The sequence below is a fragment of the Bufo bufo genome, chromosome 9, assembly GCF_905171765.1.
Source record: "Bufo bufo chromosome 9, aBufBuf1.1, whole genome shotgun sequence".
Lineage (NCBI taxonomy): Eukaryota > Metazoa > Chordata > Amphibia > Anura > Bufonidae > Bufo > Bufo bufo.
The window spans coordinates 195,004,801-195,293,158 of record NC_053397.1 but is presented as its reverse complement, the minus strand read 5'-3'; the positions used below and the strand labels follow the sequence as shown (position 1 = coordinate 195,293,158).

The 288,358-nt window shown below is 43.2% G+C and overlaps 1 protein-coding gene across 1 annotated transcript; it reads right to left on the bottom strand.

Moving 5' to 3' along the window:
• Positions 1 to 50,878: 50,878 nt before the first annotated feature.
• Positions 50,879 to 253,895, bottom strand: TNR (tenascin R). The gene is made up of 21 exons (XM_040407231.1): positions 253,415 to 253,895; positions 233,578 to 234,048; positions 176,228 to 176,503; positions 170,997 to 171,112; positions 165,729 to 165,879; positions 165,049 to 165,318; positions 153,073 to 153,258; positions 128,986 to 129,075; positions 121,243 to 121,506; positions 116,140 to 116,406; positions 115,892 to 116,011; positions 115,142 to 115,285; positions 112,733 to 112,852; positions 112,363 to 112,506; positions 91,215 to 91,345; positions 89,865 to 89,997; positions 87,409 to 87,560; positions 86,132 to 86,228; positions 83,137 to 83,298; positions 81,815 to 81,978; positions 50,879 to 51,413 (listed from the first exon to the last, which is right to left on the bottom strand). The coding sequence occupies exons 1-21, from the start codon at positions 253,893 to 253,895 to the stop codon at positions 51,303 to 51,305; spliced, it is 4,050 nt and encodes a 1,349-aa protein (XP_040263165.1). The 3' UTR covers positions 50,879 to 51,302.
• Between the last annotated feature and the right edge of the window lie 34,463 nt (positions 253,896 to 288,358).

Sequence of the window (288,358 nt, the reverse complement as noted above, 5' to 3'; positions counted from 1 at the left end):
CCCTCAAAAATATTTGATTCTGATGCAACTGCTTAGTTTGACACTTTCAGATATCAATAGCTCAAAGAACAAAATATCTTGTTTTACCATGTCAATATATTTCAAAACCACTATGTGTTTTAAGGAGACTATTGAATTTTTTTTTTAAAGCATGAGTTTTATTGTTTTCAGTAAGGATTCAAATTTCTCATACAAAGATTTACAAAGTTTGTCATTATTTCAATAACAAAGGATAACATGAAGAACAGGGTAAGGGGTAAGGCAGGAAAGGGTAAAGTGACAAGAGGTAGCAAGCTCTATCATATATTTCATAAAACTTTGTTGTATCGGGATTGTAGCCAGTAATGCCATGTAACTCTAAATTTGGCTCGATTATTATTTACAGAAGAATTAATCAGTTCACAAAGACAGTTATTGTTAACCAAATCAATTATTTCCATTAATGGAGGAGGAGATGGGTTTTTCCAATACTGAGCAAATTTCATCCTAGTAGCTATGATAACATGAATAATAACTTTTCTATAGGTCTTGGGGAAAAGAACCAGATCAATGGAGAGTAAGCTTTGGGCCATTGAGAGTGAAATAGAAGTATTACAAATTTGGGATAACATGAGATTAATTGAGATCCAAATTGGTTTAATCTCACTACATTCCCACCAAATATGTTCCATATCGGCTTTTGATGATGAACATCTCCAACAGGCCTGGGATGATGTGGGGTACATTTTAGATAATCTATGGGGAGTAGAGTACCATCTGTATAGAATTTTCCTGGAATTTTCCAGATGGTTGACGCATCTGGAAGAGGTACATATGATAAAGAATGCCGACTCCCATTGTTCTGAGGATAGATTTAAATTTAGCTTTGATTCCCATTTTTTCAATAATGGGTTCAGTGGAGGGTCCGGACTCTCAGTCATTAAGTGGTAACTGAGAGACAGGGCTTTGAGATTATTCAGAGGGTTGTGTAGTACCTTCTTCAAATGAGAAGATACAGAGGTCATGGGGAAATCCAATCCAGACAGAAAGTGTCTAATTTGTAGGAACTTACATAGTTCTCTATGAGGGATCTTGAATTTAAGAGTTAAATTCGTAAAGGAATCCAAAGCATCATTCATTACTATATCTCCTAATTTTTTAATTCCCATATCAATCCAATTTTGAATGTTTAGATCTAAGATGCATCTCCCCATGACCTTCAACGGGATCTCAGAAAGGGAGACATTGATAAGTTTCAGTTTAGTCGTTAATAGGATCCAAATGTCCAGCGCTGCTTGGATTGTAAGTGCGATTTTAATGGTACAGGAATTTTTATTTAATAAAACTGAGTAGAAAAATATTTGAGGATTATCAATCCCCAAAATGTGGTTCTCAATAGTGATCCAATGTTTGTTGACCTGATTTAGCCATGTAAATCTCAGCTGTTCAAATATACAAGCTCTATAATACCTAATGATTGACGGGAATCCCAATCCCCCTTTGGAAATAGGTAGATAAAGTATATCCGCTTGAACCCTAGGTTTTTTATCTTGCCATATAAATTTAAGCAACAATTTCTGGATCTCTTTTAGGAGTTTCATGGGAATAGAAATTGGTAGGTTGCGGAATAAATAAAAAATCTGAGGTATAATAAACATTTTCACCATTGATATCCTTCCCATCCAGGACATTTTATGATGTTTCATATTATTTAGGTCAGATTAAATTTTTTCTTTAAAAATGTAGATATTTACTTGTAGGAGATCGGTGGTTGACAAAGTCAACTTGATTCCCAAATACGTAATGTATTCAGAGTCCCATTTAAAGGGGTAATTGGTTTTCAATAAGGTGAGATCGGAATCCTTCAATCCGATGTTAAGAACCTGGCGTTTAGCTACGTTCAGGCTACAATAAAATACTGAGCTAAAGGACTTTATGATTTGCATCACGATAGGTAGAGCTGTTATTAGGTTGGTTAATGCCAAGATAATATCATCGGCAAATAATCAAATTTTTTGGGGTTGTTTCCCCTACTTGTATGCCTGTAATCTGCGGATGATTTCTAATACATTCAGCTAAAGGTTCGATTATTAGTGCAAATATACCTGGCGATAGGGCGCATCCCTGCCTTGTTCCGTTGTTTATTTGAAATCGGTTGGATAACATTCCATTAATAAGTACTCTTGCCGAAGGTGCAAAGTGCACCCACAGCCCTGGCAAACTGACCCTGTATTCCAAATTTTGACAGTACTGCCTCCAAGTAACCCCAATGTACTTGGTCGAACGCCTTCTCCGTGTCCAGAGACAGGAGCAGGGAAGGCGTTCGTCTGGTTTTCGCTAAATGAATGAGATTAATTATACGTCTAGTGCCATCCAAGGTTTGTCTCGATTTTATAAAACCTACTTGGTCATGATGAACAAGGTGTGGAACTATGGATGATAGCCTATTTGCTAATAATTTAGGTCAGAATTTAGGAGAGAGATCGGGTGGAAGTTTTCTGGATAATCGGGGGGTTTAACCAGTTTGGGGAGAGCCACTATGGTGACTTGAAGCATTTCAGGTGGTATATTCCCTGTAGTCATTATATGAGAGAATGTGGAGGCGAGATGTGGAGATGAGATATCCCCAAAGGTTTTAAAATATTCATTAGTTAATCCATCAGGTCCCGGGGATTTATTGTTTTTTGTTAATTTGATAATATGCAAAATTTCTTTACTCTCAATCGGTTTATTTATTTGCTCCAGTTGTTCTAGGGACAATTTAGGTAGTGAAATGTCGGATAGGAAGTTGTTAATCAGATTCGGGGTTGGTTGGGGCATTAGTTTGTTGTTCTTAAGATTGTATAATTTTGTATAATAATCGGCAAAGGTATTAGAGATTTCCTGCGGATTGATCACTTTTTCTTTGCGGGTGTTATAAATAAATGTTAATCTTTCCTATTTTGTGTAGCTTTAATTTTATTAGCCGGGATATTACTTGCCTTATTGCCTTGTGAGTAGTATTTTGCTTTTGATTTCCTTAAGTTATGTTCATAGTTATTTTGATAGAGTTGATAGAACTCATATCGAAGTTCTCTAAGTTGGTTTTTAATGGTCTGGGAGGGGTTTGTTTTATCTTTAATTTCTAAATTAGTTATAGATGTGCATATGGCCATTACATCGACGACCTGATCCTAATATGGACGGACAATGTGGCGGCCATACCATTCTTTAGTGGTTACATTTACTCCTGTGTGGATACTATTTCATTTAGTGTCCACCATGACATACGGGAGGTGTCTTTCTTGGATTTGCGCCTGAGGGGGGGCCCCTTCACCAATCAAGTTTCCACATGTACTTACAGAAAACCTATGGCAGGGAACACTACATTGCATGCCACATCTTGCCATCCAAAACATGTAATAGCCAACATACCTAGGGGTGAAATAATACGTGCAAGAAGGAATTGCACGGAAGATAATAGCTTTATGGATGAAGCTGTAAATATCTCCCACAGATGAAGTTAAAAGAGCTTACGGCATGAGACAGGTTGAGGATGCAATACAACAGGTTTCAATTATTGAAAGGGGATCCCTTCTTTATCCTAGACAGGAAAAATTATTGCAAAAGGGGGGTCCACCTTGTAACACAGCTACCAATAGAAATAAAAATAAAAACAAAAATTATAATACTAATGGTAGCGGTAGGAAGAATAACCTGTTTGTGACTCAATATAGTACAGAGTACCAACAAATATGCCACATTATAAAGAAACATTTTCCTGTCCTGGCATATGACAAAGAATGGACTGACATAGTTGTAGATGGGGTTAAATGTGCAGCCAGACGAGCGCCTACCATCGCAAACTTTGTCAGCCCTAGTTTGTATCAGGAAGAGAAAAAATCGCAACCAGTGTGGCTTAAGACCAAAGGGAGCTATAGGTGTGGACACCACAGGTGCATTTAATGCACACATATGTTAATTTCTAAGACTTTTGCTTCAGCATCAAATAACAGAGTCTTCCAAGTGAAAGCGTAATTGTTAATTCTCCAGGGAGTATATGCTGGTTGGTTAAACCGTTCTAAGATTTGACATGAGATTGGCGCGTGGTCAGACCAGGTTATGGGTACATTTGTAAGCAATTATCAAATCAATTCTAGAGTACTGTTTATGGGGATGTGAATAAAAGGTATAATCGCGTTCTGATGCGTGCAATACTCTCCATGTGTCATATAAATCTTCTGCTAATAAGTATTGCGCAAATTGTATAGAGGGTTGGGATTTTGTATGGTTAGATTTATCAATAGTTGGCACTGGGGGTAAGTTAAAGTCTGCACAAATAATCAGAGAACCTTGTTTAACGGATTGAGCAGTGGATATCACTTCTTTAATGAATGCTAACTGGTTTATGTTTGGCGCGTACAGAGAAACCAAAACTAAAAGTGTATTGTTAATGGTGCATACAAGTATAACATATCTTCCATTGTCATCTATTTTGCACTGAATTGATTGGAAAGAAAGGGAATCTTTAATGGCGATGATTACCCCTCTTTTCTTATTCACTGCAGGTGATGCAAATACATTAAAAAAAAAAATATTTTTGAGTCTATGAGTGTCAGATTCGTTCAGATGCGTCTCTTGAATGCAAATCACGTCACATTTAAGAGAGTTAACTTCTTTCCAAAGTAATGAACGCTTAAAAGGGCTATTTAGACCATTTGCGTTAATTGAGGGAATTTTTATAACCATCACTGGCAGGGAAAATAGTAACAGTTCGGCAATACGTTGTGTTGTACAATGAGCTACAGAGCAAGTGCAGCACCTTCACCAAGAAGGGGCAGTTGCTCCGCCCCCTCAAGCACAGAATATATTGAGCTCGCTTGTCACTTAGAAGGTAATTAGGTAAGTGGGTAGGTAAAGGGGAGAAACAGAAAAGATAACAATGGTAAGAGGATTAGGTGAATTAAAACAAAGTAATACAACTGTGCCTGAAACAATTTTTAGACTAAAGTCCGGTTCTAAGAGAACCACACGGATACCAAAATTATCCAGGTAACTGTGGAGGTAGTGGTAGATAAAATAAATACAGCATCTCCGATGAGACCTGCAGCAAACAGTATAAACAGATGATATATCCTTTAAGGAAGGCGAGAGTGTTCCTTCTTGTCCGGTATTCTTTCAGGTCCACTCTTTAGTTAGGGTAGGAGGTTTCTTCTTCAAGGGTGAGGTGCTATCTTCATCCACTGTAGCTAGAGACAATTTCTGGAGCAGTTTCATGGTGTCGCTTGGCGAAGAGGTAGCGTGAGTTATTCTATTTTTGAAAATTAGGAGTTTCACCGGATAGCCCCATTTATACGGGATATTATGATCCCTAAGGATTTTTGTAGCGGTAGAAAATTCTCTGCGTCTATTCCATGTGGTCGCAGAAAGGTCGGAAAATATCAGTATATTCTTGAAACGTTCAGGAAGCTCCTGTGTGGAATTTGCTGCTTTAAGTATTGCTTCTTTGAAGTGATAAAAATGCAGCCTAGCGATAATATCTCTGGGAGCGGCACTAGGAGCAGTTTTAGGTTTGGGAATTCTGTGCGCTCTATCAATTAATAGGTCTCTTTGTTCTGCTTTAGGGACCAGTGCGACAAAGTAATCTTTAAGGAAGACCTTTATAGCGTCAGGTTCGACGATTTCCAGAATTCCTCTGAATCGTAAGTTGTTGCGCCTTGAACGATCCTCAAAGTCCGCTAGTTTGAGTTTTAGGGCTGATCATTCGTCTTCAGCATCATTATGTGCGTCCACTAACTGGTTATGGGCGTTGGTAAACTCTTCCATTTTATCCTCAATATGAGATGTCCTCTCTCCAATTTGAGTGATATCTTTTTGTAAAGCAGAAAATGCTGTGGTTATATCTTTTTGCATAGAGTGCCTTAGGTCATATAGTAGGGACCTTAGGGTGGCTTCAGTGACTGGTGCAGACTGGGCACTATCAATGGGAAATGGGGAGAAAAGGGTTAAGTGAGAGTCTCTCTCCTGGAGAAGGTTCCCAGCTTCACAGGTGGGTGCAGCAACATATATTTGTATACAGCAGTGGCTGGACCTTGTGGCTTTTTGGAGGGAGAGGGGTTTTCTGAGAGAGGAGAGCCCAGTGAGTGTACAGGAGGCGCTGTAGGGAGCTCACCTGCCTGCAGAGCTTCGGGCACAACATGGTGCGGGGAGCGGGCGCCATCTTGGATTTCTCCTGGTGCTCTGAATGTCGCGATTCTGCTCGGCAGACCTTCCTTCTTTCTCAAGCGGCCCATCTCTGCTGATTTCTGGTGGGTAGCCAGTATCCCCCTTTCTGTAGCGGTATTATTATTGGCCACTTTCTCTTCTTTGAGCCGCTTTTATTCACTGCAGGCTCCGGAGCTAGCGCGGTGTGCGACCGCTCAGCTCCACATCCGGCCACGCCCCCGACTATAGAAATTTTATATAATCCCTCTAAATATGACATAAAGCACCCTATCGAAAAACGACCACTGTAGCATTCACTGTCAAATCAATATTGTGCAGACATGGCAGGATTCATTCTGTTAGTGCATTTAGCATATACTTTTAAGCCATTTTATTGTCACTGGTAAAAAGGAGCTGCCTTTTTAGCCTAAAAGGGCATCTGTCAGCAGTTCTGTATCTATGACACTGGCTGAATTGTTACATGTGCGCTTGGAGGCTGAAGATATCTGTGTTGGTCCCATGTTCATATGTGCTCGCTCTGCTGAGAAAAATGATGTTATAATATATGCAAATGAGCCTCTAGGAGCAACGGGGGCGTTGTCATTACACCTAGAGGCTCTGATCACTCTGAGCTTATGAGTCCAGTGGGCGGTCCTACTCAGTGATTGATGTCATATACTCATATAGGAAAGGTTGTCAGTTAAAGAGTAGGACCACCCACTGGACCCAGAAGCCAAAAGTGATCCTGGATTTAGATAAATAAATTTCAAATTATACTTATTTATTTCACACAAAACTCAATCAATCTGCTTAGCTCCTCCTGTAACATGCTTGCAGGCAAGGCACTATGGGGGATATTTATCAAGACTGGAGTTTCCTTACGCCAGTCTTGATCCCCTGTTCGCTGGAGTAGAATGCGCCTAATTTATTAAAGGGGTTATCCAAGATCTATAATACCCCCCCCCCCCCATATGCCCGGGCCCCTCACAGAGGTTGTACTTACCTCGCTCCCTAGCACCCACGTTGCTTCTGATGCCGGCGCGACTGCCACTGCATCTCCCATTCCGGCGACAGGGGGGCAGCCAATTGCAGGCCGCAATGGGATCGAGCCTCCCTAGCGTCACCCGCGTTGCTAGGAAGGCTCGTTTCTGTTGTGGCCTACTATTGGCTGACAATCCCACACTTCACATTCACTTCAATGTGTCCGCTAAAAAAACTCTGTGTGCATTCTGTCTCCGTATGTCCACATGGCCGTTCCGCGAAAAGGTAGAATATGTCCTATTCTTGTCCGTTTTGCGGACAAGGATAGGCATTGTTACAATGGAAAAAAAACTGATGCAATACGGATATCACACAGACGTTATCCTTATTTTTTGCGGATCCGTGTTTTGTGGACGGCAAAATACAAAAGTTTGTGTGCATGAGCCTTTATGAATAGCGAATATTAATCGCGAATATCGTCACTTCGAGAATTCGCTAATATTTAGAATATAGGGATATACTGTATATTTGTAATTTCGAATATTCAAATTTTTTTTCATCAGTAACCTCCCTTCTTGCTTGTGGGCCAATGAGAAGGCTGCAATGTCTTTGTCTGAGCTTAGCAACATCCCTAGCAACCAATAGGAAAGTTGGCTACCCCTTACTATACGTATAAGAACCTCCCCAGCAGCCCCTGTATGCTGTATTTTGCAGATCTGAAAGAGAGCAGTGTCATTGTTGTGCTCTCTGCTTTCCTGTGTCATTATATTAGATAGATAGTTAGATAGCTTATACACTCACCTAAAGAATTATTAGGAACACCTGTTCTATTTCTCATTAATGCAATTATCTAGTCAACCAATCACATGGCAGTTGCTTCAATGCATTTAGGGGGGTGGTCCTGGTCAAGACAATCTCCTGAACTCCAAACTGAATGTCAGAATGGGAAAGAAAGGTGATTTAAGCAATTTTGAGCGTGCCATGGTTGTTGGTGCCAGACGGGCCGGTCTGAGTATTTCACAATCTGCTCAGTTACTGGGATTTTCACGCACAACCATTTCTAGGGTTTACAAAGAATGGTGTGAAAAGGGAAAAACATCCAGTATGCTGCAGTCCTGTGGGCAAAAATGCCTTGTGGATGCTAGAGGTCAGAGGAGAATGGGCCGACTGATTCAAGCTGATAGAAGAGCAACGTTGACTGAAATAACCACTCGTTACAACCGAGGTATGCAGCAAAGCATTTGTGAAGCCACAACACGCACAACCTTGAGGCGGATGGGCTACAACAGCAGAAGACCCCAACAGGTACCACTCATCTCCACTACAAATAGGAAAAAGAGGCTACAATTTGCACGAGCTCACCAAAATTGGACTGTTGAAGACTGGAAAAATGTTGAGTCTCGATTTCTGTTAAGACATTCAAATGGTCGAGAATTTGGCGTAAACAGAATGAGAACATGTATTTATCCTCTGATGGCTACTTCCAGCAGGATAATGCACCATGTCACAAAGCTCGAATAATTTTAAATTGGTTTCTTGAACATGACAATGAGTTCACTGTACTAAAATGGCCCCCACAGTCACCAGATCTCAACCCAATAGAGCATCTTTGGGATGTGGTGGAATGGGAGCTTCGTGCCCTGGATGGGCATCCCTCAAATCTCCATCAACTGCAAGATGCTATCCTATCAATATGGGCCAACATTTCTAAAGAATGCTATCAGCACCTTGTGGAATCAATGCCACGTAGAATTAAGGCAGTTCTGAAGGCAAAAGGGGGTCCAACACCGTATTAGTATGGTGTTCCTAATAATTCTTTAGGTGAGTGTATATATAATACAGATAGTTAGTGTAGGTTAGATAGTGATATATGTAGCTGATGGTTCTGCTGTCCATACATACATGCTACATACATAGTGCTGTGATGTCACAAGTTCACAACAATACTTAGTGCACCAATCACTAATAAGTAATCATACCTGTTAAAATGTGAAGTTGCACATATTGCGCCAAAATATTTGCATCATTAGTGCAGATTTCGCAATCGCGAATATATTGGAGCACTCTATCTGCATAGCGGCACTCACCAAACTTCTTAATGCTGGTTGCTGTTTATTGCAGGTAGAGCATCATGCTGCGCAGGCAGGGGGGCGGGATGGCCACAGTGTGCGTCGGCGGCGACGGCCGTTTCGCGCAAGAGTAGCGCTTCTTCTGGCCGGATATGACGTGCAGGTACACGAGTAACCTTATATAAAGGAAGGAAAGCCGGGCGTGTCTATGGTAATCCCGGACCTCCCCTGTGTGCAGCTGCATTTAAAGATATACAGACCGAGACACAAGTGAATAATACAAATATACAGAAAATGTCATATAGACAAAACAGTACAACAATGAAGTACTCATACTATAATGAGGCGACAAGTTTCAGGGGTCAGATCGAGGGCAATGGCATTGAAGGGATGTTATAAAAAGAAATATTTTGGATACATGGACGCAAAGCCTAAGAAGGGGATTATGTAATGAATTATCAAGAATAGTGTAGATGATACACACAATGCTATTGGAGTAAGGTGGTAGGACCAGAAACAAGGAGAGGACGACATGGCCATACCATCACAAGAAGACAGCCATGTCGTTCTTATCATTGAGACCGAGAGGACCCATGGCATTGGTCCTAATGATCCATCTGGCCTCTCGTTGCAGCAAGAGGCGGTGGCGGTCACCTCCACGGAGGATGGGTCCCACAGCCTCAATGCCAGCAAAGGAGAGGCCAGATGGATCACCGTTGTGGGCCGCATGCACATGTTCAATGAGGCGGGGAGAGCCTCACCCGGTGCGGATCGAGTTAATGTGCTCACGCACCCGTTCAAGCATCGGCCTGATTGTTTTCCCGATGTAAAACATGTTGCAGGCACAAAAAATAGCATACACCACGAAGGGGGTGCGGCAGTTGATAAACTGCAGAACTTTGTGTGTTACGCCCCCTAAGGACAAAGTTTTAGCCTGGGAGTTTAAATGACAAAAGGAACAAGTTCCACATTTATGGTTACCTATGGGAATTCTACTTTGTAACCAGTTAGACCTTTTAGGTTGCCGAAGAGCGCTTTGGACCAACTTGTCCCTTAAAGTGTGGCATTTCCTAAAAGAAATAATTGGTTTACTGGAGGCTACTGTGCCCAATGAAGGGTCATGCTTCAGAAGGTCCCAGTTACTGTGTATTGCCCGTCTAATAATGTCGGCTACGGGACTATACTTAAAGACGAAGGCAAATCTCTCGTCTTTATCGCCGCCAGTATTGTCCCTGAGGAGGCTGGATCGAGGGCGGATAGCTGCTCGATGCAATGCATCTAATACGGTCCTCCTTGGGTAACCCCTCTCCAAAAGTCTACCCATAAGTTGGTGAGCCTGTTTAAAAAAATCCGCATCGGTACTATTAATCCTACGCAACCGGACAAATTGTCCGTAAGGTACCGCGTCTTTAACGGCGGGGGGATGGAAACTGGCCTGGTGGAGCAGCGAATTAGTGGCAGTGGGTTTGCGAAAACCTGTTGTGTGCAGATGGCCCTCAACCACGGAGACATGTACGTCAAGGAAATCCAGACATCTGCCTCCGAAGTTGAAAGTGAACTTCATGTTCATATTGTTAATATCGTTAAGGTACTGCACAAAGAGTCCACACTGCTCTTCGCTGCCCGACCAGACCAGGAACACATCATCCACATATCTGAGGAACCTATGGATGTAGACAAGAAAGGGGTTACCCAAGGAGAAAACGTACGTCTCCTCGAATACCACCAGATACAGGTTGGCAAAGGTACATGAGACAGGTGTACCCATTGCCGTACCCTGTATCTGGCGGTACCATTGGCGGTTAAACTGAAAGACATTATTGCTGAGTACCAGATGGAGAGACTCTTGTATAAACTGGGAAAACACTGAGCCTTTATCTGTCCGGGAAAGGACTGACGCAACCGCTTGGAGGCCTGCGTCATGAGGAATACGGGTGTAGAGACTCTCCACGTCCAAGGACACAAGGTGGAATTCCTCCCGCCATTCAAGATCATTGATGGCGCGGAGGAAGTCCCCGGTGTCCTTGAGGTACGTGGGAGTCCCCACTAGGAGAGGCCTAAGCAACCAATCCACATACTTCGAAATTGGCTCCGTCGGGGACCCAATACCGGCAATAATGGGTCTCCCCGGAGGATGAAGTAGGGACTTGTGTACTTTTGGCACGAAGTACCAAGTCGGGTACTTAGGGAACTTGGGAACAAGCTTCTCTATGATACTTTTAGGTAGAAACTTCTGATCAACGTATCTAGAAAGGAGTGAATGGACCCTGTCAAGAATGAATGACACAGGGTTCTCACTAAGTTTTAAGTATACAGTGGCGTCATCTAACTGCCTACAGGCTTCCTCAAGATAATAAGCTCTCGACATCAGGACCACGTTGCCCCCCTTGTCGGCGGGCTTAATGACCACATCTTCAAGACCGCATAGCCAGTGTAAAGCGGTCTTCTCCTCATGGGTTATATTAGGGGGTGCCACTGGGTAAACCAGTGCACGTACATCCCTAAGAACCTGCTTATAGAAAAGGTCAATGGAGGAGCCCGTCGGCATGGGGGGCAGAAACGTGGACCCGATGCCTCCCGAAAAGGATTTGTGGGACTGTGGAAGAGTGATATCCTCGTTCTCGGTCTCAATATCTGCCAGGAAATAGATGCATGACAATTCGTCTGCATCAAATCTAGGGTACAAGTGGAACTCAGCAGGCGTCATGCACGCCGGGACCTCACCAGGTAAGGGCGAAGGGCGTAAGGAACACTTCTCAGCAAACAATTTTTTAAGGAAAAGTTTGCGTACGGCTTTATACAGGTCAACCTCAAACCCCACAGGATCGAACTGTTCAACCAGGCTGTATCCCAGTCCCCGATGGAGGAGTGAGACACAGCCGGGGGACAGCTCGTGGGGCGTGAGGTTAATTACTGTATTGCTGGAAACAGGTGTAGATGGAAAAGGATCGGAAACAGTCATTGTCTCCAGGTAACTTGACGTCGTCTCCTCGTGGATCTGCGTGCTTGAACATTTTTGCCTCTTGCGACGGCCTCGTCCCCTCCGGATTCTCCTCCTAAAGGGGGTGGGTCTGCGGTACGCCCGGCTGGTCCGGAGACTCCGGTCTCGGATTGGCTTGAATCAGAGTCCGAGGTCCAGAAATCGCTGCGAGTGCGGCGTATATTGCGTCTTGGGCGGCCGCGGTTTTTGTTCCAATCAAATACTCTATCTGTTTCGTAATCCATTTTATCGCGCAGAAATTTAGCCCTCTTCCGTTCTTTAATATCGACTTGGGTGATGGCTAATTTACTGTTTAGCTTCTTTTCAAAGCTACTGTATTGTGCGGCTGTCATCCTTGCCTTGATTTCAGCTTGCGCCTTTTCAAGGTCAGTGTTGACCCGCTGATACTCTTTCTCATCACGTGATAAGATCAGGTTCATGATTTCCATCGAAAAATCGGCATGCATGCGTTTCCATGCTTCCACGAACTCAGGGTCGTCCTCATATTGGTAAATCTCTTTGTAGATTCGCAACCCACGTGGGACCCGACAGCTTTCCTTGTAGGAAGTTAATGATTTAATGGTCCAAAACAGACGGACCTCTCGATCGGCCAACTGAAAGATCTTCGCCTCTAGAGAGCGAGTACTCATGGATAGAACTAGGTCTCTGACATTGCACAGACTGAAAAAGGCCTCCGCCCCCTCTCTGCCTGAACGCAGGCTCGCGGCTGCTTCATCACTCAGGGTTGTGGATGGGGATGGTGTAAGTGACGGGATGTCGTCAGGCGTGTGCTCAGCTGAGGCAATCATGTAAACAGTAGTACAGGGAAGCAGGGAAAGGAAAATACAGCGGCACTACGTGCATACACCTGTGTATCTGTGCGTCCGTATCAAACCCAGGGGAGGCAGCCGTTGTTGAAGACCAAGCAGGAGATGGTGCTCAGCGTAACAAAGTGGTATGTTGATGAAAGTGGAGAAAGAGACGCGGCACTCACCGAACTTCTTAATGCTGGTTGCTGTTTATTGCAGGTAGAGCATCATGCTGCGCAGGCAGGGGGGCGGGATGGCTACAGTGTGCGTCGGCGGCGACGGCCGTTTCGCGCAAGAGTAGCGCTTCTTCTGGCCGGATATGACGTGCAGGTACACGAGTAACCTTATATAAAGGAAGGAAAGCCGGGCGTGTGTATGGTAATCCCAGACCTCCCCTGTGTGCAGCTGCATTTAAAGATATACAGACAGAGACACAAGTGAATAATACAAATATACAGAAAATGTCATATAGACAAAACAGTACAACAATGAAGTACTCATACTATAATGGGGCGACAAGTTTCAGGGGTCAGATCGAGGGCAATGGCATTGAAGGGATGTTATAAAAAGAAATATTTTGGATACATGGACGCAAAGCCTAAGAAGGGGATTATGTAATGAATTATCAAGAATAGTGTAGATGATACACACAATGCTATTGGAGTAAGGTGGTAGGACCAGAAACAAGGAGAGGACGACATGGCCATACCATCACAAGAAGACAGGCATGTCGTTCTTATCATTGAGACCGAGAGGACCCATGGCATTGGTCCTAATGATCCATCTGGCCTCTCGTTGCAGCAAGAGGCGGTGGCGGTCACCTCCACGGAGGATGGGTCCCACAGCCTCAATGCCAGCAAAGGAGAGGCCAGATGGATCACCGTTGTGGGCCGCATGCACATGTTCAATGAGGCGGGGAGAGCCTCGCCCGGTGCGGATCGAGTTAATGTGCTCACGCACCCGTTCAATCATCGGCCTGATTGTTTTCCCGATGTAAAACATGTTGCAGGTACAAAAAATAGCATACACCACGAAGGGGGTGCGGCAGTTGATAAACTGCAGAACTTTGTGTGTTACGCCCCCTAAGGACAAAGTTTTAGCCTGGGAGTTTAAATGACAAAAGGAACAAGTTCCACATTTATGGTTACCTATGGGAATTCTACTTTGTAACCAGTTAGACCTTTTAGGTTGCCGAAGAGCGCTTTGGACCAGCTTGTCCCTAAATTTCTTTTAGGAAATGCCACACTTTAAGGGACAAGCTGGTCCAAAGCGCTCTTCGGCAACCTAAAAGGTCTAACTGGTTACAAAGTAGAATTCCCATAGGTAACCATAAATGTGGAACTTGTTCCTTTTGTCATTTAAACTCCCAGGCTAAAACTTTGTCCTTAGGGGGCGTAACACACAAAGTTCTGCAGTTTATTAACTGCCGCACCCCCTTCGTGGTGTATGCTATTTTTTGTACCTGCAACATGTTTTACATCTGGAAAACAATCAGGCCGATGCTTGAACGGGTGCGTGAGCACATTAACTCGATCCGCACCGGGCGAGGCTCTCCCCGCCTCATTGAACATGTGCATGCGGCCCACAACGGTGATCCATCTGGCCTCTCCTTTGCTGGCACTGAGGCTGTGGGACCCATCCTCCGTGGAGGTGACCGCCACCGCCTCTTGCTGCAACGAGAGGCCAGATGGATCATTAGGACCAATGCCACGGGTCCTCTCGGTCTCAATGATAAGAACGACATGCCTGTCTTCTTGTGATGGTATGGCCATGTCATCCTCTCCTTGTTTCTGGTCCTACCACCTTACTCCAATAGCATTGTGTGTATCATCTACACTATTCTTGATAATTCATTACATAATCCCCTTCTTAGGCTTTGCGTCCATGTATCCAAAATATTTCTTTTTATAACATCCCTTCAATGCCATTGCCCTCGATCTGACCCCTGAAACTTGTCGCCCCATTATAGTATGAGTACTTCATTGTTGTACTGTTTTGTCTATATGACATTTTCTGTATATTTGTATTATTCACTTGTGTCTCTGTCTGTATATCTTTAAATGCAGCTGCACACAGGGGAGGTCTGGGATTACCATAGACACGCCCGGCTTTCCTTCCTTTATATAAGGTTACTCGTGTACCTGCACGTCATATCCGGCCAGAAGAAGAGCTACTCTTGCGCGAAACGGCCGTCGCCGCCGACGCACACTGTGGCCATCCCGCCCCCCTGCCTGCGCAGCATGATGCTCTACCTGCAATAAACAGCAACCAGCATTAAGAAGTTCAGTGAGTGCCGCGTCTCTTTCTCCACTTTCATCAACATACCACTTTGTTACGCTGAGCACCATCTCCTGCTTGGTCTTCAACAACGGCTGCCTCCCCTGGGTTTGATACGGACGCACAGATACACAGGTGTATGCACGTAGTGCCGCTGTATTTTCCTTTCCCTGCTTCCCTGTACTACTCTATCTGCATATACAGGGAGTGCAGAATTATTAGGCAAGTTGTATTTTTGAGGATTAATTTTATTATTGAACAACAACCATGTTCTCAATGAACCCAAAAAACTCATTAATATCAAAGCTGAATATTTTTGGAAGTAGTTTTTAGTTTGTTTTTAGTTTTAGCTATTTTAGGGGGATATCTGTGTGTGCAGGTGACTATTACTGTGCATAATTATTAGGCAACTTAACAAAAAACAAATATATACCCATTTCAATTATTTATTTTTACCAGTGAAACCAATATAACATCTCAACATTCACAAATATACATTTCTGACATTCAAAAACAAAACAAAAACAAATCAGTGACCAATATAGCCACCTTTCTTTGCAAGGACACTCAAAAGCCTGCCATCCATGGATTCTGTCAGTGTTTTGATCTGTTCACCATCAACATTGCGTGCAGCAGCAACCACAGCCTCCCAGACACTGTTCAGAGAGGTGTACTGTTTTCCCTCCTTGTAAATCTCACATTTGATGATGGACCACAGGTTCTCAATGGGGTTCAGATCAGGTGAACAAGGAGGCCATGTCATTGGATTTTCTTCTTTTCTACCCTTTCTTGCCAGCCACGCTGTGGAGTACTTGTACGCGTGTGATGGAGCATTGTCCTGCATGAAAATCATGTTTTTCTTGAAGGATGCAGACTTCTTCCTGTACCACTGCTTGAAGAAGGTGTCTTCCAGAAACTGGCAGTAGGACTGGGAGTTGAGCTTGACTCCATCCTCAACCCGAAAAGGCCCCACAAGCTCATCTTTGATGATACCAGCCCAAACCAGTACTCCACCTCCACCTTGCTGGTGTCTGAGTCAGACTGGAGCTCTCTGCCCTTTACCAATCCAGCCACGGGCCCATCCATCTGGCCCATCAAGACTCACTCTCATTTAATCAGTCCATAAAACCTTAGAAAAATCAGTCTTGAGATATTTCTTGGCCCAGTCTTGACGTTTCAGCTTGTGTGTCTTGTTCAGTGGTGGTCGTCTTTCAGCCTTTCTTACCTTGGCCATGTCTCTGAGTATTGCACACCTTGTGCTTTTGGGCACTCCAGTGATGTTGCAGCTCTGAAATATGGCCAAACTGGTGGCAAGTGGCATCTTGGCAGCTGCACGCTTGACTTTTCTCAGTTCATGGGCAGTTATTTTGCGCCTTGGTTTTTCCACACGCTTCTTGCGACCCTGTTGACTATTTTGAATGAAACGCTTGATTGTTCGATGATCACGCTTCAGAAGCTTTGCAATTTTAAGAGTGCTGCATCCCTCTGCAAGATATCTCACTATTTTTGACTTTTCTGAGCCTGTCAAGTCCTTCTTTTGACCCATTTTGCCAAAGGAAAGGAAGTTGCCTAATAATTATGCACACCTAATATAGGGTGTTGATGTCATTAGACCACAGCCCTTCTCATTACAGAGATGCACATCACCTAATATGCTTAATTGGTAGTAGGCTTTCGAGCCTATACAGCTTGGAGTAAGACAACATGCATAAAGAGGATGATGTGGTCAAAATACTCATTTGCCTAATAATTCTGCACTCCCTGTAAAGCTATTGTAATGTTCTGCCGTGCCAACCATTTTATCCAGTCTCAGTAAACTTCTAGCAGCTTGAAAAATGTAGCTATAGTGACCCACGCCTGTATTTTGCTCGTATTAGGCAAATAATACATAATCTCGAATTCACGAAAATATATGATGAATATTCTACCAAATATTCACGAAATATCGCGAATTCGAATAACTATTTATGAACTTGTTTTATCTGCATGGAAAACACAATTTGTGTGCTTCTTGTGCTTGTGGCTCCCCGGCAGACATTTTAGGCTCCTAATAAAGTCATTTAGCTTCTGCTTTTCACTGGTTGTAACTTTATACCACTTGGCTTTATCTATGGATGGAGATGGGAATTATTGACATGCAAACAACACCCCATGCGAAACCTACAAAAACCAGGCAATCAGTGAGTGTGCCAGGACAACAGTATATAATATTGACTCTTGTTGTTGAGTCAGTAGACTAGTTTCTTTGGCACAAGCCACTGAGAGTTTCCTATGTGCAGATAGATGAACTTTGACAGACATTTTTTTTTTGTAGCACAGTAATTCATGTTAAGTTGCAATGTTCCTGTAAGAAACACAGTCGCATTGCTCGTCAGCATGCAGAATTTATTTGGTGCAGCATTCACCAATTTCTTCAGCTATATTGAGGTCCTAGTCACTAGTGGTCAGCATTCATTTTTACTGTGCATCTATTACCCAACTCAGGACATGTATCTGTTCCCAATACCTTACTTAAAAGGGTTTGCTGAGATTTTAATACTGATGACTTATCCTCTGGATAGGTCATCAGTAGTGTTGGTCGAGCACCAAAGTGCTCAGGTGCTCTAGTAGAACACCTCGGGATGCCCGGGTGCTCTACAGAGCACCCGAGCACAATGGAAGAGAACCCGAGCATTAAACCAGGCACCCCCTGCTCTGAAGAGGGGAGGGTGTCTGGTTCACATGAAAAGGTGAGAAATTGATGGAAACACTACTGAAATGGTTTGGGAACAGCATGGGGAGGATGTCTGGAAGCATCTTGGACTCCCAGGTCGCTTCTGGGAACGATGTTGTCCGAGTAGTACGTCACTTTTACAGACTGACAATAATACGCACCAAACCAAAGATAAAATCAATTTTAGAGGAAAAATTGTTAGGAAACATTCTTTCCTGTATATTTACTTGTATATAAAGTGCTGCCAAAAATGACAAGGAAGAGGCACTCCGATACAACCTTTATATCACATAAAGGGGGGCCTCATTCACATTGTGGTACAATTGTTCAGGTAGTGGGACTCCTACACTTATAAAGCCTATGCACTAAGTGAAAGGGTTGCCAAAAATTACAAGGAAACGGCACTCCAATACACCCTTTATTAGCCTGGCCATCATGTGGAACGTGGAGTTCCAGCGCGTGCTCACATTGCACAATAGTCGGTGAGCTGGCAATTGCAAGCACTGCTACAGCATTGCCAGACCGGCGGAAGCTGTCGATGACTTGCAGAAATGGGCACACTCACGGTGCACCTTCATCAGTAGCTCAGGAAAATTGGGGTAGGTTTTGAGAAACCGCTGAACTACTAGGTTGAACACGTGGGCTAGGCATGGTATGTGTGTGAGCTTGCCGAGCTCCAAAGCTGCCACCAAGTTATGGCCATTATCAGACACAACCATGCCTGGTTCTAGGTTGAGTGGCGAGAGCCACAGCTCAGTTTGGTCCCTTATACCCTGCCACAGCTCTGCAGTGGTGTGCTGTTTGTCACCTAAGCAGATCAGTTTAAGAACTGCCTGTTGCCTCTTCCCCACTGCAGTGCTACACTGCTTCCAGCTACTGACTGATGGCTGACTGGTGCTGCAAGATGAGAATTCAGAGGTGAAAGTGGAGGAAGAGAAGGGGAGTTGCGGCCACTAACGTAGGTGGTGGTGGAAACCCTGATGGAAGTAGGGTCCGCAATTCTTGGCATCGGTAGCGCCTGTGCCATCCCAGGGTACGACTCGTGTGTCACAGATATTTTTAGGCTGCGCACAGGTTATACAAGAGATGTAGCGCAGATAATGTTGCTGTCACCAGCAGCGAAAAAAATTGCACTGAATGTTACTGATATTTCGGATGCACTAACGTTATACTGGAGATGTAGCACAGGTAATGTCGCTGCCCACAGCAGCAAAATAATTTGACTGAATGTCACTGATATTTCGGATATGCAAAAGGTTATTGTAGCATACCAAACCACAGGGGAAAACACGTGAGGCTCACGGTGGGCCAATGGGCGCAATAGTTCATGTACTCACGGTTAGCAGATGCCTCCCTGGGCCGGCGTACACTGGATGGGAAGACAGCATAAAATCCTCCGGGGCACTCTCTGTTGCAGGGAACACCAGCCAGATGTTGGTTGAGGTGACCTTGATGGTAATTGGTGTTAGGTGCTTTTGCGGCTGGGCCCCTGGTTCGTGACGCCAGCACCGTTAGGTGCAAATGTTGAGAGTAGCAGTAGTAAGAATGAGGAGTTGTTTGTTACAAACCAGTTGAACATTTACTGAAGAATTAATAGTCTCTGGACAGTTGGTACAGTTCATCAATGGAAAGCGTTTTGTATAGCACAAATAATAATAAGTGCACTGGTAATCCTATTATCAGGTAGTGTCAGTTGTCAATGGAGGGATTCTTCTAATGCTGATACTTCACAGGCAAACTGAAGATTTACTTTAAGTTCCAACTCTAGCACTCTGGTACTGAATATGACATTTGCTTACTTTATATTTTAAGTTATCCAATAACGGTGTCCCCCTCGCAGCAGGCAAACACTTCTACCACATTATTTGCAGGATACTCTTTTAAAAAGGTTTTAATTTTTCCACTATGACCCGAAAGGCTTGTGTAATGGATAAGGACAATTCTGCGCACTAACTGTCCATTTGTGTCCTGGCACTCAGAAGGTTGCTCTCGGGCACTTTCTGTTACTCTCACTAGTCTCTCCCCATATCTAGGCATAGACTTACTGTCTTGTGCTTTGCTGCTGTAGATAAATGTTAGGTGTACTCCCTTAGCCTGGCCATGACCAAGAAGTAGAAAGGGCAGACTACATGTTGGACGATGCCTGTTCCTCTCCTCCATGAACTTGCTTTTCCTTCTCTCACACTCCAACTTCAACTTAACTCAGACTCCAACTAACGAACGTCCTGTCTAGACACACCCAAGCTATATGTATTATGTGGTGCCAGCACCACCTAGGGGCGAATGGGTGCAAATGATATTGCCAGTCTGATAAAAGGAAATACCATACAATGCAAATAAACACATGTATATATATATTAAGATGTTTGAAGTGTCCCATTTACACACATATGTGGGACGCTGCATTATACAGGAGATGTAGCGCAGGTAATGTAACTGTGCACAGCAGGAGATGTAGCGCAGATAATGTCGCTGTCACCAGTGGCGAAAAAAATTACACTGAATGTCACTGATATTTCGGATGCGCTAATGTTATACAGGAGATGTAGCGCAGGTAATTTCGCTGCCACCAGCAGCAAAAAAAATAGACTGAATGTCACCGATATTTCGGATATGCAAACGTTATACAGGAGATGAAGTGCAGGTAACTGTCCGCAGCGGACACCGTCTACAGAAAAAGTACACTGGATGTCACAGATATTTTTAGGCTGCGCACACATTATACAAGAGATGTAGCGCAGATAATGTCGCTGTCACCAGCGGCGAAATAAATTGCACTCAATGTTACTGATATTTCGGATGCGCTAACGTTATACTGGAGATGTATCGCAGGTAATGTAACTGTCAGCAGCACACACCGTCTACAGAAAAAGTACACCGGATGTCACAGATATTTTTAGGCTGCGCACACGTTAGACAGGAGATGTAGCGCAGATATTGTCGCTGTGTGCAGCCACCAAACAATTGCACGCTATTTAGTGCAGGTTGCGCTAAAAATATATATTGCTGCCACACACAATAGTCCTTAAAAGGACTTTTGGGTCTATAACAAGTATAAAAGCTAAAATATTTCTATTTCGCTCCCTACACTATCTCTCCCTTCTGCTCTCCAGCTTTCCCTGACTAAGACTGAGCCAAACACGTGTCATCGGGTGCTATATAGCACCTGATGACGCGTTCCGGCCATCCAATCACTGTAATGCCAGTAGCAGCCAACAAACGTGCGAGAAGGAAACTCGAGCATCGTGCTCGAGCACACGCGGTATTCGACCGAACACCGCGATCTGCCGAGCTTTGCGATGCTCGAGTAAAATTAGTGTTCAGCCGAGCATGCTCGCCCAACACTAGTCATTAGTATGTGATCGGTGGGGGTCCTACACCTGGGACTCCCAGCGATTAGCTGTTTGAGAAAGCCCTAGCACTCCTGTGAGTGCGGCGGCCTTCCTACAGCTCACCAAACAAAACGCTGTACATTGTATAGCAGCTGTGCTTGGTATCGCGCTCAGGCACTTTCACTATAATGGGGCTCAGCTGCTCTAAGGCCATATGACCAATAAACATGACATCACTGGCCTAGGGAAAGCTGAGACAAGTCCGTGGTTCTACTGCAAGTGCTGGCATCTTCTCAAACAGTTGATTGGCGGGGGTCCTGGGTGTCAAACCTCCACCGATCACATACTTATGGCCTATCCAGAGGATCGGTCACCAGCATTAAAATCTCGGAAAACCCCTTTAACTTTACTCCTGGCAGTACAAAGTCTAAAAACAAAGCAGGCTATTCATCTACATGACACTATATATGGATTTGCTCAGTAATGTCTTCAACTGTGACTCTAGGACCTGAGATCAATGCATATCCATTATAGACCAAAGTGGAGAACACAACTTGGGAACTATAGCATGGCTGTAGATCAATACTGGCCTTTGATTTTTCTTAACCCTTTATGGACCAAGAACTTTTGACCTTCAGACTGCACAAAATATTTGAATGGGACTTTTTTTTTTTTTTTTGCACCCACACAGTAGTAAGTGGCTGACAATCTCAATCCATTTCTCATATGATCACCTTGATATAAAAAATAGGTCAAGATGCCATTAGTTGAAGCTCTTGAAATACAGTACTAATATGGTAAGGAGTCGGAGGATACAGTAGGTCCATCATTGTAGACAAATAAAAAAAAAATATTTTTTTTTAAATATTGAGTTTATGCCCCTTTCTAAAGGAAGTGTGCCTTTAAAGCGAACCTGTCACCGGGATTTTGTGTATAGAGCTGAGGACATGGGTTGCTAGATGGCCGCTAGCACATCCGCAATACCCAGTCCCCATAGCTCTGTGTGCTTTTATGGTGTAAAAAAACAATTTGATACATGTGCAAATTAACATGAGATGAGTCCTGTCCCTGACTCATCTCACGTACAGGACTCATCTCACGTACAGGACTCATCTCACGTACAGGACACATCTCAGGGACTGGACTCGTCTCAGGTTAATTTGCATATGTATCAAATAGTTTTTTTTTACACAATAAAAGCACACAGAGCTATGGGGACTGGGTATTGCGGATGTGCTCAGCTCTATACACAAAATCCCGGTGACAGGTTCCCTTTAAGGACTTTTTACATGAGCCAATAGGAATCTTTATTCACCCGATTATTGTGTGTAAATTTTCCCCAATTAGACACCAAACGAACAGCTGATTGGATGTCTTATCTGGGCATTAGTGTTGGGCACGAATATTTGAATCGCAAATATTAATCGCGAATATCGGCACTTTGAGAATTCACGAATATTTAGAATATAGTGATATATATTCGTATTTTGAATATTCTAGATTTTTTTTCATCTGAACCCATGATCCCTCCCTGCTTCCTGCTCGTGGGCCAATGAGAAGGCTGCAATGTCTTTGTCTGAGCTTAGCAACATCCCTAGCAACCAATAGGAAAGCTGCCTACCCCTTACTATATAAGAACCTCCCCAGCAGCCATTTTCTGCAGTTTATTAAAGTTCTGAGAGAGACAGCAGTGTCATGGCTGTGCTCTGTGCTTTCCACACTACATTAGATAGATAGTTAGATAGCTTATATATATAATACAGATAGTTAGTGGGAGATAGTCGGTGTAGGTTATATCCTGATATAGTGGAGCTGTTCCAGTGCAGGGTGTTAGGTAGTGTGATAGGTTCTGCTGTCCATACATACATGCTACAGACATAGTGCTGTGATGTCACAACAATTCATAGTGCACCAATCAGTAATATGTAGTCAGACCTGCTAAAATGTGAAGTTTCACGTATTGCGCCAAAATATTCACATCATTAGTGCCGATTAGCGCAATCGCGAATATATTGGAGCACTCTAACTGCATATAAAGCTATTGTAATGTTCTGCCGTGCCAACCATTTTCTCCAGTCTCAGGAAACTTCTAGCAGCTTGGAAAATGTAGCAAAAGTGACCCACGCCTGTATTGCGCACGCATCACGTGAATATTACATTGCCGATTTTTGCAATCAAGAAAATAATATATGACGAACATTCTACAAAATATTCTACAAAATATTTGCGAAATATTGCGAATTCGAATATATTGCCCCTGCCGCTCATCACTAGTGCTAATTTATCACCGACAAATCTACCCCACGTATGAGCGGGAAGCTTTGATACACACTTTCCACTCAGTAGAGAGTGAATTAAGGACTCCATCTTAAAACTATTATAATTGATCATTTAATAAGCATCTACTTTATATTCAAGGACACATAAGATGAGAGTTTGCCTAGACGTACTCTCCGCACAACTTTCTAGTTAAACTACAGTGGATGCGGCACTAACAAAGTGTCATTTAGCTCTCTGAAATGATGAGATAAAAAACAATTAAATAACAAGCAGAACAGATGGCAGCCGGAGATTATGATGTAGCAGAACAATAATGCCCTTAAAGCTGCGCTGATGAATTGCATAAGATGTCATAGATAAAAACATACACAATAGTTTCTAATAATAATAATAATAAAATAAAAAAACTTTCCCTATGAAATATGAAATGTAGACTAAACTAAAACAAACCTGAAGTGCATCATAAACCTAGCAATAATACGTAGACGGAAACTTATAAAAGTTTTACTAATTCTCGGAAATGCAGTGCGAACGGTTTGTGTACCTATAAATGGCACCCCTCCAGCACCTCAAGCGTAATCGTCTGTTTTTTTTTTCTATTTAGAGCTTTATTAACTTTTCTGTAAAATATGCAGCCTGCAAATTAACTTGAATGCACCGATGGGATTCTGCAAGTAAGAACTCCTAAGCGTTATGTTGAAATATACGTCAATGAAATGGCGCTGCTTGTTTTTCTTTACATTGCCGTAACTCTCTCTTACAACACAGATAATTTTATGCTTACTCTTGTAAACTGTATTTCTGCTGAGCAAATAGCAAGCGATAACTGTTATCTCCGAGAAAGACCTATGCAGCGCTGACAATATAACAATAACAATATGCACTATGCAGGTTGCGTAGACCATAAATTCTTATTATACCATATTTTTACTTTCAATGCGTAATTATACTGACAAGAAAACGTTGTCAATATAACATATGTGTTCTGAAGGCAGATGGTTCAACTTTATTGCACTCAGCGGTCCTGATTTACCATGCCTTTACTCCAGAATTCTGTCTTCAGAAAGTCACAAAAATAGGCTTTTGCAACTTTTTGGGCTCACTTGTGCAAAAATTTTGCGATTTTTTTAAATATTTTTTTTTGCATTTTCACATTACTCACTCCAGTTTTGAAGTATGGGAGGCAGGGCTGGGACAAGGCCATTTGGTGCCCAGGGCGAAGATGGCAAACTGCGCCCCCCCCCCCCCCCCATTTTTAAGAAAAAAATTAGTTTGTTATTTGTATTACATTATTTTCTTACTTTTTACAGTCTGTGTGTGAGTAGCAGCTAGTGAAGGCAGGCTCCTCGTGGCTTGTTCTTCACGCGCCGACACAGCTCCCTGTAGGCTGCGCGAGTCCTCCCTCTCTCACCTCACACCTCGCCTCCGGCGTGAGCCGCGTGACGTCACACGGCGCACGCCGGTGGTATCAACCAAATGAATCCTCCATGGGGGGGGGGGGGGCGAGGAAACGCAGAGGAGGAAAGGGAGCCCGAGCCAGGAGCGCAGTCGGCACAAAATTCATAGGGGGAGAGAAGGAGCAGCGCTGACATGGCTGGTGTGGACGGTGTAGGCGGGTGCAGGAGCGCACTCAGCACAGCAAGCACAGCAAGTGGCGCTTGGCTAATGTGGTACAGTGAAGCTGTACACTGCTGGCACTTCACCTGCGCCCCCCTCCTGTCCGCAAATGGTAGCGCCCAGGGCACCCGCTCCTTCGGCCCCTGCCTTGTACCGGCCCTGATGGGAGGGGAAGTGGGGGCAGTTAGCTATATTAATGAGTTTCCACTCCATGATATTTTTCAAAAAAGTTGCATAAAAAGGCGCAATCTCTCTCCAGTAAGAGGGTGAAATAGGAAAACTGGATGAGCTTTTCAAGACAAAAGTGTCAGGTTGAAAGGATAAGACAAATTTATCAAACAACATGCAACATTTGATGAATGTGGTATAAAGTACAGCAACACAGACTCAAGCAAAAGTGACTTCAAATATCACCCTCATGATAAATTCCCCCCCTATATGTTTAACATCAGAAAATGGCAGCCTATTGCTTAGTGGCTTAGTGGAGATTGGTGTGAGACAAACTTGTACAAAGGCACCCATATACATAGCAATATTTGATTTAAAAAAAAAATAAGTTTAAAATGTTAATGAAAAACAGCTCTGTGATAAACAATAAAAAATATAATTTTGAAGGGTGGAATTACTCAAATAGTACTCCTTCAAAAAAGACAGTAGATGGTCACATTGAATTCAACTTTCTATTGAACCCAACTGCACATGTAGTGCAGCATCCTCTAGAGCAGCGGTCCCCAACTCCAGTCCTCAGGGCCTACCTACTGGTCATGATTTGAGAATATCCCACAGAATGAATACCTGTGGTAAGTCCTGATGCATAGACAATAATGATATCTCCTGCTCAATACTAAGGAAACCCTGAAAACATGACCGGCAGGTGGACCTTGAAGACTGGAGTGGAGAAACCCTGCTCTAGAGCCCTATCACTTATGTCTACAGGAGTGGATTTAAGATCTTTGATGTCCCAAGCAAAGTTATGTCTAGGGGCCCCTGTCACACCACCCTGTAGCATTGCTAAGCTCTGTCCTGTAACCAATCTCGGACTGGGGTGCCTAGGGCCCACCAGAAAAAAATTTTTGGGGGGCCCACCGTACGGATACATTCAAATATTATCTGCTCACACAGCAGCAAGATGCTACCAGATGATTAAATATGGGGGTCTCTGCAGCAGCTTTGAGAAGGTAGGTCCTGGGGAGAAGAGGACACTGGTAGCTTTCCTCTAGAACTAGAAGTCATCTCAGCTCTGATCTGGTTTGTAATAATCCATTTAATAATCGCTCAAGTTTTTTATATGAGCACAGGCTGGTTGAGGTGCTGTACTCTGAATATACAGTATGTATGTAGTTCAGTAAGTCTACTGTGTTATGTGCCACTTGTGCAGGGGGTGGGAGACTAGGGGCCCACCTGGGAGTTCACCTGTACCCCTGTGGGCCAGTCCGAGCCTTCCTGTAACACTGTTAATATGGTGAGTTCATATATTCCCCCAGACAGTATACTGCCCCTTTATTTGCCCCTCGCAATTGTGATGCATCTTTATGTGTCCTTCTCACAGGAAGATGCCCCCAACACAATATGGTGCCCCTTTAATGTCTTCTAAATGAAAGCCTACCTAACCCATGCTCCTTTGATTAATGGAGCGGATTTCTCACTGCAGATCTGATTTAGTTTGTCTGGTAGCTAGGCACGAGATGATATTAGTTAATCGCACTTGTCAGCACCACAGCGCCGGGCACAGGGTGAAAAGTGGAGCAGGGAGCTGAAGCCCCTTCTGATCTCTGGTGCCACATGCAATTGTGTTCTCCGGTGCTGGATAATCTGCCTCTACCTGACTCTAGGCATCCACTCATGTACTCTGATTTTATCATCTATTTCTCAGAGACAAACCCATGCAGTTTGGTAAACTTCACAAACCAACAGGCTACGCCTTAGCACCCCAGGTAACAAGGTCCCCACTAGAGCTGCACTCTAACCCCCATGGAACTGACACATACCTGGGTTTATCCTTGCCATCACTCTCTACACCTTGGCTGCCTCCCCGTGGTACGCATCCATAGCTCCACCTGTAGCTGACTGCCCAAAGATGATAATGCCTGCATTCGGCTACACAAGGCTGTTGTGAGGTCATCGGGTCCTACCATCTGGCACAAAATACAGTGATAGGGCTGAGCTGCCATACCAAGCACAGGAGCTATCCAAAGGACGGCGCTGTGCATGGCAAGCTGCAAGGAGGCTGCGTTGCTTACCCAAGCGCTATGGCCTCTTCAAACAGCTGATCGGCAGGTGTGCTGATCATATACTGATGATCTATCCTGAGAATAGGTCATCACTAATAAAAATTTGGAAAACCCATTTAAATAATCAGTCCATAAAGGAACAGGCAATACATTTTAAAGGATATAACTATAGTCCATGTGCTCCTTACAGTTTAAAGCAGTATGGATCTGGATAGGAGAGATATTACAATGAGTATGTCTCAGGACTATAAGTCAGGGTTTATAATGTCACTACTTATTACTATGGTGGGTCCGTGCCCAGCATCTCCATGGTGGCACGGGTGCTACTCCACTCACCCTCCTGGTCTGGTCCAGTGGCCCGGACCTGCCACCCTATCTCCACCAGGCTACTTTCACACTTGCGGCAGGACGGATCCGACAGGCTGTTCACCATGTCGGATCCGTCCTGCGGCTATTTCGCCGTGCCGCCGGACCGCCGCTCCGTCCCCATTGACTATAATGGGGACGGGGCGGAGCTCCGGCGCAGCACGGCGGTGCACGGCGAAAAGCCGCCGGACTAAAATTACTGCATGTCAGGCTTTTTAGTCCGGCGGCTTTCGCCGTGCACCGCCGTGCTGCGCCGGAGCTCCGCCCCCGTCCCCATTATAGTCAATGGGGACGGAGCGGCGAAATAGCCGCAGGACGGATCCGACATGGTGAACAGCCTGTCGGATCCGTCCTGCCGCAAGGGTGAAAGTACCCTAACCTGCAGCAGGCCTTGCTTCCAAAGTCTCATCCATCTGCTGTAGGTCGCTGTGCTTCTCTGCCTAGCCTGGTATCCCTGTCTGTAGGGTGCGCGTGCCTCCTGTTTCTTAAAGGGAGAGCACATATTCACCTAATTCTTCCACAGCCTATGGCTGATTGCCTCATTTCACTTCTCCTATGAGAGGGTACCTGAGCAATAGGTGTATATATTGTGCTAATTCCTGTTAAAGGGTTGTCTTTTGTTTGTCTGCCTTTGTACCAACCTGAACCTTCGCTGCCTTGACCTTTGACCTTTGGAACAAGGCAACTGTCACTCTGTCTGAACACGTTCAGTTATCATTGCTTTCCATCAAAAGGGCTTCACAGGCAAGGACATTACTGCTTCTAAAATTGCACCTACTATAACCATTTATTGGATCATTAAGAACTTCAAGGAGAGAGGTTCAACTGCTGTGAAGAAGGCTTCAGGGCACCCAGGACCGTCTCCTAAAGAGAATTCAGCTATGGGATTGGATCACCACTAGTGCAGAGCTTTCTCTGGAATGATGACATCGCTAGAATATGCCCCCATTGTCTGATAGGTGCGGGTCCTACCTCTGGGACCCGCACCTACAATGAGAACGGAGTGAGGAAATGAACAGAGGGCGCACTGCATTCATTTCTATCGGGCCGCCGAAAATAGCCGTGCTCTGGCTCGCCTATTTCCGTCTGCCCCAATAGAAATGAATGAGAGCGGGGCCGCGCGTGCACGGTGCACTCCCTCTCACTTCTATGGGAGCAGCGGGGAGCAGCACTTGGTGGTGGACGGACCCCGGGAAATTCCGGGTCCTCCAGCCACAGCTCTCCTTTCTCCATTATCGTTGTAGGTGCGGGACCGAGAGGTGGGACCCGCACCTATCAGATAATGGGGGCATATCCCAGAGATATGCCCCTATTGTATGTGATGGGAATACCCCTTTAAGGACAGACTGACATTCTGCAAGAAACACAGGTATTGGATTGCAGAGAACTAGGGTAAAGTTATTTTCTCTGATAAAGCCCCATTTAGACAATTTGGGACAGCTTGAAAAAGGATTGCCCGGAGAAGAAAAGGTGAGTACTACCATGAGTGCTGTGTCTTTCCAACAAGAAAGCATCCTGAGACCATTCATATGTCGGGTTGCTTTTCATCTGAGGGAGGGGGCTCACTCCCAATTTTGCAGAACACTGCCATAAATAAAGAATGGTATATAAATCAAGATTGAAAAATGTACAACAGGAATATGTTTCTAATCGACTTGATCTTCTCCTAGAACAAAAAGAACATAAACTTCCACTTTCTGATATATATATATAAAACTGAGAGAAAGAGAAAATAATAAGCTTATTCCGCAATTATTTCAGGGTTGGAAACCATTGTTAGGACCTGTAGACTGGAGAGACAAACTAATGACAGGTTGGGGCGAAAGTGAGAAGAGCAGTATCATGTGAAAGATGGAAGGAAACATACTTTATGCTAATACATAGGGCAATTTATACTTTCAATATTCCAGCTTCAGCTATAAACCCAAAGAAGATAATGGCTTGCCCTAAGTGTAATATGCCTAAGGCAGGTTTAGATCACTGCATTTGGAGCTGCCCGCTGATTCAGGCCTATTGGGAAAAGACCTTATCTTGGATTTAAACATCCTGGCAGATAGAATTACCATGTGACCCTCTAGTGGTCTTATTCCATGGCTACCAGGAGAAACTGAAGGTGCCTAATTTATTAGATGGTGTCTTATTAGTAGCACTTAGGTGTTTGCTGTGCACTTGGCTAACTCCACACACACCCTCGGACGCAGAAATTCAGGTACAAATTAGATATTTTTTATTAATGGATCAGCTAGAAGCGGAAAAACAAAAAAATTATAAATCAGCACAATTCCTTGATAAATGGAAAACTTATATCGGTAAACACCTGTCCAAAGAAGAGATTCAAAAACTAATGCGAAATTTTCACTATACCGAGTGGTATATGCTATCAGATCTAAAAAGGAAATTGGGGAATCTGAAAGTAATATAACTATACGTTCAAATCGATTTGACTGAAACAGATAATTGGAGGGGGGGGGGGGGTGGTCAGTGTACATCCAGACAAGCGAGGGGGTGGGAAGGTTAGGAGTGGGTGGGAGGAGGGTAAAGGGGAACTGTTTAAAGTTCTGTATTGTACTTCTAATATGCTGTATCACAACAGATGATGTACAATCATTGGATCTGTTTCAGATATATGCAAAATAACCCTGATTATAGTTCATTGCATATCTGTATGTTTAATACATTAAAATCAATAAATAATGTTTCATAAAAAATAAAAAAAAGAATGGCATCAAAACATCCTCCAACAGTAATTTTCCCCAACCATCCAGGAGCAATTTGGTGGTGGACAATGCTTTTTCAAACATGACGGAGCACCTTGCCGCAAGGCAAAACTGATAAACAAGTGGCATGATAAAAAAAAACATTGAAATTTTGGGCCCATGACCAGCAAACTCTCCAGATCTCAATCCCATTGACAACCGGTGATCAATCCTCAAAAAGCAGGTAGGCAAATAAAAACACAGAAATTGTGATCAACTCCAAGCACTGATTAGTCAAGAATGGGTGGCCACCAGCCAGGATTTGGCCCAGAAGCTGTTGTCCAGCATTTTGGAATGATTGCAGAAGTCTTGAAAAAGAAGGGTCAACAATGGAAATATTGAGTCTTTGCCAAAACTTGCTGGATTTGTCAATAAAAGTAAAAAAAAAAACTTCTGACAAAAATATTGGAAAACCCTGAAGCAGCAAACTTTGTAAAAAAAAACTAAATTTGTGTCTCAAAACATTTGTCCATGACTGTGAGTAAAATAAATAAATAAATAACTGAACAAACAAACAAATAAATAAATAAATAGTTATGTAGTTGGTAAGGTTGAAAAAAAGTCCATCAAGTTCAACCTACAATCCTACTGTGTTGATCCAGGGGAGGGCATAAACCTGCAATGAGACAGATGCCAGTTAGCCTACATTAATCCCTTCCAGCTCAAGACTGTACTGTGATGGCTCAGGAGCTGGGCCAACACAGTTGCACTGGACAGTTGTTTGAAGGGGCTGCAGCAATTGGATGGGTGCTGCACCCTCTTCGTAGTATACAAAGAGCAGTGCCGTACAGTGCTGTACAATTGCAGCTCAATCACTACAGTGGGACTGAGCTACACAAAGGCCATGTGACTGATGGGCATGACAATTCAGGCCAAAGAAGATTGATTGTTAGGGCTGATCATTAATACCTATAATCAGGTATTGATGATCTAACCTTTGGATAAGTCCTCATTAAATCCTGGACAACCCCTTATAAATTGGTATATTCTTCATCCTCCTCAACATTACATCCAGATTATTTCGTGAGGGGCCAATACTTTAATTTTTAAATGGCTTATTAGTACTTTCTCTGGGAATTAATTTAATTTCTTTATTTAGATTTTTTAAATTTCTTTGTTTGGGACCCGCACCTATATCGGGAACGGAGCCCCGCAAGGTGGTGGCTGGAGGACTCCGGTTCGGCCATCACCAAGCGCTCTCCCAATAGAAGGGAATGGGAGCGCACCGCGCATGACCGGCCACCATCCCATTCACTTCTATGGGCCCAATGGAAATAGCCGAGCCAGCGCTCAGCTATTTTTGGCGGCCCCATAGAAACTAAATAGAGGGAGGCTGCGCATGCGCAGTGCACCCTTCATCGCTTTCAGGACTCCGTTCTTGATATATGTGCGGTGGGACCCGCACCTATAAGACAATGGGGGCATATCCTAGCGATATTCCCCCATTGTCTGTGATGAGACAACCCCTTCAACGGTAACTTGTCCCTTGGTCATGTGCTGCTTCTGTTGAGGCCAGTGATTGGCTACATCTTCGCATGTGATCCCTTATGGAAGTTTAAATTCTGGCGAATGAAAGGAGGCGGATGCTAGAATCGAGTGGTGGCTAGCAGGTGAGCAGCATTTTTACTTTAGGAACTAAGCTATCCTGGTCCTAGTTAAACTTGGATTTGAAGCTGGAATACCACTTTAAACACCATGGAGTGGTCTCGGGAACATTTCTGAATTATTCGTGATTCTGAGGCTTTTATCACCTTCAATAACTTTAGCTCGATGATCAACAGACCTATCAGACCTGAACCATTTTTATCTTCTTACAATCTCGAATGAAGGAGCCAAGCAGGGACTTCACCTGCACCAAAATAATGATTCCTCTTATTGGAATAACACAGTGGCGGTTCTCGCAGTATGGCAGCTCCCGTGTGCTTTTGCAAATGAACAGTCCCTGGTAGATAAGAAAGAACATTTGGCTTGTAAAATGCGCGCTGAAGGATCTCCTTCTCTCTTCGCACAGTCCACGTATAGAAGAGGTTGTCATATCATACAGCCCTGTGGTTCCTCTAACAAGTCTGCCATCTCGTTATGCAAATTGCCCAATTTACTGCTGGCACACAGCTCAGCCTGACGGTGTCCCAAGCTAATATTATTCTCGCTATTCATTACACTCTAGTTCCCGTCTGAAGATTGCGCGCTAATTATGGTAATGAGCGTATCTGTGACACTTCAATTAAAATATCATTATAAATAACACTTATCTCTCACTGCCACCCATGTGCGTCCATTTCTGGCAGAAAACTGGTTAAAAAGTTGAGAGATTGATAGCGCTGCTTTCACACTCCAGCTTCACAGAAATCATCCTTGTTTTACGTCTTTACACATAGGGACTTAATAGCCCCCTCTTCGTGCTAAGTAGGGAGCACCGGAAGGAATCAATACTCTCCTCGTCTTGTGAGATCTCATTTGTTCAGCAGCTCCTATGGGTAGTGACGGTCTGACATCCTTATAATTAATAGTCCGCTCTGTAATGGACTGTCCAGCAGATTCATTCCATTACAATGACACAATTTGTTCCAAAACGCCGAGCCTTAGTCATTTCTGCCACACCAGTTTCTGACAGCTGTGAGACCTCCTGGGCAATAGACAGATGTTCCTCACATTCAGAAAGGGAAATTATTTTATGTATTCACCAATTTCAATTTGCACGTACAGTAGCATTCCCCTAAGTGGATTTGCATGAATGCTGCTCAGCGGAATGGTCACGCGTCAGTAATGCAAATGGCCACAGTCTCCTGGTGATTCTGGGACATTTGTCAGTAATACATGTTTAATCTTGTACACATTTGGTACAAGCAGATGAGAGCTCCAGAGGTGTAGGTGCGGTGTAATAATAAATTCCTGCCCTATAATTCTGCATCCTGTTTATACCACTATATATGGTAGGTTTTAGATACAGTACATGGAGATGTGGTAATGTCAGTAGTGCATGCAGTGGACTTCTATATATGATTCTATATAAAAGTGGCATATATCAGTACAAAAACGGGCCGCTATATGTCTACTTTGGAGCTGCTTACTCACAGGTAACCCTAGGCTTCTGGAGAGGTATAAGGGTAGGCTTAACCCTTAGGATACCGGAGTTTTTTTTTCATTTTTGCGTATCCATATGAGGGCTTGTTTTTTGCGGGACAATTTGTACTTCCTAATGCCACCATTTAATGTGGTATACAATGTAGTGGGAAGCAGGAAAAAAAAAATCCAAATAGGGTGGAATTGGAAAAAATAAAAAGCACAGTTCCTCCACAGTTTTACGACATTCCCTATGTGGAAGACTGACCTGTGCCCTTCAGTACGATTACAACGATACCACCTATGTATACGTTTTATATGTTTAAATACTGATAAAATAAATTGAAACTTTTCACTATATTCTGTCTACTAACATATAGGCATTATTGCTGGTCGCAGACATTAGCCGCGGGTCTCTGAAGTTTTAAACAGCAGAGACCCATTGGCTATGGAGCCTGCTGCACGTGCCAGTGGGTGCCATGTTTAAAGACCCCACCAACGCCATACATGTATGGCACTGGTAATGAAGAGGTGAAATGGGGTTGTTACTAAAAATCTGTTCCATAAAACTCAGCTGGATAGTTTTCTGCAGCATGTGAAGAATTTTTGCAATCCCTATAAAAGGCTCAAACATAGTTTTTTGTTTTCAGATGTCTTCATAGTCACTTAAACTTTATAAAAACAATTCACCTGTGACATCTTCTCTGATTGGAGATTTTTACTTTCTGCTTTCTTCTCTATCCAGCCCAGACCACCATGATTTCTTATAACCGTTACTCATCACTTTAGCTCCTTGCTTTTGCATCTTCTTCCTAAGCTATTCCCTGCCCTCTGCACCAACTATAATTCCTACTGCTCTCTGCAGTGCTGCGCCTGTTGCTGCACCATTTCTGTACCTGCTGTGTTGCCACAGAACACTGTATTTTAGAAAGAATAGTGCCACAATTAATAATGCAAGATAGACAGTGCCCTTGCAGTACCTGAGAGCAAGGGGGTATCTGCAAATTCATTCATTTCTTTATGTTATGTAATCTTATGTCATGCTATGTATTGCATCCATTATAACCATGTATGGAAGGAATAGTCAGGGTTAACAACCCTGGCTCAGCCCTTGTAGAGGGTTAGGTGTGGACTGGCTCCACCCCTAGCTTTAATCAGTGATAGGAAGAGTCTAGAAAGGAGGGGAAGCACTGACTTGTGCTCCTGCTTCTTAGACAAAAAAAATAATAAACTACAGAGACTCACTTATCTCTGCATGATCTACTGAAGGGGAGAAGGATTAAGACAAAATAGAGAACTAGAGAACCTAGAGTCTGTATGACTGAGCAGTGGAGTCAGTAAAGTGGAGACAGCCTGCTGTCAAAAGCTGTTAAGACTTTACTGCTGTGAGGGACACTATTAAGACACCTTTCACACTTGGACACAACCTGGTTAGTCATATCTCTAGATAGACTCTAGACACTTTTTTCTTATGTGAAATGGGCATGGCTTGATATTCACGCCAAAACATTGCTAACATTTTGGTGCAAAATTCTGGGACAAAATAAGCCACCTAAGAGGTGGTATAAAGTTAGAGTAGACAGTTTAAGATGCACCAAATATATCATCCAGCATCAGCCACAGTGATAAATCTGGCCCTACAGACTGTCTAGTCTAGACCACAGGGGTAACTTATTATTATTGTGTTTGCTGTAGAAGGTGTCTTTTTTTTGCAAGTTGGATCTTCATTTTGTAGCTCTGTTTTTTGTTTTTTTTGCCTGTGATATTTATTTTAATTAGAGATAAGCAAATTTTTTTAAATTAGTTTTGGGTCATATTCTAACAAATTAGGCTACTTTCATACTAGTGTTTTTTGCGGATCCGTCGTAGATCTGCAAAAACGCCTCCATTAAAATAATACAACCGCATGCATCCGTCAAGGACGGATCCGGTTGTATTATGTCTTCTATAGCCATGACAGATCCGTTTGGAACACCATTGAAAGTCAATAGGGGACGGATCCGTTTTCTATTGTGCCAGATTGTGTCAGAGAAAACGGATCCGTCCCCGTTGACTTACATTGTGTGCCAGGATGGATCCGTTTGTCTCCGCTTCGTCAGGCGGACAGCAAAACGCTGCAGGCAGCGTTCGGTGTCCGCCTCCAGAGTGGAATGGTGACTGAACGGAGGCAAACTGAGGCATTCTGAGCGGATCCTTTTCCATTCAGAATGCATTAGGGCAAAACTGATCCTTTTTGGACCGCTTGTGAGACCCCAAGACGGATCTCACAAACGGAAAGCCAAAACGCCAGTGTGAAAGTAGCCTTAGTCGGCAGATTAGATTGGATATCCAAATGAAAAGGCTTCGGATTGGCCTGAACACTCATGTATGACACCATATATAACAAAGCAATATGAATTTATGAACTATGTTTACCCATGGGAGCGTAGGAGTGACAAGCCTCTTCGGATCTACATGCGCTGAGCTACAAATCGGAAATTTGAAAAGCCGATGTAATTGCAAATTATTCTTTGTTTAAGATCCAGTGTGCGGCACTTTGCTGATTTCAGTCTTCTGTGCTTTAATTTTGTTGCCATCAGCTTTCAGTGCAGGAACAATAGCCATTCTGACAGCTCTGCGTACGCACATCACGATGTCTCCGACTAACGCGTTCACAGGTGTCATTTTTGTTTCCAGCTTTTTTCCTTATTTGAATGGAGTTATGATTTTGACTTCGCTTTTCACTGACTGTTAGATTTCTCTCTTACTTGACTTTGTCTCATGATTGATATTGCGATTTAGCTTTACAGCTTGGTGCCGGCATTGTTTGTGACCTTACATTCTTCCTGAATCAGTACTTGGATGCTGCTTTTGTCTTCTTTTCTTATATTACTATCCTACGTACTTGGAGTTGCTTTAAGTCCCCTTCTTAGGACTCTTTCACATTAGCGTTATTCGTTTCCATTATATTCTGCAGAAGAACGAAAATAACGGAAGTGGCGGATTCGGCACATAACTAACAGGAATGGAGCCTAATAGATCCCATTGACTATAATGGGATTCATTGGATTTCTGTTCGGTAGAATGTTTTGTTTTTTAGCAAAGATTCTCTCTGCTATTTTGACGACCTCTGTGATGGAGGTCCCAGGTGAAGCCTCCACTGCAGATGGGAATGTGGCCAGTATTGTAAAGGGGATGTCCATGAGATAGGTAATATACACTATTCCTTTTGCTATAAGATAAAGCAATAATCCACTTGTGCATAAGACTTTTTCAATTCTGCTGGTAGGAACAGAAAAAACCCATTGCTTATTGATGTACAAATTGCCTTCAGTGCCTGCATTCTCACTTTTTTGATGGGTAGCAAAATAATATGTTCAACATAGGATATATTGCCCTGCTTGGACCCCCAGTGATCATCTGTTAATATGCAGAGGAATCTGGCAGCAAGCGTTCAACATCCCTGCAGCGCCCACTGCTGGTGGCAGTCCAATCATGTCACTAGCAACCAGGGGTGCACCTAGCCTTTCTGCTGCCCGAGGCGAAAACTGAAACAGCGCCCCCCCAATGCCAATTTCTTAACCTAATCCCTTTGCCACAATGAAAGTGATGATTGCCCATGGCCCTTCCGCTGCCCCCCCCCCCACCTGGTGCTGCTTGAGGCGATTGCCTCACCTGGCCTCATTGGTGGTGCACTCCTGCTCGCAACTCAAGAGCCTGGTGACCCAAGGCACATCTTTCAAGTAACCATTTAATATGAGCAACTCAGAAGCACTGTACAGGATTAAAAACACATGCTTACTTTCTTCCAAAATCAGTGCCGCACCTTAAGCACTGGTGATATTTGGTACTGAGGCTCAGCTCATTAATTTTAATGGAGTCAAGCTACAAAATCAGGCACAACCCAAGGGCAGGGGTGGTGCTGTTTCTGGAAGATAGCAGCCATGTTTTTCTAATCCTTGACAACCCTCTTAATTGTAGAAGCAAATTAATCCCGTCAAATTTAGAAGAGTATTAGGTAATTAAAAAACGATATAGAATATTTTGCTTCCATAATGAAATACACCACAAAGCTCCATTGTACGGACACATTCGGTTATAAAGAGCGTAAAGCTCATTAGGACTACATGTAGTAAGCCTGATCCTGGATCATGTATATCTCCTAACCATTGAAACAAATTAATACCATCAAATTAACAAGTATATTATGTCTTTTAGAAGCTATATATGATATTTTTCTGCCATTGTGAACTACACCCCAGAGCTCAATTGTACCGATACATACAGTAATACAGAACACATAGCTCATTAAGATCACATCTGATCCTGGATCACGTATATCTATTATTCTTAGATATAAATTAAAGAGGACCTGTCACCACTCCTGACATGCCCCAACTAGTTACCTCCCCTCTGTACCCTTACTGCAGACTGCTAGCAATTCATTCATAACTTCTAGTAGAAATAATAAAGGAATGACACAACATAGAGCCATAAGAATAGAGGCTCTAGAATTGTTATTACATGGGGAATGCATGTAGCTATTAAAGAGGCATGTCAGGAGCGTGACAGGTCTGCTATAATCTGATCAAATATACAAGTGCTTTAAGTCTTTTAGAAGCTATTAGCTTCTATAATGATCTATATCACAGAGCTCCATTGTACTGACACATTCAGTAATAAAGAGTATATAGCTAGTTATGACTACAGGTAGTAAGCCTGGTTCTGGATCATGTATATGTTTTAACCTTAGAAGCAAATTAATCCTGTCATATTAACAAGTGTATTAGGTAATTAAAAGCTTTATGTAATTAACTTCCATTATGTACCCCCAGAACTCAATTGTACGGATATCGGAATAATGTAATATAACTTATTAAATCTACATGTAGTAAGCCTAATCTTAGAAACAAATTAATCCCATCAAATGAACTAGCGTATTAGGTGTTTTAGAAGCGATATATATAATGTTTTGCTGCCATTATGAACTACATCACAGAGCTCCATGGTACTGACGCATCTAGTAATAACGAGTATATAGCTCATTAATACTTCATGTAGTAAGTCTCATCCTGGATCATGTATATATCTTAACCTTAGAAACAAATTAATCTCATCCAATTAACAAGCATATTAGTTAGAAGCTATATATAATATTTAGCTTCCATTATTAACCCCAGAAATAAATTGTACTGATACAGGAATAAAGAGCATATAGCTCATTAAATCTACATGTAGTCAGCCTGATCCTGGATCTCGAAAATCTCTTAACCTTGAAAACCATTTAATCTCATCCAATTAACAGGTATATTTAGTGTTGAGAAGCTATATACGGTATAATATTTTGCTTCCATTATGAACCACACCACAGAGCTCAATTCTACTCATACATCAAGTAATAAAGAGCATATAGCTCATTAAAGTGAACCTGTCACCATGAAAGTGAAATGCAATCTATAGGCAGCATGTTATAGAGCAGGAGGAGCTGAGCAGATGGATATATAGTTTTATGGGAAAATATTCAGTATATCTAGAATTTCATTAATTTATCTTCCTGCTCATTCTGGACTTTGACATCAAGGAGGCAGTCCTATCAGTGATTGACAGCTATCTCTGTATACACAGTCATAAAGGGAAGGCTGTCAATCACCGATAGGACCACCTCCTGGACTTCACAGCCCAGAACGAGCAAGAAAATAAATGAATGAACTACAAGGTATACAGATGATTTTTTTCGCATAAAACTATATATCCATCTGCTAACCCCTCAGACACCATGTTCAACCTGACAGGTTCCCTTTAAGACTACATGTAGTAAGCCTGATCCTGGATCAAGTATATCTGTTAACCTTAGAAGCAAATTAGTCCCATCAAATTAACAAGTGTATTAGGTAATTAATAATAGACAATTGAGGCTTAATGCTTAATTTCACCATAATACACACTGGTAGATTGCTGCCACACCAGGTGTATTGCAGTAATCACATATATATGCAGCTTAATTAAATTGAACCCCACAAAAAAAGGATTTCTGTGCAAATGGGGGAAAAATGAAAGTATTTACTTGCAGGTAGCTGCATTTCAGGTGCCCCTGCACTTCTGATAGCAGCACAGCCACAGGTCCTGTCTTCTCTTTCCCTGTCTGTCAGCTGCCCTGCTTCTCTTTATTGTACACAACACACACAATTCTTCTTTGAAATCCTAGACCTTCCTTTCACCCTCCCCTCCCTGTTTTCCTGGCAGACACCATCACACACAATCACCCACATTCACAGTCCAGCACCGAATGACGTTCTGCTAGGGCACCTCTCTGCCTGCTGCAGCACTGATTGCTCCTCGAGGCTGTCTGTCAGCCTGGGATGGGAGCCAATCAGGGTGAGCCCTCCCCCAAACTTCCTCTCAGGGTCATTTGAGAACCCTTCTTCTTCCGCCCCAGTGCTTTTTTCCCTCCGACATAAGCATTAAAATTTCTCTACATACCGTTTTAGTGGATTCATCTGAAACGAACCCAGAAAGATTCAGGTTTGTCTATCGTCCGAAAAATAGCAGGTTCAGTCCGAACTGGTTCGCTCTTCCTTACTCAACCTTAGAAACTAATTAATCTCATCAAATGAACTGGTGTTTAGAAGCTATACATTTTGAGCCATACCACAGAGCTCCATTGTACTGATAATAGATGAGCGAATTTCCAGTTATGTAATTCGTTCACGCTTCGTTTACTGGTAAAAGGTGAATTGCGTTATGGATTCCGTTACCACGGACCATGATGCAATTCTATCATGGAATTCCTTTAGAGGCATTCCGTTATTCATTCTGTCATAATAGAAGTCTATGGGCTGCATAACGGATCTGTCCCATTTTTGTTATGCAGGAGAGGACTCAGGATCAGGAGAGACTCCCCTGCATATAGGAAAGGGAACTGATCCGTTTTGCAGCCCATAGATTTCTATTATGATGGAATAAATAACGGAATGCCTCTATAGGCATTCCGATATGCATTCCATCATATAATTGCGTTATGGTCCATGGTAACGGAATCCATAATGCAATTCATCTTTTACCAGTAAGCGAAGCGTGTACGAATATCAAAATGTGAAATTCACTCATCTCTAGTACTGATACATTCAGTAATGAAAAGCATATAGCTCATTAAATCTTCATGTAATTGTCACGGTGGGGAATGGGGGAAACCACCCACCGTGCGGTGTCAAAGGGTAAAGGGGATCAGCCTGGCCAAAAAGGAGTAATAAGGGAGCAGGTCACCTCCTACAACATCCCTAATCCTCTCCCTGACTCCTCACCGTATTAGCGGACCCCGATGGTGGGACGGCTCATACACTGGATACCTAATATCATGAGTCGCCCTGGAAATCCCTCACTTAGGAGTAGGGGAGAGACTACCTGTTCATCCACAACACGGAGGAAAAGGAGTCTCTAACTAAGGCCAGGCTGCAAGGAGGGGAAACACATACAGCTTAGGCTACTTTCACACTAGCGTTCGGAGCGGATCCTTCTGATGTTTCATCAGACGGATCCGCTCCGATAATGCAGACGTTTGCATCCGTTCAGAACGGATCCGTCTGCATTATTACTTAGAAAATTTTCTAAGTCAGAAAGTAGCCTGAGCGGATCCGTTCAGACTTTACATTGAAAGTCAATGGGGAACGGATCCGCTTGAAGATTGAGCCATATGGTGTCATCTTCAAGCGGATCCGTCCCCATTGACTTCCATTATAAGTCTGGACGGATCCGCTCGCCTCCGCACGGCCAGGCGGACACCCGAACGCTGCAAGCAGCGTTCAGGTGTCCGCTCACTGAGCGGAGCGGAGGCTGAGCGCTGGCAGGCGGATGCATTCTCAGTGGATCCGCCTCCACTGAGAATGCATTAGGGCCAGACGGATGCGTTCGGGGCCGCTCGTGAGCCCCTTCAAACGGAGCGCACGAGCGGACACCCGAACGCTAGTGTGAAAGTAGCCTAAAGGAGATGGCAGGTAAGTGAAACCATTAACGCACTTACCTGCCACAGACACACTGACTGGAACCCGTGCACAAGTGCTGCTGTCCACACCAACATTAAAGGACACAGCACAAACCACAACCACACAGGAACCCAGGACACCATAGCTGCAATAACTTGAGACAGGGGAATGTCTAGTAAACATGCACCCAACACCACCAGACATGTCACACCAACTAGACATACAAACACCCTGAACATAACCCACTCCATACACATAGGTACAGGAAGGGAAGGAGACACCGGGATGACATAGAACATCTATGACCACAAGGGTGGCCCTCACTGGACAGATGGAACAACCAGACAGAGCATAACTCCAGCACACACCAAGGCTGGAGTACCCCTCAGCTACAGGTTTCCAGCAGAGACTAAATAGCCCAAGCACCCACACCCAGAAACACATAAACCCAATGTTCACAAAACACTAGGAAGGGAGTTAACCCTTCCAACACCAGACAAGGGAAGGAAGACAAGGGAAGTGCACACACAAGCATACCAATCCACATGTTACTACCGGCAACAGCATGCGTGGCAACCATGTCTCGGCAATCACCCAGAAGGCCGAGACACTGCCACCACATGCTCTCACAGCAACACGTTGCCGCGGGCAACCGCAAGTGTGGCGACAGTGTCACAGTGCAAACCAAAGGCCGTGACAGTAATAAACCTAATCCTGGATCACATATATGTCCTAACCTTAGAAACCAATCAATCTCATCAAATTAACAAGGATAATATTGTATATATAATATTTAGCTTCCATCTACATCACAGAGCTCAATTGTACGGATACAGTAATGAAGAGCTTATAGCTCATTAAATCTACATGTAGTAAGCCTGATCCTGGATCACATACAGTTGCAATAAAAAGTATGTGAACCCTTTGGAATGATATAGATTTCTGCACAAATTGGTCATAAAATGTGATCAGATCTTCATCTAAGTCACAACAATAGACAATCACAGTCTGCTTAAACTAATAACACACAAAGAATTAAATGTCACCATGGTTTTATTGAACACACCATGTAAACATTCACAGTGCAGGTGGAAAAAGTATGTGAACCCTTGGATTTAATAACTGGTTGAACCTCCTTTGGCAGCAATAACTTCAACCAAACATTTCCTGTAGTTGCAGATCAGACGTGCACAACGGTCAGGAGTAATTCCTGACCATTCCTCGTTACAGAACTGTTTCAGTTCAGCAATATTCTTCGGATGTCTGGTGTGAATCGCTTTCTTGAGGTCATGCCACAGCATCTCAATCAGGTTGAGGACAGGACTCTAACTGGGCCACTCCAGAAGGAGTATTTTCTTCTGTTAAAGCCATTTTGATGTTGATTTACTTCTATGCTTTGGGTTGTTGTCCTGTTGCAACACCCATCTTCTGTTGAGCTTCAGCAGGTGGACAGATGGCCTTAAGTTCTCCTGCAAAATGTCTTGATAAACTTGGGAATTCATTTTTCCTTCGATGATGGCAATCTGTCCAGGCCCTGATGCAGCAAAAGCAGCCCCAAACCATGATGCCTCCACCACTATACTTCACAGTTGGGATGAGGTTTTGATGTTGGTGTGCTGTGCCTCTTTTTCTCCACACATAGTGTTGTGTGTTTCTTTCAAACAACTCAACTTTGGTTTCATCTGTCCACAGAATATTTTGCCAGTACTGCAGTGGCTTCCTCTGTGGTATCCTCCCATGAAATCCATTTTTGTTTAGTGTTTTACGTATTGTATATTCGCTAACAGGGATGTTAGCAAATGCCAGAGACTTTTGTAAGTCTTTAGCTGACACTCTAGGATTCTTCTTCACCTTATTGAGCAGTCTGCGCTGTGCTCTTGCAGTAATCTTTACAGGATGGCCACTCCTAGGGAGAGTAGTAGCAGTGCTGAACTTTCTCCATTTATAGACAATTTGTCTTACCGTGGACTGATGAACAGCAAGGCTTTTGGAGATACTTTTATAACCCTTTCCAGTTTTATGCAAGTCAACATCAATTCTTAATTGTAGGTCTTCTGAGAGCTCTTTTGTGCGAGGCATCATTTACATCAGGCAATGCTTCTTGTGAAAAGCAAACCCAGAACTGGTGTGTATTTTTTATAGGGCAGGGCAGCTGTAACCAACACCTCCAATCTCAGCTCATTGATTGGACTCCAGTTGGCTGACACCTAACTCCAATTAGCTCTTGGAGATGCCATTAGTCTAGGGGTTCACATACTTTTTCCACCTGCACTGTGAATGTTTACATGGTGTGTTCAATAAAAACATGGTAACATTTAATTCTTTGTGTGTTATTAGTTTAAGCAGACTGTAATTGTCTATTGTTGTGACTTAGATGAAGATCAGATCACATTTTATGACCAGTTTGTGCAGAAATCCATATAATTCCAAAGTGTTCACATACTTTTTCTTGCAACTGAATATGTCCTAATCTTATAAACCAATGAATCTCATCAAATTTGCAAGAGTATTAGGTCTTTTAGAAACTATATATAATACTTTTCTTCCATGACGTTCTACTTCACAGAGCTCAATTGTACGGATACAGTAATGTAGAGCATATAGCTCATTAAAGCTACGTGTAGTAAGCCTGATCCTGGATCGCATATATCTTTCATTTGTAACCAATATAATTAGAGATGAGCGAATTTCTTCCAAATTCGATTCAGCTGCTTCGCCGAATTTTACAAAAAAATTATGAATTACTTCGTCATGAAGTGCATTTTTATGTAAGTAGTGGGTACAATGACAGGGAACTGTGATTGCGCCGCCCCACATCATTGTACCCCTCACATGCCACATTCATACATGATAGCTGCATCTGAGATTAAAAACAGTGTAAAATTAACAGAAAAAAAAATGAAATCATACTTACCTGCTTCATTTTCGCACAACGGGCCGACCGCCACTATCTTGCTTGAAGATCTGGTGCAAAATCTTGTGCGGTTGAGATGACATCATGCACAGGATTTTGTCTGAGATCTTCAATCAAGATGGCGGTGGCCGGCCCATTGTGAAAAAAATCAATTCGCTACCATGAAGCACGAGGAAATTTGGTTTTGCGACGAATCAAATTTATCCTGAAATTCTGATCGAATTCCACTTCATTGGATTCGATTCGCTCAACTCTAAATATAATCTTTAATTATGTCTTCGCTAATATTATGTGTAAGTGAGAAAGCTGTCACTCATTGTCCATGGGAGTTTCTGCATGTTCGGAGTGATTATTAAAATGGGCTCCATGAGGTTGGACCTTCCGTCTTTCACATGCCTACAAAAATGTTTCCTAACCAGAGGTGCAAGGTATATGTAGATCTTGGGTTCATATGACTCTGCAACTGCTAGCATCTACAGACAACCTGCTGTTCAATATCATGGCATCATGGCACCAGGGAGAACTTAGTTCTACTAGAAATTGGTAACCACAAAAGGAATGCAAGCATAGCAGCCAAGGGACACATATCTACTCAGGCTACATTCACATGACAGTAAAAAAAAAAAAAAATGCCATTGAAAATGGACACACTGTCAGTTTTTCATGGCCATTTTACAATCATTTATGTATCCATTTTCTGGCTGTCTATCCTTTTTTAATGGCTGTATTGCAACAGTTTTTAATGGCCGTTTTGTGGCAATATTGACTGGTATTTGGAACTGTTCATAATTCCCTCTAGCTTAACTAAGGCCCTAGTTCCAGCTGAAGAAAAACAGCCCCTTGGCATGATGCTGCCACCACCATGCTTCACTGTGGTTATGGTGTTATTTTGGTGATGTGCAGTGTTGTTTTTGGGCCAAACATATCTTTTGGAATTATGGCCAAAAAGTTCAACCTTGGTTTCATCAGACCATAACACCTTTTCCCACATGCTTTTGGGAGACTTCAGATGTGTTTTGTCACTGTTGTGCCATACTTTCTCCACTTGATGATGACTGTCTTCACTGTGTTCCATGGTATATCTCATGCCTTGGAAATTCTTTTGTCCCCTTCTCCTGACTGAGACCTTTTAACAATGAGATCCCTCTGATGCTTTGGAAGCTCTCTGTGGACCATGGCTTTTGCTGTGGGATGCGACTAAGAAAATTTCAGGAAAGACCAACTAGAGCAGCTGAACTTTATTTGGGGTTAATCAGAGGCACTTTAAATTATGGCAGGTGTATGCTGACTTCTATTTAACATGATTTTGAATGTGATTGCTTAATACTGAACACAGCTACAGTACATCTCAAGTTATAGGAGTAGGCAAATCTTGCCAAGTCAAAATGTGCCATGCTGATAGACTCATACACAAAAAGACTGAGTGCTGTAATAAAATAAAAATGTGCTTCAACAAAGTATTAGTTTAAGGGTGTGCACACTTATGCAACCACATTATTTTAGTTTTTTTTTGTTCTGAAATGATTTATCTTTGTCTAATTTTTATATAGCACAGAGACCTGACATTTTAACAGGGGTGTGTAGACTTTTTCTATCCACTGTATATATATATCTTTACCTCATCAACTTGCACATGATGAAACACTTACTTGCTCCTCACTGGATGCAGCAGGACCTGTGCTTCAAGTCATATGACATCACCATGCTGGGTGCGTCAGGTCCTAAAATATGCAGTGAAGAGTGAGTGTCCCCAAGTTGATGAGGTATTTTTTTAACTTTTAACACCTGAATGGCTTTTTCTTAATACAGTGTACCAATCTAAATGGCTGTTAAATGATTTGAGACATCCATTTTTTTTTTTTGGGCTGCTATTCACTGACCGGTAAAAAAATGGCCATGTGAACAGCTCCATAGACTTCACTTGGTTCTACAAATGGCCGTGTGACAACTGTTACTTAAACGGCTATCACAAAACTCTCCACATACATGGCACCAGGGCCCAAAACTTCTGTAGGGTCATAAAACAGTCATACAAGGGATGTAAAACATAATGGGGGGGGGGGGGGAGCAATTGTTTCTTCACTCTTGTACGCAGGGATGGTCTTAGGGATGCAAGTTCATAAAGAGTGCATCATCTGCCATTACTGAGGGGTTAAAGAGGAAAATGTGATACAGTAAAGGAGAAAAAAACAATCTCTCACCTGATAAAAACCTTGTGGTGAATCAAATAGTCCATGGTGATCTTTCTTCCTGAAAGTTTGTCATGTCTACTATAGGACTTTTCTAATACTGGTGTCTTCTGGCGAAAGTCCCTTTTGGACCCTCAGGCACCATGACCATGGTGCGACTGCTACTTCTGTATCCTCTATAGCAAAACCCTAGACACTGGATGATTTTACTATTTGGGTGCTATATGACACATCATGATGGGTCAAGTAAAGATACTGGACAGGGGATCATCCAACCATAGGCTTAAATGGCTAGTTTGCTACATTTGTGGCTCACACCTCTGGAGCCCTTTCGATGATTTCCATAGATTTAAACGCCTTGGTTCAATGAGAAAACGAAATGATGTCATTATATGACAGTTACAACAGATCATTACATGATTGGAGCAATTTCCAATGTGACAGCTTCAAATGATGATGACTTTCTGTCTGGATCTGTCAATCTAGTGACATAACTTCCTGTCCCCTTGAGCATGGTGTGTCTAGTCTCATAGCAGATCTAAACCATGGTGGTCACAGATAATTCAGATAGAGGCCTTGGTGAGAACATGGAAGGGAAGCTCCACCTGTGATCCCAGGAGCAATGAAATGTATACATGCTTATATCTACATGTTCACATACTGAATACGTCTGCATATTGTAATTCGGTACTCATAGCGTTAAACTCCGTCAAATCATAAAATAAGCTTTTTATTTTGTGAGCAGCTAAGACAGAGGTGATTATATCACCCCAGGATTGTTGTAACACACAGAAATGACATTTAACAATTGGTTTCAGTGAAGTCGCTGTTTACTGAACACGAAGTAATCTTTTTCTTTACTGGAGATGAATTAATTTGCGTTTACCCCGGCTTGTCTTGGAATCTAGCGTTAAATATTAATTTTATTCTTCAATTTTTAAACATAAGAGTCGTGGGGAGATCTGCATTTAGATTATATGCTGCTAGTTTTTGAAATTTCAGGAATTGTAGTGTTTGTCCCGATGACTGTGCTTTCATTAAATGATCATTATACTGTATATGATGGTTTTATAATTTTTTTTATGAAAACACTTGTATTACCCAGCAGGAATTCAGCATTTCAAATTTCAACAATAGGTTTGTACTTTGTGGCATGGTCGCTATTAAGCAGCAGAGCTTGTCCTGGTCCTGCCACTAATGCAAGAAAAGGGGCAGCAAAAATCCAAGGGAGTGTGAACCTTTATGAAAATAAGGGCTCATGCACACGACCGTATGTATTTTGCGGTCCACAAAAGACAGATCTGCAAATAATTTGGATGACGTCTGTGTGACATCCGTATTGCATCCGTTTCTTTTGCAGATCCATTGTAACAATGCCTATCCTTGTCCGCAAAATGGACAAGAATAGGACATGTTCTATCCTTTTTGCAGAACGGCACAACATAATGCACATGGAGTCATTTCCTTTTTTTTGTGGACCCATGGAAGTGAATGGTTCCGCATATGGGCAGCAAAAAAAACGGAACTGACATGGAAAAAAATATGTTCGTGTGCATGAGCTCCAAGGCTGAGCTGCAGTACCAGATACAGCCCATAAACAATAGGGGTGCACATCTGGACACGTTCATGGAAGGGTTTCAAAAAGTAGATCAGGCTTCTATATTTCAGTGCTACAACACAGAGAAGGTGTGCTGCGCTTAGGATTTAGCAGCCTTCGAGTAAGTACCACATGTGCAGTGTGCTGGCAGCCCATGGCATAAGTAGATATTGTATGTCATACCTGTATTTCCTCCCAAAGGTTGTATATAGGGGATGGGGTGGGTGTTCCCGATCCCTGTGGTTGGAAAATACTCAGAACTGTGTAGGCTGCAAGGAAATTCCTGCCCTGTGACCCAAGAGCAACCATGTGCTAGCCCCAGAGGAAAATAACTTCTGGATTTACCAGATAGTTTAGCAGCCATACAAGGGAGAGTGCTAAATATTAACTAGAGACGGTAACACAAATTCTTGGGCTATAGACTTCCCTGCATCGTGGTTAGGGTGATAAGACTCAGGTTCCTCATCATTTTAAGAAGGACAGACCAGCCATCTGTTTGAAGTACTGCACCCCACTGAGGATACTATGGAGATATATAGAGAGGAACTGGCAGCTCTGTAAATTTTAGAAGTAATCAAATATTTTAAAGGGGTTGTCTAACATTTTTATACTGATGGCCTATCCTCAGGATAGGTTAGACTCACGGCACCCTGCCAATCAGCTGTTTGAAGAGGCTAAGGAGCTCCTGTAGTCTATTTCTAGGCAAGTGACATTACGTTCCTTGGTCACATGTGTTCAAGTGAGTAGGCCTGAGCTGCAGTACCAAGAACAGCTGCTATACAATGTACAGTGCTGTTCTTGGTAAGCTGTGAGTAGGCTGCAGTGCTCATCAGAGTGCATCGGCTTCTTCAAACAGCTGATCGGCTGGGGTCCCCAGAGTCAAACCCCAATCGATTAGATATTAATGACCTATCCTGTGGAAAGGCCATCAATATAAAAAAAAGTCTGACAATTCCTTTAATATTTGAGTACTTAAATTTCCAGAGCTACCAGCTCTAGCCAAGTTAAAATGCGATCATCTGCATCTAAGATGAGAAAAACAGTTTCATGAAATGCAAACTCTTTCACTTGACAAATAATTTTAGGATCTCCTGTTTGCATTTCAGAGGACAGCAAATAAAACTGGCTAAAAAGGCTAAAATTCACAAATGACAGACTTACAAAAACTGAGAATAAAAGAATAAAAGCTACAGTAAAGTAAAAAATTGGGCTCGTCAAATATTAATAGCCCTAGTGATGACACTGCCTGCAGACTTTGCTGTAGCCCACATAATATAGCCCTTCAATCTATATTTTAGTGCAGCGTTCTGTTGAGAGACCATTCTAATGGAATTCACAAAATAATGCTTTTTTGAATCAAAAGTAAATGGATCATGTAAAAGAGAGGCGGGTGGAGTGTTTCTCGCTGTGCGTGATGAAGACCTTAGGGAGACGATCCTCCGAATGAAAAGCTGTTCAGTGAAATGATGTTCTCCAGATCTCACAAGACCTTGATGGTGCTCTACACGTTCTCAGGAAAGACTCAGACACACGTAATATCATCCCATAGGAATCTTTTAATAACGTATAGAAAATGCATTAAAAAAAGGATCTATACATCAGCTAACAGCATCCAGGACTAGAGATACAAGAGTATATAGGGCAATTAACCCTTTGGCAGGCATCTCTCAGTAGTCTCTTGTTTGGCAGTTAGGATCTGCTTCCCAAACTTCTGTTATCTTTAATGCATCCTATATCCTTACTGGAAGTGCCACCTTGTGTAGCACTGTCTTCTCCAGTTTTTTGAACCAGGGATATCGGCTAATGAACCGACTCTAATGCAGGGAGCAGACATAATTTGCTAAGAAATTAAATAAAACGAAAAAAAAAAGAACACCCCCCATCAAAAACAAACCCAATTAATTTGGATAATTGAAAGAAAAACATTGACTTGGTGGTCATCAATTAAACCTTTATCCTGTAAGGCAATAAAGCATGGGTGTGCCTTTTTGGCCAATGCAAACTATGAATGACATATTGCCAATATACGAGAAGTATTGTATCTCCTACATAACCTAGATAACAAATGCTGTCTTGATGGAGTCTGAGAAAGGGTCATTAAAGATTCTTGGCTACTTCTGTGTCTTCAGTGCTATAAGGGAAGCCTCCTCCTCTTGAATATGTATGGCATTTTTTATTTTAAAAAAATCTCCAGTGATGAAAAACACTTGTAAGTGCAAGAGACAGTGGCTAAAAATTTGGCACATCAATTGTTAGCAAGACAATTACGCCTGACTGCAGAAAAAAGTTTTTTGGGTACTAAAGGGTCTGAGGTTTCACAGTAAGCAAAGTAAATAGACAATTATACAGCACCATGCCCCTATGGACACGAGAAAGACAGCTGACTGGGTGGAGGCCAGTCCTCTTGACAAGGGAGGACATTATTTTGTGGTGGATACATGAGAAGTCTCTCTTGGTGCTGAAAGGCTGGGGTGGCATATCGAAATATTTTCAGTATATGATCATGGAGAATGGGGTAGAAGTTTCTGTACAGTAAAGAATGTCTAAAGTAGGAAAGTGCAGGGCCAAAGTACATTGGATAACATCAATGGTTTGCAAAATGACATACTGTATCAACGTTAAATGCATGGACTGAAACAGTGGTGGGCAACCTGTTGACCATTGTCGGTTGTCTGTGTGGCTACAGATTTAGCTGAATGCATTCACAGGGACTAATGAGCAACATAATCCATGAATGCATGAAGGGGACCTTGCAGTGACCAGTTGGTGCATCCTTACATGCCATATATTTATGGACTATTTGTATTGGTTAATACACTGCCCTATCTGTAGTAGCAGTAGTTGCCAGGGTCCCCAAAAAATGTAATATTGCCCACCACTGGACTTAAACATGGTCTTCGAGGAGAGAAGAGTAATGTGTATATGTGTCTGTGCAGGTCCAGTGTGGTGGAGGAGGGCAGAACAAGGTAGATGTGGGTGAAATATGTCTATTGATGGGTCAGCTAAGATCAGAGATTAAGGGAACGTTTCTTCATTGTACGCTGGTTGTATGGTCTCATCTTCATCTCGACGAATGGAATGGAGAACTCATGACCTTTCCAGTGATACCAGTTTATTCCCTATGAGAAAAAAAAGGTACAGAAAAAAAGGAGTTAAAAAAACACACACACATATGCAAAATAGACCAACAGCATAAAAGTCTCCCGCTCAATGTTTCTATGAACACTTTCAAGTAGATTAAATTGATTTTGATAAAATTATATTGCACTTAACATATTTCTCAACACCACGGAGGTGATTACATCTAAGGCTTCACAGGGTAAGGCACCTATTATGTGATTATGTGCAGGCAGGTGTACTTTCGTTCATTAATTCAGCAGTAAATTCATTAAGGTTTAAAAGAAAAATAATTTAATGTATATTTTGCATATGCCGACAGAAGGATTATTTATTAAGGATTTATTTATTAAAAGCCATTGGGTGATATTGCTAGATAGAAAATAGTCTCATTTTACTCCATGAGTGTAAAGTCGAGAATGTTATAGATTTAATGGAACAGTAGACAGGGTAGATAATTAGGATACATATTAAATTGAACTTTAAAATATGATTTTAAAGCAGCAGGAAACCGGTCAACGCTAGGGAATAGCCTACAATAAAAAAAATTGCACCGAACCTGTACTGCAGGCCGGGCTTTGTTTACCTGGGTGGCAACCTAACAGAACCAGAGTGCCTTAAATGGGTTCCCCAGCTTTTTAATACTTTTTGTCTCCCTTCTGCCAGACCTGTGGAGGGAAGAATACTAAGCTGCTCCCTGTTGCTCAGTTTCAGCTCCTATGATCCATCGCTTTGGTCCGGTGGGGATGGGAGGAGAAAAAAAGTGTAAGACGCTAGATAACCTCTATTATATAAAATGTCCCTGGCACTGAGTATATTGTCCTCAGTCAACCAAAGTAACTTTGGTGTTGGCTACAGTCCTGCTAGTGTTAGTCAAAGTGTCTGCCAAGGGGTGCCTAGTGTCAGTCACAGTGCCCCAATACATGGCAATGACCTGCTCCTCAGTCCTGCTTTCGCCACTTCCCTATGCTTGTCAACTCTTGAATCAATCTGCACTGAAGAAGGTGTGCTAAGATGAAATTATATTTGATAGATAACTAGGGTTTCATGGATGGTGGGTATCAGTAAACCAGTTGAAATGTCCTATGGAACCTGAGGCATTTGGGAGATTCCACTGTGTCAAGAATATCATAGGAACACTAGGCTTTATAGCAAACAACCAGAACCTCACTTAAATACAGGGTACAGGAGGACAGCAGAAGGAAGTGTTACTATGGATCACAGGTGTAGATGCTCTACTTAGGCCTGCATCTTCATTTTCAAGTATCTCAGTAAAACATTTCACAACACTTTACGAGGTGTTTATACAGCTTTAATTTATTTTCACTTTATCCTCTAAATTCTGAAACGTTTTTAACGTAATATTCCAAATGTTTGCAGTTTGTCCACTGGAGGATTCTGTTAGTCAAAATTTTGAGATAACAAAGATGAACAGAAGACACTGCTATCCAACCATGATCTTCTAGGTCTTTCTCTAAATTCCCAGCTAAATGATAAATCCTCTCAACTGACCGGGAAGATGCAAATGCCTTGTCTAAAAATCTTTGCTTGTATTTGCATTATATGAAACCTTTTGTCTTTTTATCACTTTCAGACACTTCAGATACTGCTCTTCACTCTGCCTAATAGAGGTATGACATACATATCCTCTAATAGGGCACATGGAAAGGGTTTGTCTTAAAGAGCATCTGTCATCATGATCAACCCTATTAAAGCAGGCATACTGCCTGGTAGGATAGCTCATGGTGAAGTAAATCAGCCCTCTATTGTTGCATTCTGATGTTCCATTGCAGCAAAATTTGTACTTTTATTATTATGCATGTGAGGTGCTTGGAGCAGAGAGGGGCTGGCATAGCCGCTTGGAACACCACTTCACCTCCTCCTCTCCCACTTTGCCATAACTGGTGAAACTTCATCAGTCCAAGCGCAGTTGATCTTAGAAGGCTCTCATTACTGAGATCTGCGATGAAATCTCATTGGTGCTTGTGCAGTACAGATCTCAGAACAGGGAGAGTGTCTCATCAGCATAAGCACAAGATATCAGGGGTGGGCATCTGAACAGTGAAGATGCCTGGCCCTGTCAATCAGGCCATGAGAGGGAATGTCAAAAAGGGAGAGGAGGAGGTGAAGTGGTGCTCCGAGGGGATAGGCCAGCTCCTCAATGTTCTAAACACTTGATCTGACTAATAATAAAAGTAAACATTTTGCGGCAATTGGACATCAGATTGCAGAAACAGAGGGTTCACCATGTATGCTTGGTTTATTAAGGTCAATCATGGTGACAGATGCTCTTAAAGAGGACCTGTCACTAGAATAGAAAATCTAAACTAAGTATACAAACATGGAGAGCGGCGCCCAGGGATCTCCCTGCACTTACTGTTATACCTGGGCGCCGCTCCGTTCTCCCGGTATAGCCTTCTCCCATGCTGTAGCGCTGGTCAATTGCAGGGCTCAGCTCATAGCCTGAGAGTTTTTTTTTCTCTCAGGCTATGAGCTGAGCACTGCGATTGGCCAGCGCTACAGCCTGGGAGAAAGAGACGCCGGCAGGCTCAACTGGGTGGAGCCGAACATATGAAGATACCGGAGGCTATACCGGGAGAACGGAGCGGCGCCCAGGGATAATAGTAAGTGCAGAGGGATCCTTGGGTGCCGCTCTCCATGTCTGTATACTTAGTTTAGATTTTCTATTCTAGTGAAAGGTCCTCTTTAAAGCTGGCCACACACATTCAATAACTCATGACTCCACCATACACATACAAGTTTGGTTCAGCCGGGTGTGTATGTGTTTTCAATGGGAAGAGAGCCACTGCCAGACACTTTTGATGGCTAGTGATGAGCGGCAGGGGCAATATTCGAATTTGTGATATTTAAAAAAAATTTCGGCGAACATTCGCCATATATTCGCGAATTCGAGACTTCGTTATCTCCAGTCATTATTTTCTTGATTGCGGAAATCGGCAATTGAAAAATTTGCGATAAAAATTTGCGTTACGAAAATTCGCAATCAACACTATTCCTAAAGTCAACGATATTGCAGCCTTCTCATTGGCCCACAAGCTAGAAGCAGGGAGGGATCATGTGTACTGATTAAAAAAAAGATCTTGAATATTCAAAATTACGAATATATATCACTATATTCTAAATATTCGCGAATTCTCGAAGTGCCGATATTCGCAATAAAAATTTGCAATTCGAATATTCATGATCAACACTATTGATAATGACTTATTGCCTCGAAGAACAACAGGTTTGAATGAATTGTTTTGTGCAATCCTTCTGTGTCATCATCTGTCGGGGGTTAGTCGGAGCTCACCGTATACCTTAGATTGACGGCTGAACCTGTCATTCTTTCAGGGTTTGGTGTCGACCATTAGAAAAGGCCTTGCAGTTTGCCCGGCGGTCGTTTTGCAGCAAACTTTGCACATTGGCGATTCGCCGAACATGCGAACATATGGCGTTGGTCGCATGCACCAAGTTCTTTTGCAAAAGTCCTTTTAAGGACTGGTATAGGTGTGCTATCGATAGGTGTGATATACTGAGGGGTGTGATATACTTATAATATATTTTCTAACATAGAAAGTATATTATAGTGCATTTGTATTGTGTAGGAGTTGTGCGCGGTTCTGCTGCGATACCGCAGCTATATAGAGGGCCAAGCTCTATTGGAACAACTATTTGCAACGGTATATATACCTGCTTCCACAAAATATTGATTAAGGGGTTTGATATACCTGCTTCCACAAAATGCTGATTGAGGGGTGCGATGTACCTGCTTCCACAAAATGCTGAATAAGGGGTTTGATATACCTGCTTCCATAAAATACAGATTAAGGGGTGCGATATGCCTGCTTCCACCAAATATTGATTAAGGGGATTGATATACCTGCTTCCACAAAATACTGATTAATGGGATTGATATACCTGATTCCACCAAATATTGATTGAGGCCTGCGATACACCTGCTTCTGCAAAATACTGATTAAGAGGTTCGATATACCTGCTTCCACCAAATATTGAATTAGGCCTGCTATATACCTGCTTCCACAAAATACTGATTAAGGGGTTTGATATAACTGCTTCCACAAAATACAGATTGAGGGTTGCGATATACCTGCTTCCACCAAATATTAATTAAGGGGTTCTATATACCTGCTTCCACAAAATACTGATTGAGGGGTGCGATATACCTGCTTGCACAAAATATTGATTAAGGGGTTTGATATACCTGCTTCCACAAAAAACTCATTGAGGGGTGCGATATACCTGCTTCCACCAAATATTGATTAAGGGGTTCTATATACCTGCTTTCACAAAATACTGATTAAGGGGTTTGATATGCCTGCTTCCACAAATACTGATTGAAGCCTGCGATACACCTGCTTCCACAAAATACTGATTAAAGGGATTGATATTAATCAGTTTCTATGAGGAGGCAAGTTCTAGACTTGACAGCGGCAAATCAATGGATGTCGTATATCTGGACTTCTCCAAAGCATTTGACACTGTACCACATAAAAGGTTAGTATATAAAATGAGAATGCTCGGACTGGAAGAAAACGTCTGGCTCAATGATAGAAAACAGAGGGTGGTTATTAACGGTACACACTCAGATTGGGTCACTGTCACTATCGGAGTACCTCAGGTTTCAGTATTGGGCCCTATTCTCTTCAATATATTTATTAATGATCTTGTAGAAGGCTTGCACAGTAAAATATCAATTTTTGCAGGTGACACTAAACTGTGTAAAGTAATTGACACAGAAGAGGACACTATACAGCTGCAAATGGATCTGGATAGATTAGAGGCTTGGGCAGAGAAGTGGCAGATGAGGTTTAACACTGACAAATGTAAGGTTATGCACATGGGAAGGAATAATGCAAATCACCCGTACATACTAAAGGGTAAAACACTGGGTAAGGACCTAGGAATTTTAATAAACAGCAAACTAAGCAGTAAAAGTTTTGATATACCTGCTTCCACAAAATACTGATTGAGGGGTGCGATATACTTGCTTCCACCAAATATTGATTGAGGCCTGCGATATACCTGCTTCCACAAAATACTGATTAGAGGATTGATATCCCTGCTTCCACCAAATATTGATTGAGGCCTGCAATACCCCTGCTTCTACAAAATACTGATTAAGGGGTTTGATATACCGGCTTCCACCAAATACTAATTGAGGCCTCCGATATACCTGCTTCCACAAATACTGCTCTTCTCTAGGGACTTAAGCACAGGGTCATTTTGAAAATGACAGGCAGACAAAGAAGCAGGCTGTCACAAGCAGACAGCTGAGAGGCTCTGACAGGAGCCGTTCAGATCCTCCCCCTTGAGTTTCTTTGTTTTGGTTTCTGTTCCTCACCTCGTTAGGCTATCTCAGCTGTCATGCAGTCAGACTCATTACCTCCCTTTATATTCTCCCCCATAAGGTAGTTGGGTGTGGCTGATACTACTTCCTGGAATGAGTGTGCATGCTGACTTCAGCTCCCAGCTCCCAGTTCTCAGTTCACAGTCGTCTTCAGATAAGTGCTGTTTTGTATTTATGATTTTCTGTTGTCTGGATCCAGGGGACCCTGACTCCCTCCGTGTCTGTGTAGGGAGCCGGTGGTCGTGTCCCCTCACTATTGTAGGGCCTTCAGGTTAAGTTAGCCGAGGTACGTGGATATGCGCCCATTCACCTTTAGAGTGGTCGCATAGGCTGAGCATTAAGGGAGAGCGGCAGGTCGATTGCAGGGGTCTCCCTTTATGTTCCTTAGTTGTGGATCCAGTGAGTCATCATTTGTTATTTGTATCATCTTGTTTCCTGTACACCATCCGTGACATTATCAGCCACCAAAACCGTCTCAAGCATGGATCCGGTTTCACTTTTGGCTGAACGCTTCCAGGGTCTTTCATTGGAGGTAGCTGATCTCCGTAAGACTTTTTCTCAGTTTCAAGTGACCGGTTCAGCTTGCGTTCATGGAGTTTGTGCTGAGCCTAAGATTTCGCTCCCGGATACGTTTTCCGGGGGTAGTGAGAATTTTGTACGTTTTAGAGAGGCTTGCAAACTCCATTTTCGCCTTCTTCCCCATTCTTCCGGTGATGAAGAACGGAGGGTGGGGATCATTATATCGCTGCTCAGGGGTAATGCTCAGTCCTGGGCCTTTTCCCTGCCGGAGGGGGCACAACCCCTCCGTTCAGTGGATGAATTCTTTTTAGCCCTGGGTCAGATATATGATGATCCGGATCGTATTGCTCTGGCTGAGTCTAGACTACGTCTGTTATGCCAGGGTAAACAATCCGCAGAGATATACTGCTCAGAATTTCGGAGATGGGCAGCAGATACGGGTTGGAATGATGCTGCACTCCGAAGTCAATTTTGCTATGGTCTTTCTGAGGGATTGAAAGATGCATTTGCCTTTCATGAAAGACCTACCTCCTTGAATTCTGCTATGTCTCAGGCTGTTCGTATTGACAGGCGTCTTAGAGAAAGAGGAGAGATTTCTCCTTCTTGTCATGCTCAGTCCCGGGACAGTGCACCGGTGTCATTCTGTGCACAGGGGTCTCAGTCGCTGTCAGCCCCTTCTGAGCAGGAGCCCATGCAGCTGGGGTTGATTGCCTCTGACAATAGAGGATTCAGCCCGCAGGGGAGTGTTTGCTTTTGTTGTGGAGGTATAAATCATCTGGCAAATGTTTGTCCCTCTAGGAGATTCAGGCAGTTTTCTGGGAGTAATAAAGAGACAAAAAGGAGGAAATCTTTTAAGAATATTCCGTCTGTTACTATTGGCAGGGTTGAGGCGGAAATTGAAGAATTGTCTTTTGCTTGTAGTTCCCGTTTTGTCCTGCCTGCTAGGGTGGCGCTAGAGAGCAAGAGCATTTTTTGTGAGATTTTTGTGGATAGTGGAGCAGCTGTCAACCTCATTGATAACCAATTTGCAATAACTCATGGTTTCCAGGTTTGCACTTTGCGAAAAAATATTCCTGTTTTTTCTATTGATTCAGCTCCACTTTCTCAGAAATCATTAAAGGGCATAGTTCACAATATCCGTTTAATTGTGAATGATACTCATGTTGAGGATGTGTCATGTTTCGTCCTTAGCGGTTTGCCTACTCCTCTAGTGTTGGGGCTACCCTGGCTCTCTAAACATAACCCCACCATTGATTGGCCAGCGAGGCAAATAAATGGTTGGAGTGACTTTTGCAGAGAGAATTGCCTCATAACATCTATTTCTGAGGTTTCTACTAAAACTGTACCACCTTTCCTCTCTGAATTTTTGGATGTTTTCTCTGAGAGTGGAGTTCAGGATTTGCCTCCGCACAGGGAGTATGATTGCCCTATTGATCTCATCCCAGGTGCCAAGCTGCCTAAATCTCGTTTATACAATCTTTCCCAACCTGAGAGGGTCGCGATGCGTGCTTATATCTCTGAGAGTCTGAGAAAAGGACACATACGACCCTCAAAGTCACCTGTTGCCGCTGGTTTTTTCTTTGTTAAGAAAAAAGATGGTTCTTTAAGACCTTGTCTGGATTTCAGGGAGCTGAACAGTATCACTATTCGTGATCCGTATCCGCTTCCTTTAATCCCAGATTTGTTTAACCAGGTTGTTGGGGCGAAAGTCTTTTCCAAATTAGACCTAAGAGGGGCATACAACCTGGTTAGGGTCAGAGAAGGAGACGAATGGAAGACGGCTTTCAATACCCCTGAGGGCCATTTTGAGAATTTAGTTATGCCTTTTGGTTTGATGAATGCCCCAGCCGTTTTTCAGCATTTCGTCAACAGCATTTTTTATCATTTAATGGGAAAATTTGTATTAGTGTATTTGGATGACATTTTGATTTTTTCTCCTGATTTCAAAACTCATAAGGAACACTTATGTCAGGTCTTACTCATCCTGCGGGAGAATAAATTATACGCGAAACTGGAAAAATGTGTGTTTGCGGTTCCAGAGATCCAATTTCTGGGGTTTCTTGTCTCCGCTTCTGGTTTTCGCATGGACCCCGAGAAGGTCCGCGCTGTGCTTGAGTGGGAGCTTCCTGAGAATCAGAAGGCGCTGATGCGTTTTTTGGGCTTTGCTAATTATTACAGGAAATTTATTTTGAATTATTCCTCTGTTGTTAAACCACTCACGGATATGACCAGAAAGGGGGTAGATTTTTCTTCCTGGTCGGTAGAGGCGCGTAAGGCCTTTTCTGATATCAAGGAGAGTTTTGCTTCCGCTCCCATCCTAGTACAACCTGAGGTTTCCTTACCCTTCATAGTTGAGGTTGATGCTTCTGAGGTGGGGGTGGGGGCGGTCTTGTCTCAGGGTTCCTCTCCTGCCAAATGGCAACCGTGTGCCTTTTTCTCAAAGAAGCTCTCCTCCGCAGAGAGAAATTATGATGTGGGAGATAGGGAATTGTTGGCCATCAAGTTGGCTTTTGAGGAATGGCGCCATTGGCTAGAGGGAGCCAGACACCCTATTACCGTGTTTACTGACCATAAAAATCTGGCCTACTTGGAGTCAGCCAAGCGTCTGAACCCGAGACAGGCCAGATGGTCTTTGTTCTTTTCAAGGTTTAATTTTGTTGTTACGTTCCGCCCTGGGGTTAAGAATGTGAAGGCAGATGCCCTGTCACGTTGTTTCCCGGGAGGTGGGAATTTTGAAGACCCGGGTCCCATTTTAGCTGAAGGTGTGGTGGTCTCTGCTCTTTTTCCTGATTTGGAGGCAGAGGTGCAGGCAGCCCAGTCAGAAGCTCCTGATCTTTGTCCTCCTGGGAGGTTGTTTGTGCCTCTCGCTTTGAGACACAAGATTTTTAAAGAACACCATGATACGGTCCTTGCTGGGCACCCGGGGACAAGAGCCACACTGGATCTCATTGCTCGGAGATTCTGGTGGCCTGCGCTTCGTAAGTCAGTTGAGGGTTTTGTGGCAGCTTGCGAGACTTGCGCTCGTGCCAAGGTCCCTCACTCACGGCCATCAGGTCCTCTCCTTCCTTTGCCCATTCCTTCCCGTCCTTGGACACATCTGTCCATGGACTTCATAACGGACTTGCCTCGTTCCTCGGGGAAGTCTGTGATTCTGGTGGTGGTGGACCGTTTTAGCAAAATGGTGCACTTTATCCCTTTTCCCGGTTTGCCCAATGCTAAGACGCTGGCGCAGGCATTTGTTGACCACATTGTCAAATTGCATGGGATTCCTTCTGACATAGTCTCTGATAGGGGCACGCAGTTTGTTTCCAGATTCTGGAAGGCTTTCTGTTCTCGCTTGGGGGTTCGCTTGTCATTCTCTTCTGCTTTCCATCCGCAGTCGAATGGCCAGACAGAGCGTGTCAATCAGAATCTGGAGACATATCTGCGCTGTTTTGTGGCGGAGAATCAGGAGGATTGGTGTTCGTTTTTGTCCCTTGCTGAGTTTGCTTTAAATAACCGTCGTCAGGAGTCCTCTGATAAGTCACCATTTTTTGGTGCATATGGGTTTCATCCGCAGTTTGGGACTTTCTCTGGAGAGGGCTCTTCTGGTTTGCCTGATGAGGACAGATTCTCCTCGTCTTTGTCATCTATTTGGCAAAATATTCAGGATAATCTAAAGAATATGAGTGAGAGATATAAGCGTGTGGCGGATAAGAGACGTATGCCTGGTCCGGACCTGAATGTTGGTGATTTGGTGTGGCTGTCTACCAAGAATATTAAATTGAAGGTTCCCTCCTGGAAGTTGGGTCCTAGGTTTATTGGGCCTTACAAGATCCTGTCTGTCATCAATCCTGTTGCCTACCGTCTTGATCTTCCTCAGACTTGGAAGATCCATAATGTTTTCCATAAGTCCTTATTGAAACCTTATGTTCAACCTATTGTACCTTCTCCTTTGCCTCCTCCTCCGATTATGGTTGATGGGAATCTTGAATTTCAGGTCTCTAGGATTGTGGATTCACGTCTTGTCCGCGGTTCCCTCCAGTACCTCGTTCATTGGGAGGGTTATGGTCCTGAGGAGAGGATGTGGCTCCCAGTGACGGACATTAAGGCCTCTCGCCTCATCAGGGCTTTACATAGGTCCCATCCTGAGAAGGTGGGCCCTGAGTGTCCGGAGTCCACTCCTAGAGGGAGGGGTACTGTCACAAGCAGACAGCTGAGAGGCTCTGACAGGAGCCGTTCAGATCCTCCCCCTTGAGTTTCTTTGTTTTGGTTTCTGTTCCTCACCTCGTTAGGCTATCTCAGCTGTCATGCAGTCAGACTCATTACCTCCCTTTATATTCTCCCCCATAAGGTAGTTGGGTGTGGCTGATACTACTTCCTGGAATGAGTGTGCATGCTGACTTCAGCTCCCAGCTCCCAGTTCTCAGTTCACAGTCGTCTTCAGATAAGTGCTGTTTTGTATTTATGATTTTCTGTTGTCTGGATCCAGGGGACCCTGACTCCCTCCGTGTCTGTGTAGGGAGCCGGTGGTCGTGTCCCCTCACTATTGTAGGGCCTTCAGGTTAAGTTAGCCGAGGTACGTGGATATGCGCCCATTCACCTTTAGAGTGGTCGCATAGGCTGAGCATTAAGGGAGAGCGGCAGGTCGATTGCAGGGGTCTCCCTTTATGTTCCTTAGTTGTGGATCCAGTGAGTCATCATTTGTTATTTGTATCATCTTGTTTCCTGTACACCATCCGTGACACAGGCCATTCCGCAGGGGTGGTATGGGTTGGGCAGGTGCACCAGGCCGGAGCCTAAGTGGGAAGTTGGAGAATATGCGTGCAATTACGTCAAAGGTTACACCACAGTTGGTTGAGTGGCTCACTCAGCCTTCCTCTTATGCACCCTTCTTATCCTCTGTATCTGCACCCTCCTCACTCTCTGCTGTATGCACCCCCAAAGACACCACCACAACCACCATAGCCCCTGCACTCGAGTCAGAGGAATTATTTTCCCATCCATTCCCAGATCTTACCCATGCGCAGCAATTCTTGGCATCGGATAAGGAAGAGGAAGTAGCAACGGCAGCCACCTAGCCATCTGACGACAGTACCCAGATCAGCCCAAGGAGGGTGGTCCTCGCTGTTGCTGCCTACTCCGAGATCTCGAATGTCAGTGGTGGTGAAGGTGATCATGATGACATGTCGATGGATGTCACGTGGCTGCCCACAAGAGAGAAAGAGGAGGGGAGTTCAGAGAGAGAGACGGAGCCGCAGATAGGGAGGAGAAGGAGGAGAAGCAGGCAGAACTCGCAGTGCACAGGAGGCAAAAAGCAGACTGCAAATGTATCTGAAGCGAGCCATCCACCATGCACGGCCACATCTGGCGCTCCCAGGATGCCGGCACATGGCTCCGCAGTGTCAACTTTTTTTAACGTGTCGGCTGCTGACAATAGTGTTGCCATCTGCAGCCTGTGCTGTCAACGCATAAGTCGTGGTAAGGCTAACACTCACCTAGGGACGACTGCCTTAAGAAGGCACCTGGCCTCCCATCACGGAGCCCAATGGGAGCAACTCCATCAGAACCCACAAAGCCACACTCCTGGCGCTCCGCGTCCTGCCTTTTCTCCTTCTCCTCTCTCCTCCCATTTGTCCTCCACTCCACCTTACACCTTACCGTCGTCGCGTTCATCTGGAAGAAGGCAGGCTTCTGTGGCCCAAATGTTTGAGTGTAAAAAGTTGATGATGCCGGATAACCCTCTTGCCCAACGGCTGACCGCTGGCTTGTCGGAACTGCTAACCCGCCAACTACTGCCATATAAACTGGTGGACTTTAGAAAATTTGTGGCCTTTGGCACACCGCAATGGAAAATCCCCGGAAGGAAATATTTCTCCCAGAAAGGCATCCGAGAGCTATATGTCCACGTTCAGCGGCAAGTGAATATATCTCTGGCACACAGTGTCGGTGCCAAGATAAATCTGACCACAGAAACGTGGCCTAGCAAACACGGGCAGGGAAGGTACATAACTTTTACTGCCCAATGGGTGAACCTTCTGACGGCCATCAAGCACGTAACCATTGGCACCCGTGTGGATTTGGTGTTACCGCCAAGGATTGCATGGAGGGCTGCCTCTTCTTCTCCTCCTCCTAACTCCATCCTCCGTCTCCTCCTCGGCTTATTCCTCCTTTTCCACTGCTACCGCCTCTTCCGCTGCACCTCCCAAGCCCCCTAGAACCTATTTGATTTGCCAGGTGAGACGTTGCTGTGCTGCGGCTGTTGTGCTTGGGAGCCAAAAGCCACACCGGTCCTGCACTGCTTTCAGCTCTGCAGTCACAGGCCGATCAGTGGTTAACAGTTGTAAAGTGGTGTGCGACAACGGTGCCAATCTGCTGAGTGCACTGAAACACGGCAAAATGACACGCGTACCGTGCATGGCACACATCCTGAACTTAGTCGTGCAGAGATTCATTGCCAAATACCCCGGGGTCCAGGACGTCTTGCGGCAGGCCAGGAAAATCTCTGCCTTTTTTAGAAGATCATACACGGCCATGGCTCACCTTGCTGACGTTCAGCGCCGACACCACCTGCCCGTCAGATTTCTGATTTGTGACAGCCCGACGTGCTGCAACTCCACCTTGTATATGCTTGATAGGCTGTTCCAGCAGCAATGTGCCGTTAATGACTACTTGTACGAACTCTGCAGCAGGACAGGTACTGGGGATCTTGGTTTCTTTTCACCGCGTCAGTGGCTGCTCATGCGCGACGAATGCAGACTTCTGTGGCCATTTGATAAGATCCCCAAACTGATCAGTCACAGCAAGGGCGCCATCAGTGACATCGTACCTTACACCTTCTTTCTGGAGCGTGCATTGCATCGTGTCATTGATCAAGCCATCGAGGAGCAGGAGCTGGAAGATGAGGAAGTTGTAATGCTGAATGAATACCTGGGGCGGGGCTACTCCATCTGAAACAAGTCAGCAGGAGTCTGAAGAGGAGTCAGAGTCCCTGATGTTGTCCGTGGGAGGAGGAGACCGAGGACGACATTCTCCTGGGCAATGAGCAGGAGCAAGGGCGCTCCACCGTTTCAAATTTAGTGCAAATGGGGGCCTTCATGCTCCAGTGTTTGAAGAGGAACCCCGTATAAAAATCATAAAGGGCAAGGACCAGTACTGGATGGCAACATACTTAGACCCCCGTAACAAACACAAAATGGCGGACATGTTACCAGCATGACAAAGGGCTGTAAGAATGCAGCATTTTTAGGCCTTGCTGCGAGAAATTTCCACCCACAGCGAAACAGGTGCGTGTACCAATCCTACTGCGCCTGCAAGAAGAGGGCGGTTTGAAGATGTATTGGTCACTTTGGATATGAGATCATTCTTGCAAACAACCCATCGACAGCCGCCTTTCGGATCCAGCCTCAGGGAATGCCTAGACCGACATGTGTCTGACTACATCGGGTAAACAGCCGATGTGGACACTCTGAGAAGCGAGGAACCCCTGGACTACTGGGTATGAAGGCTTGACCTGTGGCCAGAGCTGGCACAATTTTTCATGGAACTCTTGGCTTGCCCCTCGTTGAGTGTCCTGTCCGAAAGGATGTTAAACGCAGCAGGAAGGATTGTGACCGATAAGCGCACTCGCCTAGCTCACGACAGTGTGGACTAACTCACATTTTTAAAAATGAATAAGACATGGATCTCTGAGGAATTCAACACCTGTGACGACCGCGTGTAATATAATTTCCTCATGCCAGCTCACAGATATCCGCCACCACACAGAACAAAGAATGGTCCTTGTCTTATGTATATACAGCAGCATAAAAGGCCTTTTCTGTCTGTTAAATGCCTAATTTTTGTGGCCTCTACTCCAGTGGCCTATTCAGTGACAGCCTAATGTACCTCCAGCCACATAATCACTTGTTCTTTTCTGTCAGGTGCCAAATTTTTGGGGCCTGTACTCCTGTGGCCTACAGTAAAATTGTTATCCAGTAACCATCTAATATACCTCCAGCCACATAATCATTTGTTCTTTTCTGTCCAGTGAACGCCTAATTTTTGGGGCTTGTACTCCTGTGGCTTACAGTAAAATTGTTATTCAGTGATCGTCTAACGTACCTCCAGCAACATAATCACTTGTTCTTTTCTGTCAGGTGAATGCCTAATTTTTGGGGCCTGTACTGGCCTACAGTAAAATAGTTATCCAGTGACTGTCTAATATACCTCCAGCCACATAATCACTTGTTCTTTTCTGTCAGATGAATACCTAATTTTTGGGGCCTGTACTGGCCTACAGTAAATGAGTTACCTTTGGCGCGGACCACCTGCGACCCCGCACCGCACCAGCAGGTGACGGGACTCAGTAGCCACACAGTGCCCCCACTGTGTGGCAAAGCCACTCTGGCCCTGGGCCCCATCAATCCACCAGCACAGCACAAAAGCAGCAATGGCCACCGCTCAGCACCGCATAATGTGAACAAGTGCAAAAAGCTAACCTGTTCACAGACTCTCAGGAACTCCAAATGAGAGGTGTCCCCCCCTCTCTGGATCAGCACTCCTCCCCATTTGGCCCAGGTGTTTTTAATCGGCAAGTCTGCAAAGGGTCTATTAATTCCTTCCACCTCTCAGTTGGAGTTCCTGAGAGTCTGTGGGGGCGCTGTGTGGCTACTGGGTCCCGTTGCCTGCTGGTGCGGTGTGGGGGCGCCGGTGGTCGCCACGCAGCGCCGCGCCAAAGTTAGAGTAGGTCCTCACTTGAAGAGGCAACCTTGTCGTGGTAAGTGGGCCTATGCTCTTTGATCAAACTGTATACCAATGCCTCCTTTTAGTGCATAGCATAGGGTTATATTTATTATAAATTGTGCTGAGAAGCCATGTTTTATTATACTGTAAAACTGTTGTCATATCAAAAGCATAGCATTGAGGATGTGCGATCTAGATTCACTCTCACATGTTATATACTTGTTCTTTTCTGTCAGGCGAATGCCTATTTTTTGGGGCCTGTACTCCCGTGGCCTAAAATAAATTTCTTCTAGGCTCCAGCAGGGCACATTTTTGAGAGTTTCCCTTTAAGACACATAAAAATGGCCCCTGATTAAAATACATATTTTTTATGGGAATTTTTGCCATTGATCCCCCTATTTGTGCACTTCTAGTAAGTATTTGGTGGCTGTAAATATGACCTGAAGGTTTTTTAGGTTCGCCTGCCATTAAAGTCAATTGTGTCTGCCGCGAATATACTCATTCATAAATCTTTTCCCGCCTCTGGATCCCGATCACGTCACTACTTGCGTCCAATCAGGGATTACTACTTTCTTACGCAGTCCCGATCACGTGATTCAAATTCTCCACTCAGCATCTACTCGGCCCGTCTCTTCATTCATTGCCTACTCGATCCCTCCCTACTATCCAGGTATTGTATTATCAGTGCTTTCTCACTTTTCCACTTCAACTTATGGCCCATAGGACTATCTCTTTTCTGTTACATGTTACTACTTATGAAGATTGCGATGCATAGTGTAACATGTAACAGAAGAGAAGTGGAAGTAGAAGTGGAAATGTGAGAAAGCACTGATAATACAATACCTGGATAGTAGGGAGGGATCGAGTAGGCAATGAATGAAGAGACAGGCCGAGTAGATGCTGATTATAGAATTTGAATCACGTGATCGGGACTGGGTAAGAAAGTAGTAATCCCTGATTGGAAGTAATCCCGTGATCGAGACAGCAAGTATGTATGTATGTATGTATGTATGTATGGACAGCTGAGAAATCGCTCTTAAATGCACATTGCACATTTATTTTCAAGCCACACACTATAACCTATACTATACTAACACTAACTATATGGATTATATATTTCATCTAACTATCTCTATAACCTACACTACACCCTGCACTGGACCCTATCAGCTATTCAGCTACACAATTCTCTATTACTATCTAACACTAACTATCTGGAATATTTATATGCGATTTGGAATGTAATTTGAAAAAGCACAGCACAGTATTCAAGCTCCTCTCTCTCTCATATGAAACTCCACAAAATGCCTGCTGGGGAGTGTCCTAATTTATATAGTGAAGGGGTAGGCAACTTTTCTATTGGTTGCTAGGCATGTTTCTAAGCTGTGACAAAGCCTTCTCATTGGCCCCAAAGCTAGAAGAAGGAAGGGATGATCACCTGATGTGTACTGTGTTAAAAAAAATAAAAAAAAATCGTCATTACAAATAGATTCAAAATATTCGCGATAAAAATTTGTAATACGAATAGCCACGCTCAACACTAATATTGATGACCTATCCTGAGCACAGGTCATCAATTCCTGGAGCCCCCTTTTATTCATGATGAGCCTTATTGCAAAAATTTAATGAAACTTGTAATTTAACAAAGAAAAAAAGAAAAATTTAAACAACGTTGGCAGAAGTCCCTGATCGGAGGCTGAATTATGATATTAACATTTTTCTATTGAAAACATTTCTGTATTAATGGGAATAATGGGGTCTAAATTTTCTTAGTATATTTGCAAAAAATCCTTGGTGGCCCGTCATATCCTTGTAATATGCTGTGCATTATCTCATACGTACGGTATATGGCATACAAAGACATTATATTGCCATTTTACACTGCGACTTTCTACTCCAGGGAAATGTAAAATCACATCTAATGCTATTTCAAAAGATTCATTAAAGTAAATCACAAATGACCTTGCCAGTGTAAGTGTGTAATTAAGTCCTCCTCATCAAGAGGCAGCGCATCCACCAGTCTACAACTCCTGTGCACAGTACATTATTTTCATCGATTTCACCAGTGTAATTGAGATGTAATTTGAAGCTTCCTCTAGATATGTATGTTTTCTTACAGCCATCATTTTTTGCCGGCAATCAATAGGCACGCTAAGAAAGCTCAGGCCTGCCTAAAGGGGATTTATATTTAAGCAATGGACATTCGTGATTCACAGTCTTCAGACTTTGCAACGTTCATAGGGGGGGTCATGTTTGACAAATAGACTCAAGACTCAGCTATAAAGATGTCTCATCAATTCATAGAGACTGTCATCAGTGTAATTCCAAATGTCACCATATGTAATTCTTTTTAACATCACTTGAGTCATTCTGATAAACCAACAGTGGGTATATTTACAGATGTAGCAGAACTCAGTTGGCTTCTTTGAGCTCCACGTTGAGGTCCATTTATAATGATGCTATGATTTTTTTTAAAGGAATGTGAATTCTGATGGCCCCTTTTGACTTTAATGAGAGGACCAGAGGATCTGGTATCTTCCACGACAAGAAGAGATATTGCTCAATGTGCAGGCTGGGCTATCCTTGGTGTCAAAAATACCAGAGAAACTGATGGAAACAAGACAGGATCTATCTATTATGCAGAGAAACTCCAATCCTTGAAGAATGCTACGTCCCACTTCTAAGCAACTAGACATTTCCTTCTCTTCTGCTTCGGCTACTGTCTTTTGTTCCACTCAACAAGAATACAACTCTCCATCGTTGGAACTATATTTCTAAGCCAACTGGTGCATAAATATGATGTCAGGCCTTGAAGAAGGAAAATGGGGAATCCTTCTGCCATGCCTTTTCTGCTTATTCAGGTTTATACCCTGCAACTGTACTTGGTTTTGACTCCTGATCCTGATTCCTGAACTCTGCATTGCATTGTCTTGGCCTCACCCTTGGGATTTTTAGTTTGGTACCTGTTGTTCTACTCCTGGTAATAGTTGAGCTTATATAAGAACAATATGACACATACAAAGGAAATTCCAGATGAGAAAAGATAAACATTTTTTTCTAGACCTCTGAGATCTCATCAAACCCCTGACAGTTATCATCTCCAAAGGTCAAATGTTGACTTATAGGACACCTACCTTACATCTGGTAGCATTAGAGGCAGAGCTTGCAAAGAGCTCTTTTACATACCCTCTTCCCAGATTTCCAGAGGACCATTGCCTGGCCTATAAGACTCCTCACGCCATTTAGGCACTCTCCATAAGGAGAATCATCTGAAAATGTTGTAATGAAAGAGTGGCTGGTCTACCATAATATCTTCTATGCGGGAAGGTGGGAAAGAGAAAGCTAGTACATTATGTATGGAAGAAATATAAAGTGGAAAGTAAATCAAAAGGTCTCAGCAAAGATAGCATTCTGCATTAGGAAGATCATATCAACAGCCAAACATGCTTTGTGATACTGTAGGAATGCATTACTGCCTCAGGAACGGAAAACCAATATTAAGCTGGACAACTGGATTGTGCACTGTACCAGAAAATTATTAAGAAGAATGTCTGGTCATCTGTCAGTAAGATGAAGCTGAAACATAATTAGTTTATGCTGCACAACACTGATCCAAAACATTAAAGCAAGTCTACATCTCAGCGGCTGAGGAGCTACAACATTAAAAGGGTAGTCCGAGTTATATAAAAACTGAAAATGGGTAAAAATAACAAAAGAATGGATGCTTATCCATTCTCTCCCCTGCTTCTTTCTTCAGTCCTTGCCGCTGCTCCCCTTTTATTTTCCTGGCTGCAGCAGTAGTGATGTTTTGTGTAGACAGTGTCCCATACACTGCTGACGCCAGTGATTGGCTGCAGAGTAACCTATATGCACAGAATTTCAATGCTGCAGCCAGAAGTTGGCAGTGGGAGGACCGGAGCTCCTCACATAAAGAAGCCTGAGGAGGGGGCTGTGGTAAATATCTATTCTTTAGTTTTTTTAGGCCATTTACAGAGATTACTTGAGCATTTATATAACTCGGACAACCCGTTTAACATTCTTGAACTGTCCTAACTTGATGCTTGTATAGAGCTGAAATTTGTAGTTCAATAGGAAAACCTACCAACGTAGCTTAATAAAGTAGACTTGTACCTATGACACTGGCTGACCTGTTACATGTGCACTTGGGAGCTGAAGGCATCTGTGTTGGTCCCATGTTCATATGTGCCCGCATTGCTGAGAAAAATGATGTTTTAATATATGCAAATGAGACTCTAAAAGCAACGGGGGTGTTGCCGTTACACCGAGAGGCTCTGCTCTCTCTGCAACTGCCGCACCATCTCCATTTTGATTGACAGGGTCAGGCATTGAAAATATCATCACACCTGGCACTGTCAATTGAAGTGCAGAGGTGGCGGCAGTTGCAGAGAGAGCAGAACCTCTAGGTGTAACGACAATGCCCCAGTTGCTTCTAGACGGAGAGGCTCATTTGCATATGTTTTCCTCAGCAATGCGGACACATATGAACATGGGACCAACACAGATGCCTTCAGCTGTCAAGTGCACATGTAACATGTCAGACAGTGTCATAGGAACAAATCTGCTGATGGCCTTTAAGGGACAAAGATGCCCTTTTAAGGGAGACGTTACTTTTTTGGATATGGATCATCCAAAAATGTGTGCTTGACTTTGAGTCAATTACAGCAGTAAATTCCTGTATTATTGCCACCAGTTTAAGTTTGGCTGAATGAATCTTATGTCAGGGAGTTAAGGCACATTTACATGCTCAGAGGAGAAGCTGATTGTCAGGAAGGAAGCAATCCTTCCTGACAGCTGGCTGCTCATCAAGTGGAGGTGAAGCTCTGCATTTACAAGCGATCGCTGCGGCTATCACTCGTCATCATACAAAATCATGACGAGTGATACTGTGTAGACACCACGATCTGCTGCCCGGGAATGATGATTGAGGTGCTCGCACCAACGATCATTTGACCACTTGAACAAGCGTTTTGCTCATTCATCGGGTGATCGGCGGCACCTTTAGATGGCCAGATTATCAGGAATGGGCATTCGTAGGAATGTTCGTTCCCGATAATCGGCCTGATATTCGGGCTGTTTACATTACCCTACAAATGTGTGATCGTGAAGAATATGACTTTTTCCAAATTACACCCATAATGATCCAGGCCAACAAATGGCGGTGGCTTGGCATCATAAGCAGTTGCTGTCTGCAGCTGGTGGAGATGATGGTGCCCACCAGGTGCCCACCCTACAGTTTGACGCTCAGCACTGTACTGTGAATAGGCAGAGAGCAATGTCTCCCATATAGTTTCATTGGTCTGTAGAAAACTAAGCACAGTGGCGTAATAGGGATAGGAACCCTAGTCATGGTAAGGATGTTGGGATATAGAACTGAATAATGAGCAGTAACACGTATGATATTGGTTAATTAATAATCTGCTGTTAGATGTGTCAGTTGCTCAGTAAACAACATTGTAATAAAAAGAAAATGTAATTTTCCGGATTGAGTGGATTGCTATGCTTGTTGGTGTTAATAGATTTACCGCTGGCTGATGATATATGATTCCTACCAACGACGCTCATCTTACACCTCGGTAATGCACTGCTATTTGATTTGCTCTTCAGTATAGCAGTGATGTTCATTTTCTGTAACTGATTTATCCAGCTTGTATAAATCAAGTTAAATCCTGGAAGACGTATGAAGACCTGGAAAGCAATAGAAAATACCCTACTCCTAGTGCATTATGACACTTGGGTCCAGCTACGGTTGAGTTTAGATCCAGAGATATGCAGTACCCCAGAGCAGGAGCATCTGTAAATGGTTTATTATTTAATGTTATGTAAGTTAATGTTATGCTATGTATTGTTATGTTATATATTGCAACCAGTGTAGATGTGTATTGATGGCACAACCAGTGTTAAAAATCCTGGCTAGTGATGGACGAAACCTGTTTCTCAATAAAAAAAATTGCCACAACAGTTATATCACACCACTCAGTTTATTTGGGGCAACAGGTATATCACAGCCCTCAATCAGTATTTTGTGGAAGAAGGTATATCACACCCCTCAATCAGATTTTTTTGCGGGCAACAGGTATATATCACCTCCGTTGCAATTAATTGTTCTAATAGCATTTGTCCCTCAATATAGCTGCGGTATCGCAGCAGAACCGCACACAACTGCTGCACAATACAATATGTTAGAAAGTATATTATAAGTATATCACACCCCTCAGTATATCACACCTATCGATAGCACACCTACACCAGTCCTTAAAAGGACTTTTGTGGCCCTATTAGCTAGCGTTTGGTGTCCCTAACAGTCTGTCCCTGCTTCACAAAGCAACCTCTGCCTACACTGGCAAAACACAGAATGTAAAATGGCTGCCAGATCGGGTTCTGTTATAGGGTGGGGGGTGTCCATGTGCTGAAATGTCTCAATTTGCTGTCCTGTCCCACCTGATGGATGTGTCATAGGTCAAAGTTTGGCGCAATGCAAAAGAATATGGCGCATGCGAACATCGCCATATGTTCGCATGTTCGGCGAATCGCGAATGCGCAAAGTTCACTGCGAAACGACCACCGGGCAAACCGCAAGGCCATCTTTAATCCTGGCTCTGCCTTTTGCAGGAGGGTGGGTGGGGATACCAAATTTAGTTAGTGACTTGAGAGTTCAAACTGGAATGAAGCTGTTGCCTCAAACTCCTTCCTCTTAGGCTTCAAATTCCAGAGACTAACAGAGCTCTGTATGATTTACTGCAAGATCTACAGAAAGAACGAGAGAGAAAAAGGAGAACTTGAAATCTGCATGGACAAGCATAGGAGTCAGTAAGGTAATTTGCAACTACAGCCATTCAGACCTTACTGCTGTGAGGGACACTGTTAAGACACCCTTCACACCTGGTCAAGCGTGCCTATAAAACCCTGTATCCTACAGTGGACACTACAGCCATTATTGGCAAGGAACTGTTGCCAGCCGAAGATTCCTCTGAGAAAAACTTTAGAAAGATAGAGAGGGAAGAAGGCCAAAAGTACCATCCTTGCCTAAATCCATACATCGCTATCTGGGAGAAAATTGTGCAGTGTACAGTTTAAACTGTGTTTTGCTATACAGTAGTTGGATGTACTAAAACATTTTGCACTGTGGTAGAGATGTTTATTTTTCTACATCTGGCCTTATTTTATGATTCCTACATTACATGCTGACCATTGGACCCTACACACCCTGCCTCGCGCCCACCTAAACATCTAACATCAAGGGCACCCCAGCTAAAATCAGGCAGAATCCACAGTGGGAAGAAAGGGTGCCCCCTCCTTTTACTGCACAGCAATAAGGAACAACAATGTGAGTAAAGCTGCTGTGATTGTCTTGGATGGCCAGAGCCACTACCACTGTCTGATCGATCTTCTTCCAGGTCACTACAGACATAAACCTAGGGGTTGTCCGATCTGCACATTTATGGTACATCCACAGGATGGGAGGGGACACTGTTCATGAGACAGAAGTGGGTCCCTAGTGTGAGACATGGACATTTATAGCATATCCTTTGGATATGCATAAATAACTAGATTGGATAATCCCTTAAATTTAGCGGCATAACTATAGGGAGAGGTCACACCTGGTCTCTAAGATTTTAGAGAGTGCAATGACTGCTATGTCACATAAAGAAATTCCAATGTTTATTCCTGTATTGTGACTAGTGTTGAGCGAGCATGCTCGGCCGAACTGCTGTTCGGCTCGAGCATCGCTATGCTCGGCACATTGCAGTGCTCGGCCGAATACTGCAGGTGCTCAAGTACAATTTAATACAACGAAAGTCAATGGGAGACCCGAGTTTGAAACCAGGCACCCCCTGCTCTGAAGAAGAGAGGGTGTCTGGTTCACAAAAAAAGGTTAGAAATTCATGGAAACCCCATCAAAATGGTTTGGAAACAGCATTAAGAGGATGGCTGGATGCGTCTCGGACTCCTATTATCTATCTATGTTATCAATAACTTTTCTATACAGTTTTGTCATGTAAAAACTCATTTTGCACAAACATCGGCATATGGGAAAGACATGCAAATGAGCAGAATGCCTTGTTTTTCAGCTGAAAAACCATTTGCATGGAAAATTTGCAATCTACAATACTCATGAACAGCGCCATCTATTGGATTCATAGTCTTGTCATAAGACTATGAAACCAATAGATGGCGCTGTTCATGAGTCATGAACAGCGCCATCTATTGGTTTCATAGTCTTATGACAAGACTATTAGACAATGAGTCTTATGACTAGACTATTAGTCTTGTCATAAGACTATGAAACCAATAGATGGCGCTGTTCATCTTGTTGGGGCGCTAGTAAGGGGGGCACCCTGCCCAAAAGAGTCTACACACCGTGCAGCACTCAGCCTTTTGCATGGAAAATTTGCGATAAAAATTCTACGCTACTCATCAACAGCGCCATCTATTGGATTCATAGTCTTGTCATAAGACTATGAAACCAATAGATGCCACTGTTCATGAGTCATTACAAGCAGGGCAATAGTCCTCAAATACACCCTATCAAGCTTATATTACTGCAGATAAAGTGCTAGAAGATGTGTTAATGATAGCAGCAATCCGATATACACCTCAGTGTTAGAACAGGCTATATTATGTTGAGCAGGGTACCCCATTTACTAGCGCCCCAACAAGATGAACAGCACCATCTATTGGTTTCATAGTCTTATGACAAGACTAATAATCTTGTCTTAAGACTATGAAACCAATAGATGGCGCTGTTCATGACTCATGTTGTGGTTGTCTATTGTATGTCATAGATAATAGGAGTCCAAGACACATCCAGTCATCCTCTTAATGCTGTTTCCAAACCATTTTGATGGGGTTTCCATAAATTTATAACCTTTTTTTGTGAACCAGACACCCTCTTCTCTTTCGAGCAGGGGGTGCCTGGGGTTCTCCCATTGACTTCCATTGTGCTTGGTAGAGCACACGAGCATACCGATGTGTTCGGCCAGAGCACCCGAGCACTTTGGTGCTCGATCAACACTAATTGTGACATCACTGTGCACATTATTCTTACACTGTGACATTACTGTGTGCAATCATTCTTTCATATAGCACAGTGGTATTATATCTACTTTATGCATGTACTGTGAAATCACATCCTCGGGATAGGTCATCAGCATCTGATCAGTGCCCCCCCCCCATCCCCCATCAGCTGTTTTGAAGTTGCTGTGGCACTCCGATGCCTCTTCCTAGGCAAGTGACATCACGTTCATAGGTCACTTAATCCTATTCAGGTGAATGGAGCTGAGCTGCAATACCCAGCACAGCCGCTATACAATGGATGGCACTGTGCTTGATACAACATGAGGATGCTGTGGCACTCACTGGAGAGACTCGTCCTCCTCAAACAGATGATCGGATATTTATGACCGATACGGAGGATAGGTCCTCAGTATGATCCCCCATTTAAAACACCTTTAACAAACTATGAACACTTCAATAAGTGACTGAATTCTACACGATTCTAAATATTTAGATAAAAATGGCTACTGTATCTTAAAATCAAGCCAAATCTTTGTTGTTGTTTTTTTTTACATGATAAAACAATAATGTCTTTTCTGTTTTTTTATCAGACTCCTCTTGTTTCCTTGCTGTAAGGGTTACATGATCAAAGTATAAAACGAAACAACTGAAAATGAATTTCATGAGAAAGAAAAATCAATATTAATATACTGCACATGGTAGAAACTCAACCGCTAGATCATAACACCTCTCATAATGCTGCTGGAGGCTCGAAAGCAAAGGATGATGCTTGTCTAAGGAAGGAATAATTATTACTAAGTTTTGTCTCTTCCTATCTATTCTTATAAGGTTACTGAATACTCTAAAATAAATGTCCATCTTGAAACACTATGTTGCCTTTAGTTCCTATATTCCATGCTAATTAATTTTGTGATCGCTCAATATTTCTGCAAATCCAGGCATAGTGGCTGCCCGCATCCACCACTAGAGGGAGCACTGGAATTTCCTTTTGCATTCTAGTTTAATGGGAGCCTGTCAGACAGCACTAGGTAGAAGCTGAAGAGAGAAGGAAAAAAAATACCCTTTGTTAAGCATTTGTTATCAGGAGAGTATCAGAAGTGGTGTGAATATGAATTTTTATTCTGCCAGGTTCTGATCCTGAAAGAGCCAAAGAGGCAGAGATTCACTTTACAGCCCCTCCTCCGCTCAGAGTCACAGCTGTGCCATCCAACTCCTTAGCATAGGCCAGTGGTCGGCAAGCCGCGGCTCGCGAGCCACATGCGGCTTTTTTGATCCTTCACTGCGGCTCTTTGGTTCGGGCTGGCTGGTGGGCGGTCGCGCAGCCACATCGCGCCGCTCAAGCTGCTTGTAAATCGTCTGTCATGCGCCTGCTGCCCCGTCTGCTCCTTCCACTTTATGAATGAAGCAGGCAGGCGGGGCAGGAGGCGCATGACGGAGGGAGAGATGTCACGCTGCGCACAGCAGCAGAAGGGCGGGCATCGCGGCTCTAGTTCGGCTGCCCACTGTGAGGAGGGGTGGAGTGGTGAAGACGCCGCAATCAGGAGGAACGAAATGTCCTGCAGCAGAAAGGTAGGAGCTGCCCCCGGTGTGTGCACTGCACTGGCCCCGCCGCAAGTGTCCCTGCCCCCTTCCTTCCCCCCACTAATACATTACTTACTGGAAGGCACTTATGGGGGATATCTGTGGATGGCTCACTTATGGGGGATATCTGTGGAGGGCACTTATGGGGGATATCTGTGGAGGGCACTTATGGGGGATATCTGTGGAGGGCACTTATGGGGGATATCTGTGGAGGGCACTTATGGGGGATATCTGTGGAGGGCACTTATGGGGGATATCTGTGGATGACACATATATAGCATCTTATGCTATATATGTGTCATCCACAGATATCCCCCATAAGTGCGTCATCCACAGATATCCCCCATAAGTGCGTCATCCACAGATATCCCCCATAAGTGCGTCATCCACAGATATCCCCCATAAGTGCGTCATCCACAGATATCCCCCATAAGTGCGTCATCCACAGATATCCCCCATAAGTGCGTCATCCACAGATATCCCCCATAAGTGCGTCATCCACAGATATCCCCCATAAGTGCGTCATCCACAGATATCCCCCATAAGTGCGTCATCCACAGATATCCCCCATAAGTGCGTCATCCACAGATATCCCCCATAAGTGCGTCATCCACAGATATCCCCCATAAGTGCGTCATCCACAGATATCCCCCATAAGTGCGTCATCCACAGATATCCCCCATAAGTGCGTCATCCACAGATTTCCCCCATAAGTGCGTCATCCACAGATATCCCCCATAAGTGCGTCATCCACAGATATCCCCCATAAGTGCGTCATCCACAGATTTCCCCCATAAGTGCGTCATCCACAGATATCCCCCATAAGTGCGTCATCCACAGATATCCCCCATAAGTGCGTCATCCACATTACATCCACATCTGCAGACAAGTTTAAGAAAAGTAAAAAATGATAAAAATAAAATGAAATAATAATCAAGATCCAAATAAAAGAAAGTACATATAAAAGTATTCAAAAACACACTCTGGGCTCATGCCCACGAATGTAAGGGCGCCGTGCCTGTGCTGCGGACCGCAAATAGCGGTCCGCAATGCACGGACACAGACCATGGGGCAGCTGCATGAGGATCGCGGACCCATTCACTTGAATGGGGTTCGCGATCCGCATCTGACTGCCCGCACCGCAAAAAAGTAGCGCATGCTGAAGTGAATGGGTCCATGATGCGGGCTGCACACGGCCGTGTGAAGCCCGCATCATGGACCCATTCACTTCAATGGGTCCAGGATCCGGGATATGAGTGCTACAGTGTGCTTCCGTGGTGCTTCTGGCTGTGCCTCCGCACCGCAAAAAAGTAGTGCATGCGCCCGGATCCTGGACCCATTGAAGTGAATGGGTCCTTGATGCGGGCTTCACACGGCCGTGTGCAGCACGCATCATGGACCCATTCACTTCAGCATGCGCTACTTTTTTGCGGGCACACGGTCGTGTGCATGAGCCTAATAGTCCTCACTGGTACTGTGGATGCGATATTTTAGGTTTTAAAAATGTGGCTCTCGAAAGAAATTCCAATCGTGGTTTTGGCGATATTTGGCTCAGTTGACAAAAAAGGTTGCCCACCACTGGCATAGGCCATCAAAGTGTGATCAGTGTGAGAATGACTCCTACTGATCATGCCTAACGTCATCACCCACTAGACATACATTTATGGCCTATTTTAAGGACAGTGTAAATTCCTGGAAAATCTCTTTAATTCATGGACTTAACCTTATTGGCTTTTATTAATAAATTAAAAAAATGCTCAGTTAATACTATTGCAAATATACACTATTTACCAATGCTGCCTTTTTAATGCTGCCATCATCAGCCATTCATTTACCTTGCTCACAATGTTTACAGAATAATATTAACCTCTTCAGGACCCTGCCATATTTCACCTTAAGGCCCAGGCCATTTTTTGCATATCTGACATGGGTCACTTTATGTGGTGATAACTTTAAAACGCTTTTTACTGAGACTGTTTTGTTGTCACATATTGTACCTCATGACAGTGGTAAATCAAAATATTTCATTTTTATTTATAAAAAAATACCAAATTTACCATAAATTTGAAAACATTTTCTAAATTTCAATTTCTCTGCTTTTAAAACAGATAGTGATACCTCCTAAAATAGTTATTACTTTACATTTCCCATATGTCTACTACATGGTTGGATCATTTTGTAAATTACATTTTCTTTTTTTGGGACGCTAAAAGGCTTAGAAGAAAAAAATATTTAGGAAAATTTCCAAAACCCAATTTTTAAGGACTAGTTCAGGTCTGAAGTCACTTTGTGAGGCTTACATAATAGAAACCACCCATGAATGGCCCCATTTTAGAAACTACACCCCTCAAGGTATTCAAAACTGATTTGACAAACTTTGTTAACCCTTTAGGTGTTCCACAAGAATTAAAGGAAAATGTAGATGAAATTTCAGAATTTCACTTTTTTTGGCAGATTTTCCATTTTGATTCATTTTTTTTCAGCTAACAAAGCAAGGGTTAACAGCCAAACAAAACGTAATATTTATTACCCTGATTCTGTAGTTTACATAAACACCCCATTTGTGATCGTAAACTGATGTACGGGCACACGGCAGGGCGCAGAAAGAAAGGAGCTTAATGTGGTTTTTGGAAGACAGATTTCACTGGGATAATTTTAAGTTGCCATGACATATTTGAAGATCCCCTGATGCACCCCTAGAGTAGAACCTCAAAAAAGTGACCCCATTTTGGAAACTACTGGATAATGTGGCAGTTTTGTTGGTACTATTGTAGGGTACATATGATTTTTGGTTGCTCTATATTACACTTTTTGTGAGGCAAGGTAACAAAAAATAGGTGTTTTGGCACTGTCTTTATTTTTTGATTTTTACAATGTTCATCTGACAGGTTAGATCATGTGCTATTTTTATAGCGCAGGTTGTTACAGACACGGCAATACCAAATCAGATTTTTTTTGTGTCTCTATATTTCGAAAGCCATATTTTTTTTATTTTTTTTTGGGCGACTGTCTTATGTAGGGGCTCATTTTTTTCAGTATGAGATGACGGTTTGATTGGTACTATTTTAGGACTTTTTGATCGCTTGGTATTACACTTTTTGTGATGTAAGAAGACAAAGGCTTTTTTTGACAGTTTTTATAGTATTTTTTTTAAGGTGTTCATCTGAGGGGTAAGGTCATGTGATATTTTTAGACAGCAGGTTGTTACGGATGCGGCAATACTTAATATGTATATATTTTTAATATAACATTTTTTATTATGAAAAACAATTTTTTTTACTTAAAATATTTTTTTAAATTAAAATAAACATTAAATTAAACCTAACCTAACCATAGCATATAATATGGGCACTTAAGCAGAAGGTAGAATCTTCCTGATTTTCTCCTTTTACATTTTATGTAGCATTATTTTTTTATGAAAACACATCTATATAAAATATTAATATTATTTTGGTTTTCTGTTTATATATGAAATGAAACTAAAGCAGGATATGAATCTTAAGCAAACAAATATCCCTGATCTGTGATGTAGAAGATTCCATGTAAACAGCCCAAGAAAAGGCTAAGGCCTGAAATTTTAATCATCTCTTTGAAGTCTTCACTTTGCAGTCTTCGCTCCCCACCAAATAACAAACTATTCATAAGGTTCGGCTTTTTCAATCTTCTTGTGTTGTTTTGACTGCAGATATTTTAACCTCTATATATTCCACATTTGGTGACCCAAAGAAGTATTTTTTGTCTGCTCTAACATTGACCATCTGGTTTTATGGAGAACTCCTTAACACCTTGTGGAACTTACTGATGCGGCATTGTATTGTAAGGGTATTTTTAAGTACTGATTGGTTATGTCCCTTTAGTTCTGTTTTATTATTACCCTTCTGTGCAATGATGTGCCTTGTTCCCCATTGTGCTGATAAGATCACATTCCTGAGTGATCTCAGAGACATGCATGCTGTACACTGGAGGAGGTGCTAAAAGGTTTAAACTCTGTGGCATACATACATTTAGGGGACTCCATTAAATACTTCATTCTAGGTAGGATGTAAGTATTGATTTGCACACCCTGGGGTGTTGTCCATGTGCTACGACATGATGACTGGAGTCCCACGCCATATTGCATGGCCAGTGATGATTATTTACTTTTTACTATTCTGTGTGTGATTTTACTATTTAATCAAGCTTAGTAAATATATTTATTCACTTAGCCTGCGTAAGCTTATTAATTCTTAACTCTTTTGAATTCATGTTACAGGCATAGAATCATGTAATACACCCATCCTTGTCCCTGTCCAGACCCCCAATTATTTTCTGTCATTTGCAATATTTTACAATCTCCCGACAACCTCATTAATTGGTTGCCATAATACACTTTAGCGGAACTGGGGTTAAACGGTTAGGAGTATCCAAAATGATTTACTGATTTAAAGGAGTCTTCTGCTTTGTACAACCACTTTTTGCTAGATGGTCTCCCAAAGATAAGCAGATTTAACACTACAGGGAGCCCTAGTGATCACCTGTAATCTGCAGTGGGACAGAGCAGAAAGTAGAGACGAGTGAATGAATTCTAAATGAATCAAATTTGACCTAGGTTTTCCAAAAATATGGGTCAAATACAAATCAGAATTTTTGGTGATTCAGTTCAGGAGAATTTTTGCTTGGAATTAGCAAAAATGGGGCCTGTTGTGACAGTACAGCAAAATATTCAGAATAAATCTGGTAAATATGCTCTGCATAGAGCAGGGATGCTCATCCTGCGGCCCTCCAGCTGTTGTAAAACTACAACTCCCACCATGCCCTGCTGTAGGCTGATAGCTGTAAGCTGTTTGGGCATGCTGGAAGTTGTAGTTTTGCAACAGCTGGAGGGCCGCAGGTTGAGAATGCCGTGCAGGCATCAGAAGCAATGTGGGTGCTGGGGAGCAAGGTAAGTATAACATGTGTGAAGAGCCTGGACATTTTGGGGGGCCTTATAGGGGATGGATAACCCCTTCAAGATCTCAGTGCATTTGCCCCTCCAGTCACAGGATCTGATCGACCTGAGACGACGCATCTCTAAAAAAAGTGGAGTCCATATCCGGGGTATCCTGGCATGTGTCTGGACAGAACTAGACTACTGCCTAGACATCTGCCATGTCACCAATGGAGCTCACATCGAACATTTGCAGTGTATAAATAAAACTTGGATAGATGGTCTACCTGGCTGTGTCTTGATTCTCCATATTTGCCGTTGAGGTTAGTGCGGTGACAGTTCTTAAACCACCACGCTCCTTTATACGACGAGGCACAATTTGTGACGGCAACATCATTATCTCTGTCCTTGGTAGAGAATGGGCGCCCCTGGTGGTAGGTAAGGGAATCCCCTTTGGGAAACAACATTCATTAAATGAATTACTTAAATGGGACACACAGCATCAAGGGTCAATAATGTATAATGTAGCATGGTTAACTTTAGCAAAGATCAATGGCCCTTTTACCTTTCTAGTGCATAGTAAGAGGTATATCTACATGCTGCCTCTGGGCATTTCTCCTGTAAAAAAGGAGGACCCTGACTTTTTAAAGGGGTTGGACATGATTACAATATTATATCTGCTTACAGTACTCCGAATGCAGTACTACACATATCCATGGGTGCGTTAATTCTTTCAATGGATGCTTGCTCTAACAGCAGGCACAACCCTTAGACATGTGTGGGGCTTCAGCAATGTTTATGTCAACTCCTTTCAACTTGCAGCTGCACTGTATATATTCATGATAATGTGGACATCTGGATATTATCATCTCATACTTGTAATAATAATAGAACATAGTAATTTATATATATTTTTTTCTAAATACAGTACCACTCTTGTCCATGGCTGTGTTTGGTATTGCATCCCATTCACTTAAAGGGATTCTCCGGGCTTTAAATATTGATTACCTATCCTCAGGGGGAGGTCATCAATATCAGATCGGCGGGGGTCCGACATCTGGCACCCCCGCCGATCAGCTGTTTGAAGAGGAGGCGTGCTCCGTGCCAGCGCTGCCTCCTTATCACTGTTTACCTTCTCGCCTTCGCCTCTGTAATTACACCTAACCGTCCCATTCATTTCACTTGCATAGGAGCGATCCGTCCCATTGAAATGAATGGGATGGCTTGGGTGTAATTACACCTGCTCACCGCTGTAGAGGCAACGGCGAGAAGGTAAACAGTGAAGAGGAGGTAGCGCTGGAACGGAGCACGCCTCCTCTTCAAACAGCTGATCGGCGGGGGTGCCAGGTGTCGGACTCCCGCCAATCTGATACTGATGACCTATCCAATAGTAAAAGCCCGGAGAACCCCTTTAAATGGTGCTATGATGCAATACCAGTCATGATCCACAGACAAGAGTGGCGCTGTTTCTGCAAAATAGGAAGACACTTATCTCTAAGCTCATAGAAGCCCATTAGTGGACTGATGAAACAACATATAAGCTCACATATTTTAAATTTAAGACCTCCCCCTTCCCCCGCACTGCTTATAGAGGGTTCTGTCCTCATACCTGAAGTCCCATTGTAGTCCCCAATGCGCAGTTTGTACATACTGCGTGGATCCCCCACGTAAAACTTGTTGTAGTACGCATACACAGACTCTTGCCCGTCTCGCATGTCGATTCTGAGCTCGTAGCGGCCCTGCGAAGTAATCTGGTGGAGGGTATCCAGCCCTGCAGAAGGAAAAAGAATTGTCTTTGAGATGTTCCTACAAGTCTCTGCACAACTTTTTCTTACAAATGTGTTTGTTCATATCTAATTAGCATCTATTATTAGAATATCAAAGAAGGCGCGATATGTGCATCATAAGAGAGATGTGATTTTGCCCAGAAATGTCTCCGAATAATAAAATTGTACGAGTACTATTAAGCCTCGTGTGAGGGAGCGTCTCCCTGCAGAATAGTAATATTAATAATAGCTGTCTTAGGCTTTACCGTTGCCAGCTTTCAAATAGGGAAAGTAATTATAGACGATGTGGCATCTGACGGTCTCGTTCTTGTCACTTGCACAGAACAATCTTCCATTTTCCCCGTCCTCTTGCAGAGCTGCATTTCATAAGTTAGGACAAATTTGTGGGGGGTGGAAAAATGCCTTCAAGGGGGAGCCGTGCCTCTGAAAATAATTCATCCTTATCTCGTCTGGATAAAGAAAAATCACAATTCATATAGTGTGCACCGTTTTACTCATCATATGTGTTGGTCACATATAGCTATCCTTTATACTCTTTCTATGAGAGGTTGCTCAGTCTGACTAAAGCTTAGTGTGGTCAGGAATTGGACCACCATTGCGGTCCTGCTCCCCCATTAGTCTACCTCCATTGTCCATGGAGCATATTGGTGTGCTAGAAGACAATGTTGGCATGCAGTGATGAAGATCCTGGGCTCAACCAGGGCCACTGATTAGACATATGGTGTTTGTTTTCATCATAAAGGGGTTACCAGTTTAGAAAGCTCGTCATCATTCATCCTGTTGGGAAATTCTGAGATAAAAAAGGGTATCTTCTGTTCAGGATCCTCATCTCTTGGCCAGAGTGGAAAGCGGTTATGAATATTGTCTTTTGCTCTGGAGGATTTGTCCTTTATTACATAGACAACCCACTGATTAGAATTAGCACTGGGTAATGCCTAATTTCACCTGTAGAGGTGCTGCAGATGAACTGAACACTTACTAAAGCAAGGAGACATTCAGTGATCAGCCTACTGTCAAGGAAACCTTCTAAGTCTTCTCTCTCAATAAGTTTCGGAAGCCTGCTAGAGCTCTTTGGATCAGTCATTGCCGGATGTTACAACAATGCCCACCAACCCCATTGACTATAATAGGGTGTGGCGGAGGTCCAGCAAATATGCCAGGATTCGGCCGAACAAAAAGTGCTCATAATGCTAGTGCAAAAGTTGCCTAACACATACTGTAGAAATGGTCCAAAGTGGACAACCCCTTAGTGTCCTTTGAACCCTATCACAAACATGGACCCTGGTGGAGTTGCCACCTACACACCTTCTTTATGAAATGGATTGGCGACTATCTAAAGCATAGGCAGATATAGACAGCAAATGGCCCATATTTAGTATAATTTCTACTATTGGCAATAATTAGCAGTTACGTGTAATCAAGTAGAACTGAGGTAGCCATGTTAGTTTCTTCTTAAAATGGTGGTGGGCCCACTACAGATATCGGCTGGTGACTGATGGTGATTCTAAGCTCTTGTGAGCAGGGCTCTCATTCCTCATTTCAAATTGTTGACTTGTTTGTTGCTAGGTAATGTATGATTTTGTTTCTCCATGAACCCCCTTATTGTAAAGCGCTGTGAAATATGGTGGTGCTATATTAATAAAAAATATGTATTATTATTATTTTGCCTCCAGGGCCCCAATGTCAATGCACAGACAGCACATATGGGATGTTTACCCTCATCTGAAGTAATCTCATTTCCAAAACTTAACGCAGAACTGATAACTGGTGATGCTGCTAGTATTTTTGAAACCTTAAGAAGTGTGTACACTTGATTATTGCTAGCAAGTACCATCTGTAAAATTGCAAATATTGCCAAAAGACAGGATATTATGAACAATATAGTTGCATTGCTTGCACACAGGTGAAAGCTTGTTAAAGGGCAAGAAGGTGTAGATGAGGACCACCAGTGGGTAAGTATTTTGGAGTTAATACAATGCTATACAGCTCTGTGTGGTGAGGTAATTGCCATGACTATGACAATTCAGCAGCAGGGAATAATCACACATCTCCTTACACCTACATCTTTAAACCAATTCCTTTAAGTGGGCATTCATCTTCAAGTTGCATCGATAAGAATGCAGCAATCTTAGTAGTTCAAGTATAATTCTCAATGGTTCAAAACCATTTTCTTTTGCTTGTTTTCGACAGTTAGAGTTTACTGTTCTCCGGCTTATAATTCATAGAAACATACACATCATAGAGCTATATAAAGTGCACATGCTAGGAACACCATAAACTGTATATAGGAGAAAATTCCATTGATGGATTTGCTAGATTCCCCCAAAAACCTCAATAGTTAGACTGTCTTATCAAAGCCTTGGCCAAAATATGGCTTCCTCGATTGTCCATGGATGATGAGTAGGGTTGGACTAACCGAGTAAAGTACCAGCAGATCCTTCAGTGGGTCCATTCTCTGGGCCCCAAAGATCCTGCAGAAGACTCGGTACCCCAGTGTAAGATTAATGATAAGGGCTCTTTAGCTGAAAGATGTGGGCAAGTCACAAGGATCAGAATATGGCAAATTTGCAAATCCTATCTAAGATTTAGATGGTGTAAACTTACAGCCCTTTTATACAAGCCAATGCACAGGCAATTATTGGGAACAAACACATATTAAAATGGTGCAAATCATAAATGTACTTCTTTTCAATTGTTTTATTCCCTAAATATTAATTTAAACCCTGTAATATTGTCTATGATATGGAACTAACATAGGCAATATTAAAGGCTGGGCTATGTAGGTACCTTATTATTCATCACTGTAATTTTACTTACCAAGCCAAAACTCATCCTCAAGGTTACCAAAGCCTACTCGATAGTCAGCCCACTTACGGAAGAAATCTGTGAGTCCATTCTGGCGCCTTTGAAACACCTAAAAAGAACGGAAGCCATGTTTGCAAATGTGGTAAATTTTTGTACATGCTATAGAGCAGGGCTGGCCAACCTGCGGCTCTCCAGCTGTTGTAAAACTACAATTCCCACCATGCCCTGCTGCAGGCTGATAGCTGTAGGCTGTCTGGGCATGCTGGGAGTTGTAGTTTAGCAACATCTGGACAGCCGCAAATTGGCCATCGCTACTGTAGAGTATGCTGTAGAGCTACATGAATGGATTACTGAATTTTAATAGAGGGAGGAGGTGTAATTTGAAGATCCTGGATCCCAGTGAAAAATCTGTAACTGGGACCCTCACCCATGATTAGCTTTTTTATTATACTGGTGTCTCGGCCCCCTCAGGCTCATGTGCCCAGTAATGACTATTACCTCTGCACCCCCTATAGCTACCCCCTACTAGAGGCACCAGAGGCTTATGTTTGTAGGCAGCCCTACTGAGAGGATACACTGTCCATGAGTTGTCTACTCCAACAGACCGCAGTTTTTTTGTTGTTGCTTTAATGATGGCGCAGGGGCTAGCTTGTAGGGTAGGGCATGTAACGTGGATGATTGGTGCCAGTATGGGTACCAACAAGTCTCTCAGTCTTGGACAGGGTATTTAGAGGAATAGAGCAGTGGAATAAATTGTTGCACTTGGTGAAGTAAAGGCTAGCTACAACAGAAAATGGTCTAAAAAGAAGATGTCACACCATAACCAACTACGTTGTAAATTCTGGTTACATTTCCGCAGGATCAGAGCAGTAGGAGAGAAATTACATGGGCTCTGTGGTTGACACATGAACATGGATACTGTTATCTGGAGACTTTTGCTGGAACGAATGTATGTATGTATGGTTCCACTGTGCAAAGTGATAAGGTTGGTTCGTATGCTGCATTTTTTGTATGTATATAATACACTATATTATGGTGGCACACTTTTTTGGTACTTTTCCTTACATAGATAGACATTGATATGTTTGTGGACAATTAATAGGAGGGATCTATAGCACCAGACATTTTATGCCTACCGGCACCTGAGAAAAAAATCTTAAGATTAGAAATAGGTGTCTCCTAAAGAGAAAGATCCATGGAGAGAATTACGTGATTTTAATTTGACTATAATGAAAACAATCTGGTGAAAAATGGCAAATAAAAAGTTCATTTTCCTTTTTAAGACTCACAATCCATCCTCCATCATCAGTGGTCATGTCACAGAATACTGGCACACTCTGACTCTGGTCACCATTGAGGTAGATGGTATATACGCCACTCTGGGTATCTCCATTTAGTAGATGTTGAGCACAGTCTTGTGGATAGGCAAATACTCTTCCTCCTGAGTAGATACAAAGGAAGGGTTACATCTACAATGATAGCCTCCAGGAGAGCAAGATGTATAATCATCTTGTTGAATGTACAGACTATCTACAGCGCATCACTTAAAGATGGTGATTTAGTGTCATCACTCATGTCAAGCTTGTTGCTTCTGTTTGATAAGATATATATATATATATATATATATTTATATTTATATCTTTCTGCCATGGCAATAAAACCACTGACAGGTCAAGTGAATAGCACTGATTATCTCATGACAATGGCATCTGTCAAGGCATGGGATATACAGTATCATGTAGTGAACAGCAGTCAGTTCTTGAAGTTTTTGTATTTGAAACAGGATAAGGATAAGGATCTGAATGAATTTGCCCTGAGTCAAACTGTGGTGACTACACAACTGGGTGAAAGCCTCTTCACCTTTCCTGGCCTTGTAGGTTGTTTCTGGTGGGCTCTTTTAGGTCCTACCAAATGCAGAACAAAGAAGGACAACCAACAGTGGCGTACATAGAGAAGTAAGGGCTCCATAGCAAGAATCAAACCAGGCCCCCCACACAGGACAGAAGGGTTTCTGCCTAAACCCTTTACAATGACCCTTGGGCCATTTTTCCACTGCCTCATTTGCTAAAAGTTGTTCCTTTAGAGGGTAGAGTCCCGATTAAGTTTTCACCTCCAGTAGAAGAGGATATAGTCCCAACTAAGACTGGGCCCCCTCTTGCCCTGGGCCCCATAGCAGTCGCATGGTCTGCGGCTATGGTAGTTACGACCCTGACAACCAATGATTCAGAGATAGGGTGATGGACACTCATTGATGCCAGTGGGGAGCGAAGGTTAGCTCATCTGGTCCAGTCCCACAGAAGAACTACTGTAATGCAAACTGCTTAGAAAGCCACTCCAAGATATGATAGAGGGCATAGCCATTTGCTCTACAGGTTCATATATGCAGCGTGCTCCTGCTGATGCTCATTCATTGGGTGATAGCATGGCTGATGTGGACACCAAAATCAGCGTTTCTGGGCAGCACATTGTGCTGTGTAAACCAGAAGCTGCTGCCCAGAAACAATGAATCTGTATGGGGACCAGTGCTCATTCATCAGGTGCTTGTTGGAACATTTACACAGGGCAATCTTCGGGAATGAGAGTTCCTAAGAACACTCCTTCCCAATAATTGCCCCCATCATTGGTCCATGTAAAAGGGGCCTTAAGGATAGACCAACCATGTAAACAATCTTGGAAAATCCATTTAAAAGAACACTGTTCTTAGAAATCATTAGCACTTGATGGTAAGATACCCAAAGCACAATAAAGGTGGTCATATAATATATAGAGCTATCAGCTGAATTCTGGTTCAGTGGGCAACTACTCCTTTTGACCCCCCCCCCCCCCCCCCCGACCCCACTTCAAAAGGACTAAGCATGTTAAAATCCAACATGCCCTATTTATTTCCCTTGAACTGTTCTTCAGGGAGAGTGTTGGCACCCCTATGCATATTAACTTCTGGTTGGTCCCACAGAACTCGGAATCGGAAGATGTATGGCCGGCTTAAAGAGTCACTGTACTTTCACCCAACTTTACATAAATCAATCGTACAAGCCACCACAAGAAATCTTTGCAATATGTTTTATCAGTGAGAAATGTCTAGTTGCACTGCTACATAGGAGATTTATTTCTCAGCACAAGTGCTAAATTCACAACCAGTACAGGTCAGTACTTCTGTATAATGTGCTTCATGATCCTGGAGATGCTTCTGAGTGATAGAGAAGGTTAGGAAGCAGCTTCTCCTCTACTTTGTGTGCTGCTAATGGCAGCTTGTCTCCACCTACCTTGTCTGAGAGAACTGCAAACCATATATTCAACATTTACAGAGGAAAACTGCTAAAAAAAAAACTGCTAAAAAAAAATACCAGATACTAGTGATGTAGTGTCCAGAAATCCTGTTATTTCTTATGTACACACTGTACTAGTGATTAAAGCAGAGTCTGTTTTAAGGTTAGGTATGCTTTAAGCCTGTCCTTCCAATAGGAACCAAAGTCAAACAGCGAATTGTTAGATCTGTAAAACATCACTTCTAATATAATAATTGATAATATGCTGTAAATTTCACTCTTTTACCAGAAAGCAATCACACGTTAGAAGGCAAGATTTACCTATCTGGTTGAAAGTGACTGAAGATCTCATACACGTCTTTGTGCTTAAGAACAGTGATCCTCAGGGAACGTCCTTAAGAACAAACTTGACAGCCCATTATGCAAGTATACAGTGTTAGACAGATGATTTATCTTTTGTGCCACTGAGAAAAACTGACCTGTGGTGAACATGGTGTGAACGATAGCACTTCGTTCTCCATCCTGAACTGACAGGATAGTGACATTGTATTCCGTGCTCTCCAGAAGACCCTCCAGGCGGATCCATGTGTCTTCTGCATCCACAATCAGCTCCTAACAAAATGACAGAAAAATACCACCATACATTGGGTATATTTTAGGAACAGGCAAATCTTTTTGGTGAATTTAAAACTCCACTGTCAAATTACTGGATCTGGATGTAGGATTAATGGATTCAGAGGTAATGAAGTATAATACAGACTGGAAAAGATCTGCAAATATAATATTGGGCATATTTACTAATCCTATATGGTAGATATAGCAATATTTAGCAATAGTCAAACTGACGTTGAGACAGATTTTTACGCCACAATTGTGGTGACATTTTGCAGCAAATCTGCGTCAGGCCATGACCATTTCCTATGATGTCATGCCCTCTTCCCTTTAAGCCACACCCCTTTTTCAGACTATCTGCAGATCTTGTCTTAAAGGGTGTCCGTCAGCAGATTTGTACCTATGACACTGGCTGACCTGTTACACGGGCGCGCGGCAGCTGAAGGCATCTGTGTTGGTCCCATGTTCACATGTGCCGGCAGTGCACATAAGTTTTAATATATGCAAATGAGCCTCTAGGAACAACGGGGGGCGTATCCTGGTTATGTCAATCAAAGTGCAGAGGGTTTGGCAGTTGCAGAGAGAGCAGAGCCTTTAGATGTAATGGTAACGCCCCCGTTGCTCCTAAAGGCTCATTTGCATATATTAAAACATAATTTTTCTCAGCAATGCAGACACATATGAACATGGGACCAACACAGATGTCATCACCCGCCAAGTCCACAAGCAACAGGTCAGCCAGTTTCATAGGTACAAAACTGCTGACAGATGCCCTTTTAGACACGATCTGTCTATATTACTTATTTTTAGTGTGACATTTATGGCATATCAATAGGATATGCCATAAATGTCCAATAGGGACCCATATCTATCTTGAGAATGGAGGTCCTCGGACCCCCCTATTGTGGTAACTCTGAATGGATAGGTGGCCACACATGCATAGCTCTCACCATTCATTTTACAAGAGCTCCTGAAAAAAACTGAGCATGCACAGCCACCTCTTCTTACATAGAAGCTGTGAGGAGAGGCTTCGGGCCCCTTTTTTTTTTTTCTGTGTATCGCTGCAGTAACCAGCTCCATTCACCCAAAAAATGGACGGAGTTGTGGAGTTCTGATGCCAGAGATACTCCAGAAATGCTGAGCAGTGGGGGTGTCTGACCCTCGCTGATCTGTTCATTGACAGACTGACATGGGAGATGCACTGACTGGCCACTTACCTTCCGGGACCCATTTGTAGATTTGTAAGTCAGAATGTAATTTTCAATGTGAGAAGCGGGGGGACGCCATGATATTAGGGTACTTGTTCTGGACACCTCGGAGGCTGTCAGGTTTGCAGGAGGATCCAAAACTGGAAGAGAAAAGCACATTAGGTCATCCTTAGGTCACAATAGTTTGCAGAGTGCAATCTAAGTTCACGGCAGCATTGGTGGATGATGCCAACCTGGACTGGTGCCCCTCTCCAAGGGCCCCATCAGATCCCATTGATGGCACCTGCAGACAGGAACATTTTATCCTTCGCTGATATATTAGGCGAATGCTCTAAAGTGTTTCCTTATATTTTGTGAATTTAATTCACCAATACAATGCAAATTCTAAAAAGTTCGTGGCCATTCACTCTAACTGATTGTACCCGCTGGGATTTGTCGCCATTAGTTTCAATGCCACTCTACACTGGAATAACGCAATCACAGGGACGCCCTGATGGATTTATGCAGAACATTTGTCATTTCGCTGTCAATCTTTGGAAAACAAGGTAGTTTAAGTGTCGCTTATCATCAGTCTATCTATATATATTGTCAATTTTTCATCTGTTATGTGCCAGAAAGCTGGCAGGAGTCATGGGAGAGCATATTTCCGTCTGCATTTAGAGCAATCATTTCACTGGCCTCAGCTCGGCAAACTTTTCTAGTTATTTCTGCAGGAATAATCCTGATTAATATCATTCTTATTTTCCTCCTGACGTAGCTTGAACGATTGCCCTCATTGCTTTGCATAAAACATTCGATAATTGCCCAATTTATCGTTTTCTTTTTGCCCCATTGAAAAGGAATGATGGGATAGGAGCCCATTTCTTAAGTGCCTTATTGCCAGCGCAATGAAAAGCAATGTGCCACGGTACATTGAATGGATTAGCATAGCATTAATAGTGTGTATCTCAGCAGTGACTCGCAGATTTCTCAGAGGTGTCTTTTCAACGTATATGAGATAGATTCTTGTGCGGATGCAGGAGAACTTTCTTGGCCCATTACAGGGTATTATGAATTCTGACAGGTCTACAATTCCCCTGGTTCTTGAAATCCCTGCATTATTCAGAAATGAAGCAGAACTCTGCTCTCTGCTCGCTGGATTTGAGCACTGAGGTTTTCTGTTGTTCTTTCACCGTCTTGACTTTCTTTAGCCCCAGAGGTGAACCCGTATTGTACATTGTGAGCAGGTCAAACTGATTCAAAGGGAGAACATTACTTAGGCTACTTTCACATTAGCGTTTTTCTTTTCCGGCATAGAGTTCCATCACAGGGGCTCTATACCGGAAAAGAACTGATCAGGCATATCCCCATGCCTGAATGGCGGATCCGACATTTTTTTCCATAGGAATGTATTAGTGCCGGATACGGCATTCAAAATACAGGAATGCCGGATCCGTCCTTGCGGTCTGCGCATGCGCAGACCTTTAAAAATGAGAGAAAAATAAATACCGGATCCGTTTTGCCTGATGACACCGGAAAAACGGATCCGGTATTGCAATGCATTTTTCTGTCTGATCAGGCATTTTTCAGACTGATCAGGATCCTGATCAGTCTGAAAAATGCCTGTTCAGTCAGAAATAATGACATGCGTTTGCATACAGTTTGCCTGATCAGGCAGGCAGTTCAGGCAACAGAACTGCCTGCCGGAATCAAACAACGCAAGTGTGAAAGTACCCTTAGCTGATGTCACCTATAGTCCTCAAAGTCACAGCAAGTCGTGTAAGTATTACATGTGATAAGGTGGACATCCTCTGCGTCTGGAGGAAAGAAGGTTTGTACACAAACATAGAAGAGGATTCTTTACGGTAAGAGCAGTGAGACTATGGAGCTCTCTGCCTGAGGAGGTGGTGATGGTGAGTACAATAAAGGAATTATAGAGGGGCCTGGATGTGTTTCTGGAGTGCAACAATATTATAGGTTATAGTTATTAGATTTCTGGAGAAGGATTGTTAATCCAGGGTGTTTTTCTCATTGCCTGATTGGAGTTTGGAAGGGGAAGGAGTTTTTCCCCCTAAAATGTGGAAAATTGGCTTCCTCTGGATCAACTTTGCAAATTTTTCACATACAGCCCCTATGCAGATCTACATGCCTCTATTGTTACAGACAACAAAATTGAATCGTGTAGACAAATGCTGGTCTCATTTTGATCTGGATTGGATTCATTTTTATCTTCCATCTGCCTTTTGTTAGACTGTCTGCAGATTACAAACAGAGAGAGACTGGTAATTTTCCACAGTTAGGCATGTTTACCACCAAAACAATGCAGACTGACCTTTTGAATGCCAAATGCTGCTACCTTATTATGTCTGAGAAGTTGCTTTTAGTCTGAAAAAACTGCTGTGTCATTGCCATTGAGTATTATTGAAGTTCTTATGCAAGTCTATGAAAAACGATATTTGTAACATTGTATTTGTTTGGGCTGAGTTTCTCCACTCCATCCATCCACTAGAAAGGTTCTAGTTTAGCTAGAATCTGTATATTTTCTTAGTATTCTGCAGTTAGGGGTCAATGCTTAGTAGGAAACACTGGCAGACAGTGATGAGCGGCAGGGGCAATATTCGAATTTGCGATATTTCATAAATATTTGGGCAAATATTTGCGAATTCGAGAATTCGTGATCTCCAGTCATTATTTTCTTGATTGCGAAAATCGGCAATTTGGAAAATTTGCGATAAAATTTGCGATATGAAAATTCGCGATCAACACTACTCCTGTAGGCATCTTTCCTATTGGTTGCTAGGGATGTTGCTAAGTGCCGATATTCGCAATAAATTTAAAATATTTGTGAATGCGAATATATATATATATTCTAAGAAGTGGCGATATTCGCAATTGAAATTCGCAATTCGAATATTCGCGCTCAACACTACTGCCAGACTGCATGGGTGACCAGAAGAAGAAGATGATGAGATGGGGATGTTGAACAACAGACCATGGGTCTGCAGTCCTGTGATCAAGAAGCCAGTCGGAATACTGAGCCACAGATCGTGGACCTCCAGCCTTTGCCCAGGTACCAGCCTTCTGAGAGAGAGGGACAGCTAGCTCAGGCTTTTCCTCTGGATGAACCCTTCTTTTGCCCAGGAAGAGACTGTCCAATGCCAGCAGAGCAAGTCATTGTGGATCCAGCCCCAGTTGCGACTACAAGAACACCCTAGCCTGAATCTGAGGTGAAGCAGCAACATATGAGCATCTGGAACTGTAATTGTTACCATTGTAGGGTCTGCCACAAGCAACTGAATGTGCTAATGAGACTGTATCCGGCATTACCAGCTAGAGATTTGTTAGTGAACTGATTTTGCGAAGAAAAGTCTTCTTAGGTGATGTGGAAGGTTCATCTGTGATTTTGTCCATTCCTGCTGATGATGCTGAAGATCTTTTATCCTTTAAAGAAATGTTCTCTTGCTACAAGCTGTGCAAAAGGCTATGTACTGGTCAAATTCAGTTAGGAAGCTTGTTATATTGCCAGCAAAGCGTTATGGTCAGTCCTATAAATGGTTAAGTGAAAAAGGGTCAAAATGATGCTTGACACAAAGACCACTTTAAGAATGAGCTTATTCTCATTTACACCATGTATATTGTACAGAAGACTGGAGAAGCCAGCTCAGTCAACTGCCTGTATTGTTTTGCATCTGAATTCCTCCAGTAAAGAAGCACACTGGTTTACTGCTGAACCTGACTCTTTGGACTTATTTCCTATTGGGGTGCACCATCCACTCCAGAGAGCAGCAACATGTGGTGACACCTTGATGGTGTCCGGGGGACCCAGTTGGGGCCACCTCAAACCCGGCCACTGCACCAGATATACATATGGACAAAATTGACTTCTCCACTTTCTAGCGGGAGATATCGCTACAGTATATACCTCTATGACTTTAGAAGTAGGGATGTATGAAAGGTGTCTGGACCACTTCACCTGCTTCCACTATGCCACTACTGAGGAGAGGGGAAGGGAACTGAAGCTACTGAGCATGTTGGTCCACCTCTGAATGCAGGAGGTGGACCAGAAGAATAAACACCAGGGGGCGCTACCAGAGAAGAAAATGTAATGTACACAAAAAAATAATATTTTTTTTTTAAATTATATTTATATTGCAATAATACTTCATTTGAGGTGCCCTATTCATTGCATAGTAATAGAAGCTAATACCTAGATTACCCCTTTAAGGGTAACAACAGCAGCAGCTACAAATTCTCTTTAATTATCATCAGTTTTATGGCACAAATGAAGACAGAACTCTACTGCAGCTCCTATATTTTTGTTTAGGCGCGCCTCATCATGTATTAGGTGTATCCTCCAGCAATGCAGGGGATATCAAGACGATACAGAAAGCTATAAATCTCCCCCATAGTGCCCATTTGTTGAGTGATGTCTTTACTAATCCAAGGCAAATCCAAATTCATTTGAAATGAAGACATAAAGAATTATTTAAGTTATAGGCAACTGCCAAGTGCTACTGTATTTCTAATCTCGCATGGCAATCTTGAGCCAAATGACAGCATAAATTGCTGCATGCCAGCCGTATGGACAGCAGATGGCGGTCTTGAGCTACTGCTGAGCTGCAGGATGACAGCTTTATAACAATGATGGACTCCCGCCGTCCCTCATTGCCTTGGAGGCACGCATATCTCAACAGCTTGTAAAAGCCCAGGGTTCATAGATTGTCACAGACCATCTGCAAATCACAAAAGATACTCCTGGGGCACCAGATAAAAGGGGAACTCTCCGGGACAAATTAGGCTTATTTTTAACCCAGTCTTACAATCTTGCAGGACCCTGATTTTTATATAAAAGGCATTTAATTAACACAGGGCATGGCAGAAATAAACTTAACAAAGGCATCAGCGCCACAAAGGAAATTGTGCACAGATGCCGACAATTGGCAGACCTTCACAGCACAATTCCATTACATTCCGAGGTTCAAGCCAACACAGTTAATGCGCCTTAACCCTGAATATCTTCACTGAACCTTTTAAGAGATCTTAACAGATAATATAACCATCATGATCCATAACAAGTTTTTTTCATCCATATCTACAGTAGTCATCTGTAAAAAAAAAAAATAATAATTATGGCTGACCAAAATATTTTTTAGTGGATCTTACAGGAGGTAATAGGAGAATGTGAATATTTAAAGAGCATCTGTCAGCAGGATCAAAACTTTTGCCTGGTAGGTTGATCGTGCTGAGTAAAATGATATATTCCTTTTCTCTACAGGGTTAATAGTTGCTTAAATATAAGGAAGAGCAAACCAGTTCAGACCGAACAGAGTTCGTTCCGAGCGTCGCTATTTTTCTGAGGTTCTGGGTTCGTTTTGGACGAATCCGCTAAAATGGAGTGTAGTACCATTTTTTCTCAAATGTTGGCGGGAAAAAAGCACTAGGGAGGAAGAAGAAGAGTTCTCACATGAAGTGGGGAGAGGGCTTGCCCTGATTGGCCCCCAGGATGATAGGCAGCCTGGATGAGCCAGTTAGTGCTGCAGCAGGCAGGGTGGTGCCCTAGCGGAACAAGCAGAACGTCATTCTGTGCTGGGCTGGGAAAGCGGGTTGTTGGGTCTTACAGCGTCTGCCAGGAAAACGATCTTAGGGAGAAAAATCAATCTAGTTTATTAACAGGGAAAGTGAAAGGAAAGGCTAGGATTGCAAAGAATTGTGTGTGTTGTGTACAATAGAGAGAACCATAGCAGCTGACAGACAGGGAAAATGGAGACAGGACCTCTGGCTGGGCCTGCTATGAGAAGTGCAGGTGCACCTCAAATGCAGCTACCTGCAAGCAAATACTTTCATTTAGTTTCCCCATTTTCACACATATATATATATATATATATATATATATAAAAAAAAATATATATATATATATTTATATACACACACGATTACTTCAGCAGTACCCACGGTGGCAGCAATCTACTCGTGTGTGTTAAGTTGAAATTGAACATCACGCCTCAAATCGTTCATTCTCCATATTTTCAGTTCCCACAGTTTCTCACAATTTAATTTTTTTTTGCCATTGTTAAAGGTCATTAAATCAGAATATATATGCGATTACTACAAGATACAAAGTATAGCAGCAATCTACCTGTGTGTATTAAGGAGAAATTGAGCGTCAGGCCTCAACTGTCAGTTTCCGTGAATTCTATTTCTACACAGTTGCAATTTAAATGTTTTTTGGGACTTGTTCATTTTAATTAAATCAGCATATAGGTGATCAACACCAATACACAGGCTAGCACACAAAAGTATCTCTGAGGGATAACGAATTTAGGCCTAAATCAGTTTCCCTTTATTTCTGTGTTCACAAAAACGTTTCTGTGACGGTCTGAATATGAGTTACCGTCTGTCATTCCCTTATTCCCATGAAATAATTTCGCCAAGAATCCACAGAGTAAAATATCGCTGGTGTCGCATAATATCCACACAGGAGCCAAAGCTTCATGCTGGAACAAGACACGTTTTATGGAAAAAGCAAGGGCATGCAATTTAAACAGCATCAAACTCCTCCTCTGAGCCAGCGAGACAATGGAGCCCTGGAAACTCAATCCACAAAACAGGGGCTTGGTCACATGGCTTACAAGCAATCACTGTGTCTTTTTCAAGACAATGGCCAAAGTGTTATCTCGTGTATTTTCACTCAGTAGATCAGTCTTGTGGCCAGAAGCAGATGGAGTGTCTGGAAGGGTGTGTGCACATGTCCTTGATACACAAAGATGTCTACGTCCATTGTTAGGAGTAGGTATCCATGGGGATTAAGTAGCAGGGAGGTAAAATAACTGAACGGATACTGGGGAGTTCTTCACAATGGCCCCCCCTTTTTCTCCCTGCTACGACAGACACAGTTGGACCTTTCCGGGTCCAGTGGGGCTGGCGGGATGTCCAGCGACTATTCGGATAACAAGTCTGTTTGTCGGGACAGTCCATCTGCTTTCCCATTTAACTTGCTTGGGACGATAGTGAATAGTGAAGTCGTAGGGCTGTAGGGCCAGACTCCACCGCAACAGACGTCCATTGTCTCTGGAGACTCTTTTGAGCCAAATCAGTGGGTTATGGTCGGTGGGAACCGTGAAATATCGTCCATACAAATACGGCTATAGTTTCTTCAGAGCCCATACTAGCGCTAGGCACTCCTTTTCAATAGCCGCATACCCCACCTCCTGGGGTAGTCTTGCGGCTGAGGTAGGCTACATGGTGCTCACCACCGTCGGCGCCCACCTGGCTCAGCACTGCTTCCAACCTAAAAGTAGAGGCATCTGGGTCCCACCATCGAATTTAGAACTTGTCTGGCTGAACTGCTGCGGGGTGGTCAGGACTCCACTACGAAAGATGAAGCCAAATTCCCCAGATCTTTTCCGAACAGGACGTCTGCAGGCAGATTCTTCATCATTTCAACCTCCAGTTCACGGTTATCGGCTCCCCAGTCCAGGTATACTCGGGCGGTCGGAATTCGAACGATATTTCCCCCTGCCACCCGTACTGCAATGGCCCGTCCTGTATGGTCATCAGATCTCACCATCCACGGCTGTACTAGTGATGGTGGCTCCACTGTACCGAAGCCCTTGAGTGGGGCGTCCATTCACTTTCACCGGCTGCCTATGGTGTTGGCAGTTATCTAGAGCGGCTGCCTGCACAGGGTCCACTTCGTGGAGAACCTCAAACTCTTCCTCGTCCCATCTTCCTACCATCATTACCGGGGACTCCTCTACAAAATGGGCTGCTGCTCTCTGGGGTCCCGCTGTTTCTCGGTTCCACTGCGGAGACCGTGGGCGATTTTGGGGGCAGTTGCTCCGGATGTGTCCCACCTGATTGCATGTATAGCACCTTCTCCCATCCGATCGGAGAAGGGGTGCAGGCGATGCCAGAGGAGGAGGGTACAAAGGTGTTGGACAGTTTGTTGTTACTGGGGGACGAGGTATCAATTCACCACCTGAAAGGGTCTCCTGACTGGTCGAGCTTCAGGTCGAGGAGGGGTTGTATCCGAGGCGTTGCTGGTATCGGCATACTCGTCTGCGAGTTTGGCTGCTTCAGGTAAGGAGAGGGGTCTGCGGTCCCTTACCCAATCCCTGACGTCGATCTGGACGTGGTTGTAAAATTGTTCTAGTAAAATGAGCTGCAGGACATCATACACTGTGGTGGCCTGGCAGCTTATGACCCAATTGGAAGCGGAGTGCTGCAAGCGACAGGCCCACTCTGTATAGGAGTCTATGTCCACTTTGCGAGAGTCTCTGAATTTTCTGCGGTACGCCTCTGGGGTTACTGCGTACCGAGCTAGGAGCACCTCCTTCACTCGTGCATAGCTGTGGATTTCCTGCTCTGGTACAGCCCTGAAGGCATCAGCTGCTTTGCCCGACAGTTTTCCTGATAATATCGAGACCCATTTGTCAGCAGCCACTCTGTGTAGGGCACACTGGCTCTCAAAATCTGCCAGATAGCCATCGATCTTGCTTTTATTTTCATTAAAGCTTTTAAATGCGCTGAAGGGGATCTTTCGCGAATTAACTGTGCTGTTCCCTCCGTTTGGTAGAATTGCTGCCATTCGCTGGTTTTCAGCCAGTCTCAGTTGTAGCTCTCGCTGTTCCCTTTGGTTCGCATGCTCTGTCACACTATTGATCACCTGTAGGATGATTTCGGTAGATGGGTTTAGCCCGAACAGTGCCAGTCGTTCCCTGATTTCCCTGTTGATCGGTAGTTCTGTCTCCCGACAAGTTCTCCAGGTCTAGATCCATTAGTCCCACCTGATTGCATGTATAGGCTTGGTCACATGGCTTACAAGCAATCACTGTGTCTTTTTCAAGACAATGGCCAAAGTGTTATCTCGTGTATTTTCACTAAGTAGATCAGTCTTGTGGCCAGAAGCAGATGGAGTGTCTGGAAGGGTGTGTACACATGTCCTTGATACACAAAGATGTCTACGTCCATTGTTAGGAGTAGGTATCCATGGGGATTAAGTAGCAGGGAGGTAAAATAACTGAACGGATACTGGGGAGTTCTTCACAGTTTCAAATTCATTTTTTTATTTTATTGGGGACTGATTATATTCAAACTAGCATCATATATACATGATCACTACACCAGTAGACAGGTTACCACAAAAGTATCTGGGAGTGATAAAGAATTTAGACCCCAATCCGTTTCCCTAATTCACACATATTTAATGATTTTTTTTTTATTCGGATGCAGCATATATATGTGTTTACTACACCAATACACAAGGTAGTGCACAACATTATCTGAGAGGCCCAAAAATGTCCGGTCTATGGAAGGGTTCCAAATGAAAGACCCAAAGCCAGAATGTGGATAGTAGCAGCACCATCTATCCGGCAAGAAGTAGTGGTAGCAATAGGCCACAGTTGTCCCTGCTGGCCTTGGAAAGGTGCAACAATATAGTTGAGAGAAAGAAGATGAGATAGTGAATTGGATGGATAACTCCTCCTCTTAGTCACAGCAGGATGATGTGGAGGTGACTTTAGAGTCTGACACCGTGCCATGGAGCCAGGGGTCACAGCATTACTCCTGCTCCTCCTCCATTCAGCCCCAAAGAAAGTTTTTAGTGGAGATCTCATCGTTTTCACTGTACCTTCCTAGACGGGCACCTTCCTTTTTCCTAAGAAGTGGCAGGAAGACCCCATCACACACTATGGCAGATAGTCAAGAGAGTCTCCCTGTTGACGAATTGTGTAAGAGCCCTCACCGCTTGGGCTGCCATGAGGAGGAAGTTGGGGAGGAGGCTGGTGACCCCATGCATACCTGTTTTGATGGTGACAGTAATAGTGTCACCTGTAGCCATGGCATTGGTGGTGGTTGAAGCGACAGCGGCAGTCAGGGAAAATGCAGAGCAGGGGAGGGGGGCCCAGGAGCCCATCATGATATCTCACAGTCTGATAAAAGTGACAGGGGCGGTGAGGATTCAAATGACGATTATGTGCTGGACAGGACCTGGCAGCTGGATCAGGGTGCTGAGGAGGAGGCAACATCAGTGGAGAAGGGCGGCGGCAGCAGCGATAAAGAGCAGAGACAACGAGCCTCCCAAAGAACAGCCAGGGCCACATCTGCTTCGGGATCTGGTGAGGCCGCTGAGACTGTGGGTGGGTTAGGCCCAAAAGTTGCCAGAGCTAAGCCCAGCTTGGCTGCCTGTAGCTCTGTGCGAACAACTCCAGTATGGTGCTTTTTCTCCACAAGACTAGCAACAATACCAGAGCCGTGTGCAAGATGTGCAGGATTAAAATAGAACGTGGCCGTTCAAACACAATTATAGATACAAATGACCAGCATTCCAATCAGAACAAGTCTGTCTTCCTTCTCCTGGTCCTCTTTGTGGCAGCCAACCTGCATCCCCAAGCAATATAGAATCTTTGTCATCATCATCACTAGAGATAGCACTGCGGTTCGCCCGGCGGTCGTTTCGCGGCAAACTTTGCTCGTTCGTGATTCGCCGAACTTGTGAACATATAGCAATATTCGCACGCTCCATATTTTTTTGCATAGCGCCGAACTTTGACCCATGACACATAACATAGAAAGTATATTATAGTGTATTTGTATTGTGCAGCAGTTGTGTGCGGTTCTGCTGCAATACCGCAGCTAGATAGAGGGACAAAAGCTATTGGAGTAACTAATTGCAACGGGTGTGATATACCTGTTGCCCCCCAAAAAACTGGTTGAGGCCTGCGATATACCTTCTTCCACAAAATCCTGATTGAGGAGTGCTATATACCAGTTTCCGCCTAATACTGATTGAGGGGTGCTATACACCATTTTCTGCCAAATACTGATTGTCATATACCTTCTTCCACAAAATACTGATTGAGGGGTGCTATTGCTATATACCTTCTTCCACCAAATACTGATTGAGGGGTGCAATACACCTACTTCCACAAATTACTAATTGAGGGATGCCATATTCCTGTTTCTGCCAAATACTGATTGAGGGGTGCCATATACCTGTTTCCACCAAATACTGATTGAGGGGTGCCATATACCTGTTTCCGACAAATACTGATTACATAGAAACATAGAATGTGTCGGCAGATAAGAACCATTTGGCCCATCTAGTCTGCCCAATATACTGAATACTATGAATAGCCCCTGGCCCTATCTTATATGAAGGATGGCCTTATGCCTATCCCATGCATGCTTAACCCCTTAAGGACTCAGCCCTATTTCACCTTAAGGACTTGGCCATTTTTTGCAAATCTGACCAGTGTCACTTTAAGTGCTGATAACTTTAAAACGCTTTGACTTATCCAGGCCATTCTAAGATTGTTTTTTCGTCACATATTGTACTTCATGACACTGGTAAAATGAAGTAAAAAAAAAAAAAATCATTTTTAATTATAAAAAAATAACAAATTTACCAAAAATTTCTAAAAAATTGCAGGTTTCCAAGTTTCAATTTCTCTACTTCTATAATACATAGTAATACCTACAAAAATAGTTATTACATTCCCCATATGTCTACTTCATGTTTGGATCAATTTGGGAATGATATTTTATTTTTGGGGGATGTTACAAGGCTTAGAAGTTTAGAAGCAAATCTTGAAATTTTTCAGAAAATTTCAAAAACCCACTTTTTAGGGACCAGTTCAGGTCTGAAGTCACTTTGTGAGGCTTACATAATAGAAACCACCCAAAAATGACCCCATTCTAGAAACTACACCCCTCAAGGTATTCAAAACTGATTTTAAAAACGTCGTTAACCCTTTAGGTGTTCCACAAGAGTTAATGGCATATGGTGATAAAATTTCAGAATTTAGATTTTTGGGCAAATTTTCCATTTTAATCCATTTTTTCCAGTAACAAAGCAAGGGTTAACAGCCAAACAAAATTCTATATTTATTGCCCCGATTCTGTAGTTTGCAGAAACACCCCATATGTGGCTGTAAACTACTGTACGGGCACACCGTAGGGCGTAGAGGGAAAGGTGCGCCGTATGGTTTTTGGAAGGCAGATTTTGCTGGACTGTTTTTTTTGACACCATGTCCCAATTGAAGCCCCCCTGATGCACGCCTAGAGTAGAAACTCCATAAAAGTGACCCCATCTAAGAAACTACACCCCTCAAGGTATTCAAAACTGATTTTACAAACTTTTTTAACCCTTTAGGTGTTGCACAAGATTTAATGGAAAATAGAGATACAATTTCAAAATTTCACTTTTTTGGCAGATTTTCCATTTTAATATTTTTTTTCCAGTTACAAAGCAAGGGTTAACAGCCAAACAAAACTCATTATTTATGGCCCTGATTCTGTAGTTTACAGAAACACCCCATATGTGGTCGTAAACTGCTGTACGGGCACACGGCAGGGCGCAGAAGGAAAGGAATGCCATACGGTTTTTGGAAGGCAGATTTTGCTGGACTGGTTTTTTTGACACCATGTCCCATTTGAAGCCCCCCTGATGCACCCCTAGAGTAGAAACTCCAAAAAAGTGACCCCATTTTAGAAACTACGGGATAGGGTGGCAGTTTTGTTGGTACTATTTTAGGGTACATATGATTTTTGGTTGCTCTATATTACACTTTTTGTGAGGCAAGATAACAAGAAATAGCTTTTTTGGCACCTTTTTTTTTTTGTTATTTACATAACGGACGGACGCGGCGATACCTAATATGTATACAATTTTTATTTATGTAAGTTTTACACAATGATTTCATTTTTGAAACAAAAAAAATCATGTTTTAGTGTCTCCATAGTCTGAGAGCCATAGTTTTTTCAGTTTTTGGGCGATTATCTCAGGTAGGGTCTCATTTTTTGTGGGATGAGATGACGGTTTGATTGGCACTATTTTGGGGTGCATATGACTTTTTGATCGCTTGCTTTTACACTTTTTGTGACGTAAGATGAAAAAAAATTGCTTTTTTTACACCGTTTTTTTTATTATTTTTTTACGGTGGTCACCTGAGGGGTTAGATCATGTGATATTTTTATAGAGCCCGTTGATACGGATGTGGCGATACCTAATATGTATACTTTTTTTTATTGATGTAAGTTTTACACAATGATTTTATTTTTGAAACAAAAAAAATCATGTTTTAGTGTTTCCATAGTCTAAGAGCCATAGTTTTTTTCAGTTTTTTGGGAGATTATCTTGGGTAGGGTATGATTTTTGCGGGATGAGATGACGGTTTGATTGGTACTATTTTGGCGTACATGCGACTTTTTTGATCACTTTTATTACCTTTTTTGGGAAGTAAGGTATGGAAAGGGTTAAAGGGCTGACATCACAGCACAGATGTCAGCCGTTTATACCAGAGCCCGCCTGCCGCAACGCCCGCCTCCCGCACCGCCTGCAACCCCCCCCCTGCACCACCTGCCGGCATAAAATCATTCAGGGGTGCAGGGGGGTGAAAAATCGACATTTTGGGCATTTTAAAGTTTCTGATCCCTGCGGTCAGTGACCGCAGGGATCAGAAACTGCAGAAAGTGCTGCAAACCGCAGGTCTGAATTGACCTGCGGTTTGCGGCGATCGCCAATATGGGGCAATATGGGGCATTGTGACAGGATGCCCGCTGAATGATTTCAGCGGGCATCCCAATCCGATTAACCCCCGCGGCGCCGCAATCGCATTTTAAAGCCATGACGTACCGGTACGTCATGGGTCCTTAGGGACTCGGGAAACATGCCGTACCGGTACGTCATGCGTCCCTAAGGGGTTAAACTCCTTCACTGTATTTGCAGCTACCACTTCTGCAGGAAGGCTATTCCATGCATCCACTACTCTCTCAGTAAAGTAATACTTCCTTATATTACTTTTAAACCTTTGCCCCTCTAATTTAAAACTATGTCCTCTTGTAGCAGTTTTTCTTCTTTTAAATATTCTCTCCTCCTTTACCTTGTTGTTTCCCTTTATGTATTTAGCAGTTTCTATCATATCCCTCTGTCTCGTCTTTCTTCCAAGCTATACATGTTAAGGTCCTTTAATCTTTCCTGGTAAGTTTTATCCTGCAATCCATGTACCAGTTTAGTAGCTCTTCTCTGAACTCTCTCCAAAGTATCAATATCCTTCTGGAGATATGGCCTCCAGTACTGCACACAATACTCCAAATGAGGTCTCACTAGTGCTCTGTAGAGCAACATGAGCACCTCCCTCTTTCTACTGGTAATGCCTCTCCCCATACACCCAAGCATTCTGCTAGCATTTCCTGCTGCTCTATGACATTGTCTGCCTACCTTAAAGTCTTCTGAAATAATGACCCCTAAATCCCTTTCCTCAGATACTGAGGTTAGGACTGTATCACTGATTTTATATTCTGCTCTTGGGTTTTTACGCCCCAGGTGCATTATCTCGCACTTATCAACATTAAATTTTAGTTGCCAGATTTTTGACTATTCTTCTAGTTTTCCTAAATCCTTTTCCATTTGGTGTATCCCTCCAGGAACATCAACCCTGTTACAAATCTTTGTGTCATCAGCCAAAAGACACACCTTACCATCGAGGCCTTCTGAGGGGTGCTAAATACCTGTTTCTGCCAAATACTGATTGAGGGGTGCCATACACCAGTTTCCGCCAAATACTGAATGAGGGGTGCTATATACCTGTTTCTGCCAAATACCGATTGAGGGGTGCCATATACCTTCTTCCACTAAATACTGATTGAGGGGTGCCATACACCAGTTTCCGCCAAATACTGAATGAGGGGTGCCATACACCTGTTTCTGCCAAATACTGATTGAGGGGTGCCATATACCTTCTTCCACTAAATACTGATTGAGGGCTGCGATACACCTTTTTCTGCCAAATACTGATTGAGGGGTGCCATATACCTTCTTCCTCTAAATACTGATTGAGGGGTGCTATTGCTATATACTTTCTTTCACCAAATACTGATTGAGGGGTGCAATACAATGGATGTTCAATGTGCATGTGAGAGATATTTCTCTGCTGTCCATACATACTGTACATGCTACAGACATAGTGCTGTGATGTTACAACAAAAATTAGTGCACAATCACTAATATCTACTGAGACCTTATAAAATGTGAAGTTGTGTGTACTGTGGAAAAAAAAAATCGCATCATTCTATCTGCATATAAAGCGATTGTTCTGAGATTCATGTGAAATGTAATCAAATACACTGCTTTAATGTCAAATTACTTACAGTGATCAGGAGTTCTTCCTCAATGTCACGAAAATTGCTGCCAATCATTTTTTCTGATCGCATCCAACTTCGGGTCGGTGAAAACCAGTTGCTGCAGTATGCCACGCCTATTTTGCGCATGCGCATACGCGGAAATTACATTGCCGATATTTCGCAATAAAAAAAAATTATGAATGGAGATCGCAAATTCGCATAATACATCTGGTATGTCACTGTCCATGTTGTGGGACGATTTGTGCACTTCTAGTAAGTATTTGGTGGCTGCAAATATGACCTGAAGGTTTTTTTAGGTTTGCCTGCCATTAAAGTGAATGGGGCCCGCCGGGAACTTGCGGTTCGCGAACATTTGATCGCGTTTGCGCGATCGCGAATCGTCCCGGCTGATGTTCATCCATCACTAATCATCACCTTCTTCTTCTCCTGCTAGGAATTCTAAGCTCCATCATAAGACATCTATAATGGAATGTTTGGACATGCAAAAACTTTACCAGCAATTAGCTTGTCTACAAGCTGATCCTCCACCTGGCCATGTTGCCGGCGGTGCAGTCGCTGCAGTACCATTGTAGTAGAGCCTTGTAATATGACATGGCAGAGAATGCAGGCTGCTCCTTGAGATTCTTGCTGTGCATCAAGCTGCACTCTACGGTGGACACCTGGAGCAGCTGTTTCAGGCAGGAACAGTACATGCCTTTCACGGCCCATAGGTCAATATTATTTGTGGCAGTGGAGCAGCTGCCGAAGTACATCAGGCAGCAAACATCCTGCTGGCAGTCACCTAGCGAACTCCAACTTGGCAAGATTTAAGAATATCCTGTGTCCACAATATCAAGATGTGTCTGATTGGTGGAGGTCTAACTGCTAACAACCCCACTGATCATGAGAAAAGGGTCTTGTGTCCCCCTGTATGAATGGAGTGGCTCAGCTCATCTCTATGGGAATGCCCAGAGATAGCCGAGATCTGTACTTGGCAGTTCCATAGTCGATGAATGGAGCGGCAGTGCACATCCTTGACCACAGATCCATTCACATGAGAGGACACAGGCCCTCTCAGTGGAGAGCTCAGCAAAGGGGTCGTTATAGAGTTTTTTTCTTACTTTCTTACTCTTTTTTCATGTTATAGAAGATCTAAATTTCCCACTGCTATGGCACACTATTTATCCCACCATTGTTCCCCCAAGCAGTCATGCCACGTCCACTGAAATGTTAGATGATTATAGGAGTCAATTATGGCACAACTCAGTGAAGCAGGAGTACCGATGGGAGATGAAATATGTTTACCCCAGGACATACAGCACATGTAAGGGGCTTTCCACATTCTGGATGAGCTGGATGCACCAGCCATATTGGTTTTCACTAAGCTCTCATAGAACCAGATACACCTAGATGAGACAAGATCTTAGTTTATAAGAATGGAGGGTGAACCCTGCATGACTCGATTTGGAGAGAGTGGACAGCAAAGGTTTGGTAAGGGTTAATGATTAGTGTGGGGACGTTTTGGGCTAGAGGCGGAGAAGGTGGGTTTAGAAGGCAAGCAGGATGTCACGGTCATATTGGTGTTTGACCATGACGCGGTTGCCATGCAGACTGGTAGCCGGTGGCAACGTGTTGTTGGCAGTTTGCATGTGCACTTCCCCTTTAAGGTTTTCCTCCCTGCTGTTTTGTGAGCAAGGGGTTAATCTTCATGCTAGTGGGGATTAAGGTGTTTCCTGGGTGTGGCCACAGGCTTGATATATACCTGTGGCTTACTGGCTGGGGGCAGTTGTACTTCAGCTGTTGTTGGTGCTGGAGCTCTGCTCCAGTCCAGGGTGTTCTATCTGCCCAGTCCTTGAGGGCCACCTTGTAGGACATCGATGTCATCTGCGATGTCATTCCTTTGTCTCCCTTGTATCCTCAGTGTACCCAACCTCACTTGTTGTATGTTTGGTGTGGGTTTATGTTCAGGGTTTGTTGTACGTCTTGTTTGTTGTTAAATGTCCGGGATGTTGTTGGTATTTGTCCCTACATGTGTGCAAGAGGTTACCCTGTGTGTGTTGTACCTTCGGAAGGGGGCTGGTTTCCCGGAGGGGTAATCCATAAGTCTGTATGCAGTGCTGCCTGGGGCTGCAGTGCACCTTGCTGTTTCGGGCCCAGGCAGTATAAGGACTGCTGGATACCTGTGTGTGGTGTTGTTTGTACAGTGTCCTATTTGGTGTGTGGGCACCTGTACTTATGCACGGGTTTCAGTCGTGGTCGCTGCGGCAGGTAAGTGTGTTTCTGGTGTTCTTACCTGCCGACTCTGTGGCTGCATATGGTCTTTTCCTTTCTCTGCTGCTAGGCCATTTGAGAGTCCTGTTCGTCCGTGTCTGGGAAGAACAGGTCATCTCTCCCCTGCTCCTATGTGAGGGATAATCAGGGCGACTCAGGGCCAAAGGTATCCTGGTATGAGCCGTCCTACCATCCAGGTCCGTTCATACGGTGAGGAGTTAGGGTGAGGATTAGGGACGCTTTAGGAGGTGACCTGCTCCCTGATTCCGGCGTCTTGGCCTAGCTGCTTCTCCTTTATACCTGACATTGTACGGTGGGGGGTTTTCCCCACTCGCCACCACAGGAGCACAGACTAATGGCCATTTTGGATAAGCGCCATGTGGATTTGATCCCTTGTCCACCCACCCCCCTTTTTTTTTTTCTTTTTTTTTAAAACCGTGGCCGGACAGTTGTTAGTGAGTCATGGAGGCCCTGGTGGTAATTGTGGCTCTGGTGTTGTGGGGAGGGAGTCAAAAGGCTCTGGACTCGTCCCCATGTATGGGAATCAGAGTTTATCTGATCAAAGCCCATGGTTGGATAGCTCTGCCTCTGAGCGGGCGTTTATCAGCTAGCTATAATTTTGCAGCAGGGTGGGACAGCCCTCCATCAGATTTCTAGGGCTCCAAGGGTACACTCAGGGAATGTTATTAGGTTGTTTTTGATTGTTTGAAAACTTTGGGAAGGCCTTTATGGGTAAAGGCCTTTGTAATTTATCTTATTTATGTTGTTTTATTTAATAAATAGCTGCTGTGACCAAGAAAATCCACTTAAAGGGCTTGTGTCATGATTGAACCATATTCTAAATTTTTTCAAACCAGCACTTGGCTCTGAATACTTTTGTAATTGTATGTAATTAAAAATGGTCTATAGCCAGTGAGCTATTCAATACAATGTATCTGTATAGCGCCACCTGCTGTTATTTTTTTCCCCTTATTTTTTTGTCCATCTCTCTGAGCTGGTCGAATGTGCTCAGTTTAAATCTTTCACTGCCACCAGCCATATGTTCTGAAGCTGTGTCAGTTACAGGGAGAGAGCTGCAGCAGAAAGGACACTCCCCCTGAAGATAATCTAGCAGAGCAGTTGGAGATCTCCGGATCCATGTGAGGCACAGGGCTGATTTTCATTTTTACATCAATCATGGCATGGTGTCATGTCATTATTTGAAAGAATGGGCAAATGATTAGGGGATAAATAGGGAAACGAGTCGATAATATCCTTAGTCATATATTCTTTATGTTTGAATCTGGGATTTATAGACTTTTAGCATTTATGAAATTTGTGCGAATATTGTTTGTATTCCTTCATCTGTTTGTATTCCTTCCGCTGTCTGTATCCAAATTCTGTACCAAAATGTAATGTCTGAATTGCCATCTCAGCCTCTTCATTTCCCCATAAAATAAGTTAGGCATCTGACAGCTATTTTACTATTTATGTGCTCTATTGTATTTTATGTAAATTCTCAAACATGGGGCCATAGATTGCAGGGGCGTCAATACAGTAATAAATAAAAAATAATTGTTTTTATCCTCTCACATAGCTGCAGAATGGATGAAATTTACATATTTTTGGTGCAGAATAAATTCAATTTGCTAGCCCAGGATTTGATCACGGGGCCCTTAAGAACTTCACTTGCTACCAGTGATAGAACAAATTGAGTTTAGAGTCCTATTCCGAGTTTAATAGGCCTTTCATGTGTGGGCATCAATACCTATCTGAGAACGCATCTCTCTAAATTGGATAATACGGATATACAAAATTGAGAGGCGCTTGAGCAATTTATCCTGGGAAACTTTAAATAATACTTTGTGCAGAATAAATCAACTTTTAATGGGAAAATAGACTTACAGAAACCATAGATTGGGGGTATAAAATTCATTTTGCCTATGCTGAGCTGCTGATAGCACTAGGTAGTGGCTGGGGCGAGCAGGACAGACATATCTATTGTAGAGCTTTTATTACCAGGGGTAGTGAGAATATGATGTTTTAATTTGCCAGATCCTGCTCTCCCAAGTACCCAGGAGGCGGAGCTTCACAGTGAAGGGCTGTCTGCATTGAGCTGCTTCATAGTCCCTCCTCTCAGCTCTGAGCAACAGCTGTATTATCCAATGAGAGAGCACTTCAGTGAAGCTCCTCCTCCTGGGCAGAATTCGGCAGAATAAAACATTATATTCTCTGTGCTCCTGATGAGCAAAGCTCCACAAAAACTACTGCTCTCCCCAGCCCCTACCTAATGCTGTCTGCAGTTTAGCATGGCACTGACATAACCATAATGAGGCAGTGTGCCTAAGCCCTATAATAACATGCATCACATCGAAATCCAGGATTGCCTGGAACGGAACCCACTGTACCAAACCATGGCTACTTTCACACTCACGTTTGGTGCAGATCCGTCATGGATCTGCACAAACGCATCTGTTCAGATAATACAACCACATGCATCCGTTCAGAACGGATCCGTTTGTATTATCTTTAACATAGCCAAAACGGATAAGTCTTGAACACCATTGAAAGTCAATGGGAGACGGATCCATTTTCTATTGTGCCAGATTGTGTCCCCATTGACTTACATTGTGTGTCAGGACGGATCTGTTTGGCTCAGTTTTGTCAGACGGACACCAAAGCGCTGCAAGCAGCGTTTTGGTGTCCGCCTCCAAAGTGGAATGGAGACTGAACGGAGCCAAACCGATGAATTCTGAGCGGATCCTTATCCATTCAGAATGCATAAGGGCAAAACTGATCCATTTTGGACCGCTTGTGAGGGCCCTGCACGGATCTCACAAACCAAAAAACGCCAGTGTGAAAGTAGCCTAAAAGATCTATTGTTGGTTTTTATCTTCTGGATGTCAACTAAACTGTTCCCATTCACCCACAGCAAGCAGTGCTTTTGAAAATGGTAACAAATTGATGCATGAAGTATATCAAAAAGTTGCATAACTTTTTTCATTATACAATCATTAAGCGTAACTTAAAGGGGTATTCCGGTTCGGTCACATCCCCTATCCACAGGATAAGGGATGACTATTAGATCGGTGTGGGTCCTACCGCTGGGCCCCTCTGAAATGAACAGAACGGCCGGTCAGGCATGCGTGTGGCTACTCCATTAATTTCTATGGGAGTTCTGGAGATAGGCGAGTACAGCGCTCACTTATCTTCGGATGTCCCATAGACATGAATGGAGCAGTCACGTGCATGTGGAACTGGCCGCTCCGTTCCTTTCTATGGAAGTTCCGGAGATAGACGAGTACAGCGCTCACTTATCTTCGGATGTCCCATAGACATGAATGGAGCAGTCACGTGCATGTGGAACTGGCCGCTCCGTTCCTTTCTATGGAAGTTCCGGAGATAGGCAAGTACAGCGCTCACCTATCTTCGGATGTCCCATAGACATGACTGGAGCAGTCACGTGCATGTGGAACTGGCCGCTCTGTTCCTTTATATGGAAGTTCCGGAGATAGGCGAGTACAGCGCTCACCTATCTTCGGATGTCCCATAGACATGACTGGAGCAGTCACGTGCATGTGGAACTGGCCGCTCTGTTCCTTTATATGGAAGTTCCGGAGATAGGCGAGTACAGCGCTCACCTATCTCCGTAACTTCTATAGACATGAATGGAGCTGTCACGTTATGAAGAAAAATCAGTCAACTCATGCAAAAAAAGGGAAATACAAAAAGAATGAGTCCATTATAATCCTAAAAAACATGAATATCATACTTAATACAAAAAATGGTGGCCATCAATGGTACTTACATGTGGTGAAGCTGACGCCAGAACTCCGGCTGGCTTGGGGACCGGCGCTTGCTGCCAGAGAGACTGAATAATGGGTACGAGGCAGGAGATTCTGCAGCTGAAATTCTTGGCTGTCGCCGTCAATGAGAATTGTCTCCCCTGAGCCTAAATTGTAGGAGAGGACATATATTCAGGCGTGATATAGGCACATTGCAGGTGACAATGGTCCCCCCCCCCCCCGTGCGGAGGTTAATGGCTAGTTACAGGGCCCAGCTGTCACCAGCGACGCATCCATATATCCAGGAGCTGCTTATTGTTCCCCAGGCATGCATGTGGTCTTACGTTCAATTGATGCCTGTAAACATGTGGTTTCTGCATGATCTTTACTGACCTGTGCGGCGTGTCAGGGTGATTACATAACTCTCCACGTCTGCCCTCGGTGGCTCCCACTGCAGAACAGCTCCCGAATCGGTGACGTTACTGGCCCTCAGGCCAAACGGAGGATCCAAGGCTACAGAAAGGAAAATATAACAAGTAAAAATGACCCAGAAATGAGCATGATGGTGGATGACGGGTCGGGAGACATGCCATTGTGTGTTAGGAGCATTAGGAAACAGAGGTAGAAGATGTACAGATGTAGCAGAGACGAAATTGTCATTTAACTGGTTGGCCCTGACTTATTTGTACACTGTGAAAACTAATGTTTTATACCTTATTAAGTATAGACACGCAGCATTTCTTTGTCTGGCAGAATGCCGGCAGACCCTGGTATAATGAATGGAATCCGGCAGACCCTGGGGGTCCGGCTATGGATAAAACGGAATACCAGAATGCCTGCCGCAGATGTGGATGTAGCAGTTCTCAACTTTTGGTACTTGTACCCCAGGGGGTACATACCATGTCTCTAGGGGGTAATCAGAATGTGCTTCTTTTTATTAGCAGCGTGTTCTATGATTATAGCTAGAGATGAGCGAAGTATTAGACATTTTTTTTACTTCACCACAACTTGTATTTCTTTGTAACTAGTGGGTGCAATGACAGGGAGAGACGATGGCGCCGACCCCGTCATTGTGCCCGATCACACATGGTCGCGACATCTGATATACATAAAAAGGTGTAAAATAAATTTAAAAAATCATTCTTTCCTGATCCATTTGCTCGTGACGGGGCGGCCGCTGCAATCGTGCTCGAAGAACTAGCGCAAAATCTTGGCCGGCCGGAGATGACGTCATAACGCCGGTTGACGTGGTGACGTCATACATCACGGCACATGGGATTTCGGCCAAGATCTTCAAGCAAGATGGCGATGGCTGGCCCGTCATGAGCAAATGGAGGAGGTAAGTGTTATTTTTGGTTTTTTTTGCAGTATTACAGGTTAAATCAATTCACTACCGCGAAGCACTAGGAAATTCGGCTTCACAGAGAATCAAATTTATCCTGAAATTCACTAATTATAACTTTTTGGGGGCTTTCGTGCAAAATACAAGGGGCTGTCCCACAAAAAATATTCAACATTTTTCAAACCAGCACCTGCATCTGAATACTTTTGTAATTGAATGTAATAAAAAATTTAATATAGCCGTTTAGTATAGAGTTATTCAATGAAATGTATCTGTATAGCGCCACCTGCTGTTTGCTCTTTTTCTAATTTCTCTGTCCCGCTCACTGAGATGGAAGCACATGCTCAGTTACATCCTTTAACTGCCACCTGCTGCAGTAGAAAGGACACACCCCTGAACAAAGTGCATGCCCACTAAGTTGACAGCTTGTTATAAATCTAGCAGAGCAATTGGAGCAATGAACGGGGAGATCTCTGGATCCATGTGAGGTACAGGTCTGGTTCTAGCTTTGTTAGAAAGAGACTGAGGGAGTACAATGTGACACAATGCCATCAGTGCCACTACCACTCCCATTCTTTGTCTGGCTCCTCAGGGGCTTGCTGCACTAGTCCCTCAGTGCACTGACGTTACTATATACAGATAGGCAGCGTACAGTATCTCAACCAGCCTATGCCCATGTAATTTTACAAATTACCCAGTTTATTATTATAGAGGCATCGGGTGACTTTAAGGTGCAGATGCAGGACAGCCAGTATCTTTTTTCCCAGGGACCAACCTTCTTGATGCCCCTGCAGGGCCCCCCACCCTCATCTTGAAGCATCTTGCTGGTTCCTGCTGCTGGCAGCATTAAATTGACAGGGTCTCCAGGAAACCTACAGTCTGAGGCACTGTCTAGGTAGCAGGATACTACTGAAAAAACATGTGTTGGTGCAATTTACGAAGGGAGGGGAGGTTATGAAATATTTGCATGTAGCTATACAGAATTCATTTTACTGGTGGCTCTCAGGCACCCAAGTCCAACACTGCCTAGAATACATTATCTGTTAAACAGAATTTCTTTATGTTGTATGGCATAGAGAGTTGAGTCACTGTGTGGACAAGTGGTGCTTCTTCACATTTCATAAAAGTTTGTACAAGTCAGGGGATAACTCGTTTTAGGTGGTCGAGCTGCCTTGGCTTGAAAATATATTTATTCCAAGGATGTCTCCTTTATTTGCAGTGTAACATATCTCATAGATACCTCTACACCAATATTATAGACTTTGGATTGGGGTCCAAGAGCTTCGAGCTAAGCCTCTGAAGCCAACCATAGGTCTTTAGTAGGATTAGATACAGTATAAAGTGGCTCTCCATCAGTTGCATACCAAGCGCCCAGAGGCTGACAAGACATTGTTATTGATTGGAGGTCTTTACTTCCAGAACATCTGTAGACCTAGAAATATTACAGCTTCTATACTGACCTGTCTCAGCAATAATGGTGACTCTTTCACTCTCTTCACGACCCCAGATGCTGCTCAGGCTGATCCTGTACTCGGTGGATGGCTGTAGATTGATGAGTTTGTATTGAGTCCGATCATTGGCAAGGACCACACTGTCCATCCTCCCTGAGAAAAGTGTTTCAGATATATCTATAAATCCATCTGTTTCATACAAAGGTTTAAAATGGAATGTAGGGGGAAAAAGTAGACAAACAACCTCATATCATATATGTTTTAGTTGAGGTTTTCTGCATTAGCTCCTCATTTCATTTACTGTACAGAATGGTAATGTTGGCCATACACCTTAGGGAACGATCGGCAGCTATCCTTCCCAAAACCCCACACACATGAAGGACATGGTTTATCTCCCTGAGAACAAAGGGAATGGATATCATGAAATCCGACATACACAACCCTTCTTTCCCCTATTGGGGCAGAGCTGGGACACCCAATAGGTTTGACTGATATTCAGCTTAATGTATAAGGCCAGCATAACTCTATAGGGAATGCTATGTCTTTCATCTGTTAAACTGAGGCAATTATGGAGAATTCCGTCAGATTGTACTTCGTGAAGTATATAGAGCTGTCATATTGTATAGATTTTAGTAAAATGTTCAAGCTTCTGAATTGGGACTAAAATTATCAAATAACAAACTGCAAAAGATCCATCATCTTACATCCATTGCATGGTTTCTAGGACACATTTAGGAATAATAGCGCTCTCTATTCTACCTTTAGTAGACTGGTAAGACAGGCGGTAGTGGTGGAAAAATGAAGGTGGTGGTCTCCAAACCACCGTCATTGAATCCTCAGTTACGTTTATAACAGATACGTCCATAGGAGGTGCCACCCCTGCAGTGAACACAATGAAGACACCCATTAACCTAAACTGATTACAGAATGACATGTCAGATTAATAGAGACTAGTTTGAATGGAGAGAAACAAGGTTTTTTGAGGATCAGAAAAGCTTCTTACTGACCTGTCGTTACTGTCCCCTCCACTAGCTCTGCTCTCAATGTCCCATGGACAGGCAGTAGAGTGACCAGGTACTCTGTGCTGGGCAGCAGGTCCATTAGCTGTGTTTGGCGCGTTGAAGCATCAAGAGAGAGCTCTATAGGTTCATCACCACCTATGGGGGTATAGCTGAGGATGAACCTGTCAGCTGGTGGAGAGGGATCAGTCCATGAGACATTGACACTAAATGCTGAGATACCAGAGAAATACAGTTGGGTGATTGGCCGAAAACCTGTGGATGAAAAAGAGAAATAAGTATACAGTAGCTACAACATGTAATATAAGAGCCGTTGGGTAATCTCATTTTTAAATACTTATAGTGACTATATATCCTAGATAGCTGTCAGATGAATGCCAGATCAACCAATAGCTATTCCTTCTGACGTCCCCACCATGATCATGTATGTGTTGATAATCATGCATATGTACTCAATAGGGAAAGCAGAATTTGCCTCTGTAAGACACCACTGGTGGCAACTTCTGTTTTGGGAACAAGAGGATCTGGTATGTTGAAATCCATCATTTTTCCTCCAATACCTGGAGTATGGGAGAGTCAGAATGCCTCCATGCACATTAGATGGTTGGATGGTCATGCCAAAATCATCAGATTCAGCCAACACTTATCTAATGTGTATGCCCACTATTACAAGATTGTATGTCCTATAGAGACAGCCCATATGACTTCTAAGGGGACATTGGAGAGAGGGTATCCAGCTCTGGATGATTGCATCTTCTATGCTATTGGGTGGTGAAACCAGTACAGAGCTTCCCGCTCCTGAGGAACTGCATGGTAGGTGCAGAAGGCGTTGCAGAAAGGTTAGGATGAGAAGAACAAATATCAAACCTGTCAGGAGCGGCAAATTCAGGCACCATAATGAGACATCCATTCAGATCTTTGACTGTGTGCGCCACTGAACACTTCCATGCCTTACAGTCTTCTATACTTACAGCAAACACGTCAATGTCATATGTGTTAACATAACAAGGATGCAGATTCCTCACAATTTTTCACGCATGTATATGGAAACATACCATATACAACTGCATGGAAAGGTCAGGGCAACATTTTACAAAAAATGAGTAGTGAGATGTGAACTGAAATAAAGTCTAACGACTTTGTCTTAATCTCTATAATGCCAAGACCTTTAGCATTTAAAGGTGAAAGTAATCAACTAATATTTTCATGAGATGGGCCTTCCATATGTTTTACCAATTTACCGGCTGCCTGATTAAATTAAGCAGTACCACCCATGGTTCACCCAATTTAAAATGTCATATCTTTGTTAACTGAACAAGCAGTGGATTAGCCTTCCTTCCTTAATAGCTGATGGGTTCAGATTGCAAATATGCCAAACATTTCTACTTTGCTGAACGTGTGTTGATTATGCTATATGAGCGCCATTTAATACTTAGTATGATGTTTGAGAGTAATTTTCAAGTCTATTGTCACCCTCTTTAATTTCTTAGAAATAAAGAGCATGCCACTCTGTAGGTTGATATTGTACATTGCAGTAAAGGCACCTGAGGGACAAGAGACACCCTAATCTAGAGTTGTTTTCAACAACACTGGTAATAGGTAAGGGGAGAGAGAGAGAGAGAGAGAGAGAGAGAGAGAGACTCTTTGTGGGGTACACTTTGTCATTAGGGAGACCATGAAATATACATGAGTATTGTATGCCAGTGGACACTACTACTGGTTTCTAGGAAGAGTATATGCAAATCTGTAGCAGTGAGCAGGTAAACAGAGAGGAGAACACAACACTTGTATCAGCAATGTGTTATCTTCATATAGGATTCTCTCTCATTTGCCCGAAATGAATCACGAAAAATTTGAATTTGTTTCAATCCAAAATTTTGGGGAAATTCTGAACAAATTCTGAACTGATAGAATCGATTCACTCATCCATAAACATGCGCCCTTGTGGTTTCTCCCTCTTGAAGACAGCTCCCTGGGTCTTCAACGAACTTGAAACAAACCACATCTTGAAAGCCTTGCTCATCTCTAATGTAAACCTAAATACTTTTATTAAGGGATTGTCTCATGAAGATTACCGCTTTTCATATGCTCTAATAGGTCATGATAGAGGGGGTTTTCTCACTCAGGTGTACTAATCTCATTCTTGCATTACATTGTCGACAATTCATTTGATTTAGGCAAGTTTCACAGTAGCGCTTGAGATTGGGCCAGCTAATCTGGCAACGAACAGCTGGCCAGATCTTAAGCATCCCCATGCTGCGGACCACAAATAGCTGTCTGCAATGCACGGGCACTGACCATGTGCCCACCGTCTGCAGATGCGGACCCATTAAAGTGAATAGGGCTGCGATCTACATCCGACTGTCTGCACCGCAAAAAAAGTTTTGTTGGCGACGAATGATACACCTGTCAACTACTGTGCTAAATAGGCTATAGAGATGTTTGGCTCACGTATAAATACCTCTCCTTCCCATTAACACATGAATGTCTGATTAGAGTATGAAGTATTCATGTTATTCCGACCATAGATCAAGTGTCACTTGAAATCATAGAAATGGAATGCAAGAATCTGTCTTGCTTTTTCTATAGATCATAATGAGTCCTCAGTATGGTTCTGGTTTTGCCGCTCATGATAGAAGGTGTTTGTCCCCCCCCTCCATACTATCTCCATGTCCTATGGCCCCTGCCATGCCAATTATTCAGTTCCACTTGAGAGAAGAGTCCTATGCTGATTTCCTTCAATGGTTACCACTATATATAGGGTGAGTCCCCTCTGTCCAAGAGCCCTTTAGCAGCCACATTGTTTGTCTCTATGATATACACTCACCTAAAGAATTATTAGGAACACCATACTAATACGGTGTTGGACCCCCTTTTGCCTTCAGAACTGCCTTAATTCTACGTGCCATTGATTCAACAAGGTGCTGATAGCATTCTTTAGAAATGTTGGCCCATATTGATAGGATAGCATCTTGGAGTTGATGGAGATTTGAGGGATGCACATCCAGGGCACGAAGCTCCCATCCCACCACATCCCAAAGATGCTCTATTGGGTTGAGATCTGGTGACTGTGGGGCCATTTTAGTACAGTGAACTCATTGTCATGTTCAAGAAACCAATTTGAAATGATTCGAGCTTTGTGACATGGTGCATTATCCTGCTGGAAGTAGCCATCAGAGGATGGATACATGTTCTCATTCTGTTTATGCCAAATTCGGACTCTACCATTTGAAAGTCTCAACAGAAATCGAGACTCATCAGACCTGGCAACATTTTTCCAGTCTTCAACAGTCCAATTTTGGTGAGCTTGTGCAAATTGTAGCCTCTTTTTCCTATTTGTAGTGGAGATGAGTGGTACCCGGGGGGGGGGGGGGGGGGGGTGTCTTCTGCTGTTGTAGCCCATCCGCCTCAAGGTTGTGCGTGTTGTGGCTTCACAAATGCTTTGCTGCATACCTCGGTTTTAACGAGTGGTTATTTCAGTCAACGTTGCTCTTCTATCAGCTTGAATCAGTCGGCCCATTCTCCTCTGACCTCTAGCATCCACAAGGCATTTTTGCCCACAGGACTGCCGCATACTGGATGTTTTTCCCTTTTCACACCATTCTTTGTAAACCCTAGAAATGGTTGTGCGTGAAAATCCCAGTAACTGAGCAGATTGTGAAATACTCAGACCGGCCCGTCTGGCACCAACAACCATGTCACGCTCAAAATTGCTTAAATCACCTTTCTTTCCCATTCTGACATTCAGTTTGGAGTTCAGGAGATTGTCTTGACCAGGACCACCCCCCTAAATGCATTGAAGCAACTGCCATGTGATTGGTTGACTAGATAATTGCATTAATGAGAAATAGAACAGGTGTTCCTAATAATTCTTTAGGTGAGTGTATATGCATACTTAAAATTCCAAAAGTGGGACATTTAATGGGGTTGCTTCATCTGGGACATTAAAGAAATATAGCTAGAATATGCTATTGATATCAGAAAGGTGCAGGTTCCACCTCTGGGACCTGCTCTTATCTCCAGAATGGTGCCTCTGAAGTGAATGAGAGCACACCATGCATGCATGGCATACTCTCCTTTCCTCACTGTGGGAGTTATGAAAACAGCAGTGTGAGCCCGCTCAGCTGTTTTCAGTAGTCCTATAGCAGTGAATGGAGATCACTGCTCAAGCATGGCCACCTCTCCATTGACTATTATGGGATGGCTTAAAATAGCCAAGCTGGCGCTCTGTTATTTTTGGAACTCCCACAGTGGGGAATGGAGGGTGGCCGCTCATGTGTGGCCAACCCCTTTAAACTCCTCCCTGGTAATGTCCCCAAAATAGCAACTTTTTGGTAAAATTTGCACAAAGCCTGCCCGTTTTCAGCCCGATTCATGGTATTTTCCCACCAAAATTGATATCACAGTACTCTTTTATATTGTAGTCACACTCATCCGTCACTGATTTACTTTTAATTGTAATCTTTATAGTATAGCATTATTGTATTATTCTAAAGCAAACATAACCAATAAATTCATTACCAATTATAAAGCTTTTTGGAACAATGCACAATACAATTTAGATTTTGCCTGTGTCGCGTTAAATCTCGTGTGTCCCACTCATGTGGTCCACCATGGAACAGCATCCATTTATAATATATTTAATAAGCGGAAGACCAATAAAAGGTTTCAAAGAGAAGAGAAAGGAGTCTACCTACATTAGCATACATGATTTGCATATTGTCTAGAAATGCCAGAAACAATTTAAGTCTAAAACATTGTTTTCTCTTGAACTAGGGGTAATTAATTCATAGATTTGCCGCAATGCAAGTCCGCTCATTGTCAGTATAATGAATAGGCTCCCATAAATAATTTGCTTTACTTATTTTATTGTTACAAATATGCGATGATCTTTAAGTAAAATTTATGACCTAATTTGTTTAGCAGTGAAGCGGCCATAAAACAAATCATCGAGGCTCTAACCAGGTGGAGTGTGGGAGTAGCTTTATGGTTGGAATTGTATGCAGGGGTAATGATTAAACCACATTATAGGGGAGTATAAAACACAGCAGTTGCATAATAAAAGCATAATGGCTTGAATGGATCGGATACCTGTATAAGCATCCACTGTAGTCTCTCTGCTCTGCTGCCGTCCCCTTTCAGCGATGATAGTAATGGTATATTCGGTTCCTGGTTCGAGGTCTGTGAGGTCATACTGGGAGATTTCAGAGGGAACGGTGATTTCAGAAGCCATACCAGATGAGGGTGTGAAAGAAACACGGTAATGGTCAATAGGGCCCACAGCTTTGGTCCATGCTAGGGAGATGGTCTTGTCAGTGGAGCCTGTGACCATGAGCTCAGTTGGATTATCCAAGTCTAGAACAGAAAAACATAGAAGTTAGGACTAGAGCAGGAAGAAACAACACTAGGAGCTGTATAGAAGCAGTTGTGAGCAAAATACTGAGAAACTTGATGTCCTTATCTGAAGACTTCTAATCACCTTCATACTATACATGAAAATATCCAATTTTTGACCCTAAGAAACTAAAATAATAATCAATATTTTTGGGACTCTTTAAGCAGCTCCGACTTTAAGAAGTACTTTAATGCTTCATTTTTGAGTACATTTCTAAAGTTCCAATGTCAGTGTTACAAACTAGTCTACTACCCATCACCAAACCCACATGTGATATTAATCTTGGCTTTAGGATAAGCCTACATGCAACTACAGGATCTTTTAAGAAGAACCCACAGGAAATAAAGTCCCATCAAACCACAAATAATAACCAGGATGAACTCCTAGACCATCTATTTTTGCCAGGTATGAGTTTTGGGCATTCCGTCCTTACATAAAAAACGTCTTAAACATCTTGTAATCATTTGAGTCACTTGTTTGCCTACCTGCAACACTCTACTTTTTCCCAAAGAGACATAAGTCAATGTTTAGAACAATATCTTGAAGAATCCAACATCATAATACCTTAAAGTGATCAACCTTCTTGTGAGGTCAGAAGATCACTGACCAGTTCAACATGAAACACAACTATCTCAACGTAATAGGGCACATTTAGTAAAGATTACTGTTTCATACGCCAGTCCACCAAGGGAGATGTGGCAAATTTATGAAGAATGAACTTCTCACATCCTGTGCTGTCAAATAGAAAGCTACACCAACTGAACTGAAATCGGGTGAACATGTAAGCTGCAATACCAAGCACAGACGATGGATATGAGTGGCATGACTCTGGGGAAAAAAGCTCAAAATTTTGTCTTTTATCCTACAATTTATTTTAAATTCTTAGCAGGGTCAACCCTGTTAAACTATGCATACAGCCTGGTAGGGTTGATTTTGCTGATTAAATGATACCTGGATTTGGTGTTCCTGAGAAAAACATACCTGTACTTTTATTTATGCAAATGAAGGTTTTAGTGCACCAAGGGGTGGGGCCTAGACCTCGGTGTAACTCGGATCCTTATCCTTCCCTCTGTGCACTGAAGTCTTCATTTGCATAATGAATAAAAGTCGTTTATTTTCAGGAACTACGCAGCCGATTTTCACAAGCCAGATATCATTTTAATCAGCAGGTTCAACCTGGGATCCACTAATCCCAAGAATGAAGAGGTCACACATTCCAGCAAATGGTGCTGGCTGCAGTTCTCTGCTCAGTGGTTGGGAGCGCTGCAGCGCAGGGAAAACTTACAATGCAAAGCAGTGTCTTCTTCATTCTCAGGATCCACTGGTCAAACCTTCATCTACCGATATGCCATCACTTTATAATTTGGGGATAACATATTTTATGCTATTATATAGTAACATAGGACCCTTTGGTAGCACCCATTTTGCATAAATGGTAGAAATTGTATAATCAGATAATTAATGAATAAAAGCAGCAATACCTCATGCCTCATCCTTACTTTCTAATGAATTCCAAAACCTCATGAATTATGGTTCATCACACAATAATATCCGCCTTATGAGTATTTAGCAGAGCACCATCCCTTGAGTTCAATTTTATCAAATGTCTACAATTTGTTGATGTTGAGTTGTCTCTTGGGGCAAGGTTATTGTGTTAAGTCAAGGCTTCAAACATCAGGAGTCACATCTGGCATGCTGGCAAATGATAAAAAACCATTCTATTATATTAAAGTAAATCTAACGGTTGAAGAGCAGGCAGTCAGTTGCTTTACAGAGATTTCACTGGTGCCTGATGCTTTAAACTTCCATTGACAGTTCTCACATTAGACACTCTGATTGTATCTACTGTGAGAATTAAGTGGACCTAAGAGAGACAGATGCACTTACAGCTTACTATATTTTAATGAGGCTTCAGCTAGATCACAAACACAAACAATGACATCTCTGTATCTGAGTCGCTTGCTGCTGAGCTTTAGCCCAGGGACTCTAACTGCAAAATGAAAACCGCTTATTTACACACAACTGGTGTTTCCTTCGAATGTAGAATGTGCACGCTTCAGGTTGCATACACTCCTCAACATTGAAATAGCAATACCAAGAAGGACAAGCAATAAGGTTAGGAAAATGTAGGAAGTAACGAGTGTCGCTAAAATCTGCAGATGATTACATTTTCAAGCACCTATCTCCAATCAGTGGCATATGGTAAACACATAAAAGCCAGACTGAAAGCAACGTTTTTTAGCCACAAGAAACCTCAAAAATTAGATCAAGTAGTGTGGGATGGTTGTTTGATGCCTCCGTTTTCGTCAATCTGCAAGTAATCCCCACTCAGAGGGACAGAATCTTTGAACTGAAGACCTTGGTTAATCACTCCGGCTAATCACTATGTGCCTAGGCTGAGACGTCAGTACTGTTCAATGGTTCATGTTCCAGTAGTTGGCAGTACAACAAGGAACTAAAAGACAGCAAGAGCTGCACCTCTGCACGAACAAATCATCTGATTAGAAGAATGACTGCAAGCAAAAATGGACAGCACATCCCAAGCCTAGGGCGGCAAACAGTGTCTACACAAACCATGAGAAGACTTTCACACAACATCGTGGTACTCGCCAGATGTCCAGCTACAGGTGTTCCATTGACCTCCTGCCATTGTTCTCAAATTCTATCATGGTGCACAGCAAGGTAGCAATGGAGGTCTATCCCTTCAGTGATGAGTTACACTTTTATCTTGGGCACAATGATAGTCGGAGATTGATCTCACATTAAAATCATTGGGAGTTGTATAAATGCAGTGAGCTCCTCCTAGTGGTGGCTACAGGCAGGGGAACAAGCGTAACACTGGCGGCCCGTGCCTGCCATCATCTCCCTTCTCTGTGCGCGCCCAGCTGTCAGAATGCTCACTTGCCCTCTTGCCCTGCCATCCTAGCAGTCCGTGCCTGACTGCTTCTCTCTCTGCTTCTTCCTCATGGCACGGCAACTGCAGCGCTTTTTGGGCTTGCGCACTCCCTCCAGATCTTCAAGGGCCAACACTCCAATGTCTTAATCTACCAGCCTATGCCTGAGCCTTCCCAGGGTATTTAAGGCACATTCACCTGTGGGGGCTGCCTGAGCTAAAGGTATGCAACTAGCTAATTTCCTGTAAAGGTGCTTGTTTTACATTCTGACCTTCTGTGTTCGACCTCTGCCTGTTAACTAGATTCGACCCTTTGCTCACTGACCTGGCCTTCGTCTCATCTCATATGGACCATGTGCTGCCTGCCCTGACCTTTGTCTTATTAACTGGATTGTACAAACCCTGCCTTCCCTGACTTCAGGTAGTCCCTGACTACGGTTTTGCCTGATCCCTTGGGTACCTATTTGTCAGCAGTCACTGAACAGAGACTAATCCAAGAGGTAGGAGCCTGGTAGTTCCCTTGTAGCAGAGTCCAGATCCCTGTATTAGGGTGAAGACCAGGGTCCATCAGGAAAATGCTCTCAAGAGCAGTCTGAAGCCAAATCTGTTCAGTGACACAGCGGATCCACATCTGCTTACGTTACAACAAAAATGTATTATTTCACTCAGTCAGTGTGAAGTGGAATAGCAGAAGTAACTCAATACCAGTCTTGCTCCCAACAAGGCCCCAATAACAGTTTTGTGGTCTACATCCAAGGTAGCTTTGTCTCTGGATCATTCTTCCATCTGTCTAATGGCTAACTACACGAGGGTTCACCACTTCTTGCCCCTCAGCAGTTGTATTTACTGTATATCTTTAAGTCAACCAGTGTGTGCGCCATGTTGAAAAATATGACACATGTATTGTCCCTCCACTGGGATGGCTCACCAGCCTTCGTCAATGACCTCAATGTTTAATGTATCTTACAACTATTACAGTCCCTAGTGGGGTTTCCAGTCTAATCTCAATCTGCCCCACATATGCTAGGAAGTGAATGAACTAATCAAAGTATATTTTTGGTGTGTAGGAGGATACTGACGTCCTTGGAAGTAAGCCGTGAAAATACAGGCAAAATAAATACTTCATCTAGAGGTTGGCATGATGTTCCGGTTGTGCTAAATTAAGTCTAATATACAACATCTAATGAAGCGTGCAACATTTTTAATGTAGATGCTGGATAAAAAAAATCTATGTCTTAAAAGGCATTAACAATGTATTTTTGGTTCATGAGATAAACATCCAAAATACTGCCTCAATCAAATCCAAACCCGGAATTATACAATAATGGACATGGTAAATGTGTTTTATTGACCAGTAAATCCATAAACAATACTAAACATTCATGTCAATAATTATTTTGGGGAAAAATACAATATACCGGTACATTTTTGGTCATTTCATTTACTTGCGAGCCCTGCATTTCCAAGTCCTATATTGGTTAATTTCCACAAGATTCCAGTTTCATTCTAGAAGGCTTATGTACATGACTAAGCAAAGCTTATGAAACAAAACCCCCCTCTGTATGCTTCTATATGAAATCGGAGGCATACAGAGGTATAAAGTAGAGGCCCCAGGCAGTTTTGGGATTTTTATGTAAGCCCTTTTATGTCTCTGCACAGAGCTATAATACGGAGGTTGTATGAAGTGTGAGGATTTGCTCTGGTAGGCAGGGTAAGCGGACGCAGTACAGAGGCAAAACAAGTTCGTAAATCAAAATGTCAGTGTTTATTCACACAAAAGGCAAAAGAAAACGACTCATTACAGTCTTGGTGTTAATTCCCACAATGAAAAGTCCATAGAACAGACACGTCACCTTGCTAACCGTTTTATCCCCGGCAGTCCGCAGCAGGCTTTAGGGGGCCTGTTTCCCAGCGTGCAGCCCTTATGCGGCTCTCAACCTTCCAGCACAGCCCAGCCGCCCATGTTGGGAGGAAAATCCCTGCCTTCCCAAACAAAACCCCTTGCTATGTCACAGAAGGTATAAAGGGGTTGCTCCACAAAGTAGATTCTATATTTTTCAAACCAGCACCTGGATCTTAATACTTTTGTAAATGTATGTAATAAAAAATGTATTTGAGCCACTGACTTATTCAATAAAATGTATCTGTTTGTTCTTTTCCTTATTTCTTTGTCCGCCTCATAGAGGTGGTCGCACATGCTCAGTTCCATCCTTCAACTGCCACCAGTCATATCTTCTGTTAGAAGCTTTGACAGTTACAGAGGGAGAACGGCAGCAGAGAAGACACACACCTCGAAAAAACACATGCTTCCTGATCTGCCATCTTGACATAACTCTAGCAGAGCAATTGGAGCAATGACTTGGGGGGAGCTCTGGATCCATGTCAGGTACAGGGCTGGTTCTAGCTTTATTAGAAATAGATTATGCACTATGAGGTGTCCGATTTAAAAATTTTGCGTTAATCATGGTGTTTTTTGTAGTGTCTTAAAGGATCTTTCTGGGGCTCAAATATTGATGGCATATCCTCGGGATAGGTCAACCATATCAGATCATGGGGGTCCGACAGATGGTACCCTCTCGATCAGCTGTTTCGGACAGCTGCTGGAAACTATACAATGGACAGAAGGCTCATTCCACTGTTTAGTTTCAAGTGCTGGCATTGTGCACCTCAACTCCCAGTAACTTGAATTGGAGTTGAGTAGTGTTGGGCGCAAATATTCAAATCGCGAATATCGGCAGTTCAAGAATTCGCGTATATTTAGCATATAGTGATATATATTAGTATTTTCGAATATTCCAGATTTTTTTTTTCATCTGAACCCATGATCCCTAGAAAATCTAATGACATGGCCTCCTTGTTCACCTGATCTGAACCCCATTGAGAACCTGTGGTCCATCATCAAATGTGAGATTTACAAGGAGGGAAAACAGTACACCTCTCTGAACAGTGTCTGGGAGGCTGTGGTTGCTGCTACACGCAATGTTGATGGTGAACAGATCAAAACACTGACAGAATCCATGGATGGCAGGCTTTTGAGTGTCCTTGCAAAGAAAGGTGGCTATATTGGTCACTGATTTGTTTTTGTTTTGTTTTTGAATGTCAGAAATGTATATTTGTGAATGTTGAGATGTTATATTGGTTTCACTGGTAAAAATAAATAATTGAAATGGGTATATATTTGTTTTTTGTTAAGTTGCCTAATAATTATGCACAGTAATAGTCACCTGCACACACAGATATCCCCCTAAAATAGCTAAAACTAAAAACAAACTAAAAACTACTTCCAAAAATATTCAGCTTTGATATTAATGAGTTTTTTGGGTTCATTGAGAACATGGTTGTTGTTCAATAATAAAATTAATCCTCAAAAATACAACTTGCCTAATAATTCTGCACTCCCTGTATATATATAATACAGATAGTTAGTGGGAGATAGTCGGTGTAGGTTATATCCTGATATAGTGGAGCTGTTCCAGTGCAGTGTGTTAGGTAGTGTGATAGGTTCTGCTGTCCATAAATACATGCTACAGACATAGTGCTGTGATGTCACAACAATACTTAGTGCACCAATCAGTAATATGTAGTCAGACCTGCTAAAATGTGAAGTTTCACATATTGCGCCAAAATATGTGCATCATTAGTGCCGATTAGCGCAATCACGAATATATTGGAGCACTCTATCTGCATATAAAGCTATTTTTAATGTTATGCCGTGCCAAACATTTTCTCCAATCTCAGGAAACTTCTAGCAGCTTGGAAAATGTAGCAAAAGTGACCCATGTCTGTATTGCGTGCGAATTACGCGAATATTACATTGCCGATTTTCGCAATTAAGAAAATAATCACGAATTCGCAAATATATGACGAATATTCTACAAAATATTTGCGAAATATCGCAAATTCAAATATTGCCCCTGCCGCTCATCACTAGAGCTCAGCTGCAGTACCCCTGAATGACCACCATACACTATACGGAACCTTCTACTTCTGGCTCCGTCCACTGTATAGTGTATAGTGACTGCCCAAAACAGATGATCAGAGAGGGTGCTGGCTGTCGGACCCTCACTGATCTGATACTGAGGAAGGCTGATGCTGAGGATGGCCCTTCAGGACTCATGCACACAAATGTGTCACCATCCGTGTGGCCTGCGCTGGCGGATGCAGACCCATTCAACTTGAATGGGTCCGCGATCTGTCTGCACCACAAAAATAGAGCATGTTCTATTCTTTTTGCAGTGTGGAGGCACGGACCGAAATGCCACGGAAGCGCTTCGTAGTGCTTCCGTGGCCTTCCGCTCCGTGCCATTGCTCCGTATCTTCCGGATTGCGGACCCATTCAAGTGAGTATGTCCCCATCCATGATGCGGTGAGCACACAGTCGGTGTCCGTATTTTGCGGACCCGCTGTTTGCAGGCCGCAATACAAGCACTGCCGGCACATGTTCGTGTGCATGAGCCCTGAAGCTCATGGATCAGCTAGACGAATAGTACTTTAGGCACAATGATGTAGACATGGACAAAGACACGGCCAATTTTCAGGCACTCACCAGTCCGGGCGTTCATTGTTGCGGGAGCGCTGTGAAGATTATCTCGGATGGCAGATATTCCAATTCCGTATTCTGTTCCTGGGATCAAATCTGGGAGAACAGAAGGACACAGAATGATTATAAGGACGAGGGCTTATCCACTGTCCATCACAGCAAGCGATTCCACGCGCCACCTCAGTTCATGTGATCGTCAAACGGAACCTTTTGCACATCTTAAACTCCTATAAATTCCTCTTATCATTCTCCCTGTGTCATGTTAAGAGCAGGAAGCGAATTAATCAAGTTTTAATCAAATTTTTGTCAGCTTGGTTCCAAACTGATACGCTTTCAGGCCCACGAGCGCAGTGACACCCCCAGATGAAGATATTAATATGTCTCCTTTTACGATCCCTGTCACTTAACTCCTCATGTGGAGATGGATGCATGCACTTTCTTGTACAAAAGCAACAGATTCTCGAAAAATTGCTTCTCTTTGATGTCGTGAAAGTGGCATGTTAGAGCTTCACTGCCATATCCTTTTTGATGTATATTGAATTTATTTTTTGTAAAAAAAAAAAAAAGTGACATCAACTGATCTTGTGTTTAAGACTTCTATCATCTCTTTTGTGAATATTTGCATGTACTTAGCTGCCATTGACATAATGAAGTGAGTCCCTGACTGTACCCCAACGTCTGCCATGAAGGGAAGCAAGAATTGAGCAAGTGGAATTTTAACCCATTGTTTCCCCCATGACATGAGGGCTTTAGTAGCCACATATCTACCTTACAAACAGATCTGTTAATTGGAAGCCAGAGATGAATTGTTCTGCCTGGTGGACATAGCATAATGCCCCCTCCCCATTTTATAGATGGTCCATAGAGGTTATCCCACAAAAAAGTATTCCTTGTATGCAAGGGTACACCTCCAATGAGGCCAGGTGAGGCGGCTGGTGAGCTCCCACTGCCTTTACCAGTAGGGCTTGGGGGGGGGGCACCATTTCAATTTTTGCCTCAGGCAGCAGAAAGACTAGGTGCACCCCTGCTTGTATGCATGAATAGGGCATTTCAAATGAAGAATTATTGCAACATACATGGGATAAAAATATTGTTTCATTATATTTTCCTCTTTGCGAGATTCCCCTCCTGTTTCTCCTGTAGCTAAAATTCTGGTCCACCTAGTCCTGCATTCAGTGGTGGATTATCACAAGTAGTGTTGAGCGAATCGAAGTGCACAAAGTGGACTTCGATCCCAATTTCAGGGAAAATTTGATTTGCCGCAAAGCCAAAGTTCCTCATGCTTCATGGTAACAAATCCATTTTCTTTGAAATGGGGTAAACAATAAAAAAAAAAAATCATACTTACCTCATCTATTTAATTGGGAAGAGCCCGCTGTCACCATCTTGATTAAAGATCCGGTGAAATCCCATGCATGGTGACCGGAGGTCGTGCGAGATTTCGGGCTGGATCTTCAATCAAGAGGGCAGCGGGGGGCTCTTCCCAATCAAATGGATGAGGTAAGTATGATTTTATTTATTTATTTTATATTATAGACCTAACTATTAAAGTCAGGTTCCGCGATCAAAGATGAATGTGGCATCTAAGGGGTACAATGACGGGGAGTGGCACAATCGCCGTTTCCTGTCATTGCACCCGCTATTTACAAAGAAATGCACTTCATGATGAAATAATATTTTTTTTTGTAAAATTCGCCTAAACAGCCGAATCAAATTTTAGAGAACTTGGCTCTATACTAATCACAAGCTTCCTTGCACCTCTCAACTCCTCTCAGTGTCGGTGTAGAGATGAATCGGGCCAGACACCTTTAACTCATTCATCCCTACTTCTAAATTCATAGAAATATATAGCTATATCTCTCTATCCCATTGTGTTACTTATTACTTTTACCTCTGGTGCTATGTGTGTGATTATTTTCTATAACAAGAGCTGAGTGCAAAGCACTCCTGGGGTTTCAGGCGCTTGATGAGCTGATACCCACCCACAGAATGGGAAGAGAAAGGTCCTCTAGATAATGTGAGTAAAAAAAAAAAAGAGATAAACGTTGAAAATTAGACCAGAGAGCAACAATTTTGCATTGTTATACTTAAAATAATGGCGTAAATTTTAATGAAGAGCTGCTGCCCACACACAAAATGGGAAGAGAGAAATCCCCCAGATAATGTGAGTAAAAAAAGAGAAAAAAAAAAAGAAAAATATACCCAAGAGCCAATGGCATAACTAAAACTCACTAGACCACAAATTTTTAAACACCACACCCCAGCCACCTCCTCCGCCCATGCAACCCTCACTCCTGCAGCTAGTCAAGATCCCTCTCTCAGACCAGACCAGGCAGCCGCTCCATCCATTTCCTACACGTATATACTGTATGTCATGTCACTGTATATACTGTCACGTTATATAATGTCATTCTATAATACTATTTAGGGGGCCCTGACAATAAAATCTTTCAGTCCTCTTTCCGGGTGGGCACCTGCTGAGTTCGGAACGTGTAGAAAGTGCTTTCGCTATAGCTATACCCCTGCAGAGAGCAGTGATTTTTTATTTTTTTTGCATTGATAGAGTGGAGTGCTTTACTCTAGATATTTTTTATATATACAGTCCTGATCAAAAGTTTAAGACCACTTGAAAAATGGCAAAAAATCATATTTAGCATGGCTGGATCTTAACAAGGTTCCAAGTAGAGCTTCAAGAAGAAATGGGAGTGAGACAAAACATTTTTTGAGCATTCAATTTGATGATAACAACGGATAAACTGAAACGGGCTGTTTTTCAGCTGATCAAAAGTTTAGGACCACACCTCCAAAAAAAAAAAAAAAAACCCCCCCAAAACAGAAATCTAACTTCCAAACATGAACTCAGTAATGAGTAGCTCTGCCGTTATTGTTTATCACTTCAAAAATTTGTTTCGGCATGCTTGATGCAAGCGTTTCCATGAGGTGAGTGGGAACATTTCTCCAAGTGGTGAAGACGGCCGCATGAAGGCCATCTACTGTCTGGAACTGTTGTCCATTTTTGTAAACTTCCCTTGCCATCCATCCCCAAAGGTTCTCAATTGGATTTAGATCAGGGGAACACGCAGGATGGGCCAAAAGAGTGATGTTATTCTCCTGGAAGAAGTCCCTTGTCCTGCGGGCATTGTGTACTGTAGCGTTGTCCTGTTGAAAAACCCAGTCGTTACCACACAGACGAGGGCCCTCAGTCATGAGGAATGCTCTCTGCAACATCTGGACATAGCCAGTGGCCGTTTGACGCCCCTGCACTTCCTGAAGCTCCATTGTTCCACTGAAGGAAAAAGCACCCCAGACCATTATGGCGCCCCTCCACTGTGGCGAGTAGAAAACATCTCAGATGGGATCTGCTTGTCATGCCAGTAACGTTGGAAACCATCAGGACCATCAAGGTTAAAAAAAAATTAATCAGAGAATAAAACTTTCTTCCACCTTTGAATGTCCCATGTTTGGTGCTCTCTTGCAAAGTCCAAACGAGCAGTTCTGTGGCGTTCAAGGAGACGAGGTCTTTGAAGACGTTTGTTTTTGAAGCCCTTTAGTCTCAGATGCCGTCTGATGGTTACGGGGCTGCAGTCAGCACCAGTAAGGGCCTTAATTTGGGTCGAGGATCGTCCAGTGTCTTGACGGACAGCCAATTGGATCCTCCGGCTCAGTGCTGATGAAATTTTTTGGGGTCTTCCACTTGACTTTTTTGTTCCATAACCCTCAGGATCATTTAAGAAATTCCAAATGACTGTCTTACTGCGTCCCACCTCAGCAGCGATGGCGCAGTTCAACAACCCGACCATGTTCAAAAAGGGAGAGTTTTTTTGCCTTTGCCATCACAACGTGTGACTACCTGACAGAAAATGACAATGAATACACATCTTTGCACAGATTTGGCCTTTTAAAGGCATGTGGTCCTAAAATTTTGATCAGCTGAAAAACAGCCTGCTTCAGTTTAATCGTTATTTTCAATTAATTGAATGCTCAAAAAATGTTTTGTCTCACTCCTATTTCTTCTTGTTGCATGTTGAAGCTCTACTTGGAACCTTGTTAAGATCCAACAATGTAAAATATGATTTTTCGCCATTTTTCAAGTGGTCTTAAACTTTTGATCAGGACTGTATTTAACAATATTTTTAGAGACATTTTATATTATAAGATCTATAAAGTTTTCCATGTGGCTGCCTTGTAATACTACATGTCCCCTGTAGTGGCCACTGCAGAGAAACTGCATAGCAGGGTAACAGATGACCATCAGGGGCTAGAGATCCATCGTGATCAGCTAATCGATGGGCCTTCTTCATAAGACAACATCTCTTATATATCCATAATATAGACACAAGGAAATGATGAAACAAGCCTTGAACAGAGGAGATGAAATACCATGATGTCATCTGACGTAGTTTATGAATTAAAGACGGTAATGTCAGGAAAGTTAATGAATTCTGTCTCATTGATTTATGACATGGTCGCTCCACACTCACTAATACTTCAAAGTACTGTTGAGAACCTTTTGTAATGTGAAAGCGGATATATTTTTAGAAAGTTGAAATATCAAGAATAGTTAAAAAAAACTGCTGAAAACAAATTAAAGTCCTGTTAGATTTTGAGATAAATCTTTCGCTGACAATCTGGGTGAGCAGCTTTATACCACAAGGTCATTAATCATACAAGATGATGTTCACAACGTGAGCCAATGTACTATGTACTGTAACGAGGAATATGATCCAGGATCTTGATAAATGGTTTTCTCTCCTGTTCTGCTCATGTCTCTCCGAGGCGCTTAATACACCATACATTGCAAAATAGACAATTTATACCAGTACCGGCATTCCTTATGCTACCGCACCATCAAGACCAGTCACAGTTGTCAGGAATACAATAACATTTCATATAATCAGGTCAACACTTTCAGCTGCTTCTTAATATAGCATTTAACTTAGATCAAGGCAGTCTACTCTATCTTTTCAATGGTTGTATGTGCAGGAAAAATGAATTATTTCTGTTCAAAACAGCCAACTCCTTTAGCAGCATAAAGCTGTGCATTGAGTATGAGTTGAGTAGATCTGTGTACCTATGAGAACCGCCATTGTCCCTGGACACTTATGAGGGACAGGCCAATCAGAAGTTCTTCCAGTTGGCCAGATGTGCCCTTGCTTACCTTTCCTCTTGGTTTAAGACATTCGACCCAAAATGCCCGACAGTGTATTGCTAAAGTGTTATTTTCAAAAATGGTCATCTCACACCGAGTATTTTGGGATATCTTGAGCCAAGAGGAAAGCTAAGAAACTAGACAATTCTCACCTACTAGAAAGTCCAGTAACTAAAAAAATTAAAATAATCTATCCTGAAAGCTGAGCAGGTGGGGTGCTACTCAAGATTATTATCTTTTTAGTAAGTCTAAAAAAAATTATACACATTTTAAAACTTTGCAAATCCCCCCCTTGTGGGCAGAGCTACAAATTAAAGCATACTTACCTTCTTCCAGAGTCAGACGATGACTTCCAGCCCCTGTGATCTCCAGCCTCTGCTGCTAAGCTTGGGTCTCTGGATTGTGATATAGTGACAGATCTCATAGAGGTGAGAGGCAAGGAAGGGGTGGATAATGCGGTCCACACCCCTATTCCACCACAGGTGAGACCAGCTGGAGGTGCTGGGGCTGGCATAAAGCATCTCCCAGGGTGTCAGTCTAGGGGAAGGAGATTCATTGTGCAACAGGGTCCTGCTGGAGGCTCTTTATTAGTGGTCTCAGCCGGGCTGGCTGAGGGACCACGGGACTAGGTGCTAGCTGGAGCATTGGGGGAGCCTGGGCGCAAGGGTCACGAGGCCGGAGTTGGAGGGACTACTGGGCCACACTCCCCCATAAAGGTACTGGATGTGAGACCATGTGTGAACATTGCTCTGTACAGCCAGGCGACTGTGAGACACTGGGCTGGGAAAGCCGCTTGTAATTACCGTGTGCGAATGGTGCTTTAAGTAAGGTAGGAAGATACCTTGTTTAGTTAGAGCCCAGCCGGGCAGGTGTTTATTTTGTATGATTTATGTTTGCTTTGCTGAGGTGCCAAATAAAAGCGATGTTTGAACCTTAAACTTAGTGTCTTGCGAAGATACTTGTGTAAATGACCCCTGGTGAAGAGCTAACCCCTCACAGGATGTAAACTTCCAGTTTGACACTGCTGCAGCCAATCACTGGCTGCAGTTGTGACCTGCTCCCCTTGCATCATGCGACCATATGTCATGGCGCAGGAGAGCAGCTAACCGTTGCAACCAGCGATTGGCTGCCGAGGCATCAAAATGGAAGTTTACATCAAGGCATATGAGTGGAGCAAAGCGGAGGCCGGACAGTGCAGGATCAAGGATCAGGAAGCAGGTAACTATGCTTCCCTTTGCAGGTCTACACAAAAGGGGAGGTATGCCAACCCCACCCCAACTTTGCACAATCGCTTTATTATTAAGAGTTGGATATTGATGGCCTGTCCTAAGGATAGGCCAGCAATATTGTGATTTCGGGCAACCCCTATAAATGCCGGCAAATAATTACACAAAAGTCTGCAACACTTTGGGCAGGACTATCGTCAGTGGAGTCAATAAGTGTATTGACCAGTGCTCATTTGCATCAGTCTATTACACTGCCCAATGCAAAGTACATGGGTGAAAATGATTGCTACCACAGTGGTTCTTCCCAAATTCAGTTCTATTGATTATCTGCAGCACATCTCTGATTACACAGGGAGATGTAGCCAGGCATCTTTCATATCACCTATGAATGCTTTTTTCCCAATAATTGGCCTGAAAATCGCTCAGTGTAACAGGGTTTTAACATACACTCAAGCAACTTGCCAAATACAGCATGGCTAAAGGAGAGCCTTTAGAGGCGATTGAATATAAACTAATCCATGCATATCAGGACAAGGAAAGTCAAAGGAAAAGAAGTGAAAAAAGCTGGAGTTACAGTGAAGTTCCAAATGTTATTTAAGACAAAGAGAAAATTGGACTGTGAACTGTCAAAGACTTGGTAGACCATGAACAATGCCACCATCATTACTCAAAACTAAGCTAAGAGTCAGGAGAAAATCTAGCTCCATTCACGTGTCCATCTTTCCAGTTTGAGAGGAGAACAATATTGGTCTGAGAGATTGTATGATTGTCAAAAAAACATTCCTGAGAGAAGTGAATAGATATAACAGAAGACAATTTGCATTAGAAAACCAACTAGACATCGGATGAAGCTTCACGGACTGACTGGTCTCATTTCAAGACCTTTGGAATGATCTTGAACTGCCATCAAGATCAATTAAGAATGGTTAATTTTTTAAAAAGACCCCGGTCTTCTCAAAACAATAGACTAGCCAATCTTAAAAGGGTATTCCAAGATTTTAATATTGATGGCCTATCCTCAGGACATCACATCGCTGCACTCCAACCAATCAGCTGTTTCAGAGTAGCTCCAGGGCTGGAACTACACAATGGATGGAGCTGGTAATTGCTGCATTAATCCTAGTACTGGAGATCTCTGGGGGTTCAAGATATTGCCCCCTTGCTAAGCAGATATTGATAGTCTATCTTGAGGCTAGGCCATCAACAGTAAAATTCTAGTATACCCCTTTAAAGTAGTCTAAAGTTGATCAAAATGGATGATTTCAATTAAAACTATTGTTTCAGCTGACCGATGACAGACTATTGTCTGAAAAGAGGTCAGCTTTGTCTGAAATTTTCATCTGATTGTTGGATAAAAAAATGTTTTGTTCAAATAACAAATCGATCATGGATGAATGATCTTTCTTTTTGATGCAACATCCCTAGAAAGATTGCTTGTCCTTCACTCGCTGCCACTGAACATTTATGGCCAGTTTGAACGACTTTAAGGGCCAATATGGACAAAAATGTGTAAGGCTGTGTCTGCAGAACGATTGATTACCAGATGATTATTCCTTCAACAAAGTTCAACTATGAATCAAAATGTGTGGCCATCTACCAGACCTTGACGTTATTGAAAATGTTTATATCTAACTTGAGGAGGTAGGAAGAATTTTCTGACTTAAGGACTGTGGCGCCCAACATGTATGTTGGTCAAATCTGCCAATTTCAGCTGGACTGGCCAACCATCTAATGTGTATGGACTATGAAGGCCTCCTTGCAGCATTCTTTGTAAGAGACAAAAAGAAACCCCACAAAAGAACAGAAATTGCAATAAAGACAAAAGCCTATTCAATTTTAGGTGTTGAGGTTTCTTTGTATTTGTTGTTAATTATTTTGTTCCCACATTTTTCCTGAAGCTAAAGGATTAATAACTAGTACTTAATGGTCGCGTTGACTGAAAATGAACAAAATCGTGGTCTCTGATGTCTGAACAGTACTGTACAATATTACATTTTTGTATAATCTTATTTAGCAGAGCTGTCATATCTTGGAAGGTAGATTAAGATTAGTATCTCAAATTATTCGTTAAACAAACTTTGAAAGACATAAGATATTCTTCAGAGGTTGCTTAGCGAATAATTTGATGCGTGAAGTGGCTAGATGGTAATTGGGAAATTTGATTAGCTGATGCCTGTTGAAATACGATAATGATTAGATAACATGCAATATATAGGCCATGCTTACTCAATTGAGAAGAGCCCCCAACTCTGTTCCATTTTTAAGGTTAATATGGAAAGAAATCTGGAGGCCTATCAAGAAAAGCTGATTTCCAGGCACAGGGTACTCTTGTTCACAGACTGTTCTTGTATTGCAGGTCTGCCTTCTTTATACTTTATTCAGAAATAGGGCCACTCATGTCCATGGGCTGTGTCTGGTATTGCAGTTTCACTTTACTCACTCCCCCCCCCCTCCCCGAAAAAGCGCCACTGTTGTCTATTGGATCTATTGGCTATTCATTTGAAAAGGATAAGGGTAGCACTGTGTCTGGTGGAAATGCAGCCACTTTTTTTCTAATTTCATACAACTAGTTTAAAACAACACTAGACATAGAAAATAAAAAAAGAACTGATTTTATTACTAACCACGTTTCCCTTAGTAGCCTATGTCTCAAACTGGCCATATATAAGGCATATCCTTGATATAAACCAATATATATATATTGTTCATGGCCTGTGCCCTATTTTATCTCAGGCCTATTCAACTGAATTGTGCTAAGCTACAATACCACACACAGCCCAGGGATAAGAATGGTGCTGTTCCTGGAGGAAATGCCTATTTTTTGTAATTTCATCCAATTAGCTTAAAGTGTACCTGAGTTTTCAAAAGTGGTTGCATAATGGCTGTGCTTCATTGTGGAATAAAAACTGTGAAGGAGCAGTTTTTTTGGGGCTTCCCTAATATCTTTTTAAGCCATATTATTCCCTGTTGTGCTGCAGCTAGATGCATTTCTCTCACAAGCAGGGAGTGGAATCTGCCAGAACTGTATGCAGTGACTTCACTTTTCCTTACTTCCCACTGTGTTTGTTCTCTTCTAGGGAGCTCAGGAAACTGCTGAGGGGGGAATCAGACTTACAGACACACTGGAGCTTCTCTGCTCTTCAGAAGCAGTGTAGAAGCAGTTCTTCTATCAGGCTCAGGAGCTTGGATAGCTCCGTATCTCTGTTATTAGAGACAGATCTTGACTGACAATAGGCAATGGACTGCAAATTTAGGTGGAACTGAGACCCTTAGTGGCCATGACTTTACAGCTTTTTTCAGGTGGATGCAGGCAGATTTTTTTAATGAAGTGATATAGAATTTTGTAAATACACTATTCTATATTAAATGAAATTGAATTGTCTGAAAAGTATAGTGACATTAAACATAGAGCATGTAAGAAAAAAACATTTTTCAGCAAAGCCTCCCTAAGTATCCTGTTTCTCAGAGTGGCCATATAGAAGATAAATCCTCATATTAAACCAACATATAATCCAATTCCTCTGGATGAAAACACGTTTAAAGCGCAAAATCCCAACCTAAATGCAGGTAAAGCCAAGAAGGTGTAGATATGTGTATTGAAGTAGATTATCTGATGCCATCGCTCAGTCTCAATGAAGAGCTGACAGCACCATTAATCTTTATAAGACACAACAGCCGGGTATAAGACTCCTCTATCTTCTAATATCACATGGAGACAGGCAATATCCCGACTTCCTTTCCTCCTGACCTGCCTGCCGTCTAAGCAGCGATGCTATCCACTTGGATGTATAGAGGATATAATAAGACTTTCTTATCTCCTCCCTTATGTGTGTATTTTTCATTCTTGCTGCTGGAGACACATTCTCCTGGTCACTCAGGCGTACAGACACATGAGAATCCCATAAGCAATGTCTTGGTGGAGGCTGTCTAGCAGAAATCACTGGAAATACAGCACTTTAAATCCCTCTTGTTGTTTCTTCAGCCTCACATTGACTTGTTGCTCTGTTTTTTCCCCAGACTGATTTAAATCATATGTTTTTTGAATTCTAAATCCATTCCCTTAGTATAGGTATATGGAGTAGTCCACATGATGTAAAAGAAAATGTGATTCATCAGACCAGGCCACATTCTTCCTTTGCATGGTCCAGTTCTGATGCTCTGTGGCCATGGTAGGCTCTTTTGGTGGTGTACAGAGGTCAGCATGGGCACTCTGATCAGTCTTCAGTGGAATGTACTGTGTGTCCTGATACTTTTCTATCATAGTCAGCAGTACATTTTTCATCAACTTTGCTCCCCATGTACTGTATATTTATGAACCCTGGGCACTCATTACCTTGTGATCAGTTCACCGGTGGTCGTTCTTTAGACCATTTTAGGTGCTAAATATCACTTCATACCGGAAACACACCACAAGATCTTCCATCTTGAACATACTCAGTAACCCTTACTGAGCCATCACAATTTGTCCTTTTGTTAAAAACACTCAGATCTTTACATTTGCCCATTTTTTTTTCTTTTGCTTTCAACAAGAGATAAGCAAACCTTTTGAGATTTTGTTCATTTTAGGTTTGAAAAATTTGTCAAAAAGTGCAGTTCTGAATTGATTTTACCTGAACCAAAGTTGTTCCAATTGCCCTGAAAATTGGTATATAACACTCTCTGGTTAGACAGAGAGGGGGAGACATCAACCTCAAAAACTCACTGTTCACTTTCTGCTTATTATCTTTCACCATCTCTCTGCATGTACTCTTCTATTTCCTTGTTTTTTCATTGGGTGGAAATCCCATTTGAAAAGTAAAGGTGCCTTTTAAGAGAACAAACCCTCTAGACATCTGATGGCCCACCCAGTGCCCCAATAATCTCTAATGGCCCCCATATAGCCCCCAGTATCTATAATGCCCTCCTTAGTTCTCCAGTATCTATAATGCCCCCCTTAGTGCATCGTTTCTATAATGGGCCCCTTAGTGCTTCCAATATCTATAATGAACCCCTTACTGCCCCGTTTCTAAAATGGCCCCTTTAGTGCTCCCCCAGTATAATTAATGGCCCTCATAGTTCCCCCAGTATCTATAATAGCCTCCTTAGTGCATCAGTAACTATAATGGCCACCTTAGTGCACCCAGTATCTATGATGGTCCCATTAGTGCCCACCAGTATAAGTAATAGCCCCCATAGTACCCCCAGTATAAATAATGCCCCCATTAGTGCTCCTCATTCTGCTGGTGCTGACAAAAAAAATATTCAACTCACCACTTGAATGAGCAGGAACACTCGCTCCACACTGGAGGGAGCAGGACCTTATGCTCCCCATGTGATCATGTGATGTCAACAGGTCCTGCTGCCTCTAATGCAGAGTGAGTGTTCCTTCATATGCAAGTAGTGAGGTGAGTACCCCTGAAAAGGTCCTTCTTCCCACAGCACACCCATTTGTAACACTAAACGCCCATTAAAAATGGATCTATTGGGCTTCCGGTTCCGGCGCCGCCATGTGAAGTCGCTTGGAAGTGAAGCTCCCCGGCTACCCACCACAAATCGTGACAAACTGCCTGTGCATCCTTCTTCCTGCAGTGAGGAGAGGGACCATAAGGTGCGACCACCTTGCATGGATCGTTACCTTGTGAACATGGGCAAAAAACTGAAGGGCAGAGTACTTTCGTCGCCGCCGCAGCAAGACGAGACATCTAACAGCATGGCGCCGACCCCAGACGCTGCGGAAGTGGCCGGGACCCAAACCCAGACTGGGCATCTAACAGAGGGGAACGAGGTACAGAATGTTATGCCGGACTCCCTGATAAAATATATTGATTTCAAAGCACTCGCAGTGGAAGTGGCTGCCCACCTAGCTCCAGACCTGCGGGAAACTCTGGCCACTTCGGTCACTCATGTGATGCAGCAGTTACAAGATACTGTGCAACAACACGACGCCAGACTGGATGTGGCCGAATCCAGAGTACAAGTGATGGAGGACACTGCAGAGTCGATCCTGCACAAGCTACATAAAGTTCTCACAGAGAATAAAAGATTGGGCGAGAAAGTGGAGGATTTGGAAAATCGCTCCAGACGCAATAACCTGAGGCTGGTGGGGCTACAAGAGTCGATTCCGGCGGGAGACCTAATGGCCATATGTGAGAGTGAACTGCCCGGCATCCTGGGAATTTCGCGCCATTGCAAGGTAGAACGCGCACACAGAGTGGGCCCGAATAACCGCAGCGACGACCGTCAGCCCGCCAGACCTAGGCAGGTCATCATGCGGTACTTGGACTATTCCGACAAGGAACTCATCCTCAGAGTGTACAAAGCACGCAAAGGCCCTATTATATTGAGAGGGGCAAAAATTTTGTTGTTTGGGGACTATTCTGCGGAGGTTTCTAGGAGGCGGAAAGCTTTTTCCCCGATTTGTACCCAGCTACATAACAAGAATATAAGATTTGCATTGATTTACCCGGCTTCATTGCGAATATACCGCCCAGATGGCTCCTCCACGCTTTATCATTCCCCTGATGAGGCGTCCAACTCCCTGGAAAGAAATGCGTCATCTCCTCGGGGACTACAGAGATCGCCGCGACACCGTGATCGAGACGGGAGACCAAGTGAACTAACAAATGATCCGCCGATGCAGGGATCACATGAACGTTCATATGCAGGCCGAGCCGGTTCAAGCCAGCAGCGCGAGACAAGATGAGCTGGCGTCTAAGTTCTGCACTACATTCTACCATACAGGTCCAGGATAAAAGCGTGGACTGAAAAGCGCTAATACCGGTATGATTGTTTGGGGGTCCAGCCTTCTATATAAGAGAAGCCGGGGGGCGATTTCGCTCCTGTGGGGATAACCAGAGTCCATTTAATCCCTGGGGCCCGGTTTCTATGATTGTAGAGGGTGGATACACCACACCAGCATATCTGGTCATTATATCATGAATAGGATTTACTGATTTGACGACTTACCTGAAGACATGTAAATGTATTTCACTGTATAGAGTCATGAGGAAACTTGGGCTGCAAAGTGATATAACTGACATGATGTGGGATTGGCCTCTTGAAACGGGGGAGACCGGGAGCGATTTCGCTCTTGTAGAGATGATCAAGTTCTACCTAATCTCTAGGGCCCGGTCCTCTTGAATTCGAGGGGCAGATCTATCATAGCAGTATGGCACATCAACATTATGGCAATATGGTTATGCAATAATTTAGTCTGGTGACAACATGTCATATAATCTAACTGTTATTAGGATCTGCCTGGTTTGGTGAGTTAGCTAATATCAATGTTTTGCTGGGTTGGATGATGGAGGTACGTCTATAGGTACAAGGTGGTTGGGGAGTGGAGCGATCACGCTATTTTAATGCTCTGGTCGCTCGCTTACACATGGGGGAAAAAAGTGAAGGCTCAGAAAAACAGAAAATGGCCTTTTGGGTCATATCTAGGGCCTAGAGCTCTTAAGTTTAATACCTGTTATGTCGTTTTTTGTTATTGTTCTCTGGGGGGATATGGGGTTATGTTGCTTGCTCTTGATAAATGGATGTCTATCTCTTCCCGCTTCCATATGCAACTTAGCGCTCGGTGGAGACCTCCATGAGAATAGTCTCCTGGAACGTTAAGGGTCTGTGCTCCCCTCAAAAGCGTAATAAGATACTTAGACACCTGAAAAACCTCCGAGCCGATATAGCCCTCTTGCAAGAGTCACATTTAGTAGAGGAGGATTATGACAGAATGAGGAAGACATGGGTGGGTGCTGTGCTGGGCTCTGCAGCGGTCAACCGCAAAGCGGGGGTCCTAATACTAATACACAAAAATTTGTCCTCTGTTGTATTAGATCGGTCGTGTGATGATGAGGGGAGATGGTGCATGGCAAGAATTTCGCTGGGAACGGATGAACTCACGATTTATAACGTCTATGCTCCTAATGGAGACAATAGGCCTTTCCTATCTGATTTGGCTGGGGTTATTATCAAAGATGCGTCTGCCAAAAAGGTAGTAGGTGGAGACCTCAACGCTGTATACTCCTTGAAAGAAGATAGGAAATCCTCAAAGATACCTAGGGAAAAGATGCCCATAATGGAAGGAGCTTTGGTAAACTTTATGGAGGACACGGCGTTGATAGACTCCTGGAGGCTTTTGAACCCTGACAGTAGGGAATTTACTTTCTACTCTAATCCCCATGACTCGTGGTCACGAATCGATTACCTTCTTACCTCAGGTAATCTATCTAGTAGAATTACAGGAACCAAAATCCATGATTTAATCATATCTGACCATGCCCCCATCTCTATAAATATAGCAGAACAACAGCCTAGAGGTTCAGACATTCTATGGAGATTCCCATAATTTTTATATCATGATGAGAATTTTGAAGATCTACTTAGGGGTTGGTTCTGGGAGTATAGGGGAGATAATGGTTCCTATCAGGATTCACCATCCATTTATTGGGATGCGGCTAAAGCGGTGCTAAGAGGTCGCATTATGGCATACACACAGGGAATCAAAAAGAAAGTAGCACATGAATTGATAAAATATAGTCAATTGCTTCGTTCAGCATATACTGAACATATGTCCAATCCCTCCGATCAAAATAAAGCAAAATGGAAAATAGCCAGGGAAAATTACGAGTTATGGTATGAAAGAAAAGCAAAAATTGACATGTCAATCTCCACGGCCAAGTTTTTTAGAGAAGGGAATAAGTCAGGTAGACTTTTGGCGTCATTAGTGAAAAATGCTAAGCGACAACACCACATAACGTCAATTGCTGACTCTAGGGGCGAGATACATCAAAAACCAGAGAAAATAATTTCTGTTTTACGTGACTTTTATGCAAAGCTATATAAAGATCCTGGACCGATTGACCCAATGTCCGAGTTCTTTCTGAAGTGCACTAATCTCCCTTCGCCATCGCAGGCCCAGTTAGAGGCTCTGAACTCACCCATTACTGACTCAGAAGTTATGAGGGCAATTAAAAACTCGAAATTGCATAAGGCACCAGGTCCTGATGGGTACTCAATAGAGTTTTACAAGATGATGGCAGGAGAAATAGTAGAACCTCTCACAAAAGTTTTCAATGGAATCCTTGCGGGATCACCTTTGTCTTCTTCTGATAATGTAGCATACATCAAATTGATTCCCAAGCCCGGAAGGGATGTTTTGCTTCCATCGTCGTTCCGTCCCATCTCACTTATCAATGTCGATTTAAAATTAGCCGCCAAAATAATGGCTGACAGACTTTCATTTATAATGCCTGACTTGGTATCCCCATCGCAATCGGGATTTATTAAAAACAGAGCAGCGGTCTCCAATATCCGCAAAGTCCTCACAGTGCTAGATATAGTGAGAGGGAAATCTGATAAATCAACTATGCCTTCGCTAGTTGCATTTGATGCGGAAAAGGCATTCGATAATGTGAGATGGGATTGGTTGGGCAAAGTGATGGACAAAATGCAGATTCTTGGTCCATTCAGAACCTTCATTTCTGCATTATATAGTGACCCTAGGGATAGAATCTCGACTCCTGGATTCCTGTCAGCAACTTTTAACTTAGCTAGAGGAACACGTCAGGGATGTCCCCTCTCGCCTTTATTGTTTAATATAGCCCTAGATCCCCTGATCAGATTATTAGAGGAAGGGAATATTTTTCAGGGTATAAAAGTAGGGAAGAGTGAAGTGCGTACATCGTTATTTGCGGATGACCTACTCATTTTCCTTGCTGACCCGTTGTTGGACCTTGAAAAAGTGTTACAACTGTTATCATCTTTTGGACCGGTGTCAGGCTTTAAAATGAACCGGGACAAATGTATATTGCTCACATTGAGACCTCCCTCGCCAAAATTTAAGCTACCAGAGTCATGTAGTCAAATAGTAATAGCTACTGCATATATTAAATACTTGGGTATTAAAATAGGGAGAACCCCTGAATCACTTTATGCTTTAAACTACATACCACTATTCAAAGCAATAAAAAATGATTTAGAAAGGTGGAAAAACCTGCCATTGTCTCTAACGGGCAGAAGTCACCTAATTAAGATAATATGCTTCCCTAGACTCTTGTACCCCATGCAAACATTGCCGCTACTTTTGAAACACTCTGATATTAAAGGTATACAATCCATGTTCACATCCTTTATATGGTCTGGGAGAAAACCTAGAGTGTCCCTATCTAAACTAATGTTGCCTAGACATCAGGGGGGTTTGAACATCCCAAATATAAGATTGTATAATCTAGCTTGTTTATTCAGACACTGCCTAGATTGGGCGCATGGATCTCACCACTATTCAAACACCTCACTGGAACAGCAACTGGCTGGTGGTTGGCCATTGTTGAATCTGTTACATACTAGGAGACGGACACTTCCACCCTATCTAAGACACTCATTGATATTAAAAGACACCATGGTAACATGGAAAGAGGTACGTAAGTTATCCAAGAAATCTTTCCTGGTGTCTAGATACCTGGGACTATGGAAACATCCAGAGTTCCCCTTAGGGGCTCAAAACAAAATGTTTAGGATTTGGAAGTCCAAAGGAATACACAGACTCTTGGATGTGCTTCATTTGTCTGAGAAACGATATCTAACATTTCCGGAGATATGTGACAGATTTGGCCTTGAAAAATCCCAGTTTTTGGCTTACCAACAGCTTATGCACTTCTGTAAACAGAGATTACTAGATGTCTCTAACGAATGTACAAATCAGTCCCTAGCATTTTCATTAACACATGGGGACGGTAGACACTCTATTTCCCACATAGAAACATAGAAACATAGAATGTGTCGGCAGATAAGAACCATTTGGCCCATCTAGTCTGCCCAATATACTGAATACTATGGATAGCCCCCGGCCCTATCTTATATGAAGGATGGCCTTATGCCTATCCCATGCATGCTTAAACCCCTTCACTGTATTTGCAGCTACCACTTCTGCAGGAAGGCTATTCCATGCATCCACTACTCTCTCAGTAAAGTAATACTTCCTTATATTACTTTTAAACCTTTGCCCCTCTAATTTAAAACTGTGTCCTCTTGTGGTAGTTTTTCTTCTTTTAAATATGCTCTCTTCCTTTAGCGAGTTGATTCCCTTTATGTATTTAAAAGTTTCTATCATATCCCCTCTGTCTCTTCTTTCTTCCAAGCTATACATATTAAGGTCCTTTAACCTTTCCTGGTAAGTTTTATCCTGCAATCCATGTACTAGTTTATATATAGCAATATGAGAGAGTCTGCAGACAAAAAAGTGGTTGCCGGCCTTTTTAAGAAATGGGAGAGGAAACTTAAAAAATCCTTGCCAGTGGAAAAGGTGTTGACGGGGTGGATGAGAGTTTGTAAGGCAGTGCCCTGTGAAAAGTGGAGAGAATCACACTTTCGCCTTATGCACTCAGCGATCTATGCATTTAATATCTTAAGAAAAACTCCTAAACTAGATTACTTAACTAAATGTCCGAAGTGTGATGCAGATCGAGCAGACTTGCTACACTGTGTTTGGGAGTGTGCACATGTCCAAACTTTCTGGATGGAGGTGTCTGATTGGATCAGGGGTACGTGGGGGGAAACTCTATCTTACAGTCCGGAGACATTCCTTTTCCATATATTTGATGAAGCCTCTAAACCTAAGTTGATAGTGGAAGTTGCTCTTCTGACATCTCTCCGTGGCCTTTTAAACAATTGGCTTAAACCAAGTATCCCTCAAGTCAGTGAATTAATTTCCCAGATGTCCCATTTTATGTATATAGACAAACTAGACACGGAGCACCAAAAGGAAAAAAAGACAAAGGGTTTCTTTCGTAAATGGCAAACCTTTATTGAAAAACACCTCTCACGGGGCGATGTCGGAGAGCTGATGGCATCCTTTAGGTATACGGAGTGGTATTCAAAGGCGGTAATGAATGGGAGCATAGGGAGATTGTCTATAAGCAACTAGAGATTACATAATGCATCATCATATACTTGAAATATATTGTATTGTTAATACAGTAAGAGAAGGGGGATGAAGGATCAGACATCCTGGAGCTTGGGGTGGGAGGGCTAGGGAGGGAGGGGTTTTATTAAACGTTATATATATGTTTTCTTGCTTTCTATTTATAATTTTCTTTTTCTCTGCAAAACATGTATCACACTGAATATTCTACCTTGATGTCTTTACATTATGATTGATATTTTAAAATGTAAAATGTATACTCTATACAAAGCTCTGTGACATGCAGTGAAAATGTTATGTAAGAGAATTTATTTTGAATAAAATAAATAAAATTTTGTTTAAAAAAAAAAAAAAAAATGGATCTATTGATTTTAATGTGGGTCGTCTGCCCGTGATGTCCTATTTTTTTATGACCGCTGTTTACCAGCCATTAAAAAAAATGGCCATGTGGATAGCCCTATAGACTTTAACTGGTTCTGAAAACGTGCATGTGAATGCAGCTTAAGTGATTGCAGGATTTCTACAGCACATGTTACCTGCTTTATTATTTCATGGATCTAAGCGACTCTCACCAATTTCCAAAGAGGGAGCATATTGCGGGCGAGGAGGGGGCATGACTTGCACATTTATCTTTATTTACACCAGGTTTGTGATCTAGATAAAGACAGAAAACAATGGCGTCTCAAAGCTGCCACATTTGTAATAGCCCAGAGTAGGGGCATTAATATTTTTTGCACCAGGTTACTGTATTCCATGTGCCTTTCATCTAAAATGGGACATGTATAACAATGAGAATATATAACATGTAATACACCTGGTTCACCAGTGGATGTGTGGAGTGTGCCTGGCCATGTTCTGCATAGGAATGGAACTTACCATTCCATCCCCCTCCCTACACTTTGGAAGAAGTGGGCTAGGCTGACTTACTGCCAAGGGTGGGGGGTGGAGAGGAGAGTCAGGTGGAGAGGGGATGCGTTTGACCCTCTCCAGCCAGAAGGAGTGAGGAAGCAGCTCATAGAGCACCAATTCCCTGCAAATTTATGCAGTCATCACCACCACATCCGCCTGCCACCATACCTCCTCAATTGGTGGCAGAAGGAACTTGAAAATAAAGTCTGCTGAAACGGTTTACATTTACAAGTTCAAGTTGCACTTAGTAAAAGAACTTTATTATGTTTCAAGTCTGGCCTCATTCATCTTCATCAATCTGTTCGCTGCATCGAACCCCAGTGAGCAAAGGCCAGAGGTTGGACACCGTGACAACAGCTGCAACACTACATCAGGGCCACTCCCATCCTCGACACCGGTTCCCACCGGGGGCTCGCTGCACATGGACTAGTGGAGGATGCACCTAATATATGACGGGGGGTATCAAGTCCGTTGTAGAAAACATGTCCCACTATATTCCCCTGCCTATAATTTTAAACCATTAATATGTAAAATGTCATGGCTGATGTCCCTCGTGCTACAGCCCCAAATATATATATAGATGCAGAGTGACTTGATTTTAGAAGAAAAAAATATTAGACCTGTCAGGAGAAAAGTCAGATTGGTGTAAGAACACTCCAAGATCACTTTAAGAGTAGCAAAACGGCATGACAGCGCAATTTCATAATTATACCTGCGGACCCAAATATCTGCTACTCAGACCCCTCAACAAAGCAAGCCAGGGATCAATCTGTGAGTGAGTGCTACCCTGTGAATGATTTCTCCGGAGATTACAAGGGTATATATGTCAGGCGATACTTATGTGCAATGCTTAGAGGTTTGTAGTTCGGTTTTCCTTCTGAAAAGTAATAATATAGTAATGTAAAGTTATTTCTAAACTTCCCCGAAGCCAAAGTGACAGCAAGCTACACAACAGTATCGTAAACAGGAATTGCCGTATAACAGATACTTATATATGTTGTGCTGCTTTCTCTTGCAGGATTGCACCGCAGAGTCGCTCGCCATATGTGAGCCGCATTTGAAGGCACAAGATAAAACTGGTAGGTCTGCAATGAGATTTCTGTGATAATTGCAAAAATAAAAATAAAAAATTAAAATCCACATAGCGGATGCCTGATATCACATGTACAAAAGTCTTGTCATCCATTCTCATAGGCTAACATTGTATGCAATATCACAGTGCAATACAGCTTGAAACCCTGGCACGTAGAATTCGGGGTGTTCACTGTTTCCTCTAAGGGTGAGTGCACATGACTGTATTTGTCATTAGTGTGCTATCCACATTTTTTGCACACTGACCCACTCCTTTCAATGGGGTGATGCACACACCCATATTTTTTGCAGATTCATGTGGCCACACATTGCAAATCATGCCCTATATTTGTCCGTATTGCACCTCAGCTCTTCAGCATTCCAGTGCTGGCTACACCCTTCAGTGCACTTCAGCTCTTCAGCTTTCCAGTGCTGGCTACATCCTTCAGTGCACCTCAGCTCTTCAGCTTTCCAGTGCTGGCCACACCCTTCAGTGCACCTCAGCTCTTCAGCTTTCCAGTGCTGGCCACACCCTTCAGTGCACCTCAGCTCTTCAGCTTTCCAGTGCTGGCTACACCCTTCAGTGCACCTCAGCTCTTCAGCTTTCCACTGCTGGCTACACCCTTCAGTGCACCTCAGCTCTTCAGCTTTCCAGTGCTGGCTACACCCTTCAGTGCATCTCAGATCTTCGGCTTTCCTGTGCTGGCCACACCCTTCAGTGCACCTCAGCTCTTCAGCTTTCCAGTGCAGGCCACACCCTTCAGTGCACCTCAGCTCTTCAGCTTTGCAGTGCTGGCCACACCCTTCAGTGCACCTCAGCTCTTCAGCTTTGCAGTGCTGGCTACACTCCTCAGGGCACATCAGCTCTTCAGCTTTTCGGTGCCGGCAACGCCCCTCAGTGCACCTCAGCTCTTCAGCTTTCCAGTGCTGGCTACACCCTTCAGTGCACCTCAGCTCTTCAGCTTTCCAGTGCTGGCTACACCCTTCAGTGCATCTCAGATCTTCAGCTTTCCAGTGCTGGCCACACCCTTCAGTGCACCTCAGCTCTTCAGCTTTCCAGTGCAGGCCACACCCCTCAGTGCACCTCAGCAATTCAGCTTTCCAGTGCAGGCCACACCCTTTAGTTCACCTCAGCTCTTCAGCTTTGCAGTGCTGGCCACACCTAGGGTGGCCACTGGCTTCACACCAGAAAGCCGGACCTCACCAACTACGCGCCCAAATCTATAAACCACTCCAACCTCCTTGAAGCCACACCCCCATTGCCAGCCGGGGTGGGGGGTGTGTTTGGGGGGACTTGTGGAGGAGCCAGAAGTGTCCTTCAGGGGCCAGGGGGTGTACTGGAGTCTGGAGCCAGCCAGTCCCCTCTTCGCAGTAGTTATTAACCCCTTTCTGCAGTCCCCCGAGGGGTTAATAAATGCTGTGAATGGGGGACTGCTGAAAGGGGTTAATAAATACTGTGAAGGGCCTTTCACAGTAGTTATTAACCCCTCATCAGTCCCCCATTCACAGTATTTATTAACCCCTTTCAGCAATCCCTGGCGGCCCATAGCACAGACCAGTGAGCATCTAATTTCCCCCCTAGTTATTACAGTCCCCCCGATTCACAAACTTCCTCCCTTTCAGTTTCACCAATCCCTGGCCCGGCCACAGCAAAGTCTTTCAGACCAGTACGAGCAGCCTCGACTACCTCAGCACAGCTGAGTCTGTTCCTCCTTTCACTTCCCGCAGCGCCTGCAAACCAGGATTGACTGGCGCGAATCTGCAGGCAGCGTGTGATGTCAGTGCGCTCTGCGCTGTGACTAGTGATCCAGATCATGTGAGTGACTGATACTTAAAGTGCCCCTTACAGTATTCTTGCTGAGAGTCGGCAATAACCACAAAAAAGGAGGACTTCTGGACGTCCGTCATGGCCTTGCGCAGGACGGAGGACAAGAAGTCTAAAAACTGGACTGTCCGGCCTAAAACCGGACGTCTGGCCACCCTAGCCCCACCCCTCAGTGCACTTCAGCTCTTCAGCTTTCTAGTGCAGGCCACACCCCTCAGTGTACCTGAGCTCTTCAGCTTTCCAGTGCAGATCACACCCCTCAGTGCACCTCAGCTCTTCAGCTTTCCAGTGCTGGCTTCACTCCTCAGTGCACCTCAGATCTTCAGCTTTCCAGTGCAGATCACGACCCTCAGTGCACCTCAGCTCTTCAGCTTTCCAGTGCTGGCTTCACCCCTCAGTGCACCTCAGATCTTCAGCTTTCCAGTGCAGGCCACACCCCTCAGTGTACCTCAGCTCTTAAGCTTTCCAGTGCAGATCACACCTCTCAGTGCACCTCAGCTCTTCAGCTTTCCAGTGCAGGCCACACCCTTCAGTGCACCTCAGCTCTTCAGCTTTGCAGTGCTGGCCACACCCTTCAGTGCACCTCAGCTCTTCAGCTTTGCAGTGCTGACTACACTCCTCAGGGCACATCAGCTCTTCAGCTTTTCGGTGCCGGCAACGCCCCTCAGTGCACCTCAGCTCTTCAGCTTTGCAGTGCTGGCCACGCCCCTCAGTGCACCTCAGCTTCTCAACTTTTCAGTGCGGGCCACACACCTAAGTGCACTTCAGCTCTTCAGTGCTGGCCACGCTGCTCAGGATACTGAAAATGACTGGGGGCATATCGCTAAAATATGGCCCCAAAGTCTGATAGGTGCGTGTCCCACCTCTGGGACCCACACCTATCCTTAGAACGGAGACCGCAAAGTGACTAAGAGCGCACAGTGCATATGCAGTCGCCCTCCATTTATTTCTATGGGAGTGCCGAAAATAGCTGAGCGGTGCGCTCGGCTATTTTTGGAAGTCCCATAGAAATTAATGGGAAGAGCACCAAACAAGCGCGGCCACCTCTCCATTAACTTCTATGGGGCTTACGGAAATAGCTGCTGTTTTTGGCAGTCCCATAGAAAAAAATGGAGGGCGGCCGCGCATTCACAGTGCGCCCTCCTGCACTTTGCAGGCTCCACTCTAAGGATAGCTGCAGGTCCCAGAGGTGGGATCCGCACCTATCAGACATTGGGGGCATATCCTTGAGATATGCCCCCAATGTCCAAGATGGGACAACCCCTTCAAACGGACAGGACATGACTCTGGAATTCTCCGTTCGGGTACTTGTGTCCTTCTCTGCCCCCTTCAGGCACTACATTAAGATTAACACAGTGTATAACTTTTAGCCAAAATGTTCCTTTAATGACTGCCACAGTGATTAAACCGATTAGAAATAAAAGTCCTAAAGTGCGCATCTGGTGCAATGTGTTAATGCTGGTTTTGACCTAACGTCGTACTGGAAGGTTTGCACTGGATGCCTTCCAAGATAACAGCAGGGCTGGAGACGGCCCAGTATTAATGAAGTATAGAGCACTTTATAGCTCTGCAGTTTGTCCACAGCATTTACATGTGTTGCATTCTGATAGATTACTTGGAAGCATCATGATAAGTCACTTCTACACTTGGTCTGCCTCTAGTACTATGAAATAATTATTATCACACATGGGACCTGTAATGACCCAGAGTGCCATTAAAACTTCCTAAGGGGCAAGGGATACCCTAGGCACTGGCTATAGCCCGCTGCAGACCTTGCTTGACTCTCAACAATTTAAAGGAACACTTGAAAACGAAAAATCAAAACTTATAAAATGTGTTATATCTGGTGCAGGGTCCTGGGGGCGGAGCATAGAAAAGGATTTGCTCTTGGGTGTTTCCTATGTCTTGCACCTCCCCCGCAGTCCTAGGTGTTACACAGTTCATTAGTTTTTTCCAGAAAGTTTCTTTAGCAACATTTTTTTTTCTACATTTTTCCAAAGCAACGCTACATTCTTACCTGTCAGCGTGGCTCTAGTGGTCTGTCCAGCATTGCGTGGCACCCTCAGTTCATGGTACTGATCTCCAGCTAAGGTGCTGAACACCACTCGATACCCATCACCCTCTGCATCACTGTTATCCCACTCCATTTCTAAGGTTGATGATGCCCGGGATGTAACACGTAGATTCTTGGGTGCGTCAAGCTCTGTGTGAGAAAACGATGAAATTCATAGTAAAAAAAAACAACTAAATTCTAAAGAAAGTCTCCTAAATGTTCACAAAAAGGGCTTTTTAAAAAGTAATGTACAAAATTTAAAGGCAATGTTCCCCAACCTGTGAGTCTCTAGTTGTTGCGTAACTATGGCTCTCTTCACACCCTCAAAGTCTGTGGCTGTCAGGGCATGATGGGAGTTGTAGTTTTGCAACAACTGGAGAGCCACAGGTTGGAGATCATTGCTTTAAAGGGGGGCGTGTCATAAAAAAATTACCTATTGTTTACATCAAGTTTTTATGTTAAACATTTTTTTTTATAATTTTGGGTGATTTCGCTTTCAATATTTATAAAACATTTTAAAATCATGTGTTTTCACACTGGTCACTAGGCCTAAAATACATCAAGCCATAGGCCTTAGACACAATAGACTGGAGAGGACCTCATTGACTTCTATGGGAGAGTTTTCTACGCATGCTCTGTGACCTTGCAGAGGTCAGGAGGGAGTAAGGCTGATTTCACACAAGCGCTAAACTGTTCCTCCACTGGAACAGCCTGCAGGAATAGTTTAGGAAACTACACCCCTCATGTTACTCCAAACTGATTTTACAAACTTTGTTAACCCTTTAGGTGTTCCACAAGAATTAAAGTAAAATGGAGATGAAATTTCACTTTTTTGGCAGATTTTTCATTTTAATCCATTTTTTTCTTTAACACATGGAGGGTTAACAGTCAAACAAAACATAATATTTATTACCCTGATTCTGCGATTTACATAAACACCCCACATGTGGTCATAAACTGATGTAAGGGCACACGGCAGGATGCAGAAGAAAAGGAGTGCCATATGGTTTTTGGAAGGCAAATTTTTTTTTTTTTAGATCCATGTCCCATTTGAAGCCCCCCTGATGCACCCTTACAGTAGAAACTCCCAAAAAGTGAACCTATTTTGGAAACTAGGGAATATAGTGCCAGTTTTATTGGTACTATTTTGGGATACATATGATTTTTAATTGCTCTATATTACGTTTTTTCTATGCAAGGCAACCAAAAAATTGCTGTTTTGGCACTGTTTTTATTTTTTACAACATATATATGACAGGGTAGATCATGTGCTATTTTTATAGAGCAGGTTGTTACGGACACAATGATATCAAATATGTCTACTTTCTTTGTTTGTTTCAGTTTTACTTAATAAAGCATTTTTGGAAACAAAATTATGTTTTTGTGTCTCCATTTTCTGAACGCCATATTTTTTTATTTTTCTGACGATCATCTTGTGCAGGAGCTCATTTTTTGCAGGAAGAGTTGACGTTTTTATTGGTACCATTTTTGGGTATATTTGATTTTTTGATCATTCATTATTACACTTTATAGGGCAAGGTGACCAAAAAATTGGTTGTTTTAGCACAGTTTTTATTTATTTATTTATTTTTACAGAGTTCACTTGAAGGGTTAGGTCATGTAACATTTTTATAGAGCAGATCGTTACGGACGTGGCAATACCTAATATGTATACTTTTATTTAAGTTTTACACAATAATAGCATTTTTGAAACAAAAAAATTATGTTTCAGAGTCTCCATAGTCTGAGAGCCATAGCTTTTTTATTTTTGACTGATTGTCTTAGTTAGGGTCTAATTTTTTGCGGGGTGAGGTGACAGTTTGATTGGTAATAATTTGGGGGGCATATGCCTTTTTGATCGCTTGGTGTTGCACTTTATGGCTTTTTTGGCACAATTTATATTTTTATTATTTTACGTTGTTCACCTGAGGGGTTAGGTCATGTGATATTTTTATAGAACTGGTTGTTACAAATGCGGAGATACCTAATATGTATACTTTTGTTTATTTATTTCACTTTAACACAATTATAGAACTTTTGAAACAAAAAATGATCTTTTAATGTCTTCATGTTCTGAGAGCTATAGTTTTGTTTTGTTTTTAGAGATTTTCTTATGTAGAGACAAATTTTTTGCGGGATGAGGTGATGGCTTTATTGGTAGCATTTTGTGGGACATACGCCTTTTTGATCACTTGGTGTTGCACTTTTTGTGATGTAAGGTGACAAAAATTGCTTTTATTGACACAGTTTTAAAAAAAATGTATGGTGTTTATTGGACAGGGTGGATCATGTGATATTTTTATAGAGCCGACTGCCACGGACGCGGCAATACCAAATATGTCTATTTTATTTTTTCTATTTTTAACATTTTTTTAATTACTTAATTGGGGATTTTTTTTTTTTTACATGCGAAACCTTTTTTTTTTTTTTTTTTTATAAAACACTTTATTTTTTTATTTATTATTTTACACTTTGCGTCCCCCATAAGGTCATACAAGACCTCTGGGGGACATTTAAATAAAAAAAAAATATAATTTCACTATTGATTTCTCCTGTAATTGGGGCTGACATAGTAGCCCCAGTTACAGGGGAAATACACCCCCCAGAGAGGCTGAACAGCACTATAAAACGCTGTACAGCCTCAGTGCAGGGCTGATCAAGGTCTGTGAAAGACCCGACAGCTCTTGCACTCCCCCGGCCCTGGCAGTCACATGACCACACGGCGGGACAGGAAGCGCATAGTGCCTCTTGATCTGTATACGCAGAGCTCGTCGCTGCCTTCTCTCTGGGGTGCCCTGCTGTTACTGACAGTGGGCCCCCCGCTCGGCAGCTGCACAATTAGCGTGAAGCTGCCAACTCTGAATGGACGTTCTAAAACGTGCATTCTGAGATAAATGACCGCCCATAGGACGTTTATAGTCAATGGGTGGTCGTGCAGTGGTTAAAGCGTAACTGTATTTTTTTTATTTGCTAGTTTATTAGAGCTACGCATGTATACCTGAGTTAGTCTGTCAATGATTGTCAAAAGATCTGTAATTACCTTATAATAACAGCTTTCATTAATGTCCTCTGTCCCTTTCCATTGGTCCCTTAAAAGACCGTTGCTAGGGTTTGTCTGTCTTCCCTTTAGTATAAACAGAAGACAGAGGCGCGGTCTTCCACACTGCATGCCTGCATTAGGCTTCAGAGTGAGGAGGCGTGTCTCTCAGTAATCCAATCTGATTGGCTGGCAGGGAGCTGCTGGCTACAGCAAGTGTGTATGGGAAGTGGGGGAAGGCAGTTTTGGCCTCAGAAACCTGGTAGACGAGCCACAGGCTGAACTTAGGATAACAGCTGAACTTGATGGACAGATGTCTTTTTTTCGGCCTTATAAACTATGTTACTATGTTACATAATGCTGCGGCAGCAGTAACGTATGCTAAAAAAATTTTTTTTATGAAAACATGACAGTTACACTTTAACATGGTGCGAAGATAACTTGAAGGGAATTTGTCAGCCTTCATTTTTTGCCAATTCAAATTAGATGGCGACACATATCCTTTTTTTTCAAATTTTTTTTTTTCATTTGGCAGATTTTTTTTCTGAAGATGATTATGGTGGCGGCCATCTTGCCTGAGCTGTTAACAGCATTTAGAGATATGTTTTAAAGCAGCCACCATGTGCCATAGACACAATGGACAGGAGGGGACCTCATTGGCTTCTATGGGGTGTGCTCTGTGACCTGTGCAGAGGTCAGGAGGGAGTAGATAAGCTGTGATATCACCTCTTGTGAATGGTGGATCCTGTATTATCTACATATAGAGTATGTCATATAGAATATGAATAGGATTCTTCTTACTTTTCTTCTGTCATCTAGCTGTATAATTCAGTGATTTTATGCATCCTACATAATAGATGCATTTAAATTAATAATGATGATAATAATATTCCAGGTAATTTGTCCTTCAGTCCACAAGACGAGTAATTAGCTTTTCTTAGGCTTCATCTAGCATACATGCTTCCTTACCCTGCATTTGCAATGAAACATTCACAATTGCACTTAACACAGGTGGAAAACATAAAAAATGTGGCCGATTCATTGACTCCAATGACATTCGCTACAGTATCTGGCAATGGTCTCCAACCTGTGGCTCTCCAGCTGCTGCAAAACACCAAGCATGGTGATGGCCCTGCAGATGCCAAGGGTGCAGGCAAAATGGGATATGGCATGATGTCCAGGATTGCCTGGACTATTGAATACCCGTTATTAAAACCTATTTAAAATGCCATAAAATTAATATTTCTAATAGGTTTTATTTTATTTTTTTCATGTTTTTCAAAAATAGCAATTCTAACATTTTTGTTATGTGATCATAGTTTCTGGTATTATGAATGCAACAACAATACCATTTATGTGCCTTTTTGTTTTAAAATTTTTAGCCATAGGAAATAATTTATGATTGGGAAAGTTTTTTTTTTATATTTTAAAACTTTTTATTACATTTTTTACCTTTCATGTAGGGGAATGGAACATCCAATCTTTTAGTTGCTTGTATAACACTGAAATAGTTCCATATTGCAGTGTATTATACTTGTCATTTTTACACCAAAAAACAACCTATTAGGTTCTGACTCTGCTAGATTGCAAACCTCAAGGTCATTAGGGTTTCATCTGTGATTGCAACCCATCGACACCTCGCGAATGCGCCCTGAGGGGACTGATGGATTGATGGGCAATAGTCAATAGCCAGTCACTCTGCTGAACTTCTTAGGTGCTGCACTGCTATTGACTGCTGCGTCTAAGGGATCAAATGACTCAGAGCAGAGTTACCTCTGATTCTGAATATTGCAGTACAGCCTTTTGCGTCAAGTACACCCCCCAGATGACATACATCTACATGTACGTTATTTTGCATTAAAGGGTAAAAAGCTTGACAGGAGAGGATGACTGAAGGACATTGATTTCTAGGTAATATTTTATTCCTTGTGAAATATTCCTTAATTCAGAGTAGTGATGGCAAGTATCCTTCGAAACCCTTGTACATTTAATTAATTGTGTTCGAAATATGATTTTAAGTTATAGAAATTGCAAACAAGACAACTGCGTGAGTGATTTCAAGCTCAGTGGGTTGCAAAAACCCCGCTATGATATAAAGCCTCTGCCAAATGCCAACAAAATGAGCTTAAAATAAGTACGAAAAAAAGTTTCGATTGTTTCACAACCTGATAACCCGAAAATACAGGGGGAAATTAACATTTTATAAGATTACAGCCTCTTAACATTGAGCAAAGACAGAACGGTGATCGCAACGGGTATCCTGTAGTTTCCGCACTGGCCACTATGTCTAATAATGGAAACCACTTCTTAGTCTGTACAGATCACTTTACCACAGTTACCTGCTCATCTGTCATTCTAATCCTGTCTGTAATGATATCACCTCTGTGCATAGATAACACAGGATTACAAATCACAATAGGCGATTGTCAAAGCTTATCTATTCTTTCCTTGTACAATGACCTCTGCACAGGTCACAGAGCATGCCCAGAAAACTCTCCCATAGAACTAAGTGAGGTCCCCTCCTAACCATTGTGTCTATGGCCTATGGGGCTGCCGTAAAGCAATTCTTAAAATGCTGTTAAGAACAGCTCAGGTAAGATGGCCGCCTCATAATCTTGTTCAGAAAAAATCTGCAATCAGAAACTATAAACAGATTAGAAAAAAAGATATGTGTCGCTATCTGGTCTTATACAGACAACAATAACCAAGTAACCATATATATATATAAGGGTGAAAGCTGTTGTAGTGCAGCAAAGAGTTGGTCGCCGTGGGCTTACAATATCCCCTCTTGACCAAGTCGTTGCCACTAACCACAACAGCTATATCCAAAAAATCCAGAGTGGTACCCCCATAATGCAAAGTAAACCTCATGTTCATATCATTGATCTCATTGAGATATGTTACAAACTCCAAACACTGGGTGTACGAGAGGTTCAGGGAACATGTGAACTCAATTAAGTCAGGGAAAGGTTGTCCCAGATTAATAGAACACATAAGAGATGAACATGGTGGGGACCCAAGATCCCTTAGTTTTGCAGGTATTCAGTTAGTTCTGAACCCACCACAAGGGGGCGATAGGCATCGCCTCTTGCTACTAAGAGAGGCTAAGTGGATTATGCGTTCTAGAGCTATGGGCTCTTTGGGGTTAGATGACCAAAATGACTTAAGTGTGATTTTGTAATGTGCAGTTGCTGTCAATCTACAGTATATATGTGGTTACTTGTTTATTGTTGTTTTTAAAATTGTCATTTCGGGGCAGCGCTAGAGATCTCTATGGCGACTCCGTGTGGTGACGTATAAATGAGGCATGCATATGCGTAATGAAGATAGTGGCCTGAGGAAGCACGTGAGGGCGAAACGGCCGTCGCTACTTTCATGTGTATGTGAGCTGTCTGCCCCAGCCTTATGTTTTCTATACCTTTGGAGGAATAAAGGACTTCAGTTTGTTTACAGTGGTGAGTGCCGCCTGCTATACTCTTTACGTACATATGAATCACTATCTGGTCTTAACTGGCAGAACAAAATTTCGGTGACACCCTATGCACAGTAAGATTTAATGGAATTGTCCAGCAATTCTCAGAACCTGTGCCCAATTAAAAAAAGAAAAGAAAAAAAAAACACCTGTCTGCAGTCTTGCCATTCCCATGCTGTGTCCCTATTCCTAGCCACTTCAAGCTCCCCCCAGACTGGAAGTGACTTGGTCCCAAAACCATAGTGGTCAATCACTGGCTTCAGCAGTTACTTGTGCAAGAACAACACGTCACCAGCCCAGCTCAGCAGTAGCAGTAACGCCCCATTCTAACGCATGTGACCGCTGAGGCCAGTGATTGGGCGGGGACCTGAAGTGACTAGGAACGGGGCCATGATGAGGGAAGGTTGGAAATATGGGCAGGTGTTTTCTTTTATTTTTTTTTATTGGGCACTGGTTACAAGGATTGAGTTGGCATGCTCAGGGGGCAGACTAGGAAGATAAAGTGGCCCTGTAAAAAAATTACTAAAAGTGGCCCCATGTTGTAGCAGGGTCCAAATTAAGAGAAGGCAGGGCAAAATACTGTCCCATCAGAACCATATACCACAGTGCAGCACAATATGTTGCTGCCCCTCTGTGATGGCCATCAATAGCTGCCATTTTCTATCCTCCTCCTCTTCCAGTTGTCTCTGATTAAGATATGGAGCAGGAGGCTTAGGAGGTGAGATGCGGGGCACAGCTATTGAATTCAGGAGGGCATGTGTGGTCTGCCAGCAGCAAAGAGTAGGGCTTGGACAGCCCCCGGGGCATCAGACAACAGGGACATTTCCCTGTATAGATCTATAACCAATCCACCCCTGGGTCTGCTCATAGACAACCCCTTTAACTAATTTGGGAATCCTGAAAATTAGAAAATCTGACAATTGTTCAGACGTGTAATATAATGTGGAATTTCACAGGACCAGGAGCAGAACACATATCGAGAACCAGTTATGTTATTCCTCTGAAGTTCTGGACCCAATTTTTTTTATTTATTTTTTTTCACTTGGATTTTCTTCCTAAGAACTCTAAAGAGGTGAGTTTTACATACTTTTCGATGACCATCCAATAATCCAGACTATATCATAATCTAAGACCTATAAGGTCTCATTGATGCTGGATTAAATAAATCATACTATATTACATATTTTATAGTCTGATATCAGTATGTTTATCATTTTTTTGCAGTATATGTGCTGTATATCTACGAGGAGCCCCATACAACCCCCCCTCCCCAGCCCCCACAGGCCTTGAGTCGGCCATGTAGGAATTTGTATTGTCTTTGAGCAGATCTCTTTCTGAGAGTTTTCATTGATTCTTTCTAACTGTAAGTGAAATTCAATCACCACACATCCTTCAATAGCCAAAGAAGCGAAACAACTCTCTAAATACAGCCTTCAAGATGAGCTCATAACCCTTCAGTAGACAACAAAATTCATTAAAGCCCGAGTATTGCTGAGCAGCTGCGGCTACACAAAACAAGACTTCTCTCCAAATGTCCCGCAGGCTGGAGCCATCAGGTTTAATGAACTGATGACTGTCAATCAATCCTGATTTAGAGGGCTGGTCCATGCTTAATATATCACTCATCTTAGCTCAGTGCCGTTTGAAGGATTTACAGAAAGAGCCAGCTCAGCAGTTTTCTATCCTTAGTATGTACACGTACCACCCAGCTATCTGGCTATTGCATAGTCCATAGGGATAAGTACGAAGGTAGCAGGCATAGCAGCTAATATGTGGCCCAACCACTAAGAGGGTCCAATTCTATCAGAAATAAGGTGCAGTTATATACGTTGTTATGAAAACTTTAATACAACCTCATTTTAAGTTTTATTATGGAGCCTCAAGGTTACGTCTTCTGGGTGCATTATCCATTCTGAGCAGCTTTCCTTTTTGCATTATTTTTGTGCTGTTAGATCACAACATTATTCTTGCATATGACATCACTGTTTGCATAATTCCAGTGTTGCAACATCACTGAGTGGATTATTTCTGACATTGTTGTCTTTATGACCTTTGTACTGTGACATCACTGTGTTTATTATCCCTGTACTGTGATATCACTGTGTTTATTATCTCTGTACTGTGACATCACTGTGTTTATTATCCCTGTACTGTGACATCACTGTGTTCATTATCCCTGTACTGTGATATCACTGTGTTTATTATCTCTGTACTGTGACATCACTGTGTTTATTATCACTGTACTGTGACATCACTGTTTATTATCCCTGTACTGTGACATCACTGTGTTTATTATCCCTGTACTGTGACATCACTGTGTTTATTATCCCTGTACTGTGACATCACTGTGTTTATTATCTCTGTACTGTGACATCACTGTGTTTATTATCCCTGTACTGTGACATCGCTGTTTATTATCCCTGTACTGTGACATCACTGTGTTTATTATCCCTGTACTGTGACATCACTGTGTTTATTATCCTTGTACTGTGACATCACAGTTTATTATCTCTTTACTGTGACATCACTGTGTTTATTATCCCTGTACTGTGACATCACTGTGTTTATTATCTCTGTACTGTGACATCACTGTGTTTATTATCACTGTACTGTGACATCACTGTTTATTATCCCTGTACTGTGACATCACTGTGTTTATTATCCCTGTACTGTGACATCACTGTGTTTATTATCTCTGTACTGTGACATCACTGTGTTTATTATCCCTGTATTGTGACATCACTGTGTTTATTATCACTGTACTGTGACATCGCTGTTTATTATCCCTGTAATGTGACATCACTGTGTTTATTATCTCTGTACTGTGACATCACTGTGTTTATTATCTCTGTACCGTGACATCACTGTGTTTATTATCCCTGTACTGTGACATCACTGTGTTTATTATCTCTGTACCGTGACATCACTGTGTTTATTATCCCTGTACTGTGACATCACTGTGTTTATTATCCCTGTACTGTGACATCGCTGTTTATTATCCCTGTAATGTGACATCACTGTGTTTATTATCTCTGTACTGTGACATCACTGTGTTTATTATCTCTGTACTATGACATCACTGGTTTATTATTTCTGTACTGTGACATCGCTGTTTATTATCCCTGTAATGTGACATCACTGTGTTTATTATCCCTGTACTGTGACATCACTGTGTTTATTATCTCTGTACCGTGACATCACTGTGTTTATTATCACTGTACTGTGATATCACTGTGTATGTTTTGCCAATATCATGACATTACTGTGTGCGCTATCCCTGTACCGTAACTTCACTGTGCACATTATTGCACTACTATGACAGCACTGTATACATTATCCCTGTACTGGGACATCACTATGTGCATTAACCCTATGACATCCATATGTGCCTTAGCCTTGTGCATTAGGAAATCCAATCATAAGCTTTTTCAAACATATTGTTGAAAGTGGTCAAGGTGGAATACGACCCCATTCCAAGTTTTGCAATAGGGCCTCATGGTTACTTGTTATGCCCCTGCTACAAGCTCTAGAAAACATGGTGGTTTTCTTCAGTGTCGAACTGGATCTAAGCCTGCCCATACTGAATGTTGCCCTGTGTCTTGTGTGGATTACAATTTCTCTGTAATGCACAGTATGTACAGTACCTCACTGAGTTCAAGAAGGCCTTTGGACTGTGAATTTTACAACAGTCCACAATTCTCGTCAACAGTCTTTCTCCCTGTGAACCTAACCACAGAAGAGTCCATATTTTAGCTATCTTGCATTAAAAAGGGTGGGACTAACAATTTAGGGCCCTCCCATGAGGAGCATGGGCAAGACTAAAACTATTCAGTAATTTGAGTTTCCAATGTTTCGAAATATTGTTTGTAGTGATGAGCAAATTCCTTGAAATTTTATTTGGCCAAATTGGTCAGGCCATTTGATTTGGTTCTGAAAAAGTTGACCGGAATAATAAGTGCTCTAATTGCTCTGGACAGTTGTGTGGTGACATTCTGAGATCTTCTAGGGATGTTTGCAACTCATTTCCAGCTCTTTAATGCCAAGCCAACATTAGTAATACTAGTGACAGTGTCATATATAGCTATGGGTAAATGCATGGCTGCTGATGGTAGCAAACAGCCTCTTTAACAACAAAGGGGGAGATTTATCAAGATTGGTGCTTTCTGTGCCAGTCTTCATATCCCCTGAATTGATGGAGGATGCGCCTAATTTATGCTGAGGTGCAGGGCTCATCATAAATCAGGCGCATTCTCCGGCAGTCCGTGTGCCAAAAATGAAATCTATGACAGGGTCCAGAGGAGGGCAACTAAAGTAATAACTGGAATGGGGCAACTACAGTACCCTGAAAGATTATTAAAATTAGGGTTATTCACTTTAGAAAAAAGACGACTGAGGGGAGATCTAATTACTATGTATAAATATATCAGGGGTCAGTACAGAGATCTCTCCCATCATCTATTTATCCCCAGGACTGTGACTGTGACGAAGGGACATCCTCTGCGTCTGGAGGAAAGAAGGTTTGTACACAAACATAGAAAAGGATTCTTTACAGTAAAAGCAGTGAGACTATGGAGCTCTCTGCCTGAGGAGGTGGTGATGGGGAGTTCACTAAAAGAGTTCAAGAGGGGCCTGGATGTATTTCTGGAGGATAATAATATTACAGGCTATAGCTACTAGAGAGGGGTCGTTGATCCAGGGAGTTATTCTGATTGCCTGATTTGAGTCGGGAAGGAATTTTTTATTCCCCTAAAGTGGGGAAAATTGGCTTCTACCTCACATGGTTTTTTTTGCCTTCCACAGCTTGCAGGATAAAAGGCCGAACTGGATGGACAAATGTCTTTTTTCGGCCTTATGTACTATGTACTATTTTAGTTCAGACCTACCATTTCTGGTTTAATTTGCCCCAGAAAACTGGTGTAAATGAAGATACATTTTGTCTCGGTTGGCGAGGGCAGCGTAAAAAGAGGCAACTTTGACTTTAAAAACAAAAAGTCGTATTTAAGAAGTCACAAACACACAGCTTGTAACTTTTTAAAGCCACTTTCCTGGTGCAAGGGAAATTATGAATCTCCCCCAAAATGTTTTTAAAAAATGTCCTAATAGATTTTTTTTTTTTTGGGCAGCAAATGCTATTGTCTTCTGATCTGAAGAAATCCACCCCAATTGAATTGCCCAAAATTCTGATTTGACACCATATTATTTTTTTAAACTAGAGTTGACTTCTATTTGTTTAAATCAATTTGCTCATCTCTAATGGTCTGTTAGTCTAGAATTAGTGTCCAGCAATGATACTTGTGTCTTCTAATGTCAATGGTCTTGTAGGTGAAGTTCACAGGTAAGTTTACAATTCGTGGGACCAGCACAAAGTCACCCCACTACTGCGTCACAAAAACCACAGCACGTCTCTATGTAAATCAATGGAAATGAGTACCTGTTGTGAAGGTGGCATTGACAGGGTCACTGTGGATATCTCCCCGGATGCCAGACACCGACACCTCATACTGGGACCCAGGTCGCAGAACTTGCATGGAGTACTGACTCAAAGGGGGTTGCAGGCGGAAGGTGGTCTTATCTCCTTCTCCATTAATGGGACCATACTGCAGCTGGATGAAGTCCAGTTTGGCCCTAGCAGGAGTCCATTCCACGAAAGCTACTGTGTCAGAAACATCTCGAACCAGGATGTCAGAAGGGCCATCGATGGCTATGGAAGAAGACAAACCACGGTTAAACTGTATTTTCAAGTGAATTTGCTTGTCTCAGTATGACCGTATTGCTGTCCTTGACCGGACCTTGAAACCTTACCGTATGTGTGAGCAAAGATTCATTATTTTAGACGTAGCCAATATACTTCTAAGGTATTGCTGACTTCCTGAGCTGACCAATGTACTTAATGCACTGTCACCATAAATCTTACCTACGTCATTTGCTATTTGTCGCTGTATTCATCTTCTCTCTACAATCTGTTATTTTTTGCAGTGAATTAAAGCTGCTGAAAGAGGACTGTCATCATATTTGTAACATATAGACCAAGTGCCCTCAGCAATTGCAATTTCCGCAGTATCCAGCTTCTGCCCAGCTGTCTACTTGTATTGCACCATCTTTCTTTCTTACCGGTTGAAACACTGCCCGATGTTGGGGGGCTCCTTGCCTGCTCCTTTAGGGAAATGATGCTGATGGTGTACTCCTCCCCAGGCTTCAAACCCGTCTGGTTATAAGAAGTGACACTGCTGGGGAGCTGAACGGTTAGCCCACCCTCGTTATTCTGTCAATGACAAAATTATGTGATAAACATAAGACTCATGAAGATATAGAAAAATGAACTGATATCTGTGAGGTGGCGGAGAATGACATTCTCCCATATATACAGTAACAATGGTGGTAGTGGTATAGAATGGAGTAATTTACCATTAGATTTCATTGGATCAAAGAGACCTCATATGTTGGGCATAGTTAGGAGATTGGTGGTGGAACTTATGACTGAACACTCTTAAGGTCAGACCTGTGCCACCCAAAGTCTCAGGAGCAGTAATAGGAATTCACTGGATCTCGCAATATGTGAGATCCAACGTGGACATGAAACGAGGACAACAAAAGCTTTAGGCTTTCTTGGCATCCTTATTGTAGGCTTCATTAGGTGAATCCATTGCACTTGCTCTTGTCAGATAAAATGCCAGTCTACCTGATGGGAAACTGATAATCAGTGAGTTCAATTGGGTGCCATTGGCAGTTATGTGCCCTTCCATCATTTTCGTTGCTGTGCTCCTAATATGGAGCAAAACAATGGAAATCAACAATGGTGATGTGAACACAACCTTAGTGGACACTAATGTTTTGCCTAAAATTGTAATTTTTTTTTTATAATTCACTGCCTAAGTGGGGTTGTACCCTGTGTTTAGAGTTGTGTCAGATTTAAATGGAGTCTGTCACCTACTCTGAGCGTTTTAGACCGCTCAGATTGCGTTATAGAACGTTTGCCCTCCATTAAAATAGAATCTCTCTTGTGTCTGTCCCACGTAGAGATCCTGAAAAAAGTACTTGATACAGTTATGCAAATTAGTTGTCGCAAGTGCCCAGGACTGAAGTTACAGCCGCAAGTGCCCAGGCCCCATAGCTATGTGCCCAGATAAACGCCCCCTTTGCAGTCTTCTGGCCCGTCTTCCTCTCCTACTTCGTCCTCCTCCTCTGGCTTGGAGATCTTGGAGATCTTGTGCATGCGCCGGCCTCTGCCGGGCCCGCGAAAGTGCACTGCTTTGCCCGTTATGGGCAGAGGCACTGATCGGCGCTCACACGAGATCTCCAAGCCAGAGGAGTATTCTCCCTGACAACCCAAACCAACACTGGAACCTATTCCCTAGCTTCTCTGTCCTTAATGAAGCCCCTAATCCTACGCCTTTCACCAAGAAGACAAACCTGGCTAATAAGGGATAAATCGGGCAGCATGTTCACTCATACAGTGGGTGGTTGAGGTCGTTCTCGTCAGGGCAAGTGCTCAGCTGAGCCGAAGTTAGGGGATAGCCTTCAGTGGACACCGCTGCAAACAGTTAGTAATAGGTCTGAATAGTGACCCCCGCCACCTCCATTAGTTAGGAACCAGATACTTAACCCAGCCTCAATGTAGCAACAATTTGATTGATCTGTGTTTTAGTGTTACTTAAAGGTTTTGTTTTAAATCTGGCACTTCACACAAAATGCATATATGCAGTATTTCTTAAAGGGGTTGTCCAGCATTTCTTACTTTGTTAAATGTCACCCAAGTTGGCCGTATCCTTGTAAAAAAGAAAAACATACTCACCTGCTCCATGCTGCTCCGTTCTGGCTCCCTGCCTCTCTTCATTGGTCCTTTGGTCCCCATTCTATAAGCTTCTGGGTGGACAGGGTCATGTGCACCTCTGCAGTCAATGACTGACCTCAGCAGAGATGTGCCACCAAGCAGCACATGACCCAGGAGCGTCATGCTGCTTGGAGACACATCACTGCTGCGGCCAGTCATTGGCTGCAGAGGTGCACGTGACCCCACCCATCCGGAAGTTTGAAGACCAGTGAGAGAAGCCAGGGAGCCATAAAAGAGTAGCAAGGAGCAGGTGAATATGAGTTCTCGTCCACAGATGCAGAACACAAGTAAAAACAACACCTGCAGGGGGGCAGTACTAGTCATGAAAGAACCTATTACATGTGCTTGAGACTTTGGAGAGATAAAGATAATGAAATATTTTGAAATATTTATATATTAATATAATAACTCGCTGTATTCATTTCATACAGTGTATATAATTTTTTTCTCCCTGGCTAGACCAGCTGGACCACATACGGCACACTAGCTTAGTAAAAAGCATCTCTTTGGCGGGTTTCCATAGAAACATCAATGCTTATGCTCTTTGCTGGATGCCGACAGGATAAAACTTACCTGCGATTGCTTCGTTTTTCTGCTTATCATGAAGAACGCTGAACTGTCACTTGTTTAGCAAACTACAATTACCCCGTCATAAACAGTTTAGATGGAAGAAATCAACTGAGATGCAAAAAATGATGCGAAGCCCGTATGTAAGCAAGAGGCTGCAACGGACTATAATTTGGGGGTTCACGCTACTACTGAATGTACCATGGACTCGAGCTGTAGGGCATTTTGGATAATAGTTTACTCACAGGAACAAAAGGTGAGAATTCTACAGGGAAAGTGGTCGTTTTTAGGGTGTACTAATTTAATGCACATATAAAGCAATAATGGTGCCAACTAGATAAACAGCCACGTAGAAATAGTAAATGCACCATAGAAACTTAGGCTTCGTTCCCATCTCCGTTAGGCAACTTTGGTGGCAGACAACCGTAAAGGCTAACCTTCTGCCAGAAAAATAACGCTGTATGTAGCTCTATTTTGTCCAGCAGAACTTATGCCAGAAAATTGGCCAAATCCCGCTGGATCCCATTATGGTAAGTGGGGATCCCTTCTATGTGTTGTTCTTCTTTAGTTAGCAAGAAGAGTAGCAAAAAAAAGTGGAGTAACACGTGACTACACACATAGACCTGCATTGTAGTTATATACAAAAACAGAAGCTGCAATACGAAGTAACCATTACACAAAACTTTCTCCTCACATAACTTAATAGGGGAATCAATTTAACAAGGCCAAAAAGTGGATGGGATCAGGACCAGGCTGGCCCACTAGAGTACTGTATGGTCATCTGGTAGACTCATGCTCTCAAACAATAATGTTAACTTAGAAGATAACCGGAGCTGACATTGGAACCAATTATGTTCCACCCAAGTATTAGGAATGGTCCACTGTACTTGGGGCCAGTTGCAAATTTTGCATTTGTGTCCTGAAGTTTTAGGTTAAAAAAAGGAAGCATACAGTCAAGTAGGGTAGATGCCCCAAACATAGCCATACCATTCTTGTGAAAATCCAGGTGCAGCAAATGTGAGCGGCCCCACCCACGGTGCACCCAAATCCTTATATATATTAAAATAAAAAAGACCACAAGAAAGGTATGGTTATGTTTTAGGGCACCTACCCTGTATAGCAGTATGCTTAGTTTTTGGAAGTGACAGACTCCCTGTAAACCTCTGCTCCTCTGTGCAACCTGCACACCAGACTGTGCCTATCTCTACAGTTACCAGAAATAATTGAGATCTTAATATGCAGCAAACGTATCACTTTTACTTAGAGCCCGGGAAGATGGCAGGTCAAGCTTCTTATCCTGCATCCTTCACCTATATTTTCCATTATTGTTGATGGCTCCTCTATTCAGCCGGTCACTGAAGCATGCAGCTTATGAGCGTCCTCTGACAGCAAATCATTCACCAGAACGTGACCATTCTTTCACCATAACAAACAAAGCCTCGATGTATTCAATCCATGTCCAGGGTTTTCCCCTGGATGAGAGTTGATCTCTTGCTCACACACTCCTCTCACCCCATCAAACGCCATCGAGAACCACTTCTAAAAAGACCTTTTTCTCTTCCCATATAAAAGATAAGCGACATACTCTCAATCACACGTCATGACTCCTAAAGATCTTTTTAAGCTTCGTCATGTGGAAGAATACAAGGGCACGCTCCTACGTTGTTGACTTGTTGTCAAAGACCGAACAAAACAGCTCTCAAGCAGGTGAAAAAAAAACCTCAAGCAGTAATATCTGGCCTAAGTCCAGTTTAACAGCTCTCATATTCCTGCAGCCAAGAGACATCTGGGTCGTATCAAGCATGAATTTGTCAGCATGAAAGTGCCTGGAACTGACCGACGATTAGCAGCAATTTTATATAGCGTGGTGAAATATAGAAAGGAAAAACAAGTCTAAATCTTTGCTGAAAACAAAATGAGTCATACGATGTACGCACGGCAGCTCGTGTGGGGTGTTAGAGCTGTGAAATGGTTAAACGGGATTTCAGCCAAAACTAATGCCTGAGACATCAGGGATCGAACGACGGTCAAGGTGGGCAAGATCTTTATTTGAAAGAATGTTCCCAGAAAGATCTTTCATCCATCACCCATTTTCATTGAACATGTATTATGGGAAGTTTGGGCATCTGTAACGGCCAATATGGACTAAAGTGTGTATGGCCCTGTCTGTTCAACCATCAACCAACTTCTGTCTAATTTGTATGGTCAGCTTTAGATAGAAGCAGTTTGAACAATCGTTGGACAAATGATCATCTTGTGAACGATCGTTTGCTAGAAGTAGCCACGCGCAATTTGTCCATATTGGTCTTTATACATGTCCATATTGGTCATGTAAGTTCAATGACACCGGATGAAGACTAAAGAACCTTTCTGGATATGTTCTTTCAAATGATCCTTCTTTAAACCAAAGATCTTTCACCCGACTACCAGATGAAAATGTCAAACACGGTTGACTTGTTTTCAGATGACGTTAGTCTGTCTGGGGTAAGACAATCTTCTCTGTGAAATTTCACCCAATGAATGAGGTGAAATCATACACTTTCTTTGATCAACACTTAGCCTAAGCCAAGTTCAACTTATTGTTGGAAGATGATCTGTGCAGTACCTTCTGTTAGCACCTCCTTAAAGGGGTTCTCCAGGCATTTTTGGGAAAAAATAAATAAAGACACCTCCACTTTTCCAGCAGATGTAGGCGTGCATTAGTTGCAGTGAAGCGCACAATGTTGAGTTTAACCTGTACAGCCTTTCCATTTTCATTGCCTAGTTTCTGTATCCCCCTCCTTCCAGTCTTGATTTTACTTTTTTACACTAGATGGATTTTTCTATGACTGAGGAGGATTTTGAACATTTGAAGGAACAGATGGACTGCATGCTTCCAGAAGGTTAGGAAGATGTCACAAAGATCCCTATATTCACATGCAATTCACTAATAACTAATAATATCATACAAAGGATAGATTATGTGAAAGTTGTTAACGCACCTTAGGGGTGAAACTGATTTCCCAGCCATCAATAGCAAATGGGGGAGGTTCCCACTGCACCTCCACGGAGGTCTGAGTCACATTTTTAAATTGCAGTCCTCTAGGTGGGGAGATATCTGAAAAAAATGTGATAATGTACAATAATAGAAAAAGCGATCGCAGTTCACAACCGCCATCAGGGTGTTCATACCTAATAATAGCGGACAGGAGGATAAATATTGTAGACAGATATAGCCCGATGGCATCAATGTGCTTATTTTATGACATAAATTTAGTTTTGGAGAGCGATATACTAATTACAACTTTAAAGTGTCACTGAACATTCAAAAAACTTTTGATATGTCATAGCAGGATATAAAAGGTTTTGATCGGTGGGGGTCAGCTTGCTGAAACCCTCACTGATCACTAGAATGAGGAAAGAGAAGTGCTCACTAGTGTTGGGCGAGCATGCTCGGCTGAATATCACGTGTGCTCGAGACAGTGTATTTAAATCTAATTTAGCCTCTATTTCTGAAAAGTTTCTGGCAGGATTTGAACTCACAACCTTCTACATTGCAGCAAAGAATGTTAACCACTACACTAAAAAGCTGCATAGCCAACTACTTTAAAAAAAAAAAAAAAAAGGGGGGGGGGGGGGCGACTTCTGCTGTATAGGAATACTTAGTATACTACTAGTAAGTATTCCTATACAGCAGAAGTCTTATATATTTTTTTTAGTAACTGGCTGCATAATGGCCATGCAGCTCTATAGTGTAGTGGTTAACATTCTGGCCTGTAATGTGAAAGGTTGTGAGTTCAAATCTCATCAGAAACTTTTCAGAAATAGAGGCTAAAATAAATTTATATATTTTATATATTTTTTTGTAATTGTAAAAAATGTGTAATTACTAATATATATATATATATATATATATATATATATATACAGTACAGACCAAAAGTTTGGACACACCTTCTCATTCAAAGAGTTTTCTTTATTTTCATGACTATGAAGGCATCAAAACTATGAATTAACACATGTGGAATTATATACAGAACAAACAAGTGTGAAACAACTGAAAATATGTCATATTCTAGGTTCTTCAAAGTAGCCACCTTTTGCTTTGATTACTGCTTTGCACACTCTTGGCATTCTCTTGATGAGCTTCAAGAGGTAGTCCCCTGAAATGGTTTTCACTTCACAGGTGTGCCCTGTAAGGTTTAATAAGTGGGATTTCTTGCCTTATAAATGGGGTTGGGACCATCAGTTGCGTTGAGAAGAAGTCAGGTGGATACACAGCTTATAGTCCTACTGAATAGACTGTTAGAATTTGTACTATGGCAAGAAAAAAGCAGCTAAGTAAAGAAAAACGAGTGGCCATCATTACTTTAATTTATGAAGGTCAGTCAGTCAGCCGAAAAATTGGGAAAACTTTGAAAGTAAGGGCTATTTCACCATGAAGGAGAGTGATGGGGTGCTGTGCCAGATGACCTGGCCTCCCCAGTCATCGGACCTGAACCCAATCGAGGTGGTTTGGGGTGAGCTGGACCGCAGAGTGAAGGCAAAAGGGCCAACAAGTGCTAAGCATCTCTGGGAACTCCTTCAAGACTGTTGGAAGACCATTTCAGGGGACTACCTCTTGAAGCTCATCAAGAGAATGCCAAGAGTGTGCAAAGCAGTAATCAAAGCAAAAGGTGGCTACTTTGAAGAACCTAGAATATGACATATTTTCAGTTGTTTCACACTTGTTTGTTATGTATATAATTCCACATGTGTTAATTCATAGTTTTGAGGCCTTCATAGTCATGAAAATAAAGAAAACTCTTTGAATGAGAAGGTGTGTCCAAACTTTTGGTCTGTACTGTATATGAATGCATAATATGTGGGAAACTACTACTGATGTTTTAGCCATACTATATTTACATATATTATAATATATTATATATTCTAAATATATAATAATATATGTAAATATATTATGGCTAAAAACTTATACAGGGAGTGCAGAATTATTAGGCAAGTTGTATTTTTGAGGATTAATTTTATTATTGAACAACAACCATGTTCTCAATGAACCCAAAAAACTCATTAATATCAAAGCTGAATATTTTTGGAAGTAGTTTTTAGTTTGTTTTTAGTTTTAGCTATTTTAGGGGGATATCTGTGTGTGCAGGTGACTATTACTGTGCATAATTATTAGGCAACTTAACAAAAAACAAATATATACCCATTTCAATTATTTATTTTTACCAGTGAAACCAATATAACATCTCAACATTCACAAATATACATTTTTGACATTCAAAAACAAAACAAAAACAAATCAGTGACCAATATAGCCACCTTTCTTTGCAAGGACACTCAAAAGCCTGCCATCCATGGATTCTGTCAGTGTTTTGATCTGTTCACCATCAACATTGCGTGCAGCAGCAACCACAGCCTCCCAGACACTGTTCAGAGAGGTGTACTGTTTTCCCTCCTTGTAAATCTCACATTTGATGATGGACCACAGGTTCTCAATGGGGTTCAGATCAGGTGAACAAGGAGGCCATGTCATTAGATTTTCTTCTTTTATACCCTTTCTTGCCAGCCACGCTGTGGAGTACTTGGACGCGTGTGATGGAGCATTGTCCTGCATGAAAATCATGTTTTTCTTGAAGGATGCAGACTTCTTCCTGTACCACTGCTTGAAGAAGGTGTCTTCCAGAAACTGGCAGTAGGACTGGGAGTTGAGCTTGACTCCATCCTCAACCCGAAAAGGCCCCACAAGCTCATCTTTGATGATACCAGCCCAAACCAGTACTCCACCTCCACCTTGCTGGCGTCTGAGTCGGACTGGAGCTCTCTGCCCTTTACCAATCCAGCCACGGGCCCATCCATCTGGCCCATCAAGACTCACTCTCATTTCATCAGTCCATAAAACCTTAGAAAAATCAGTCTTGAGATATTTCTTGGCCCAGTCTTGACGTTTCAGCTTGTGTGTCTTGTTCAGTGGTGGTCGTCTTTCAGCCTTTCTTACCTTGGCCATGTCTCTGAGTATTGCACACCTTGTGCTTTTGGGCACTCCAGTGAGGTTGCAGCTCTGAAATATGGCCAAACTGGTGGCAAGTGGCATCTTGGCAGCTGCACGCTTGACTTTTCTCAGTTCATGGGCAGTTATTTTGCGCCTTGGTTTTTCCACACGCTTCTTGCGACCCTGTTGACTATTTTGAATGAAACGCTTGATTGTTCGATGATCACGCTTTAGAAGCTTTGCAATTTTAAGAGTGCTGCATCCCTCTGCAAGATATCTCACTATTTTTGACTTTTCTGAGCCTGTCAAGTCCTTCTTTTGACCCATTTTGCCAAAGGAAAGGAAGTTGCCTAATAATTATGCACACCTAATATAGGGTGTCAATGTCATTAGACCACACCCCTTCTCATTACAGAGATGCACATCACCTAATATGCTTAATTGGTAGTAGGCTTTCGAGCCTATACAGCTTGGAGTAAGACAACATGCATAAAGAGGATGATGTGGTCAAAATACTCATTTGCCTAATAATTCTGCACGCAGTGTATATATATATATGTCTACATTTTATTTAGCCTCTATGTCTGATGGGATTTGAACTCACAACCTTCTACATTACAGCCCAGAAGGTTAACAACTACACTATAAAGCTGCATGGCCAGTTTTGCAACAAAAAAAAAAGGAAGTATTCCTATACAGCAGAAGTTTCATATATTTTATTTTTTTAAAGTAACTGGCCATGCAGCTCTATAGTGTAGTGGTTAAGATTCTTTGCTGTAATGTAGAAGGTTGTGAGTTTGAATCAAATCAGAAACTTTTCAGAAATAGAGGCTAAATTAGATTTAAATACACTGGGGTGTCCCCAAGCATTGACTCCATATATGGACATAGCTATATATGGAGTCAGAGCAGAGACTCCTAAGCTGAATTAGAGTTCCGACCCTCCACTCTTCAGAGCAGGGGGTGTCTGGTTTAATGCTTGGGTTCTCCCATTGACTTCCACTGTGCTCGAGTGCTCGAGCATCGGGAAGTGTTCTACTCGAGCACCAGAGCACACAAGCACTTTGGTGCTCGACCAACACTAGTGCTCACATATCAGGCTCTCTCTCCTCGCTGCAGGAGATGGACAATAGAAAGTCTATGGGCCTGTCTCGATTCTGTCCTCTGCGGCAAGGAGAAAGAGTGCTATGTGTGAGGGCTTCTCTCTCTTCGTTCTAGCGATCGGTCTGCGTGTCAGCACTCAGTCCCCCTCTGATCAAAACCTTTATAATGTGTCTATAACATAGCAAAAAATTTTTAAAGTTCAGTGACGCTCTAAAGTGAGGCTCTCACATTGATTAGAAACTTTATAGAATTTACTGTATCTACATTAAATTACTTGCTGTTTGATTTGACTGTTTTTACTGTGCAGTTTTAAAAAAAAAGAAACCTGCTAACTGGGATCCACCAACAAGCTGCTGTTTACAGATCTAATAATAATAAGGTCTTAAAAAGAAAAATTACCAGCAGCCAATCTGCTGTTGGATTTTAGTCAAAGGTGGAGTTTCACTTTATCTGTGACCGTGGCGGCAGAACGGTAAAGGATATTTAAAGGAAGTGGAATGATTAAAATCCATGATGGATCTAAATCACTGATAACGTTATTCCAAGACATCAATGCAAACTTCAAATACATCAGGTTATTCTAAACTGCATCTATGTAACTGGTTAAAAGAAATAACCTGATTGGTAAAATGGATTACAACATGAGCACAGGTTTAATGACCCAGACACTATATATGCTTATCAGGATCTGATCGGTGGCGGTCCAACCCCCGGGACCCCCGCCGATCAGCTGTTTGAGAAGGCAGTGGCGCTCCTGCGAGTGCTGCAGCCTTCTCCGTGCTCACCAAGCACAGCGCTGTACGTTGAAGTGAATGGGACTGAGCTGCAATACCAAACACAGCCACTATACAATGTGCTTGGTATATTGTGGAGAGGTCACAGAGCTCGTCTGAGTGCTGCGGCCCCGGTATACAGCTGATTAGTGGTGGCGTTGGGAATTAGACCCTCAATGATCATGAGGGTCGATCATCAATATTTAATTCCTGGAAAATCCAACAGCTCAACAGCTTTGGCAGAAATCTTGATGGATTGGATTCCATAATGGCTCAGTGAAGCTTGTGGTTATTTTGTGGCACGTATACACTTCAGACCGCGCTATTTTGGAGCATCTACTATGTACAGACTGATACTCACGTGTGGAGGTGGTGATACTGGCTGGCTCGCTGGTGATGTCGCTGATGACCGAGCATACGCTGATATTGTATGTCGTCCCCGGCTCTAGTTCTCGTAGGGTCACAGCACTCCAGTCTCCTGGGACCCTCTGCTGTAGCCTCTGTTGGGGTCCCCACTCTCCTGGCAATGCTGGCTGGTAAGAGATGACATACTCGGTCACAGCAGGCGTGCCTTCCCATACCAAGTCTATCCAGTGGTCCCCCACTGCCGTAACACTGAAATCCACCGGTGGGGCAACTGGGAAGAGATAAATAAGGACAATCAACAGAAATGTCTTATGAAGCAATGCAATATTGCTGTACTGTATATTACAATAGGAGCAACCAATTTAGCAATTTTTCATATAATTTACGAAATGAAGTAAATTGATAAATGGAGTGAGGAAAAACACTTAAAGTCTTTATCATGTAAAATAAACAGCAGGTAAATGTAAAACAGTACCATCAAAAACAACAGTTCTGCCCTACCTGGAAACTTTATAAAAGCAGGCAGGCTGCCAATGACAGATCTTATTATGTATTCTTTAGTGTGTAATTGTGGCTCTTGTGAATATCCAGGATGGGCTCAGATCATTAATATCTATCTATCTATCTATCTATCTATCTATCTATCTATCTGTCTATTATCTATCTATCTATCTATCTACAGTCAGGTCCATAAATATTGGGACATCTACACAATTCTAAAATTTTTGGCTCTACTGTATACACCACCATAATGGATTTGAAATAAAACAAACAAGATGTACTTTAACTGCAGACCGTCAGCTATAATTTGAAGGTATTTACATCCAAATCAGGTGAATGGTGTAGGAATTACAACAGTTTGCATATGTGCCTCCCACTTGTTAAGGAACCAAAAGTATTGGGACAATTGGCTTCTCAGCTGTTCCATGGCCAGATGTGTGTTATTCCCTCATTATTCCAATTACAATGAGCAGATAAAAGGTCCAGAGTTCATTTCAAGTGTGCTATTTGCATTTGGAATCTGTTGCTGTCAACTCTCAAGATGAGATCCAAAGAGCTGTCACTATCAGTGAAGCAAGCCATCATTAGGCTGAAAAAACACAACAAACCCATCAGAGAGATAGCAAAAACATTAGGTGCGGCCAAAACACCTGTTTGGAACATTCTTAAAAAGAAGGAACGCACCGGTTTTATTTCAAATCCATTGTGGTGGTGTATATTACTGTGGGGGAAATTACTGTGTGGGGGACACTACTTTGTGGGGGGCAATGTGGGGGACACTACTGTGTGGGGGGCAACGTGGGGGACACTACTGTGTGGGGGGCAACGTGGGGGACACTACTGTTTGGTGGACACTACTGTGTTGGGGGCAGTGTGGGGGACACTACTGTGTGGGGGGCAGCGTGGGGGACACTACTGTGTGGGGGGCAGCGTGGGGGACACTACTGTGTGGGGGGCAACGTGGGGGACACTACTGTGTGGTGGACACTACTGTGTTGGGGGCAGTGTGGGAGACACTACTGTGTGGGGGGCAGCGTGGGGGACACTACTGTGTGGGGGGCAGCGTGGGGGACACTACTGTGTGGGGGATACTACTGTATGGGGCAGTGTAAAGGACACTACTGTGTGGGGGCAGTGTGGGGGAAATTACTGTGTGGGGGGCAGCGTGGGGGACACTACTGTGTGGGGGGCAATGTGGGGGACACTACTGTGTGGGGGACACTACTGTGTGGGGAAATAGAAGGCCACAGCAGCATATCCAACGGATTCTTCTTTATTATCGAAAGTTTCACAGCATAGTGTACAGAAAAGTAGCAACGTTTCGGCTAAGTATAGCCTTTGTCAAGCATATGTTACAAATGTGACTACCAACATATAAATCTAAAAAATAGCTACTCCCACAATCATGACTGCCCAATCAATAGTAAGATCGGTTGACACACCTACATAAAGTCAAATCACATTGAGGCTATATCTAAGAGTTCCACTCACATTTGAATGCGGGTGTACCAGGATTGCAGTTCACAGTGACATCCTCAACTAGTGAATTGCAATTCCTGGATGTACGGGTGTATGTGATGGAGGGTCAAATTGCTACGGACCTCTATCAGAAACCCACCGATAGAAATACCCTTCTCATGCATGATAGCTATCACCCCCGTAAAATGCTTGACTTTATACCTTGGAGTCAACTATTAAGGGTCAGAAGAATTGTTTCTGATGACCATATATGTACTCAGAGGTTTGATGCCATGTGTAATCACTTCATTTACGTGGCTACCCTAAGACACTACTCAATAGGACTAAACATAGAGTGACATTGATTGACAGAGGCTCTGCGCTTCAGAAATCCACTAAAGCCAGATCCGTGGCTAGGGTTCCTTTTGTCTCCATCTTCGGCCGGGACAGTGGTGACATAGCGCACGTGCTCAGGAAGGAATGGCATATACTCCAAAGGGGGTTGCCAGAGATAGAAGAATTCAAGTCCCCGCCGATGATGGCATACAGGAGGAACTCTAGCCTACGTGATAGATTGGTAAAAACTGATGTTGGTGACCAATCTAGGACTGTACAGAAATTGCTTGCTCCACATTAGAATGGCACTTATCCATATTTGTCTTGCTGCAATCGTGGTAATGTCCTCAAAGGGGACCATTTCTTTCACCCCTATAGTGGTAAAAAGTATAAAATAAATGGCTATTACACCTGTAGATCATGTGACGTAATATATGCCATTCAGTGCCCCTGTAGCCTCACTTATGTAGGGGAGACTACCATGGAAATCCGTGAACGGATTAATAAACATAAGAGCACGATTCGCAAGAAAAACATGGATAAGCCTGTAGCCAAACATTTTGTTGAAGCCGGACACTCTGTGAACCAACTACGCTTCAGGGTGATAGACAGCGTGGGTTTCCTCCGTAGAGGGGGAGATAAGGATGCCATACTGAGAAAAAAAGAGCTCAAATGGATTTATACGCTGAGGTCCCTACAACCATTTGGACTCAATCTTGAGTTCAATGTGGCAGGAATCAGCTAAAATCTCATCTGTTATGTAATATATGTTTTAATATTTTATCACTATTATTTGAATATATCACTTTAATAGCAACTGTCCAATAGTGATTGCACACCTATATATTTGCCCATTTAAATGAGGTGATTCACAACATGATGACTTTTGATAGTGTACGCAATATATTTTGCTATATATCTATACCTGTTTTTTTTGGGATTTGATTAAGACCGCCTAATGGAGGATCGTGGCTACGCATCGGCATGGCGGTATTTCGGTATAAGCTGCATGACGCGATATAAAGCATTATGGCTATGTGATGGTCCATTGGATTATTTCTCGATCGGATGTCCTGCACGCCGATGCGTGACGTCGGTGGTGCGGGCGCATCCTATTGGTTGCCACGTTGCCTCCTTAGCCTCGCGTTACTTGGTTACGTCACATGTGGTCGCGGCCGAATGATGTGAGCCGGCCGCAGTTTGATGACGTACATGGACATGCGCACTTTCAACATTGGAACGCCAGACGCCATGCCGATGCCTACTCTTGATCCCTCCATACAGGTGAATGTGTTCTACTCGCATATGTTCATTTGAAACAGTTGGTTAGTTAGACATAGCCTCAATGTGATTTGACTTTATGTAGGTGTGTCAACCGATCTTACTATTGATTGGGCAGTCATGATTGTGGGAGTAGCTATCTTTTAGATTTATATGTTGGTAGTCACATTTGTAACATATGCTTGACAAAGGCTATACTTAGCCGAAACGTTGCTACTTTTCTGTACACTATGCTGTGAAACTTTCGATAATAAAGAAGAATCCGTTGGATATGCTGCTGTGGCCTTCTATTTCTACTATTCACTTGTGGACCGCGTTGGATCTGTGGTCTATTGCCCAGCTGTTGCATGGTTTCCACTATTGCTCTGCATAAGCCGTATGTAGTGCTGCTCCTGAACCTACCTTTTTCCACTACTGTGTGGGGGACACTACTGTGTGGGGGGCAGTGTGGGGGACACTACTGTGTGGGGGACACTACTGTGTGGGGGACACTACTACACTACTGTATTGGGGCAGTGTGGGGGATACTACTGTGTGGGAGGACTATTGTGTGGGGGCAGTGTGGGGGAAATTACTGTGTGGGGGGCAGCGTGGGGGAAATTACTGTGTGGGGGGCAGCGTGGGGGAAATTACTGTGTGGGGGCAGCGTGGGGGACACTACTGTGTGGGGGGCAGCGTGGGGGCACTACTGTGTGGGGGACACTACTGTGTGGGGGGACTACTGTGTGGGGGAAATTACTGTGTGGGGGACACTACTGTATGGGGGAAGTGTAGGGGACACTACTGTGTGGGGGGCAGCATGGGGGCCTTTCTATTCGAGAGGCACTGTAGAGGCCAGTCTATTATTTCTGGGGACATTATAGAGGGATCATTACCTGGAGCACAATATAGGGTGTTATTATTATTACTGGGGGCACTCTAGGGGACATTATAGCTGCTGTAGACACTATAGGAACATTTGGGGTCATTTATCAAACTGGTGTAAAGTAGAACTGGATTAGTTGCCCATAGCAGCCAATCAAATTCCACCTTTCATTTTTGACAGCTCTTTTAGAAATCCAGTTCTACTTTACACCAGTTTGATAAAGGACTCCAATTATGTTTATTAGGGTCACTATTTTTTCAGCAGTATAGTACCTGGGACATTTGGGAGCACAACGGGCACAGGTATTGGAGGTGGCAGCAGGATGACACTGTGGGGACAACAGGATGAGGTTTGTGTTACAAACTCTGTAGAGACGAGATGCAGCTGAAAGAATTTCTCATGGCGGTCTAACGGAGAAGAAGAGGATAGAGAAGGTCTACATGACAGGAGATGTCCCTGGATGTAAGAGGCATGTGGTCAATTATTGGGGGAGGGGGGGTGCCAGAGAAATGACCCGCCCCAGGTGCCAAACACCCTGGGCACGCCACTGTCCATCAATCTTATTCCCGGAGCTAAATTGCCCAAATCTCGATTATATAATCTTTCTGAACCCGAAAGAACGGCCATGCGAGAATATATCACCGAGAGTTTGGCTAAGGGACATATCAGACCGTCTAAATCCCCAGTGGCCGCGGGATTTTTCTTTGTTAAGAAAAAGGAAGATACTTTCAGGCCATGTTTGGATTTCCGTGAACTTAATCGTATCACTGTCCGTTATCCTTATCCCCTTCCTTTGATCCCAGATTAGTTTAATCAAATTGTCGGTGCCAAAGTGTTCTCCAAGTTGGATTTGAAGGGGCATATAATCTGGAAAGGATCGAAGAAAGGGACGAATGGAAGATGGCATTTAATACCCCTGAAGGTCATTTTGAGAATCTGGTCATGCCTTTTGGGTTAACCAATGCGCCTGCAGTTTTTCAACACTTCGTTAATGACATCTTTCATCATCTTATGGGGAGGTTTGTTGTGGTATATCTGGATGATATACTAATTTATTCTCCTGATATGAAGACACATCAGGATCACGTGAGACAGGTGTTACAGATCCTAAGAGAGAATAAATTGTATGCTAAGATGGAGAAGTGTCTATTTGCAGTTCAGGAAGTGCAATTCCTTGGTTATCTACTCTCATCCTCAGGTTTTTGGATGGATCCTGAGAAGGTCCGTGCTGTGCTGGACTAGGATCATCCCGAAAATTTGAAAGCCCTTATGCGGTTTTTGGGGTTCACCAACTACTACCGTAAATTCATTTTGAACTACTCGAATGTGGTTAAACCTTTAACGGACATGACTAGGAAAGGTTTGGATATCTCAGTCTGGTTGGATGCGGCATTACAAGCCTTTTCAGCGGTGAAGGAGTGTTTTGCTTCTGCCCCTATACTGGTGCAACCGGATGTGTCACAGCCGGTCATTGTGGAAGTTGACACATCCGAGGTTGGGGTAGGAGCGGTCCTGTCGCAGGGTCCTTCACCTAGTAAATGGCGCCCATGCACATTCTTCTCTAAGAAACTCTCAGCCGCTGAAAAAAATTATGACGTGAGTAATAGGGAAATGCTGGACATTAAGTTGGCTTTTGAAGAATGGCATCATTGGTTGGAAGGAGCAATTTATCCTATTATGGTGCTTACTGATCACAAAAATCTGGCTTACTTGAAGTCAGCTAAAAGTTTGAACCCAAGACAAGCCAGATGGTCGTTGTTTTTCACCAGATTTAATTTCATTGTCACCTATCGCCCTGGAGTTAAGAATATCAAGGCTGATGCCTTGTCACGTAGCTTTCCTGGGAGAGGTGATTCGGAAGATCCTGGCCCGATATTGTCCGAAGGGGTAGTAATATCCACCCTATACCCGACCTTAAGGCAGAGGTGTTGGAGGCCCAGGGAGAAGCACCGGATTCTTTCCCTCCAGGAAAGTTGTTTGTTCCTTTTGAGCTACGTCACAAGGTGTTCGAGGAACATCACTGTACTGTTCTCACAGGACACCCAGGGAGCAGATCCACTGTCGATCTCATATCTTGTAGATTCTGGTAGCAGGTTAACGCAAGTGTGTTGAGGACTATGTGTCAGCTTGTAGTGCTTGTGCACGTGCTAAGGTGACACATACCTTCCGTATCTTTACTTCCGCTGCCCATTCCTTCTAGACCATGGACTCATTTATCCATGGATGTTATCACAGATTTACCTACAGTAATTCTTCAGGGAAAACTGTCATTCTGGTGGTTGTTGATCGCTTTAGAAGATGGCGCCTTTTATAGCTTTACCAGGTCTTCCCAATGCTAAAACTCTTGCACAAGTGTTTGTCGATAACATTGTCAAACAATATGGTATTCCCTCTGATGTGGTGTCTAATAGAGTTCTGGAAGGCGTCCTGTACTCGTCTGGGGGTACAATTGTCCTTCTCTTCTGCCTTTCACCCTCTGTCGAATGGACAGACTGAACGCACGAACCAGAATTTGGAGACTTACTTGAGATGTTTTGTCTCAGAGAATCAAGAGGAGTGGTTTTCATTCTTGTCTTTGGCTGAATTTGCCATGAACAACCGTAGACAGGAATCTACTGATAAGTCGCCGTTTTTGGGGCATATGGGTTCCACCCGCAATTTGGCACATTTTCTGGCACTGAGACTTCTGGTATACCTGAAGAGGAAAGATTTTTTTCTTCTTTGTCAGCTATTTGGCGGAAAATTCAAAATAATCTAGAAACGATGGACAAGAAGTATAAACGTATTGCTGACAAGAGACGTATGAATGGTCCGGACCTGAGAGTGGGTGATTCTGTGTGGCTGTCCACAAGAAACATTAAGTTGAAAATACCTTCTTGGCATTTGGGTCCAAGGTTTATTGGTCCATATAAGATCACTGCCATTGTTAACCCGGTAGCCTTTTGTCTTGAGCTCCCCCAAGCTTTGAAAATTCCTAATGTGTTCCATAAGTCATTGTTGAAGAGTTATGTTGAACCTGTTGAATCGTCCACCATGCCTCCCGCTCCTGTGATGGTGGACGGTAATTTGGAATTTCAAATCAACAGGATAATTGACTCCCGAGTTCTCCGTAGAACCCTCCAGTATCTCGTGAACTGGAAGGGTTACGGACCGGAGGAGAGGATGTGGGTCCCAGTGGCCGACGTTAATGCTAAGCGTCTGGTGAAAGCTGGGTCCTGGGTGTCCGGAGGCCACCCGTAGAACGGGGGGTACTGTCACACCTGTGACAGCTGGTAGAAGATCTGAAAGACTGGCTGCACGTCAGTGATCTGACAGCTTCTTTTGGTTTCACTTTGTCTATGTGTTGCTGGGATGTCCACAACTACATTTCAGGTGTAGATCATGTGACCATTACTACTCCCTTCTTAGTCTGGCTTTACCCATCACTCCTTGCGTTTGATAGCTCATTCTGGTTGTGGATCGTTTGGTGTCTGAATCTCGGCTGAATTCCTGCTTTCCATTTACCCGGAGTTAAATGTCTTTCCTTTTTGTATTGTGTTTATTTCCCTGTCTCATGGTACCAGACGTGAGGCAGACTCTTGTTTCTTCAGCTGGGAAGGAACAGGTCGTCTGTGGCCCAATGACTATCTTTAGGGCCTTCTAGGGTGAGCCAGGCTTAGGTTCCTGCGGATGAACAGTCCTACCATTGGGGTCTGTTCATTCTATTAGCAGTCAGGGCTCGGGTTGGGATTTATTAGGTGGTGACCTTCCCCCTTTCCCTAGCTCGCAGGCCTGGTACCTTCTCCCTCCCTTTTGTGTTTAGTGTGGAGTTCCCCTCCCACATCACGCCGTGACAATAGGTTTTATGAATCTTTACCAATGTGTTATTGTTGAGTTCAGTCGATCTACATTTAATGATTATGGCTATCTTTAGAATAGTCTGGGACCCCGGCATTAACTGTAATTACATATTACAAACACATATTCACAACAATGTATGCATCACAGAGGCATAGTCTCCACTGGTATGGTACTCACCAGCAATGGAACCCAAGACCAGGTGGTCTTTTATTTCCTATTTTCCTGCATATCCAGGGGGAAGCCCCCTGAGGGTCCTACGCACCTCCCATCTTTCCTACAAGGATGGGGACATGGGGGACAAATAACTATGCCTTCTTGTACCAAGATGAGCATCCAGAAAAATATGCAGGGCCCATTTTATTTTTTGCAGTGAGGTCTTCTGTCCTCTCTACATATGACTCCGACCACTTAAATGTGGTCATACCGTCTATGATTGCACAGGAGGGAACTCTGATCCCTGTGTCCTTCAGACAGAACTGCTATGCTTGGCCAGATTCACCTGCTTGGGTTAATGCCACTGTTTGATGCCGTAGGCAGAACGTCCACATCTGAATAGTTGGTTTGGAGGCTGGAGGACAAAAGTTGAAAACCCCTGATCGCTATGACAAGCAAATGCTTCAACCTTTCCTTTTAAACCATCTCTGTCTGGAGAATGAAGCACTGCGTGAAAACTGAGGCAAAGTGTTTCCATTCTTTGATGATCAGAGGGAAGGATAGAAATGACTGCTTCTGTCAATTTTCTCAAAGATTGCTTTAAAATCCCAATACCAAAGACTTTTAGCTGTAAAACTCAGGCAAAATACCGAGGACAATTGCATCGCTTTTAAGTTTGATACCCACTCTCCTTCGGGAGCCCCCACCTTTTCCTGTCCTGCCTTGTGACTGAGAATCCCATAACTAATGTTAAGGCAAAGTGTAACTCAGATGTATAAGCCGACTTACTGTCAAATTCAGACATTTGTATGGGAAGAATACATATTGATGCAATTTTTCATAAAATTTTGTTTGATATTATATATATTTGATCTTCATAATAATTGCATTATACTGCAGTTGCAATACCCTAATGCTATTGTGATGTTTTACCCAGAAGATGGTGTAGGAGTGGCACTGGGAACGGAGCTAAACACTCCATTTCCCCACCTCTTTATAGGAGTGGGCTGGTCCGACTTCCTGTCAGGGGGGAGAGCTAGCTAGGCTAGTGAGGAGACAGGAAGCACGACCATTAGTTTCTGCTCCATAGGGCCTTAGGACTAGGAAACAGGAAGGTCCAATGGCTGGAAAATAAGTCTATGCTATGGCCTGCAAGACAGCAGAGTGATAAGCACAATTCAGCTTTACAGACTTTGCTGCAGGGTGAGGGGATAACAAGTTAAGACACCCCTCAACACCATTCAGTACAAGCAAACACTAATGCCTTATACCACAAGTGCCATCTTTATAGCTGTAGTCAGTGTCATGGTGTGGGGGAAGAGGGGTGCTTCAGTTGCCCCAGGCGCCAAATTGCAGGGGCCACTGTGCAGCAAGGTCACTTCTTAGGCGGCCAGTTTAATGAGGACCACGGGAGTCTATGGCTACTATCCCACTAGGCCTGAAGCCTATGAAACAATAAAACAACACAGGAAATCACAATCACATCACCGCGACCTCCTGCGCTGGGTCTCACGAGGTAACGTGATGACGTAACACAGGAGGGTATGGTGATGTGTTCATGACCGGCTGCGCTGGGATGCCCGTTCTCAGGCCACAAGCAGCGACGCACAGTGGAACAGAGGTGAGTATTTTTTTTTGTGCAGGCAGTACTGGGGACACTAAGGGGGTGAAGAAGCATTATAAATACTACAGAGGAGAATACAAAGGGGGCCATTATTATAGAGAGGGGGCCAATATATATGCTAATAATACAGAAGGGGCCATTATATATTCTAATAATAAAGAGGGGGCCAATATATATACATACTAATAATACAGAGGGCACCATTATATATCCTAACAATACAGAGGGGGCCATTATATATTCTAATAATACAGAGCGGGCTATTTAATACTAATAATACAGAGGGGGCATTATATGTCTTAATAATACAGAGGGGGCATTATATATACTAATAATACAGAGTGGGCCATTATATGTCTTAATAATACAAAGGGGGCTATTATATATTCTAATAATACAGAGGGTGGGCATTATATATACTAATAATACAAAGGGGGCATTATGTATACCATCCATACAGAGGTCATTGTACATATGGGCACTACAGGGGGGGCCGGGGGGGGCTTTTATCTAGAGGCACGACAGGGGCATTATAATACAGGGTACACTACAGAGGGTCATTATAACTACATGGGGCACTGCAGCAGGTCTTTACAAATACTGGGGCTACTACAGGGATCTTTATAAATACTATATAGGAGGCATTATTACTACTGCAGACACTATCGGGGACTTTATTACTACTGCAGACTCTTATAGGGGTACCTTATAGAGGGGCCTTGTTACTGCTGTGGTGGCACTATAGGAGTCGTAATTTCTACTAGGGACCCTATAGGGGCATTATTAATTTTGGGGATTCTGTGAGGGCATTATTATTGAGCACAATACGAAGGGCATTACTACTAATGGGGTTGCTTTTGGAGGTACTGTAAGAACACTATTAACATAGCGGATAGTTCGGGAGCATATTATTATGGGGGGGCTATATGTAGGGCACTACGACAGTATTGGGGATAGCATCAGGATGACAGCGTTGAAGCTCCAGAAGGTAGAGGATGATAGTAAAGTGAGTAATTTAAAATGTTTGTGTGATAAACTCTGCAGAGATGAGATGCGGTTGAAAGAAGGTATCATGGAGGTCTTATCTCCGAATGGAAACGTTGAGTCTACATCAGAGGAGATGTCACTGGATGTAAGAGGTAGGTGGTGCTGTATTCTCCTGTATATTTCATAGTGATGTATATGATGTCCATCCAAATATCTCTTTCATGGTAGGGTTGGGGGGAGGGGGTGGATTGAGAATTTGGCCTACACTGCTGCAGCCTGGCCCCAGACTTCAGGTCACACTGTGTGTATTCTGAATTCTCGGGCCTCCCAACCATCTACTAGTTATAACTGCGTTATCTGTGGTGTTACATAGGACTGCAGGTGATATGTGGTATATTATCTGTAAAAAGGGGCAGTCTACAGGTTGCGGGGAAGGGGAGGCGCAATACTCGGCTTGCCCCGGGCGTTGGCAACCAACGTTTTGCTCTCTGTAAAGAGAGATGGTTGATTTTCTCTTTGTTTGCCTTATACCATCACTCCACCTTTTCACTTCACCGAACCCCAGGGAGTACACCGTAACTCAACATCTCATCAAGGCCACTACAACTTCCATCTTCTGCACTGGCTCCTCAGGGACTCGCTGTGCAGAGACCCAGTAGATCACTATTAGCGTAAATTTACTGTTAAAAGGGCTAATGTACTCTCCATACTTTGAGGGTGATCCCAAGAGTTGTGTATTGATTACACAGCTTCCGTGCCCAACTCAGCATAGGGAAGGCCGCAACTTGTCCCTCTGAGGTAGGAGCTGTGTAGTCTGATTGCATCATCCAGTGAGTCTGGCCTAAGCAGCAGAAGTGTGAGGTGCTGCATGTGCCTGTACAGTGTGAGCCCTACTAAAGAAGTTCTCCATCCTACATGCTGATCATAAGGACCAAACCTCTGAGAAAAGGAAACACAGACTCTATAGACTGTCTAGCAAAAGTAATGCTCGTTTATGGCTATGGACTTTGCTGCTTGTGGAGTTGGTATGTTGCTTTGGCCATTTGAGGATCGACATTCACTGTGGGAACTTCATTACTGATTGTGAGAATTCTGCATGCCTGTGGTCAATCTGGGAAGATTGCAAAGTGTTCAGAAAGAGGCTTATGGACTACTACTACCATCCCTGTTGCTGCCTGTATACATCCATTGGGAAAAGTAAGCTCTGTGTTAGACATCAGAACTGTGCCTATTGCTGCTATCTGCAACGCTCATCATCCTCAGTAATGAGACTGTTCTTTCACTGAACTGGGCCTGTTCTTTGACTCCACCACCATCTGCTGAACCCCTACATCTACCCTTCTGCCTTCCACCCTGCTACCCTGTTTACTATTAATAGCACCCAAGCTAACACCAGGAAGGAGCCCCCATGTCCAGGGTGTGCCCCGAGGGAAGAAAGGGTCCTCCCTCCATCCACTGTGCATGGCCCAAGGAGAGCCAGGGTGAGGATTGCCATTATGTATGGTTAGTACTACTACCACCATCATAGCCAATACCACTTCTCCATCCTTGCCTCTCCTCAGAGTCGCTGCAAGCCCATCACCCTAAAAAATCTTATGTGGTAGAGCCTATGGGTACACCTTATGGAGGCAATAGAACATTATATTTAATGGAGGAGAGGAGAAATATACTTTGGTAGCAAGAACCAACTTTTACGATATGGTCACACCTGATATAACCATTGCCAATTTTCAACTGTAGAACTGCATGATGAAAATTCACTTATAGCATATTTCATCCACATGCCATGGAAAACCTGCTCATATGCAGTGACCCAATGGTTCACTGCTAAAATTTCTAAAACCGCCAAGATAGTTATTGCTGCTATGGGTTAATGTATGCTAACTTTGCACTTTCTTAGAGACAATTGTCGGGTGTTAGGCTGTCCCCACCTTCCTGGTTAAAAAAAGTTGCTGACAAGTAGGCCAAGAGAGAAGATGTGTATAGTTGTTGATGGTGTATAAGCCAGATACACTGTAAGTGAAGCAGAAAGGAGCACCCTTATGCAGGTAGATACCAACCCTGATAGATACCAAGCTGCCAGAAAAGCAACTGTACCAAGAGCCAGCCTCTAAGGGAGAAAGGAACAGACTTCTATAGAAGGTTGAGCATCATTATAAGAGACAGTGCGAGGACAAGAAAGCCAGTGAAGGTAATGCACATTTATGTCTGTAGACTTTACTGCATGTGGTTTGGGTTGTATTGCTTCAGGTGCCCATTACACTTTTGGGACACACAGGCCACCCTTTAGAGGACTACACACTTCAGTTGGGCATTGTAGTATATGTGATTGACAAAAAATTTATTATTTAGGAAGATTGTGTTGCTTGCTATAGAAAGAATCAGAGGGCACCGTTACATCTACCACCCCCTATACACAGCCTTTGGGAACATTTTACCTTGTGATCTCTCTGAGAATTGTGCCTATTACCTGGTTTTTACCACCCGTCATCCACTCAGTAAAAGAAAGACTGTTACATGCTATAATCAAGCTGGCCTGTTCATTTGCCATCATCCCCTATCAGACCCTATCCTCAGACCCGCTGTCTATCCACTATCAAGGGCACCCCAGCCACCACCAGGCAGGAGCAACTAAACTAGGTGTGCCCTGAGGAAAGAAACGGTGTGCCCCTCCCATTACTGGGGATTGCTGAAGCGGGATTGTGACCGCGGTGACTTCAATCCTAAACAGCACCACTCCCATCATCCTCTCCACCCCCATACCTCCCCCTGCAGACTGGTGTGTTGCACATTCATACATTTTTCATCTGTGTGCTATCTGCATTTTATTGTGTATACTACACCGACCCATTCATTTCTTTCGGGCTATGAACACATCAATATTTTTTGTGGTTCCATGTGGTCCTTCGGCAAATTATAGAACATGTCCTATTCTGGCCCATATTGCAGATGAGTGAGAACAATGCAAAGTGCACACAGAATGTATTTTGCACATCCAGGGCTTGCCGAGTGAAATATGGACACACCATGTGCATGAAGCCTTACTTGGCATGCGGTGCAGAGTTATCTGCAGCATGTCAATTTATTTGCAATGCAAGAGGCTAAAATCAGCTTCAAATCTGCCGCATTTCCAAAAGATATTTCTTGCTATTTGGTGAGGAATTTGATGCTATGTATACCTGGCAGATATGCTGAATGTACGTTTTGTAGGTAACCTTTCTTTCTTTTTGTTGCTTTTAAAACCATGCAAAATGGAATGGAAGCTGATTGAGTAACTGGCAGTACTTTAGATTTGCACACGTACATATAAAAGGACTGTGCACTAGATGAATGTTGTTTGAAACTGCTTGTATGTATAAATTATGAATGGTAAAGAAATTACAGACTAATGGTCCATCAACCTTTGCAAAAAGCACATTATTTAATAAGCACAGTTGACATAGCCAAATTATGGGCTGAGTCAAGGGGCTGAGGCTGAGGGGCTAAAGTGGCTCCATCAAAAGTCCTAAAATTCTGCATAAAAACAGCTTTTTAAAGAAAATATTTAGCAAGAGCTAAACGCTTGCTTTTCTACTGACCTGTGGCAAATAGTGATGAGCAGCAGGGGTCATATTCGAATTTGTGATGTTTTGCAAATATTTTGTAGAATATTCGTCATATATTTGCGAATTCGTATATTCGTTATATTCGACATTCTTTTTTTTTACGCGAAAATCGGCAAGGTAATGATCGAATAATATTCGCATATTACGCGCTCAATACAGGCGTGGGTCAAAAACGAAAATAGAATATAGTGCTATATATTCGTTTTTATGAATATTCGTAATTTTTTCCATCTGAACACATGATTCCTCCCTGCTTCTTGCTTGTGGGCCAATGCAGGAATAAGCAGGAAGGAATCATGACTTTAGATGGAAAAAATGACGAATATTCTAAAAAAAACTAATATATAGCACTATATTCAATATAGTGCTATATATTCGTTTTTCTGAATATTCGTTATTTTTTTCCATCTGAAGTGAACACATGATTCCTACCTGCTTCTTGCTTATGGGCCAATGACGTCATTGGCCCACAAGCAAGAAGCAGGGAGGAATCATGTGTTCAGATGGAAAAAATGACGAATATTCGATATAATGAATATATAGCACTATATTCTAAATATTTGTGAATTCTCGAAGTGCCGATATTTGCGATTAAAATTCGTTATTTGAATATTCGCGCTCAACACTAGTGGCAAATACTAGAATGCAAAATGATGGTTGCCAAGTTTGTAGATATGATTGGGGACCACAATGGGGGTAAACATTGCACCATTGATGCACTATAGGGAAAAAATAAAAATAAAAAGTGCCTTAAATCTATGCAAATATTCTGTTGCATATGTTCCATGAACTCTGTATCTTTGACCTTGAATTTTAACCCCTTAAGGACTCTATTTCACCTTCTGGACTTGGCCATTTTTTGCAAATCTGACCAGTGTCATTTTAAGTGCTGATAACTTTAAAACGCTTTGACCTATCCAGGGCATTCTGAGATAGTTTTTCATCACATATTGTACTTCATGACACTGGTAAAAGGAAGTAAAAAAATTAATCATTTTTATTTATAAAAAAATACGAAATTTACCCAAAATTTGTAAAAAATTGCAAATTTCCAAGTTTCAATTTCTCTACTTCTATAATACATAGTAATACCTCCAAAAGTAGTTATTACTTTACATTCCCCATATGTCTACTTCATGTTTGGATCATTTTGGAAATGATATTTTATTTTTTGGGAATGTTACAAGGCTTAGAAGTTTAGAAGCAAATCTTGAAATTTTTCAGACCACCCAAAAATGACCCCATTCTATAAACTACACCCCTCAAGGTATTCAAAACTGATTTTACAAATGTCGTTAACCCTTTAGGTGTTCCACAAGAATTAATGGAAAATAGAGATACAATTTCAAAATTTCACTTTTTTGGCAGATTTTCCATTTTAATATTTTTTTTACTTTTACAAAGCAAGGGTTAACAGCCAAACAAAACTCAATATTTATGGCCCTGATTCTATAGTTTACAGAAACACCCCATATGTGGTTGTAAACTACTGTACGGGCACACTACAGGGCGCAGAAGGAAAGGAATGCCATACGGTTTTTGGAAGGCAGATTTTGCTGAACTGTTTTTTTTGACACCATGTCCCATTTGAAGCCCCCCTGATGAAACCCTAGAGTAGAAACTCCATAAAAATGACCCCATCTAAGAAACTACACCCCTCAAGGTATTTAAAACAGATTTTACAAACGTTTTTAACCCTTTAGGTGTTCAAGAGTTATTGGCAAATGGAGATGAAATTTCAGAATTTTAATTTTTGGGCAAATTTTCAATTTTAATCCATTTTTCCCAGTAACAAAGCAAGGGTTAACAGCCAAACAAAACTAAATATTTTATGGCCCTGATTCTGTAGTTTACAGAAACACCCCATATGTTATTGTAAACATCTGTACGGGCACACGGCAGGGCGCAGAAGGAAAGGAATGCCATACGGTTTTTGGAAGGCAGATTTTGCTGGACTGTTTTTTTTTACACCATGTCCCATTTGAAGCCCCCCTGATGCACCCCTAGAGTAGAAACTCCAAAAAAGTGGCCCCATTTTAGAAACTACGGGATAGGGTGGCAGTATTATTGGTACTAGTTTAGGATTTTTGCTTGCTCTATATTAAACTTTTTGTGAGGCAAGATAAAAAGAAATAGCTGTTTTGGCACCGTTTTTATTTTTTGTTATTTACAACATTCATCTGACAGGTTAGATCATGTGATATTTTTATAGACCAGGTTGTCACGGATGCGGCGATACCTAATATGTATACTTTTTATTTATTTATGTAAGTTTTACACAATGATTTCATTTTTGAAGCAAAGAAAATCATGTTTTAGTGTCTCCATATTCTGAGAGCCATAGCTTTTTCAGTTTTTGGGAGATTATCTTAGGTAGGGTCTATTGTTTGCAGGATGAGATGACGGTTTGATTGGCACTATTTTGGGGTGCATATGACTTTTTGATCGCTTGCTATTACACTTTTTGTGATGTAAGGTGACAAAAAATGGTTTATTTAGCACAGTTTTTATTTTTTATTTTTTACAGTGTTTATGAGGGGTTAGGTCATGTGATATTTTTATAGAGCCGGTCGATACGAACGCGGCGATACCAAATATGTGTACTTTTTTTTTATTTATGTAAGTTTTACACAATAACAGCCTTTTAAAACAAAAAAAAAATATGTTTTAGTGTCTCCATATTCTGAGCCATAGTTTTTTTTATTTTTTGGGCGATTGTCTCATGTAGGGGCTCATTTTTTGTGGGATGAGGTGACGGTTAGATTGGTACTATTTTGGTGGGCAAACACCTTTTTGTTCGCTTGCTGTTGTACTTTTTGTGATGTAAGGTGACAAAAAAATGGTTTATTTAGCACAGTTTTTTTTTTTTTTTTTTTTACGGTGTTCATCTGAGGGATTAGGTCATGTGATATGTTTATATAGCCGGTCGATACGGACGCGGCGATACCTAATATATATATATTTTTTCCCCTATTTTTTACCAATTTTTTAAAACTTTATTTGGGGAAAATGACGTTTTTGTTTATTTTTACTTGAAACTTTTAATTTTTTGGGGGGAAAACTTTATTTTTTCAACTTTTTTTCACTTTATTTACTGTCCCACTTTGGGACTTGAACTTTTTGGGGTCTTATCCTTTACAATGCATTCCAATACTTCTGTATTGGAATGCATTGGCTGTATGAGTAATACAGTGTGTATTACTCATACAGCTTCCGGGGCCTGTGAGATCCAGGGGGCTGGATCTCACAGGCTCTTCACCGGAAGGCAGCGCAGATGCCTCAGGAAGGCATCGCGCTGCCTTCCATGCCATCGGGTCCCCCCCACAGCCCCTTGGGGACCCGATGGCACCACCGCCGCACCAGGTAAAAGACTCAAACCGCAGGTCTGAGTCGCCCCCGCGCATTTAGCCGAGGTACCTGCTCAATGTTTTGAGCAGGCACCTTGTTCCGATCACCGCCCACCGGTGGTGATCGGAACTACACATGACGTACCGGTACGTCATGGGTCCTTAAGGACTCGGGAACCATGCCGTACCGATACGTCATGGGTCCCTAAGGGGTTAAGTGAACCAAGATTAGAATGTCATTAACCACATTTTGCCTTCTGATCTACGACGTTTTCTGCTCCCTACATTGTTAAAGGGGTTATCCCACGAGTAAAAAAATGTGGAGTAACACATACCATTATTATCCATCAATGCAAACAACGCTGCTCTACGGTGTAATTTTTTCCTTTTGTCTCTTTATTACTCACCTCTCTGGAGCTCTCGTTTTCCCGGGAACACTGCTGTTCAGACATTGGAGGAATATCCTAGTGATATGATACCAATGTCAGTAATGAGACAACCCCTTTTAACTTTTATAAGATGGGGATGTTGAACGTGAATATCATTTCGGAGAACAACCTGACCAGTCAAGAGAACTATACATTTTTTCATCACCTATGACCATTTGTAGAGTGACTAGAAGAACATATCTTCCAGGGATCAGCAACCTCCAGCACTCCAGCTGATTCCCAGCACGCACAATTGTGCAGCTGTACTCGGAACTACCATAGAAATGAATAAAGCAAGCTGGGATTTGTAGTTTCCCAACCATTGGAATGGGAAAAAAAATACTCACCTCATCCATGTTAATGCGCTGACACTTGTTCTGCACTGGAGGGAAGTGGAAGGACATGACACCCCCAGCTTCAGGACATCACATCAGGTCCTCCACTTCCCTCCAGTGCAGTGTGAATGTCAGCACGTTCAAGTGGATGAGGTATTCTTTTTCCATACCCTGTATAATTGGTGCCGCTATGGGGGGCATTGTTTATACTGAGGGCACTACTGGAAGCCCTTTTATACTAGTGGAACACTATTGGGTGGCATTTTATATATAGGGGGCACTATTGGGAAAATTTTGTATAGGGTGCACCATTGGGGGGTGCTTTATATACAGGGGTTTTTGTGGGGACATTTTATATACAGGGGGCACTGTGGCGGTCCTATATATACCACGTTTACTATTGAGGACAATATAGACAGGGTGGCACTATTGGGGGGCATTTTATATACAGAGGTCACTACAGAGGGGCTTTATAGATATTGGAGGCACTGTGGGGGTGTACTGAGGGCCCTGCAGATGTTGGGATGCTAAAATAAAAATTAAAAATCATCCATTCATCTGTTTATAATGGCCATAAAAAACTGATGCAAAATGGCTGCAAAACGACCATTAAAAATATACACACTCACCTAAAGAATTATTAGTGCCCCCATACTAATACGGTGTTGGACCCCCTTTTGCCTTCAGAACTGCCTTAATTCTACGTGGCATTGATTCCACAAGGTGCTGATAGCATTCTTTAGAAATGTTAGCCCATATTGATAGGATAGCATCTTGCAGTTGATGGAGATTTGAGGGATGCACATCCAGGGCACGAAGCTCCCGTTCCACCACATCCCAAAGATGCTCTATTGGGTTGAGATCTGGTGACTGTGGGGGCCATTTTAGTACAGTGAACTCATTGTCATGTTCAAGAAACCAATTTGAAATGATTCGAGCTTTGTGACATGGTGCATTATCCTGCTGGAAGTAGCCATCAGAGGATGGATACATGTTCTCATTCTGTTTACGCCAAATTCGGACTCTACCATTTGAATGTCTCAACAGAAATCGAGACTCATGAGATCAGGCAACATTTTTCCAGTCTTCAACAGTCCAATTTTGGTGAGCTTGTGCAAATTGTAGCCTCTTTTTCCTATTTGTAGTGGAGATGAGTGGTACCCGGTGGGGTCTTCTGCTGTTGTAGCCCATCCGCCTCAAGGTTGTGCGTGTTGTGGCTTCACAAATGCTTTGCTGCATACCTCGGTTGTAACGAGTGGTTATTTCAGTCAACGTTGCTCTTCTATCAGCTTGAATCAGTCGGCCCATTCTCCTCTAACCTCTAGCATCCACAAGGCATTTTTGCCCACAGGACTGCCGCATACTGGATGTTTTTCCCTTTTCACACCATTCTTTGTAAACCCTAGAAATGGTTGTGCGTGAAAATCCCAGTAATTGAGAAGATTGTGAAATACTCAGACCGGCCCGTCTGGCACCAACAACCATGCCACGCTCAAAATTGCTTAAATCTCTTTTCTTTCCCATTCTGACATTCAGTTTGGAGTTCAGGAGATTGTCTTGACCAGGACCACCCCCCTAAATGCATTGAAGCAACTGCCATGTGATTGGTTGACTAGATAATTGCATTAATGAGAAATAGAACAGGTGTTCCTAATAATTCTTTAGGTAAGTGTACATTGGACAGAAAATGGATGCAGAACGGTCCGTTTTTTATTTTCACTGTTGTGTGAATGTAGCTGTAGGAGCCTTTGATCTTAAACAAATAAAAACAGCAAAGAAACGCATTTCTTTTAGTTTTCCTCTTTCCTGACTATTCCCTCCTATAAATGGCAGATGATGGACTGCGCACTGACAGCGCGGTCACTCTAAAGGGCAGCTGTCCGGTCTGACCACTGCAGCTGTGTATAATCATAAACTCATAAAAATAATGTTGCACAGCGTGGCCTCATAAAGATTACATAGATGGATGAATATTAACTATAAGTGAGGAGTTTGATTATGAACTTCAGACTGCTGAAGGTCTGCAGATCTGCCAATAAAAAAAAAAAATTACCTTCAATTTATACTTGGTGTAAGGAGCTGAGGGTCACAGGTGCAAAAACATAAGAAAAGCTAAAGAAGCGGAGAAGCTGGACGACTGCTAGTTGATAAGATTTAGCATGTTTGTAACTTCGGCCAGTACATAAAGCAATGGGTCTAGTATAGCGGACTGGAATGCTTATTTGCCTTGACAATACTTGACTATCAGATGCATTCAAGGTCACATGGACTAAATGAACAGAAAAACGCTACCAACTTGTTCAGACCATTGGCCAATATTTTTAATAAAAAAAGGGCTTAACTTATCTGTTATATGGCGACTGGTGTAGAGCGAATCAAAGTATACAAAGGTGGACTTCGATCCAAATTTCAGGAAAAGTTTGATTTGCCGTGAAGCCAAATTTCCTCGTGCTTCCTGGTAACGTATAAATTTTGCCTGAAATGGCAGTAAAAAAAAAAAAAAATCATACTCAACTCATCCAGTTCAGCACAAAGAGGCCGTGGCCATCTGGAGTGAAGATCCAACGCGAAATCTCGTGTACGGTGACGTATGACATCACCACGCCAGCAAGCGTAATGATGACATCATCCCACACCGCGCATGATTTTGCACGGGATCTTCAATCAAGGTGGCCGCAGCGGCCTCTTCGCTCTCAAATGGATAAGGTGAGTATTATTATTATTATTTTAAACTATTAACCCCTGAAAGCCCTCATTTTTATCTCAGATGCCGCGATTGTGACAAAGTAATTTGTCACGAAGCAAATTTCTTTGTGAGATTCGGTGAAGCAACCGAATCAAAGCTTTGTAAACTTCACTCATCTCTAATGGCGACCATTGCCTGCTATAGGCTACTGCCTCCCAATTTACACAAGTGTTCTGCTCTCGAAGCAGTAGAGGCACCATACGGTGCCACACAGAGAACCAATATGGATCTATAGATGCGCCACTGTTAAGGGTACATTAGTCCTTAAAGTTAGAAAAAAGGTAAATACCGCAACACTAACTCATATTCATTGCTACATTGGACTTGCTAATGATGCTACTCTGCTACATTAGACTTAATACAGCTGCTACTCTGTTACACTGTACTTGTTACTGCCACAGCTCAATTTTGCTGAGCACTACTACAGCTCTGCTTCTCCAAGTGTGTCTCAGCGTCACTTCATTGCTGCATGTTCACAGCTCAGCATTGTACAGTACTCCTACAGCTCTACTACTCCAAGTGTGTTTTAACCTTGCTTCATTACTGCTCATATGCAGCTCAGTATGCTGCAACACTACTGCAGCCCTGCTGCTCCTGGTGTGTTTCAACGCTGCTTTATTGCTGCACGTCCACAACTCAGCATTGTACAGAACTACTACAGCACATCTTCTCTACATGTTTCAATGTTTCTTCATCATTGTACATCCACAGATCAGCATTCGGCAGGACTACTGCAGCTCTGCTGCTCCAGGTATGTTTCAATTCTGCTTCATCTCTGCATGTCCACAGCTCAGCATTGCACACAATTACTACAGCCCTGCTACACCAACTCTGCTTTATTGCTGAACAGCTCCAGCTCCAGATCAACTACCACTCTAGATCTGCTACGTTCTTGCCCCTGCTGCTTCCGTGCTTCTTTTTGCCCATGCAATGCCTGCGCCAGCTGTCCACACTACTCCAGACCTGTTCATCCGGATGTGTGGCTTAGCAGAGCCACCTCACCAGGTGGGGAATCACATCCATGTCACTGTTAATATTGAACTCACTGTTTCATGAATAGAATGCCAGAAATACATAACTGCCAGAAAGACTATGACCGCCACAGGCAGAACACTAGAAAAGCTATGTGCACTATAACATATTAACATAGAACATTTCTAAAAGTACTATAGTATTGTGGCACACAGAGACCCTGGGTCTGGGGACTGTAAGTAGGATGGGAATACTGCTCCAGTGTGTGCACATGTGTGTGTAGCTGAGTCAGAGCTATAACCCAGGTACCAGAGCTGCCAAAGTGAAGAGATCCAGAGCCACAAGTGGAGAAGTTACAACCTTGGGGAACAGAATTTCAGCAGTAGTTAGAACCAGGTGAAACTACAGCAGCTGGCGACAAGTGGAGCTTGAAGAAGCCCAAGAATGTACAAACCACAGCAGGGCTGTAGAAAAACAGGCAAGTCCAAACCCTGGGACAGAGATCTTCAGAATGGGCACCTTGTGTGCGCAGAGGCCAGGCCTGAGTTGCAGACTGTTCAAGCTGTTATTTAGTGTTGGGCGAGCATGCTCGGCCAAACACCATTTTGACTCGAGCATCGCGATGCTCGGCACATCGCGGTGTTCGGCCAATGCTCGAGTCTGCTCCCCGCATATTTGTTCCCTGCTACGAGGTACTGTCGCTCACTGTAATGCTGTAGTTGATTACTGGCATTATAGTGATTGGCTGGTTGGAACGCATCATCGGGTGTTATATAGCACCCGATGACACGTGGTTCGGCTCAGTCTTAGTCAGAGAGAGTTGCAGCAGAAGGGACAGATAGTGTAGGGACAGGAATTATAATTTTTTTTTAGGCAGGGTTCAGTCTTGAAAGGTGTTAGAGACCCAAAAGTCCTTTTAAGGACTATTGTTTTATCCGGCTGCAATATATATTATTAGCGCAACCTTCACTAAATTGCGTGCAATTGTTTGGCCGCTGCTGACAGTGACATAACCTCTACTACATCTGTTGTGTTACATTTGCGCATCCTAAATATCTGTGACATTCAGCGCAATAGTTTGGCCGCTGCTGACAGCGCCATTACCTGTGGTACCTCTCCTGTATAACGTTTGCGCATCCTAAATATCTGTGACATTCAGTGTAATTTATTTGCGCATACACTTACAAAACCTGTGCTTCTGTATGTGTGACATACTTGCAAGCATATACTGTATACCATTTCATATGCTCAAGGTTGAGCAGTAAGGGATGGGGAAGTGGCCTTGATGCTGATTGTGCACGCAGAGACCGTGGCCCTGGGCGCGTTGAAACTGTGCCTTCTGCCAGAGCACAAGAAACACACTCATCCACGATACCTAGCTTCATGTCCCAGTTTGCAGGGCGGCGCAGGACACCACTCTGGAAGTCACACCAGTGCGACCAAGTGATCGGTTGGATTGCAGCAGATAATGCTTCCAGTCGGTTAAGCACCACCCTGTCTTCCACAAAGTCCAGTCTCAGTAACCAAGAGTCTGGTCAACAGAATCCTCACCCTGATCCTCCTTCCTCCCACCATGGAGAGTCTTGGCAAACAAGTGATCCCACACTCGGATATTCCGAGGAGCTCTTTTCATCGCCATTCCTTGATTTTGCCCTCTCACCAAGCTCTCTTGAAGAGGGACATGAGGAGATCTTGTGCACTGATTCCCAAACTCTTGAGCATCCACAGTCAAAAAAAGATTGCAATTAGTGTTTCACGAGGTGGATAATGAGGATGAGACACAGTTGTCAATAAGTGAGGTTCTTGTTGGTTAACAAGTCAGGAGGATGACCAGAGTGAGGAAGTGGAAGAGGAGGTGGTGGACGATGAAATCACAAACCCAACCTGAGAATGTGGCAAGCCGAGTGAGTACAGCAGTACAGAGGGGGAGGGATCCGCAGCACCGCAACAGTCTGGAAGAGGCAGTAGGGTGGCAAAAAGGAGAAGGCGGGCCACACCAAACAGGCCCGCAACTTGCGGCAATCTCCCTTGCAAAGAGGTAGATGTTCCGCAGTCTGGCGCTTTTTTGAGGAAAGTGCAGACAATAAAAGAATTGTCATTTGCAACCTGTGCCGTACCAGAATGAGCAGGGGTGTGAACACTAGCAACCTCACCACAGAAACTGTTATAGTGAATACGGATCCAGCGGTGTTACGTTGGATACAGTAACTCTGATAGTCTGCTCCTCTGCCTGGATTACCAAAATGGAGATGTGAACCCAGCCTTAGGCTCCGAGAGGGCTTGTCTACCCTTTGATTCTATCGTCTGTTTCCCCAAGATAGCTCAAAAACAGAACAACAATTGGAAAACTATTATTTTTAAACTCTAAATTCAGTTTTTGTTGTTTAAGCCTCAGAACAATCACATTGTCTCCAATATAGACGCATTCTCGATGCAACCAATATATCGGATTCAAAAGCTTCTGCCTCAAGTCCAAGTATGTGCATGGAACGAGTGCAACTCCATAAAGCCTGCAACTTCTGGATATATTTCCATGGCTACAGTTCATCTTTTCTTCATTTTTTTTTTTTAACTTCCATTTTTAGTCCCTAAGCATAAAAAGCAGACTGTTTATGCAACAATCATTTCCTATAATTAGCTGAAATGCACTTATTTGCAATGCAAATTAAAAATGTATTAGGATAAAATTCCACAAAAAAAGTATATTTACTTAAATGATTCTCTTTGAATAAATTAGAATAGATCCAGTGTTTTCCTCCTGATAAAATATTACAGAGCGTATGTTCTGAATCTCACCAGCAGCTAATATAGCGGGGATTGAAAAATTTGACTATTACTATTGTCTTTTGGACCCATTAAGAATACATTAAGAAAGTGCATAAATAATAATTTTCTGATTTGTCAGTGGTCTGAGAATCTGCAGTAAATTTCCAAGCTTGCCATGGAGACCACGGAGTGCATTGCAAATGTACACCCTTAATGGCCTGAAGGCACTGGTTGGATGTATTTCCCAATGGCTCTCCTGAGAATGCACTGCAAATTTGAGGTTCTCCACAGATTAAGACCAGGGCTGAGATGAATAGCTAGAGTAGGCAACTCTGCCAAGGGTGACGTTGAGGGGTAAGATGCAATTAGTGAGTTTATGTTATTGACAATTATGTGGTTGTGGGGTATAGTTTTGAGAATCCACAACAAAATAGGTTTCACAACTTGACGCATGATCACTTTAACCAATCAGCGCTTGCCTGAAGAGGGAAACAGGAGGCATCATATATACCCTGAAAGTAAGGTGAAGGAACTAATTGTAGCATGTTTTCTGTGTGCCTTTGACATCCGTATGTCCGATAGAACATATCCTATTCTTGGCCACAAATGAGGTCCAAGGACCGCATCAAAAAGCGGATGCAACACAGACATCACACGGACGTCATCGGTGTTTTGTGGACCACATAATATATATGGTCCTGTGAATGTACCCTTAAAGGGGTCTTCCAGGTTTTTAATATTGATGACCTATCTTCAGGATAGGTCAACAATCACAGATCGCTGGGGGTCCGACACCTGGCCCCCCCGCCGATCATCTGTATGAAGAGAAGGCACTCGCCGATACCCGACAGGAAGGGAGACATAACACGGCACGGCTAGTGCCTTCTCTTCATACGTCTGATCAGCGGGGTGTCGGGTGTCAGACTCCTGCCGATCTGATATTGTTAACCTATCAGCCTGGAAACCCCTTTTAATATTGCTTTTCTCTTACTAGTTAGTGTAGTATATGTATTTCTCTTGCTCTGAGGTTGCCATGGAACCATCAACAGACTTCCATACATTGACTTCCTGTCATCTAAGGGCATTAATTAGAAGGCAGGTCACATGACAGGAAGCCCATGCACGGTGGAGTTAGTCTGTTAACTTTACACAGTTTAAGCAGTTTTGGAGATTAAGAAAAGGAGAGGAAAACCAAACTTTGTTTATTAGAAGTGTCGTTTTCATTGTGAAATTTATTGAGCCACATTTTTAAAAGTACCAAGTCCCTTTAAAGATTATGAGCAAATGTAACTCGCTGAACTATCCTATTCCATTCAACACTTCCTCAGTCACATCTGTTTCTAGAGAAGTTGGCTGACACCCAATATGTCTACCATTACAGCTCCCACAGGCGTTGTCTCCTAAATTGCAAACCTGCCTTGTTACGCAGCCATACACGGTGATTTATAATGCTATAACTAGGCAGATTTGAAGTCGGAGGACAGCTAAGTGACAACCCCTATGGAAGCAGCAATTGTAAGCACATTAATTATTACTTAAAAATATATTTAAAAAAAAATACAAGAAGCAATGCTCATCAATCCCCCATTATTCCCGTTTTGATGTCTCCCTAGTTCCCCAATGGTCCCTCCTTCCTGGATCCTCTCGACACACAGAAAATGACTTCTGAATTCACATCTGTGTAGTGAATTACATTCCCTGTTCGAGAAAAACAGAATTTGTGTTGTGAAGGATCGGTCATGGGACAGACACCAGCAGTGTTTGATGTACCCCACTGACGATCATGTTGCCCATCATTTTAAAAAAATACAAAAAGCAAGATAATGTGATGGCATCTGTGATGGAGACTCTTAACAAAGCCTTCAGCTCAAGTGTGAACACAACCGAAGGCTTAAGGCCCCTTTCACACGGGCGAGTATTCCGCGCGGATGCGATGCGTGAGTTGAACGCATTGCACCCGCACTGAATACCGACCCATTCATTTTTATGGGGCTGTTCACATGAGCGGTGATTTTCACGCATCACTTGTGCGTTGCGTGAAAATCGCAGCATGCTCTATATTCTGCGTTTTTTTCACGCAACTCAGGCCACATAGAAGTGAATGGGGTTGCGTGAAAATCGCAAGCATCCGCAAGCAAGTGCGGATGCGGTGCGATTTTCACGCACGGTTGCTAGGAGACGATCGGGATGGAGACCCGATCATTGTTATTATTTTCCCTTATAACATAGTTATAAGGGAAAATAATAGCATTCTGAATACAGAATGCATAGTAAAATAGCGCTGGAGGGGTTAAAAAAATAAAATAAATAATTTAACTCACCTTAGTCCACTTGATAGCGCAGCCGGAATCTCCTTCTGTATTCTTTCTTTAGGACCTGGGTAAAGGACCTTTGATGACGTCACTCCGGTCATCACATGGTACGTCACATGATCTTTTACCATGGTGATGGATCATGTGATGACCGGAGTGACGTCATCAAAGGTCCTTTACCCAAGTCCTAAAGAAAGAATACAGAAGGAGATGCCGGCTGCGCTATCAAGTGGACTAAGGTGAGTTAAATTTTTTTTAAATTTTTTTTAACCCCTCCAGCGCTATTTTACTTTGCCTTCTGTATTCAGAATGCTATTATTTTCCCTTATAACCATGTTATAAGGGAAAATAATACAATCTACAGAACACCGATCCCAAGCCCGAACTTCTGTGAAGAAGTTCGGGTTTGGATACCAAACATGCGTGATTTTTCTCACGCGAGTGCAAAACGCATTACAGTGTTTTGCACTCGCGCGGAAAAATCGCGGGTGTTCCCGCAACGCACCCGCACATTTTCCCGCAACGCCCGTGTAAAAGAGGCCTTAGTGTAGAGAGCCTTTCCTTCACCTCGGGTATGCAAAGAGGTATCTCTCAAGAAAGAACCATCTGGCCAGTGTCATTTATTGGAAGTGGCTACTTATGAGTCAATATCCGACTTTCCAACAAGCCTTGGGATTTGACAAGGGCCCATGGCTTGTTAGAAAGTCTGATCTTAAATCATAGGAGGCCACTTTCAATAAGTGGTGCGGGTGAGATGGTTCTCTTTCTTGGGAGAGACCTCTTTGCATATTTGTTTCCCATGGAGCATTGCCAATAAGTCTCCATACAGGACTGGTCTCTTTATGGAGATTCATCACCCTGTCTACGCTTCATCTGGGGCAAAGATTTAGCTTGGTTCACCTCCCCCAGCTTAAAACTTGTCACCTACCTGACAGGTTTTAAACAGATCACATTGTTCAGTGGGACACAAAGACATGTCACAGATCTTACCTGTGTTTAGTTTCTCAGATCCTTCAAATCGCCCAAACAGTCATTTTTACCATATGCTAATGAGCCGTCTCAAGTGCCCAGGGACGGAGAGTTTTCTGAAAGTGCCCAAGTTCCCCTGCCTCACTCACACCTAGCTCCGCCCCTCAGTAAGCTCAGGCCAGCCCTGTGGCTCTGTGACATCATATTTCCCTAATACCCCTTCGCGCATCACTGCCGGGCCCGGGCATGCGCCGTGTTCTGCTCACTGTGGGCAGAGGCACAGAGATATGCAGTGCACATGGGCCAGTTACTGGCGTGAAATCGGCGGCAGCCGGCATCATGTTCTTTCTTCTTCTTTCAGGACCTGCCAAAGGACCTTTGATGACGTAATCGCGCTCAGGTGACGTCAGTGCAGGTCCTGCTGAATGAAGATAGAAATATTCTATCTTCATTCAGCAGGACCAGCGCTGACGTCACCGCGCTCCCCACCTGACGTCACCGAAGGTCCTTTTCCAGCCAGGTCCTGCAAGAAGAAGAATAAAGAAGACGAGCCTGGCTGCGCGATCAAGTGGATGAGGTGAGTCACATTTATATATTTTTTTTAACCCCACAATGGACCTTTTACTTTTTATTCTGAATTAAAGAATGCTATTATTTTACATTATAACCATGTTATAATGTAAAAATAATAAAGTAAACGGGGTCCCGGGTAACTCATCCCTCGTCTCCTTAGCAACCATGCGTGAAAATCGCATTGCATCTGCACTTGCTTGTGGATGCTTGTGATTTTCACGCATCCCCATTCATTTCTATGGGGCCTGCGTTGCGTAAAAAACGCAGAATATAGAACATGCTGCGATTTTCACGCAACGCACAAGTGATGTGTGAAAATAAAACGCTCATCTGAACAGCCCTATTCAAGTGAATGGGTCCGGATTCAGTGCGGGTGCAATGCGTTCACCTCACGGAATTCTCGCCCGTGTGAAAGGGGCATTAGAGAACCTAAGAAAGGTGTAATTTTACCCAGTAGGATCAACCCTACAGGGCGTTATGCCTGGTTTAATAGGGTTGATCCTACCAACAGGTGATCTTTAACAACGGGAACGCATAGGACGACTCAAGGACTTACATTTATTCGTGAGCCATCCAACCCATTCGCCTTTTGTAAAAAAATTTAACTAAACCGCAGCGTCATGTGAACCAGGGGAAGGATGAAGCTGTCTGTGAAATAAGCTCCGTGTTATCAGCGAGATAAATAATATATTGATTGCCTTAGGCCTTATCATCACATTAAGCCTGTATACGACACTGTATGTACATTTAATAAATAATGCACGAGTCAAATTAGCAGAGGTTATGTGGAAATACCACTTCTTATAAAACTGTCTCCGAGGAATAAAACTAACATACTGTGGGGGATTTTATGTTCAGTTAAAGTAGATAGTGATATTACTGACAGATGAGTCATTTACAAGTTCTTCTGGGGCGATACTATATTTCAATGATAGCTTTTCTTCCTGTTTTGTACTTTACGTGCTGCTTACTTGATTTAATATGGTATTATATAGAGACAGCTATAGAGTTGATTTTAATGCTGACACTGTTTTTATGAGGCAGGCTTAAGATGCCCATCATACCCCCGTTCCTCTGCTCCTGCAATTCTTCTTCACCACCTCATCCTAGATCATGCAGAACCCCTGACCTGGGGGCAGTGGCGTAGTGTGGGTTGCCAGCACCCAGGGCAAGCCAAGTATTGCGCTAGCCCCCCCCCCCCCCCCCAACCTGTGACCACGCCCCCTTTTTTTTTACAGATACTGCAGTCCTACGTAACACCACAGATAACACGGTGATAACTCTCTGAGTACAGATAATGTAGTAGATGGGTGTGAGCCCCCAGAATTCAGAACAAATGGGCCAAATTCTATATCCACCCTCCCATCTCTACAGAACATCCAGGGTAATACAGCGTCCCATACCTCTTACATCCAGTGACGTCTCCTTTGATGTAGATGTTCTCTTTCCTCATCTTCTCCTTTCAGACCTTCAGACCAGACCACCAGTTTTCAGCAATTTCTCATCTCTGCAGTTTGACAAACAAAATCTTAGTTTACTACTTTTCCATCATCCTCCCATCTTCTGGACAAATCCTCCTACCATCCCTAATACTGTGCCGCTGTGATTCCCAATACTATATACAGAAACAGATAAAACCCCTGATAATAGTAGTGCCACACAGATAATGCCCCCTTCAATAATTATTGGCACACGGTAACTGTGCCCAGCAAATAGTGCCCCTGACACTAATAGTGTAAACATAACATCCCCCAAAAATAATTGTGGTAGCTGATACTGTGCCAAGGTGCCCCCACAGTAATAGTACTCCCAAAAGTCCCACCAATAGGAATAATTCTCTGCTAGAGCACACATGGTAGTAATAGTGCTCCTACAGTGCCCCCAACATGTCCCCACTGTGCCCCAGAAGTAATAATGCTCCTATAGTGCCCATACTAGTAATCATGTTCCCCATAGACCCCCAGTAGTAATAATAAAGCCCATCATAATGCCCCCCAGTAGAAATAATTCTCCTTATAATGTGCCAGTGCAAAAAATACCCCCTTTTAATGCCCCTTGCTGAGCTAATGTCCCCATAGTGCCCCCATAATGTGCCAGTATAAAATACCCCTATATGTAGTTCCCCCAGTAAATGCCCCATAGTGCTCCTCTCCCACCTTCCTCCTAGTGCCCCCCATAATGTACCCGTATAAAATGCCCTATATATAGTGCCCCAGTAGATGCCCTCAGTTTCCCCTATAATTTGCAAGTATAAAATGCCCCTTCTTAGTGCCCCCCATAGTTGAGCCCATAGTACTCCTCTCTCTCCTTCCCCATAGTACCCACCATAATGTGCCCCAGTATAAAATTCTACTGTACAGAGCCCCCCATATAAAAAAAACCTCCTTTGTGGCCTTAGTAGAAGCCCCCATAGTGTTCCTCTCCCCCCTTCCCCCATATAAAATACCCGTTCTTTGTGGCCTAAGTAGATGCCCCCATAGTGCCCCCAATAATGTGACAGTAAAAAGTGCCCCCATAGATGCCCCCATAGTGCCATCCAATAATGTGCCAGTAAAAAGTGCCACCAATAATGTGCCAGTAAGAAGTGCCCCCATAGATGCCCCCCAATCATGTGCCAGTAACAAGTGCCCCCATAGATGTTCCCAATCATGTGCCATTAACAAGTGCCCCACATAGATGCTCACCCCCATCATGTGCCAGTAACAAGTGACCCCATAGATGCTCCCCAATCATGTGCCAGTAACAAGTGCCCCCAATCATGTGCCAGTAACAAGTGCCCCATAGATGCCCCCAATCATGTGGCAGTAACAAGTGCCACCATAGATGCCCCCAATCATGTGCCAGTAACAAGTGCCCCCATAGATGCCCCCCAATCATGTGCCAGTAAGTAGTATAAAAAAATAAACACTTATACTTACCTCTATCTGGCTGGCAGTGATGCAGGCCTCTTCCGGCCTGTGTCCCGCGCTGTACGGCTCAGGCGGTGCAATGACGTCATCGCGCCGCCTGCACCAGCCTCTGATAGGCTGCAGGCCTAGTGCCCCCATAAATGCCCCCCAATCATACTGGAAAACTTTAATGCTAGTGTGAAAGTACCCTAATCTGGTTATGTAGCCTGGATCATGGCATCTTTGTATGCAGAAAGACCCATAACTATCTGACATTGATGATGAGAGATGGGAATAACCCTTTAAGGAGGCAGGACAGGAAGAAGAATATATGGAGTGAGTTCAAAAAATTATATCTAGAAAACCAACCACAGTTTTCTATAAACAAAAAAATTGCAGCAAATTTTTTATATTTGGATCTCTTTAACCCATGAATGTCTAAAACGTTGCACATTACAAGCACTTAGCTGAGCATGTGGCCCCTCCGTTCACCTTGACACTTCTACAAAGTGTAAACTAATATAATCAAACATCCCGGGAAGCGTCCATTTACCCAGAGGGCAGAAGAAAACCCCATGTGTGACTATGTCAATCGTGTGCCCGTCAGCAAAAACCTAAACTAATAAAATTCTTGTGGTGTAAGGAGCTCTGTAGAGGGGAAAATCAGTGTAAGGCCTCATGCACACGGCCGTTGTTTTGGTCCGCAAAAACTGCAGCTCGGATGCGGACCCATTCACTTCAATGGGGCCGCAAAAGATGCGGACAGCACTCCATGTTCTGTGCGCATCCTATGCTCCGTTCCGTGGCCCCGCAAAAAAATAAATATAACATGTCCTGTTCTTGTCCGTTTTGCGGACAAGAATAGGCATTTCTACAATGGGCCGCCCGTTACGGAAAGGCACACGGACGGCTTCCGTGTTTTGCGGATCCGCAGTTTGCATTGCCAGATATTACCAGAATGCCCGCTGGCCCCATGACTATTCCGGCTGCTATCTGGCATACATGTTGGGATTTGGCTGGACAAAAACTTTTGCATACAATGTTTTTTGTCTGGCTGAATCCTGGCATTCTGTGCCGAAATAGGATGCAGAGAGGTGTGCAGCCAGTGTGAAAGTGGCCTAAAAGGATTGTTCTTTGTTAAATCTCAACAGACGAACATTCATTTTAGTTGAAATCGTCCATTTTTATCAACTTTAGACTGTGCATGGCCACCTTTAGGCTCTAGATATATTTAACCCCTTAAGGACCGGGCTCACTTTCACCTTAAGGACCAGGCCTTTTTTTGCAAATCTGACCAGTGTCACTTTATGTGTGAATAACTTTAAAACGCTTTTACTTATCCAGGCCATTCTGAGATAGTTTTTTCGTCACATATTGTACTTCATGACACTGGTAAATGGAGTAAAAAAAAATTAATTTATAAAAAAATACCAAATTTACCAAAAATTTTGGAAAATTTGCAAATTTCCAAGTTTCAATTTCTCTACTTCTATAATACATAGTAATACCTCCAAAAATAGTTATTAATTTACATTCCCCATATGTCTACTTTATGTTTGGATCATTTTGGGAATGCCATTTTATTTTTTGGGGACGTTACAAGGCTTAGAAGTTTAGAAGCAAATCGTGAAATTTTTCTGAAAATTTCTAAAACCCACTATTTCAGGACCAGTTCAGATCTGAAGTCACTTTGTGAGGCTTACATAATAGAAACCACCCAAAAATGACCCCATTTCACAAACTACACCCCTAAAGGTATTCAAAACTGATTTTACAAACTTTGTTAACCCTTTAGGTTTTCCACAAGAATTAATGGAAAATAGAGATAAAATTTCAATTTTTTATCAGATTTTCCATTTGAATCAATTTTTTCCAGTTACAAAGGGTTAACAGCCAAACAAAACTCAATATTTATGGCCCTGATTCTGTAGTTTACAGAAACACCCCATATGTGGTTGTAAACTGCTGTACGGGCACACGACAGGGCGCAGAAGGAAAGGAACGCCATACGGTTTTTGGAAGGCAGATTTTGCTGGACTGGTTTTTTGACACCATGTCCCATTTGAAGCCCCCCTGATGCACCCCTAGAGTAGAAACTCCCAAAAAGTGACCCCATTTTGGAAACTACGGGATAGGGTGGCAGTTTTGTTGGTACTATTTTAGGGTACATATGATTTTTGGTTGCTCTATATTACACCTTTTGTGAGGCAAGGTAACAAGAAATAGCTGTTTTGGCACCGTTTTTATTTTTTGTTATTTACAACATTCATCTGACAGGTTAGATCATGTGGTATTGTTATAGAGCAGGTTATTACGGATGCAGCGATACCTAATATGTCAACTTTTTTTTATTTATGTATGTTTTACACAATTATTTTATTTTTTAAACAAAAAAAATCATGTTTTAGTGTCTCCATAGTCCGAGAGCCATAGTTTTTTCAGTTTTTGGGAGATTATCTTGGGTATGGTATTATTTTGAGATGACGGTTTGATTGGCACTATTTTGGGGTGCGTATGACTCTTTGATTGCTTGCTATTACACTTTTTGTGATGTAAGGTGTCAAAAAATGGCTTTTTTTACACGGTTTTTATTTTTTACAGTATTCACCTGAGGGGTTAGGTCATGTGATATTTTTATAGAGCCAGTTATTACGGACGCGGAGATGCCTAATATGTGTAGTGCATTTTTATTTTTTCATTTTTAATCAGTGATAAATGTGTTTTTTTATTTTTACTTTTTTTTTTTTTTTGACCCAGACCCACTTGGTTCTTGTAGATCCACTGGATCTGATGTCTGTACTGTGTACTGTACTGTATTTTCACTTTACAAAGTCTGATCAGACTTCTGCCTTTAGCAGAAGTGTGATCAGCACCATGGACAGCAGGAAACCTGAGCCACAACCACATCAGAGCAGCGAGTGATGGGGAGGGAGGGGGGCCCCCTCCCTCTGTGATCCCGTCAAGAATCGGGGGCTGAAAAGGCACAGCAGCCCCCGATGGGAGAGGAAGGGAGCTCCCTCCCTGTTAACTCCTTCCATACAGCGGTCCCTACGGACCGCTGCATGGAAGAGGTTAAACGGCTGACATCACAACACAGATGTCAGCCGTTTCAAGCAGAGTGTCAGCAATGTGCTGACACTCTGCTTGATAAAGGCTCGGCCATCCTGGAAATGAGAGGGGGCGTGTGGGATGATCGCGCGCCCGCCCGCCCGCCAGCACCGCCCGCACCTCCGCAATGAGGGGGTTAAAAATAAAATTTTGGTAATTTAGAAGTTTCTGATCCCTGCGGTCACAAACCGCGGGGATCAGAAACTTCCAAAAGCGCTGCAAACCGCAGGTCTGAATTGACCTGCGGTTTGCAGTGATCGCCGATACAGTGGGGTCACAGAACCCCCCTTGGCATTGTCCCAGGGTGCCTGCTGATTGAATTCAGCAGGCACTCAGTTCCGATCACCGCCCGCCGGCGGCAGTGATCGGAACTACACAGGGCGTACAGGTACTCCCTGTGTCCTTAAGTACCAGGACATCAGGGCGTACCTGTAGGTTAAAGGGATATGGTAGAATGGTAGTTACAATATGAATTGATCTGTCTTGATGCCTAACCAATAGGCTTCGGAGTCATGTGGGAGGTCCGGCTCAGTGACCCAGGTAGCTGTTGATCTCTGAGTAAGACCACCCAAATGACTTAGAATGAGCAGGAATTTCAATGAATAAAATACAAGTTATACTTTTTTTCCCCCTACAAAACTATATACCAATATACTAAGCTTCTCCTGCTCTATAAGATGTCTGCAAACTGGACTGCATGTTCGGCGAGAAGCTGATGTAGAGGATGGGAGTGTTAGTGGCCCTGATGAGGTGTTGCTCACTGGGAATAATTCCAGTTTAAGGGTGATTTGAAGAATCAGACCAGAAGTAAAAGTATAAAAGTACAATATACAATATAACTTGTACAACACCCAGCAATAGTAGGTACAAAGTGCAATCTCTGTCTCCAGTTCATGAGGTATGGTGGCTGGAAAAATGCCAATTAATGCACATCAGATATGCTATCCTGCTGATAACTCTTTCTTGCACTTCTGGCTAACAGCTATAAGCTGACACTTATAGATTTAGGTGTCCACAGTATAATGCAGGATTGGAGTTGGTCCTGCCTGGTTGTTTTCTAGGTGATGGGTGTCCGAACTATATTCCCTCACCTGCAGCAGGGTTTGTAAAGCTGTGGCTTGCTGGTTACTCTGCTGTCTATATCACTCTGCAGCTTTTTATTTATCCATGGTGCTATTGCAGTCTTTCTGGAGTAGTGGTCTCACAGGAAAATTGGATCACTTGATGGTCCCTACGACCCTTGGAGTAGGAGCTACAGACTGTGCTACTTCCTCATTCCACACTGTCTAGACTAGAACTCCCCCTCCTGGCAGGAAGCAGCACTAGGCCACTCCTACCAAGAGGGGAGAAATGGCGTGGTCAGCCCTGTCCCTACCAACCATACTTCTTCATGCTGGTGTACTTACATTACATTACATGACATAACATCGCAAAAACAAATTGCAGTAACCCCCAGGTCTGGAGAACTGCACATGTTCATGAGGACAGGTTCCCTTTAACTATGAACAATCATTTTGTTGACTGATCTGAGTGCATCATCATATAGAAAGGAGTTGGCAGAGTAAACGAATGTTCACAGAAAGATCGTTTGTCTCTTGCCTGTGGTCATTGAATGTGTGGTCAGTCTGAAGGACTATAATGGCCAATAGGGACTACAGTCTGTATGGCTGCGGTGGCATAATGACTGCTCACCAGATGTTCAACCATCTACCTACTTCCTGCTTCAGGGAAAATCTAAGAGGACAGTTCTCTGTTTTGGCTCAAAGAGCTGAGAACCACCCTCTATGGGATCTGTTTACCCTCAATGGCTATATGGCCTACAGACTGGGTTGTGTTCCAGCTTCACAGATAAACTGGTATGATCTCTAAAGGCCAGGAGTCATGTGCAGCTTCGGCACATCATTGCTAGAGAGCCATAAACAGAGACTGGTGGAAACCATGAAATCCGAGTCTCACTTCCTTTCTGGGATTCGCGTCCCCACCCATCGCTTGGTTGAACTTGATGGACTCAAGTCTTTTTTCAACCATATTAACTATGTAACTATGCGACTGTCCATGCAAGATCCAGGAGAGATATAAATGGTAAGCATATTTGTTACATTAGCCCATATGCAGCCGAGCAACCCCTATAAATCCTGAAATGGTTAACGAAAAAAGGTTACAGATTATTTTTTGCCGAAGCCGTTTCATGCCGCGCGCCCCGGTAATTAACCCCAGCTTTTTGCTCTCTTTATTAGCGCTCAACTGAAAACGCAATTAAGTTAATTACTGTAAAACTCCCCTTTAATTTACAGCTATCAAAGAAGAATTGGAAAGAAGACGATTGGCAGAAAGAGAACGAGACAGAAATCCGACTGTTGGAGGGGGCTTGTTTACGCACTATAAAGTTTGAAGATGGAGAAGATGTTATTAAGAGGTGAAGAGGCCGCATGCGGTAGAATCGGGATGTGCGGGCATCAATTGTGACTCACTGGAGGCTGCTTACCTAAAATCGTTTAAACAATGCACAGCATTTCTGGCCAGATATAATTTAATTGAAAGCAGTGAGATATTTATCTTAATTATGGAGGCTTATTTAAAAGTATCTAGTAAAGATTATACAGCACGGTATTTTTTTATTCAGGGCACATTTTATTTATTATTTTATTAAATATATATATATTTGTTCTCATTAGTTCCTTCTTGAAAGCACTGTGTAATGTTGCATTTCACTTGCAGTAGGGATCGCTGCCTATGAGGTATAGCTAATAGCATTTGGAGCTGATCAAAGGACCACCATAAGTTCAATTCCACTTTTAGAGTGTTTTTAAAGCCACTTTTTATGTATTTTTTTTTTAAATCAATGCCAGAAATTGATTCAAAGGAAATAAGACATATAAAGGAAGGTCTTGTATTTCCCCTCCCTGCTAAGGATACTTTCACACTAGCGTTTTTCTTTTCCGGCACTGAGTTCTGTCAAAAGGGCTCAATGCCGGAAAAGAACTGATCCGTTTTATCCCCATGCATTCTGAATGGAGAGTAATCCGTTCAGTTTGCATCAGGAGGTCTTCAGTTCAGTCATTTTGACTGATCAGGCAAAAGAGAAAACCGCAGCATGCTACGGTTTTATCTCCGGTTAAAAAAACTGAAGACTTGCCTGAATGCTGGATCCCGCATTTTTTTTATCCATAGGAATGTATTAGTGCCGGATCCAGCATTCAAAATACCGGAATGCCGGATCCGTCCTTCCGTTCTTGCCGGATGACACCGGAAAGACGGATCCGGCATTTCAATGCATTTTTCTGACTGATCAGGATCCTGATCACTCTGCCGCAAGTTTGAACGTAGCCTTAGGTCTTATTCTGATTTTGGCTCCAGAAACTGCATCAAAAACTGATACAAAATTATTTTTTTTAAATGCTTTGTGTGAAACCACTTTCAGGGGTTCATATAAAAATAGAAAAAATCTATTGTTTTCTAGAAACAGCACTGCTCTTGTCCTTTGGCTATGATTGGTATTGCAGCACACCTCAATACAAACTATTTCTAATCTTATGTAATCAGTTTACAGGAACATCCAACATTATCTATCTATCTATCTATCTATCTATCTATCTATCTTTGTCTTGAATTTACTGTGTCTCATATTGCAATTAAAGTATATGGAAATATATCAAGGAATCTTCTATATGTGACCCCGGAGCTCAGTCATTTACCCTTCCTCCACTTTACCGGCTGTACAAAAACTGGCTACAGCAGAATCCATTTCTTTTGTCTGTATTGGTGATGGACTCAAACACAGAAAGGACATCAGGTCAAGGACATTTCAAGGTGCAAACCAAGATCAATTGTGGAATGAAACTTCTTGGCTGGATTCTCTCCCAAGCTCTGGTCACATGAGATCTTTCAGGTTCTGAGTGAGGTTACACTTTAAGATATGACCCGACACACTTCGCAAACTGGTGTTGGCAAATTTGGGGCACGTAAGCCCTGTCCTGGGAATGTGTCAAAACCAACTGAGAAGGCCCAGCCCACTTATTGGTGACATTTATATAAGCCACCATCATGGAGGGCTGCCTTCTCCAGATAAGCAGCTTTCTATATATTTTAAAGGGGTTTTCCCATCTTAGACAATAGGGGCATATCGCTAGTATATTTCCCTCATTGTCTGATAGGTGCGGGTCCCACCTCTGGGACCAGCACATACACAGAAAACGGAGCAATGCAGAGGGCGCAATGCGCATGCACAGCCGCCCTCCATTCATTTCTATGGGCCACATAGCAACATAGAAATGAATGGAAGCGGTGGCCGTGCCAGCGCAGTGTACTCACATTCACTACTATGTGGAGTGAGCTTGGTGGTGACCAGACCCAGGGAAATCCCGCTCCATTCTTGGTGTAGGTGTGGATCCCAGAGGTGGGACCCGCACCTATCAGACAATGGGGGCATATCCTAGAGAAATGCCCGCATTGTCTCAGATAGGAATACCTTTTTAATTGTATAATGCATCATTAAAATCAGTCCCGGAACCCAAAAAGTGCATTCGGGGGACGGGGAGCCTCTATTTTCTAAGTGTTGACAAGTATGACTGCGTGTCATGCCTCCTTTCTCTCCTAGAAAGTATGGGAAAGGGATCAGAAAATGGCCATCAGGCCTGTAATTTCTACGTGGGAGGTTATTGAGGGAGACCGCTTCACATTTTTTACCCCGGGGCTCGCTGTGCTGTGTACATACCCATTTTTGAAGTAGCTTACCATCTTTAACAGTAGACAAAGCCTATAAACCCTTAAAATGACTCCCTATGAAGCAAATACAATTTCCTTTTTTGATAAATGCATTGCATTTTGTTTTCAGTCATTTTATCAAATTACGCAGCTTGGGGACTTTGGGGTCTATTAATCAATGTTTTCTCCAAAAAAATAAAAAAATAATAAAAAAAGAAATCTAACAGCAGGTTAGCTCTAATAATCATTTAGCAATGGGATTTTTTCAATGTAATGGGATGTGCTCTGGAGCTGCTAATATTAGCATGCACACCGGCGTCTGGAAGACTCCCGTATGGAGCTCATGAGAAACAACCATCACTTAACTGTGTTACCTCTGTTTACAAGGCTGAGGCCCCAGTTCTGCAGTGCAGAGACTTTGATAAATGACTGTTTTCCTGGTAATTCGGTTACTTCAGCTATCTTTCCTTGTTAATTTTTCATTATTCCCACAGACAACATGCTCAGAAAGAGTTTAGCTTTTTTTCCTTCTCAATCTTATCTTGATGTCTTATATGAAAATATCCTCAGGAGCTGATATTAGCTTCTTGCTCTAGTTTGTCTTGGTCTTCTGGTGCCTACATAGACGTCTAGCTACACACGGATATCTTAGAGATACCAGGGAGTAGAATGGCTGTATGTCCCACTGTATACGATCTCAACATGTTCATCTAATTGGTAACTACTGGTCACGTAGGCTCATGAAATGCACCGACAACATACAGTGGCCCTGTAAAAAAAAACTTAAAGCTGGCCCCATGTCATTAGGGAGTCCAAATTGACAAGAGGTGAGGCCAACACAAGTAGGCAGGGCAACTCAAGCAGACGGGGTCAGCAATGGCACACATGGACACACACAAATGCCCCTGGACACTGGCCCACTGGGAAGTTTCCCCGTAGGGTCTATGGACAGTCTACCCATGAATGCATTGTATTTGGTTGTGCATCAAGTAACCATTATGTTAGATACTAGCTGAAGGCAAAGGGTCTTAAAGGGTGAGAGCATTCTACAACTAAGTAGGTTGGAAATGCCCTTGCCCTTATATATACCCTTTGAGAAATGATGCCACTTGTGTCATGATGCTATGGGTTTTGGTTGATTCAGTTACAGTGGCAATACCTCCAATTCAGGGTCTATATTGGGCAAAGAGCAGAGGTAGCCACTTTGCACCGCGTAGTTCCCTCACCCTGGACCAACATATAACTTCTGGAGAAGCATACTCTGTAATATATAGACCAGCCAGCCTCCTGCCAGTAACAGCCGCCACACATGGGGCTATGAACTATGTACAATTTGTTTTAGTCTTGTGTGTGTCTTGGGAAGAGAGATACCACAGCCTGTTAGCTCCTGTGAGTGACGCAGTGCTGTGACCTCCTTAAGAGACGTTTACCATACGCTTGTTGCTCTAGGTGAGACTGTAACCACCACGCCATTTACCTCTTGTAAAACCATCAAGCTTCCTGCCTCAAGTGAGAAAAGTAAAAGCCTTTGCTTCTTCCTGTTGCATCTATATCTTCATTTTCCTTCCTGCGGCCCTTGAGTGAGGAGCCACGTAACCACTCACGGGTCAAAAAGATGCTTTCATAAGGTCAGACGGGTCCCTTACACAAAGGAAACACATACTGTAGGAAATGGAGCGTAAAATAATTTACGTTAAACTAACTCTTTATTGTGGCTTTTTGCTGTCCCCGGATACTAATGCACTCAGCGGGACTTCTGGTGGGGGGCTGTATGGATTAGTCGGTCATAGTATGTATAACTTATAGACATATGTTATTGCATTAAAATGTATACTGCACAAAGAAGCTCCAATATCAATTACCACTCCAATCTTATCCTGTCCACAAATTTTGGCTGAATGGTCACCGCACCACTTGTAGTTTGGTCCTTTGGCTCATCTATATGTGTATATGTATATCATTGGGCTACCTTTAGCATATCGGCATTATTAGAGTGGCTTTCCGAGCTTATAGAAAATATAGAAAAGGACTTAGGGTACTTTCACACTAGCGTTGTTAGAATCCGGCAGGCAGTTCCATTGCCAGAACTGCCTGCCGGATCCGGAAATCCGTATGCAAACAGATATCTTTTGTTTCCAGATACGGATCCGTTCGACTTTTGCATTGCAATACCGGATCCTTCTTTCCGGTATCATCCGGAATAACGGATCCGGTATTTATTTTTTTCACCTCTAGAAAGCACTGCACATGCGCAGACCGGAAAACCCGGACTGGCGATGCGGTAATTTCCTTCCTGAACACTTAATACCGGATCCGGCATTAATGCATTTCAATGGAAAGTGCGTTAGTGTTCCGGGATTTTAGCTGTAAATAAAACCGTAGCATGATACAGTATTTTATCCGGTCAAATACCTTAAAAGGGACAGAACGGAAGACATCCTAATGCATACTGAACGGATTGCTTTCCATTCAGAATGCATTAGGACAAACCGGATGTGCTCTTTTGCGGTATTGAGACCCTTCACCGGATTTCAATACCGGAAAAGAATAATGCTAGTGTGAAAGTACCCTTATTTGTGTTTGAATGATCACAAGTTGATGCAGCCTGCTGCAATGGCTGCTGCGAGTGAGATGACCTATGTAAAAGGCTACAGTTCCCATGATCCCTCTTCCCTTTCACAGACATTGGGCCAGATTTATCACTACTCTGACAGCTCACTCCACTTTAACATATGGCTAAAGTCAGTTTTAGCCAAGTCAGATTTATGATTGGCCCTTTAAGACTGTAATAAATGTGGTTTGACGGTAGCAGTTTATCCGTCAGTAAGCAGCTTTACAAAAGTCGCACATCTTTACGAAAAAGTCACACGTTTTTAGGAAAAAGTTGCATGTTCTATTAAAAAGTCTCATAAGATAAGCATGGTCCTCACTGGAGTGAAATTGCGACTTTTTAGCGACTTTTTAAATAGTCCCAATAGTAAATCTGTCTAGAGATTCATTTACATAAGAAAACACGCCCACTTTCAGAAAACTGGCGAGCATAGTGCAGAGCAGTGCGCAGTTTTAGCGTTTGGGACTTTTTTTGGGACTTTTTCACTCCATTATTCTGACCTGAGCTAATGATAAATCTGGTCCATTGTCTTTATTTATAGATATCAGTGTTTGGTTGCAATTTGCTATGCTATTACTTATTGACTGACTCTGCCTTATCTGCTGCCCAGCATGTGAAACACAATCCCTCCTGAGGCAGGCAAAGAGAGGGAAAAAGCAGAGAGATAGCAGTGGAGATCAGATGTATGTGATGTGTAATGTCCAGTACTACAGAGAAAAGCAGAGGAGGAAGGTGAAATAACTACTTACTTGGAGTATAGGACATAAACACCAGGAGACGTGTCACATGAATGCATGCTACACTGGTTTACAGGGGTATCTCAGCTACAACAGTAAATTGGTGACAACGCAGTAAGCGGCTGCAGAGGTGCACTGAAGAGGCCAATGATTAGCTGCAAAGGCACATGCTGTTGTAGTGAGATCAATGCTGCATTCAAACAGAATGGCAGTGCTGGATCTGCCAGGTATGTATTGATCAGTTCTTTATTACAGGCTGATCCCCAGGGTTGTCCATTTTTTTCTCCTAAAACCAGACAACCCCCTTTAAGTGGCCATCATCTCTGCTTGCCATTGTCCGTGCATTACCCGCAGGTTAATGGCAAAAAGATTAAAGGAGTTGTCCAGGTGTTTTTTTTTTAAATCTACCCTCCAGCCAGCAGGACCTGTGGAGCAATCTATACTCCCCTGGATCCTGCCGCTCACTCCTGGTTTCCTTCTTTCTGGATTCTCTTCATTGGACTTCCTGTCTCTATTTGTCAACTTCTGGTACAGACGGGGTCATGTGCTCCACTAAGGCAATGACTGGCTGTGTGGCAAAGTCTCTTTTAGTGGTTCTTTCCCTTCAATTTCTTGTAATGTACATTCGTACTGCACACTAAAGACCTTTAGGAGGGGCTATGAAGCTTAAAAACATCTAGACATGTAACAAAAAGTTTAGTTCCACTGATGAGATCGATTGTGTAAGATGTCTTGTGACTACCACCTCTCTTGGTACCATATAAGCATCAGCAAGATGCCATATTGGGAACTGGACGATGGAGAGCTTGCTCATTTGTTCATGGCATAGGTGACTGTTACACACATTACTCTGTGTGCTATCTTTTTTTATGTATCTTTTATGTATTTTATTATAGTTTAGTAAACTTTTATGCACCGTGTCAAACCTATTTTATTCCTGGGCTTCAGAATTCACGGTAAAGTGCTGGCCTTAGTGGTGACATGTCCGCAAGTAACTTGTCACTGCTGAGTCATATGTTTCTAGGGACATTTCACTACTAAGGCCGGTCACTGCAGAGGTGCGCGTGACTCTGTCCATATAGGAAGTTGGCAGAAAGGGACTGGAAGATCAGTAAAGCCTGGGAGCCAGAACTGAGTGGTGGGGACCAGGTGAATATGGTTTTCTCTATAGGTAGTGCTGAATACAGGGCAGATAAAAAAAAAATATAAAAATGGACAACCCCTTTAAGACAAATTACATAGTTTTAAGGGAATTCTAAATCATACAATTTCCTTTCTTTTGCAGATATTCAATTCAAATGCTTCTTGCTGCACAGTGATATTGTGTATTAGCAGGGGCGGATTGGCCATAGACCTTACAGGGAAATTTCCCGGTGGGCCGTCTGAACCTCTCACCTCCTAAGCCCCCTGCACCATGTCTTAATCAAGGACAACTGGAGAAGGACAGAAAATGGCATCTATTGATGGCCACCACAGATTTTGGGGCAGAAGGATAGCTTTTGGGGCAGTGTATTGTGCTATTCTGCGGTATACAGTTGCAAGAAAAAGTATGTGAACCCTTTGGAATTATATGGATTTCTGCACAAATTGGTCATAAAATGTGATCTGATCTTCATCTAAGTCACAACAATAGACATTTACAGTCTGCTTAAACTAATAGCACACAAAGAATTAAATGTTGCCATGTTTTTATTGAACACACCATGTAAACATTCACAGTGCAGGTGGAAAAAGTATGTGAACCCTTGGATTTAATAACTGGTTGAACCTCCATTGGCAGCAATAACTTCAACCAAACGTTTCCAGTAGTTGCAGATCAGACGTGCACAACGGTCTGGAGTAATTCTTGACCATTCCTCTTTACAGAACTGTTTCAGTTCAGCAATATTCTTGGGATGTCTGGTGTGAATCGCTTTCTTGAGGTCATGCCACAGCATCTCAATCGGGTTGAGGTCAGGTCTCTGACTGGGCCACTCCAGAAGGCGTATTTTCTTCTGTTTAAGCCATTCTGTTGTTGATTTACTTCTATGCTTTGGGTCGTTGTCTTGTTGCAACACCCATCTAATGTTGAGCTTCAGCTGGTGGACAGATGGCCTTAAGTTCTCCTGCAAAATGTCTTGATAAACTTGGTATTTCATTTTTCCTTTAATGATAGCAATCTGTCCAGGCCCTGATGCAGCAAAGCAGCCCCAAACCATGATGCCCCCCCCCACCACCATACTTCACAGTTGGGATGAGGTTTTGATGTTGGTGTGTTGTGCCTCTTTTTCTCCACACATAGTGTTGTGTGTTTCTTCCTAACAACTCAACTTTGGTTTCATCTGTCTACAGAATATTTTGCCAGTACTGCTGTGTAACCTTCAGGTGCTCTTGTGCAAACTGTAAACGTGCAGCAATGATTTTTATGGACAGCAGTGGCTTCCTCTGTGGTATCCTCCCATGAAATCCATTCTTGTTTAGTGTTTTACGTATCGTAGATTCACTAACAGGGATGTTAGCATATGCCAGAGACTTTTGTAATCTTTAGCTGACACTCTAGGATTCTTCTTCACCTCATTGAGCAGTCTGCGCTGTGCTCTTGCAGTCATCTTTACAGGACGGCCACTCCTAGGGAGAGTAGCAGCAGTGCTGAACTTTCTCCATTCATAGACAATTTGTCTTACTGTGGACTGATGAACAGCAAGGCTTTTGGAGATACTTTTATAACCCTTTCCAGCTTTATGCAAGTCAACAATTCTTGATCGTAGGTCTTCTGAGAGCTCTTTTGTGCGAGGCATCATTCACATCAGGCAATGCTTCTTGTGAAAAGCAAATCCAGAACTGGTGTGTGTTTTTTATAGGGCAGGGCAGCTGTAACCAACACCTCCAATCTCATCTCATTGATTGGACTCCAGTTGGCTGAAACCTCACTCCAATTAGCTCTTGGAGATGTCATTATTCTAGGGGTTCACATACTTTTTCCACCTGCACTGTGAATGTTTACATGGTGCGTTAAATGAAAACATAGTAACATTTAATTCTTTGGTGTTATTAGTTTAAGCAGACTGTGATTGTCTATTGTTGGGACTTAGATGAAGATCAGATCACATTTTATGACCAAATTGTGCAGAAATCCATATCATTCCAAAGGGTTCACATACTTTTTCTTGCAACTGTATGGCTTTGCTGGGATTGTATATTGCACTATGGTATTGCTGATGCTGCCTGCTTTTGTTGTCCCCCTACAACATGGGGCCACTTTTTTTTTTTTTTTCCAGGACCACTTTAAGTTCCCAGTCCGCCCATGAGTCTCTTTTACATAGCTGAACCCTAGCAGTATAACAATGTACATTACAACGTGGACAATGCAAAATGCCCTGTAACATAACATTTTATGGGAAATGACAATAAGTTGCAAGTATCTCCATGTTTTATGCCAAACACTGCCAAATATTAAGTAAACCTTTCTCATTTTAAGTTGTAGCCATGCATATGGCCATTTGTGTAAAGTATGATTTAAGCTTTCCAAGCCCTTGGGAGACTATAAAACTCAGACTTCATTAACTCCAATTTGCTCACCACAGGCTAATTAAACAATGATAAAATCGAAAAAAAAGAATGAGTAAAATTCCAGTAATTTGTATTTTGCTTTTATTTCCATTTATACTATTGTGCCAATGGCCTGCATAGTATTAAAATTATATTTTAGGCATTGTAGTTTTAAAAGGCTTTCTTGAAATAATATTAATGCTCCAACTCCAAGGAACCCCACTGAATAAAGAAGCCATGGCACTTCACCAACCTCAGCAAACCCTTTATTGTTCACCAGGGCACGGTGCCAAGCATTTGGTTGTGCCTCAGTTGAATGGGGTACTACATTCACATGGGTTTGCATGGGTAACATTTGAGGGGACTTCATTTGATTTAGGCCTCTTTCACACGGGCGTCATCTTTTTGGCCCGGGTAAGATGCGGGTGCGTTGCGGGAAAATGCACAATTTTTCCGCGTGAGCGCAAAACATGGTAATGCGTTTTGCACGCGCGTGAGAAAAATCGGCATGTTTGCTACCCAAACCCGAACTTCTTCACAGAAGTTCGGTTTTGGGTTAGGTGTTGTGTAGATTGTATTATTTTCCCTTATAACATGGTTATAAGGGGAAATAATAGCATTCTTAATATAGAATGCATAATACAATAGCGCTGGAGGGGTTAAAACATAGAAACATAGAATGTGTCGGCAGATAAGAACCATTCGGCCCATCTAGTCTGCCCAATATACTGAATACTATGGATAGCCCCTGGCCTTATCTTATATGATGGATGGCCTTATGCCTATCCCATGCATGCTTAAACTCCTCCACTGTATTTGCAGCTACCACTTCTGCAGGAAGGCTATTCCATGCATCCACTACTCTCTCAGTAAAGTAATACTTCCTGATATTACTTTTAAACCTTTGCCCCTCTAATTTAAAACTATGTCCTCTTGTAGCAGTTTTTCTTCTTTTAAATATTCTCTCCTCTTTTACCTTGTTGATTCCCTTTATGTATTTAGCAGTTTCTATCATATCCCCTCTGTCTCGTCTTTCTTCCAAGCTATACATGTTAAGGTCCTTTAATCTTTCCTGGTAAGTAAGTAAGGTAATAATTTACCTCACCTTAATCCACTTGTTCGCGCAGCCCGGCTTCTCTTCTGTCTTCATCTTTGCTGTGCAGTAGGAATAGGACCTGTGATCACTTGCTTGCGGATGCTTGCGATTTTCACGCAGGCCCCATAGAAGTGAATGCGTGAAAAACGCACAATATAGAGCTTGCTGCGATTTTCACGCAACGCACAAGTGATGCGTGAAAATCACCGCTCATGTGCACAGCCCCATAGAATTGAATGGGTCCGGATTCAGTGCGGGTGCAATGCGTTCACCTCACGCATTGCACCCGCGTGGAAATCCCGCCCGTGTGAAAGGGGCCTTAGCATGTGCCCCCTATGCTAGAGGGTGCTAAACATGAACACTTTTGTGTTGATTTTATTCCCCACTAAATTCCTCACATAAGCAGCCATTTGATATTACTGTGGTTCTTATATGGTATGCTTAAAAAGGTTGGCCAGTGGCCACCTTTTGTGGGGTTTTTGCCAACCCTTCTCCCCTCCTGGGCAGACCAGCAGAGGGAAGAATACTTACCTGCTCCCCGCCACTGGGTTCTGGCTCCTTCGTGCCGTAGCTGCTTTGCTCGGGCCCACCCACTGTCAACATCCGATTTGACACCGTTGCAGCCAATCGACATGATGGAAGGGGAGCAAGTCACCACTGCGGCCAGTCATTGGCTGCAGCGGTGAAGGTGGATGTTGACAGCGGGGGATCTGAGTGAAGCAGCCGAGATGGGGGAGCGAAGGAACCAGAACCCAGCAGTGTGAACTAGGTGAGTATGGCCAACCCTTTTAAGTTATTTCTACTTCCTACGATAAGTGCACGACAGAAGGTTAGAACTCAATTACCATGATTTAATGATTTATTGGAGATGAAGGGATGAACAGGAAGCAAATAATGGAAAATAGATACATTAAGGTAAAGAAATATGTTTTGCTCTCACCTAAGCTTCCTAATTTTCTCATAGGCACCCCATGGATGCTCTCACATTTGTGCTCCATTCCTATAACAATACCTTTATATTTGTGCTTTATAAATATTCACAAATAGTGCTGCATAATTCATAGATTGCTAACATTTCGCTACCTCGGTCAGAAATGTTCCCTTGTTAATCTGCCAACCTGGAAGCAGGAATTAAAATAAAGTAAAAATAAATGTAATGATGGAAAGCAACTTATAAGCAATCCCCTCCTAAAGCTGTGTTCTCTCAATCTGATCTGCACCAAGGGGTCCACCAAATTGCAACTTTACGATACTTAAAAGGTTTTTCCACTTTAAAGGTGATTTCCAGCAGTAGTATATTGATGATCTATCCTCGGGATAGGTCATCAGTACCTGATCGGTGGGGGTCTGACACCCGGAAGCACCACCAATAAGCTGTTTGAAGAGGCCATGGTGCTCAGGTGAGCGCTTCGACCTCCTCACAACATACCAAGCACCACGCTGTGCTTGGTGGCTGTGCTTAGTATTGCAGCCCAAGCCCATTCACTTAAATGGGACTAAGCTGCGCCTAAGTCATGTGACCGATGATGGTGACATCACTTGCCTACGAAGAGGACTCAGACTCCCACAGATCATATTATGATGAGCTATCCTGAGGAAATATTATCAGTAATTAACTCCCGCAATATCCCTTTAAACATTTTTTTGAATACACAAGATATGTCAGATGCATAATTGGTATGGGTTTAATATTTGGTCCCCCACAAAACTCCAAGAACAGAGGTCTCCGAATTAATGGGGCCAAAGAAAGGGATGACTGGGAAGTAGCAACTATTCTGAATGAAGAAATTCATATCACTACAATGTCTGCGTACATTTGATGCACTTTGGCGTCTGCTATATCCAGAAGCAATAGTCAATTTTATTAGTCTAACGAGGGATTCCTCATCAAGTTGGCCTCTTTCTAAATTTAAGCTGGCCTGACAATCAGGCCCGCATCCTGACCTATGCCTCTAACCCAGTTAAGCCAGTACTCTCTGATCTGCAATGATAAGGTGAAAAATACCCTCAAAACAACTATCTGCAGATGAGATGCTGGCTTAATTATTATCCAAGTCATGTCTCAAGGCCTGTTCAAGGCCGAAGGTCGAACATTGATTTATTGGATAACTACCTTACCTTTGGTGGCATTGGAGGCAGAGCTTGTTAAGAGCTTATTTGAATTCCCTCTTCCCATTAAAGTCCATTATTCTTTAATTTATTCCACAGCAGTTCTGCATTGAGCTCCCGGCAAAACCAAAGTGCATTGTAAGGGTATTTTTAAGTACTGATTGGTTCTGTCCCCTTTAATTCTGTCTCTTTTATATTCATTTTAATATCTCTGCATAATAAAGTTTCTCTTGTAATGTAGTGGGTTAGAGAGGTACCCATCCCCCATTGTGCTGATAAGACTACATTCCTAAGTGATCTCAGAGACATGCGTGATGCACACTGGAGGAGAGGCTGATGGGAATAACTCTGGTTTACACACATACATTGAGGGGACTCTACCTGGAACTTCATCCTAGGTAAGATGTAAGTATTGATATGCTCTATCTCTTGTACACCCTTGGGTGTCATCATGTGTTAAAACGTGGTACACAGCCATGTGTTATAGCATGGCCAACCAGATCCCTAGCCCTAGGCTAGTGTTGTTTACTTACTGTTTATTATTCTGTATGTGATTTGTCTGTGTTATCTCATCTTTATTTACACTTAGTAAATATATTTATTCCCTTAGCCTGCATAAGCTTATTCATTCTCAAATATTTTGAATTCACGTTACGTTACAAAGACATATTCAAATTGATTTAATAGCCTGAAATTTTGCAAAAGATGAGTGATTCGCAATTCACATTTTGGAGTCTTTACAGACTTTTCCTTTAGTAAACCTCACACATTATGTGACATGCCATTATTCAGTCCCATAGAATCCTCATTCCATTTATCTATATTTACAGCCAAGCTTGCTTTCTGACAGTCACTGATAGGTCAGCTTTTAAAGGTAGATGGAGGGATTAAGATGGCCGACATTGATATAATGGGGACCCTGTATCTCTCTAAAGCAGAAATATGAAACAAGACATCAGAAAATATGATGCTCAAAGTGTGCCTCGTGTTTATCAATGTACTGAAACTGATTATATCCTAAATTCAACAGCTTCAACCCTTTGCATTATGTTATCTAAAATGGTAGATGTAAGCAGTCACAAAATACTGCATATACATTATGGGGGTGATTTATTATGAAATATACGCCAATTTTTGGCATATATCTGTTGCAGATTTGGTCGCAAAGGGGATTTGTGGCAGAATCTGTGACTTTTCCCTGCTCATGCCAGGTATAAAGAAGGGGACAAGGAAGGGGGCAGGCTGGCAGGCTTTTCTCATTTATAATTTTATATGCCTGTTTTACGCGTAGAAAATTATCTAAATCTACGTCAGCAAGGGATCTGGCGTAGATTTAGTCAGGCGGTGAATGCACCTAAGTAATGTGGAGGATGGTGCTTCTACATAGCTTCGGAGCATCCACCACTAGCGCAGGGGTATTAAAGAATAACTGTCACATTTAGACCCTAATTTCAATTTTCATATATGTAGTTACTAATTTCACTATTCAGTTAAGATGGCCGCCACTGCCCTCACCCTGAGGCTAATCCCGCCTGCCCTCACTAGCCAGTAACAATAGCCCCCCAAAAGTGTCAGTAACCAGAGCCCTCCCCCCTAAAGGGTTAATCTCCTGCAGCACAAAGGGGTCCTCTTACCACATGTTGCTTTCATTTATACACTGAGCAGATGGCAGATCTCCCTTCCCTGGTCTGCGCTGCTTCCACTCTGCATTCTCCAGCTCTGCTGAGTGAGGGAGCGTCTGCCAAGCGCAGGGACAGGGAGAAGTGCACACAGCCCAGGCACTGTTATCAGCTGCTGGGGAGGACCTGGCTTTAATCATTTACTTACAGTCCCTGGCTGTCAGTAATGTGAGCCTGCACCCTATTTTAAGCACAGGTAAAAGTAGGCAGTACAGGGAACAAAAATGTGGAATTAAGGGGTAATTGAATACACAGTGAAAAGTTGAAATAGGGCCACCAAGGTAAAATTAATCACCACAATCCAATACTCCCAAAATAAATAAAAAATACGACAGTTATCCTTTAAGACTGGTGTCTAAAACACTGGTCTTAATAAAAGACCCCATATGTCTCTAGACGGGAAAAAAATAACTGCTTTAATTTCCGACTCCTTGATATGAACTAGGTGAATATACTGTATGCATTCCTCTGCATATGATAAACCACAAAATCATGCACAGAAAAATATCATATAGTATAAACCAGTCTCTTTCTAGCAAAGCTAGAACCAGCCCTGTATCTCACATGGATCCAGAAATGTTCCCATTCATTGGTCCAATTGCTCTGCTAGGTGTATTTCAAGCTGGCAGCTTAGGGGGCATGCACTTTCTCAGTTTTCGCCTCAGGCAGCAGAAAGGCTAGGTGCACCCCTGGCTGTACCCGTATTGCAGACGGCAAATGATGGGTCCACACAGAGGTGTATCTATCACGAGGCAAACAAGGCATTTGCCTAGGGCGGCACTTGCCAATGGGGCTTGTTTGCCTAGTGATAGTAAAATGTGCCAAACTTTTTTTCCCCTTTCTCCGATGCTTGCCGATCCGAATCCGATCCTTCACTATGCGAGCGGCATCGCCGGCGCGGCATAGTGAAGGAGTGACCCTCCTCCCGAGTCCTCCTGACTTTCTCCTGACCTCAGGTGTTCCGAAATTTTCACCTACCAGGAATTTTTTGCTACCCACGTCACTTCCGGTAGTGACGTGGGAGGTGTGTCTCTCACCTCGGCTCCTTATTGGCTCTGCCGGGGTTTTGTCAGCGCAGGCGCGGAGGATTCCCCCGTAGCGTGAATGCGCCGATGGTAGAAGAATATTTTGGCCCACTGCGCATGCGCAAAGCCGGAATTTTCTGCTACCTTCGGCTCCTACTGCGCCTGCGCCGAGCCGTCTTTTTTCGCGCATGCGCAATGGGCCGGAATATTCACAACACAAGCGGCAGCCACGGGAAAAGTCTCTCCAGACCTCCCTCCTCACACAGTCACAGAACAGAGTTGGCCACTTCGCCTGACTCCTGGCCTGCCCTGCGAGGAATGTCCAGGTCCAGTCCAGGCAGAGGAACAGGAGTGAGTGAGACGAGAGTTAAAAAGCAAATAGTGCACTGTGAGAGTGAGACTCATAAATAAAGGTGGTATGTCAGACTGTCTATGGTGGCCCTGGCCTCTCCTTGAGGCTGGCCCATACAGACTGTATGGGGCAGCCTCAAGGAGAGGCCAGGGCCACCATCGACAGTCTGACACAAATACCACTTTTATTTATGGGGCAGCCACAAGGAGACACTAAACTGTATTGGGGCTGCCACAAGCAAATAGTGCACTCTGCACTGTGTCATAAATAAAGGTGGTATGTCAGACTGTCTATGGTGGCCCTGGCCTCTCCTTGAGGCTGCCCCATACAGACTGTGGTGGCCCCCGCCCCACATACAGTATAATGTCTCCTTATGTCTGCCCCCATACAGTATGTATAATGTCTCCTTATGGCTGCCCCCGCCCCCCATACAGTATATCGTCTCCTTGAGGCTGCCCCCATACAGTATAACGTCTCCTTGAGGCTGCCCCATACAGTATAACGTCTCGTTGAGGCTGCCCCCATACAGTATAACGTCTCATTGAGGCTGCCCCATACAGTATAACGTCTCGTTGAGGCTGCCCCCATACAGTATAACGTCTCCTTGAGGCTGCCCCATACAGTATAACGTCTCCTTGAGGCTGCCCCATACAGTATAACGTCTCCTTGTGTTTTTTCTTTTAAACGGGTATTTATCGCGATATATATCGTTATCGCGATAAATTTCTTAATATCGTTATGCAAAACCGGAAAGGGTGGAGCCTAAAGAGGAAGGGGTGGGGTTTACAGAGGAAGGGGTTTGGCCGTGACAGGAAGGGGTGGGTCAAATTTATATTAGGGGGGTTTAGTCTCGCCTAAGGCAGCACAAAACCAAGATAGACCACTGGGTCCGCAATATACGGGCACTGGCCGTGTGCACTCCGTGCCGCGGATATGGACCCATTGACTTGAATGAGTTCGTGATTTGCAAAAGATAGGACATGTCCTATCTTTTGTGGAGCAGAAGCCCAGATCGGAAGCCCACGGAAACCCTCCAAAGCACTTCTGTTGGTTTTCTGCTCCGAGGTTCAGCGCCCTGTTTAGTGGATCATGGACCCATTCAAGTAAATGGAGTGCACATGGTCAGTGCTTGTATATAGCAGCCCATAGAAAGCGGGCAAAGCACAGTAATGGAGCCCTTATGTTCCTCTGAATGAGACCTTATTGTGAGACAAAACCAGATGCGGGTCAAAAACGCCTTATACCTTATCTCCGAGTAAGCTTCACTACTGGTTTTGGCTCACAATAACTGATGGAAATAACTGATCGAATAACTGAAGTGTGAATTGAGCCTTAGAAAGGTATTGTCATGTACTATATGATGTCTGATTTTAATTTTTTATATCAATTATGGCATAACCCCTTTAAATGATTCAAGGTTAGAGTGCCCTGTATCCCCTAACAATGAAATCTGGTAATTTGGGAATATGGTGCAGGCTACTGAACAATGCTATAGGTTGGACTGGTGACTACAACACGGAAAACTGAAGGAAAACCTTCTTCAGTCATTTTCATTCACAACGGTAGAAGCGTCAGACGACTTTTATGAATACAGCCTTCAAAGAGTATTCCATTTAAGACGATTATCCCAGAATCCACTTCCCTTGTTATATCCCATTGCTGCATTCTTCTGTGGACGCGCTGCCCTATGGGACGCCCTCTTTGACTGCTTTTCAGTTCTACAGAGGATATACATCAAGTATTGGTTTATTAAGCAAGTGTTAAAAATCTTCCAGTCTTCCTAGCTGGATAAGGTTGCTGGAAAGAATTGGGTCTCTGTGTAGGAGAGCGTTCTAATACTGCAGGTGCTTTCCTTTCAGCTCCGAGACCCCCCGCTAGGTCTTTCAGAAGTTGTTTTCAGCCTCTGAAGCTAAATGGAAATGTGTTTGCACCGGTGACACACAGAACACAGAATGTAAACATCAGACCTCTGTGGATATTGAGAAGTTGTCAGATTTGAATAATAATTTATATGTAGCCCGTAAAACTTGGTTATATTTGGCAGGGGTTTTGTTCGTCTATACTCTATAGCTTTTATTTTCACTCCTGTTGATTAAAAGTAGATCACAAGAGCACAACAGTACGGCAGATTTTTTGGCAGAGGTCTTCAAAACGCTCCCACACTCATATAGGAGGAATAATTATCGACTCAGTTGTCCTCAGTCAATTTTTGGCTTTACATTTTGTATTAGATAAAAAGAATCAGCTTGCATGCAGTCCAACCCCCGGGAAAATCCTTTAAAGTGTCACTGAACTTTCAATAACTTTTCATATGTCAAAGTAAGATATCAAAGGTTTTGATCAGTGGGGGTCTGACTGATGAGACCGCTCAAATGAGGAGAGAAGTGCTCTCACAGCATGCTCTCTCTTTTGGCTTCAGGAATCGGGCTCAATAGAAGTCTATGGGCTGGTCTTGGGTTTGTCTCCAGCAGTTAGGAAAGAGAGCGCGCTATGTGAGTGCTTCTCTCTCCTTGTTCTAACGATTGCTTGGTGTATCAGCACTTAGTCCCCCACCGATCTAAGGGCCAGTCATGGCTTTGTCTCCTGCAGTTAGGAGAGAGAGCGTGCTATGTGAGCGCTTGTCTCTCCTCGTTCTAGCAATCAGTCGGTTTATCAGCACTTAGATCCCCATGATCTATGGGCCAGTCTTGGCTTTGTCTCCTGCAATTTGGGAAGAGAGCGTGCTATGTGAGCGCTTCTCTCTCCTCGTTCTAGCAATCAGTCGGTTTATCAGCACTTAGATCCCCATGATCCATGGGCCAGTCATTGGCTTTGTCTCCTGCAATTTGGGAAGAGAGCGTGCTATGTGAGCGCTTCTCTCTCCTCGTTCTAGCAATCAGTCGGTGCATCAGCACTTAGATCCCCACGATCCATGGGCCGGTCTTGGCTTTGTCTCCTGCAGTTAGGAGAGAGAGCGTGCTATGTGAGCACTTCTGTCTCCTCGTTCTAGTGATCGGTCCATGTATCAACGCTCAAACTCCCGCTGATCTATGGGCCGGTCTTGGCTTTGTCTCCAGCAGTTAGGAAAGAGAGCGTGCTATGTGAGTGAGGAGAGAAGTGCTCTCACAGCATGCTCTCTCTTTTGGCTTCAGGAATCGGGCTCAATAGAAGTCTATGGGCTGGTCTTGGGTTTGTCTCCAGCAGTTAGGAAAGAGAGCGCGCTATGTGAGTGCTTCTCTCTCCTTGTTCTAACGATTGCTTGGTGTATCAGCACTTAGTCCCCCACCGATCTAAGGGCCAGTCATGGCTTTGTCTCCTGCAGTTAGGAGAGAGAGCGTGCTATGTGAGCGCTTGTCTCTCCTCGTTCTAGCAATCAGTCGGTTTATCAGCACTTAGATCCCCATGATCTATGGGCCAGTCTTGGCTTTGTCTCCTGCAATTTGGGAAGAGAGCGTGCTATGTGAGCGCTTCTCTCTCCTCGTTCTAGCAATCAGTCGGTTTATCAGCACTTAGATCCCCATGATCCATGGGCCAGTCATTGGCTTTGTCTCCTGCAATTTGGGAAGAGAGCGTGCTATGTGAGCGCTTCTCTCTCCTCGTTCTAGCAAACCGACTGATTGCTAGAACGAGGAGAGAGAAGCGCTCACATAGCACGCTCTCTTCCCAAATTGCAGGAGACAAAGCCAAGACTGGCCCATAGATCATGCTTCTCTCTCCTTGTTTTAGCTATCAGTCGGTGTATCAGCACTCAGATCCCTACCAATCAAAACCTTTGATGTTTGGCTATGACCTATCAAATTTTTTTTTTCAAGGTGACACTTTAAATCTTTCAAAGGGATGGTATCAAACTTTAGATCTGTGTTTTTACCTAATGTCTTAAAAAAAACATGATCTACAATCCTAATATCAAAATACCGAATATAACATTTGATTGGAAATTGGTCATTACAGACTCAAGATACACATAAGGGGTTAAACACTAATGGATGCCGTCGCCCATCACACATCATGCTGTCCAGCTTACATAATCTGAGTTTGGGGAAGCATTTAGCTGAAAAGGACATTTGGAATCACTTTAGTCACCAGTAGAGGGAGCTGACGACATACTGTTGAGACGATAGTATGCAGTAAGCTTCCAGGCTCCCTCTAGTGGTGACTGAAGGTACTTAGGATGTGGAAGGCAGCTTGACCATCAGTTCCGTCCACCCTGTGCCCTGTGGGAATGCCCTGGTCTACCTCTATGCCAAAAATGTATTTGAGAGGTGCGTATTAAACTCAGAGCTTCACAGTATAAAGTTCCTGATACTCCATGAATATCAATGGAGAATGATATTTCTTCTATTACACGTTCATACATTTTGTACTTTTATTTCTTTAACACATTTTGATCAGGTTAGGCAATATCTTACATTTTCTTTTCTTTTTTCTTACCTTCCGAACAATCCTGCCCACTGTAACCCTCCTCGCACTCACAGACACCATCCTGGCATTGCCCTCGCCCACTGCAGGCATTCACACACCACATGCGCCCGCAGTCCTCTCCGGCATAACCATCTTGGCAAACGCAGGTCCCATTGGCACAACGTCCTTTTCTCAAACAGTCACCTGGGCAGCGGATCTCTGTACAGCCGATACCGGTGTATGGTTCTTGGCAGACGCACTGCCCGTCTTGACAGTGCCCATGTGGGCTGCACTCCTCAGGGCATAACAGATCTGTGCACCACTCCCCTGTGTAATCCGGCTCACACACGCAGATGCCCTCTATGCAGGTACCTCTTCCAGAGCAGCCTAGGGGACACAGAGGTTCCGAACAGTTTTCACCTCCCCAACCTTGGCTGCATACGCAGGAGTCCAGACTATAGTTTCCATGTCCACTGCAGGGAGGTGCAAATTCAGTGAGACCTGTAATGATGGGGAAATAAATCCTCTTTAGTCACCATATTAGAACAACAAGAAAAATATTTTATACAGCGGCATACGCAGAACGGAGGGGCCTATAATAAAGATCAATCCGACCCTCATTATGGGGCTGGATTTTGAAACTCAGGACAGAAGAACCTTATCCACCTCTCCCAATGCATCAGAACGGCACACACAGAAAGATACATTTGTTGAAACTTGTAGACATGTTTTAGATACTTTTCCTTTCACTATCTCATTCCATTTTTTACACCATCTCTCTGGGTTGTCCCATCTCTCTGTTTCTATGGTGAGATGGGACTAAGCGCTGGCCGCAGGTGGCCAGGTTTACGGAATTGGCTGAATGGGCCAGTGCTCCGCCGTTTCCGTAACTCCCATTGTAGTGGACTGAAGCCATTCAAACGGCTCCTGGAGTTACGGAAGCAGCATAGCTTGTTCCACCAGGCTGTTAGCTCCCATTTGCTACAATGAAAGTTATTGGAACAGTGGAGCACTGGCACGTTCAACTGTTTCCGTAAAATCGGCCCCTGGGGCCAGCGCTTATTGCCATGGAAATGGCTAGATGGGGCAACTCCTTTCGCAAATATGGCGAGGTTAAAAGGGTAAAAATGTCTAAAAAGCAAATCTCCAAATCTGACCTAATATCTTCAAGAATCTAGGTAGATTGCATCCTATTTTATCTCATGCTTACATTGATAGTACATTGATGAATGAACCTCAGGAACAAAACAGATTAAGGCCTCTTGCACACGAACGTTGTGCATCCTTTCCGTGTATTGGGGACCGTAATTTGCGGTCCCCAATGCACGGGCAACGTCCGTGCGGCGGCCGGGACGGATTGAGACCCATTCAACTTGAATGGGTCCATGATCCGTCCGCACCGCAAAAAAATAGAATGAGTTCTATTTTTTTGCGGTGCGGAAGCACGGACAGAAACACCACGGAAGCACTCCGTAGTGCTTCCGTGGGGTTTCCGATCCGTGATTCCGGTCCGCATCTCCGCGATTGCGGACCCATTCAAGTGATGCGGAGTGCACACTTTGGGCAGGTGCCCGTGCATTGCAGACCCACCCTATGTGGCCCGCAATACGCGTGCAAGAGGCCTAAGGGAGTTTTCTGTTTGCATCATTTTTTTTTTTAAATAATAATTTATGAAAGTTACTGTCATTTCTTAATTCCAGTTGCTCTGAGATGTGTATTTTCTGCTGCAGCTATTTTCCTATCACAGACCACGGGCCTGTCCTTCCTGCTGCAGCCTGACCCCCCCCCCCCCCTCCCTATCAAAGGTCAGGGGGCAGGTCTTTTCTGCAGCATCTCTCTCCCTGTAACTGTCATAACTTCTAATAGTAGATGCAGCTGATGGACGGAACTGAGCATGTGCGACCACCTCAGCAAGGTTACACAGCAGGTGGCGCAGTGGCTGCACAGAATATTTATTTACATGCAAGCACAAAAGTATTCAGGGCTAGGCACTGGCTTGAAAAACAGAATATTTTTCGTGGGCCGACCAGAATTTTTCTTTTTTCTGGACAACTAAATAGTCCCAATAGTAAATCTGTCTAGAGATTCATTTACATAAGAAAACACGCCCACTTTCAGAAAACTGGCGAGCATAGTGCAGAGCAGAAAAAAGTCGCAAATTTGTGCGCAGTTTTAGCGTTTGGGACTTTTTTGGGGACTTTTTCACTCCATTACTCTGACCTGAGCTAATGATAAATCTGGCCCATTGACTATTTTTACGGACTGTCGAGAAATTTCTGGACGGTTGGCAACCCTGGCCAACCCTGTTAAGATACATACAGTACAGACCAAAAGTTTGGACACACCTTCTCATTCAAAGAGTTTTCTTTATTTTCATGACTATGAAGGCATCAGAACTATGAATTAACACATGTGGAATTATATACATAACAAACAAGTGTGAAACAACTGAAAATATGTCATATTCTAGGTTCTTCAAAGTAGCCACCTTTTGCTTTGATTACTGCTTTGCACACTCTTGGCATTCTCTTGATGAGCTTCAAGAGGTAGTCCCCTGAAATGGTCTTCCAACAGTCTTGAAGGAGTTCCCAGAGATGCTTAGCACTTGTTGGCCCTTTTGCCTTCACTCTGCGGGCCAGCTCACCCCAAACCATCTCAATTGGGTTCAGGTCCGGTGACTGTGGAGGCCAGGTCATCTGGCGCAGCACCCCATCACTCTCCTTCATGGTCAAATAGCCCTTACTTTCAAAGTTTTCCCAATTTTTCGGCTGACTGACTGACCTTTATTTCTTAAAGTAATGATGGCCACTCGTTTTTCTTTACTTAGCTCCTTTTTTCTTGCCATAATACAAATTCTAACAGTCTATTCAGTAGGGCTATTAGCTGTGTATCCACCTGACTTCTCCTCAACGCCACTGATGGTTCCAACCCCATTTATAAGGCAAGAAATCCCACTTATTAAACCTGACAGGGCACACCTGTGAAGTGAAAACCATTTTTAGGGGACTACCTCTTGAAGCTCATGAAGAGAATGCCAAGAGTGTGCAAAGCAGTAATCAAAGCAAAAGGTGGCTACTTTGAAGAACCTAGAATATGACATATTTTCAGTTGTTTCACACTTGTTTGTTATGTATATAATTCCACATGTGTTAATTCATAGTTTTGATGCCTTCAGTGTGAATCTTCAATTTTCATAGTCATGAAAATAAAGAAAACTCTTTGAATGAGAAGGTGTGTCCAAACTTTTGGTCTGTACTGTATGTATAGAGTAGGTATACATACATTTTTTTAGCGTTTTATTAGACGTCTCCAGATTGTTTGACCCGTAGGGTATTATACTAATTGCCTGTTTCTTTCATGCATCTATGACATCGTAATCAAAGAATTCACATCCTATCATTCCTCCGTGTTTGCCCTTTCATTGCCTCGTGCATTGATTCTTCTCTGCGCTACTTCATCCTCTCCTCTTTGCCTGGAATGTTCATCAATATATCCGACTGTTACTTCCTTTGCTACTTAACAAACCACTTTTTCCCACTGACCACTGCATCGACCTGCCAACCTTCTGCTCAGAGACCTGTGTGTAATAAGATTGCCGAGGCTCCATCCTTCATAAATACTTGTCAGAGAACTATTAATTAGGCATGGCTGTATTCCTGCACTCTCCTACCTAGCAGAGCTCTCCTGGGTGCCTTCTAAGCAATTTCCTACGTTGGTTGCTGTCTTTATGTAAATGTAGCTACCAATCTGTACTACGCATCCATCATCCTTTCATTAGAGATTTACGCTGTCTCACAACTTTGCTCTAAGAGCAGAATTTGACCCAATGTGCTACCTCTGTTTTCCTGAACCTCAAGAAATGAATCTACAATCACGTAGGGGTTTGGACGTTCTCCAAGTAACAAGTGTCTCACCTCCAGTTACATGAACAAACACAAACAAAATGGCGCTGGGAATATGATACCTACTGCAAACAGTGTATTCCTATAAAGTAAAGAGTTGTCGCTAGCCTGTTGTAATCCAGCTGAAGGCTGTGAGTATGCTGAGAGTTGCAGTTCTGAAACATACAGAGAGCCTCCAAGCTGGTATTAAATGTTATTTTAATATAATTCAGCATGGGAAAACGAGTTACTTGACTTCTGTTAGAAAAATGCTCCGCTTGTGGGATATTTTCTCTTTAATTTACATTACAATGGCGCCCCCTGGTGTTTAATCTCTATAGCAATGTGCACGTCCACCTGCTGAGGTGGACGCACATGCTCAATTTCATCCTTCAACTGCCACCAGCCCTATCTTAGAAACTGTGACTTACAGTGAAGGAGCTGCTGCAGAAAGGATACCCCTCTCAAGAAAGGTCTTGCCCTCGTAGAAAGGACACTCTCCCTGAGAAAGGACATGCCCCCAAAGCTTCCCTGAGCTGACAACCAAGAGACAATCTAGCAGAGGAATTGGATCAATGAATGGGGTGATCTCTGGATCCATGTGAGCTACACGGCTGGTTCAGGCTTTGTTAGAAAGCGATAGTCATGTACTATACGCTGTCTGATTTTCATGTTTTACATCACTCAAGGCATAACCACCTTTAAGTACAGCTTCAGCGTTCCATGCTGAGATTGTCTATTAGTGTCTTGAATTTTTAAAAGGTGAATCTGGTGAATCTTCATTAATGCATACTAAGACTAAAGAAGATTTAAAAAAAAGGATGCATTAAAAAAGGGTCTCTCTCTAACTGTGTATTGGGTCTCTCTATACTGCATATAATATACTGTATATATGTATTATTATTATGTATTTATATTATTATATATTTATTAAGTGTTATGTACAGTATATATTGTATGTAACAAGCTCCCCCTAGTGGTGGCTTCATACAGAACTCTATCTTTGCCTGTAGGATATCATCTTGATTGTTAGAAACAGCAAACTTTGCTTTGCATTATTTAAAAAAGTGTATGCTTTAAAAGGTATTGTGTCATAAGAAAACGATCTATTGTTTAAATCATGTTTTTATGTTAAACTATTTTTAAACCTTTTTTGTAAATTTGTGTTTTAATTTCCCAATTCGCTAACTACGTATTACACAGATACCTAAAACTGTGCAATTTTCACGCTGGCCACTAAGTCTAATAACACGTTGAGACTTCCTGTTCTGTGCAGGTAATTTTTTAGTAACCATCTCATAATTATCAGGATTACAATGACAGGTATCATTTGGATGTATTTCTGGAGTGTAATAATATTACAGGCTATGGCTACTAGAGAGGGGTCGTTGATCCAGGGAGTTATTCTGATTGCCTGATTGGAGTCGGGAAGGATTTTTTTCCCCCCTAAAGTGGAGAAAATTGGCTTCTACATGACAGTTTTTTTTTTTGCCTTCCTCTGGATCAACTTGCAGGATAACAGACCGAACAGGCCTTATGTACTATGTTACTATTTCTGTATTGATAACACAAGATCTATATTTTACAATAGGCGATATCACAGCTTATCTACTCCTTCCTGACTTCTCCACAGGTCACAGATAATGCATAAAAACTCTCCCATAGAAGTCAGGGAGGTCCCTCCTACCTATTGTGTCTATGCAGGGGCAGATTGGGAACTTAAAGAGGACCTTTCACCGATCCTGACATCGTGAACTAAGTATCATGACATATACAGCGGCGCCCAGGGATCTCACTGTACTTACTATTATCCCTGGGCGCCGCTCCGTTCTCCCGTTATGTCCTCCGGTATGTTCGGGGACTTGGTTATAGTAGGCGGAGACTTAGGGGACTTGGTTATAGTAGGCGGAGTCTGCCCTTGTTCTGCTGGGCGTCTCCTTCTCCTAGGCTGTAGCGCTGGCCAATCGCAGCGCAGAGCTCACAGCCTGGGAAGTTTTTTTCTCTCAGGCTGTGAGCTGTGCGCTGCGATTGGCCAGCGCTACAGCCTAGGAGAGGGAGATGCCCAGCAGAACAAGGGCAGACTCCGCCTACTATAACCAAGTCCCAGAACATACCGGAGGACATAACGGGAGAACGGAGCGGCGGCCAGGGATAATAGTAAGTGCAGTGAGATCCCTGGGTGCCGCTGTATATGTTATGATACTTAGTTCACAATGTCAGGATCGGTGAAAGGTCCTCTTTAAAGTGGCCCTGGAAAAAAACTAAAAATATCCCCATGTTGTAGGTGGGTCCAAATTGACAGAAGACAGGACAAAACAAGTAGGCAGGGATAACTGAAGTAGGCAGTGCCTGCAATACCATAGTGCAGCACAGAAAACCTCCCCAGCAGAATAAAATACCACTGGGCAACACAAAATACTGCCGCCCCAACCACAGTATTCAGTTGTATAACAGTTGAGTTCAGGAGGGCACCTGTGGCCGTTGAGCATCAGATCACCAATCCGTCCCTGTGTCTATGGCAGCTTCTCTCAAACAACCGCCAGCCATGACATATTATTAGGTCTAGTGGCCAGTGTTAAAACTGCACAGGATTTCTTTCTTTAAAAATATAAATATGGATATGGAAAATAAAAAAATAAAAATTACCAAAAATTAGACTAAAAAATGTTTAACATAAAAACGTCTCTTAAACAATAAGTCATTTTACAATGACAAGTTCTCTAGGGAACCTATGTCTACTACTAACACCATGGGCCGGCCAATTCCAGGCAAGTAGTAGTCCTCAGTGAGTTACGGCATGTTTAGCAACAGTTTAGTGCAGCAGAAATCTTGTAACGTCTAGATTTTCTAAAATAAATGGATGTTATTAAGTAACAGGAATGGTATACATATTGAGCTCTCACTGGGGAGAACACAGCTAATGGATTGTGGGCTGTGCGGCACTGAGCCGTAGATGTGTTGCACACAACTGGATCCTTCGTGAACAATGCATCAGCTCAGAGAACTGGATAAGTATCTGGTTTATGTAAGAGCTGTTGAGTGAATGTGCGGTGAAGACAGATTTACTGTAATGTCTCTTCTCTCTAGCATCATACAATGGCAACCTATGATCGAATCAAAAAACACCTGACACCTGAAACATACTATATAGTTAAGTCAGATGTCAGCTAAAGTTTTCTGTTGCGCTGCCTCAGTTGCTCTTCTCTTCTTGTGTGTGTGATTGCAATCATTCATATATAGAGTTTAAAGGGGACCTATCAACAGGAAACGGCAGCACATTCTGCAGGCAGAATGTTATAGAGCAGGTGAAGCTGAGCAGATTAATATATGCAGTGCTTTGCAAAAGTTTTAGGTGGGTATGGCCCCCACAGAGCCTGATCTCAACATCATCCAGTCTCCCTGGGATTACATGAAGAGACAGAAGGATTTGAGCAAGCCTGCATCCAGAGAATCTGTGGTTGGTTCTAAAAGATGTTTTGGAACAACCTCCGAGTTTCTTCAAAAACTGTGTGCAAGTCTACCTAGAGGAACTGATGTGGAAGGCAAAGGGTAGTCACACCAAATTTTGATTTGATTTTGATTTCTCTTTAATTCATTAACATTGTATTTTGTTACTTGATAAAAATAAACTTTTAACACTTCTACTTTTTAAACCATTCTTATGTTGCAGCATTTTTCTCCACACCTGTCTAAAACTTTTCTATAGTTTTATGGGAAAAGATTCAGCAAAACCTGCAGTTTATTCAGTTATATGTCCACTTTTTCTGAGGTCAGTAGCCATGTGTGCCGTCTTCTCAGTGACTAGCCACTATCTATGTATATACACTTACACAACGAGCTAAAGCTGGATTTACACAGGCCGACTGAGCGGCCAATTGTCGGGCGGAAAGTAAGTTTTCCGTCCCGACAGTCAGCTGCTCGTTCAGTGAAGAAGATATACATGCAGCGATCTACTTCACTGTATGAGGACGAGGGATCACTATTGCGGTCCCTAGTCCTCATACAGAATCATGGTTTCTGGGCAGGAGATTGCTGTTTAGACCACATGATCTGCTGCCTAGAAGCCATGATTGGTGGTGCCTGCATGAACAACAGGATCACCCGATGAACGAGCATTTCACTCGCACATTGCACATTTACATAGCCAGATTGTCGGAAACGACCATTCACAGGAACAGTTGTTCCTGAAAATCTGCTGATTCTCTGGCTGTGTAGATGCACTTTAAGAAAGAGCAAAGATGTTATGAATCAATTGCAAGTTTTAATGAAACAGCATAGAGCAGAAGCTAATTCTATTTATGCACAAAATATTTGTAGTACCTGATTCCTAAAAATGTAGAAAAACAACTTTGTTTCCAGCTCAGTGCATGAGAAGTGATGTAGACCTGCTCTTAGGCCCCTTTCACACTTGCGTTGTCCGGATCCGTCGTGCACTCCATTTGCCGGAGGTGCCCGCCGGATCCGGAAAAACGCAAGTGAACTGAAAGCATTTGAAGACGGATCCGTCTTCAAAATGCGTTCAGTATTACTATGGCACCCAGGATGCTATTAAAGTCCTGGTTGCCATAGTAGTAGTGGGGAGCGGGGGAGCGGTATACTTACAGTCCGTGCGGCTCCCCGGGCGCTCCAGAATGACGTCAGAGCGCCCCATGCGCATGGATGACGTGTCCATGTGATCACGTGATCCATGCGCTTGGGACGCCCTGACGTCGCTCTGGAGCGCCCGGGGAGCCGCACGGACGGTAAGTATACTGCTCCCCCGCTCCCCACTACACTTTACCATGGCTGCCAGGACTTTAGCGTCCTTGCAGCCATGGTAACCATTCAGAAAAAGCTAAACGTCAGATCCGGCAATGCGCCGAAACGACGTTTAGCTTAAGGCCGGATCCAGATTAATGCCTTTCAATGGGCATTAATTCCGGAACCGGCCTTGCGGCAAGTGTTCAGGATTTTTGGCCAGAGCAAAAAGCGCAGCATGCTGCGGTATTTTCTCCGGCCCAAAAACGTTCCGGTCCGGAACTGAAGACATTCTGATGCATCCTGAACGGATTTCTCTCCATTCAGAATGCATTAGGATAAAACTGATCAGGATTCTTCCGGCATAGAGCCCCCGACGACGGAACTCTATGCCGGAAGAAAAGAACGCAAGTGTGAAAGAGCCCTTAGTCAGGAGGATGCTGCAGCCAGTCGATGCCCTCAGTGGTCATATGTACAATTGCTTTTGATGTGCAGTTCTTGCACACATGACAACTGAGACGAGTACAGATGGCCTTGTGGTTCACTCTGCGGTTTTTGCGCGGCGAACTTTGCATGTTTGCGATTCGCCGAACATGCGAACATATGGTAATGTCCACCGGCGCCATATTATTTTGCATTGTGCCGAACTTTGACCCATGACACATCCATCAGGTGGGACAGGACAGCCAATTGAGACGTTTTAGCACATGGACACACCCCCACCCTATCACAGAACCCGATCTAGCAGACATTTTACATTCTGTGTTTTGCCAGTGTAGGGAGAGGTTGCTTTGTGGAGCAGGGACAGGCTGTTAGGGACACCAAACGCTAGCTAATAGGGCCACAAAAGTCCTTTTAAGGACTGGTATAGATGCGCTATTGATAGGTGTGATATACTGAGGGGTGTGATATACTTATAATATACTTTCTAACATAGAAAGTATATTATAGTGCATTTGTATTGTGCAGCAGTTGTGCGCGGTTCTGCTGCAATACTGCAGCTATACAGAGGGACAAACGCTATTGGAACAACTAAATGCAATGGGTGTGATATACCTGTTGCCACAAAAAAAACTGATTGAGGGGTGTGATATACCTATAATATACTTTCTAACATAGAAAGTATATAGTGCATTTGTATTGTGCAGCAGTTGTGTGCGGTTCTGCTGCGATACCGCAGCTATATAGATGGACAAGCGCTATTGGAACAACTATTTGCAACAAGTGTGATATACCTGTTGCCCCCAAAAAAACTGATTGAGGAGTGTGATATACCTTCTTCCACAAAACACTGATTGAAGGGTGTGATATACCTTCTTCCACAAAATACTGATTGATATAACTGTTGTGGCAAAAAATAATAATTGAGGGGTGTGATATACCTGCTTCCACAAAATACTGATTAAGGGGTTCGATATACCTGCAACCATTAAATATTGATTAAGAGGTGCGATATACCTGCTTCCACAAAATACTGATTAAGGGGTTTGATATACCTACTTCCACAAAATATTGATTGAGGCCTGTGATATACCTGCTTCCACAAAATACAGATTAAGGGGATTTATAAACCTGCTTCCACAAAATACTGATTAAGGGGTGCGATATACCTTCTTCCGCAAGATACCAATTAAGGGGATTGATATATCTGCTTCCACCAAATATTTATTGAGGCCTGCGAGATACCTGCTTCCACAAAATACTGATTGAGGGCTGCAATATACCTGCTTCCACAAAATATGATTAAGGGGTTCGATATACCTGTTTCCTCTAAATATTGATTGAGGCCTGAGAGATACCTGTTTCCACCAAATATTGATTGAGGCCTGCGAGATACCTGCTTCCACAAAATAATGTCTAAGGGGTTTGATATATCTGCTTCCACAAAATATTGATTGAGGCCTGCAATATACCTGCTTCAACAAAATACTAATTTAGGGGATTGATATACCTGCTTCCACAAAATACTGATTGAGGGGATTGATATAACTGCTTCCACCAAATATTGATTGAGGCCTGCGAGATACCTGCTTCCACAAAATACTGATTGAGGGCTGCGATATACCTGTTTCCACAAAATACTGATTAAGGGGATTGATATACCTGCTTCCACCAAATATTGATTGAGGCCTGTGATATACCTGCTTCCACAAAAAAATACTGATTGAGGGCTGCGATATACCTGCTTCCACAAAATACTGATTAAGGGGATTGATATACCTGCTTCCACCAAATATTGATTGAGGCCTGCGATATACCTGCTTCTACAAAATACTGATTAAGGGGATTGATATACCTGCTTCCACAAATACTGCTCTTCTCTAAGGACTTAGGCACAGGGTCATTTTGAAAATGACAGGTGCACCAGGCCGGAGCCTAAGAGGGAAGTTGGAGAAGGCGTGTGCGGTTGGAGGAACAGGAGGCAGGAATGGCTGCCACCCAGCGGTCTGACGACAGTACCCAGATCAGCCCAAGGAGGGCGGTCACATGGGTGCCCACAAGAGAGGAAGAGGAGGGGAGTTCAGAGGGAGAGACAGAGCAGCAGATAGGGAGGAAAAGGAGGAGAAGCAGGCAGAATTTACAGTGCACAGGAGGCAAAAAGCAGACTGCAAATGTATCTGGAGCAAGCCATCCACCATGCACGGTCACTTCTGGCGCTCCCAAGACGCCGGCACATGGCTCCGCAGTGTGGGCTTTTTTTTTTTAACGCGTCAGCTGCTGACAATAGTGTTGCCATCTGCAGCCTGTGCTGTCAACGCATAAGTCGCAAAAAGCCCAGCACTTACCTAGGGACGACCACCTTAAGAAGGCACCTGGCCTCCCATCACCGAGCCCAGTGGGAGCAACGCCATCAGAACCCACAAAGCCATACTCCTTCTCCTCCTTCTCCTCTCTCCTCCCTTTTGTCCTTCCCTCCACTTTCCACCATGCCATCGTCACGTTCTTCTGGCAGAAGGCAGGCTTCCGTGGCCCAAATGTCCGAGAGTAAAAAGTTGATGACGCCGGTTAACCCTCTTGCCCAATGGCTGACCGCTGTATGGAACTGCTAGCCCGTCAAATACTGCCATATAAACTGGTGGACTCGGAGGTCTTTAGAAAATTTGTGGCCATTGGCACACCGCAATGGAAAGTCCCAGAAGTAAATATTTCTCCCAGAAGGGCATCCAAGAGCTATATGGCCACGTTCAGCGGCAAGTGAATATATCTATGGCACACAATGTCGGTGCCAAGATACATCTGACCACAGACACGTGGTGTAGCAAACACGGGCAGGGAAGGTACATAAATTTACTGCCCACTGGGTGAATCTTTTGACGGCCGTCAGGCATGTAACCCGTGGCTCCCTTGTGGATTTGGTGTTACAGCCACGGATTGTATGCAGGCCTGCCTCTTCTTCTCCTCCTCCTACTCCATCCTCCGTCTCCTCCTCGGCTGACTCCTCCTTTTCCACTGCTACCGCATCTTCCGCTGTGCCCCCCAAGCTCCCCAGAACCAATTCGATGTGCCAGGTGAGACGCTGCCATGCTGTGCTGTGGCTATTGTGCCTGAAAGCCAAGATCCACATCGGTCCTGCACTGCTTTCAGCTCTGCGGTCACAGGCTTATCAGTGGCTAACCCTGCTCAATTTGACAGTTGGTAAAGTGGTGTACGACAAACTGATGAGCGCGCTGAGGCAGGGCAAATTGACACAAGTTCATGGCACACGTTCTGAACTTAGTTGTGTAGCGATTCGTTCCCAAATACCCCGGGGTCTAGGACGTCTTGCGGCAGGCCAGGAAAATCTCTGACCATTTTAGAAGATTTTACACTGACAATGGTTTGCCTTGCTGACTTTCAGCGGCGACACCACTTGCCCCTCAGACGTTTGATTTGTGACAGCCCGACGTCCGACACACTGGAACTCCACCTTGTATATGCTTGATAGGCTGCTCTAGCATCAACGTGCCGTTAACGACCACCTGTACGAACTCTGCAGCAGAACAGGCTCTAGGGAGCTTGGTTTCTTTTCCCGGCGCCAGTGGCTGCTGATGCGCGACACATGCAGACTTCTGCGGCCATTTGATGAGATCATCAAACTGGTCAGTTACAGCCAGGGCGCCATCAGTGACATCGTACTTTACACCTTCTTTCTGGAGCATGCATTGCGTCGTATCGTTGATCAAGCTGTCGAAGAGCAGGAGCTGGAAGATGAGGAAGTCACAATGCTGAATGTATTCCCAGGGGGGGCTTCTCCATCTGAGACAAGTCAGCAGGAGTCTGAAGAGGAGTCAGAGGAGGATGGTGCCTGTGGGAGGAAGAGTATGAGCAAGAAGAGCAGGCTTTGAGGGGGACTTTAATTTTTTCGGGGATCCCTGGTATTGTCTGTGGCTGGGGGGAGGAGACCGAGGACGACATTCTCCTGGGCGATGAGCAGGAGCCAGGGCGCTCCACCGCTTCCAATTTAGTGCAAATGGGGGCCTTTATGCTCCAGTGTTTGAAGAGACCCCCGTATAAAAAGCATAAAGGGCAAGGACCAGTACTGGGTGGCAACATACTTAAACCCCCGGTACAAACACAAAATGTCAGACATGTTACCAGCATCACAGAGGGCTGGCAGAATGCAGCATTTCCAGGCCTTGCTGCGAGAGATGCTACATTCTTCTGTTGCGGGCGCTAGCAGAGGAATTTCCACCCACAGCGAAAAAGGTGCGGGTACCAATCCTACTGCGCCTGCAAGAAGAGGGCGGTTTGAAGATGTGTTGGTCACTTTAGATATGAGATCATTCTTTCAGCCAACCCATCGACAGCCGCCCTCCGGATCCAGCCTCAGGGACTGCCTAGACTGACAGGTGTCCGACTACATCGGGTTAACGGCTGATGTGGACGCTCTGAGAAGCGAGGAACCCCTGGACTACTAGGTGTGCAGGCTTGACCTGTGGCCAGAGCTGGCACAATTTGGCATGGAACTTTTGGCTTGCCCCTCGTCGAGTGTCCTGTCCGAAAGGGCGTTCAGCGCAGCAGGGGGATCGTGACCGATAAGCGCACTCGCCTAGTTCACGACAGTGGACTACCTCACATTTCTAAAAATGAATGAGGCCTGGATTTCTGAGGAATTCAACACCTGTGACGACCACGTGTAATAAAATTTCCTCATGCCAGCCCACACATATCCGCCACCACCCAGAAAAAAGAATTGTCCTTGTCTTATGTATATACAGCGGCATAAAAGGCCTTTTCTGTCAGGTGAATGCCTAATTTTTGGGGCCTGTACTGGCCGACAGTAAAATTTGTATCCAGTGACCGCCTAATGTACCTCTAGCCACATCATCACAAGTTCTTTTCTGTCAGGTGAATGACACATTTTTGGGCCTGTAATGGCCGACAGTAAAATTTGTATCCAGTGACCGCCTAATGTACCTCCAGCCACATCATCACAACTTCTTTTCTGTCAGGTGAATGCCTAATTTTTTGGGCCTTTACTCCTGTGGCCTACAGTACAATTTGTATCCAGTGACCGCCTAATGTACCTGCAGCCACATCATCACAAGTTATTTTCTGTCAGGTGAATGCCTAATTTATGGGGCCTGTACTGGCCTACAGTAAAATTTGGATCCAGTGACCGCCTAATGTACCTCCAGCCACATCATCACAAGTTTTTTTCTGTCAGGTGAATGCCCAATTTTTTGGGCCTTTACTCCTGTGGCCTACAGTACAATTTGTATCCAGTGACCGCCTAATGTATCTGCAGCCACATCATCACTAGTGATGTCGCGAACATAAAATTTTCAGTTCGCGAACAGCGAACGCGAACTTCCGCAAATGTTCGCGAACTGGCGAACCGGGCGAACCGCCATAGACTTCAATAGACAGGCGAATTTTAAAACCCACAGGGACTCTTTCTGGCCACAATAGTGATGAGAAAGTTGTTTCAAGGGGTCTAACACCTGGACTGTGGCATGCCGGAGGGGGATCTATGGCAAAACTCCCATGGAAAATTACGTAGTGGACGCAGAGTCGGGTTTTAATCCATAAAGGGCATAAATCAACTAACATTCCTAAATTGTTTGGAATAACGTGCTTTAAAACATCCAGTGTGTGTATACGATCAGGTATGATGTTGTATCGATCAGGTAGTGTAAGGGTTACGCCCGCATCACAGACATTGACAGACCAAACTCCCCTTTTAATGCACCGCAAACAGTTCATTTGCACAACCGCAAACTCCCCATTTGCACAAGGTTGGATACCAAGCTAGCCACGTCCCGGTGATGTCATTGAAGGTTTCTTCCTCCACCCAGCCACGTACAACACCAAGGGTCCCCGAAAGGTCAATTGAATTGATTTTTCGAACGGGGAGATGGTTAAAAAAACGCTGGCTCCCTCCCCTTTGTTTTTATCCACGGTGACTGCGTCTGCGCCGTGCAATTTACTGTCACACCCGATATGAGTGGTATTTTCTGTAGTACTATTCTCATCAGTTTAATCCCTCTAACGTCCCCGACTCCCCAATCTGGGGGCCATTTATTAAACAGATTTTTCGGACGGGGAGATGGTTAAAAAAACGCTGGCTCCCTCCACTCTGTTTTAATCCACGGTGACTGCGTCTGCGCCGTGCAATTTACTGTCACACCCGATATGAGTGGTATTTTCTGTAGTACTATTCTCATCAGTTTAATCCCTCTAACGTCCCCAATCTGGGTGCCATTTATTTAATAGATTTTTCGAACGGGGAGATGGTTAAAAAAACGCTGGCTCCCTCCACTCTGTTTTAAACCACGGTGACTGCATCTGCGCCGTGCAATTTACTGTCACACCCGATATGAGTGGTATTTTCTGTAGTACTATTCTCATCAGTTTAATCCCTCTAACATCCCCAATCTGGGGGCCATTTATTAAATAGATTTTTTGAACGGGGAGATGGTTAAAAAAACGCTGGCTCCCTCCACCGATATGAGTGGTATTTTCTGTAGTATTATTCTCATCAGTTTAATCCCTGTTACGTCCCATATCAGGAATTGCCTTTTATGAAAAAAAATTTAGGCCGGGTACCTTCGACTGCCTTCACAGTGACAGACCAAACTCTCATACACTAAACTGAATTGATTTCAGGAACCGGGAGATGGAAAAAGCAGCTTGGTCGGTCCTCTTACTCCCAAATTGGGGCACTGCGCGTATCAGTGGTTGGCACTGGCAGTGGGCACACTACAGTCAGTGGAAGAGGGCCTGACACACACTGGCAGCAGGCAAGCAACTGAAATTACACTAAAGTGTAAAAATTAAATGCCTTATTTATCGGCAAGCTACTGTGCCACCCGGTATGAGTGGTTGGCACTGGCAGTGGGCACACTACAGTCAGTGGAAGAGGGCCTGACACACTGACTGGCAGCAGGCAAGCAACTGAATTTAGACTACTGTCTAAAAATTAAATGCCTTATTTATCGGCAAGCTACTGTGCCACCCGGTATCAGTGGTTGGCACTGGCAGTGGGCACACTACAGTCAGTGGAAGCGGGCCTGACACACACTGGCAGCAGGCAAGCAACTGAAATTACACTAAAGTGTAAAAATTAAATGCCTTATTTATCGACAAGCTACTGTGCCACCCGGTATCAGTGGTTGGCACTGGCAGTGGGCACACTACAGTCAGTGGAAGCGGGCCTGACACACACTGGCAGCAGGCAAGCAACTGAATTTAGACTACTGTCTAAAAATTAAATGCCTTATTTATCGGCAAGCTACTGTGCCACCCGGTATCAGTGGTTGGCACTGGCAGTGGGCACACTACAGTCAGTAGAAGCGGGCCTGACACACACTGGCAGCAGGCAAGCAACTGAAATTACACTAAAGTGTAAAAATTAAATGCCTTATTTATCGGCAAGCTACTGTGCCACCCGGTATGAGTGGTTGGCACTGGCAGTGGGCACACTACAGTCAGTGGAAGAGGGCCTGACACACTGACTGGCAGCAGGCAAGCAACTGAATTTAGACTACTGTCTAAAAATTAAATGCCTTACTTATCGGCAAGCTACTGTGCCACCCGGTATCAGTGGTTGGCACTGGCAGTGGGCACACTACAGTCAGTGGAAGCGGGCCTGACACACACTGGCAGCAGGCAAGCAACTGAATTTAGACTACTGTCTAAAAATTAAATGCCTTATTTATCGGCAAGCTACTGTGCCACCCGGTATCAGTGGTTGGCACTGGCAGTGGGCACACTACAGTCAGTTGAAGTCGGCCTGACACACACTAGCAGCAGGCAAGCAGCTGAAATTACACTAAAGTGTAAAAATTAAATGCCTTTTTTATGCAAAGTCCTGTGCCAGCCGGTATGAGTGGTGGGCACTGGCAGTGGGCACACTACAGTCAGTGGAAGTCAGCCTGACACACACTGGCAGGCAACTAACCTTAGATTAAAGTGTAAAAATTAAGTGCCTATTTTTTAAGCAAAGTCCTGTGCCACTCGGTATGACAGGGGTGGGCACTGGCAGTGGGCACACTACAGTCAGTTGAAGTCGGCCTGACACACACTAGCAGCAGGCAAGCAGCTGAAATTACACTAAAGTGTAAAAATTAAATGCCTTTTTTATGCAAAGTCCTGTGCCAGCCGGTATGAGTGGTGGGCACTGGCAGTGGGCACACTACAGTCAGTGGAAGTCAGCCTGACACACACTGGCAGGCAACTAACCTTAGATTAAAGTGTAAAAATTAAGTGCCTATTTTTTAAGCAAAGTCCTGTGCCACTCGGTATGACAGGGGTGGGCACTGGCAGTGGGCACACTACAGTCAGTTGAAGTCGGCCTGACACACACTAGCAGCAGGCAAGCAGCTGAAATTACATTAAAGTGTAAAAATTAAATGCCTTTTTTAAGCAAAGTCCTGTGCCAGCCGGTATGAGTGGTGGGCACTGGCAGTGGGCACACTACAGTCAGTGGAAGTCAGCCTGACACACACTGGCAGGCAACTAACCTTAGATTAAAGTGTAAAAATTAAGTGCCTATTTTTTAAGCAAAGTCCTGTGCCACTCGGGATGACAGGGGTGGGCACTGGCAGTGGGCACACTACAGTCAGTTGAAGTCGGCCTGACACACACTGGCAGGCAACTAACCTTAGATTAAAGTGTAAAAATGAAGTGCCTTTTTTTTAAGCAAAGTCCTGTGCCACACGGGATGACAGGGGTGGGCACTGGCAGTGGGCACACTACAGTCAGTTGAAGTCGGCCTGACACACACTAGCAGCAGGCAAGCAGCTGAAATTACACTAAAGTGTAAAAATTAAATGCCTTTTTTATGCAAAGTCCTGTGCCAGCCGGTATGAGTGGTGGGCACTGGCAGTGGGCACACTACAGTCAGTGGAAGTCAGCCTGACACACACTGGCAGGCAACTAACCTTAGATTAAAGTGTAAAAATTAAGTGCCTTTTTTTAAGCAAAGTCCTGTGCCACACGGAATGACAGGGGTGAGCACTGGCAGTGGGCACACTACAGTCTGTGGGCCTGCAGCTCCTCACACACAGGCAGGCCAGGCAACTGCAATATGTATATAAAGGAAAAAAAAAAAGCAGACTAATGTTGCAGCCCTAAAAAGGGCTTTTTGGGGTGCTGTCAGGACGCTGTCCTTACAGCAGAGATCAGATGAGTCTTTCAGGACTGGAGTGGACACTGAATTCACTAGCCTAGCTATCGATTTCCCAATTAAATCAGCAGCAGTTACAGTCTCCCTCCTCTCACTAAGACTGCAGCTTCAGAATGAATCTAAAATGGATGCTGTGCAGGAGGTGGGAGGGTCTGGGAGGGAGGGTATGCTGCTGATTGGCTGGAATGTGTCTGCTGACTGTGAGGTACAGGGTCAAAGTTTGCTCAATGATGATGTATAGGGGGCGGACCGAACATCGCATGTGTTCGCCCGGCAGAGGCGAACGCGAACAAGCTATGTTCGCCGGGAACTGTTCGCCGTCGGATAGTTCGGGCCATCTCTAATCATCACAAGTTATTTTCTGTCAGATGAATGCCTAATTTTTGGGGCTTGTACTGGCCTACAGAAAAATTTGTATCCAGTGACTGCCTAATGTACCTCCAGCCACATCATCACAAGTTTTTTTCTGTCAGGTGAATGCCTAATTTTTGGGGCCTGTACTCCAGTGGCCTACAGTATAATTTTTAGCCAGTGACCGCCTAATGTACCTCCAGCCACATCATGACAAGTTCTTTTCTGTCAGGTGAATGCCTAATTTTTGGGGCCTGTACTGGCCGACAGTAAAATTTGTATCCAGTGACCGCCTAATGTACCTCTAGCCACATTATCACAAGTTCTTTTCTGTCAGGTGAATGCCTAATTTTTGGGGCCTGTACTGGCCTACAGTAAAAAATGTATCCACAAGTTCTAAAAATAAATTAAACACATCTGCAAATGTGATACAACAAAAAATAAACAGTGCTCCCCTCTTCTTTCTTCGATCAAGCTCTAGTGCTCTGATGATCCTCCCAGTCTTTTTGTACAAGCGGACAGAATGTGACCGCTGCAGCCAATTTTTGACCTCAGCAGTCCCTTGCAGTACTTTACTGGCATCACCGCTCAATGCTGAACCGTAATGCCAGTACTGATTTTAACCCAAGACAAAAGGAGCACCGATGCTGGATGGCTGTGGCAAAAAAAGAGATGATTCACATTTTTTTTATATTTTATAACATTTACATTTTATTTTAATGATTGTAAATTGCTGTTTTTAGGTATTCTAATGGGAAGCGTCCATTGTAGTTTTTGTATGTGACCAAAAGTTTTTGAAAAACAAGCCAGTATGTCGAGAAGTGGATCTCAACAGAGTCAGAAGCCCAGTAAGAGAATATGTTTTTGATGATCTCCTTCTATTTCTTTCCTCTGCTGTATGATGAGAAGTTTCACCTTGTACTTGAAATTTTTGTATAAAAAACTCAATACAGCTCCATAAATCTTGTAATAGAGGTTAAAGCGAACCTAGCACCTCTACAGACATGTCTGTTTTAGTAACTACTTGGATTCTCCATGCAACAGTAATTCTAGAGTGTCTATTCTTATGACTCTATGTTGTGTGTGAAGTTTGTGAATGCATTGCCTGCTGGAGCGGACTGGGAACTGGAAACAGAATGAATAATAGAGGAATCGCACAACATGGAGTCATAAGAATAGATGTACCAGAATTGTTACAGCATAGAGGATGCAAGTAGTTACTAAAACAGATATGTCAGGAGAGGTGACAGTTCGTCTTTAAGATGGGATACCAAGAAAAAGTTCATACCTGTGGCCTCTGCATCTTGACATCCTCTCTCATTACATCGTTCCTGAAGTAACATCACCTCCCTCTCCAGAGCTTCAATCCTGCTCAGGAGATGCTGTACGGACTGTGGAGCTGTGTAGCACTGACATAACCTCTGTGGTACACGGATACTGTGTGTAAAGGTGATCTGGCTCCCAGCATCTGGTGTATTTTCTGTCTGTTGAGAAACCCAACTTGCATCTTCAGGAGATTCTGGTTCCATTGTGCATGGAAATCCAAGGGGGACATTGAAATTGTAGACATGATTAAAAACTAGAGGTTGGTGTCTAGTACTAGATGCTGTCAGATTCACCCCATCTCTGCCAGAAAGTTGAATCCCTGGTATCTGACTGGTGGTCACTTCAGCAAAGCACTTTGAGTGTCCCATTATACAAAGAAACACAATGAGGTGCACTCCAACCTGTAGTGGTCCAAGGGCGCTCCTTGCTCCATCGCTCCCCATCTTCTCCAGACGAGGATAACACAGCCAAGGACCAGGGGTCTGTCAACAAATGATGGAAATATATATTAGAATAAAGATTAATAGAGCCAATAACTATTCATGAAGAGTGTTATAATCATCCAGGTCATGGAATGTCTGGTAGCAGTAGCTCCAAAGTCAACTAGACTTGTTTAGAAACTTTGGAGATATTTTACAGTACAACTGATCCAAGTGGCTTCCTTAGGTAATCTTTTGGAAAAAGCTCCCCAGCGTTTGTACCCTTTATTATGCATAATTCAGATAGGATACATGATAAGTGTATGATTGCCAGGAGGGGAAGTTCTAGCTAGGATGGTGTGGAGTGTGGAAGTACCTCTAACTGCTCCTGCTCCAAGGGTCTTAAGGACTAGCTGGACATCCAATTCTCCTGTGAGACCACTACTCCAAAATGACTGCATGAATATGAAAACTCCAGAAAAGCTGCAGCGTTTACAGTAAGCAGAGTGACCAGCAAGCCACAGCTTTTTAGATCCTGCTGCAGGTGAGGGACTACAGTTCAGACACCCATCATCTAGATAAAATCCAGAAGAGACAAAGTGAAAACCTGTATTACGCAGTAGACATCTACATCCACAAGCTGCAGCTTATAGGGAGCAACAGATTGAGGGAGTACACTGTGACACTTCATCTCATCAGGGACACTACGACTTCCATCCTCTGCACCAGCTCCTCGGGGGCTCACTGCACATGATAGACCAGCTCTTACAGAAACACCAGTCTCGTGATTGTGTGGATCCTATCAGTAGGCTCTTCAGTAATCAGGCACATATCCTATCCTGTGTATGGAGGATAATTGTTAATTTTGGGAGACCCTTTAACTAGTACTGCATGCAGTAGAGCGCTAAATTATGAAGTACAATTTTTATTAGAAAGTATAAAGGACACATAGGACATCTCGCCTTTTTTGAATTCACTTCTAGTTTTTGGCTTCCAAAACTGCATCAGGAAACCTGAAAGTGTGGCTGAACCGATATGATCAGTTCAGAATAAAGAATATACTTCAATGTGTATTATAGATTCTTATATAATGACACTGCTACATATTATAGGCTGTTAGATGTTAGGTAGACAAGTACTGATGCACTGTAAAGTTCACTCATTAATAACATACTCTCTAGGAGAATGGAGAAGTACCTGTTACACCAAATTAATGTCCTGTTTACTGATCAGGAACCGTGCTGTTTGCTTCCAGACATCTCTGCATGCCAGTATAATTATGTCTCCATGGGATTTGATAACAGCTGGTGTGTTAGCTCCTATTAAATCCAATTTACACAGAATTTTTTTTTACTGCTGGTAATAGATGAGAACAACTAGGGCAGCATTTCCTAACACATGATAGATGGACCCTGAGGGGTATGTACCACTTGCTTAGCAGTGCTTTCCTGATTTATCTCCTGGTTCAGAACAGGATCATCAATGGAGCAGAATGAACCTCTGTTCTGGTTCTGCTGAATAATCTTGAAAGCTGTGGGTAAAACCCACAGCAGTAGCCAGGAATGTACACAGATCTCATAGGGCCCCATAGCAAAACTTAGTATGGGACACCCTGCCCAACCCAGTTTCCTAGTACAAGTGTGCAAGGCAACGAGGAAAACAAAGAGCAACAACCCAATTTTTTTACAAACTTTTACAAATTTTTTTTATTAAATGGATTTTTTTTTAAAATAAATTGTGTCATTTCAGTTCATTTTTAATATGTTATAGGGATAGGTTTTTAAACATTTTTGTAATATACTTTAATAAGGAAAGATATCTTTGTACTGGAAAATGGGTGCAAAGAGTCCTCTTAGCAGTCTGTCTTCAGTCTTTAGTTCACCTGTGAGGTGTCTGTGCCGGGGGCAGCATTCCAACTGCAGTAGACTATGTCTCTGGGTAAGTTTTTGCAGTTCTCTCTTGGTTCAAGAGGGGCTGCCTTATGATTATAATTTTGGTATGAACTTTAACGCACTCCATGCTATTCGGTGATGTGCCCCCTGTAGATTTTCTGTATTTGATTTCCATCTTGTTGTTTTCTCTTTGGTGATTAATTTATTCCATGATCTAATAAAGTATTCATGTTATATATTTTTATATAATATGGCCATATGGATTTCTTTAGTGTTTTGCAATGATGTTTAATATCTATGGGCAATAAGTCTATTCTTTGAGGTTGTTGTAGGTTTTCAGTTCTACTGTGCACTGAAGACTCCTGTGTGTAACATACAGAAGCTTCCAGCCTGCCTCTTGTCTCTCTCCGACAGACCCTGACTACGAACATGTGCCCAAACTAGCACTGCCCATCACCTTGCCTATCTCACTTGTTACAAACATGCATCTTCAGCGCTTAGTAGAATGCTGAAGACTAAAGACAGATTTTCCATAGCAATGCTCAGTAAGTTTAGCTAAGAAGACTCTTTAAACCCTGTTTTCTGGTAGAAAGAAACAACTTTTTACTAATAAAGTATATAACAAAAAATGTTTAACATTTCAATTGAAAAAATAAATTGAAAAAAATAAATATTGTAAAAAGAAAAGTTGCCCTTCGCCATTTTATCTGACCTCAATAGCAGAAAATGTAGAACAAGTCCTTCATACAGTAAATATGAGAGCTCTCAGAACACAATAATTCTCAGTGAATTTACAACACACAACTGGCAGAAATACATTTATAAACCTCCCCATACAGCTATATGTCTGCAACTGTCCTCATACAGTGTATTATAAGATTTTCTGCCTAAAGTCACCACTAGGGGGAGCCCAGTGCTTAGGAATTTATACAGTTACCTACAGAGGAAGCTTTAAAAATCTGTTCACTTAGCTCTCTCCAATTGGGTGGCCGACAGTGCATCCAGCACGTTCACATTATCTCCCACCCAGTCTTCTGCAGAAAGCGCACAGATGGCGCATGAAAACCAAGCCCATCAGTCTATCACATCACCCCCATGCATATCAGGGAAACTGTCTGAGCCTCAAGTTATGCAGCAGTCTCTTATGCTGTTTGAAGACTTTGCTGGCAGGGTTTCTCAAGGGCATCGACCTAGCCCTTCCCCAGGGGTGGAAGAGATAGAATGCACTAACGCACAACCACTTATGTTTCCTGATGATGAGGACATGGGAATACAACCTCAGCACGTCTCTGATGATGACGAAATACAGGTGCCAACTGCTGCGTCTTTCTGCAGTGTGCAGACTGAACAGGAGGTCAGGGAGGAAGACTGGGTGGAAGACGATGCAGGGGACGATGAGGTCCTAGACCCCACATGGAATGAAGGTCGTGCCACTGACTTTCACAGTTCAGAGGAAGAGGCAGTGGTGAGACCGAGCCAACAGCGTAGCAAAAGAGGGAGCAGTGGGCAAAATCAGAACACCCGCCGCCAAGAGACTCCGCCTGCTACTGACCGCCGCCATCTGGGACCGAGCACCCCAAAGGCAGCGGCAGTTGCATAAAAATACAATGTTTTATGTAGGGAGCAGAAAGAGAAACCATACTTTCAATTGACCTTTAATTAAAATATTGAGCCGTTCTGTCACAAAGGGTTAACTGTTTTTCTAACTGTGTGACTGGTACTTTCACTTTGCGTCAGTCATCTAATAAACCTTATCTCTAAACTACTAAGAGGTCCTAAACACTTATTTAGCCACATTCTTATCAGTAAGATAAGGATTGAGCTATAATAAGTGTTTGTAATGTCAGAGAGCAGAGAAAAGGAGCCAGTCGGCTCCCCAACTGACATAAAAGAAAGAAAATCCACAGGCTGCTACTAGAGCATTTCAGCTATGTACAGAAAATAGGGCTCCATATTTTTAATAAAGTCCAATTGAAAAAAAAATTTTTTAACCAAAATGAGTACAATGCAATAATTTTCAAAATTGCCCCCAAAGGTGTACATAGCCTTTAAAGCTCTGACCATTAGGAAGATTTGTTAAGAAATTATTATATTTTAAAGACTTGCACCTCTTCTGTGTTTTGGGCCCACTCCTCATTTTGGCTTAAAATACTGGCGCATGATGGACATTATTGCATATGACAAGCTCTTATTCTCACTTTTAGCTTAATTATTATTATCTCTAAGTCTCATTCATTTGTTCTGTAAGCTTTCTTTTAGGTTTTCCGAAACTGTTGTAATGACATATAGTTGATTTTTATGTTATCAAGTGAACTTGGATCACATTTGTAACATTTGATCCTAGCCTCAGGGGTGCTTCTTTGAAATGTCTCTGACTTGGCTTTCGAACGCTTGAGAAATAATGAACTACAGGGCTTAAGGTTACTTCAAGTTCCAAAACTAGGAAACAAGAAATATAAAATAATACCAGGTTAAAACTAAAGAAGTACACGATGCTTACAGGCAAACAGTAGAAAAATGTTCAAAAAGTCAACAACTATCAATGTCAACCACTAAAAGGTTTTTTTTCGTATATATTGATGGCCTATCCTCAGGATAGTTCAGAATATCAGGTCGATTTGGTTCTGACACCTGGCACTCCCACTGATCAGCTGTCTTGGTCAACCAATGGCACCAGAAACTATACAATGGATAGAGCCAGAAGCATTGTCTAGTGACCATGCTGGGGTACTGCAGCTCAGCTCCTATCCAACTAAACAGGATCTGAGCTGCAGAAGGCCACCACTGGAAACTACACAGTGGACTGAGCCTTCCATCTACTTTATTGTTTCCCACAACGGCGGCTACCTGAAACATTATTTTCTGTTATAACATGGTTATATCGGAAAATAACATAATACTTAAGACGGAATGCAAAAGGGACACTTTTAGAAGACACTTTAAAAGACAGCTGGGTACAGCAGAAAGGATCTCTGTATTGGGATCTGAGGCTTGTGCTGGGCTTGGAGGTCTGAGACCAGTGTGAGGGGATACAGGCCGCCTAAAGTCTGTTCATGGACTCTTTGAGGCAGAACTGCCAGCTGGGTGTAAACTAACACCAAAACCAAAAGGTGACTTTTTGTGTTAAATGTGACTTTTTGTTTATGAACTTGCCCAACACTGAACTGTTTGATTTAAGAACTGGTTGGTGCCTCTATACTGCGTCCGCTTTTCCTGTCTACTAGAGCGAATCCCCACTATATATATATATATGTATATATATATATATATATATATATACACAATTTTAATAAGAATAGAAGTGTCAGAACATCACTTAAAATAACTTCAAAAGTCAATGTACGATATATCTGCCAACAAATGGTACCTGAAGAAGGTAAAATTCATCCCACAGAAAAAGAGCATATCTCTACGTCGATAGATGGAATACAAAAAGAAAAGATTCTTTTAGTCCTCCAGGGGTTAATAAAAAGGGTTGCACTTCATAAACCAGATGTATCACCATTCTGGAATACAACCACTGATACACGAGGCTAGCGCGTTTTGCAGCACTGAATATAATGTAGATATAAGTGTTCTGCTGTACGCACTTGGCTGACATACTTTCATGGGTGATTATATTATGATGAAATTAACTTTTATCTCAATGTTTCAAATGTCGTAATGGAAGATATAATTAGTAAGATACTACAACATAGCGCAAATCTGGGCAGAACCATACACATTTACTTCAGAGACCTGGCGCCAGGAATTGGACACCAGACCTTTTAGGTTGCATTTTATTTGGTTAAGATAAGGGTATACATTTAGTTTTACTGAAAGATAGTGTTAATAGCATTTTTATATTATTGTTGGAGGCATCGCTACCTGGAACCTCACTGTGGGAGTCCCAGTAGAAGATATCTCACTGCTGATAAAAGATGGACAGGGAAGGGGAGAGGAGTATAATATTGTAATATACCATTGTACAGATGTAATCGGCTCAAGCGACCCTCAGCAGTCCTGATTTATTCTATGGTAGCTCTCTTGATGAATGTGATGAGAGCAGCGAAAACATTAGGATATAGTAAGTACTGAAAATACTTACTTTGCGGGATCGGCAAATGAAAGAATAATTTAACCCTTAGGGTACCGGAGGTTTTTTCATTTTTGTGTTTTCCTTTTTCTTCCCTATCTTCCTTGTATATTTCCTTTCACATAGCTGTATGAGGGCTTATTTTCTGTGGGACAAGTTGTACTTTTTAATGACACCATTAATTATGGGATAAAATGTAGTGGGAAGCGGTAACAAAAATCCAAATGCGGTGGAATTGGAAAAAAAATGCAATTCCTCCACCGTTTTACGGGTTTTGTTCCCACGGCGTTTCATTTGCAGAAAAACTGACCCATGCCCTTCATTCTCTGGGTCAGTAAGATTACAACGATACCCTATATGTATAGGTTTTTTTTATGTCTAAATAGTGAAAAAATAGATTTAAATTTTGATTAAAAAAAAAAAAAAATTTACATCATATTTTGACCCCCATAATTTTTTATTCTTATGTCTACTGAGCTGTTTAGGGGCTCATTTTTTTGCGGGACAATTCGTACTTTTTATTGATACCATTTTGGAGTGTGTGTGACTTTTTGATCACATTTGATTACATATTTTTGGGGGAGAAGCAATAAAAAAAAGGCAAATCAGCCATTTGACCCTTTTTTTCGTTATGCCATTCACTGTATTCACCGTATATATATTTTAATAGTATGGGAATTTTCTGTCGTGGTGATACTTATATGTTTATATTTATTGTTATTTAGGTATTTATTTTTTAATTATACGGAAAGGGGGGTGATTTTAACTTTTATAATTTTAAATTTTTATATACTTTTTAAACTTTTTTAATTTTTGCAATGATTTTGAAGCTCATATATGAACCTATAAATTATGTTTTTTAATTTTTAATTTTGTACTATCTGGGAATTTTTAAATGGGTTTTGGACTGAAAATTGCTAATTTCTTATCCTGGCCTGCCATCTGGTGGCCAAAATAAGAATTGCAGCATGAACACTATCAGCCTCATCAGCAAGGCTCATAGTGTTCAGCACAACTACCGATGCCCCCATTGGCCACAGGGGGTGTCGGTAGGAAGCGCGAGCTTCCGGGGTTTTTGCACATTTAGATGCCGTGATCTCACTTGATCACGGCATCTAAAACCTTTAATTATCGCGATCGGTATTATTGCCGGTCACGGTAATTAGCCACAGGTCTCTGCTGTTTGAAACAGCAGAGACCTGCTGGCCATGGTGCCGCTGTCCGTGCAAGCGGGCGCCATGTTTACACATCGCTCCAGAGCTGTACATGTACGGCGCTGGTAGTGAAGGGGTTAATCCTGAATATTTACATTGTGAAGTAAAGATGGTTATAGTTATATAGATTTTATTTTTAATTAAATGCTCTATCCTAGACTTATATTAAAGGGGTTGTGTCACTTCAACAAATGGCATTTGTCATGTAGAGAAAGTTAATACAAGGCACTGACTAATGTATTGTGATTGTATAGTTCGGGTTCGTACCGAATTTTGGGGTGTCCGTGACACGGACCCGAACATTTTCGTAAAAGTCCGGGTTCGGGTTCGGTGTTCGGCGCTTTCTTGGCGCTTTTTGAAAGGCTGCAAAGCAGCCAATCAACAAGCGTCATACTACTTGCCCCAAGAGGCCATCACAGCCTTGCCTACTATTGGCATGGCTGTGATTGGCCAGTGCAGCATGTGACCCAGCCTCTATATAAGCTTGGGTCACGTTGCGCTGCACGTCACTCTGCTGATTCAAGCATAGGGAGAGGTTGCTGCTGCGACGTTAGGGCGAGATTAGGCAGATTAACTCCTCCAAAAGACTTAATTCAGTGATCGATCTCCAGCTGTGGATCATTGAAGTGATAATATCGACTTGCTCACTTTTTTGAGGCTGCCCAGATCACTTTTTTTCTGGGGTGATCGGCGGCCATTTTGTGACTTGTGGTGCGCCAGCACAAGCTATCACCAAGTGTATTTAACCATCAATAGTGTGGTTATTTTGTGCTATATCCTACATCAGCTGCAGGCTGAGCCTGTGTCACCGAAGTGCATTTAACCATCAACAGTCTGGTTATTTTATGGCCATATACTATATCAGCTGCAGGCTGAGCCTGTGTCACCGAAGTGCATTTAACCATCAACAGTCTGGTTATTTTTTGGCCATATACTACATCTGGTGCAGGCTGAGCCTGTGTCACCCAAGTGCATTTAACCATCAATAGTGTGGTTATTTTTTGGCCATATACTACATCAGGGGCAAGTTGAGCCTGTCACCCAGCGCCTAAAAAATAGACCTGACATTTCTATTCAACCAAATTTGTACTGTTTTATCTGGTCAAGTTATTTGTAGTGACCGTAAAAGCACAGTTTTTGTTCTGGGTTTAAAAACTATTCCCAAATTTGCCATTCTCAAAATAACTAGTTTCTGCTATATGAGGCCTACTTGAAATCTATCCCAAAAAGGATATCTTACATTGAAGGTGCTGATAGTGTCATTCAGAAAAACCTAAGACACACGCTACCGTGCAGATAGAAGTCTGATTCTGTAATTAAACCTATACCTGTCACATAGCGCAAAAAAAAAACAGGCCTGACATTTCTATTCAACCAAATCTGTACTGTTTTAGCTGGTCAAGTTATTTGTAGTGACCGTAAAAGCACACTTTTTGTTCTGGGTTGAAAAACTATTCCCAAATTTGCCTTTCTCAAAATAACTAGTTTCTGGTATATGAGGCCTACTTGAAATCTATCCCAAAAAGGATATCTTACATTTAAGGTGCTGATAGTGTCATTCAGAAAAACCTAAGACACACGCTACCGTGCAGATAGAAGTCTAATTCTGTGATTAAGCCTATACCTGTCTAATAGCGCAAAAAAAAAACAGGCCTGACATTTCTATTCAACCAAATCTGTACTGTTTTAGCTGGTCAAGTTATTTGTAGTGACCGTAAAAGCAGACTTCTTGTTCTGGGTTGAAAAACTATTCCCAAATTTGCCATTCTCAAAATAACTAGTTTCTGGTATATGAGGCCTACTTGAAATCTATCCCAAAAAGGATATCTTACATTCAAGGTGCTGATAGTGTCATTCAGAAAAACCTAAGACACACGCTACCGTGCAGATAGAAGTCTGATTCTGTGATTAAACCTATACCTGTCACATAGCGCAAAAAAAAAAACAGGCCTGACATTTCTATTCAACCAAATCTGTACTGTTTTAGCTGGTCAAGTTATTTGTAGTGACCGTAAAAGCAGACTTTTTGTTCTGGGTTGAAAAACTATTCCCAAATTTGCCATTCTCAAAATAACTAGTTTCTGCTATATGAGGCCTACTTGAAATCTATCCCAAAAAGGATATCTTACATTGAAGGTGCTGATAGTGTCATTCAGAAAAACCTAAGACACACGCTACCGTGCAGATAGAAGTCTGATTCTGTAATTAAACCTATACCTGTCACATAGCGCAAAAAAAAAACAGGCCTGACATTTCTATTCAACCAAATCTGTACTGTTTTAGCTGGTCAAGTTATTTGTAGTGACCGTAAAAGCAGACTTTTTGTTCTGGGTTGAAAAACTATTCCCAAATTTGCCATTCTCAAAATAACTAGTTTCTGGTATATGAGGCCTACTTGAAATCTATCCCAAAAAGGATATCTTACATTGAAGGTGCTGATAGTGTCATTCAGAAAAACCTAAGACACACGCTACCGTGCAGATAGAAGTCTGATTCTGTGATTAAACCTATACCTGTCACATAGCGCAAAAAAAAAACAGGCCTGACATTTCTATTCAACCAAATCTGTACTGTTTTAGCTGGTCAAGTTATTTGTAGTGACCGTAAAAGCACACTTTTTGTTCTGGGTTGAAAAACTATTCCCAAATTTGCCATTCTCAAAATAACTAGTTTCTGGTATATGAGGCCTACTTGAAATCTATCCCAAAAAGGATATCTTACATTGAAGGTGCTGATAGTGTCATTCAGAAAAACCTAAGACACACGCTACAGTGCAGATAGAAGTCTAATTCTGTGATTAAGCCTATACCTGTCTAATAGCGCAAAAAAAAAACAGGCCTGACATTTCTATTCAACCAAATCTGTACTGTTTTAGCTGGTCAAGTTATTTGTAGTGACCGTAAAAGCAGACTTCTTGTTCTGGGTTGAAAAACTATTCCCAAATTTGCCATTCTCAAAATAACTAGTTTCTGGTATATGAGGCCTACTTGAAATCTATCCCAAAAAGGATATCTTACATTCAAGGTGCTGATAGTGTCATTCAGAAAAACCTAAGACACACGCTACCGTGCAGATAGAAGTCTGATTCTGTGATTAAACCTATACCTGTCACATAGCGCAAAAAAAAAAACAGGCCTGACATTTCTATTCAACCAAATCTGTACTGTTTTAGCTGGTCAAGTTATTTGTAGTGACCGTAAAAGCAGACTTTTTGTTCTGGGTTGAAAAACTATTCCCAAATTTGCCATTCTCAAAATAACTAGTTTCTGCTATATGAGGCCTACTTGAAATCTATCCCAAAAAGGATATCTTACATTGAAGGTGCTGATAGGGTCATTCAGAAAAACCTAAGACACACGCTACCGTGCAGATAGAAGTCTGATTCTGTAATTAAACCTATACCTGTCACATAGCGCAAAAAAAAAACAGGCCTGACATTTCTATTCAACCAAATCTGTACTGTTTTAGCTGGTCAAGTTATTTGTAGTGACCGTAAAAGCAGACTTTTTGTTCTGGGTTGAAAAACTATTCCCAAATTTGTCATTCTCAAAATAACTAGTTTCTGGTATATGAGGCCTACTTGAAATCTATCCCAAAAAGGATATCTTACATTGAAGGTGCTGATAGTGTCATTCAGAAAAACCTAAGACACACGCTACCGTGCAGATAGAAGTCTGATTCTGTGATTAAACCTATACCTGTCACATAGCGCAAAAAAAAAACAGGCCTGACATTTCTATTCAACCAAATCTGTACTGTTTTAGCTGGTCAAGTTATTTGTAGTGACCGTAAAAGCACACTTTTTGTTCTGGGTTGAAAAACTATTCCCAAATTTGCCTTTCTCAAAATAACTAGTTTCTGGTATATGAGGCCTACTTGAAATCTATCCCAAAAAGGATATCTTACATTGAAGGTGCTGATAGTGTCATTCAGAAAAACCTAAGACACACGCTACCGTGCAGATAGAAGTCTAATTCTGTGATTAAACCTATACCTGTCACATAGCGCAAAAAAAAAACAGGCCTGACATTTCTATTCAACCAAATCTGTACTGTTTTAGCTGGTCAAGTTATTTGTAGTGACCGTAAAAGCAGACTTTTTGTTCTGGGTTGAAAAACTATTCCCAAATTTGCCATTCTCAAAATAACTAGTTTCTGGTATATGAGGCCTACTTGAAATCTATCCCAAAAAGGATATCTTACATTGAAGGTGCTGATAGTGTCATTCAGAAAAACCTAAGACACACGCTACCATGCAGATAGAAGTCTGATTCTGTGATTAAACCTATACCTGTCACACAGCGCAAAAAAAAAACAGGCCTCACATTTCTATTCAACCAAATCTGTACTGTTTTAGCTGTTCAAGTTATTTGTAGTGACCGTAAAAGCACACTTTTTGTTCTGGGTTGAAAAACTATTCCCAAATTTGCCATTCTCAAAATAACTAGTTTCTGGTATATGAGGCCTACTTGAAATCTATCCCAAAAAGGATACCTTACATTGAAGGTGCTGATAGTGTCATTCAGAAAAACCTAAGACACATGCTACCGTGCAGATAGAAGTCTGATTCTGTGATTAAACCTATACCTGTCACACAGCGCAAAAAAAAACAGGCCTCACATTTCTATTCAACCAAATCTGTACTGTTTTAGCTGGTCAAGTTATTTGTAGTGACCGTAAAAGCAGACTTCTTGTTCTGGGTTGAAAAACTATTCCCAAATTTGCCATTCTCAAAATTGTGGTGAACGGGAACAATGAGGAAAACATCTAATAAGGGACGCGGACGCGGACGTGGACATGGTCGTGTTAGTGGACCCTCTGGTGCTGGGAGAGGACGTGGCCGTTCTGCCACAGCCACACGTCCTAGTGAACCAACTACCTCAGGTCCCAGTAGCCAGCAGAATTTACAGCGATATTTGGTGGGGCCCAATGCCGTTCTAAGGATGGTAAGGCCTGAGCAGGTACAGGCATTAGTCAATTGGGTGGCCGACAGTGGATCCAGCACGTTCACATTATCTCCCACCCAGTCTTCTGCAGAAAGCGCACAGATGGCGCATGAAAACCAAGCCCATTGGTCTGTCACATCACCCCCATGCATATCAGGGAAACTGTCTGAGCCTCAAGTTATGCAGCAGTCTCTTATGCTGTTTGAAGACTCTGCTGGCAGGGTTTCCCAAGGGCATCCACCTAGCCCTTCCCCAGGGGTGGAAGAGATAGAATGCACTAACGCACAACCACTTATTTTTTCTGATGATGAGGACATGGGAATACCACCTCAGCACGTCTCTGATGATGACGAAACACAGGTGCCAACTGCTGCGTCTTTCTGCAGTGTGCAGACTGAACAGGAGGTCAGGGATCAAGACTGGGTGGAAGACGATGCAGGGGACGATGAGGTCCTAGACCCCACATGGAATGAAGGTCGTGCCACTGACTTTCACAGTTCGGAGGAAGAGGCAGTGGTGAGACCGAGCCAACAGAGTAGCAAAAGAGGGAGCAGTGGGCAAAATCAGAACACCCGCCGCCAAGAGACTCCGCCTGCTACTGACCGCCGCCATCTGGGACCGAGCACCCCAAAGGCAGCTTCAAGGAGTTCCCTGGCATGGCACTTCTTCAAACAATGTGCTGACGACAAGACCTGAGTGGTTTGCACGCTGTGCCATCAGAGCCTGAAGCGAGGCATTAACGTTCTGAACCTTAGCACAACCTGCATGACCAGGCACCTGCATGCAAAGCATGAACTGCAGTGGAGTAAACACCTTAAAAACAAGGAAGTCACTCAGGCTCCCCCTGCTACCTCTTCTGCTGCTGCCGCCTCGGCCTCTTCTGCTGCTGCCGCCGCCTCGGCCTCTTCTGCTGCTGCTGCCGCCGCCTCGGCCTCTTCCTCTGCCTCTGGAGGAACGTTGGCACCTGCCGCCCAGCAAACATGGGATGTACCACCAACACCACCACCTGCGTCACCAAGCATCTCAACCATGTCACACGGCAGCGTTCAGCTCTCCATCTCACAAACATTTGAGAGAAAGCGTAAATTCCCACCTAGCCACCCTCGATCCCTGGCCCTGAATGCCAGCATTTCTAAACTACTGGCCTATGAAATGCTGTCATTTAGGCTGGTGGACACACACAGCTTCAAACAGCTCATGTCACTTGCTGTCCCACAGTATGTTGTTCCCAGCCGCCACTACTTCTCCAAGAGAGCCGTGCCTTCTCTGCACAAACAAGTGTCCGATAAAATCAAGTGTGCACTGCGCAACGCCATCTGTGGCAAGGTCCACCTAACCACAGATACGTGGACCAGTAATCACGGCCAGGGACGCTATATCTCCCTAACTGCACACTGGGTAAATGTAGTGGTGGCTGGGCCCCAGGCGGAGAGCTGTTTGGCGCACGTCCTTCCGCCGCCAAGGATCGCAGGGCAACATTCTTTGCCTCCTGTCTCCTCCTCCTCCTACTCAGCTTCCTCCTCCTCTTCTTCCACCTGCTCATCCAGTCAGCCACACACCTTCACCACCAACTTCAGCACAGCCCGGGGTAAACGTCAGCAGGCCATTCTGAAACTCATATGTTTGGGGGACAGGCCCCACACCGCACAGGAGTTGTGGCAGGGTATAGAACAACAGACCGACGAGTGGTTGCTGCCGGTGAGCCTCAAGCCCGGCCTGGTGGTGTGCGATAATGGGTGAAATCTCGTTGCAGCTCTGGGACTAGCCGGTTTGACGCACATCCCTTGCCTGGCACATGTGCTGAATTTGGTGGTGCAGAAGTTCATTCGCAACTACCCCGACATGTCAGAGCTGCTGCATAAAGTGCGGGCCGTCTGTTCGCGGTTTCGGCGTTCACACCCTTCCGCTGCTCGCCTGTCTGCGCTACAGCGTAACTTCGGCCTTATCGCTCACCGCCTCATATACGACGTACCCACCAGGTGGAACTCCACCTTGCATATGCTGGACAGACTGTGCGAGCAGCAGCAGGCCATAGTGGAGTTTCAGCTGCAGCACGCACGGGTCAGTCGCACTGCGGACCAGACACACTTCACCACCAATGACTGGGCCTCTATGCGAGACCTGTGTGCCCTGTTGCGTTGTTTCGAGTACTCCACCAACATGGCCAGTGGCGATGACGCCGTTATCAGCGTTACAATACCACTTCTATGTCTCCTTGAGAAAACACTTAGGGCGATGATGGAAGAGGAGGTGGCCCAGGAGGAAGAGGAGGAAGAGGGGTAATTTTTAGCACTTTCAGGCCAGTCTCTTCGAAGTGACTCAGAGGGAGGTTTTTTGCAACACCAGAGGCCAGGTACAAATGTGGCCAGACAGGGCCCACTACTGGAGGACGAGGAGGACGAGGAGGTGGAGGAGGATGAGGATGAAGCATGTTCACAGCGGGGTGGCACCCAAAGCAGCTCGGGCCCATCACTGGTGCGTGGCTGGGGGGAAACTCAGGACGATGACGATACGCCTCCCACAGAGGACAGCTTGTCCTTACCTCTGGGCAGCCTGGCACACATGAGCGACTACATGCTGCAGTGCCTGCGCAACGACAGCAGAATTGCCCACATTTTAACGTGTGCGGACTACTGGGTTGCCACCCTGCTGGATCCCCGTTACAAAGACAATGTGCCCACCTTACTTCCTACACTGGAGTGTGATAGGAAGATGCGCGAGTACAAGCGCACGTTGGTAGACGCGCTACTGAGAGCATTCCCAAATGTCACAGGGGAACCAGTGGAAGCCCAAGGCGAAGGCAGAGGAGGAGCAAGAGGTCGCCAACGCAGCTGTGTCACGGCCAGCTCCTCTGAGGGCAGGGTTAGCATGCACCACCACGTGATACGGAACGTGTTAGCAGGAGGCAACATTTCACTAACATGGTGGAACAGTACCTGTGCACACCCCTCCACGTACTGACTGATGGTTCGGCCCCATTCAACTTCTGGGTCTCCAAATTGTCCACGTGGCCAGAGCTAGCCTTTTATGCCTTGGAGGTGCTGGCCTGCCCGGCGGCCAGCGTTTTGTCTGAACGTGTATTCAGCACGGAAGGGGGCGTCATTACAGACAAACGCAGCCGCCTGTCTACAGCCAATGTGGACAAGCTGACGTTCATAAAAATGAACCAGGCATGGATCCCACAGGACCTGTCCATCCCTTGTGCAGATTAGATATTAACTACCTCCCCTTAACAATATATTATTCTACTCCAGGGCACTTCCTCATTTAATACTATTTTTAATTTCATTTTACCATTATATTGCGGGGCAACCCAAAGTTGAAAAAACCTCTCCTCTGTCTGGGTGCCGGAGCCTAAATGTGTGACAGTGGCCTGTTCCAGTGGTGGGTGACGTGAAGCCTGATTCTCTGCTATGACATGAAGACTTATTCTGTGCTGACATGAAGCCAGATTCTCTGTTACGCGACCTCTCTCCTCTGCCTGGGTGCCTGGGCCTAAATATGTGACAGTGGCCTGTTCCAGTGGTGGGTGACGTGCAGCCAGATTCTCTGCTATGACATGAAGACAGATTCTGTGCTGACATAAGGCCAGATTCTCTGTTACGGGACCTCTCTCCTCTGCCTGGGTGCCTGGGCCTAAATATGTGACAGTGGCCTGTTCCAGTGGTGGGTGACGTGAAGCCTGATTCTCTGCTATGACATGAAGACAGATTCTGCGCTGACATAAGGCCAGATTCTCTGTTACGGGACCTCTCTCCTCTGCCTGGGTGCCTGGGCCTAAATATGTGACAGTGGCCTGTTCCAGTGGTGGGTGACGTGAAGCCTGATTCTCTGCTATGACATGAAGACAGATTCTGTGCTGACATAAGGCCAGATTCTCTGTTACGGGACCTCTCTCCTCTGCCTGGGTGCCTGGGCCTAAATGTGTGACAGTGGCCTGTTCCAGTGGTGGGTGACGTGAAGCCTGATTCTCTGCTATGACATGAAGACAGATTCTGCGCTGACATAAGGCCAGATTCTCTGTTATGGGACCTCTCTCCTCTGCCTGGGTGCCTGGGCCTAAATGTGTGACAGTGGCCTGTTCCAGTGGTGGGTGACTTGAAGCCTGATTCTCTGCTATGACATGAAGACAGATTCTGTGCTGGCATAAGGCCAGATTCTCTGTTACGGGACCTCTCTCCTCTGCCTGGGTGCCTGGGCCTAAATGTGTGACAGTGGCCTGTTCCAGTGGTGGGTGACGTGAAGCCTGATTCTCTGCTATGACATGAAGACAGATTCTGCGCTGACATAACGCCAGATTCTCTGTTACGGGACCGCTCTCCTCTGTCTGGGTGCCGGGGCCTAAATATGTGACAGTGGCCTCTTCCAGTGGTGGGTGACATGAAGCCAGAGTCTCTGCTATGGCATGAAGAGACTGATTCTCTGCTGACATGAAGCCAGATTCTTTGCTATGGCATGAAGAGACTGATTCTCTGCTGACGTGAAGCCAGATTCTCTGCTATGGGACCTCTGTCCAATTGATATTGGGTCATTTTTATTTTTTTAATTTTTATTTTAATTCATTTCCCTATCCACATTTGTTTGCAGGGGATTTACCTACATGTTGCTGCCTTTTGCAGCCCTCTAGCTCTTTCCTGGGCTGTTTTACAGCCTTTTTAGTGCCCAAAAGTTCGGGTCCCCATTGACTTCAATGGGGTTCGGGTTCGGGACGAAGTTCGGGTTGGGTTCGGATCCCGAACCCGAACATTTCCGGGAAGTTCGGTCGAACTTCTCGAACCCGAACATCCAGGTGTTCGCTCAACTCATTGTGATTGTCCATATTGCTTCCTTTGCTGGCTGGATTCATTTTTCCATTTCATTATAAACTGCTTGTTTCCATGGTTATGACCACCCTGCAATCCATCAATGGTGGTCGTGCTTACCCACTGTAGGATTTATCTTATCTTTGTGTAGAAATTAGTATTCTTGTCCGCAATTACGGACAGCAGTAGGACATGTTCTATCTTTTTTGCAGAGCCACGGAACGGAAGTACGGCGTGCTGTCCGCATCTTTTGCGGCCCCATTATAATCATTGGGCTCGCATCCGTTACGCAAACGGGCCCTAAATAAACATATATGACATTTCAACCAGCCAGGATATAGTCATGCATGAGATGATATTATCCGTAACTCTGGGGTTGTTTCAGCTGTAGGAGTTTAGGAATATTTGTACGGTCATGAAATTCAAGACCATGATGCTTTGTAGCAAGATACCACATTGATACCTCTCCAAGTATAAGCGGGGCTTACATGTGGAACCCTATTGCCTTTTGCTGTTATGGATGGAAAGGGAAGTGGCAGCTAGTTAAAGGATTATTACAGGCTCAGAGCAACATTTCCTGTTTCTTAAAGTGATATTCCAGCAAAATAAAAATGATGCTGCCGATCGGATGGTGCAGGGTCCCTGCTGTGCTCCACTTCCTGTTGACTTCTCGACGCGGCAGGAAATCATTGTGAATGCCACTCAATCACTGGCTGCAGCTATGATCCGTCTGCTCTGTTGAGATTTTTAGATTTTTTTTTTTCACAGCAATAGGATCCTGCTAGGAGTAATTTTTATTTTAAATATCCCTTTAACCTTACAAGCTGTTTCTGCAGTGTTTTGTACTTGGCATCACGCAGTATGAGTGAGAAGTTTTGGTGCATTGCTGCTTCAATGTGCCCCTTGCTAACTGAGCCACCATTCATTCCCTCCGTCCTGACTTACACAATCTTCTACTTGAGCAGCACAGACACCTGGATATCTGAAAGGCCAGTCTGCCCTCCCAAACAGCTAAAATACCTGCCACATGGCTGCTGTTTGGAAACCCATCTGTACTTTGCAGCCATGTATGAAAAATAATGTGTGCATCTTCTTCCTGGGAGACACGTCAGCTACAGGGGTGTCTGCAAGTGGTACTGTATCAGGGACAGAGCAAAATGACTCTATTGATAAAAAACTAACCTTAGGTAGATAGGTGGATGGATAGATAGATAGATAAATAGATAGATAGATAGATAGATAGTCGGATGGATGGACAGAAGAACGGATAGATAGATAGATAGATAGATAGATAGATAGATAGATAGATAGATAGATAGATAGATATACAGTAGATACTGTCCTGTAGATAGAAGATAGATAGATATAGATAGAGAGAGAGACAAAGATAGATAGATAGATAGATAGATAGATAGTCGGATGGATGGACGGACAGAAGAATGGATAGATAGATAGATAGATAGTTGGATGGACAGAAGGATAGATAGATAGATATATAGAGAGAGATGGATAGAGAGAGACAGATAGATAGATAGATAGATAGATAGATAGATAGATAGATAGATAGATAGATATAGATTCTGTACTGTAGATAGATAGATAGATAGATAGATAGATAGATAGATAGATGGATAAAGAAAAAAACTCAACGGCAATTCCAAAATAAAAAAAATGTGCGTTTATTCACCAGATAGCAACGTTTCAGTCCTCTCAATGGGACCTTTCTCAAGCAGGTCCAATTGAGAGGACTAAAACGTCACTATCTGGTGAATAAACGATAATTTTTTTATTTTGGAAGTGCCGTGGAGTTTTTTTCTTTATTTTTGCCGTTGGTGGATCGCCTTCCAAGCCGCTGGCACTCCATAACTACTCTAATACTGCTGTGCTGCCCATCACACCTCTTGTTTGTTAGATAAATAGATATGGGATGAGCTGTGGCGCAATCAGACGAAGTTCCAGGCAAAGTAGTATTTTTAAAAGGCGTTATCTTTATTGAATAAAGTTTATTTTTTCAGGGATGCGTTTCGGGAACGAAATAGTCCCTTCATCAGACCAAGAAACACCAACAGTTGACTTTTCTTGGTCTGATGAAGGGGCCAGTTAGGTCCCAAAACGCATCCCTGAAAAAATAAACTTTCTTCAATAAAGATAACACTTTTAAAAATACTACTTTGCCTGGAACTTCACCTGATTGTGCCACAGCTCATCCCATATCACCTTTCATACAGTTGTTCTGCCTGCACGACGTGCCTGAGGGAGGAAGCCTGGCTGCATCGGTACCAATTACTATAGGAAATTCTGGGTTTTGTGCTCTCAGCGCAACTCCATAAGGTAAGCACCTTTAATCTAGCTCCTAGTCACCCTATACTACCGGTCGCAAAGAAAAAGGGGGTCAGTCAGCACATCCCAAAGCGCAGGGGCACGTTGCTATGGCTGAGAACAAGAATGTTAAACAAAGCAAGCAATGCAACAGCTCACTGCAAACCAAATAAGGTACAAAATTGCATCATAATAGCAAATGCTGAACTAATAAGTTAGAGATAAGTTAGACGAGCTGTCCCACAGGTTGATTTTAATTAGTGTTAGTATTTAGCTTGGCCTGCTCCCCCCCACTCACTGAAGCCATCTGGCACCAGGAGAGAGATAGTGTGTGGACTCTCATTGCAGTCCTTGGTGACCATGTGGCGCCAGGGGTGGTGTGGAGTGGGCCCGGCGTGCATGCTGGTAACTGCTTTCCCTGGATATAATGGAGGCCATTTTGGCACCGAAAATGACGGAAATTCAGGCGGATCCAGCATGTAAGTGGAACCTACACTTTCTGAATTTTTTTGATAGCCGCTATGGCACATAACAGGTATATTTAGTGTTAGGAACCCGTCTAACTAGAGATTGCCTTGACGTTCGGCAGACGGGCTCAAATAAATTTGTACAAAACGATTTGCCAAGTATACTACCGGTCCTGCCAATGTACAGTGCTTTCTGTTTTGTGGATAGGTAGATAAGACGGAGGGATGGATGGATGGATAGGTAGATAAGACAGATGGATAGATGGATAGACAGATCAGACAGATAGATAGATAAGATTAGATAGATTGTATACTAGCCAAAAGGAGGCCTAAAGGACTATCTCAGATGAATGGAGTCCCATGGATATGTTTGATGTACGATATATGTCAGCATGGCACATAGACGTTGGGGGCCCTGTTACAGGTTTTACATTGGAGCCCAGGAACTTCAAGCTACATTATTAGAATATAAGATAGACGTCATTGCAGCCCCGTGAAATAGGACTTTGGAGGGAGCATTTGTCTAGATCAGACTAATCTAGTCTTTGAACTGCACTATTCTATCAGATTTATAAAATCTATATTTACCCTTTTCTCCTTGTTACTCAGCTTCCCAGGCTTCGGACGGCACATTCACATACTTTAACAGCAATAAAATCCTTCCTCCTATATTACTGCGCAGCTGGGCAGATGTACTATTAGCTGGGTAATAACCCAATGAGTATAGGAGAATTTTTTTTTTCATTTTAAGTTTTATTGTAATATTCACTTGCAAAATCATGAAAGCCGCCTCTGGATATAAAGGAGAACTGGCGAATGTCCGTAAGCTCACAAAGCCTATTGCACGTTCTTTTCGTAACATATGTACCATTTCTAGCATAAATGCCTTTTATCCTTATGGGTTTTTAGCTGGTTGCAGTATCAGAAGGTCTGGTCGAACAATATGACTTATTAAATATGGCCCTAAGAGCTCTCACAGTCCATCTGTTATCTGAAAGAGGCAGAATGGAATTGCTTACTCATACTGCTCCCATAACCCCGAAATTACACATGTAATGCTTATAGCAAACTGGTTCCAACCCATACAGCTGTATAGCCGTACCCAGACACAACATCTGTGCAATACAAGACCGCAGAGGTGCTCCGCTTCCTTACACTTACTCCAGACAAATGGCCGGAACAAGATGGCTACAAACTGCCAGTGCAAGCTGGCACGGAGAATAGCAGGGGAGCAGAGATCCTCATTACTGGGTGCCTGAGGGAAAGATGCTCTGCTGCTAAGAATAATTAGTTCCTTCTAATCTCTAGAGTATCCGGCTCCAGAGAAAGGGGCCAGGGGCAAACTCAGGCTAATGAGAAGAGATTTTCGGAGATTGCAAGAAGATAACGATAGAGAAGAAGACAGGAGTGAAGGTAGAGATATATGAGACGTTAAAATTATCAGTCACAAGCATGATAAAATGGAGGTGGCATTGTATGAATGTGAGACTATAAGCTCTTGTAGGAGATACAGTCATGTGTTGGAATATGGCAAAAGTAGAAGATTTAAAAAGATACAAAAGAAGAGATGCCATCCCCATCACACAAACGCCAAATCAGACCCCTACATTTAATTAAGAACCCCAGATCCCTAAAATGAATCAAACCCAAGACCAGTCCCTACAATCAATCAAACCCAGGACAATGCCTCGAAAATGAATCAGACCCCAGACCAGCCCCTACAAGTAATCAAACCCAGGACCAGACCTCTAAAATGAATCAGACAGCATACCAGCCCCTACCAGCAATAAAACCCAGGACCAGACCTCTAAAATGAATCAGCCTCCAGGTGTCACGCTGGGTAGGATACAAGATACAATAGAAACACAGAAAACCATAAAACAAGTGTCTAGGCCAGAAGCTGTGGATAAAGGTCACCTCCTGACAAATCACTACCAACTCTCCCTGGACTTCTGTGCCCACGTTCAGACCCTGAAGGTGGGAATAAACGTGCCCCCGTGCCTAAGACTGAAGAAACCCTAAGATCCCTAAGATTGTGGAAAAGGGGAAAAGAGACAGCCTGCTTCCTCAAGCAAGGAGGGAGCAGGTGTCTCCCTAACAGCCTAGACAGAACACAAGAGAGAAACAAAACCAACTTATCTGTAGCTGAGCAGAAACAGTGATTCCTTCCTTCCTCAGAGCAAGATAGAAGCTATAACCCGCACAGGACACTGGGAAGGGGCGTAATTTAAACTCATACAAACGACCCCACCCAGTGCACCTGAAAGGAGGCGGATACAGCTCAAATCCAAACCCAAAAACAAAACAAACTACACACGTGCTGATAACCTTGCAGACCTCCGCACATAACCTGAGCAGGGCATGACAGTACCCCCCCTTCTACGGGTGACCTCCGGACACCCCAGCCCAACTTTATCCGGGTGGGTCCAGTGAAAGGCCCTCACCAGTCGGCTGGCACTAACATCCACAGCCGGAACCCACATTCTCTCCTCGGGGCCGTATCCCCTCCAGTGCACAAGGTACTGAAGGAAACCCCAAAGAACACGTGAGTTGAGAACCCTAGAGATCTCGAACTCTAAATTTCCATCAACCAGAACAGGAGGAGGAGGCAATGGCGATGGTTCCACCGGTTTCACATATTTCTTCAGTAAAGACCTGTGGAACACATCATGGATCCTCCAGATCTGCGGAAGATCCAGACGAAACGCCACTGGATTGACAACCTCAGATATTTTGTAAGGTCCAATAAATCTTGGACCCAGTTTCCAAGATGGTACTCTCAGTTTAATATTTTTAGTAGATAACCACACCAGATCACCCACACACAGGTCCGGACTAGTCAAACGTCTCTTGTCAGCCATTCTCTTATACCTCTCACCCATCTTCTCCAAATTCACTTGGATCCTCCGCCAGACAAGGCAGAAGAAAATCTCTCCTCCTCTGGCATCCCAGAGGAACTAGTCCCAGAAAAGGTACAAAACTGAGGATGAAAACCGTATGCGCCAAAAAATGGCGACTTACCCGTGGACTCCTGCCTACGGTTATTCAAAGCAAACTCTGCTAGGGATAAGAATGAGGACCAGTCCTCATGATTCTCAGCCACAAAGCACCTCAAGTAGGTCTCCAGGTTTTAATTATTAGTGCGCTCTGTCTGCCCATTCGACTGAGGATGAAAAGCCGAAGAGAACGAAAGTTGAATGCCAAGCCGAGAGCAGAACGCCCTCCAAAACCTGGAAACAAACTGCGTGCCCCTATCAGAAACCACATCCGAGGGAATGCCATGTAACTTCACGATGTTATCAACAAAAACCTGAGCAAGAGTCTTGGCATTGGGCAGACTAGCTAACGATACAAAGTGAGCCATTTTACTAAAACGGTCAACAACCACCAAAATCCCTGTTTTCCCGGAGGAACTCGGCAGATCCGTAATAAAGTCCATAGACAAGTGCGTCCAAAATCGGAGCAGGATCCTCTGAATCACCTCCCCCAGGAAAACTACGAGACAATGCATCTGCCTTGACGTTTTTAACCCCCTGGCGAAAAGTAACCACAAAATTGAACCTAGTAAAGAACAGTGACCATCTAGCCTGTCTAGGATTCAGACGCTTGGCAGATTGCAGGTAAGACAAATTTTTATGATCAGTATATACCGTAACGGGATGAGACGCCCCCTCCAACCAGTGACGCCACTCCTCAAAGGCCAATTTGATGGCCAGCAATTCCCTATCTCCTACATCATAATTCCTCTCGGCGACCGAGAGCTTCTTGGAAAAAAAAGCACACGGAACCCATTTGCAAGGAGATGAACCCTGCGACAACACTGCTCCAACCCCCACCTCTTATGCATCCACCTCCACCACGAATGGCTGAGACACATCGGGCTGCATCAGAATGGGAGCAGACACAAAACATTCCTTAATAGCCAAAAAGGCCTGCAATGCCTCATCCGACCAGACCGAGAAGTCGACGCCCTTCTTAGTCATATCGGTCAGAGGTTTTACAATGGTAGAATAGTTCAAGATAAATTTTCTATAATAATTGGTAAACCCCAAAAACCGCATCAAAGCTTTCTGATTCTCCGGTCGGTCCCATTCCAGAACCGCCCGGACCTTTTCGGGGTCCATACGAAAACCAGAGTCAGAAAGCAGATATCCCAGAAACAGAAGCTCCTGCACATAAAACACACATTTCTCCAATTTAGCATACAATAGAAACACAGAAAACCATAAAACAAGTGTCTAGGCCAGAAGCTGTGGATAAAGGTCACCTCCTGACAAATCCCTACCAACTCTCCCTGGACTTCTGTGCCCACGTTCAGACCCTGAAGGTGGGAATAAACGTGCCCCCGTGCCTAAGACTGAAGAAACCCTAAGATCCCTAAGATGGTGGAAAAGGGGAAAAGAGACAGCCTGCTTCCTCAAGCAAGGAGGGAGCAGGTGTCTCCCTAACAGCCTAGACAGAACACAAAAGAGAAACAAAACCAACGTATCTGTAGCTGAGCAGAAACAGCGATTCCTTCCTTCCTTCCTCAGCGCAAGATAGAAGCTATAACCCGCACAGGACACTGGGAAGGGGCGTAATTTAAACTCAAACGACCCCACCCAGTGCACCTGAAAGGAGGCGGATACAGCTCAAATCCAAACCCAAAAACAAAACAAACTACACACGTGCTGCTAACCTGGCAGACTTCCGCACATAACCTGAGCAGGGCATGACACCAGGCCAGCCCACAGATAACCACCAGTTAGGAGCATATAGTACAGTCTTAGCAAGGACACAGGATGGCACAGGTGACAGCGATTCCCCTTTAACTGACTTGCCAGGGATTAAACCTCTGAGACTTTGGGGGACCCAAGAACGACTACCCCAGCCAGTAGGACCCCGCTTCGGGTGGGAACCCACCGAGAGGAGGTAGCGGCAAGCTTAGGGAGCCGACCATGCACAGCGAGGCATGTGGCCAGGTGACCCGATCGTCCCAACCTAGACTCTCCAACCAAACCCGTAGGCTCGAGTTTGGGCAGAAGAGCAGTCCACCAGCTGTAACCATAGTCCCTAGGCTGACCTCCTGTAGAAAAGCCACTGATGACAGGTAAGCCGTCCTTTTATTTCCCTCAGCCACCATTTCAGTGCATTGGCCCCCATAAAATTGGTGGGAGATAATCGTGGCTGTTTCATCATTGGTTGTCAGTTCAATCTGACTGCATAATGTAATTCTGAATGGCTCCTAATACACAGCAGGGGGCTAATGCAATCCATATATAGGGGTTAGAGGGTGAATACCGGAGAGGCGCTAGAATGCCCTTCGGGTTTGGCCCAACATCAAACCAGTTACTTAGTGTAACGGGACCCTTAGCTCCGTACTGTCCCAAGATCACGCTATTTGGACATCCAGAACCATGCGATCCTAATGTCCCCTTTTCCTCAGAGAAGACACCACACACACCTCTGGTTCATGTGAACTCAGAACATAAATTGATTTATTAAAGAAAAACAACAGTTTTCATATCCCCCTCCCCAAGATGTGAGGGATAACAACAGTTTCGAATCCCCCCTCTCTCATGGCAGGTCACATGACATTATCACATTCCATTGCCCTCATAAGGCTTTACAGGTAAACAACCTTAAGTACAGCTGTTAATCTGTTGTTTCCGGGCAGAGTCTCCGCAGGGGATGGTGGACACAGTTACAGCCCTCATTCTGCATAGGGGAAGAGATGATAGGATCTCTGCACAGGTCATGACACACAACCATGGCACTTGCTCTTCTGATGTAACACTTAGCACAGTTGTTCCACTTCACCACGGCTCCACCGGGATCTGTTAGCAGTGGATCCACAACAGTGTGGAAGTGTTGATATTATATATGATTGTGTATAAATAAGTGTGTACAGAAGTATATAAATGTATCAAGTTACCAACAATTGAGCAACAACCATCAGAACAGCTCTCTCCCAGCTTCCACAGGCAAGGTCACCTAATGTAGCTTCCTTTGATCACTATATAGCAAAGTCCATAGTGATATGAACATTTTTATCAACTTTACAAAAGAGGTCAACTGACTGGTTACTCATTTTCTAGGGGCTTTTTGGGAAATGCCCTTTAAGGCTTGATTTGATCTGATATCTAATTGCTAACATAATAGAGGTTTGACTCCAACCTGTCATAGGAGTGACATGATCAATTTTTATGGCATGAGGTGGCAGGTATTTTGTGTCAGACATTTCATACATGGTGTCACTAATTGGCTGAAAAAGTCACAATATCTACGTCCAAATACTGTGATTCCACACTGCTTCTGACAGGGCCTGATCACTTGTCTCTGAGTCAATGCAGCTAGAGAATGGTGACATTTGGATGAGTAGGCCGTATGATCTAGCAACAGTAATCACTCCCTTCTGGCTGCACATGTTCAGCTATTGAGAAAAAAAAAAAACTACAAGGGATGGACTTAGATTGACCTGAGGTCCTACAGTCTGGAAATACGGTAAAATATTCAGCTAATCAAATGACAGATGCCAAAGACCAACATCAACTTTTCTACTCAAGCCCCCGACAGTAAGAGCTGTATACACAAAGTTGCAAGACTATTGGCAAAGTTGCTTAATTTCTTATTGTAAATGCATTGGAACAAAAGTGTACGTCCTTTATCCACATTTTGACTTCACTTTGATATTCACTCGATTTTGATTGGGACTGGCATCTTTGCAATACATCCGTGTAGTTGGCGATGGTGCATAGCACAGTAAAAAGTTAGCCGACAACAGTTGTAAATTCTGAGACTCAAATGTAGTGTACGGGGACTGTAATGCCCGTCACTACAAAAGGGTCACTTGGTGTGCTGTCGTCCCCCCCTTATTTATGGGTAGGTTGGTATATGTCATCTTTATAAAATGTCATGTAATGTAATGCTATGTATTTCCCTGTTACTGTGAAACTTGCATGTACAGGCCTGCTAGGGGTGTCATTCCAGCTCTTAGTCACTAGAGGGAGCTAGGGAGCCCTAGTTTATATAAGTCAGGGAAAGGAAAGTCAGTCTTAAGTGGGACTCTAAAGCTGCAGCCTGTAGTCTGAAGTTGGAGCTTAGACTATGTCAGAGACAAGTCCAGGCCTGAAGCCTGCGGACCAGGAGAGGGTATTGCAGTCCCTGTAACCGGGTTCCAGATCCAAGGAGAAGGTTCCCCTCCTGAATTTATATATGCAGAAGCAGGAAGACCACTGTTAAACAGCCTGGGAGTTCAGAAGTTTCTAGAGTCTGAGGAAGCTGAGAGAGAGACAGAGGCAAAGCTCAGAGAAGCAAGAGGTACTCAAGACAACAGAGGAGGTACTTTATAAAGATAAAACCAAGGATATACGCCAGAGCTAGGGCATTGGGCCTTGGAGAAGATTTTCTATGTTCCAGGATCAGTCAGGAATAGAGTGCAAACCGCCTGTACTGCAAGTCCTGTGTTTAACACTCTGAAGTCACCTTGCTATGTCTATATTGCCTGCATCAAATGTACTGCAACAAACTGTCTGCAAAGGAACTGCGTTTCCAGCTGTGCCCATGTATGATGACTACTAAAGTTTGAGTTCTGCTTTAACATCACGTGGTTCCTCAGTTATTCCTGCTATCAGCAAACGGCGTGCCACCGTTTAATTGGCACTGGCGTCACGAACATTTCCTATCATCCCCTGCCCTTGCAGAGAGTCAGCCGTCTCAGGTTAGTGTCTATTGCACTACAACACCCAGGAACACTATTAAACACAACTTGAGTACGCTGCACAAATACATTGTGGTTTTGCAAAAAGGCTTTTCACATCCTCAACAAACTTGTGCCAAGAGGCCTACAATGTCTCTTCAAGCCATGGTGCAAAAAAATTCTTCTGCCACTCTATGGTGGGATTAATTTGCTACTATGATATGCAGCATGCCATTCAGGTCACAATGTACAGTGGTGCTTACCACTCTTGCTTGAACAAGGCCAGTCCAGAATGCCCACTGACCAGTCCACTTCCCATTATGGTCCCGTCACATCACACAACAGTCCTCTGACTTCTCTTTGACAGCTTGCTAATTGAATCACCACTCTGACCTGCCTCCTTACTAAGGAACAGCAACTTGTTACACCAGTCTCTTTTCTCACACCATGTGGCTTCAGCTACACACTATTCTTCTCCTCTTCTGCAAACCCTTATATCTAATACAACAGTGACACCTAGTGTCATGAGAGAACACTACAATTCCCATTAAATTACATGTAAACAGGAGGGCACAGCCTGATACAGCAAATTCCAATATAATACAGCGAGCGCATGTTAAGCACACAGTTACCCTTCAGCCCCCCAGGACAGGGCACAGCAATACAGGGTACAGCATATTTTAGAGGGGGCGGTTAAAGAGGCGACTACCTTAAAGATGATGCAGAGGCTACAAGTTGAAAATTTAGGTTTAAACTAATCAATTTCTACAATTTATGTCTAATTGATTATACCATTATAATTATATCTCGAGTTGCAAATACTATGGACGTACACAGTTACTTTAGATTTTACCTTTACCTGCTTGCAATAAAGTCAATAGAGCCATGTCGATACTACCTGAATTTAAAGACAATGTGTCAGCACGATAGGCAGGAAACACACAGACAGTGAGCCCTGACTGGAACCCAGCTTCCTTTAACTGCCTACTTGCAGTGCAAGTCCTAAGCGGCAAGTCTGCAACTGGCCTACGTTCAAAGATCTGCTAAGCGCAAGACAAACACACTCACAAAGATGAGAAAAAACAAAAACATGGTCGAACAGGAATGGGTCGGAACTGGGCAGACAACACATTACTAAATCAGAAGACAGAGGGTAGTCAGAATAGCCAAGCCGAAGTCAGAACCAGATGGGAGTGACAGTACCAAATTACAAGGCAGAGAGTGGTCAAAGGCCACCTGAGGTCAAAACCAATAGCAATCCAACATGCACAGAACGGAATCGGAAGCACAGCAAGGGAGTAAAACCTATAACTGGCGAGGGTGTATTACCAGCATGGGGTTTAAATAGAGCACTGAGTCCCTGGATCAGAACCTGATAGGTCCAGGGACCCGGCTCCCCATAGGACCAGAACACAGTAGCCCAGAACACACTTAAGCTAAATAAACCACAATCTCCCCTAGGATACATGCACTGCAGGGAGAAACGGAGCGAACGCTTCATTGTTATGGACGTACTCGCATTACCAGGGAGCGTGAATGGGCAGTGTGTCATGGAGGGGTGCAACCCGGCATTGTGTCTGACATGGCATGGCCGCGCTGCAGCCACAAGCCACAGCGCTGGTGCCCCAACAGATAAGTTCGTGACACCATGGCATTTGTTGCAGATGATTACAGGACATTGTTGTCCGATATAATATTAAGGCCAATCGATTACAACTGGAAAAAGCTCTAGCAGAAGTATAATGGATGCACTATATGGTTTAACCCATAGCTTAGATGTAGGGTAAGACCATAGCACATGATGCCCTCTTGTGATGAAAAGGAAAACTGCAGATGATTAATTGCATCCCCTGTTGTGCTGATGAGAGGGGCCCTTTGTAGTTTGCAAGGTGCCCTATGCACACCCTACGGAAGGCAATAAGACAGCAATCCAAGGCAAAATTCTGTATTCACATTTCGAGGCAGACTCGGCTCTGTTGTGTCGTGTTTATCATAATCTGTTCTACCTTATCACGCTGGCAGCTTTCATAGAAATTCTGTTTTCACTTTTGAAAATAGGCAGCCTGTAGAGAAGCGAGGGCTATGTTTTCTCTTAATTGCATTGTTATATTGGCCGGCTTCACTGAGGCATTGTTGAATCTGTCCTGAAATTGCAACATAACTTTCCAAGAGATGTGACTTTGAATCATCACAAGTTGCTTTGTAGGTGATATCGATGAAAAATGTGTCTGTAAGATATGGGAAGCAAAGGCTTCAGGCGCATTTCACAAGTGCAAAAGATTTTGAAATGAGCAGCTTTGAAGAAAGGGGTTTTAAGGATTTGCATGGTCCTCAATCCACCCGTTCATTTAAATGATTTGATTGATTAAGTTATAATTTAATCACTGTATTTGTTGATCCTTCCTTGACTGAAAGGGGCAGTCCAATATTTTATTTTGATGGCCTGTCCTTAGGATGCGCCATCAATTTCGGATGGGCAGGGGTCCGACAACCTGTGTTGATCAGCTGTTTCAGGGTAGTTAGAAGTTGACGTCAGAACTACACAGTCCTGACTATGGTGTAGTGGATGTAGCTGTAAATCAAGCTTCATTTACTGCACAATCAACAGAGACTAGTAGTTCCAGCGCCGACTTCTGGCTACTCTGAAACAGCTTGGTGTTGGGAATTTGGGGTGTCGTGCCTCTGTCGATCAAAGGATAGGCCATTAATACGAAAACGCCTTTAAAAGGGTTATGCCATGGTTGATGTAAAAAATATTGAAATCAGAGATGATATAGTTCTCGTTCTCTCTCTCGCTCTCTCTCTCTCTCTCTCTCTCGCTCTCTCTCGCTCTCTCTCTCCCACAGCTTCTCACAGTTGGTCACAGTTGAAGATTTAAACTGAGCACGTTCAACCAGCATAGTAAAATGGGCAAGAAATATGGAAAAGAACCAACAGCAGGTGGCGCTATACAGATACATTTTATTGAATAACTTGGTGGCTATACAATTTTTTTTATTTTTTTGTAATTACAAATGTATTCAGATCCAGGTGCTGGTTTGAAAATTGTAGACTATGTTTTGTGACACAACCCCTAGGTCATGTATTAAGCTTAAATAAAAATTGCCATTTGAAAATGACCTATTATTTAAACATATTTTTTGGTGTAAAAAGTTGCAAAACCCCGGTATTGCTACTTTTTAAATGTTACTTCACTTATTTACTCGCAACTAGAATATTTAGTCACCCTTGTCAGTTTCCAAAAAGTGGACATCTCAAGGGCATGGTGTGGGCGGAACCATTGGCCCAGGCACATTCATTATTATTTACATCAGAAACTGGCACAAATAATGATTGATATTTATGACAACTCTGAGCTGCCATAGAGCTCATTCTAGAGTACTGACTGCCAGAGGAGGCCTGTGCCTTGTCATTAATTGCACACCTCCTCCGGCAGTGCAGGCCCAGTGAAGACTGGCGTTGGACACGCTGGTCTTGATAAATCAGGACTATTGTTTGCTAATTTATTTTAATGTTCTATAGAGATCACTTCTCAGTAGTCACAGTAGTCATTTCATTATCATCACAGATAAGGTAACAATTTCTAATATACATATATATATATATATATATCTATATATATATATCACAGCTCACTCCCCCCATGCAATGACCTTGGCACACGTCACAGAGCATGCCCACAAAACTGTTCCACAGAAGTCAGTGAGTATTCTCCAATTACAGATGGCCAATGTGGTGGTTGTAAAGATCTCAAAATACTGGTAAAAGCAGCTTAAGGATACTTTCACACTAGCGTTTTTCTTTTCGGGCACTGAGTTCCGTCAAAAGGGCTCAATGCCGGAAAAGAACTGATCAGGTATATCCCCATGCATTCTGAATAGAGAGCAATCCGTTCAGGATGCATCAGGATGTCTTCAGTTTAGTCATTTTGACTGATCAGGCAAAAGAAACTGCAGCATGCTACGGTTTTATCTCCGGCCCAAAATAACTCACTTGCCTGAATGCCAGATCCGGCATTTTTTTCCAGAGGAATTTATTAGTGCAGGATCTGGCATTCAAAATACCGAAATGCGCAGACCGAAAAGAAGGTGAAAAAAATAAATGCTGCATGCGTTTTGCCGGATGACACCGGAAAGACGGATCCGGCATTTCAATGCATTTTTCTGACTGATCAGGCATTTTTAAGACTGATCAGGATCCTGATCAGTCTTACAAATGGCATCAGTTGGCATACGTTTTGCCGGATCCGGCAGGCAGTTCTGGCGACGGAACTCCTTGACGGATCACTCTGCCGCAAGTGTAGATGGCTAGAAAAAAAAGAGTGTGTATGAATATTTGGTTTTAATTAGTAAAAGAATATAGGTGATACTTTTCTTTTACACAGGTTTGTACAAACCCTTTTGCTCAAAAAGTTAAATTGAAAATGACCTTAGAATGATCTCAGAACGCCCTCATCGATCATTTTGATCTGTAGAGGAACCTGCCAATAACCATTCAATTTTCCTACAGCACCACCACAGGAGTACTGAAGTATTACATGGATCCCAATGGGCTGTCTTTGTACAGAAGGGGCATGTTTAGTCCTCCAGAGAGCGAGAGAGGTGCTCAATTTCCCACTTCAGGAGAAATTGCCATAATAACTGCGTAGTTTCCATTGAAACCAATGGACTCTTCTTGTAATGGATGGCTGCCCCAGAGGGACAGAGGGAATGAGACAAAGTTTAAGTTGCCTCTTTGAAGCATTTTTTTGGGCTCTAGTAATTTGACAAAGTTCCCAAAGGAGGGACTCCCTTTTAAAAGGATATCTGAAAATAAGCTTTATAAACCAAACCCTTTTAAGAACCATCTTAGCAGATGGTAGAATAAATTCCTAGTGTTCTTCTAAGCCTTCAGAAGCGTTGGGAGGTGTCCGTGTTTCTAAACTCTATCACAGAAGAGCTGAGTTACAGAGAACAGGGCGTTTAGTAGAGTAGACACAGGTCCTTCTGATGGTTAAAGGTTAAATTGATACTTAATGAGATCGTAACCTCGGCGTTGAATTTAAATAAAAGCAATATAGACAGATAAAGCCGTGTGCACCTCTCGGTTTAACCAGTTCTGATGTGCGCGCACCATGCCGGCACGGCTAAGAGCGAGGCCCTCTTAAAAGATAGTGTCATCATTATTACAGGCTGGCAAGAGAATTCAGAAATAATGAGCATGTCACTATACTGTAGGGTTAGCTGCAATACAGGAGCTGTAAATAGCAGCGGGCCCCAGTAAACAAAATCCATTCATAAAACCATGGCCTTTTCCACAAAGCCGATTCTACTTTTCCATTATACTGCTGGGAATTTATTTATTATTGCACTGCCATCAATAGAGTTTGACTTGAGATCATAAGGCTTTGGGGATTATTTTCTAGCAATGTTGAGTAATAACTTATCACTAGGGAGCTGTAAATGGAGCTGGTGATAACCACAGGTACCGTCTAGAAAACACAATTTATTAACACTGCTTCATATTTGACATATTTTGGTTGGCCAGGAATTCCAAAACTAATTTGCAAGCCTTTTGTGTAATTTATGTAAAGTTCATTGCAAAGCAGTCAATCTAACAATAAATATCATAGAGGCTGCATGGATATCTCTTGGACATGGGCATTTTCAATTTGCTAAGGTTTGATCTCACAACCCTTTGAAATGTTAGTTTCCTCGGGTACCTTGACGCAAACACTGATGATTCTCATGATCTCCATTAATTCTCCATTACTAACATATGCCATGTAAGATCCATGAGGATTCAATCCTCGGACGCCCAATGATCCTGAGAATGCAGAGTTGCAGCCCTGTCGCCCATCATTGCTTTTCCCTTTGGTGGAATTAAGCTGTGCAGGAGGCCAATGTGTTGGGAAATGTTTCGTCCAGCCCGGACCTTGTTCACGGCCGGTCAGTCTTGTTGCAGCATGGGGAATGGATTAAGACAGGACACCATCCATTCCCAATGCTGCAACAAGACTGACCGGCCATAAACAAGGTCCATGCTGGACCGAAACGTTGGCCATGTCAACATAATGACTTTAGATGGAATAAAAACCTAAAAGCAATTCAACTTTTCTCTGAGTGCCGTGATACTTTATAATATTATTTTCTGGGGGATTACCCTATCATTGAGCACCATTAACCACTAACGTGGAGTGCCAACTCCTTTTCTATTGTCAGGAAAAATGTCACGGACGTTCCCGTGGCAGGTACCAGGAGATCGGAGAGACTGGCAACTCGTGGGTTAAATTGACAAGTTCACTGTGGATCTTATTGTGTCTGCTTTGGTGAATGCCACACCCCTTGCTCCAGGTGTTGCTTGTTGGTAATTTACCTTTCTCATAAGTAGCCGCCTCTCACTCTTGGAGGTGCGGTTTATAGATTTTCTTCCTGCCTTCTAACTAGCTGGTCGGTTGTACTCTGTGGTGCTTCTGACGTTGCCAGTTTTCTACTTTCAGATAAGTCTTGTCTTTTCTTATTGTTTTGTGTTTGTTATATTCCCTGTTGTTTGTATCTGGGCCTGAGACAAAGACTTCCATTCGTCCATCTGGGGAGGAATGGGTTGTCTCTGGTCCTTACCTCATTCCAGGGCCTTATAGGGATATAAGGGCCTAGGTACACAGCATATGAATATTCCTACCTTCAAGGTCTATTCATATTGATAGGTAGTTAGGGCCTGGATTCGGGTTGGTTAGGAGGTGACCTGTTCCTTCCCTAGTTTCCAGGCCCAGTTACTGTTCCCCTTCCCTCCTGTGTTTAATGTGGAGTTTTTCCCCCACACTGATCGTGACAGAAAGACTGGTTGTCCCAGAGATTGGGTACCAACCAGTCATAAAGTGATGGCATATCCTAACCTATAGATGGGTAGGATTATAGTACATTTATAGGTTATATAATCTAATATTTATAGCGGTTATCCAAGGCTTTTTTATGATAAACTAGCCTTAAAATAGGTCGTCAATAACAGATTGGCAGGGGTCTAACTCACAGCACCCATGACCATCAACTGATTCCAGTGCACACAACTTAATAGAACTAAGTACTATGGGTAAAGTAGACTCTACATTGACCGTGT

Coding starts and splice junctions, on each gene's coding strand:
- TNR (XM_040407231.1), bottom strand. CDS start 253,895: ATGGGGAGCGATGGAGCAAGGAGCGCCCTTGGACCACTACAGGTTGGA. Junction 171,113..176,227: donor CAGTATCACCACCTCCACAC/GTGAGTATCAGT, acceptor CATTTTTTTCAG/ATATCTCCCCACCTAGAGGA. Junction 116,012..116,139: donor GGAGGGGACAGTAACGACAG/GTCAGTAAGAAG, acceptor TGTTCACTGCAG/GGGTGGCACCTCCTATGGAC.